The sequence below is a fragment of the Archocentrus centrarchus genome, chromosome 7 (assembly GCF_007364275.1).
Source record: "Archocentrus centrarchus isolate MPI-CPG fArcCen1 chromosome 7, fArcCen1, whole genome shotgun sequence".
Lineage (NCBI taxonomy): Eukaryota > Metazoa > Chordata > Actinopteri > Cichliformes > Cichlidae > Archocentrus > Archocentrus centrarchus.
Genome location: NC_044352.1, coordinates 31,173,939 through 31,429,125, shown reverse-complemented (window position 1 = coordinate 31,429,125; position 255,187 = coordinate 31,173,939). Strand labels below are relative to the sequence as shown.

At 41.4% G+C, this 255,187-nt stretch overlaps 8 protein-coding genes across 10 annotated transcripts; 5 read left to right on the top strand and 3 right to left on the bottom strand.

Annotated features, from left to right (window-relative positions):
• Nucleotides 1-32,488: 32,488 nt before the first annotated feature.
• On the bottom strand, nucleotides 32,489-35,674 carry LOC115782953 (keratin, type I cytoskeletal 18-like). The gene is made up of 7 exons (XM_030733506.1): nucleotides 35,171-35,674; nucleotides 34,543-34,625; nucleotides 34,304-34,460; nucleotides 33,928-34,092; nucleotides 33,700-33,825; nucleotides 33,005-33,228; nucleotides 32,489-32,671 (listed from the first exon to the last, which is right to left on the bottom strand). The coding sequence occupies exons 1-7, from the start codon at nucleotides 35,606-35,608 to the stop codon at nucleotides 32,545-32,547; spliced, it is 1,320 nt and encodes a 439-aa protein (XP_030589366.1). The 5' UTR covers nucleotides 35,609-35,674; the 3' UTR covers nucleotides 32,489-32,544.
• A 3,095-nt stretch (nucleotides 35,675-38,769) lies between these two features.
• krt18a.1 (keratin 18a, tandem duplicate 1) lies at nucleotides 38,770-44,766 on the bottom strand. The gene is made up of 7 exons (XM_030733048.1): nucleotides 44,228-44,766; nucleotides 41,946-42,028; nucleotides 41,346-41,502; nucleotides 40,114-40,278; nucleotides 39,870-39,995; nucleotides 39,453-39,673; nucleotides 38,770-39,367 (listed from the first exon to the last, which is right to left on the bottom strand). Exons 1-7 carry the CDS (start codon nucleotides 44,660-44,662, stop codon nucleotides 39,247-39,249), a joined length of 1,308 nt encoding a protein of 435 aa, XP_030588908.1. The 5' UTR covers nucleotides 44,663-44,766; the 3' UTR covers nucleotides 38,770-39,246.
• Nucleotides 44,767-80,418: 35,652 nt separating this feature from the next.
• krt8 (keratin 8) lies at nucleotides 80,419-85,984 on the top strand. Its single transcript, XM_030732722.1, has 8 exons — nucleotides 80,419-80,952; nucleotides 82,601-82,809; nucleotides 83,459-83,519; nucleotides 83,882-83,977; nucleotides 84,278-84,442; nucleotides 84,535-84,660; nucleotides 84,761-85,025; nucleotides 85,159-85,984. The coding sequence occupies exons 1-8, from the start codon at nucleotides 80,539-80,541 to the stop codon at nucleotides 85,401-85,403; spliced, it is 1,581 nt and encodes a 526-aa protein (XP_030588582.1). The 5' UTR covers nucleotides 80,419-80,538; the 3' UTR covers nucleotides 85,404-85,984.
• A 32,323-nt stretch (nucleotides 85,985-118,307) lies between these two features.
• LOC115782714 (keratin, type II cytoskeletal 8-like) lies at nucleotides 118,308-123,032 on the top strand. The gene is made up of 8 exons (XM_030733079.1): nucleotides 118,308-118,971; nucleotides 120,497-120,705; nucleotides 120,797-120,857; nucleotides 120,980-121,075; nucleotides 121,163-121,327; nucleotides 121,417-121,542; nucleotides 121,673-121,893; nucleotides 122,018-123,032. Exons 1-8 carry the CDS (start codon nucleotides 118,432-118,434, stop codon nucleotides 122,301-122,303), a joined length of 1,704 nt encoding a protein of 567 aa, XP_030588939.1. The 5' UTR covers nucleotides 118,308-118,431; the 3' UTR covers nucleotides 122,304-123,032.
• A 5,290-nt stretch (nucleotides 123,033-128,322) lies between these two features.
• Nucleotides 128,323-133,403, top strand: LOC115783497 (intermediate filament protein ON3-like). The gene is made up of 8 exons (XM_030734352.1): nucleotides 128,323-128,966; nucleotides 130,831-131,039; nucleotides 131,131-131,191; nucleotides 131,314-131,409; nucleotides 131,497-131,661; nucleotides 131,751-131,876; nucleotides 132,007-132,227; nucleotides 132,352-133,403. The coding sequence occupies exons 1-8, from the start codon at nucleotides 128,409-128,411 to the stop codon at nucleotides 132,671-132,673; spliced, it is 1,758 nt and encodes a 585-aa protein (XP_030590212.1). The 5' UTR covers nucleotides 128,323-128,408; the 3' UTR covers nucleotides 132,674-133,403.
• Nucleotides 133,404-137,389: 3,986 nt separating this feature from the next.
• LOC115783498 (mitogen-activated protein kinase 14A) lies at nucleotides 137,390-151,050 on the bottom strand. Its single transcript, XM_030734353.1, has 12 exons — nucleotides 150,801-151,050; nucleotides 149,413-149,542; nucleotides 147,803-147,861; nucleotides 146,725-146,836; nucleotides 143,906-143,935; nucleotides 141,780-141,827; nucleotides 141,576-141,690; nucleotides 141,381-141,452; nucleotides 138,807-138,886; nucleotides 138,589-138,667; nucleotides 138,166-138,339; nucleotides 137,390-137,989 (listed from the first exon to the last, which is right to left on the bottom strand). Exons 1-12 carry the CDS (start codon nucleotides 150,932-150,934, stop codon nucleotides 137,928-137,930), a joined length of 1,095 nt encoding a protein of 364 aa, XP_030590213.1. The 5' UTR covers nucleotides 150,935-151,050; the 3' UTR covers nucleotides 137,390-137,927.
• A 3,700-nt stretch (nucleotides 151,051-154,750) lies between these two features.
• plxnb1a (plexin b1a) lies at nucleotides 154,751-239,839 on the top strand. Its single transcript, XM_030733853.1, has 38 exons — nucleotides 154,751-154,880; nucleotides 186,937-187,801; nucleotides 189,888-190,127; nucleotides 191,356-191,538; nucleotides 194,848-194,976; nucleotides 197,303-197,403; nucleotides 197,543-197,675; nucleotides 197,885-198,041; nucleotides 198,564-198,672; nucleotides 199,358-199,466; nucleotides 199,823-200,566; nucleotides 202,512-202,610; nucleotides 202,800-202,922; nucleotides 203,487-203,580; nucleotides 203,733-203,902; nucleotides 210,684-210,835; nucleotides 210,919-211,024; nucleotides 216,270-216,406; nucleotides 216,490-216,663; nucleotides 217,402-217,639; nucleotides 217,732-217,974; nucleotides 218,915-219,091; nucleotides 219,208-219,356; nucleotides 219,462-219,562; nucleotides 219,640-219,857; nucleotides 220,124-220,302; nucleotides 220,390-220,456; nucleotides 221,856-222,002; nucleotides 223,379-223,553; nucleotides 225,027-225,130; nucleotides 225,239-225,323; nucleotides 226,555-226,727; nucleotides 228,894-229,054; nucleotides 232,087-232,234; nucleotides 233,138-233,202; nucleotides 233,766-233,841; nucleotides 234,066-234,140; nucleotides 237,340-239,839. Exons 2-38 carry the CDS (start codon nucleotides 186,947-186,949, stop codon nucleotides 237,442-237,444), a joined length of 6,501 nt encoding a protein of 2,166 aa, XP_030589713.1. The 5' UTR covers nucleotides 154,751-154,880; nucleotides 186,937-186,946; the 3' UTR covers nucleotides 237,445-239,839.
• A 3,721-nt stretch (nucleotides 239,840-243,560) lies between these two features.
• Nucleotides 243,561-253,675, top strand: LOC115783312 (SRSF protein kinase 3). Of its 3 annotated transcripts, none has more exons than XM_030734086.1 (12): nucleotides 246,444-246,888; nucleotides 247,617-247,720; nucleotides 249,387-249,495; nucleotides 249,884-249,971; nucleotides 250,080-250,167; nucleotides 250,341-250,447; nucleotides 251,244-251,355; nucleotides 251,684-251,760; nucleotides 252,395-252,502; nucleotides 252,701-252,770; nucleotides 252,894-252,986; nucleotides 253,094-253,675. In XM_030734086.1, the coding sequence occupies exons 1-12, from the start codon at nucleotides 246,839-246,841 to the stop codon at nucleotides 253,279-253,281; spliced, it is 1,194 nt and encodes a 397-aa protein (XP_030589946.1). In that variant the 5' UTR covers nucleotides 246,444-246,838; the 3' UTR covers nucleotides 253,282-253,675. The 3 variants fall into 3 exon arrangements, with proteins under 3 accessions (XP_030589947.1, XP_030589946.1, XP_030589945.1); XM_030734085.1 differs by having other exon boundaries at nucleotides 251,244-251,406; XM_030734087.1 differs by lacking the exons at nucleotides 246,444-246,888; nucleotides 247,617-247,720 and adding an exon at nucleotides 243,561-243,646 and having other exon boundaries at nucleotides 251,244-251,406.
• Nucleotides 253,676-255,187: the final 1,512 nt, after the last annotated feature.

Genomic DNA, 255,187 nt, shown 5'->3' with positions numbered 1-255,187 from the left:
TGTCTCTCTGTGACCTGTCCAGGTTGTTCCTTAGCTCTAGCTAAATGTTAGCTGGGATAGGCAACAGCAATGACCCTATTTGAATATTGGATAAGGGAAAATGTATAACAAAAAATAAGTGTCCATTTACCAGTTATCGTATGCAAAGAAATGTTGATGTCCCACAAAATAAAACAGAAACACGCACATCCAAAAATTAACCAGGGTGCTGGATCCAAGCAAAACTCAATGAAAAAAGAGGAGGTCCGCACACCAAAAAGCTCCTTGAGAAATTTTAATCCTTCAACGTTTAAAACAGTGACATTTCGGGCTGGAATGCCCTTCTTCAGACTTTAGAAGGGCATTCCAGCCCTAAAAGTAGTCCCCATGGAAAGCATTGTTCCTCCATGTTCTATGTGCTGAAAACTGAAAGCACCCAAATGTTTTTAGAACAATTAATAAGCATTTGAATAATGAAACTATATATTTTGAAGACATTTTTCATGTTCTGCATCCCCTGTAAAAACCAGTAGTAGGTAGGTGAGAAAGTATTTAGAGATGTTGTTGGTTTTAGCCTTTACTTGGATTTGCTGACAATAAGAAAACTGAACGCTGCTGCCAGCCCCGTCCTTTGAATAATACTTAATTCTTACCCAGTGTTTTGGGTAAAGCTAAAAAGGGTTTAAATGGGTTTAGGACAAAAAGTTAGACGATCAGGAGCTGAACAGGATGAACTTTTCACACCTGGTCTGCCCCCTGCGGCACTGTGCCAAGTTAACACCACGGGCTCATGAACAGGAAAGAACAAAAACAGGGCCCGTTACTGTTGGACGAAAACAAAAGAAGTCATGCCAGCTCGGAAATGAAAAAAGGCTGCAAAAAAAGACAAAAGCTAAATGGAAGAAATCTTGCAAAATTGAAAGCTTTGAGAGTTGTGATGTGCACAAACTTTGAATTTTAAAAAAATTTTTCGCTCATGTGGCAAAGTCAGAAAGATTTGCCTTCATCTCTGTGACTGACGTCAAAATTGACACAGAGCACACAGCAAATACAAAAGCCGGAAAGAGAGTGTCTAGTTTTGAAAGACGCCAAGCTTAGTCACCATGGAAAAGATGGAGAGGAAACAAAAAGTCGAGCCAGGCTGGAAAAGCGACATATTCATATGTTGAGGATGGTCCAGATAGAAAATCATGTCTGGTACTGCATTCTCTTGTCTGTGCTGCATAAATCAGTGGGCTTAAAGACAACAGGAGGGCCAGTAAAAAATGGCTTCTTGTAAAAGGATCAGATGGTTCAGACAGCAGTTCTGCAAGACTGACAGTAAACAGCAACAGCTGTCAGTGGGGGTCACTGGCTGAAAAACAAATAAAAACGAATTAATTAAACATAGCTCATTATACCTGAAACTTTGCTCACAAATCTTTGTCTACAAATTATTTGAACATACAGTTGCTGGATCAGTGCTTGAAAGCTGCGTAAAACTCTTCCTGTAACTTAGAGCTGAAAACCTAACCTGTTTTCACTCCACACTTAAAGCACCATTTTAAAACACTGTAAGGCCTCCCATACACTGGTTACCCTGGGACCAACACATCAGGGCAGCATGAACTCATAGAAATTACCACATAACTGGAATCAAAGTATTACGGCTTTTGCATATTTTAGCACATTTAACCTGCAAACCTTTACATTCCTGTATTTATTTTAGTTACCATGGCCATTTATGGTAAATAAATAGTATAAAAGGTGGATGTAGCTACAGTGATGTCACCCACTGGTTTCTGAAGTTGTGAATGGTGACATCACTGTAGCTATAGCCATCTTATAGCCCATAAACTCAGTGGGAAACTGTTTTTACAGAGGTCAAGTCAGAAAGCCATTTTCCCATAGACCGCTATAGGACCGGAAGTCTTATTGCAACCACAGCTATGCAGGTTTAAGAAATTTCACATTGGCTTAATTTTTCCAACCTGAAAGCTACGTCCATGTTTTATGCTGTCTGTGGATGTCACCCAGTGTTTTTGTTTGTTTTTTGAAGTCATTATGAAGCTTAAAGCTGAGTAATTTTGGTGTTAGTTTTTTGAAACCTGATGTAAAGACCAGGGCAGATCTGACTGTGAAACCAGGAGAAACTCGCACTCACCTGTTACTGGAAGAACAGTTGTCCCCTGCTGGCCATTTAAAAGGACGCTGGTTGGAAGGACTTTGACAGTGGCTTTTCACATCTGGAAGCTACACTATATTGACAAAAGTATTCACTCACCCATCCAGATCACTGAATTCTGTCATGGTCCTCGCCCTTTTCCCCAGTGTTTAGTGTTTTTTGAAGTTCTACTATTGTTAAATTCCTTCAGCTGTGTCTCACAGTTTGCTTATGGTTTAGATTCTTCATCTTTGCATTCCTCTGTTTGCTCTATTTTGAGTTTGGTTTTCTTTCAGTGATTTCAGGATGGCTGCTTTATAGCTATCAGGTTTGGTTGTAATTTGCTGGGTCATGTTCTTTCGTATTATAATAAAGTGGAAGCGATTGGGAACAACAGCAATTCAGCTACAAAGTGGTAGACCACAAAAAAAATGACAGAGTGGGGTCAGTGGATGCTGTGTGCAGCGGTGGGCAACTTTCTGCAGAGTTAGTTGCTACAGACCTCCAAACTTCATGGTGGTGTAAAGCACGCCACCGCTGAACTCTAGAGCAGTGGAGAGGTGTTCTCTGGAGTGAAGAATCGCACTTCTCCACCTGGCAATCTGATGGATGAGTCTGGGTTTGGTGGTTGTCTGACTGCATTGTGCCGTGTGTAAAGTTTGGTGGAGGGGGGATTATGGCGTGGGGTTGTTTTTCAGGAGTTGGGCTCGGCCCCTTAGTTCCAGTGAAAGGAACTCTTAATGCTTCAGCATACCAGGACATTTTGGACAATTTCCTGCTCCCAGCTTTGTGGGAACAGGAAATTCCCACAAAGCTGGGAGCAGGACCATAAAGACATGAATGAGTGAGTTTGGTGTGGAAGAACTTGACTGGCCTGCACAGAGTCCTGACCTCAACCTGACAGAACACCTTTGGGTTGGATTATTAAACCCTTTGGATTAAGAATGGGATGTCACTCAAGTTCATATGTGTGTGAAGACAGATGAGCGAATACTTTTGGCAGTATAGTGTATGTAGAGTCTGAGCTTTGAACAGATTTCTGAAAGCAGGTGTCGAACTTTTCAGTGTGAGAATCAAGTTGTAAAGACTTTTAGGAAGAGATTCTTGGTTTGCTCACTGAAGCTCGACTTCTTAGCTTTTCTAATTTTCAGCTGCATCTTACATTCATCTGACATGCAAACATATATAGTGGCAGGCAAATTTCAGGGAAGACACAGGGGGACTCCACCCACACCCCCCCATTCACATATTTAGAACATATTTGTCCTGGTCCTTCTAATAAAACATGAAAACTCTAAAAGACTAGAAAACTAGAAAAACTGCTATGACATCACTCAGTTAAGAATGACTCTGAGAGGGGTGGGTCTTTTTTTTTTTCCAAGAATGGGACTTTTTTTTTCAAGCTCACAATATGAATTTAAAGTATGAGTTCATAAAACCACTGAATCTCAAATACACACATTCAACCACACAGTGTTGTGATCTCATCAGCAGTCGCACAGCCTCTCTCCTGGCAACATGCACATGTAGGCAGGTGGGGGAGGCGGTCTTAAAACCAGACAAGCTGTAAATCAGTTTTTCAGGTGTGACACTGTTGCTTGTTCTCTCACTAATGTTAAAATATTGTTGCCTGCCTAAAAATCATCCCCCAAAAATGTGTGATATGTTTTTACTTTGCAAAAACAAAGCTGCAGAAAATTTGCGTGAGCTATTAAAATCCAGGGCTTTTTAAATTTGTTTATGGACAGGTGACATGTGCAGGTATCAGCCAAATCATCAGCTCAGTACACTCTGACTCATTCATCTTGAACTTGAAGCACAAAAGAAGACAGGAGAGTAAATCACGGTTATATTAGTGTCAATTCTGCAGCTATAATAAAAATTAGGAATGTTAGGAATCATTATTCATTTGGAAGTGATAGAGAATGCCAGAGACTGCAATCCAACATATGAATCCAATATTGGTGGCTGAATTTTTTTTCCTTTACATGAACGAAGCCATTTCCATGCACAAAAAGGCACAAACGCTCAAGATTTCCTGGTTGAGGAGCCTTCAGCTTCCCACTAATGTGCTCACCCAGCACTCAGATTAAATACAGCTATGGTGGTAGGTCATTAAAAAACAAAATTCGAGCTTCAAAGCATATCTGGAACCACATACCAAAAGTTCCTCGGCCCCTCAGCTATCCCCATTGCTCAGATGCAGATGAGTACATCTGAAGGCTGTAATACAAGGATATAAATCATAACCCAAATCTAAAGGGAAATGAATGATGGTGAACTCTTCTTCCTTCAAACAAAAAAGTTACAATGGGATTTCTTTTTCTGGAGATGACAGTCTGATATGTATTAAAGTTGTGCCTCCGGGGGTTTGGCCACAACATGGGAAAAAGAAATGAGGCTAGGGAAATGTGGGGATGGTTGTCCTAGTAAAAATAAGGAATATTGTGGCAGACAAATTGCCCAGGATTTTAAAAGTCTGCTGTTGTACTGTGCAGCATAGCATTACTCTCCCCCACGCCGTCTTCTTGACTTGTTGCGGTGTGATGCAGTTCACTAAGCACTGAATATCTTGGTATCATGCAAAAGCCACACCACACAGCTGACTGTGGTTTCTCTGATTTTTGAAGGGTAACTTTCAATGGGCTTGCACACGATGATTGGCGTATGTGGTCGCCCCTTTCCTTCAGAGGACGAGTAAGTAATAAATTCCTTACATCCATTTTGGTTAACCCACGTCACTCCGAAACAGCTTCATGTTGAGGTGATTAAGATGAATTCTGTAAATTCTCATGTGTGATACGTGATGTGATGAACTTTATTTTATAAGTATTAATTGGGGAACACTGAGCCTGAGCTGCACGTTGTGGGCTAAAATGAATATCTAAATGCAGCTCAGCCAAACAATAAAATCAGGATTATGTAAAAACCATAATCCTGATTCAACGTCTTTGAATCTCAAATCAAACACGTTGTTGATAAAATGTCTTGTAGTTGGGAATGTCAAATAAAATAGTTGATTAAAATGTGAGATTTTTAGTATGTAGTTTAGCCTTTGCAACTCTTTTGTCAGAAAGTCTGCAGCGCCCTCTTGTGGTTGAACCGAGAAATTGTCACAAGGCCTCCAAGCTGGATGTGGCCCTGAAGACTTCAGCAAATAGAAAAAAGTATTACTCCAATTAAGTTGCTTTATGGATACAGTATGCCGTTCACCTTTATGTACCATGTAGATATATGTCTTCCAGTATAACCATACTGAACTATAGACTTAGGGTTAGGTTAATACATTTTTAGACCATGGCACATTTTTTGTAATTTTGCCACTGCATACTTTCAACACTGTTTAATAACTGAAAAGCCGTTTGTATCGGGATGAGATCACGTAGTTAACTTGGACATTGTAGAATATCTAAGTTATTTGCCTTGAGAAACTCTTGTGTTGCTTTTGCATTATGCTTCGGGCCATTTGCTGTCTGAATCTGAGCAGCGAGTATAACTCTGTACACTTCAGAATTCATCCTGCTGCTTCTGTCAGCAGTCACATCATCAATAAAGAGTAATGGCCCAGATCCACTGGCAGCCATGCATGCCCATGCCTCCGCCGTGTTTGACAGATAATGTGTTGTGCTTTGGATCATGAGTTGTTTCTGTCCTTCTCCATACTTCTCTCTTTCCATCAGTCTGGTTCAAGTTCTTCATGGTTTCATCTGTGCAAAGAATTTTTTTAAGAGCTGTGCAGGCTCTTTTACATTTAAGCCTCTGAAAATGGAAGACTGTGTATGCAGCAGTACCTCTGGTAAATGCCTTGAATAAAAGCTGAAAGTCTGAACTTCAATCACATCTTGACTGTTTGATTTAAACTCCACTGTGGTGGTGTGCTGAGGCAAAAATACAACAATTGTGTCGCTGTTCAAAACATTTCCCCCCGACATACGAAAAGACATGAACAGTTCTACTTAAGTATTCATACAGCTATCAGTGAATGTTGGGATTTACAATAGATCATACAAATAAAATATTTTAGCACTGTAAGTTGAAACAGTAGAAGCCGATGTTCCGGTGCTGTGCCTCGATCTGTGAATGGCTCTTCAGTATGGCTTTTCACACTGTTTCAGCATAAAAACTTCAGATATGTCATATTTTACAGGAACCTCACAAGAAATCCTAGAAATATTCATAATAGCTTGTTATGCATTGGCATTATGACGACCTGCCTAATATTGTGTTGGTCCCTCTTTTGCTGCCAAAACAGCCCTGACTGGACTCCATTAGACCCCTGAAGGTGTGCTGTGGTATCTGCACCAAGATATTAACAACAGATCCTTTAAGTCCTATAAGTTGTGAGGTGAAGCCTCCACGGGTCAGATTTGTCCAGCACATCCCACATATGCTCAACTGGATTGAGATTCTGGGGAATTTGGAGGCCAAGTCAACACAGGAAAAATGGGCAAGCATGAGGATTTGAGTGAGTTTGATGAGGGCCAACCTGTGATGGCTGGACGACTGGATCAGAGCGTCTCCAAAACTGCAGCTCTTGTGGGCTGTTCCCTGTCTGCAGTGGGCAGTATCTATCAAAGGTGGCACAAGGAAGGAACAGTGATGAACCAGTGACTGATGCAGGTGGGGAGTGAAGGCTGATCGTGCGGTCTGATCCAACAGATGAGCTACTGTAGCTCAAATTGCAGAAAAAGTTTCTGCTGCTTCTGATAGAAAGGTGACAGAACACACAGTGTGTCACAGTTTGTTGTGTATGGGGCTGCACAGCCACAGACCAGTCAGGGTGCCCACCAACAAAAGCACAGACAATGGCCAAGTGAGCATCAGAACTGGACCACAGAGCAGTGGAAGAAGATGGACTGGTCTGATGAATCATGTTTTCTTTTCTCACTTGTTGGCCAGGTGTGTCACTTACCTGGGGAACACCTGGCACCAGGATACACTATGGGATAAAGGAAAGCTGGTAGAGGCAGTGTGATGCTTTGGGAAATGTTCTGCTGGGAACACATACCACCTACCTAAACAGACCACGTTGCAGGCCACGTACACCCTTTCATGGAAATGGTATTCCCTGATGGCTGTGGCCTCTTTCAGCAGGTTAATGCTCCCTGCCACAAAACAAACATGGTTCAGGAATGGTTTGAGGAGCACAACAATGAGTTTGAGATGTTGACTTGGCCTCCAAATTCCTCAGCTCTCAATCCAATCGACAATCTGTGGGATGTGCTGGACAAACAAGTCTGATCCATCCACAGCTTAGAGGACTTAAATCTTGGTGCAGATATCACAGCACACCTTCAGGGGTCTAGTGGAGTCCAGTCAGGGCTGTTTTGGCAGCAAAAGGGGACCAACACAATATTAGGCAGGTGGTCATAATGGTGTGTTTGATTGGTATAAGTGCCAAAGGCACAGGGGCAAAGTTATTCTACAATATTCTATACATGACAGAAAGTAATCCTTCTCTCAACGTAAACTATAACACATTATCAAGAAAGCTAAATATTAAAAAATATATAATTCTAAATATATAAATATGTGAATATATGTATATAGTGGGACATACAGTACATTGTGATGAGAAATTTATACTGTCAAACATTTCTACCTAATGTTCACTAGAGAGCAGTGCAGGCAAAGAAAGTGGTGGGACTAAACCAAAGTGATTTTTTCATGTGCAGTTTAGTTGGTTTCTCTGTCTGAACTTCTGTTTTTACCTTCACTGCATGAGTTCCTTCAACTATTTTAAATATTACTCTCCAAGAATTTTCTGGGGAAATATCCGTGCAATCCCGTGTTTAAAGACCTTCACCGCACATTAATGCCACAGTAATCAGACATTTAACTGTTTCTGTTGTTACAGGAACAAATGAAAAACAACGTCTAAGATGAGGTAAGACAGCTGCTTTTGTCACAAAGTTGTCGGATTCGTTTCTATTTCACAGCGTATTAATAGAGCCATCACACCACTATTTCCTGTGCTGTTGCTGCACATCTGCTGCCACTTCCAGCAGGTTGAATGATTGCTTTGTTTTGCATAAACCCTGACCATTATCTGTCTGCAACAGCTTCAGAAGGACAGGCTGTTGTCTGTGTACGTGCACATATGTGTCAGAACACAAAACGGTGTTTATAGTGGACTAAAATATGTGTGAGTCTGAAAGAAGAGGTCAAGAGAGAGCAGACAGCAGCTAAGGAGGGTTTTATTGCTCTTTTGCAGGATTTCTTCCTGCTGCTCATCAAAACTGAAGCTGGGAAGTCTTGGTAACTCCACAACAGTTCAATCATTGTTTTGACAACAGTAACACCCCCGTACATTCCAGCAGTAGCTGCTGGACCTGAAATGCTGTCAGTTTTATGTAGTTTTCATGAATGTACCACCCAGAAACAAAGTTTCCCCTCCTTTCTGGACATTGCAGCTTCTTTCTGGCTAATCAAACACTAAGCCTGTCATGAGCTGGCAGTAAAAGGAAGTGAAATGATACTGTACTTAGAAAGAAATCCATTTTTCACCCAGTTAACGGATGGCCTTTTGCAAAACGTGACATTCATACAGTACTTCCCGTTTGTTTCTGAATGTCATGGCAACACTTGAGCAAAGCACAACTGTGCGGTTAGTCGTCAGTGCCAGACAGACGAGAGGAAATATGCCCTTTTTTCTACTTTTAGTTTTGACATTTGAGTGAATGAGATGTTGAAGGCTTGAGAGAAGCTCTGAAGTGGACACAGATGAAAATGTGCTTCAACACAATGAGAGAAGCTCATTAATTAGCCTGAAAATGGTAACTGGGCTGGTTCCTACATGGCACTTCTCTAATCTGCATGAGCACGCAAAGCACTCTCTAAGTTCTTTCTAACATTCACACTTTAGCACACAGACTGGGATCAAACCACCAACCTTCTGATTAGTAGATGACCTGCTCTACCTCCTCCACAGCCACCCTCAAGTCGTAATTTATGTTGCACTGAAAGTGATTTCTCTCTAAATATCAAATTACACTCATTCACAACTTTTTTTTTTTAATTCCTGGACTGTAGTGGAGTAGTTTTGCATAATTCATAGCTTATCTTATACTGGAACTTTTAGACTAACCTATGATGGCACAAAGGTTGCTGTCTTTATTTTATCTGACACAACTGATTGTAAAATCCTCACTGACTGCGTGGAGCAGGCGTTTTTCTTTCAGTTCTGTTCTTGAGTGGCTCAGATCATATATCACTGACAGGAAATTCTTCATCACCTGTGCAGATCAGAGTCAACCACTCACAACACTTCCTGTGGTACTGCACGGAGCAGTTGTCTTGGTTACGTTTTTCACTATACACGCTGTCACATGATAGTCTCACCAGACAGCATAACATTCATCACCATAGCTACAGAGCTATATGCCTCTGACAGCTGAACTCTCTGTGTTTACCTGACATTAACTAACAGATGACTGCAGACTTTTTAAAAATGTAAGGAAGACAAAATGGAAATTCTTCTACTTGGCATCTTGATGCATTCCCAATAATCCAGTAAAGATTATTGAGTGTTTTCAGCAGGAGAAACTTTCTGGGAGTCTTCTGCTAAACACAAACTGCTCATTCATAAGTTAGAAAAATTAACTGAGTGTAAAACCGCAAGTTAAGAGTCTTGGAGGTATTTCAGATTCTGACTTGGGGTTCAAACACCACTTTGATTTCACTACCAAGACAGCCTTCTTCTATCCTGGGAATATCACCAAAACTTGAGCCTGTCTGACTCACAGTGTTTGTTCTTACATTCGTTTGTGCAGCCCCTCAGTTCATCCACATTCTGAAACAAACTGTTTTAATCCCACCCCCCCCCCCCCCCTCTCTCTCTCTAAGACATGCTTCCCTGTAAGTGCATTCTGATTGGATGCCCCTCTCAAATCAAAGGTCTGAACAGTGGATGGGTGGGGCTGTTGTTCTCACAACCAGAGCTGTGAATTTCAGGCCCCATTAACACGAGATGTAAAAGATGAAAACACTGCTTTTTGAAAATGGGGGCACTTGCACGTGCGCACAATGGCGGCTCCTATATCTAAAAGATATATATCCAGTAAAGATCATTTCTGAAACGTTTCTGTGTGGGCGCGTTGGGCCTCTGATAACTGTGTTGGAGATATCCAGCATCTTTGATAGAGTAAAAAAAAAGTATTTGAGCATTTAGAGACTCACAGAGATACCACAGATCCCTATAGTGACCACTATAACATATGTGACAGAGAAAAGGGCAATAGGTCACTGTTCAACTACTCCATTTTCCATCATTCTGGGCTAGTTTGTTTTTCAAGCATTATTTTATTTGCAGTAATTTCCACACATTCAGAAATACCAGCTCATTTGACAGCAAATTATTGGAAATACAGACTTTTTCACATAAAAATGATCTATTAGAAGCAATTTCAGGGGTATAGTTAAGAAATTGAGTTTTATGGTAAATGGACTAGCTCTTATATAGCACTTTTCTACTCAGTCAGAGCACTCAAAGCGCTTACACAACACATTTTACATTTACCCATGCACTCACATTCATACAAGCACTTCCATGTTTCTACTAAGTGCTTTTTAATTAACTAACATTCACACACATTCATACTCCGACAGGAGAGCAACTTGGGGTTAAGTATCTTGCCCTAGGATACATTGGCATGCAGCCTGGAGTAGCCAGGAATCGAACAGTAGGTGACCTGCTCTACCTACTGAGCTACAGCCACCCCCAAACGGACATGATGTTTCCTTAATCAAACAAAAAGGTTAACGATGGCGCACAAACTGTTTTCTTTACTTTCAAAGTGAGTGATTATATTTCTCCCTTCAGTATTAAAAATGTGTTTCATTTTGCACAATACAGAATTCTTGAGTTCTTTCCAAAATGTTGCAACCATAGAACAAATGAGTTATTCTTTCCTGCTCAGCCTTGTAAAAAACAGCATTTTTTTTTTAAATCTCAACATGTTCCTGTTTGCTATTTTTCAGATCTAATTCTTTATTTTTGTTAGTTTTTTGTCGTCACAGTTTCTAGAAGGAACTGTTGATAAAATGTTTGTTCCAATAATGTTTGTTGTTTTTTTTAGTACAGTAATCATTTCCTTATATGCCAGTTTGTGCATTTGTTGCTCATAAAATCACTTCTGTTTATGTGAAGGATGGACTGAGGTCTGTGGACCTCATGTTGCCCTCTGTGTGCCTGAAGTTAAGTATCTTCAGTAGACACAATTAAGACTTTTTGGAATATGAAGAGGGATAAAACGACATTTTAGTTTATCTAACATGTGGCACTGTGTGTCCACTGTTTTTATTTCATTTTTAGCTTGGTAGACATAAATCACTGTGCAATGAATAGCTTGAATGTGTATGTGTGCATTTGTGTGTGTGTATGGAGGCAATGTGTCTACTTTTCTGTGGAAAATTTCCCAGAGTGGTTTTGACTCTGTCATTTTTTCCCCCCGTGCTCATTTTCCAGAACTGAACCTCAGCAGAGGCCTGCCGTGGAGCCACACAGTTTCAGAAATCTTATTCGGATGCAGGAAGGTGAGATGACTGCAGGCTTCTTTTAGGGAGTAACAGTCATTTAGAAATGCAGTCATATTGTTTTACTGACAGCGTGTCAGTCGTCACCTCCTAATCAGCGCTCATAACAAAACTGTGAACTTCAACAACTGCCCTGTATTTAGATGCTCACAAAAAAGCTGCACAACGAGTGAGTGTGTATTATGACTGATATTGCGATTGTGTTAATAGCAAAATAATGATGTGTTGAGGTGTGTTAGAGGTTTAGAGGTTATGTCAATAAAAGAGCAGCTGTCCTCCCACAATATCAGCTCCAGCATTGTGCAACCTTCATGCACAGGCCTGACTAATACTAATATAATTTATGACTATGTGGTCATGAACCTAGAGAGAATTATGGTTTGACTTTGTAGTCTATGACCTCATGGTTCTGGTTCTCCAGCATGCAAAGGTAAGTCAGCCTCACCCATCTCCTTGCAGTCGTTTATAGTGAAACAGCTCAGGCCTCAATCGCACAGACATAGAGACCGGTTGCCGGTCGTTTGCATGGAAGACACCGACTTGTCTACAAATGAACTGTCCTTTACTCTCTGAACTGTAGTGAAACCTGAAAAAGTGCAACACAAACCGGAAACTGAGAAAGTTCACCTTTAAAGTTTTACTCTGAGGGTCAACAATCTCTGTGCCCTCTTCACAGTTTTACAGTGAGTAGTTTGCAAGCATTTGCAGTTGAATACAGCTGTTGGCATCTTTTTCTGCAACCCCCTAGTAACCAAAGCAGGGAGGTTTTCATTGCAGTGCTGTATACCTCAATGTGACCAATTTCATGCTAGCAGCTGCCAGCAACCACTTGTGGTGGACAAAGTTGGCAACTAGCTGTTGAAGATCGTGGAACAGCCAAAGGAACAGAGTGAAAGCTCAAATTTAAAGAAGAATTATTGGACATTGTGGAGAATTCGTATCTGGCCAAAAACCAACTTTTACACATTACAAATATGGTGATACTGATTTCAGATTACAGACCCTGTTTTAAAATGTCCCTTTTTAAATTTTGTGCTTTTACAGAATTTTCATGTCTGAAAAAAAGCCCTGACTTAATATTGTCATCCTAAACAGTTCCTGTTTTCCTGGAATAGTAGCTAGTGTGGTTGCACAGTATTGGAATCTACTTATAAATTAACTGACTTGTGATGTCAGTGCTTTTGATTGGTCAGTATGATTTTAGGTTACACACAAAAAAAAAATTGTTAAAAAACAAATTAAAGGAACACTTTAAAAACATATCAGACCTCAACAGGGAAAACAATTAGCTGGATATCTGTAGTGATATCAACTGGGTAATGTGTTAGGAACTAAAGGATGCCGCATAGTTTGATGGAAATTAAAATGATCAATCTACAGAGAGCTGAATTTAAAGACACTAGGTCCAAGGATTTCATCCCGGTACCTAATGACAGTCAGGGTGCCGTTGCCTAGCCTGCAGAGGTCTGTGCGTCCCTCCATGGATATGCCTCCCCAGATCATCACTGACCCACCACCAAGCTCTAGCAGTACTCATCCTGTTCTCCTTGCACAAAGAAACAGATACCGGTCCTGCTGATTGGTTAAGGACCTTCTACAGCCCTGTCCAGCTCTCCTAGAGTAACTGTCTGTCTCCTGGAATCTCCTCCATGCTCTTGAGACTGTGCTGAGAGACACAGCAAACCTTCTGCCAATGGCATGTATTGAGGTGCCATCCTGGAGGAGTTGGACTACCTGTGCAACCTCTGTAGGGTCCAGGTATCACCTCATGCTACCAGCAGTGACACTGACCCTAGCCGAATGCAAAACTAGTGAAAAACCATCAGAAAGGATGAAGAGGGAAAAAAAAAATTCCAGTAGCCTCCACCTGTGAAACCATTCCTGTTTTGGAGGTTGTCTCATTGTTGTCCCTCTGGTGCACCTGTTGTTAATTTCATTAACACCAAAGCAGCTGTAACTGATTAACAATCCCCTCTGCTACTGAACTGACCAGATCAATATCACAGCTCATAGATAACCAAACAGAATTTAGGCCATGCAGCTATGGAGCTGAAACTCAGGCTAGAGTTTAAAGAGTCAAGGTTTGAGAAAGTAGAATGATTAATTGCAGGTCTCTGACATCACACAAACTTTAATCTCTCTCTTAGATAAAGGACACACAACTTCCAGCATTGGCCCTGCGCATTTTCTCCCATGATTACTCTCACAGATCCACTCTTCACCTTTTTCTCCATCACAGGCTAAATGAATACGAACGCTTAACAGGACATCAAGTCCAGCCTTGGCTGCAGATGTGGTGTGATTATTTTTCTGGAGGGAAACATGGCTTGATTTGAGTAAGATTACTGTGTGGTTCCTGGCAGAATGACCTCTTGGATTCCTCAGCCTGGAGAAGCTAAGCTCAGAAAGACTCCTTACTGAACGCAAACTGAAGGCTTTTCAGAAGTTCAGATCCAGCCAACCACGTAGCCCCTTTTTAGCCAGGCTGCACTCTGACTAAGCAGAGAAAGAACTATTGTGTACATCCTTTTTACAGTGCATTCAGAACAAAATGAGCCAGCTAAATTGTTCTAAAGAATTTATTGAATATGTTGGTATTAAAGTCTGGTTGGAAGGATACAGTACTATCTTTGTTTCATTTGATTTACAGCAGGCAAACTGAAATGAAAACAATTAAGTCTGACCCGGGAGAGCTTTTTATTGCCAGGCTTTATATTAGACTGTTATAACTTCTTGTGTAATGAAGGAATTTGTGTGTGTGCATGCACTAAGAGTTTTAAACCTGCAGTTCCAGATTATTATGACAGGTAGTTGGTGAAGCATGAGCGTGTGAACCCCTCACGGAAGTCCCCCTGTCAGCGTTACATAACGCAGGGAGACACAGAGCCTCACATGGAGAGGATTTATTCTCTTAAGCACAGAATGGGCAAACAAAGCCAACTGATTTATCACCACATAAAAAAATAACAGAGAGAGACCCTCATTAGTTTTACAGTCATAAACAGTAAAGTTGTAAATGCAGGAAGATGAGTTCTTGCAGGCTCTGACAGGGCCACAAACAAAACGATGATGGTAATGACTTAGCAGCTGCACAACAGCAGGAGATGAGCCTCCTGTTGTGACCTGTGCGGCTACACAGAATTATTTTTTTAAATCGCTTGTGTTGAGATATGGGTAAACGAGTATACAACATGTAAACAGTGTGTGAAAGCCAGGCTAAAGTTCACAGTTTTAATTTTTATACTTTTTCGTTTCCTAAAATGTTAAAACTCACATGAAAAAAAAAAAAAATACAGTTTTCATTGATTTAGCTACCATCTTTATTTTCAGTTAATTTTTAAACTAAAGATGTCACGTGTCTGATCTTTGAATTGTGGTTTAATAATGATGCAACTAGACAGTCACTTGTAGCACATTCGTAAATGATTAAACCTATGATAAAAACTCCGCTTGGTTTACAAGAATCCAGCGATCGATCACAATCCGCACAGCGTCATTGCCCCAGTCTAAACAGAGAAAAGTCGTCAGCATCGCTACAGGGGGGAGATTTCACTGTCTGACCGGCCAGGTCACAGCCTTAGGCGTGATGTGAACAGCGTGTCTGCCTCTCACAGCCGAGAGGTTTGCTAGATGAGGATCTGGGGCCAAATAGAGTGTTGTTTATTAGCAGTTTATGCATCACAAACTGTTCAATAAACTACATTTTTCTGACATAATTTTGTGAGACATTTGCAGGCAGTGAAGATATCAAACACTGGAAATATTGGAAAATATTTGTCATTTGTCATTCAACAGTCAAAATGACCCCCCTATGAGGGGCAGTCATCTGCCGTGACTGGTTGGGCTGAGGGGAGAGCTTTACTATCACACACTGTGATAGTTATAGATGTAGCCTTTTTTTGTTTCAAATTGCAGATATATATTTACCTTAAAACAAAACAAAACAACAGAGTGAAGGAAACAAAGCCATGAGATTTGAAAATGATACGCTTCATTTTCTGTTAATGGAGAATCAACTCCAACCATCTCTCAGGCTTATGTGACGATCAGAGATCAGATTGAAGGTTTGAGTGGCCTCCAGTAGATTTTTGGATTTCTAAGCAGGTTTTGTCTTCTGATGTTTGGGACAGGCTGCCTTCAAATAGAAACCAGTATGCACTGCGCTGACCGCTAAGTTGAGCGAATGGCCCCAAAGTTGCGTTGCTCTGGTAGCTGCGCTCTTTCTTTTCTTTTTCTTTGCACTCACTTGTTATCTATATATGTATACATTTTTTTCTTTTGGATCAGGCTGTAAACATTTCCATTTCATTGCTGAAGTTTGGCATCTTAACCAAAGACAGTATGAAAGCTGGACAGTAATTGGCTTCACTTTTCAACACCAGAGGTTGCTGCGTACTTAAAACAAGAGCTCCATTGTTTTGGGGTTTTGTGAGTTTCCAGTGAGTCAGGCTAGTTGAAGAGATAGATCAGGAAATTCAATCAGGAGATAATAACAAAGATGTGGATGGTAAGATGGTATCAGATCTTTTAATTGAATGCATGCAAATATATTTCCCAATAACAATAACTTTAAACTGATTTAAAGGACAGACTATACCACTGTGTGTGCTTCCACATGCTCTAACAGGATATCATGCTGTATTAGGCTGTAGCTTTACAGTGATTCCCTGCAGAGATACAACCTGCTTGCCTTTTCATCACGCACCACATGAAACAGTTCAAGTGAAAGACTTAGCAATCGCGCTGAGTCATTTTAATTAGTAGGTACAATAATTATATCTTCCCTAATCTCAACACTTTCTCAACCTTGCTCCTGTCCACTCCCCTCTTTTTCTCTGCCTTTTTTTTTTTTTTGGCCCAGACTTGGCAAGCAAACCAATGTCATGAGGTTTCCCAGAGGTCTGGCCCACGGAAATGTCAGTTCAGTTCATATTCTGCAAGGAGTGAAGAATCCAATAAAGGTACTTGAATTTATTTAGCCCTCATTTCTATATCTAATACCACCCATTCCTGACTGTCCTAAAAGAAACATCCATCCATCCATCCATCCATCCATCCATCCATCCATCCATCCATCCATCCATCCATCCATCCATCCATCCATCCATCCATCCATCTATCTTCTTCCATTTATCCTTTTCAGGGTCATAGGCAGGCTGGAGCCTATCCCAGCTGTCTCATAGTGAAAGGTCGTTTTAAATATTTTTGCAGCTGATGAAGCCATTGCTATGTTTATCATTACATCAAACATACCATTTAAATCCCCCTTGGTTAAGAAAATCTTGTTTGATTATAGCATCATACAGTGATGTAAGTGGGAGGAAGACATTGAGTTATATAAGTTATACAAGCTGACATCATCATTGATAAGAGTTCACAAACTTTCTTGTTAATGCTTCATTACATATACATATAGTTCTATTAACACTGAACTACTCAGAATCTAAATCTTTAGCTTGCTGCCATGACACCCAAAAGTAAATTGTAACTGATTTTGTTCAGTATCCTTTATATATTTGATGTGCCACTGCGTTGCTGTGTGACATGCCCAGGCTTTGGTCGGAGCTTTTGCTTTACCATGGAGTCTGGAGACAGTGATCTCAGCTAAAGATTTGTTTGGTATTATCTGTCTGTCTGTCTCCAGATTGTTTTGAGATTTGATGGATTGTCTGGTTGAGTGTGGGTGAGGTCTTCTAAGATTGTACTTAGATAAATGTCTTCTTGTCTCTAAAGTTCATAGGATAAGGGATAGCTGTGAGTGCCAACTCTGGGATTTACGGGCTTTTTTTTTTTTTTTTTTTTTTAATGAAGGGCTGGCTCATTTGAAAAGAAATGTTTTCAGGATAATCCCACCCACAGATAAAGTGATTGAAAAAAGCTCGACATGGTAGTAAAGTCATGACATCAGGTCTGGACTACCCTCTGTTCCTTTAGCTTCACTGACCCGCTGTTTAGAGCTCCTGGGAAACTGAAACAGTTCATAGCTGGTAAAAACATATGTAACAATTCTATTAAAAAAACAAGTATCCTTACTAAATAACACAAAGCAAAGCAAATCGCATATACTTAAAAGAAATAATTGTTCTGTGGCTTAGTCTTTTACTTATTTGCATAATTAAGATGTCAGTGAAGTTTTGTTCACTGTGGAAACAATATATAAGCTACTCGGCATTTGTTTGCATATAGATGTATTTTTCAGTGGATCCTTACTCTTATGCTGTAGGATAGTTGCAGATATAAGAAACCGTAGAAGAAACTTCAGCCATTCTAAAATTTCACCTACTCCACAACTTTACAAGGATGCAGTTAAAGCTGCATTTTCCAATTCTGTGACACATTCATACAGTTTATGAATGCAGCTTAGCTGATAACTTAAAACTCTAGTATTTCACTCAAATATGTACACTTCTGGCTCAAAACAAGCATTTCATCAGCCAAAATGCTAACTTAGAGGCTTCAATATATGGAGTCGACATGCTAATAGGTAACATAATGCTGGTCGCGCATCCTTTCTTCCTCGTGACTCTCTGTTCCTTCTGCCTCTGTTTGTTGGGGTTGTGATAGTTTGAAACGGGTCAGAAAATTTGTCAGTGTGCATGAAGCCAGTAAGTAAAAATGTCAGAACCATCATGTCTATTTCACGGCTGAGTCACAGTTTGCGTCAGCAGGAAACTAAATAGGAAGTTATTCCTTTGATACTCTCCCAGTGGAATGCACCACTCAACTGGACTGTTCATTTCTGCTCTTATAAGGATGGTTTGTTGTTTGGCGTCCTAAATCAAACGCAAAGAAGGATGAAGAATTATTTGCATGCAGAGACGAGCCAGTGTTGCACCAGATTAGGTGAAGTCAGGGCAAAACGTTTTAGGGCCATATTAATGTGTTAGTTTGACTGAAAGGGGGGGAAAAAAAGCAAGATGTCTTTAAAATGAGATCACTGCGGGAGTCTCCCTTACATAGCCTCAATCACGTCTGTGTCCAGAAGCACAAAATACTCAGGAAGAGCAGAGTGCTCTTTTCCCCGCTTACGTAAGAACCCTGCATCTGAAGCCAAGACCAGAAGTTTGATGCTCCTTAAGAGGCTGTGATCGAGCTGCCTGCTGTAATTTCAGTTTGTTACCTTCATTCTCTCACATGCTTTTTGAAGGTTTTACTGCTCACACTGAGGACTTTTTGCACTGTGGGCGACCAGAGCCAATAATTTTTAATGTGTTACTGATATCTACGGTAGCTGTCATATCAAGGCCATCTCCATGCCATTATATGTTTGCCATGGCAGATAAAATAAGTCTTTTCACACACACACACCCCCCCCCCCCCTTCCCCACACACACACACACACATTCCTGCGCCGTATCAGTTAGATTAGTTAATAATTACAAAGCCAGAGTTAAGAAGTCCGAAAGGTCGCCACCATTTCCTGAGCTGCTTTCAAAGGTCCATGTACTGAAAGCCAGTGTTAATGTCCGCCCGAACTGTCCCATCGCCCTCATTTGTCATACTTTAAGGGGATCCCTTGTTCACCTTTGGCAACATTTTGCATCCCAGTGTGAGTGAAAGATAAAAGCTGGATTCCCAGCAGCGGTGAGCAGTAAAAGGCCTTTTTTGGTCATATCCCAGTAATCAGAGCCCAAATAAGCCAGCTGTGGGGAAGAACTGTGTGGACTCAGCACTGAGCTGCATTATTGCTGCTTGACCTGCCACTGGCAAAACTCTCTGGCATGCGCTGGCTGTCTGAGTGGGGCTGTTTTTGGAGATTTAGATCAAAGAAATAGCTTAGAGTCCATTGATTAAATTAAGGTTTAGAAAACAGCAGATCCCTGTAACCTTTGGGGCATGGCATCTTAAGAATTTTGACTGCTTTTTCATGTCTTCTGTAATGTCTGGGGTTCTTGTGATGTTTTTACACAAAGGGCAATGAAGTGAAGTACTAATATTTTATAGATGTTTAATCCCACGCAGTCGTGTAATTAATTCATAAACTGTCTCAAAAGTTTATTTTTTTGTTTTTGTGCTGTCCTGAAGCACTTGTTGAATATCAGGGTCACATCTTGTCTGGCCCATACAGGGAAAAGGAACAGACTGTGGCACTTCCTGTCTGTTAGTCATCGCTAAAAGTGGTTCCCTCAGGGACGGCACTTCCACTCGAGTGGATGTCCTAAAGAATGGGGGAAAGGGTGGATGTTTACCACAAGATGCTGATATATTACCTAATACCTGACCCAGATGAGTTTGTCCCGTGCAAGTCACCTAACGTGTTTGAGTAATTCCTCTGTTAGTTATGAGGATTAAAAGTGAGTTAAGAAGCTTTCCTGCATGACTGCTGTGCAGAACACTGTAACAGTTTCGTCCCACCCCTGCTCTTTGTGAGGTTATGGGGAGGTGCTGATGTGATGACAGACATTATTTGGCCTGTTAACGCAGTAGATGGACCATCATGAACAATTAAATACAAATACAACAGAGGGAAAACCTTTGGACCTTCAGCATTATATATGTTCTATTTCATTTCTCTCATTTAAAGTGGAACTATTATGTTTTTAATATCACCAGAGCTTCAAATAATGCCTTCAGCATATGTGCAAGTAGTCTCTGTAAGCCTTAAACCTCAGGCTTAAGCACTCTCTCATAGGTTTTTCTACTCTTGGCCTTACACAATATCATAAAGACTGGATATCCTTAATACAGTCATCTCAGACACACTCTTTTGTTTGAGAGAGGCAGACAAAAAAAAAAAGGCCCAGTTTCAGAAAAATTATTATTTTGAGCAAAGAATCACGCAAAGCTGTTCTATTAGAGTCCAAAAATAATAATATAGAATTTAAATTGAGCATAACAGGTCAGTTTTAACAAATAGTGTCTTCTAACACTCATTTTGGCCTTATCTTCTATGCAGTCTGCTTCACATAGAATAGAAACCATGAAAATATCCATTCAGATATTTTTCGTTGCTGGCTCACTCACTCATCAGTAATGACTTCCTAACTGGGAAAGAAGGCCATAGTTTATGTGCCTGTTGAAAAATATATGGAAATATATATAAAATCAGCATCCTAGGCCTGCTCAGAGGCTAGCACGTGTGAACAAAGCAGTGAAGCTAGCTCTTCATAGCGCTTTCCCTGTTAGCTTTCTTTATAAACATAGATGTTTTGGTGCATCTTTGGATTTAGAAGGATTAATGTTCACTGGGAAGTTTTTATTGTACTTACATGCAGAGCTGTCATCAACTTCATCAAATCTATCTGCGTTTCAGGAAACAGGATGGAGGAGAGAAACTGTGACTGTAAATGAAACTGCAACAGAGTCTCTCAGGCTAAGCTGGAAAGGAGTGTACAAACAAAGTAAATAATATAGGTAGATTTTTAGGAAGAAAAAACTTTTTTCCCTTCTTCCTTTTTTGCTTTCTTGGGAAACACAATTACACTGTAGCTGCCAGAAATGCAACCCTTTTAGCTATTATAATGATAAAATTGTTTGTGTGATATAACAGAAAACAGAAGCTTCAGCAGATGATTAGGAACATTTTTGTGGAGGAGGAGCTTTTTCTTTTTTTTTAGCGTATCTGGTTAACTTTTGGGTGACCTGAAGCCCCAGCTCTAACAGTCACGTCCTGCACTGAAATGCTCGCACAGATAACAGACACAGGGCAACATATCAGTGACGCATGTGAAACAAGCACAACAAAAAACACTTTCATAATTCTGCTGGTGCCAAGTTATTAATTCCTCCACACTTTCCCAGCTGTCTGTCTTATAATTATTATTATCCCTGTAGTCACTTTGTTTTACTGTGTTTAGCACACAGGGTGACAGGTTCCTCTCTGGCTGAGTAACCAAGGCAACCAAATATAAAAGTGCTGTAACATCGCTCCAGAAACCTATAACCTTTGACCTGCAGCTGTAAAACCATCAGCCACTAAGATCAAGGGTAAAAAGTGATTGTCTCAGAAGTTTTTTTTTTCTTATCTGAGATTATACAGGCAGGTAGAAGGATTTAGAGAATAGTTTTAACTTAAAGGAATGCAGACGGGTTTCTTTAAGACTGAGGACAAAGAACAACAAACATTTCAGTGTTTTCATGGCTCATGTCAGACCCACTCTGCACTCTCCACCAAGAGCAAAGACTCCTAATGCTACTTACTGTGTGGTCTGACATACCCACATGGGAACTGGGCTTTCTTTGTCGAGTATCTGTGCGGCTTGTAGCCAGGTTTGGCTGTGGGACAGGTTTTAAGGTTAACAGAAAAAAAAAAGAGAAGGCGATGGCAAATCTAAATAGAGAATGTATTCTGGATATGTTTTCCAGCTGCTGCTTTATATTTTCATTTTCATGTCATGGCTCTTTCTTTGTTTAGCCTGTTATATTTGTTTGAGTGTTTATTGGATGGTTGGCTGTAGTTTAGGCTGAAATCTGTTGGTCTATTTGGCTCTGGATTTAGCTCTGGATGAATTAGCATGTTAGTTAGGTCCGGCTGTGTGCTGCTACATGCATACGAGAATGACTATAAACCAGAACCAAAGGTGAATGAAAACGATGAGCTACAACATAAAATGGGCTAAAACAGCAAAGAACACGAGAAGTAGACAATAAATTCTCACTAATTCAGTAGCTATTTCACAGACAATCATGCCACTTACTGTGTGTTTAAACAGATATGCACACACCTGGTCTTGCTTATATATCTTTGCTTCAGAAAACATTTAGACTTCAGCACTTTGGTGGGTTTGTGAAGTTCCTAAGGTAGGGTTTCCCTTTTTTTGGGTGGGGCTACATCCCTCCAAAGGGGAGTCTAGCAGAGTTTTCTTATCATAGCAGCCTAACATCAAGGACCCACACATCTCCTCTGTCTGAGGTTTAACAGAAATACCGAGTATGCTTTTCTTCTCTTTAAGATATGTCACATCCTTCAGTGTCTGGAATTCAGATAGTGTCATATGGAGAGCAATAGGCAACATCTATGAATGGCTTGTTTTTGTACAAGCTGCTATCAGGATGGTTTCCAGAACAGGAGTTTGGATTAACACGTGTCAGCTTGAGTTGCTGTTTTCTGTTCAAGCATCATTAAATGTTTACGCATAAGACATCTGAGTCTGCTGCTATAAAAGATTGCCTTTACAGAGTTAAAGGTTTTTATTAAATTGATAAAACTTTCACTTTATAAATAAAAAGGAATCTACATTTCATAACACAAACTCTAATGGAATAATATAACAGAGATTTCTCTCTCTTACACATCACTATAAATAATGTGCTTCCTCTTTTCTTTTATTATCCTTTAGGTGGGTCTAGAACATGACTAGAGTCCACAGTTCTGGTAAATAGAACTGATTGGCTATACAGTGGTTTAGAAAGGGAGACGTCTGTGTATAGAGCATCTCATAATTCACACTGCACTGTGTCAGGGAACCTCCCTGTAGACCTGTACGATTAAACTAAAACATCTCTTATACTCTGAGTTCTCTGAGAGCCACTCTGCAACGGAAGAAATGTGAAACTCCAGGATTCATTCATAGATCTGGTGGTCTGATCAAATTAGGTGACCATATGAGAAAAGGCGGGGAGATGACCAAATGATTACCAATCATAATAACTATCATAATTAATTATTTATATTTAAGGTGAAACAGAACTACAATCATACCATTAGACCACGATCAGCAATAGAAGGCATACATTTGTGCTTAAAATAATGTCATGAATTATGGCAACCCCCTTCAACATGCCCCTCTATAAATATATGTCTCTGTAAAGTGAGAAGATGGGATTTTCTTGTTTTTTAAGTGGGCTGCAGCACTCTTGACTTTGGGAACCACTGGCCTAGACAATGCTGGAGCAGCTTCAGGGCAAGTCTCCGACTATCCTTAAGTGTCCCTGTCAAATTCCAGCCTTAAACCCCAGAAACATTTGTGGACGGTGACCCTTCACAGAAGCTTCCATTCTGACACAGACTGTAATGAAAGAATGGGATCAATTACCCAAATCCACATGTGCAAAACTTACCCACTGAGAATTTAAGCTTTAACTGTTTCCAAAGGGACTTCTAGAAAGTACTGAAACACTTTTATAAATGACAAATTTCAGATTTTGATAAATTTGCAAAACAAAAGGTTACTCTTAATCTGTTTTGGATGCAAATGCTCAAACATTCTTTAATCTCCTAACTTTTTGTTTAGAAATGATGAGTACTCTGTGTGAGAAGTCAAACTGCTTCCTCATCCCATGCACACATTTTTAAATGAAGCTGTCACATCCTCTACTGGGAGATGTAGCAAACAAACAGAAAACAAATGTGCTTTAAAGATATTATGTGGGAAACCGTTAGATATTAACCAATGACTCATCCTTGGTCTGAGTCAGTAGTTGTCATCTCTTAAATCCCACTGGTTTTAATGCTAACTATTAGAGAAGCCTCAGCAGATTAGTTCCCATCAATTTTAACTCATTCTCACTCTGCCTCATTTACTTTGATTTAGATGTCACGCTGTGAAAGAAGCCAGAGCTTTGCCAGGATCATGTTATGCGGGCCATTCGTATGTGAGCAAAGTGCAGGAGAAAGAAGAATGCAGACGTGCCAGTGTTTGCAGCTTTGGACCGTGTGTATGTGTGACCGCGTCACTCTTCCTGGGCATATTGTTTTGACAGCGGGTCAGCGGAACCTTTAAAGTGCAGACTCTCCCTTCCTGTGATGGAATTCCTGCCATCAAAAAACATTCTCCCAAACAATCCCCCATAATTACTCTCTCTTAAACAGCATTGTGCACTAAGTGGATTATCCCAGGGTTAAGTAAAGATGTTGAATAAGGAATGGTCTCATGCTTACTTTTCAGAAAATGCAAAATGAAATTATTCTAGTTTTAAGCTAGCACTGTGATCATACCACAGTGGGACTTTCTACAGATTTATTAAAAATATTCTGAATCCATATCAGAGATTCCTTTTCTTTAGTTTGTTACAGTTGCCAGACATGGATCAGTGACACAAAACACGTCATGGTCCTGGGCCGTTTGCCCAGTGCTTTGTGTTTTGATCCTCTGTGGTTCTGTTATTGTTGTGTTTCTTCTGTGTTCTGAGTTTGGGTTTTGATCCTTAGTTTGTTATAGTGCATCAAGTCTGCATTTGTATCGTGTTTGGTCTCTTCCTGTTTTATTTTGACAGTCTCCTCTTCCCTGTGTGGTGTGTTCAGTTTTGCTTCCCCTGTCTTGTTATTGTCATTCAGTCTGCCTGTCCTCCCCGGCTGTTTCCTCTTGTCTCATTACCTCATGTGTGTACACATTATATTTTCTGTGTGTGTTCTTCAGGTCTTTGTCACGTCATCATCAGTGTTACCCTCATGCTCTGGGTTCCTTGTCAGTCAGTTTGTCTGCTTGGTATTCCCAGTCGTAGCTCCGTTCTGTTTGTTTCTGCACTGAGAAACATCAAGCCTTTCGAGTCCTGCACATTGGGTCCACATCTTGCCTTCCACACAGCATCATAACAAATCATTCAATAAAAGCACAATGAAAAATGCATATTTTTATGCCAAAATGCTTTTCTAATGTAGACAGTATTAAAGTACGTATGCCGTCGTAAAGTGATGTCTTTTTATTTGTTTATGTATATTTCAGAGATCACATGCAGTTTTGGTTGGTTTTACAGTTCATCTTATTTGTACTTTTATCAAATCATTTTGCTAATTTGCAGTAGTGGTACAACAGTGATTCACCAGGGAAACAAGGACTGCATATTTCTAAAAGAACAACAAGCAATGCAAAATCTGAGAACAACGCATTGGAGAAACAATGTAGCAACAACCCGAAGCTACAAAGCTTACTTTAGTATTTATTTTCATTCCCACTATCAAGACAGAGAAGTTTTCCTCGAGAACCCTGGACTAACAAGTACTTTGTTTTTATGACTCATAAATGACATTTGCAGGATTTACTAGCTGAAAGTTGGAAAGCTACCAGGAGATAATGTGCTTAGATATAAATTATGGTGTTAAACTACTGCCTTTTCCCATGGTGGGAATACAGTATGTTTGACATGCTGCAAAGCTAATACTGCTAGGTGAAGTCAGGGAGTGACAGCAGCTGGAGAAGTTACTGATAAGCTTTTGATTCTTTATTATAGGTTTGTTACATTCACAATAATCTGTATTACAGAACATCCTGATACACGGGCATCAATCAGTGATGATAGGGCCATGTTTATGATCATTTGGGAGCTTAGTGGTTTCATTTGCTTATTTTCCTTTTGTCTAATTTGGTTAGATTTGGAAAAAAGAAATTGTAATTCGGCTTAAAATAAGCCCTGCACCTTGAAAACTGGCACTTACCCACTTACCCATAAGCATCATAGATGCCTTCTCCCTCCGAGAGCTTCAAATACTGACACTGCTAGAGGAAACCAATGTTGCAGATATACATACAAAATGGTAAGTAAGTCACAGGTTTGCCAGCTAGGAGATCATGCTTTACATCCTTATTGATTGTATTTAGCTTTGCTTTGTCTTCACTTACTTACACTTTTTTTCACCGGTTAGGGTGAGGTGCCGAAGACTATCTGTATCGATTTAGCAAGAGAGTTGGAGGTAAAATATGCCCTTTTGCAATGTTAACACTGCACACTAAAAAGTCATTTTTAACCAGTGCTCCTTTATATCTCATATATCATATATTAAAGGTGGAAGTGAGAGGCCCTTTTACTGTTACCTAAACCTGGTGTGCCATGACACAGAGGGCAAAGAACAACTTGTGCATGATTTCAAGATGCTAGAAACTTTGGCAAAACAGCAGTAGCCTATGTGAAGCCCTGTGAATAAGAAGAGACTGGTGCTTTATGGCTTTGACGTCAAAGGGCACCACAACATGTGTTTCTCTGAGATTCCAGCGGCTTTGACAAAACCACAGTATTTGACAACTTATTCAGTTTTATTTGTTTAGCATCAAATCACAACAGTCACCTCAAGGTGCTTTATATTGTAAAGCAAAGACCTTATAGTAATAGAGAGAGATGACCCACTATGAGAAACCACTTGGCGACAATGGGAAGGAAAAACTTCCTTTTAACAGGAAGAAACCTCCAGCAGAACCAATTCTCTTTTGTCATATGAAAAAACAAAATTCTCAGGTTGTCACTTTGGCTGCAGCAAATAAAAACACAAGGATATCGGCCACAGCAAGTAGATAACTGTTGGCTTTGGGGCCTGAAATTCCATATTTATGTGGCTCTAATAGTTTGGAATGTTTGGACTAGTTTGGACTGGGATGCACTGTTTCTCAACAATAGTCAGTGTAACTTCTCGGTGAGGTGGTTATTCGTGTCTCAGAGGATAGTATGTTCTGTCACTCATGCCATAAAACTATGGGCCACCATGGAGGTTGTGGCACAGAGGGAGTGTGAGTGAGGTTGGAGTGAAAAGTTTGGGTGGAGCCGGGTCTGTGGCCACAGGGGGACCCTTTTATAGCCTCCACTCACCACTGAGGACTGCTTAAAAAATTCACATGGTATATTTACACCTTTAACTTGTAATGGGTTGTTTGCTTATGCTTGATATTCTTGCTTTCATAGACTCCATTTGAAGTTCTTTTGTCTCATTTCTGTTGCAGACATTGTGGAAGTACAAGAGACAAACATATTTTAGTATATTCCTTCTTTTACCGGCTTTTATCTCACAACAGTGGTGACTTGCAGTTATTTACCCTTTGCTCTGGAATGTGAGCCAGTTACTCATTTAAGGAATGCCAAGGTTAACGAAGCAGCTTCAAATAACGAGATATGAGTGTAAAAAAAAAAGAAGAAAAAGAAGACTTTGCTTTACGATGTCTCTCTGAAGGCCCTGTGTCAGGCTGGATTCATCCCCACCAGAGAGCCGCGCCGCTGTATTTTTAGCACAGGATAGGCGGCAATCATCTTACTCCTTTGGGTGCACAGCTTTCAACTTTTGGTTAGTTTCCATGGAAACCAGACAAATGAGTCACTAAACAAGTTCAGCCAATTCAGCTCACCAGTTTGGGAGGCGAGCTTTGGGTTTCCAGCTCAATCCCGCCCCACGCAATAAGCGCTGGAAAATGAAAGTGGGGAGAGCAGATGTTGTCTGGATCTTGGCTCACCTCCCAGTTCTGTTCTTACTTAACCTGCCCCTTTGCACCTCCTTCTCGGCCTCACTCACAACTCTGCTCTCCCACACTCCTCTGTTCTCACTTTTTACTCCTCACTCATTTTTAGTTTCACTCTTTATCCCTCATAATCGCTTTTATTTTCCCACACTCCCTCGCTGCCCTTTTCTGTCACCTCTCTGCACAACTCGGCCTCCACTTGGCTAAGCATATTTGCACACTGGCCCTTCCAAATGGTAGAAAGACAGAAATGTCAGAAAAGTCAATAAAGGTGACATTAGTAAATTTACTAAGCTGTTTAGATCATTCCTGCTCTCTGGATCTTACATGGACTGTCCTTTCTTTTCCACTGCTCCCATTACTGTAGTCCTACTGTCCTCAAGTCTTCCAATTTTTTTCCTGTGGACGCACTCACACAGACACACCCTGTTTCCGCCACGGTCCCCCATTTCTCCCCGACTTTAGCTCCCACTGGGATGAGGCTCGGCAAACTGGGAGTGATGGATGACTCACACTCGACACACCCTACAGATGTGCAGGGTAGAGGGAAACATCAGGAACGTGTGTTTGTGTGTGACAGCAAGAGATGATTCATGTCCTGTCTATGTTAATCCTGCTGTTTTACTATGGAAAGAGAGAAAAGAGATAAAACGGTGGTGGTTTACGCTGACCTGCTATAAGTGACTCATGCAGCTTGCAGTAAGTTCTGAATGAACTCCTGCCTGCCAGCATAAACAGTTTATCAGAACTCATAATAGCTGCTGATAACCCTTTTCAAGGCCTGTTTTTGTTAACATAAAAAATTGTTTGTATTTCAGATTGAAGGAGGAGTTCATGAATTTCTACACTGTGTGATGCAATGTGCCCGCAACACTGGGTCTGTCTTAAACATCTACAGCTTTGTCACATTTTTTTTAGGTTTGCAACATCTATCAGTGTCACCACCCATACAGACTATCAGTCTGAAAACGTGGTACATTTTTTATTCTCTCAGCCTGACCTGTAGTTGTGTCCTTGTGTCAGCTACATTGATTTGTAACATTTTATCTCAGTCTTACACAAGCTTCATTTTCCATTTTGGTTTTTTTGCTGTTGGAAGGATAAGTACATGTCTCAAGTCTGTCAGAATACAATCCTGACAGGCCATAAATACAATGGAACTGTTGCTGTAGTCATTTTATTTCATTGAACTAAAACTCTTCCTGTGAAAAAGTGCCTTCTAGGGATCCACTGAGGTTAATCTGAGACTGTGACCCCCCTTTACATGCAAACCTGTGCTTTAACCTTCAAACCTTTCAAGAAAGGACGTATCCACCATGATGCCGCCTATCTGTCTGTGAACTCTGTATTCTGAAGCCTCTATTTTAACTTTATGGATGTTGCTGTCTTGATTTTTTCTAGAACCAGAAGTGACCACATTTACACCAGAGGGTGGAGTGCTAAGTTATCAGTTAATGAATGCAAGCTTTATTAGCAAGGTGCATCCATAAATTGTATGGGTGCAGCACATCCACAGATATAATTAGTGGTAAGAAGCGCCTGGTAAGCTACAGTTGTACTTACCATAAATGGAGCACAATCTTACTATCTATTTGCTACACAGGACGTATTATTCTTCAGAATAATTCCATTAACCGACCTACTTTAGACTGATACAAAATATGGAAATAACTTTGGGGTCTGCAAAGGGAAGCCAATATGGAAATGCCTTAAACCTGCATTCTTTCTAATCTGTAATATAACTGAGAGACTCCCTTAGTTTCAGCCAACAACCCTTTTTTGAGCTCAGTCTCTAGTTTGAAGTGTTTCTGAATACAACTTTTAGTTCATTTTGCAGATTCTGGTCCATAAGCATGATAAAGGAGGGTATCCTCCAAGGCTGTTCTATCTTGTTATTGAAAATATAGGTGTACAGTATCCATTGGTTTCTCCATGAGATCCAATCCTGGCTATTGACATCACTGCGTTTGGAGACAGCCTTAAGTGGCCACTCTGGAGGTTGCAGTTTTTGGCTTAATTATAGAGGTTGGCATTTGGATTAAACTAAAACAATTTCTGAAGCATTTTCAGTGTAGAAAAGAAGAAAATACTACTCATATAACAGTATTTTCCCTTAAATTTATGCTAACTTAACTAGTTTCTTGTAAAACATATCAAAACGTATCAAAGACACTGACAGTTTCATTAGGCTAACACGCAGGCAGCTTTTTCCACCAGTCTGAGGTTTGCTTTTGAACTCAAATCATTCAAGGTTCACTCGCATTTCACTCTCCCTGCTCACATTTTCCCCAGCTTTAATAACTGGGCCTTTTTTCTTCTTCTGAGTAGATTTTTTTAGACGTACTCATAGAGGAACTCAGCTGCCTGGTGAAAGCCACTAACAGCTACTGGGGAAAACAAAAGTGCTCTCATCCAAACTTTGACTTGTGTAATCGAGCTTTCATTTAGCCTGGACATTTTTGTACCTTGCGGCAAACAGAATGAAACTGAATCAGCCTAACTCATATTATTCCATAGCCACTACATTAAGCAAAAACCCCAAAAACAAAAACCCCATCTACTTCATAATGAGAGCTTAAAGAAGGAAACCAGGATGTTCACATTTAAGAATAGAAAAGCAATCTTTCTACGTATCAAAAACAAGAAAAGAAATCACAGTTTGCCAAAACAGAAAAAAAATCTAAACCCTTAAACAGTTTCAGAAACATCAAGTTAACTGGTTTCCATCTTAAAGTGAAATGGCAAAGATCACTCACTACTCTTTTAGTGCCCAACTGAAGAAAATAAACCTGGGCTGTCTGAATTATACAAAGTGTTAGTTAGTGGCTATTCCTTTGTGATTTGAATTCTAAAGTTTGCTAAGTAGAAACTGTATTTCCACATATTTTCTCTAATTGTCTTTTTTTTTTTTTTTTTTTTTACTGAACATAACTCATCAAAGTGAACTCTTGGTGATAAGTGCATTTTTCTTTGGCTTTCTTCTCCTGCTCTTCCCACACCGTACTTTTGTACTGATTTTCTGGAATTCCTTCCCCTCTCTGGTTTGTCTGTTAAGCTTCTCTCAGCCAGGCCATGAATTCTCTGGCTGCAGGGGTTAGCAGAGCCCTCCAACAAAGGCTCAGAGTGTCAGGTAGGACAGTTTTACAACTTCACCCATGACAACAATTGGTAAGACTGGCACAAGGAGCCTCTCACAGGAGCCATGCTGCCACACACACTTTGCACCACAACAGCTGCAGGGCGCTGGCGACGGCACAAATTGGAAAATGCTCATTTGCTAACAGCAGCAGTTGGGAAAGCAATCCGGATGTGAATGTGGGGGAAGATTAATGGTGTCGTTCGTGGAATGCTGCAGTTCCAAAACCATGACATTGTGATGATGAACGGGGCACTGATTTGTGATTTGAGTGTAATCAACAGCTCAAACATTCCCAACCAATTATAAAATCTGTTGCAACTTACATTTCTATCAGCAACACCAGCAAGTCATTAACATAAACGTATGCAGTGATTCAGCTGATACCAAAAGAGGACATGTTGTACCCAACAACATACAGGAATCAGACTGACTGATGCGAGTGTAAATAAACGGAGACACAGCACTGCACTGAGCTGCTTGGACATGGCATGGGAATAGCTGCCTTCTGCCTATAATGGGACAAGGCTAATGAACTGCAGGTCACAATGTGAATTCCTCAGAAGCTGAACGAATTTCCTGCACTCACTGCAGACTTGGATGTGTGGGAAGTTGATGGCGGGAGGCCAGACAGTCGTCAGTGCATGTAAATAACAGTTAAGTTGTCTATAAATGGATACGGATGATGTGTTTTGATCTTGGTTGTGACTTTCAGATTTTTAAATATTTTTTGCCAGTATACTTTAAAACTCTGTACTAATATTGCTACAAATGGATACATCATTTAGGGACCTGTTTAATTTGTTGCGAAGTAGATGAATACGTTAAAACTGCCATTCTGCTAGCAGATGGTTAGCTTAGCATTTGTGCAGGGGACCTTTAGTTTCTTCCTTGTCTCTCACTGTGAAGTTGTCAACCATGAGCGAATTAGAGAAGTTGGTGCTCTTATCAAAAATCTAGTCAAGCACATGACCACCAGTTACACTGGAATTTGATTTGAAAAATCTCAATTGTTGCATGTGCATATAATTTAACATGTTACTGTAAGTTAGTGAGCTTTGGAGGTGCTAAACTTGACTTGACTTGGTGGTCAGATGTTACCTTTGTGCCTAGCCGGACTAGCTGTTCCCTGCTATGTCTAGTCTTTATGCTAAGCTAAGGTAAAGTTAGTTTTAGGCCCAGTTTACATAAAAATGATCCAGTGGAAATGGTATAATTTTGCAGTTTTCGAAAAGTAATACGTTCAGTTTTTCATGTTTTAAAAATGATTGCCGTTCACATGAAACCCCAAGATGCAACCATAGGGTACATATATGCCAGTATCTCCTGTTTTCAAAAAGTAGCATTTTAGCCATGTACACAGTGACGGAGAACAGAGCATTTCGAGAATGCTCCACTGTGGAACCTGTTTTCAAATTGTACTGTTTTCAGGTATTCGAAATGCCATTCTTGTGAAAGTGACAGGCCAAATCGCAACAAAACTTTATCGTTTTCACCTGAAAACGTTCTTGTGTAAACGGGGCCATAGCTTCCTTTAACACTTAATTGATAAGTTCAATTTGCCCCTAGAAGGAAAACTAAAAACAGTCACAGGCATGATAGTCATGTTGGTTTGTTTTATTTTCATACAGTTGTTTCTTTTTCTGTTTCTTTTTTTAACTAATTGCAAGGTTTTCACTTGATTTGACATCCTTGGTCTCTGACACCACTTTGCCGTCCACCAGAGTCTGAGTGACCGTTATGACGTTTTGGACTTTTGCTGAATTAAGGGCATCCTCAAGCCTGGTTAAAAGAATAAATACAAAGAGTAAAACAAAAAGTTAGTCATACACTGAGTCAGAACAGAAATATATTGTCTCTCCTTTAAGCTATCTGGTTTTGACATGATGAAATTAAGCAGTTGAAACATAAATAAAATGGTAATGGGATTATATTGACACAGGTGAGTCATCATCTACTTTCCATATCATTGCTGCTCCATGTTTGCATGAAGCTACTTTAAATCAAATTTGCAAAAGCATCCCTGGGATGAACAAAGCTTTTATCCCAGTGAGCACAGGCCTGAACTTTATACAGTTTTGACCCATATTTTCCACCTCCTCTCCTCATACTCACATTAATTCTCCTCCACCATCCAGCAGCCTCCTGTACTCAGCGATCTCAGCCTCCAGTTTCACCTTGATGTTGAGCAGGAGGTCGTACTCGTGAGTGTTTTGTTGGATGTTGCTGCGAATCTGTGTCAGTTCCTCCTGCAGCCTCAGGATGATTGCATTATACTTCTCCAACTCCACATTGTAACTCATTTCAGTGTCACGGAGGGCAGCCTCAAGGGCCGCTTTCTGTGAAGAGATCAAAGAGGAGATCGACTGATGTATTAGAAAAGTGACCTTGTAAATTTTGTGGCCATCTTGTTGTGGGTTAGAGTGGATGATTGATAGCTGTTAAACATGAACACAAAGCTAGAGCCAGCGTCATAGTTCAGCTTAGCACTAAAGACTTGAAAGTAAGATAATCTACCAGTACTTCTGACCACCTTTAAAAAAACACAACTGGTGAATTTCAGATGTGCTGATTAGTGGCATTTATTTGTTTTCGGACAAGCTTAACTTACATTATTTAGGCTGTAATGTAAGATATATAATACTTTAAAGTTGTCAGGTCTGAATGTATAGCCTGTAGCACACACAACTGTCTTCCAAACTATGAAAAAAAAACAGACCTAGTGATGACCATATACTGAGGAAAGGGTTAAAACTCAACCCATAACCAATGGAAACCCTTACAGCTTCACTAATTAAGCCAAGACTTACCAGACTATGTGCAGACTGCAGTTCAATTTCCAGTGCCTGATATCGCCTCCTAGTTTCAGTCATTAAACTTGAGGCATCCTTCAGGGCTGTTGAGCTCTCGGTCACTTTGACCTGCACCTCTGTGATCTGGATACAAAATTTTATATATACATAAAGGATTCTTCTATATACTACTCAAAAGACAACCCAAAAAGCATTGATGTTTTCACCAGCTGAATTCTGCTGTACCTGAGATTCATGCCATGCTTTGAACTCTTCCTGGTTCTTCAGTGCTATTTTCTCATACTTTGCTCTTATTTCCTCCATGATCCTGGTTAGGTCCTGTCCTTTAGGAGCATCAACATCCACTTGAACGCCAGCCTGGGCGATTTGGGCTTGCAATTCAGCAACTTCCTTTTGGGAAGGAAATAGGGAGTGATTTTCTGAACATTTAGTTATTAGGGTTATCCTGTGGTAAGTGGTTAAGTGACAAATTGGAGCAAAGGTGCATTGCACTGTATTGGGGTTATCAAATAGGTTTTCTCTTTAAACTAATATGTTGCACTTTAGATGGATTAGTCCAAATACTAACTTTAGGCAAATAATTCTGAAAAATGCCACATACTCTTTCATGGTTCTTCTTCAGGGTTATCAACTCCTCCTTCATGGACTCAATTTCAGCCTCCAGGTTCATGCGAACAACATTGGTGTCATCCAGGAACTTCCTCAGCCTGGCAACATCAGCCTCCACTGCCTGCCTCATGGACAACTCATATTCCATCCTATGGAGACACACTGTATGTCAGATACGCTCATGCTGGTGCACAGATTACCTTCACTTTGCAAATAAATCTCAACCCTCACTTGGCTCGGAAGTCGTCTGAAGCCAGGCGTGCGTTGTCAAGACTGATGGCAAGGTGGGCGTTTCCCTTGACCATGTTGAAGATCTAAAAAGAAAAGAAAAGAAACTATTTTTGTGATATTTTAGTATGTGGGAATATATTCTTCCAGTTTCATTTGATGGACAGAAAACTATGATTTTCACTTTGACGAGTTGTTAAGGGTGCATAGTACATAGAGATCGAAGCTCACAGGTAATAAATGTTATGAAATCAGGCATTCAAGAGATACCCAGGGAGTGGTATGATAATAACAAAGTTTGTGTGTCAGCAGTGATTTAGATTGACTTTTGCTCCATTGTTCAACCTAGCAATAAATCTCAATAACATGCAGCATTTACAAGCCAAAAGTAGTAGTTATTGGTCAGTTAAACATTCTGGAAAAACTAAAAAACTACAGTTTAGGAATCATTCTTGAGAATGAATGCATCATAACTGCCTAAACCAATGCTTAATCAAAATCTACTTCCTGACCGTGTATTTAGGTGATGTTTTAGATTCTGTAAAACCTTTTAATTACTCTTGATCCAATAAATACTTAAATAAGATGCATCAAATATCATCCATATTAAATGCCAGTTTCATTGGCTCACCTTGGCCCTCAGGTCTGCAATGGTGGCGTAGTACTTGCTGTAGTCCCTCCCTTCCAAGGGGCCTCTCTTCTCAATGGTCTCTCTAATCTTGATCTCCAGAACATTATTGGCCTTCTCCAGTTTCCTCACTGTCTCCAGGTAGCTCGCCAGGCGGTCGTTCAGGTGCTGCATGGCAAGCTTCTCGTTTCCGATATTCAGGTCTCCAGATGTTCTGATATTCAGGTCTCCAGATGTATTCCCAGAGGACCTGCTGCTGAAAGTGTATTTGTATCCTCCACCAAAGTGGGGGCCAAGCTGCGAGTGATAGAAACGGGAGATCCTGGTTCCATAGCCACCTGCCCCTCCGCTGACACTGTGGGCATAGTGTTGGTGTTTGGGTCCTGAAAGTGAACTAAAATTGAAATTTTGAGAAGACTGCCGTTTAATTTGATGATCCATTGCTAAAATAAATGTGCTGATCAATGTGAGAAAGAAGCGGCTTTTCCTGGCACAGAGGAGTTGGTCAGCAGACAGTGGTGTAGAAAGGTGCAGTCTGAGGTCTTATATACAACTTGGAAAGGCAATATTCCTTCCTGAAACTCCTCTCCTATCTATATTGCATTGTTACCTTTTGCTTTATTGTTTAGACTTTGGCCTCCAAACACCCACTTCAAAGGTAAAAAGTGCAGTGGTGTTTTTTTATTTTGATAACATGTAAATGAACTGACAACCTGATATGAGCCTCAGTGTAAAGGGTGAGGCTGGACATGCTCCATTTCCCCTTTACTGTACTCCCCTTGGAGTACAAAGTACTAAATATATTTGTTACACCCACTTGGACCACACCTATCACCCACACCAAAATAATACATGTATTAAACATTGCTCATGTGTGGAGCTACAAATATACCAAGAATGTCTGCAGGATGGGGAAAGGAGCATGGGCCTTTTGGGATATCCTCATGGGTCAGATCACACCTGCCTTGGAACTTGAAAGCCTTATTTTTTGTGTCTTGCATGGCTGTGATGCTATTCTACTACCAGCTACTATTTTATTGGCACACAAACACCTGACAAAGCACAAAAAATTCTCTAGCAGTTCTTACTACAGTAGGTGTCACCACGGCTGCATTGTGCCCAGACATCTCACACACACACACACACACACACACACACACACACACACACACACACACACACACACACACACACACACACACACACACACACACGTGCGAGTTGAGGATATCATTTCTACTATCATAAGCGGTACGAGTGCATTAGCTTATTTTGGCGGTGTCATGGTTCGTTTTTCTGCCAAAGAAAAATAATCCAGGAAATGTAGGAAGCACTGGGTTAATTTGATAAGACTACAAGCCAAAAAACTGTGCAGAGTTTAGAATACTACAAGTAAGACTTCAAAATTTACAAGGTAGGCATGTTTACCCTGTTAAGTACAGGTTACTGCATAACCCTCCAAGGTTTTTTGTCATAGCGTTAACTACTACATATAGTTTCTTTTCCCAAGAAAGCTGATAAAATGGGGACTTCCCAAATTCAGGCATCAATGACAGATGATTTACAAGGCTGGAGTTGGGTAGTTAGCATTAAGATAGCAAACTAGTTTACATATAGTAAGTGTAATATGTGGTCAGTAAATAGGTAATGTTGCAATTTTTGTACACCACCACAGTGGATTTTAAATCAAACAATCAAGATGTGATTGAAGTGCAGGCTTTCAGCTATAATTCAAGGGGTTTAACAAAAGTATTTCAGTAATGTTTCAGGAATTAAAGCCTTTTTTTTTTTACATAGTCCACTATTTTCAGAGCTTTGTATGACATGATATGCTTTTGATTGTGTTGTTCCTGACCTTCGCTATACTTTTCTTATCCCATCATTCTACTGGAAATTAATCTTCATCTGTCTGAAGAGTTTCTTTCTTTTTTTTTCCAGAAGTGAGTTGAGATCTTTTATCTGCTTAAGTTGGAATAACAAAGGAACAGGCAATATAACAATTTGTTAGTACATTGTTACCTTTGGGGCACTTTGTACAAAAATGGCTGTAATTTCTGAACAGTTGATGCAGTTCTTTTGTTAAACCCCTTAATTTAAACCTGAAAATCTGCACTTCAATTACATATTGATTGTTAAATAATCTGTAGTGGTATATAGAAGTTCTAATGTGTCATTGTCCAAATACTTATGGACCTAACTGTAGATGATGTACCATGTTCTGACTGAAGTAGTAAGTGTTTAAATACAAACCTAATTCTGAAAAAGGTGGGACCCTGTGTCAATAAAAACAGAATGCAATGATTAGCAAATAACACAAACCCATTTTTCACGCATAATAGAACAATAAAACTTAGCAAATGTTTAAAGTGAGACCATGTACCATGTTAAGAAAAACATTAGCTAATTTTGAATTTGATGGCAGCAACATGTCTCAGAAAAGTTGGAACAGGGCCATGTTTCCCACTGCGGAGCATCCCCTCTTTAAACAGCAGTCCATAAATGCCTGGAAACTGAAGAGTGCAGTTCTGGACTGTGGGTGTTGTCCCATTGTTGGCTGATAAAGGATTCTAGCTGCTCAACACTTCTGGGTCTTTGTCATAAATTTCGTTTAATGATGCGTCAAATGTTTTCAGCTGCTGAAAGGTCTGGAGTGCAGGTAGTCCAATTCAGGTCCAGACCTTTTTACTATAAAGCCATGCTGTTGTAATAGCTGCAGTATGCAGTTTAGAATTGTATTGCTAAAAATATAGAAATATAACATTTCTAATTTCAATTAATTTGATTACAGAACCATTTTATACTTGGGCTCAGTCAGTTAAATAAGCTTTGCCCCAGAGAAGGCAACAGTGTTTCTGGGTGCAGTTCACATCTTCATCTCTTTTACGACAGTGCTTTAACTTGCATTTGTGGATGGCACGGTGCTCACAGACACTGATTTCTGGAAGTGTTCCTGAGCCTATGCAGGGATTTCCATGAGAGAATCGTGCCTGGTTTTGATGCAGTACTCCAGTATTTATCTTTGGCCTTGTCCCTCATGCAGAGATTTCTCCAAATTCTCTGAATTGTCTGATGATAAGTACTGTAGATGCTAGCTTGTATTCAAAAAACAAGGTCAAACACAGTCAGTACATTCAAAGGATCAGAGCCTCAACTGAAGCTTGGACCTGGAAACAGTGTACGTCAGGTTGGTAGCAGAGCATGAGTACTGGCAACCAACTTTCACAGGCCTGGGGATTTGGCTTACCTCACTTTATGCTAGTTACTTCACTGTGTTACCATTAGCTGAATCATCAGCTCAAGTTTTGGTTGTTACTGAAGTGATAAATTGAGTATGAAATGTTCAACTCTTTTAGATTCCAAACTGTATGACGTTATTTTCCAAAAGTTGTAAAAGTATGTCAGCAGAATTCAGCTGAGTGGGCACAGTGAACTTTTTGGATGGTCCTGGACCCCAGAGGCCCAGCTATTATGCTAACATGTTGTTATGTCATCACAATCTTATTCACTTCTTAAAAAGAGATGTTGGGGCTTTTTGTTTGTCTTTACAATAGCAGCCAAGAGTTCAGCAGACTCAATAAATGAATGATTTCTGAATGAACAAGTCACTGTGATCATAGTAAAATTGCAGATGGACTTTATTGAAATGTCTGAACATCACAGCAAAGCAGGCAGACCTAAACTGGCCAGAAGGAAAACAAAAGATGATGAAATATAAAAAGAATTTCATCTAATCTTACAATTTTGTTACTTTGAAATGACATCTTGAATTTGTTTGTCTCTGAAAAAGCTCTACAATTCTGAGCTTTTGTAAACAACTGCAGGTTGACACGCAAACACATAAATAACTCATGATGAAATAAATAAAAAATGATTTTGTTTTCTTCTGATCCAGTTTTTTAGCAGCCTGTGGAAGAGCCGTATACCCAGGGAGTAAAACTAATGGTAGAGATAGCTGGAGGGTCTTACTGTTAGTGCTGTATCACTAAAAAGTAAGGAGGTAAAAATCTGAACAATTGTATGCTAGTGTTATGATGCAGTGACAGTGATTGGTAGAAGAATCAGCTGGTTGCTCCTTGTATTCAGAGGTTCTTGGTCTCTGTGCTGGAGGACACCACCTTGCCGTCCACCAGCGTCTGTGTGACGGTCATCACTTTGGTCTTGGTCACTGTTGTTTTCTGCTCTTCCAGAGCGTCCTGGAGCCTAAACAGAAAGACTGAGATTCATTTAACTGCCAGGTAGTTTCTACTGTTAGACTTCTAAATGGCGACAAAACTACCGTACGCACTTGAAGTCTCCACCGTCCAGCAGCCGTCTGTATGTTGCAATCTCGGCCTCCAGCTTCATCTTTGTGTTGAGCAGGGCCTCGTAATCCTGTGTCTGCAGCTGGATTTTGTTACGCAGCTGTGTGAGCTCTGCCTCCAGACCCAGGACGATGGTGTTGAGAGACTCCATCTCCATGTTGTAACGCAGCTCCGTGTCCCTCAGCGTGCCCTCCAGAGAGGCTTTCTGTAAGCGCCGAGAAGGGGTTAAAGTTTTACAATGAACTCGGATTAGCGATGACAGCTCCATAGAGACAAGTCACTGGAGTGCAAAGCTTGTGTCAACAAAGTACATGTGAGAGACTTGAAGTGAGAATGCTGAGCTGGGCATTGCAGAGTTCAGATAGGCGTGTTCAGAGGTAAATGAAGTGTATGCTTCTCACCAGGCTCCTCTGTGATTCCAGTTCAATCTCCAGAGTTTGTATCTGTCTGCGCAGTTCGAGCACTTCTGTCTGGGCACTCTTCAGGGCCTCTGTGTTCTGTGTCACCTGTGTCTGCACTTCTGTTATCTGAGACAGTGATTGAGGTTAAAAGACAAGTTAACTGAGAGTTTGTTTATGTATTTATTTTGTGCTTCATCTGCAAACTTTGCTGTTTTTACACGATTGTTTCTTGTTACTCGTTTACCTGAGATTCGTGCCACGCTTTGAGTTCTTCCTGGTTCTTCTGTGCCATCTTCTCATACTTGGCCCTGATTTCTGCCATGATCTGAGCCAGGTCCTGGCCTTTAGGAGCATCGACATCCACGTGGACTCCGGACTGGGCAATCTGGTTACGAAGTTCCATAACCTCCTAAAAACAAAAGGAAAAAAAAAATGGATAGAAAGATTAATAGCAAGAATTACAAGGCTTCACTTTCATTGCTTACCTTACCAACTGCTTTCAAATCTACAGGATACTTTTTCTTTTCATTCTACCACTTAAGAGTTTAACTGAACCATGGCCCAGCTGTGACCCCTAGCATCATCCAACCATAATCACACGCTTTGGTCCAGCAAATATACAGGGGATGTTTCTAAACCTGTGTCTGGGTTCCTTAACACTTAATTTAATATTTCCCTCAGTAAACAAATGGTTGTGTTTTGGATTATGCACTCAAATCATAGTCATTTGAATTCTTTGGAGCTTTCTCTGTTGCCAAATGCGGCTGGGAACCAGTTTTACGATGAGGCTTCCCACAGAATTCACATACAGATATTTTAGATTTCTTAAGCAACCTCTGTCTTCCCACCGAAGTTTTCTAAAGGCTGTTTTCCAGAACATCCTACATCAGGAATGCGTAGGCTGCAGTCTTGGCTTTACTGCATGTGTAACTTAAGCACACATGGGTACAATGAGGAGGATTAATAAGATGACCTGGTCAGCAAATTTTTAATTATGTCTTCTAAAGATGTGGATGTTTAATTTTTTTTAAAAGAATAAGACTTTGTTGAATGCAGCATGAATGTAGCCTTTGACTAACCCTGATGTTAAAGGACCTCAAATTCCATTTCCTAAATCAGCTTGTTGTGATAAGTCAAGGGGCCTTACTTCAATACATAATTTTCTCCTGATGTTAGAATAGTTTTTGTAAATTCACAGATGAGTTTTATGCTTTCTGTTTTTTGTCACTGGTTTCAAGTTGGTGGAGCTCAGCTGGGAAATTTTGGCCTCACTGTTTACCAGAGTTTGTTATGCTGACTTTTAAACGGTGCTATTTGCTCATAATGTCAGTAGACTAAGTCAGATTTGATTAAACACACCCACACAGTCCTGAAAAAAAAAGTTAGTTACCTTTCTCAGTGGTGAACTACTGAAAGATATTTGACCCCTCAGACAAATATTAAAAAAATTCAAAAACTTAAAATAATCAAACTCACATTTTCGTGGTTTTTCTTGAGGTGGATGAGCTCCTCCTTCAGTGCCTCAATCTCGCTCTCCAGGTTCATGCGGCTCAAGTTGGTGTCATCGATGACTTTCCTCAGACCAACAATGTCGGCCTCCACAGACTGGCGGATGGCCAGCTCGGACTCGTATCTAATCAGGACAGGAAAACTTCAGAGCCCGGCACAGCTGCTCACATTCACAGAGGCTGAACTAAATTAGCCTGTAAATTTACTCATCACAGGTTGCCTTAAGTATCTTGCTAAACATACATTTTGCTTTTTAAGTCGATTTCATTCCAGTTTGTGTGTGGTGCATGTGTTTATAAAATTTCAGTGCACATGCTCATTATTTGGTCAGCATAAAATATTCTTAACTTTATGGTCAGCTATGTTTGCTGCTAGGTTTAAGTTATGATGCAACTCCAGCAAGTTGTGAGTCGAAGGCGATGATTTACGACTACATGACAAATGACTGATTGTTCAGATCATGACACTGTATTCCTCCTACAACCCATCCTGCAGTAAAAGAGGGTGTGCCAGCAGTTGTCTGGCTCAGTGTTTTACAATCTCAGCGGTAAAGCAGGCGGGTCTTACTTCACTCTGAAGTCATCAGCTGCCAGGCGAGCATTGTCGATGTTGAGAACCAGGCGGGCATTGTCAATAGTGGCATCAAACACCTAGAACCGGACATCAAAAACAACAACAAAAAAGGTTATTTCAATTGCAAACTTGGAACAGGCGGCAGCTAACAGTGGAGTGGGCAATTACAAGAGTCAGCAGACACAATGACTATATATGGTTTGTAATATACGTCTTTTTCTTACTATTAGAACCACCTGAGAGGACATTTATTTTGAATTGGTGCTGCATAAAAGAATTCTCGAATATTAAATTTAATATTATCTTAAAATATCATTTAAAGTCTTGAAAAATATGCAAAGCTAGGTTAGGTGAGAAGCTGGATACCAGAATTACATTAGTATGCTAAATGTGAAGCTACAGCCAGCAGCCAATTAGCCTAGCATAAGGCTAGTAAACGGCGGTACCTCGGAGCGTAATAACTGTAGTAATTAAGACTTCATATAAAAGGGAAAAAAATTAATTCTTTAGCTTTTGTACACATAGAAAATGATTATTAAATCAAGTTAATAACTTAGGTTAGGCATTCTTTTCTGTTTCAGTTTTTAACTTCGGCTTAGCTAAGCCAACAGGCTACTGGCAGTGGTTTTACTTTTAGTGAACAAACATTGATAAATCTAACTCAAAAAGCTGATTTCAGAAATGGCCTGACATTATATTGTTTAGAGCAGTGCTTTATCTACTCATTCTATCTGTACTGCTTAATGGTAACAGTGTGGAACCAGTACTAACATCTGTCCCAAAGAAATACATAATTATAAAAGTTTGTTGGGGTTTACTTTGAGAGGATAAGAGTCACTGTTTGTATAAATGTGAATAGTGCCAGCAGGCTGCATCGAAAACTAAATGGCTAGAATATTTGTTCTACTGGCACGATAAGATAGATAAGCGCTGGGATGGATGGCAAGGGAGGCATCCAGGATGAGCCAATCAGTGGCTGCCAGGCTGTTGGTGCTGAGGAACAGGATCTAACTTGTCAGCAGGCAATTTGCATGAGGATGGGAGTGATGATGGCTGTGCTCACGTGTGTGCGTGTGCTCGTTCAATGCACATGCAAGTTTATGTTTACAAGGGTAGTTTACTTTATGTGTGCAGTGAACTACCCTCGCAAATTTCTGTTTAATTTCTGAGAGTTTTTTTTTTTTTTTCTTTGACGCCCTGCTCTAAGTTTGGGTGATTTCTTTCCATCATTCCAGATGAAATGTTAGGCGTTTCTGACCTTGGGCTGTTTGGATAAACCAAGGTCCTTGGCTGCTGACAGAGTAAACAAAGCCTAATTTCAAACAGCATTTGATCTTGTGTAATGTTTCGAGAACTAACGGTTTGCTGACCTTGATGCTTGTATCTGATTAGAAGACTTTCCAACAGTGAGAATAAGCAGTTTTGAATGCTAAACTGCTGCAGTCGACACACAGTATTCAGGTGTAAGGAAGTTTTAGAATCTTTCATATGGAAAGTAACTCTGACTTGGTCCTCTGTAATTGCAGTGAAGAATGCAGAACGGCAGGATTTGTGCTTCAGTGATTCTGGGTTTTTTTTTCAGTGGCACTCAATGGAATGAAACCTGGAATAAATGATTAACATCTTTTTTTTCTGCTTGTGTAATGCCTTTATTTACTTTGAGATCTTGAACCTTTGTGTGCTAATTGCTGCTGAATGACTTCATAGCATGTGTGAAATCAATATTCTTCTCTAAAATGTTGAATAATATAAGCTCCATGCTGACAGATCCTATTAAATCTATTAAGTTTCTCTTTTACCTCTCACTTTCTATTGGATGAATGCAGAGCTAGAGTACTCCATCTTCAGTCTCACTGTCAATTTAACAGCAGTAAACAATGAGGGAAAGGTAGTTAAGAAGTATGGGTTTGTAAGTAGTTGCTGGATTCTCTCTCTGGTTTCCCGTCTCCGTGACCCTCAATGATCCAGCATTCCTCCTGTTCCTACTGCTTCCGGTCCAGCCCCCAGCCCCCGTCTCAAAGCAGCAGTGGCTCTATGCCAAGCACTAGCAGGAACCCCGTCTGTTAGGAGTCTACAGACTATATGAGACCCTGAGAACTGATAGGGTTCAAAAATATATTGTTCTGAACACATTTGCATACATGTCCTAATCACTTACACTCATATCCTCTTAAAATGTTTATCACAGCACAACATTTCATTCTGCTTTTCATGTTCATCTTCTTTCATCTATTTTTCTCAGTACATAATCAGTCACCCGCCCAATTCCTCCTCACCTTCTTCCGCAGGTCGTCCAGGATCACCTGGTACTTGCTGTAGTCTCTGAAGTCAGGTCCGCTCTTCTCCAGAGCCTCCTTGATCTTAATCTCCAGCTTGTGGTTGGCCTGCTCCAGGTTCCTCACCATCTCAAGGTAATTGGCCAGGCGGTCATTCAGGTTCTGCATGGCAAACTTCTCATTGCCCATGATGTCGGCGCTGTTCCCGCTCACCTGGACGCTGCTGGAGAAGCCCCCTGCTCCAGAGCCCACCGCCATGCTGGCTCCCAGCCCACTGCGGTAGGTGGAGGAGACACTGATTTTGGTCCCACCGGCCCCACCATGAATACTCCTGGATTTGTAGACCGGAGCAGAGGTACGAGTCATGGACAGAGCAGGAGCCCTGCTGCCAGAGGAGGTGCGCACAGAGTATGTAGTTTGCTTGGTAGTTTGCATTGTTGCTATACTGTGAGACTCAGTGAGACAGACGCTGAGAGACAGAGAGGCACAACCTAGGAAGCCAGAAATTGGAGCTCACAGACACAAGGCAGGAGGAGAGAGAAAGCTGTTAAACTATATAAACCTTGTGGGCCCTCAGGTCCGCCCCTCTGACCACTCCCCCTTAATCTGTGTCACCTCCCTTTTTTTTCCACTGGCCTAAACCACACTTACTGCTCAGAGCATGCCTTTGTCCTTCAAGCCTCTCTAAGTTGGTAAATTCTGACTCTGTGGAATTCAGAAACCTGGAGATTTGGCAAAATTTGAAAACCTTTCTCTTAGACTTTACTCGTAGAACATTAGTTCTATAGTTCAGTATAGTTTGTTTAGAGTTTACCAACAAAACCTATAAAGAGAATAAAACTACATCTATTAAGGAATACTTAAAATAGTACCAGGCCTGTGCTCTTCACAGAATAGACTTTTGTGTGGATACTTGATAAATATTAACAAGGATTCCAATAATCATAAAAGGTTTCAACAACTCTAAGTTACATAACCAACTATACCTCATTTTGACTTCCACATTAGAGTCATCCTAAGTCCCCACCCTATAGAAGTGACACACTCAAAAGTGACACACCAATTCAATGAGTGCTCACATGATAACATCACTGTCTTTAGTCAATGCAGTTGATGAGATCGGGTCATTTCACACCTAGAGGAGTGGGACATGTCATCCAGCTGAAGTCATTTGAGGGAAGGGATCATCAGGATATACCTCCTGCTAAAAAAATGCTTAAAAGATGTTTAAGACAGCTTTGACAGACAGCTAAACAAAGCTGGTTGGTTAAAAAGTGAGACAGTGAAAAGTGGAGTTCTCAGGTCACTGACAAGAGACCCTGAAAAAGATGCTCAATTTGGCTGCAAAGAGAAAAAAACAAAACAAAAACACTCCTCCTCCTCAACATCCATGATGATCACTCAACCATCAGGTGTTTCCATATTAAGAAAACACGTGTTTACCTTTGTGAAATAATGACTAGGTGTTATCTGATAATCCTACAGGCAGTATAAAAGATGGATGTAGTTGCTGTGACATCACCCGCTGGTTTCTGATGTCTCGTTTTGAAGCCTCGAGTTGAGCGTTTCTTTCATCACCATCTTAGTTGCAAAAAAAAATGGATGTGACGGGGGGGTGACAGCTCTTTAGCCAATGAGAGTGTGGTTTCATACAACAGGTAATCCATTTTGAAACATACAGACTGAATCCTTGACAGTTACATTTAGATGTATTTTAGACCTTCAATCAAAAGAAAGTTGATCAGTGGGTAAATGTGAATGCCAGCACAGTCATCTGTTAAACAAACTCACTAAACATTTGCACTCTTACATTTTTTAAAGCATTATTTGGGATCCAGTAACAAAACACAACTATTATTAAAGGTATTTTTATACCATTCCAGGTGTCAATTGGCATGATCTGAAGGCACATTTTCAAATCTAAATACAGCCTGCCCTCAAAAAGGATCTGCACGTATGTCACAAACACAATGGTATGATCTTGATGGTAAAACCTGAACACAAAAAACATCTGTCAAATGAGAAGAGTTTTCAAAGGGTTAGATAGCTCCAGATGTCGTGTGCACTCCAGCCTGTTATCTCTCCTGCTTAGCCGGATGTGTGCCTGATTGCCCCCTCCCATAAAGGATATGGTCAAACAAAGGAACAATTCCACAGTCTGCTTAGTAGATACATAGAAACAATGACTTTTCTACATGGGTAAACATATTTCAGGGGCCCCCCTGCAGGTTTTTAACACAAGGACATTCCAGACACATTCCTCTACTTGGTGGGCTCATAACAAGGAGTGAAATCTTTTCTTTTCTTTGGCTTTTTCCACAGTTTTCCACAAACAGTTCAGAGGTGTGTGTTCTTGTTTCATCATCATAAAGCTCCAGACAGCAATTCATTAGTCTTATATGGGAAACTGTCTTCCTGCACACAGTTTTCTGTATCATCATCGACTTGTTCTCAGGTAAAGATGTGCTTAAGGTTTCGATGTTCTGTATCATTGAGGCTCCACATTCTTCTGTTTGTTTTTCAGGAAGGAATATGCAGCAGGATATTGAAGTATAAAGAGCTCCTGATGAAATCAGAACTACACTGGTACTGAGTCGGCAAACAAAGGGATTCCTCCTAAGCAGAGCAATAAAGTGGCTTCATAAGAAGCTGATTCACAAACATGTATTCAAGCTTACCTGCAAGTCCTTGAGATATTTATGAGGGCAGTGAGTAGAAAGTGAAGAGCAAATACAAAAAATGAAGCAAGAAAAAAAGTAGACAAAAAAAAAAATCTTTTTGATGAATGTAAGAAATTTTCAGTAAATATACAAAATCAGTAAATATATAAAAATAATCACACAGGATGTTTTTATAGTTTACTTGTTTTGGGGTTTTTTGTTTGTCTTGCAGTGGTGGAAAATGACTCAGTATTTTGTCTGAACCTTATGGCTGCCACACCCAACAGAGCAAACAAAGCTTAAGGTATGGGGATGACAGCTGACCATAATGTGTGTGTTTGTGTGTGTGTGTGTACATTATGTGTAAGGTGACTAACAGGCATTAGCTTAAACCTGACACAACAACAAGCATTTTACATTTTTATTTTGAATGCATGAGTACAGCACTGGAAGTAGGACATAATTATCCTAGCTAGGTTAGCACTGAGACTGGAGACAGTGAGAACAGAGACACCAACATCCATTTCCACCAATTAGTGACAAAGAATGTCACAAACTGGTGGAAATTAGCCTCAGCCTCAGTTCTTTCCAGTGTGACAGGAACATGATAAAGACATTAGCCTTGTTATGAGCTGTTCAGTATAAAGCTGGTGCCAGGTTAGTTAGCATAGCACCAAGACTGAAAACAGCTACATTGAATATGATAAAATATGTACATTAACACTTCAGAATGTCACCACTTAACATTTATACACAAAATGTGAGAAATGTGAGGTTTTGCTGTGATGCATTTGGCTCTGCAACACCACAAATCCCTTCATGTAGTTTGTTTTTTGTTCCTAGCCTGTGGACACTGTTATTATTGCAGCTGACCAATATGTGTTTAGGTTCCCTTTCAGAAACCCGCAAGGGAACCACAAAACAAAACTCATGCAAGCAGTCAGGATATTTTTTTAAAGCGAAATGATGGAATTGCAGTGTTTAACATTTTTAGTCAGAAACCGGTCCATAATGAACACAAGCGCAGTCATTTGGCTCTACAACACCATAAATCCCTTTCATGTAGTTTCTTTAGCATTATACGGCATACAGGGGAAAAAACAACGGTGATGTGTGGGTTTACAGACACACAATCTGACGCTAAAAGATTTGTGTTCTTCTGCATGACACATGACACATATTTGAGTTTCATATGGTGGACTCATTTGTCATAAAGCAGGCGTCCTCTGGATGAATCCTGCCTCCACCTGAGCTGTCACATACTATATATCTATAACTTTAACTCTGTGAAAAGCAGCAGAATTCAAAGAGGGACATAGAGTTAGCGAGAGAGCAGGCAAATGTCCCGCAGGAAAGAATGAAAGAGTGAAGACACACCTGGGAGGAGAGAGCTGTAAGTAGCATTGATGAAAGGATGAAGATGGTCAGACATGACTTTATGTTCTTGAATTTAGTCTGATATTTGTTGCTTTTCCTCTGTGATTGCTGAATGATGTAAACTTGCCGCTGTGGTGAAAAAGCCTTCGAAACAAATTATAACTCAAAAGCACGCGTGCATGAGAACTCGCTCCGCCACTGGAACAAATAGCACTACACTGCTGATCCAGGTGTTTTTCCTCTGCCCTAATCTTCTTTGCAGGACTTAAATATTACTGGCTGCTCTCAATAAGGCATTGATTCCACATAACATCAACATCGTCATGGTTTTGGGAAAACTACCCATGTTATGATAAGGGTAAGGTACAGATAACAACACTTTGATTGCACAACAAATCAGAATCAAAAACTATCAGATATGGTTGTTTGCAAGAAATACTTTTACCGAACCAGGTCATAGAGGTGTTTGAATTGGTTTAACTGATTCATCCTCTTTTTTGAACTCTGGAGAACTGTAATGACGGTGAAACACGAACGGGAAAACGCCCATCCAACTCCAATGTTTAATGTTGAAACCTTATCCCACCCTTTGTCACAGGTTTCGGCAGGCAGCAGTGCCACGAGTCTTTGTCCGTTACTGCCCTGATAGTGATCACCCAACATCAGTGCTTCCCCTCCCAGTTGTGTGTGCTAACCTCTCAAACATCAAAGGGCACATCAGCATTTAAATTCTCTGTTTTCTAGATTTTACATTTACTGTTATGTATCTAAGAATTCAAAATCAGTTCCTTCCATTTTCTCTTTCATATACTGTGAACATCTTCACAGCTGTCTTTATAATAAGAGCCCTCCATTCACTATTAACCACGATGAACAGCACCTAACACCTAACTTTAGGCAGTACAAAAAAAAATCATTATCAGGTGTGTGAGGAGAGGAGATAAATTCTAAGGAAATAATTGTTCAAACTTGTCCGTTTCCTTTCTAAAATGTTCAGGAAAGAATGAAACAATATGTGTAAGGTGTGTACAAAAGATTAAAAAGTTATACTGGAAATGGGTTGAGCAATGCTCAGCCTCTGTTTTCACCACCCTTATCAACCTTGTGTAATAATGCAAATGACTTGGATGGAGTCTGGGAAGTCACAAGCTAGTCATACCTGCTGTGAGACCAGTGTTCTGGAAATGGCCGAACTACCACTTTTGCTAAATACTGTATGTAGATGTGGAAAGTGTCACATGTGCATGCTCATATATGGTATTTGAGCTGGCAGTGTGAAATTGACCTAAAAGGTCATCACTTTTCTGTTTGGACAGTGCTCTGTTTGGTCACAAGGGTTGTGTTTGTTGTTAATGTTGAGTTTGACTCATGATCATCTGATGATGAGTTGAAATTTTACTGGGGTAAAAATGAGCTTGGCTGGCTTGAGCAGATCAGTGGGACTGTAGGGTTTTTGTTCAGCTGGACTAGCCTTTCTCTGTTCTGGCCTCAGGGTCCAGAACGCCCCCCTGAAAGTGCTAAATCAGAGCAGGCCTGACAGAAGCAAAGGATGAGCACTGAGAGGTCTCATTTACAGGCCGGGCCAAGTAATTGTCAAATATCTGACCTCGGTTACACTTTGTCACTCAGCACCTTATTTATTAGGAGGACAAACCATCACAGAGGGATTTCAGTGGAATTCCCATTAAAGCTACTGACACAAGGACACTCATTCACAGCATACTTACACATTCACTCATTCTTACTGCAACAACAGCCAGGGGTGGAGCCAAGCTCGTCATGACCACCGCAGTCTAAAGCGTGGCCACCTCAGAAAACCAATTAGGGGGCAAAAATTGGTTGCCCCCTCAGAGAACTGTTACATCATGTAACTTCTATCATCTAGCTTAACTTTTCTTGCAACCACCAATTTACATTGTGATTATCTTAATTATCATGGTAGCAAGGAGCAGCATGGTGGTGCGGTGGTTTGTGCTGTCACCCTACAGCAAGAAGGATCTGAGCTTGAATCCAGTCTGTGGCCTAAGGTGGCAATTTCAGAGCTTTATAACCAGAAAATTAGAATAACAGTTTCTTTCGCTAGTGTCCCTTGGCCAAGATGACAATAACTAACCTGTTTATAACTGACCTGTGTATTTTTTCAATGGCAGAGAGCACATGCAAGCTAGTTTAGAGACAGGTTGCTTGCTACCAGGCGGCCTGTGCAGAGGCGGTCACTATAACTATTTGCAATCCAGTCAGTGGGCATTCGCTGGTATTTTCCTAGTCACAAGGAGGATGCTGTCCTCTTTTTACTCTAGTGTGACTGAGCCATTAAGAAGCTCATAATGACTCAGATGGAAAACACGTGTGTGCAGACAATTCTCAGGTGTGTGCAACATGCCTACCAGGTGCAGTGGTTGACTCAGATACTGCTGAAGTACTAATCTGACATGATCAGATATCGGGTAATGTCTAGCGATTGTTCCCATGCTGACAAGAGCAGACACAATGAGGGTGTTTTTAAGGAGTTCGCTCATGATTAAAGGAATGACTTGTGCTTGATTCCAGGAAGCTCCAGATGTAATTGTTATAGTCTGAATGGGGTGGGTGAGCCTGCAGATGGCCAAGATGAGACAGAAGAATTTTGTATGCTTTTAATAGGGAGATAATTAAGAGAGAATATGTTAGAAGAAGGTGCAAATGAAAAGGGAGTGATGACTGTTTTTGTGAAGTAAAATGTGAGTCACGTCTGACAGCTGTAAAGCTAATTTAACACATGGGTGTCACAGGTCAAATCAGGGTGTTGTCTTTAGTGAAAGGCTCGGGGTTTACTGGACAGGAGGAGTGGACTGATCTGCAGACTGAAAGTAAGGTCAGAGTTCAATGAGCTGGTTTAGGTCAGGTCAGAGATTTGGTATGTGGACTTCAGAGTGGATTACTGGAAACAATAAAGGATAAGCAGAGAAAACAGATTGGATAATCAGGATTCAAGCTATTTTTTTCTTTTTATCTCTCTCTTTATATGTGGCCCTGATGTGTTTAAGTGTTTTGGTGATGACGATGAAGTTTAGTCTCTATGGCTGTCTGACCCGGTGTAGTTTGTGTGGATGCTACCTGCCGTGACAGTGCGGGTGTGTTTACATAAGATAGGCATTTATTCAGCGTTTTGCCATGTTATCAAAATTACAGATATTCCCACTTAAAGGGGCACACCCTGTCTACAGGTTTCTTGTTTTGGGTAAGATAAACTTTGGATAAAGTCTCTGGCATTTTGTTATTTGGTTGAAGGTTTGGTTCAGGCTTGATTCAGAATTGGAGCCAAAGGAAAGATAGCTACACAATGAGCGGTATTGTTGTTGGTGCCAGATGGGCTAGTCTGAGTATTTCAGAAACTGCCGATCAGACTGACTCCAACTGATTGGGCTACAGCAGCAGAAGACCACACTGGGTGCCTCTCGTATCACCTAAGAACAGGAAGCTGAGGCTATAATTCACTAGGTCACCAAAACTGGATAGTAAAAAACTAAAAAAGTGTTGCCTGGTCTCAATTTCTGCCGCAGCATTTGGATGGTAGAATCGAAGTTTGGTGTAAACAACATGAAATCGTGGATCCATCCTGCAGTTCAGGCTGCTGCTGGTCATGCAATGACATGAGGTACATCTGCTTTTTCACACCTTGGGCCCCTTAGAACCAACTGAACGTCGTTAAAATGCCACAGCCTACCTGAGTATTGTTGCTGACCATGTGCATCCCTTTATGACCACAGTGTACACATCTTTTGATGGCTACTTCCACCAGGACTACATGCCAGGTCACAAAGCTCATCACAAACTGATTTCTGGAACATGCCAATTCACTGTACTTCAATGGCCTCCACTGCCACCAGTAGTGCATCCAGCTGGTTTTATAGGGACTTTAAAGCTAAAAATGTTACTTGGTGATTTAATGTGGAGCTTGAAATGTAACTGTAAATTCTCAATACTTTTCAGTGCTCAGGATTTGTGGTGGAACTGTTCATCTGATCAGGTCTACCCCCCCCACCCCCCCACCCCACCCCCACCCCCACCCCCACCCAATGCAAGGCTGTACTAGCCCATCATGCTCTGTTGGTCTCCAGCTTGTTTGGTTTTGCTGTGCATGGTTTGTTTTTGTTGGTTTTCGCTTTCGCTCTGTAAAATAAACTTATTTTTGGTTACAATTCATATGTGGTTAGCCCTCCATCCAGCCCTGAGCTGTGCTGTGACAGCAAAGCTGTAATTAAATTTAGAACTGGCTCGAAATGATGAAGAAGGATACTTTTTCAGGAAATGTGTCATGAAAATGTGTCATTCAAGCAGTGTTTCCAAGCAAACAGAGAGGAAACATTATGTAAAACACATTTTATTGATCAAAGCCACAAAAATGACAATCTTACACGAAAGTCAGGATTATTACAGAACTTAGTTTGGTCAGAGTATTCAAACAAGCCAAACTGACTGAGCTACATTTAAGCTAGGTGTAGACAGATTCATTTTTTATTGTCAGCTGTACGTCACTCAATACAGATCATTAGAATGTAAAGGTGGTGATGACATGAGAAGATCAACAGTTCTTTTTCAGGTTTTCAGTCTTTGTGATAAAAAGATGTCCAAAAGTGAAAAGTCCTACAAACCTCTCTTTTTCCTGTTTAATTACCTCAATACCTCAACTTTGCTAATCTTTTCTACAAGTTAGTAGCCTTTCCAGGTTTTTAGTCTCTGTGATAAGATTACATTTCAGCTGGGATAGGCTCCCCTCTTTAATGACTAAACCGATCAGCAGTTGGACATTATGTTTTACTTAAGATGCTTGAGCCGCTCCCGCTCTCACGGGGAAACACCAACATTTTAAGGTTGTGTTTATTGGGTAAATCTGTTAGAACAATTGGAAGCTTGTTTTGTGCATTTGTGTGTCTAAATTAAGCTCGGCCTCCGGGAAAAAGACGGCTTCTGTGTGAGTTTATCTCTGCAGATGCCTGACTTGAGTCACTCACTCACATCATCACATTGGTGGGGATGCACTCGCTCGTTTCTCTGCGAGCATAACAGTGATTTGATCAATCGCTCAGTGAATCAGTGTACTCCTGCCCTCTCAGTTTGTTCAAACAAAAGCGTCACTCTTTAGAACAGAATCCGCTTTGGTTTCATTCTAGCAGAGTGAATCTGTGTGGTGGGGGTTTGATTAGGTAAGCTGAACAAGCTTAACAAGATTACAAGATCATATACAAACCTCGGATTGCATAAGCTAATATTACAAATATAGTAAATTTAATTTGGCAGAGTCAAGAGTAGGGCATGAAGGGGGTGGAGTCATGTATAGGACGGCAGTGTGCTGAGCAACTGATAAGATATCCTAAAGGAATGTGTGGGATACTGCATAGATGGGGGGAAAGGTTAATTTAGTGTATGTGCCTGTAAAGGAGGAAAAGGTTTGAACAGGAAAAAGATGTTTTTCCTTGTGTGATTTCCAACTTGTTAATGACAAGAATTTGAGCGGATGGTGCAGGAAAAGCTCATGGAGGGTTTAAAGCCATAGGGCTGAACATTATTTTAGTGTTAAGGGTGTGATTATTTAGTTATCTGGCACACACGCACACACACACACACACTGGTTAATATACTGTATTCCATTTAAGTGTCCTTCATGTTCTACCTTGCATACACTGTGGCATTCTCAGCCTGTGCGTCTCCTTTTCCCCGTCGCAGCCCACATTCCCGCTCCATAATTGCTCCCAGAATGCCTCCGTCTGACGCATAGCGCTCCTAAGGAAAGAAAATTCCAAGCTGGGTCCTTACCGTGTTACCATGGTGAAGAGAAACAAATTTGGTTTGAGTTCGCTTTGAGAGAGCGCTTTGCTCAGGTCGTTATTTTACACCCCCTGTTGGGTATGCATCGTGGGCCCATGTAGAAGCCTCTTGGCAAATGCCTGGTAGGGATGAAACACCACATTTCACAAGCATGTGCAAGAACACTGCAGTAGCCATGGTCCAATTCTTCAGAGCTTTCCCCTCTGCTCCCCTCTGTGTCTGAGCTGCTGGGCTGCATGCTTTCAGACACAATGGGCTCATTTGACTGGACAGGCACAGTGTGGAAAAAGTTCTCTAAAGAGTTCTCAGTTTCGGTCAAGGATAACAAGAATGAAACGGAGGGGGAGAGAAAGAATGACCACTGTCTGGTTTTGGAGAATGTTAAAACTGGCCCAGTTTGACTCATGGATGAATCAGACATTGACTGAGAGGTCTAAGAGGCAATTGTTCCTATTCACAGCTCAGGCTTTTTAATGTGAAGCCAATTACGGACAAAGGTTGTATCCACACTGGACAACACTCAGTTATCTGACACATAAAGACACAGTACTCTACAAGTCTTGAACCACTACAAGTCTTTGTATTTTGCTTCTAAGGAGCCCAACCTTTTTCACCAGAAGGTGACTCCCAAAGAGCTATTAACCGAAAACCTGGTATATCTCGGAAGTCCTTAAAAATATTTGAGGAAACTGGAGAAGTGGAGGACACAAAGGAGAAGTGGCAGGTCTAAAAAAACAAAAAAACTATCTATAGCAGATGAACAGTATCTGAAAGTCATGTCCTTAACAGAAAAAAATCCTACATAGACCTCACACAGGACCTGAGAGATCTGGTCCTTCAATTGATCCATCTGCTGTTTACCATTTTCAAGGGAGGGAAACAGGGAGAAAAGGCTGAGGTATTCCTCTGCAAGAAAATCAGTGATGACAGGTGTTATGGAGTGATGAATCCAAATTTTGGTTCAAATAACTGTCAATACGTAAGGAGGAGGTCAGCAGAGAGGTTCAACAGTGAGTGTCTACAGCCATCTGTGAAACATGGTGGAGGCTCCGTCATGGTTTGGGGCAACAGCCACATCTTTCAGCATGACAGTGATCCCAAACTCACTGCCAGAGCAGTTACAGGATAGACTGTAGGTGTCTCACCATGTTACAGCCTTTTTTTTTTTTTTTTTTTAAGCATTATGTTCTGTACTATAATTTCAATAATACTTAAAAAAACACAATACTTTAAAGTATTGTGTTTTTTTTTTTAAGTATTATGTTTTGCACTCCTGGGCGCCTCTTGGGTGGGGTGGAACACCCCACCCAAGAGGCATGTCCTACTGGGAGGAGGCTCCAGGGTCAGACCCAGCACATGCTGGAGAGATTATACCTCTTGACTGGCCTGGGAGTGCCTTGGTGTTCCCCTGGATAAGCTGGAGGAGGTGGCTGGTTGGAGGGAGGTCTGGGCTACTGCCCCTGCGATCTTGCCCCGGATAAACAGAAGAAAATGGATGTTTTACACTACGGACCAAAGTAACTGTTAAACATATTTCTTTGATTTTCTTTTCATCCTTGCGGTTTGCAATCTGTTACACAAACCACAGACTTAACATCTCCTCCTGTCCTCTGATAGCATCTCTCAAGTGAGTCACATCAGTGATGAATTATGAGTCAGTTCAATTCCCAAACCAATCGTACACCCAAAAATAGCCCCTGTATGTGAGTTGTTGGCTTTTTGGAAATTCTTCCCTTAAGTCCCTGCAGTCAGGCTAAAAAACAACAAAAAATGAACACTTTAATTTTTCTTTTTGTCCCTTTGTCTTGATTTAAAATGTGGGGTTTGATTGAGGCTCACAGTTCTTCTCATCACCAATAAGGACTAAAATCTTGCAGGGCAATTAAACAAGCAGTTTACATTTTGCTTGGAAGATGGCGAAGAAAATCTTCAAAAAGATTACAACTATTTTATTGAACTGAAAGTCGAGGAATTAGCTGAGATATTACCAGTTAAAGTTATTATCAGCAACTGACAGTAAAAATACTGTGTAGATGGAGGTGAAACGGCTCATTTCTGAGAAATGGGTTCATTCCACCCAGTCACATGTTTTCAAGCGGTCATAGTCTGTGGAGATAAATTCGTTTCCCCTGATTCCAGTGGTCCTGAGAGCCTGTATATCCGTCCCATCTGCTAACGACTTTTTCAGAGCTGCATCTATTTCAGGTACAGAGGCTGACTCATTCCTCCCATATAATTAACTCCTGGCTCATAGATTGTACAATAAAGCAGGGAGGGGAGCTGCCACAGGGAAATCCCACTAAAGAGGGGGTATCCCCATACCGAGGAAACCCTCTATATCCCCTCCTCTATGAACCACCGGCAAACGTTCACAATGACCATACGCACTTCTGGAAACCATTACACCTTCCTGCTTTCCACTCTTTTTTTTTTGCTCAGCTTTCCATCCTTTACTTTTCCACGCCACCTCACTCCATCCATATATGGCTTCAATTCATTCCAAGTGGTGGGAAAAGTTTCAGTCTTTGCCTCACCTTTCCTCTTGCTGTAGGCGTTGTCATTTCTGTAATTTACAGGCAAACACTTCACACCACACTTGCACACATAGAGGTACAGCGAGAGGTAAAGTGGGAGCAGTGGAATGAAAGAAAGCTGGAGTGAACGGCAGGGAGAGCTGACAAATATCACATATGTTCACGAGCTGCAGTGTATCAGTATGAAAACGCAGAACGGCGATCTGCAGCCGCCTCAGTCCCTCCCAGATGGTCTTGGAGGAATTTGTCTGTCTGGCAGCCACATGTTGGCGGGTCGGAAAGTCAGACCATTTGCTGACCTCTCTCTGGTAGAGCCATGGAAACACTTTGCAGTGCAATAAAATATGACTGCATCACTGAATGCATACTTTTTTAGTGTGACTTGGTAGGAAGGCACCGCATTCATGAGAACAAATTGGAATCTCTTCATTTTTTTCAGTTCAGAAATACAAACTACAAAGATGCCACAGCTATTAAAAAAAATAAAATGGAAACAGTGGGTGGGTGATTTACATGTTTGGCATTTAAAAGGCTGGGAGATGTACTCAGCGTGCGGCATTTTGTGCTGTATGAACTACAAACAGTAATACAAGACTTTTCTTAATCCTTTGTCAGGAACAGCATAACAGTGGTTGTGCTGTACAGCATTAGAGATTTAAGGCATTCAAGGTCTTCTCCATACAGCCTACAGCAACAGCAATAAAAAAAGATGCTCCAAGAGTGAAAGAACAGCGATAGAAATGTAAATGTAAAGCAATGAGAAAATACCCAATTCATGAACTTGTCTCAAACACCTGCGATAAAGATTCCAGTTCCATTTGGGTGGTGGTTGCATTCACAGCAGAGACTTAAGGAGGGGCCACGGCTCTCAAAGAGTCCTGAACAGAAATCGATGAGACAATTCTGAAACCCCGAAGGTGGCGGTTGTTCCACACCTGCCCCCAAGGAGCCAACCAGGAGCTGAAATGGGCAACAAATGAGCCAATGGTGTTGTAATACTGACACATGCACACAGGGCTGGCTCATTTTTATGTGTGTTGTAGCAGGCATGTGTCGCTCCTTGTTGTTGTTGTAGTAAAGGTGTAGGTAAGTGTGTGCATTGTTTCTCTCTTTTTTCTTGGTGACCCAGCATTTGTTCAGCGCTCTTGTGGGATGAGTGTAGTTGCTGCTTGTGAAACTCTGCACATGACTACTAGAACATGTGGGGAAAAAAACCCTTTAAAACTTTATATTTAAACTTTATATACTTTATATTCTTTTGAGGGCAAAAACACCAAACTTTCAGATTTTATACATGCAGTTTATCCCAGTGATACATTAAAGTTAAAGTTAATGGCTCTTAATAGACACAAAGAATAATTTGTGTTTATGGTCAACAAACACCTGCTAGCTCCCTTTCACGGGTCCAGGTGTGATTAAACCTGACAGCAGCAGCTTATCCTGAGGAAGCAGTGTGCTGAGCCATGGATCCACGTACAAACACCAGAAAACACTGATGAGGCAAAGCGACACTAACATTGTTGGCTTGTTGCGTGAGGCTGAGGGACATGAACTGATAGAAACTGTTGATAGAATCTCTCTCCCTCCCTCTCTTCAAGCAGCAGTGTGTATTTGGTCTGCAGCAGTGAGAGGTGCATCTCGGCCACACAGCTGTTCCAACTTTCACTCACAGTATGCGGTATTGAGGATGGATGATGCTCTGTTAGCCCCTCAGCAGCACCGGGCCTGCTGTTCTCCGGTTAGAAATCCAACTTTGAATCCTGTGAGATGCAGAATTTCCCGCAGTACGGCTTTTTGTTCGAGTCCATTTTCATAATCAAATGTCTGAATTTGAAAATAATTCAACTATACAAATAAGTCCACGGTGTGTGGCTATGCTTGTGTGTGCATTCATATGTGCACAGCTACCGTGTATAATTTTTACTTTTGTTTGCATGCGTGCATCCATTTGTGTTGAATTTTTGCTCACTGTGTGCATCTCCTTCCATATGTATCTTCTAGGTGTGGAGTTTGCCTTGTCTCTTGACATTTGACCTGGGAGTGGTGGATGACAACATAAATGTGTCAGAGCATGCAGAAGTCAGCAGAGCTGGGCCTCCCTCCTTCCTTTCCTGCCTGAAACTGCCTCGGTTCCCTAAACTTTAAACTTTCCCTTTTTATTAAAGGAAGTCTTTGCTTTCAGTTGTTATACTCTCGTTTCTTTTCCTTTACCAACTCTCTCCTTTTCCTTTCACCCCTCTTTCATCTGCTAGTTGTAATTCTGGCCTCCTCTTAGCATTTGCTCTCCTTTGCCTTGCTCGTCAAGCTGTAACAAACTATATTTTCCACTTGTGTATTATATGTGCTTCCTTTCCTCCCCATAGCCATCTATCTTCCAACCACCCTGTGTGTTACGCCTTCTTGTCCTCCCCCGTTATCCCATCCAGTTCTGTGCAGCATCGTGAGCCCTCTAATCATTTTCTGGCTCTGGTGTGTTTTCTTTTTCTTTCCCTCTCCTTCTCTATCCATCTCCTTCTGACCTTACAGCCTGGGAGCTGTGCTTAGATCCTGCACGCCTGTCTCTCTGACAGGAATGTGCTGTTTGGACATAAACACAACAAAGGGACTGATAAGAACGTGTCTGCACAAGGCCAAGGCTTTAGGACTCGTAACACAATACTGTCAGGGGAACTGAGATGTGGGAATAGTCATTAAATTCTAGGTTTTGTTCAGGGGAACTCCTAAACCGAAAAAGAAGTCCCAAACAAAAGGCTTTCAGTCTATTATGTGATAGCAAGTACTTTAGGAATAATTGTGGGATGAATAAGAAATTGATCTATCACATATTTACTGCTTGGTGCAACAAACAATTAAACAATTTGAGTCCAAATACCAGTGATGTGTGTAAGTGATTGTTGTGGTGATGCAAAAAATAAAAGCTGGTCTCCATGACATTATGTATATATTATGTATATGACATTTGACTACTTGTTCCACTTTTTGAAGCGAGGAGACACAGCCCTTACACATCAATGATTGACCAGTGGTTTACTCAACAACCCGCAGACGATCAAGCAGCTTAGATGCAGCCTTTGCAAATCTCCCATAAAGCAACTGGAGGGGACGCAGCGATCTCCATAGAAACAGGACATAGTAGCTGACTCATTGACAAAAATGGACAAACTGTCAGCTTCCGTACAAAATAGGAAATGTTGCTCACTGCTGCAAACATTCCGCCTATTCTCTCATAGATAGACTTAACATCCCCAGGATCTTGTTCCCTCGCAAATCTCCCCCATTACAGCATTACATAACGGTGTAGGATTACATGCACATACACACTGCTGGCCCACACAACGGCTGCACTTTCTTTTGCCACTATGCCGAAGAATCTAACAGGGCATTACCGCGTGAGCTGCGTGGCGAACGAGCTTCTGTTTTTACTTACATCAGAAAAATCAACTTGAGTTTTTAGTTAGTGTGCAAACTTCCTGGTTTGGTGAATGTTTCGGTGCCTCTTCTGTTTTTCAAAGCACCAACTGGGGCAGAAGGGGGCACTATGGTGCAGGTGTTTGCTGCACAGGTAGACGCAGCAGGTTAAGTGTCAGGTGAGGGGCATGACTGACTGCCCTGCTTTCATCTTTCCACGCCTCTGCACCCCTCAGTGCAGGCTGTGTGTTTCTTTATTGTTGATCTTTTTTTTCTCCACTCCCGTATCTGTGGGGGCTTTTCTGTGTGTGCATGTGTGTGTGTGTGTGTGTGTGTCTGTGTGTGAGGGAGAGAGAGAGCGACAGAGAGAGAGACATCCAGTGGAGAACAGAAACTACATCTGTGGGAAACTGAAATTGTGGGCGTAGGTGTGTGTCAGGAATCGGTGTTCTTATCAGCACCAGTGGAGCAAGCAACATTAAAGGTGTTTTTAGTGGTTTCCAAAACAATGCTCTATAGAGAAAATAAACTGTGCATTACCACATGCCGACTTTTAAAAAACGTCCAACTGTTATCTCAACACAGCATACTGAGCGGGTAGGAAATAACAGGTCTGGCGTACCCCTCCCTGTTCCATCATAGCTGACTTTGCTACCCTTCCCTCACTCTGCTGGAAACTTTTGGGAGCTCTTTTACAACTCTTTGTCTAGCACGTCTCCTTATTTCTTGCTTTTCTTTAGTTCTTTTCTCTCCTCTCTGTCCAGAGAGCTTGAACACTTCATTTCAGTAGCACCCCCCCCCCCCCCCCCCCATCTGATCTCTGGATGTTTCCCTGAAGCAATCCTCTGCTGTTTAACCTGTCTACCTGGCTTATGTTTTCTTTAAAACTGCAAGCAAACTGAATTCTGTCTGCCTAGAAAATGACGTGGACTCAGATCAGGACTCAGCTGAAGCGCACTGCTCTGACGTAACATTGTTGTGTCACAAATCCATAGACTGTATTTAAAGATGGACATATGACAATGTCACCCATTGCTTTTGGACTCTGCACTTTTAAGCTGTATGTTGTATGTTGACATACATGCAAAGCTGTGTAGTTGGGGCATTTTACCATTGGTGTCTTTAGGAATTTATAACTGTTAAAGTTTCAGAGGTCTCAGCTTGTTAAAATTGAATACTTCCATGTGGCAACAAATATTAGTGTAACAATTATGATCAAACCTTGCAACTGGTAAATGTCTAAGTGACATTACCCTGTCAAAATTCATGCATTACTCAAGTAAGTACATAGTGTGCATAGTATACTAAATAAAAATGTATTCATAAATGTAAATGGGCTTATTACCATAATCCTCATGTTTGCTTTACAATCCCAGACTTCCACACCCAGCTCTTCCTGGAACTGAGTTTGTGACCAGTCATGCCTGATGATGATGATGATGATGATGATGATGATGATGATGATGATGATGATGATGACATAAAAAGAAAAGAAAAAAAAAAGCCAGATGGATTAAATTACACAGGGTACCCACAGTTTCTATAATACTGGTGGATGCATGTTCCTGCATGTGAAGGTCCCCTTGAACAGAAACCGTGCTATGCAGCTTTTAAGCACTGCAAGTTAAATGCTTTTCTATCACATGGTACCCTCAGGGAGGCATTGGAGAGTCACAAAATTATTTTACAGCAGGGCAGCATGCCTGAACTTCCAGCTAGTCATAAAGAACTACACTGTTTCCAGCAACAAGAAAAAAAGAGACATTTGACTCCCCCCTGGCCCCCGCCCCTATCCACCCACACCATTCCCCACCCTTTCTTTTGAATCACATCAACCATTTTATTAATGCCTTTATTGACACCTGCAAGCAGCCCAAGCTCTAAACATTTCAAATAGTGCAGATAAGCATGTATCCAAAGGTGGCGTCTAATCTAAACCTTTTGCATTATAGGGATTAGAGGTAAATTTGACATGACTCATCCATAAAAACCAAAAATCTTACCTGACTCATCCACTCATCTACTTGTGCACCTTTTCCTGCCAAGCTTGGATCACTTCCTGGGTTCTGTTCCATCACTTTTTTGGGTCTATATGTGATTTCAAGTAGGGCTAAAGTCATAAAGAACTTCCTCAGAAAGCACACATTATTTTCTCTGTCTGGGATCGTCACTGGTGATGGCTTTGACCTAGAGAAAAGATAGCCATCTCTAGCCCAAAGGCAGTGCATCAGATGAGGAGCATGCTCGAACTCAGTGTTTATCCCTCAGAGTCAATCTAAACTGTACAATATGGATCTATTTGCTGTAATATTAGTTAGCACACTTTCTGGCATGTCCTTACCTGGATCACTGAGCAGGTACTAAGACATTTGTTAGCCATAGCTGAAAGAGAACACCCTGAGAAAAATGCTTTTGAGCAATTTTACAGTCATAGATTTGATGATTGCCAAACACTATTGCAACACTTGTGTTTTCTTAACCGAGCTGTAAACATCACCTCATATTTTTTCAGATAAGACTGAAATGCAAAGTTGTGAAAGGCACTTTTATGGCACAGTGCGAGGGTGTGAACACAGACTAGGCATAGGCCCATATCAATAATTTACACTGTCTGTCAAAGGATTACAAAACGTATTGAAGCATCAGCAGCAATCATGTGACTATGTACACAGAGCCTCACAAACCCTCTGTCACACGGAAGTGCACACACACACTTGTTTATTTTTGCAGACAGGATGCCAATGCTTCTGTCAATGAATTGAAATCTAATGAATGCAGGCTAGACTCAATGCAAATCAGCTGTTGATTTCAAAGGCTGAGTGCAGTGTGTGTGTGTGTGTGCGTGCACCTTGTATACAAGATGGCACAAGACTGAACAGGAGTATACCAATACAAAAGTCTTATTTTGAGTACTGACTCTGGCATCAGCAGGAACTTAATCATTTCTTAATACATTACAACTAGTTTATCCAGACCATTGGGCCAATTAGAAAACACTCACCAAGAGCTGCTTAGCAGAAATGAACACAATACGAAACAATTATGTTGTATAACTTTCTCATGTTTCTCATGTTTGTATACGCAGTTTTGTTTCCAAAGAATACAGAGCTTCCATCTGCAAGACAAAACATAAATAATAAATCAGCTTTCTTATTCAGTCTTTGTCATTGTCTTGGTTTCCTGTCTAGTATTTGAGTTTTGGTCCCTGTGTTTCCGTGTTTTTGTCTCCCTCTGTTTTGTCTGAGTGTCCGTTTCCCTGTCTTCCCTGCTTTATTTTGGCAATAACTTTTTCATGCATCACCAGTGTTTGTGTGTCGTCCGTTTAGCAGTGGCACTCAGTGCCCACCTGCAAGTCAAATCAAATGTGCTTTGGACTGTTTAAGATGGACAACATGACAGCTCCCCAGACGTCACACCGTAGTAAATAGTAGTTTAAAATCACCTGTGTGAGCTAGCAGCGACTCTTTAAGTCATATTTTGTCTTCTTTTTTGTACAGTGGGAGGAAGGGTCTTTATACAGCCTTTTGCCAATAGTTACTGTGACAAGTGTTCAGGTTATCAAAGGGAAAATAATATTTCTGAATCTCAACTGAAGTATGCTCCTGGATTTCAGCCCTCTCACTGTTGACACACATACATACACACACATGGGTGTGAGGGTTTGATCCTTACCAGCATAGAGCTCCGCTTCAAATCACAGCAAACCAAAATGCTAACCTTTAACTTACCCTTATCCAGTTCATGAATAAGCCTAACCCTAAACTAACTTCACACCTTACCCCTAACCCAATGACCCATGAAAAGATGCCTTTCAGGATTGGACCAGTCCCCTTACAGATGAGTAAGTCCTTACGGGGTTGGTGTTTATGCTGAAAAAAGTCCCAAAGAAGTGACAAAAATGTAAACATGTACATGTACAGTGTTGGCCTGCCTGTAGTTCAGTATCCATGCAGACACACACACACACACACACACACACACACACACACACACACACACATACACACACACACACACACACACACACACACACACACACACACACACACACACACACACACACATTCTGCACTTGCTAACTCAGTGGTGACTCCATTCATGCAGGTAGCGTAACCTGTTGGTCAACAAATAAAATATCAATCATCACATCCACTCCCACAGTGTGTGGGTGTGTATCATTTTAGACTGTGTGACCGGATGTGACAGGTTACACACACACACACACACACACACACACACACACTGCTTTGTTGTATTCATTTGATCAAGCACTACTCCTGTGTGTGTCTGCATGAGGCCTCGTGCATACTTAAGTGTGTAATTTGCACATGTGAGGTTGAAAGAATGGAACAGACTTCAAAGACAGTTTGCTTGTTATAACAAATGCATCAGATAAGACCCACAAGTCCCCCCCCCCCACCCCCCACCCCCCAACACTGTTATGTGCTCTCTTACACACAGTACAAACCACACCCCGACAGGCCCTCTTGGTGTAGGTCAGGCCACTCATAATTCACTCCATATGTCTGAGTAACTGAACCAGGTGTGGTATCTCATAGTTATGCAATAATTGACATGACAGAATATGAAAGAACTCAGGACAATAAAGTAATAGAAAACTAATTGATGCTTTTTTCTGATTATTAACAGTAAAAATCTTAATTTGTCAGTGACACAAACATATTTAATCCTGAACAGTTCTCTTTATTTTGAGCAGCTATGGTATGAATGCAATCACCAGCACAGACCTTCAACTGCAAACACATCCAGACATCCAAAAACAGAGGTTTTAAAGTCACCTGCGGTTTTGTGTCCAAAGCTTTGACCCTGCAGACAGAAGGTCAGTTTGGCAGGTCTCTTCATGATAAAGTGCCTCCTTTTCAGAGCAGGATTTTGGGCTGTGGACAGAAGACAAGCCGAGAAACTGGACACCTCACATTCTTCCCTGAAACCCATGAATCAGGTTCTTCCTCCACACTGACACTCCTGTTTGGCTCAGACTCGCTCCTTTTTTCAATCACACTTAAACTTTATTCCATTTCCAGTGCTTATCCCATAATCCCATGCTCGTGTTATCCACCTCAGTGTTTGAATGAGGGGCAGTTTGTGACCTGCTCTCTCTCTCTGCTCCTCTCTTTTAACTACTTCCTGCTCACCCCATTTTGGCTGTGGTTCATACAAAAAGCAATATTTGACATTTTGACAATAACGGGTTATCCCCTGTTCTTGCAGAGTGTTAGATGTTAAGATAGAAATCATTCTCATATCTGTGATAAATATAGACTACTTAGTTTGGCTTAATTTAAAGACTGAGTTAACTGGCAATGCTCTTTTTTTTTTAACTGTAGCAAAACACACAGTAAAAGCAGAATTGGTCAATATTGCATGTTAGTATGCACAGGTACTGACAGGTAACACTTTTTGACATTTTGATATTTTGACAGACTGGCTATTTACAGCTTTGTATAACCTTTATGCTGTGCTAAGCTAAGCTAATAATTTTCTAACTACAACTTTTAGTTAGTTGAACAGAAGGACATAAAAATGTTTATTTTTTAACACCACGTCTACACTAGAATTGTGCACCTTCGCCTGGGAGCAGAACAGGTACAGGTGATACTGCATCTCCAATCCAGCTATTTTTCTGCTCTTGGCACATCTTCAGATCAAACCAGGAGTGTTTCGGAGATGGGGTAAATTTCCCCAAATGCTGAATCATTCCTTTCCATTTTATTTGCTCCCAAACTAACGGGAATGATGTCCTATGCATGGTTTCTTTTAATTCTTGTTATCTATGAAACCTTCCATTCTCATCACTCACTAGCTTCTTGTTATACCAGTCTCTCCTGACATCCTGCAAATTGCCTTCCTTTCCTTATCTGCACTCCTTCACCCTCCAGCAGTAACTCCCTTCCATTCCTGGTGACATATAGTCCCGTTTCATGTCTTCCTTTGCTCCATTTGCCCATTTTGGTGCATTCCGATCCTCTGCCATCATACCTGCCTTTCGCACAGACAAATTCTCCTCTCTGCAGTAAATCCAGCTTTGAACAAAGACTCTTTGGTGCTGCTTTGGCCTCCCTCTATGCTGTTTCCAGCTACTGCACAGAGAGCTAGAGTGTAAACAGTGAATTGAATTTCCAGTAAACTTAGTCTATTTGTGCATTTAGGGGATTCTTTTCAAGGATTTTGGAGCATGCTCATTTATCTCAGTGTGTTCGTCCTAATGTTTAGATTTAGCTTGTGGGCTCACTTTAATTGGTGCGAGAGTCCAGTGCCAAATTCTGCAAATCCTGGTGCAGAGAGCAAGCACAGAACACTATCCGTTCCACATATAATAGCCCTTTATGAGTCATCCGCGGTCAGGACAGGAAGCACAGATGCAGATTTGAGGCTTAGATTTGGAGATGTGCAGTCGATTTTTTTTTTTGTCTGCCACTTCTTTTTTCTCTTCCTCACCAAAAAAGTAGCCATGAGGGAATGAGTCACGTAAGCTCTATTTCCCGTTCCCGTGCCAGTTGTTTAACTACACCATTGTGTTCCTATTTTATTGTTCTTCTCTCACTGTGCCAACCTACAATTTGGCTTACTTTGGAAGGTGTTAAAAGTGTAATTGCACAACCACACTTCAATTTATGTTTTCAGAGACAAATGCTGTATTTGAGATGCCAACACTCACTTTTTTAATGCCTGGGAAAGTGGTCGTGTTTTGCAAATACGGGCTGAATTCCGATATTTGAACGATAAAGCCGGGACCAAACAGGAATCGAAAGCCTTTAAACTCTTTGCGGTGAACACCTCGAAGGCCAAACACTGGCTGTTTGATACGGCGAGCACTGTACATACAGATTGTCAGTGTTCATTTTCTTACTGTACCTGTGCCAAAGCGACACACCTTAGCACGACTACAATAGCTGTCAGATTACCATTCACCCCCCTGTTTATGTTAAGTCCCTGATGGCCTTTGTTGCACCAGGCAGTGTATATCATATATCACAAAATGAAATCCAATCACCTTTTTCAAACGAGCCACAGGAAAATCAGCTCTTGTCATGTCCCAGTTTTCCAACTTTCACCCCCGATAGTCCATTAGTTTGCTGTATAGCCATGTTAAATTCCTCATACTGCAGCAAGTAAACACAGTCATGCTCAGAGTTACGCAACAGTTATGTTTGGGTTGAAATAATTTGCTGCATACTGCTGCTGACTTTGCAGCACATGCCTAAAATGAAGCCCCACTCTCTTCTGCCCCCCCCCCCCCCCCCCCCCCCCCCCCCACTTCTCTGAAGCTCTGTGCTCTCATGGTGAACAGACTCTGAGCCCTCCTTGACATTTTTGCCATTTTTTTTCTCTCTTTGCTGTTATCTTCTCTCTCAGGGAGGAGTTCATGTCAGAAAGAACGCCTTTGCAACCTGATACTCAATCTTTGTAGTTTTAGAAGACTGCACAGAAAAATTTTACATCCACATTGTCACAATGGAACATCTTGGCTTATCAGAGGCCTGGCCTGTGGTGCTTTGTAATCTTACCCACAGTACAGATTCAGAACTTACATCCAGCAAATGCATTTTTACTTTGAGCCGTTTTAGATGTTTTAACGTTCGGCTTTGCAGTCAGTAGTTTTGGTTAGCTGTTTGTAATCCAACATTGATCTGTTACTGTTTTAATTGTTCTTAATCACACTTTTTTTCCCAGCTATTTATTCACATTTTGAGGCTTACTCATCTGTTTTTAATAATTCATACATTCCTTTTTGCTTCAACTGCCCGTCCATTAGTATTATTATTCCTGCTCAAAGTCCACTCAGTTCTATTTTCAAATGGTAATTTCTGTTGTATTTTTCTTTTCAGATTAGTTGACTGACTTCACATAAATGAATTTGAAAAATTGTAAGCCAGTGAATGTTTAACATCATTAGCTCCTAGTAGTGTTATCTGTGCAGAATCACAGCTCTATATGGTAAATATTTTACAGTAATGAACTGTTTATGGTGATAATTATAAACACTGTAATAGTATTAAGTCAATCAAACAGCTGATAGTACTGTTTTTGCAAACTGCTGATTTAGTTACAGTGTCACAGGTAATCAGTGTAAGTCATAATTAAAAGGTAATGTGTCCAGTGTTATGTTGTTGTACAGTTATGTAAAATGCCCGGTTACTTTTAGGAAGTTATGAAGGATGTTTAACTGAAAAATAAGAGGGAAATAAACCAGCACAAATATTTCAGGCTGCTCTGCAGCTCTAGGTCGGTTTGAATTTTGCTCTTAGATTAGTTTAAACACAGCTAAACAAATAAAGACCAATTTAATTAAGCCAAAAGAGTAGGCCATATTATTTCAGGACAAACAAAGTCTCTTGCCATGGCAGTGATCAGTGATGAATGCGAACCATCGTCCCAAACTGACAAAAAGAGAAAAACTTGATTCAACAATATTGTGCAGCAAATAGATGTTAGATGTTAGATTCAACTCATTGTCATTGTGCGCACAAGGCGCACAACGAAATGATCGTTCCAGATCACTCATCCAGAGACGAGCATCTGCGGTCATGCAGCCAGAGACCGGCGCTACTGAGAAGTGTTGAGGATGTCCTTTGTTGAATTCTTCCAGGGAAACTCATGACCAGCTGTTACAAAGGACTACAGGTCTCCAATGAGCTAGGTCAGCCCTGTTTTTAGTTTTAACAACAGTATTCAATTTAATTTAATTCAGTTTGTGGCAGATGTTTTGTACTTCAGATAGCTCTGTGCAGTAAATGGACAAGTTCTTATATAGTGCTTTTCAAACTGAAATAATGGCGCCTGTTGTGCTCTAAACAATCTTTTTCATGAGTATAATTAAAGTATCAAAGATAAGATGTGGTCCAAGTTGTTATGTAACTCTAATGTGACATCCAGATTAGGTGGCCTTGGTTTTGTCTTCAAACCTGAATTACCCCACGCTACACCAGCACGAAGAGGGCCTCAATCAGCAGCCAAACATTAGAGTAGGCTCACCTCAAACAGTGCAATCAAGTTGTGGATATCATCCACTTTGGTGTGTGTTTAAACACAGACACACCCAGCTGCCTACTTTAAGGCCAAAGCAAACAAGAAGCCAAGCTGGGATATCAACATATGTGCCATGCTTGTCCTTACAAATAAAATAGATTATTTGACGAGAGGAGAAGAGACAGAAAGTATGAAAAGAGAAGAGACGCTTAAAAACACCACAGACAAGTTTTTGAACAGTTTTTCTGTGTACCCGCCCATACACCCGTTCAGCTGTGACAAACTCAGCAAGTTAATCCAACCTCACTTAAAAACTAAGTGAAACCCGAGCTCACAGACCATGGACACTTGCTTATCTGCTGTCTGGAGACTAATGTTGCACAAAATACTGGGCTGTTACTAGCATATCCTTGTCTCACGCAACTCGTTCTGACACTAATCCCTTTCTTTGTATCATACAGGCCATTTATTATTAAACTGCATTCTTGCTGAGTGACTGTATTACTGAAGGCTCAAGGGACGGATTTATGGGATGCATATAATGCAGTAGCTTGCTGAGATTCACTTTAATGCTTAACATTAAAACTAGTCGTTGGAGGGTTTTTGTTCTGCAGTGGGGAGAGAGAGGACAGAGCTACTTTAGGTGATCACATGGGCTGACTGGAGTGACTCACACTCACACTGTTAGACTTAAGGAAGCTGTAAAACAGTGATCAAGCAAGCAGGATAAAACATAAGACAAAAGACACAGATAATGGTTTAACCATGCGTCTGTGGTAATCATGTGAAAGTGAATATACTGGCATTCATCATGTGGCGGATTGGAAGCCAGAAGCGGAAGAGGTGGAGATAATATAGGTGAAGAGGACGACGTATCACTCCTTGCGTCACTCCTTGTGTGTTTGCTGTGATCTCCCTAGAAACGCGTGTAGCTGCTTACTTCCTTTTTTATCTGTCTTTTGGTCCCATGCCAGACAGGGACCACAATATATGTTGCTGTGACACATCATAAACTAAAAAAGCTTTTAGATGAAGTCTGTGTGAGTGAGGGTGTTCCTTTATGATCGCTTCTAAGAAAGAAGATGGTAATTATGCGTGCAAACGTGTTAACTTTAAATCAGGAAACGATATTGAGGTCAGTTACTTTTTGCATGAAATGACTGTGAGTATCACACATAGTAGTGCAACATCAAGCAGGATGAGTTATTCAAACAGTTGCCACAACAGTTTCATTGAAGCAGTGGCAAGAATTAGCCAGTGAGCTGGTTTCTCCAAGCCCCTCAATACTGGACTAAAATCTTACCAGCATCCAGTAACATCTGGTTTTTGCATTCAGTGAGAAAGAGTCAACATTCATTCCTCAAATAACTCTGCAGGAGGTCACGGGTATTTATTAAATCCACTTCCAATTGGCACTGATGGAAACATGACACCGGCGCTCTGAGGTGCATTAAGGTTGTTACCGCCATTGATAACTTTGACCGAAAACTCTAACTATTCGAACCTGTTCACACTTGTCTCATATGTTAACACACAGAGCTCTTCCTCCATCCATAAGTTTCACCAAACCTCTAAAACATTTTGTCATTTTGCTGTGACGTGCGGATGAGCTAGAGTTGGAGTTTTATCAGTCTGATAAATACCACTTGTTGGGGTAAGTGTCATTTATCACTACCAGGCTCTAATATCCTTTGCTGAGAATTCCCGCAGCAGCCCAAAACAGTCTCTTTTCCAGGCTCGACTCCAATGTTTTTCCTGTTACCTTCCTTTTCCATGCTCATGAGCCTTTAGGACGTAAAGCTCTGGCATTTCAGACACACTGTAGGTATTGTTCTGGGGTTCCATGGAGGTGGTAATACTTCAGTTTATGATGCTAGGGAGAGTTGCACTTTTACTACCCAAATAAGACATATAGGATTTACAGCAAAGCAGAGAAAGAAAGAAACAGAGTAAGATGTTATCACAGTTACTGCCACGAACCTGTCGAATGCCATCATTCCAGATATCGAGGTCGATGCCATTACTTTTCATACTGGACCACATGGTTTTCTAAGGTGAAGTTATACATCCTATCAGCCTTAAAAAAGGACCAATAATGAAGCTGTTGCTGTCATTACACAGAAATGACCTTTTGCTTGGCCAAGTCCTCTGTTCTTAAATCATTCATTCCATCAAGTAAGTCCTGTGCTACAAAACTAGCCAAAAGCAGCCTCCCAGCAGCTTTAGTTGGTCACAACAGACCATGACTGTTAATTTAAGTAGTTAGCTAGCTATCCACCATTAGCTTGGTTATTTCCAGTTTAATTAGTCATATAAAGATTACAGTAGTACCTATAGTTCCCTGTCAGAAGTATGAAAACCTCATTACAATCCTATTGGCATTTGTAGCCATGCTAACAACTGAGAGCCTTTCACAACAGTGTGCTGTGTGGCTGCCTATAAAAAGTAAAAACTGCAGTTCATGGTTGTTTGCACTGAATGTTCTCTCTAGGGTGTTAAAGTAGAACTGAGTGTTGACAGTTTGATGAATTCAGAGAGCACAACGCAATGAAGTACGTTCCTCATTGCACTCCTGAACTGATGCACCATTTTCGGCTTTCAAGAATCTGAGCTATTCCCCGGCAGACTGCTTTTGTATCTGGTTTGTAGCCGGAGGTCCAACATTTCTCAGAGGTCGTGATTATTGACATGAGGACGAGCTCTGTTTGACACAGAAGCAGATCCATGGTCAAAGTTAGGGGAGAAGGGGAGAGCGGCCACATTAAATCAGGTGTATTTTTTATTTATAGGCTCAGTGTACAACTTTTTGATCGTGCCTCATGAATTTTTTATTGAATTCGTTTTTTAGCTCCTCTATACAGGATGTTATTATAGTGTTTAACAATGGCACACACAATCTGAGGCTCCAGCTTACAGCAAATACATGTTTTACATTCAAATGTTTCCCCACAAAGTTACCTGAACTTGAAGCAATATTATTTTACTTATTCTTTATCACACAGCCATGCAGTTAGCTTACTGACTCATAGCCTTGGAAATTCTGATAAGTTACTTCTGCGGGTGAAACCTTGGATGGCATGTCATATTGAAACATACGAAAACAGAAGCAGAGTTATATTTGTCTCAGCTGGGACTGTAAATATATACACAAAAGGTTTTAGATGGAAGTGTGAAGATCCCACAGAGACAAAGCAAAATGAAAGGGACTTCTTAGACAAGGTTTGTGTTTGTGTTTTCTGTTTTTCCCCACAGTTGACTGCGGACAACCCAAAAAAACCCCCCACAAATAATTAAAATTGATCATTTAAAGCTTTATATATATATATATATATATATATATATATATATGTCTAGATTATATCTAACTGCAGTTCAAAGGCATCGTGATGTTAAATCAGACACATCCGGAGCCAATAAAGGAATTCTGTATAACTTCAAAAGTAAGATAAACAGAAAACTATTTAGTCCCTGTTCTCAAAATATATTAAATTTGATTACTGAAGACCTTAAATTCCTTGACACATCTATGTGATTGTTATGCAGAGGACAATTTCAATCTCAGCTTAAATTATATACAAATAAGAAATTGATTTACAATAAGCCCCTATTAAAATGCATGAGCTCATGTTGTATAAGCTATAGTTTTGCCAAGTTGCATAACACTCAGTCATCCTTCCTTTATACTACTTTCACTCAGGCGTGTAAATAAACCATCATATATATACAAACCACATGTCCAGACTCTTACCCCCCTGAGAGCAGAATGCACACATCCACCTTTTGTCTTGTTGGAGGTTTACAGCTTGAGGGAAGCTCACTAGTGGTTGCTGACAGTTGCAAAAGACAGATCATTCAGCAATGTTGCCTTTAATCACTGAAAATCTTCACGTCTGACCTACAAATCTATTCATTCCATGTGAGTGACTGAAACCACACACGTTAAAACAAGAGAGACTATTGTAAGCAGCACTATGATTGGAAACAGATTCATCACAGGCAGTTTTCTCTACTTACACTCAGGCTTTTAAAAAAAAAGGAGACCTAAACTGGCTCCTTGCAAAAAAAACCCAAAAAAAACAAAAAGCATGCAGAAATCCATAGACTTCCATTTCCATTTTGCAGTCCTGTCAAAGTTTATTTATTTTTGCATTGTTCTGCAGCCTGTGGGGAACACTCAGGCTTGAGGAATGAGCCTCACTGCATTAACGCAACTGATTTACACGAGGTCTGTGCCTGTGAGTGACTCTGGCCGTCCAGTGACAGGAACACAGGCGGCTGCAACTGTCTAGTGACACATGCTGCAGTTTCCACACATACCCGCTTTCCATACGGCTTGTAATTACACATTGTATGCTTCCGTGTACCTCCGTACCCATGGCAACCACACTATTTCCAGGGTAGTCACATATACATCTGTCAGAGTCATCAGCAAGCTGTGGTAAACCCCGTTGCCATAGCGACTGTGGGTGTGGCCGGGGGTGGGGGCGCTGGAGAGGAGGGTGGTGGGCGGAGTCAAACTGAGATCACACAAGGACACACACATCAGAGGAACATGTGGTGTGTGTGTGTGTGTCTGTGTGTGTGTATAGAAACAGAAGATGGATGAAATGCATGTGCGACTGATATAAATAAGAGGAAAAGGTTTCTACAGGAATACACACGCTACAAATCAAATTCAGTCTTTGTTTTATAAAACAGGAAATTCAGCTTTTCTAAAAGGGAGGAAGGAGAGCGCAAGAGACAGAAATTCAAATAAGCAACTCTTTTTGTGGGCACTAGTAAACTGGGCGCAAGGCCACTGAGTTGAGTAGGACCAGGTTTTTCCATGGAACATGTTGGGTTACTCTCCTCCTCCTCAGTTTTTCTGCCACAGCTTTATTTAATTTCTCCAAACTGCTGTGAGAGAGTTATAAAAATAACACAGCAGTATGCTCTGCTGTAGAATTAAGCACATCAGTATTTTCTCAGTGTATGTTTAAAAATCCAAGGGCTATTATAAAGTTACTGAAATATCAACATGTAGTTTCTTTGCCAGTGAAACTGTCAGCTACAAAATGACACAAAATGACTACAAAGACACAAATTGATGACAAAAAGATGCAACTAAGAGACACAGATTACTGACAAAGAGGCTTAAAGCAGCTACAGAGGCGCACAAAATGACAATAAAGACATGCAAACACAGAAATCCATAATTACTAAAAAAAGACGTGCACGACAACTTCAGAGAGACACAATTACAAAAAACAAACAAACATAACTTCAAAATAAGAACAAAAATGACAAAAGAAGACTGCAAAGCGACACACATGAAAACAAACGGATGCCAGAAAATTCAGAGACTTTAAAGTCATTGTTTCTTAGTCATAATTTCCAAATGCCTCCATGAGGCAAATTCTGCAGAGAAACTTTGTCAATTTTGAGCTAAGTAGAAGCATTATTTACACTATGATAAGGAAATATGTCAGCTGCGACCACGAAAAATGTATCATTTAATCTGTTTCATCAATAGTTCAATAGAAGGCAATTCCTTCCCTTTGTATACTCTGCTTGTCTTAGTACAATTTTATAAACATTATTTCCACATGTGGAAAAGACCTGCTGTGCCAAGCTGCAGTTACTACACTCACCCTGGACAGTGAGAGGGGGGCGGAGCTTAGTTTGGGGTGATTTACCATCTAATTCTGGTTATATTTTTGCTGTACAGCAAACCGAAGAAGAATTTCAGAGTCAGCCTGTTTTCAGCTTTCCACAGGTGCTAGTAATTACCTGCCTGAGCGTTGCCCTGGGTAACCACAGTTATCATGTGGGAGTCGTAAGCAGAACTCGGTGTACAAGCCTGTGTTTGGGAAGGAATGGCTGGCATGCTTGAAATAATAAGTCAAAGCCTGGTTTTGAGGAAGATTCTGGCCTTGTAGTAGCAGTGCTCCATCCCCTCTCATTTACTGTGACGGGTCAGAGCACGGCTGCTACACCTGCATACACTGAGAGCTATAGCACTAAGGTGTTATACTATGGCTAATTACAAGACAGGAACAGTGGAAGATGACGCCTTTAACATTTAAATCTTATACTGGCTGGCTGCTCACTGCTGAAGGTTTACTATGTGCATTACAAATTGCATAGCACGCATGTTGTGCTTTTTGCCGTCACGGAAGAAAACGGCATCCTTTGTTGCCTTTTCCAAGAAAGTTAAGACTCGTGGAAATGCTCGTGGGAGTCAGCAGATAGTTTTTTTTTACCAGAATCACCTGTGCTGCAAAGATCAGCCCAGGATAGCTAGATTTGAATATTTCTATTATTCCATATTATAACACAGAAAAGACAGGTTTAATAGATAACTGCTTGATGTTTTACAGACCCTCAAGTTTTTAGATCTGTGACCTTTAACGATAAGTTTATGCACTCAGTCACTTACTGGGCTCAGCATAATCTTTGTTTTGTAAATAATGGCACTGCATTTTTATAAAATGTCTCTGCAAACAATCTGGTTATAATGTAACCAGAGTGTTTGCAGCATTTAATGCTTAGCAGGCTTGTGGTGTAAACCTCAGGGGCCCTTTCTTAAGGTGTATTAAGAAACCCCTCCCTGCCCCCCCGTTGCTCCATAGGGAAACTGAGTTTGGGCAGTCTAACAGGGAGGGTCCTGCTCAACAATTTATGGTATAGAAGGTCCAAGTGGAATACAATGCTCCCTGAAAACACAATGGGTGGTTCAAAGTGCAGGGTGAGTGCAGTGTATCCTGTCCGGAAGGTCTGCTGAAAAACTGAAGGCAGACCATTCATTAAGAGTGAACTCAAATACTTCAATTAAAAAAGCAAACCACCCCCCACCCCCCACCCCCCACCAAAAAAAGAAAAAGACTTATAGAGATGGAAAAACAGTACTTTGCATTTCAATGAAGGGTCACAAGTTCACCCTGTAGTTTTAAAATCTTACTGGATGATTAAAGAAACAAGTTTCTCCTCCGCCCTGAGCCTCCCTTCTGGTCAAGAGGAGCAGAGAGGTGAGAGAGTTACACCCATCAACACACATCCTCTGTACCTGCCCACACACACACACCGAAATAGCATGTGACACACTTGCGACAGCTCTGTGCTTATCTGACAGTGATGGGTCCTCTGACATGTTTCTGGAGTGTTGCAGCACAGGTAGCGTAAAGGTCCACCTCCCTGTACACTGATTCATCCTACTGTCCTGGTGAATGCCTCTCAGCCCCAGTCAAACAAGAAAATCAGCCGCCTAAATAGATTGTGATTAGCCAGCAGATACCGATCAGCCTCACGTTGTTGACGTTTTGATAACAGATGGCGAAAATCACTTTAAGTATGTCACCGGTGATGAAAATGTCATTGCAGTTGACTTAAGTGGACGGTGTGAATAACAGGTGTAGTCTGAAACCGCCTTTTTGTTGAGTAAATGACTGAAACTCAGATTCTGTGCAGTCTTTCACATATGCACATGTTGTAATTAGCGATACCAGGAAGAGAATGCACCCTTACGACTGTTCTCTGCCAGCAGTTTCATCGTAAACAACTGGTTCAGTATTGAGGTATCAGCTGGTAAGAGTTGCCCGTTTATCTCATTTAACTCATTGCAAGAACACACAAATTTAAGGTGGACTAATCAAAGAATCCTCTTTCTATCAGGTGTCATGTGATTGAATAAAGTGGGCCACCTTTGAGCCTGCCCGGGAGTTTGATGAAGAAGATGCTGATCAAATTATCATTCCTACTTCCAGAGGAATGTAGGAGTAACACTGAGGAATAGCTTTCAAGTGATGACATGAAAGCTGTAAGCATCCGCTTAGACCCTTTTCACATATGATTTTTGGACCCATTGTCAGACCCTATGCTGGTGAAGTGGGTCTTGGGTTCCTCCTGGTGCACCACAATGCCCGGCCTCATGTGGCAAAAGTATGCAGGCAGTTCCTGGATGAAGGAACTGACTCTCCACACTCTCCTGACCTTAATCCAATAGAACACCTCTGGGACATTATATTTCCATGTGTCCATCAAGTTCCACCTCAGACTGTCCAGGAGCTCAGTGATCTGGTCCAGAGCTGGGAGGAGATCCCCCAGGACACCATCCGCCATCTCATTAGGAGCCCCAACATTGTCAGGCATGCATCAGTGATTTTCTTTTCCATCAAATGATGTGGCATCCTGATGTGACATCTGAACACATGTTGCATAAGCGCTTTGAGTGCTCAGACAGAGTAGAAAAGTGCTATATAAGAACTAGTCCATTTACCATTAGCCAGTCCATATCAGTATAGATTATCAGCATGACTTTTCCCCCATTGAGGTCTGATGTGCTTTCAAAGAGATCTGATGTGGTTTTATGGATAAAACCTGCGCTAGCATGTTTGTTTTTCACTGATGTCATGGTGAATTCTTCTTGTACATGCTATTTGATTTTTGTTGCATTTTGTTCCATGTGTCCACTGAAAACGAGGATTCTCCTTCAGTGTGTTTTCCAGTGTTTTTAATAAATAAAATAATGTGAGTCATACAATCATCACAACCATGTTTCATGGCGGAATTACTGAAATTCAGTTGACTTCTAAAACCTTTGAGAGAAAACTGTGACTCTCTCCTGCTGATTTAAATCAGCATCCTACATGATTCATAACCTGCTGATACTATATGATTACTACGATTTCACTGCTGTCATGCGACGCTCACAGAGCCGAACAGGAATTCCCCCTTTAGTTTATTACTTAACAGATTCGCCAGTGTGACAAACACAGTAACTTAGATTCACGTTGCTACATAGTCCTTCTTTTTTAGTCCCTTTGTGCTTTGCAACTTGGTAGAGACAGCTCTTGAGCTGGCATCCATTTAGCATTTCAAAGACGAAGGGGCTATGTTTTATTTCAGTATGTTTCCATGACAGTTATGAGGCTAAGAGGCACTGGCGGGAAAAAAGAAGATTACAGAAGATGGAGGAGAGAGGGTATGGTAGAGAGAGTTGAATTGGTAATGCCAAGACTCATGACTCATTGTGGCGAGGCACTGAAGGAGGAAATGAATGAGGGAGGAGAAGAACGCAGGGTGGGTATTGGTGGAAAGACTTTTGAAGGTTAAGTCGCCATCCTGTCCTGCGGCCTGGTAAAAAGCATGAAGTTACTGTACTTGCATTTACACAAGTGCTCTCAGGAATAAGTATCAGTTATAAATTATGAGACCATGTTTATAGAGAGCAAAAATGCATCACAACTGTTAGCTGAGAGGCTTGCATATCATTTAAACAGATGCTTATGTGTAAGAGCACAGTGTACACATATGCATGAATAAACTCTCGGAGCGCTTGTGTTCATTGTTTTTAAAAGCCTCGGGTTTAATGGCGTTAACCTGACATACCTCTTGATGGACAATAATAAAAGCCTGCTGGTTGGTGCAGTTTACCTGGTTTGCAGATTAAAGTACACAGACCTGTAGTTGTGGTGTGTGTTATGTTAACATATAGACTGCGGTTTGCCTGCAGCAACAGAGGAATTTTGAGCTCTGAATAATTCAAAAGCATTAGCACTCATGCGCTGAATTGTTTTGTTTTAGGACCACCAATTGAAATTGCCCTGCATGCTTATCAACTGTCTGATATCAGTTTTACTCATATAGCACCAATTCAGACTGTCCCCTCAAGGTGCTTTATATTGTAAGGTAAAGAGCCCACAATATTAAAGAGAAAACACCAACAATGAGACGATCCTCTGTGAACAGCACTTGGAGAAAGTGGGGAGGCCGAACTCCCTTTCAACAGGAAGAGAACTCTGGTTAGAGGAAAGAGAAAAGAAAGAAGGAGAACATAGAGAGAGACAAATACAAAACACAAATACAAACTGAGACACCTCAAATACCCTGTTGACTCAAGTTAACATGTTAACATAAACTTTATTTATTAAAAATCAGACTAAGAGTGTGAAGGTGTTTTTTTTTTGTTGGACTCTGATGATGAAAAGTGTGCAGCAGTAGTGGTTCAAAAAGCTCGTGTTTCACAAGTAATAATACAGAAACTAAGTTTTGCTGTACAGATTCTTATTCCTTTGGATATCACTATCAAACAAAATAGTTAATGCATTTAAATGATGCTTTCAAACAATATATAGTTTTACAATTGTGATTAAAAATGGGCCACTGGAGTGAAGTGTAAGGCTACAAACAGCAGCCTTAGCTTTGCCAAAACTCAGGCTAGCCTGGCTCTAAGTGAGGTAAGCTGGTAATCTCTGAGCTCTGTACAAATTCAAACAAAAAGCTTATCACTTTCTAATAAGACTAATAAGGCACCCTTTATAAATTAGTATAATATATAAGGCACCCTTTATAAATGTTAGTTAACTAAGAGTTAATTAACATCAGCCTGTTAGTTAATGTCTTATTAATGTTTTATATAGCATTTCTCTGGGTTAGTAATAAAAACTTTCAGGTATGCTAAGCTCTCACTAAGCTTAGGTTGCAACTAACTAGCTGGTAGCGGGTGTTGGCTAGCCTGAGTTGTGGGATTAGTGTAAATCTTCACTGCTAGCGGGCGGCAAGAAAAGGCTGAATGGGAGATGGTGAAACTGCAATGCTGGAAGCTACCAGTGAAACATTTGATTCACACAACAGTTTTGAACTACATCCATAACAAGTTGTAGTCAAACCTGTCCTGGTGTTTATTTGAATATGTTGAGTCTGCTGCTCAACTGTGTCGTGGAGAGACATTGGAAAGGTTTGTACACAGACCCGGTGGAGGTGAACGAGCTGTGATGCCATGCTATTTGAGTTGTTATTTGTGATGATACATTATTTGTGTTGAAGTCACAGAGAGGAGGGTGAAGGCAAAGAAGAAATGCTTGCAGAACGGACCTGGAGCGTTACCAGCCTTCATTCCATCTTCATTTTCTTTGTTCCATTAAAAGTGACATCTCCCTTCTTACACATACCAGTTGACACACACCTTATCAATGAATTATAAACAGACCTCTCTGGTTTTTCAGTTTTTTTACAGCTGTAACTTGAGTACATGTGTGAGAACTGCTGAGCTGATCAACCACCCACCCGGCAACCAGCCCCCACACACAAACAGGCATACACACACTGCACTTTTTTTTCACACAAAGTTACATCTGAAGTGAAATGATTATTGTAAAGCATTATACCTGTAGGGTGTTTGAATACTTTCACCTGGGAAGACAGAGACTGAAGAGAGAAATATCCCCACATTCCTCAAAAAGAAAAAGTTTTCGCTAACAACCCAGAGCAGCCTGTAGAATGGGCAGGTAATGGGTTTGAATCACTGGACAGTGTGTCATACAAGTGTAGTGTTACAGCACAGCCCTCTCTGTCACAGCTCTGCAGCCAATGGCATCTGAAGTCTGAAGTCACCAAAGGCCCCTCCCACAGGGGAAGGCTTTAAAACTCTTCAGTAGATTCTCTTCTTTCGATCCACTCTGGTTTCTCCCCACTGCCTGCCTGCCTGCCTTAACAACCGAGCCACTTGGTCTGACCTTCCCAGGCTCCTTTCATCCAAAAGAAAAACTACTTCACGATGTCTTACAAGCCAACAGTGAGTTACAAGACTTCTGGTCAAAGGTCCTTCAGCAGCGGCTCCTATGCTGGACCAAGTTCTTTCACTGCCAGCAAGAGGTACTCTGTCAGGAGCTCCTATGGTGCCCCCACGCAGTTCGGAGGTGGTGGCATCACCAGGTCCTCTGCCTACAGCGTGAGCTCAGGCATGGGTGGCTCAGCAGGCATGGGCCTGGGTATGGGTATGGGCCTGGGTATGGGTATGGGTCACAGCGGCGGCATGGCTGCTCAGGCCCCCATCACTGCTGTGACTGTGAACAGGAGCCTTCTGGCCCCCCTGAACCTGGAGATTGACCCCACCATCCAAGCTGTCCGCACCCAGGAGAAGGAGCAGATCAAGAGCCTCAACAACCGCTTTGCTTCCTTCATTGACAAGGTAAGAGTTTGTGATAGCTGGCAGAAAGATGTATGTGGCTCTAAATTTCAGGCTGCCTTATTCTTCTCAAGCAGAAATTGCTTTAGTTGCATTGAAATGTTAGTGCATTCAAGTGTATTCAAAAAAAAGAATGGCGTCAAACTGTGTTTCAGGTCTGTTACACTGTTATGCAATATTTGATAGCGAGACCCATATGTTTGCCACATGTCCTGTAATGCTGATTTCCTCACATTTGCTGCATGGGGAAAGTTGATTTATTCCTCTCTTTGCTTCCCTCCCACAAACGCTGCAAAAGGCAACTCTGGGGTTAGGCTCTCATATCTTTTTGGCTCTGGCTGCCCTTTTATAGTGATGAAAAACAGACGTGTAGAAAGAGAGACAAAGAGAACGAGAGAGAGGGAGAAAAAAAAGTTCAGGGTGTGTCAGGGCAGAGCTCAGGGCTTGTGATACGAGTTACCTTGGGACCGGTCCCTCCCTTTGCTTGGGGTGTGGCTCTTTCTGCTGTTCTGGTGGCCCCCACCCATCCTAAACACACACACATACAGTCAGTACTGAGTGCTATTGTTACCTTTAAGACAATAACTTCATTCACAGTGACACACTCTATAAGGAATGACCAGTGGGAATATGAATAGAGCAAGTTTTTATCTTTCTAATCAGCATTAAAGTCCATTAAAGTTTGCGTGATACTCAGGAGAGTATTTGTCCTCTGAGCTCTCAGGAGTGGGTTAATATTTAAAGAGGCCAGTTGGTTTCATGTTCAGTCCCAGCTAACTGGCTACATATCACCTCTCTTAATCCCAGAGCAATGATTAAGGAAGCTAGGGTGCGTTTTGCATGCTTTGACGCCGAGCGAATGAGCTTCCGCCCACATATCTTTTATCTCATGCTCTGCATTTGGAGTCACGCTATTATCTGTATTTACTCCAGTTCTGATGAAGACAGCTGGAGACCTTAAGAGTGCACTGTCTCGTGGTGCAAGGTCCAGTGAGTCACATATCTGCTTTCACTATCTCTCTTTTACTGTTCAGAAGTATGCAGAATGACCACCTCCCCCTCACTTTATGTTCTTGCCCCTCATCACGTCCCTATTACTCACTGAAATATAAAGATTTCTGCATCTTCCTGCCGACAAAACTTTGCTTCACCCCCTTTCTCATTCGTTGCACAAAAACAGGAAGACATGCAGGAGAATGGTCAGCTAAAGCTGTTCTTCCATCACTGCTTTTTTTCCAACCCCCTACCTCCTGTCAGGATGCAAGCATGTCGTGCATACCTTCCTTTGGAAAAAAAGAACAGTCTGGCAGCAGAGCAGCTTACAAAACATCCAAAATAGATAAGAACATCAAAGACAATAGATGGTAAATGAAGACGTTCATGACTATGTTGCTGGTAACTGGATCTTAGGATGTTAACCCTAAAGCTATTCAGTCATGGTGACCCCTGACTGCACACTCATACTTTAAAAGGGAGTTTCATAATAAGTGTGATGACGAGCAGCAAGTGTTCGCATGTCTAACAAAAATCAAAAATGTAAGTCACAGATTTGCCGAAAAGCCTTTTTTGATTTCTTTCTCCTCCTCATATTTATCCACGCATTACTTGCACAAAGTCAGATGCGTAACCGTGTCTGTTCGGCCTCTTTCAGGTCCGCTTCCTGGAGCAGCAGAACAAAATGCTGGAGACCAAGTGGAGCTTGCTGCAGGGACAGACCACCACCCGCTCCAACATCGATGCCATGTTCGAGGCTTACATCGCCAACCTTCGCAGACAGCTGGACAGCCTGGGCAACGACAAGATGAAGCTGGAGGCTGACCTGCACAACATGCAGGGCCTGGTGGAGGACTTCAAGAACAAGTGAGTATGGGAGGGGGCAATAAGGGCAAAGAATGAGCTGTTTCATGCAACATCGGGCCAGCAAGGCTATGATATGTATGTTTTATCTAGGATTCATCTGTTTCAATTCAACTAATATGTTCAGAGTACAAGCCTTGCAGTACACTGAGCTGTACAGACTACTCCCTACATCTGTCCATTGTTTTACGTCACACTAGCTCAAGGGAATTACAACACTCAGGAAGCATGTTCCAAATACTCATTACATTACATACACTGGAAGTAAAACTGATTTCTAGTGAGCTGGCCGTCAGTGAACCTGTCCATAGCTTTACACAAGGGGAAGCAAGCTTGATTGTGCCCATGCTGACGTGCACATATCTCCATCAGAGGCAGGGGCAGCAGTGCTGCACATGTTTGTTAGTTGTCTGCAGACAAATGGAACACATCAGCTGAGGGGCTCCCGAGGGAGAGATATCAGTAACACCTCTTGGCCCTGAGTCAACAGGCACTGTGTGAGATAAATGCCCTAAAGGAGTTCAACAGCCAGTGATGGACTTCTTGCACCACCTAGTGTTACATTAGTTTATAAATGCTTAAATATCATGAGATTTTTGGGGGGGATATTAAAAATGAGCTCATAAATGATATTTTCTTTTTTTCCTTTTAGGTATGAAGACGAGATCAACAAGCGCACAGAGTGTGAGAATGACTTTGTCCTGATCAAGAAGGTCAGCAATGTTATTGATCAGTTAGTCTGAGACGTTCATGTGTATGTTCTTTCAGCATCTTAATATCTGCTGGGCCAGCGATCATCTTGGGTTAGAGTTGAGTGTTTGAGCCACGGCAGAAATTCAGAAACTAGAAGATGTCACATTTCAAATGATGCCTTATAGTTTTTCTGTTAAAAAGCTTTTCTGTTTAGGTGCTTATAAAAAAGGTTATATTCTTATCAGAACCCTAGCTCTAACCATAGGTGGGTAAGAGTGGATGTTAAGAGGTTAAAACTTTCCTTTGGCTGAAGACATAAATAAAAATCAGTACGTTGTAACATCCCGTTCTAACAAAAGTTTTGTTTTTTTTTCCCTTCCAGGATGTCGATGAGGCCTACATGAATAAGGTTGAGCTGGAGGCCAAGCTGGAGAGTTTGACAGATGAGATTAACTTCCTCAGGTCGATCTATGAGGAGGTATGGCACAAAATCAGCGTGACTGCACTGTTTGTTTCCTGCTTCCCCTTTGGCTTCAAAAACTCCCACCACCAAACCACTTACTGCTTTTATCAGCATTATCTTCCCTGTCATGGAATTCTTATGATGTTTGTGGTATCCTTTCAGAATATGTTTTGCCTTTGCTGCAATCTCTACTCATCTGTTTATCATCTTTCCTTGAGTCTTACCCCACCCCTTGAAGGGCAGTAGTTCTATGGGTTTCATCAAGGAGTTTATGTAGCTAATCTCTCACCTCTTCTTCTTTTTTTAATTTACCAGGAACTGCGTGAGCTCCAGAGCCAGATCAAGGACACTTCAGTCATTGTGGAGATGGACAACAGCCGCAACCTGGACATGGACTCCATTGTTGCTGAAGTTAAGGCTCAGTATGAAGACATTGCCAACCGTACCCGTGCTGAGGCAGAGACATGGTATAAGACCAAGGTAAAGGACAACACTTTTGAAACATTTATCAGATCATTCTCATCAAAAGGCTTTCTGGTTTGTAATATCCTGTTTTATTAATGTTCATTTAGTATGAAGAAATGCAGACGTCCGCCAACAGATATGGAGATGACTTGAGGTCTACCAGGACAGAGATCGCAGACCTTAACCGCATGATCCAGAGACTACAGTCGGAGATTGATGCCGTCAAGGGACAGGTATTTTTAGCCACCATATGTTGTTTTTTTACTGCTAGACACAGTCATTCACTGCCAGCTGAGTGGACAAAGTCTTATTTGTTTACTAATCATCTTTTAGCGCGCCAACCTGGAGGCCCAGATCGCTGAGGCAGAGGAGCGTGGTGAGCTGGCTGTGAAGGATGCCAAGGCCCGCATCAAGGACCTGGAAGATGCCCTGCAGAGAGCCAAACAGGACATGGCCCGCCAGATCAGAGAATACCAGGACCTAATGAACGTCAAGCTGGCTCTGGACATTGAGATCGCCACCTACAGAAAACTCCTGGAGGGAGAGGAGGACAGACTGGCAAATGGCATCAAGGCTATCAACATCTCCCAACAGAGCAGTAAGTCGCCTTTATTGGCACACTGCAGCTCTTATAGTTTGGATTCAGTTACATTTTTCAGGTTTAACAGAGTTTAACCAGTTTGAACTGATTAACTGAACATTTTTTAAGTTCAAGTGTTTTCTCTCAACAGCAAGCTACAGCGGATTCCCCGTGGACAGCATGAAGAGCAGCTATTCGAGCTCCTACTCCAGCGGTTACGGCAGCGGCTACGGCAGCGGCTACGGCAGCGGCTACGGTGGCGGATACAGTGGTGGCTTCAGCAGCGGCAGTGCCGGTGGATACAGCACCCAGACTAAGAAGAACGTCGTGATCAAGATGATTGAGACCAAGGATGGCAAAGTGGTGTCTGAGTCCTCTGAGGTCATTGAGGATTGAGCTGTCTAGTCTAGAGGCGTAGCTGCCTGTCTGCTATGATCTTCTCTTCCTCTGTGTTAGTCATATAGTCACAGTTCACCCTCCCCAATAAACAAGTCTGAAACAAAATGCTTGCCAGCCACTTTCCAACAGAGCCTTAACATGTTTTTAATGAAGTAATGAATGATTGTAACACTACCAAAGATTTGAAAGGGACCAAAGGATTTATTTTGTATGTCTGTTGTCTGACACTGTGTACTAAAAACAGTAGTTTGTTTAAAAAAAAAGTCCGCTAGGAATAAAACACAGATGTGTCACACTCCCTTGAAATCTATGCAACTGCTGTTCCATGCTTGAAGGGCCTTTGTATCACATCAAATGGACAGTGGTGTTGTCAAAGGAATGTGAATGTACGGAAACAGTGCTCCAGTGTTGATGGTCAACTAATGTCGTAAAATTGCCTGCTACAGTAGGTAGTGCATGTGTGCGTGCTCTGTAACTGAAACCGTTTGACCCCTTAGGAGGCTGCCCACATCAAATTGTTGTCCTGAGGTGCTGTTTTTGCTACCAAACCCAATAAAAATGTGTTTACTGAAGGTAAAGATGTGTTTGTTTTCATTAGAAATGGTTGTTCAAAGGGGGGGGGGTGGTAGTGATAATAAGTTAAGTTTCATTCCCATAAAGCAGAAAAAAAATCCTGAATAATTAGGCCTCATCACATCTCAAAGACCTCAAACAACCTTATTATCCCAGTAATACTTCGCTCTCAGACTGCAGGCGTACTTGTGATTCTAAAAGCACAGACAGAACCTCACACATGGAACCAGCTCCCAGACTTCCTACTTAACTTTAAGATTAGACTAAAATTTCCTTCATGATGACGGTTACAGTTAGTGCTGGATCACATGACCCTGAGCCATCCTTTACTTATGCTGCTATAGGCTCAGGATGCTGGGGAATTTCCCACTAAGCACTTGTCTTCCACTCCCTTCTTTTCTCTCCCTGAGTTTCTATCCCATTACTCCATGTCAATAGCTCCTGTCTACTTTCTTGTGTTTTGTCCTGGTTGTTGTTCGCAGTCACTCTGTGCACCCTTTTTGTGTCTTCTCTTTCCCATCACACCCCAGCCAGTCACAGCAAGTTTCCCTGAGCTTGAGAAGTGCAAGTGCTTCCTCATAGATGGTGTTGGGGGGTTTCTGTCTTTGTGTTGTGTAGGTGAAGACGCTTTGATACTAAAGTACTTTGCAACTATAGTTACTGTGAACTGGTGCTTTAACTCAGTGAATGACTTAATTAATTAGAAATTAGGGACAGTTGCTGGACATTTATCATAATCAAAGTCAAGTGAGTGAGAGACTGTACTAAAATGGTATAAATTGGTACAATAAGTGAATAAAAATATGACTATATATTTTCCAGACAAATTTTTTTTTTTTTTTTTTGCAGCATGGTGGCATGGTGGTTAGTGCTTTGCCTCACCTTGGCCTTTCTGTATGTTCTCCCTGTGTCTGTGTGGGTTTTCTACAGGTACTCCAGTTTACTCACACAGTCCAAAGACAGGCAATTAGTGGGGTTAGTTTGGTAATTCTAAATTGCCCACAAGTGTGAATGGTTGTCTGTCTCTCTGTGTTAGCCCTGCGACAGGCTGACGATCTGCACAGGGTGTACCCTGCCATTCGCCCTAGGACAGCTGGAATTGGCTCCAGCGACCCTGATAAGAGGATGGACTATCTATAGTTTGACATCTACTGGTTTCTTGCACACTTATGGTGCTATACATAAATATTTTAATGTAGAGTATACAACACCCAATCTTTATATAGTCACAATGGCTTAAAAAACACTGATAATAATTTTTCATAAAGCAGCCGTGTCTAACTGCTTGAAGAAGTATACCAGAGAGATAGAAGCCAGGAGAATAAACCAGATGTTCTCCACTGAACCATCCAAGGAACAGCCCCGACACCAAGGCTGGAGACGGAGCAATACTGGAAGAGCATATGGGAGAAAGATGCAACAAACAACAATAATGCTCAAGGAGTAACCATCATAGTGCCAAACATCCAAAAAAAAAGTCTTAAATATGAAGAGTTGTACACTAGGTCCTAATATGATCCACACCTACTGGCTAAAGAAGTTGACTGCGCTCCATGAATGCCTGGCAGCACAAATGAACCAGCTGCGAGTGGATAAGACATACCCAGAAAGGCTGACCGAAGGCTGGACGGTCCTGATCCCCAAAGACCCCCAGACGAGACCAGTCCCATCCAGTAACCAGCAAATAACCTGCCTCAGTACAGCATGGAAGCTCCTGTCAGGCATCATAGCAGCTAAGATGAGCAGGCACGTGGCTCAGTACATGAGCGGGGCCCAGAAAGGAATTGGCAGAGATACCAGGGGAGCAAAACACCAGCTACTGGTAGATAAAGCAGTCACTCGAGACTGTAAGACCACACTGACCAACCTGTTCACCGCCTGGATTTATTACAAGGATACTTTGGCATGCAGACTAGAGCAGCCAGGAATTGAACCACCAACCTTCCAATTAGTCGATGACCTGCTCTACGTCAGGCACCCCTGTATTACAGTGTTACTAATCACTAGCTCACCAAACTTGGACAATAGAAGATTGGAAAAACATTGCCTGTCCTGTTGCAGCATTTGGATGGTAGGGTCAGAATTTGGTGTAAACGACATGGATCCAGCCTGCCTTATATCAATGGTTGGTGCTGCTGTTGGAGTGATGTGTGGGAAATATTTCTTGGCACACTTCATTCAGCATCTTTTAAATGCCATAACCTACCTGAGTATTGTTTCTGACTATGTCTATCTACAACCACAGCGTGCCATCCACAAACACTGAGCTAACTCTGCACTACAACATGACCTCTGAAAAATCCCACCAATTTTTACTCCAATACAGGTACAACTGTTTTTCTACCACCATCATCATCATCAAATAGCCTTTTACCTACTAACATGTTATAACCACTGTCACACACCTGCAATCCCTAATTCTCCAATCTCATATTCTGCCAGTCCCTGTAATTATAAGGTGCAGAAGGGAAGGAAGTTGTCATATTCATCAGATTTCTGCACCTAGGCTTAATAATCTGATTATTGTGCCATCCTGTGTCACTGAGACTTGGCTCACACCAGAGGACTGCTACACTTTTGTGGAACTTTGCCCACCAAATGACAAATTCTTGAAAGGTCCTCAGGCTGTGAGGACGGCAGTGGTTTTCAAGAGTATAAACTTAAATTGTGCTCCATTTACTCCCAGTTCAGTCATTATATCTGTCATAATTTTGTGTAAAAATCCAGTTTGCTGGACCTCCTGAAGCCTCGACTGACTTACGAAATGAGTTCTCCAGTCTGCTTCCATCTATTGTTGTTGAATCTCACAAGCTAATTTTGGTAAGTCACTTTAACTTACACACTCATGATTCCTCTAACTGTACTGCCACTGAATTCTTAATATTAATTATATATTAATATTACAAAGCCATTTAATTTAGTGTAACATGTTCATGGACCTAGATCTTGTTTTTTAACTTTTGGCAGGTCATCCACCAATCGGAAGTAGTATAAAATGCTTTGTGTGCTCAAGCACAGTAGAAAAACACTATATAAGAACCAGTCCATTTACCATTGTCTGTGATTGATTGTCTGACCAAAAGTGTTTGATGTTTGACACAGTTTTACAGCCAGAACTGTCTTACTAGAGGAGAAAAACACATTTTTTCATTTTTAATGAGAATAGGTTCAGGTTTTCAGCTCTCTTTCTCTTATATGTAAATCTCAGCACCCAAGGTTCCAAATATATCTGTATATCTTTTTTGGAACAATGTAAATATTCTGCTCTAGAAACCAAATTATTAGACGAGCAGTGTCGCCACTGGCTAATTTTAGCTTAATTTTTCAAAAGATGATCATTTTCGGAGCACAACCAAACCTGTGTGACAATTCAAAATGCACTACTGAGTTTGACAATTAAGAGTGGAGGCCAGCTGATGGTAGATATTTGGACTGACACAGTGTTTGACATCACTATCGCTTATGGACTAATGGTGTTCTAGTTGAGTTCATCAGCCTTAAAGACTCTATGCCAAGGGGCTCTGGTGACACCTGGTGGCCCAACATCATGCTGGATTTTACTTTTATTTATCACCTGTCTGTAGTTCTGTACCTATCCTGTGTGTTATATTGTAAAAGGAGAACAACAGTCCATCACAGGAATTTCACGGACTGGAGGCATATACAGGATGTACCTCACCTCTCACCCAGTATCAGCTGGGATAGCATCCAACCTCCCTGTGATCCTGAACTGGATAAGTCGATAAGAAAACAGATGGGTGGATATAGATGCGTGGTTACTGTAAACTCTGACAGGATATCAGATTGGAACCACCGCCCTATTGCTATGGAAATGTGGAAATTGGCTATGAACGGGAATTTACTGGTATCTCTGCCATTCTTCTAAATATGAGATTGTTCTACAGGATATGGATGAGCGCTCCAAGAGGAAGACTGCAGGCAGACACACGTTTAGAACCATGGCTGAGTGGGAGTGACTCCACATAGAGTTTTCTAGCCTCATGGAGCACTCAAAGTGCTTTACACTATAGTTTGGGTGTTAAATTTCTTGCGTAGAGACTCTAACTCCTGAGATCTCCACAGACCTTTCTCCCTTTCTTTTTTCCCACAAATTACAAGTGACCACCAGGGGGCAACATCTCACCACTTACCTTGCCTACATGTCACTGAATCCTTCACAAGTGCACTGAGAGCTGATGCTGGGCACACCCTGTGTATGTATATACAGTACATGTGTGGGTGTCTCTGTGTGTATACTGCTCAGCAGAACAAAGGAACTGAGATGCGGCACCAAAATACAAAACATTACAGATCACATTCGTTCTTCTCTCCTGCATAGTGGGTTCTCCTTAAATATCAAAATACATCCCATGAAAAAGCAGCAGACTTGTGAAAACTTTCCACACTTGTGGAAAAAACAAGGCTGATTTTTAAAACGTCACCAAGCGGGCTCATAATGTTAAAACTATACAGTGATTTTAGCATTAGTAAATTACAATTACATCACAAGCTTTAAAACTTAATATGCCATACAAGCGATGCAACAGAGATGTCAAAGCATGCATGTTGAAGCTGCTGCCTCAGGCTTCATCTGTGTTTTAAGACAGGTTTTTCTCTGTTTTGCTGTCCAGATTCAGAGCATCTCACAGCACGGTGACACAATGGCTACAAAATGTATGTACATGCCTGTGTGTGCGTGTGTGAGTGTGTGTTTGCTTACTTGACATATACTGACTCACAACACAAGTAGTCGAGCTGTCTCTCTCTCTGGAGTCCTTATCCGCAGTTGAAACAGCGCACAAATGGAGAAAAGAATAACCTCAGCTCATGTCAGTAACCCTGCAGTCTACAGATTTATTTGCATAATGTAGTTTCAGCCAAAATTACTGCACTTTAATGAAGAATATTCAGGAGGGTGGAGCAGTGGTGTAAATCATCTCAGCATGTAGCAACCTGAGCTGGTGTCCATTTTACAGTTTACCATATAAAGGCACTGTTGTCTTGTTCCATTTTGCATGGTGGTTACATGACTTTTCTTTTTCCATTCAAAGTTTCACCAGGTGTTAATCAAGAATTATATATTAAAAATGGGAGATTAAAGCAATCCCTTATCAGAGGCATTCACGTTAGAAATGAAGTTTTACACACCATTCGTGTGCAACCCTTAAAAAAAAGTGTGAACCAGATGCAGCAGTTCCACCCAAAATGTCATCACTGAGGTTGTAAAAGACTGAATCATCATCATCATTTACGGGTACGCAGAGTGGGTGAGGCTGGATGAAAAGGGAGGAGAAAGTGTGAGCCCTCTCTATTCCCTTTTGTGTTCGAAGGCTGAATCATGCCCTGTGTCTGCTGGTCTTTGAACATGTACAGATGTGCAGATAGTTAGTCTTCCAACATCCATTGTCAGAGGAGAACTCTCATGCTGGTATGGGTGTGCAGGAGAAATGCAAGACTGCAGAGATTTTGGAGCTGTGCACCTCCGCCAGGCTTCGTAAACAGCTGTAGTATCTTAAGATAATCAAAATCTAGTGCTAGTACAGACAAAACACCCAAGGTATTGCAATTACATGTTTTTACACACGCATACACACACATATGCGTGTGTGTGTGTGTGTGTATATATATATATATATATATATATATATATATATAGTCCACGTGGGTGTGCCCCACCTGTTCACAGGGATCCAAGAGAGAACATGTTGCCTAGGTGTGAACCTCAGCGCAGGTCAGGGTGTGCACCTTGAGTAACCACCCTTAAAATGCAGGCAGCCTTCATAACCATTACAATGTCCTTTGTTTAAGCAGGCATGTAAAAAAATGATCTGTATGGTCAACATGTTGTTCTGCTTTCAGGTATTTCCCATGCACTTCACTCAGGCAGAGGATTTCCACATCCAACAAGAAACTGGAACTGCAGCCATTGAAATATGTGTTAATGCTCGAGTACAAATGAAAAGCAAAGAGCAGTGAAAAGCCAGATGACACTACGTGACAGGTGTTGTGTTATGCAGACAACTATTCTTTCAACAACAACTCTTCAACTTTCACTCTTTCACTTTGGGCAGCAATTTTAAAAATGTAAATCGACTATCAAAGTAAAAGGAGTTTTGTTATATGAATTGCAGCACTGCATTATTACTGATGCGTTAACATGTGAGCAGGAGTTTAATGCTCTAGTTGGTTGAGACTATATTGATACAAGAGAATGTGGTAGTCAAGGCTTAATTTGACTCACTTTAAATCAGTGCACAGTTGCTCCCTGGGTTTTGGGTCTGCACAGAAGTGAAGAAGGAAACAAGCCTGCAAAGGGCCGCTCTCCATAATTAACACTTTAACTTGAGGAAATGGAAGTGAATTCTGATGCTAAAAGATTTGTACTATTAGGCCACTTAAGCAGGATTATGACTTCTACTTGAATAGAGTATAAATACTTGTTTGGCCGATAATCATACCCAGTGTTTTCTACACTATATTCATTCCTGATGAAATGAATAGAAAAGTCTGATTTACTGCGCCCCTCTGCCCCACCCCTCAAATAGAGGACACACCCCTGGGTGACATCACGGTGACTAGGTATGCGCTCAGTCTTCTAGGGGCTTTTCCATGACAACAGTGTATGCTTTCAAACACACCTCTGTTATAAACATACCTGTGCTTTTGTGGGTATGTTCAGCCAGCTCTTTGGCAGATGCTTGGAGGAAATAGCACAGATCATATTCTCTCATTGTGTCGTGAGCTATCCATCTTAACCTTTAATCCTTATCAGTGGCTGAATGAGCAGCTAGAATTCCTCATTTTGTGTGTTAAATGTTAATCACTCCTGGGGCATTTCCTTGGCTTTTCTCCTGCACATGTTTGAACCTGTTAGGCTGCAGGCTGCCGGTCAACTCCAGTCCAAATAAAGGGGTATAAAAGAAAAAGAAAAAAATAGACTGGTCTAAGAGTTGAGGGGCTTCTCTGTATTGAAGCAAAAGATGCTTTCAGACTTTCACTCCGTTTTCTTTAAAACTCACCCAACACAGTTATTAAAGCTTGCTCTCTTCTGATCGGTTCCTTTAGGCGAGCCTTGTTTTTTACCAATGCCAGGTGAAAACAGGTTCGGGCAAGGCAGCAGCATAACTCACCAAGTATATAACAAATCAGATTTGACTCCCTATTAAAAAAAAAGAGAGAGACGCCTCTTAAAGGAGTTACCCATAGATTCAACACTTGCCAGAGCCTGTTTTCATGCACAGGTTCTCTGAGCTGTACAGGCTGCTCAAAACAAAAGATGAACCAAAGCTGCTCATCAGACCTCAACCAAAATCTCACATGATCTAACATCCCTGAATAGTAGACCACACCAATGAAGGCTGGGTTCTTCTGGAGCAGTCTGAGCATGCAGTGTGAGAGCATGTTTGAGGATGTGGGCAAGAGAATAAAATGCTGAATCAAAACCACAATGAAGGAAACGTCATTCATTGGGGTGGCTGTAGCTCAGTAGGTAGAGCAGGTCACCTACTGATCGGAAGGTCAGTGGTTCGATTCCTGGCTACTCCGGGCTACATGCCAATGTATCCTTGGGCAAGATACTTAACCCCAAGTTGCTCTCCGACCGTCCCGTCGGAGTATGAATGTGTGTGAATGTTAGCTAATTAAAAGCACTTAGCTTAGTAAACATGGAAGTGCTTGTATGAATGGGAGTGCATGGGTGAATGTAAAACGTGTTGTATAAGCGCTTTGAGTGCTCATACTGAGTAGAAAAGCGCTATATAAGAACTAGTCCATTTACCATTCAGATGCAAAAACATTTTTGTTCTATCACATTATAGAATGATAGATTACTACGATAGATGCATTTAACCCCTTCAGTTATGGTGTGGTGAGAATGCTAGAAGTTATTTTTTTCAGTTCACAGAAGTTCATACAGACTAAAGCAGCCACCTCACATTAAAAAAAAAAAAAAAAGGTAAAAAAAGTTCTCACTGCTGAAAATAAACTTCGTTTCTTTTATTGATTCCATTGGTGGGAGTGGTGACTTTTTCAAAACAAACTCATTTTAAAAATAAAGGCTTAAAGTTTGAGGGAGCGGCTGCTTTGACTGACAGGTGTTTGCTAACACAGGGTTGCAGCTACGCTTCACCTCCTGCAAGTCACTGAAGTGGCCCTCAGAACTGTGTTTGTGGGAGTGGAGCCATTTTGGAAGATTTTTTAATGCAATTATCTGATAAATGACATGGCTTGGTGTGAGGTTAGTTGCACCAGTTTTGGAGAGTGAAATTGTAGGATTTTATTGGACTGGTACCTGCTACGTGCCTGGTATGTGCGAATTAGCAGGTATGCTTCTCTTTGTGTGTGAGATGCAGCTTGCCAACCTAGCACCCCACCCTCCGATACGAATAGACTGACTTCTGGCTAAAGAATAAAATAAAAAAAGAAAGAGAAAAGGAGATTTAATTCAACAGTGACGAGTCAGTCAAATGCATACAAAATAGGGAGGAATAATTATTTGACTTGCTGCTGAATTTGTAAGTTTGCTCACTTACAAAGAAATAAACAATCTCTAATTTCCATGGTACACAACCACATCTCCAGAAAAAAAACACATTGCATAAAAGTTATATTGATTTGCATGTCACTGAGTGAAATAAGTATTTTATCTCCTATAACTCAGCCAGGATTCTGACTCCTACAGATTGGGTGTGAGCCCATGTGACACAATAAGCTTGCCAGTGAACATCTAAATGATTCAGAGCAGGCTTAGGAGAAAGTGTTGTAGTCAGATGAAACCAAAGTCGGGCTCTTTGGCATCAACTCAATGCACCATGTTGACCCAAAGAACACCATCCTCACAGTAAAGCATGAAGGTGGAAACTTTATGCTTTGGGGCTGTTTTTCTGCTGCTTCACTGCATTGATGGGCCAATGGATCGTGCCGTGTACTGTAAAATCTTGGAAGAGAACCTGCATCCCTCATCCAGAACACTGAAGATGGGTCATGGGTGGGTCTTTCAACAAAACACTGACCCAAAACATACCACCAAGCCAACAGACCTTTTCTTCTAAAGAAGAAGCACATTAAGGTCATGGGGTTGACAAGCCAGTCTCCAGACCTCAGTCCACAAAAGTACCTGCTGACATAATTTCAGTGATCTGCTCTTTAACGCGGGTGAAAGTGTTGATGCTGGAGATCATTCTGTCATGCTGATTGAGTTAGAATAGCAGACTGAATGCTTGAAAGAGAGTGTGGTGCTTGAATTCATCATTCTTCCTCTTTTTACCATAGTTACCTGCAAGGAAACTTCAAGGAGAGGGATTCAGCTGTTGTGAAGAAGGGTTCAGGGCACCTAAGAAAGTCCAGTAAGCACCAGGATCTCCTAAAGGTGATTTAGCTGTGGGATCAGGGCACCAGCAGTGCAGAGCCTGCTCAGGAATGGCAGCAGGCAGGTGTGAATGCATGACTTTTGGAGGATGACCTGGTGTCAAAAAGAGCAGCAAAGAAGCCACTTCTCTCCAGAAAAGACACCAATGACAGGCTGACATTCTACAAAATGCACAGGGATTGGACAGCTGAGGTAAAGTCACCTCTGCTAGCTGCTTTGTCTGAACCAGCACTAATATTAGTCATGCCAAAAGCTGCGTTGCTGTTTATAGTGCAGATGCAAAGCACATATATTTTATGGCACCCAGTAATTGCTGGGAGAGCGTTGTTCACGTCAGAGCAAAAAATTGCATCTGTTGATTGTTACCAAAACGTTTCATATTTGCTTTCTTTACAGTGTGCTCATTCAAAACACTGCACCTGCATCCTGTCTGATGAGATTTCACTGTAAATGTGTTCACTAGATGTGAGCTGACACAACACAAGTGATGGCAAATTTAGCTGTGTGTAGCATATTGTGAGCCTCAGTATTCCCATAAGAGGGATTGAAACAGGCATAATGTGACCTTTATAAAATCACCCACCTGTCCTTGGAAGAGATTAAGTCCCAGTAATGTGCACATTCATCATCACTATAAACATTACAATAACTAAAAGGGCAGCTCAGTGAAAGTGAGTCTAGTGCAGTTAATTGCTCTCTATCTGCTGATGAATCTGGTTGAGAACTAAGCCTTAACCTACAGGCTAAGGTGGAGGAAACAGAAAAGAAAACTGACCACAAAACATTCAACATTCAGCTGTTCTATTGAAACGACAACTCATACAGACTGATTTAGTGTGTGTATGTTGGTGAGAGGACTAGTCTGACGGGTTGCAGGCTGCACTCCTTTAAAGCAATCCCTGCTTTCCCCTGAAAATGATAGTTTACAAAGTGTCTTTTCAGGCAGAGCATCAGATTTCACAAAAACTGCCCGTAAGTTCCTTTTTTCTCCAAGAGTCATGAAGGTGCACATTTTGGCCTACTGCAAACTCAGTCAACAGCCCTGCTGTTTTGGGTAGAGATGCAGAACCTTCTGTGCTGCAGCTCTGATCTATCATAAGACTTGCAGACATTTATATCCAAATTTTATTTATTTAGACTAAACTAGAATATTTTTCTTAGCCTAACTTTTTCCTTGAACCACCAATTTTAGAACTGGGACGTTTTGACAGCTTTGACCCTGGAGTCATATTGAGATCCTTGTATCTACTGTACACCAGGCATGACCTCTCAGTGGAAAAACTTTTCCACATGGTTAATTCACCCTGAGGTGTTTATAGTGAAGGATTTAAAAACTGTGAAACATCCTGGGTGCTTCCTGTGGGGTGAATGACCAGGAGGCATGGGGCAGGACAAAGCATCTGCGTGGGATGAATTTAAAAAAAAAAAACAAGCCACCATGTCCAAGGAAACAGTTACTAATTTAAGTGTCTCTATTTGATCTTTTTGAACTAAACTGAACAAATGTACCAACAATAACAGCCATAAAGACGGCTGTGTGTAGGAAGCGACACCAATAATGGTGAGATCATCTTCTCACAAACAGTACTGAAGACTGTGCAGTTACTCTGCCGTGGACCAGGACACAAGAATACCCCTTAAATGATCTGCTATACAGAGGTGCCAAGTGGGTTTGAAGGCCGAGCTTGAACTGTAAGCAAAGGTTCATCATGTCAAGTATTAATTCATAAAATGTTATGGAAAAATGCATTTTTCAATTCAATTTAATTTATTTAGCACCAAATCACAACAAACAGTCGCCTCAAGGTGCTTTGTATTGTGGGTAAAGACCCTACAATAATACAGAGAAAACCCAGCAGTCAAAACGACCCCCTATGAGCAGCACTTGGAGACAGTGGGAAGGGAAATCTCCCTTTTAACAGGAAGAAACCTCCAGCAGAACCAGGCTCAGGGAGGGGCAGTCATCTGCTACGACCGGTTGGGCTGAGGGGAGAGAAAAAAAGACATGCTGTGGGAAAGAGCCAGAGATTAATAATAACTAATGATTAAATGCAGAGTGGAGTATAAACAAAGTAACTAAGGTCAATGAAAAGCCTATAGCAGCATAACTAAAGGAGGGTTTAGGGTCACCTGATCCAGCCCTAACTATAAGCTTGATCAAAAAGGTTATATAGTGTTGGTCGAACCCCCCACATTCCTAACTTTCCCATATATGGCTATAAGGAACAGCTTCAACCATCCCCTATAGCTGGACATATGGTCAGTTCCTTATATGGAAAGTAAGAGAGCCTACAAGGGGCCATTTGTGCATTCCTTTGTGCTGATGTCAAACCTTTACATTGAATTCAAGTTACCCTTTTTTGCACAAAATCTATACAGGCCTTAAGGAAGAAACAATACATACATATTTAGAGTTTAATATAGCAGTACAGACACCACATATTTCCCCCCTTCGAGACTTCAAACTAAGTCTCGAAAGACAAAGAACACAGGAATGTTTACCATTACGTCAAACTACAGTTTCTCCCATAACATAATTTTAACAAAAGCTTTTTCTGACTTCCTATGAGGTGTGGGAGCAAAAAAAAAACCCGTGCCTGGCAGCTTTCTTTCTCATTTGACCATCTTAACACAATCAAGGCTGGAAAAATTCTCCCACGACCCTGCTGCCCACAGGGATCACCTTTGGCACCCCAGAGGAACTCAAAAAAGAAAAAAGGGAGTATTAATGATTGTCATGTGACCATTTAGCAAATACACAGGAAAGCCTCAGTAAATAAAATCAAAAAATGTCCATTAGATCAGCTGGTCGACCCATCGGACCTCTCTATAGACCTGTCCTTGCCTATCCATCACTTTCCCTGTAATCGAGCAAAAGAAAATAATCTGAGGTCCCAATGTACTTACCAAATAACAGAAACATCATTCCTAAATTGATTTAACCAAGAAATGTTATGCATACATGAAAAGTTGTCACAAGGTAAGTCCAACTGTTGTGTTACTGTAGTGCACATACAATGAATCAGTATTTTATTATCATGTAAATTCAGCCAAACGTAAGAATATCAACTGTAGTTCTCCAACAACGTTGGCTTCTTCATGTGGTGTCCATGATGTATTGATTCTAAGCATTTCAGTCCATTTTATTGCACATTTGTCTGAACCCCTCATCTCAGCGGGTTCCTGAACAGCTTTTCTGAAAGAGACAAGAAACACTAAACAGTATATTTTGTAAAAGACAACAAATAAAATTGAAAACATCAAATATTAATTATTTCCTTTTTAGATAAATGCAAAATTTCCTATATCCCATTTTTGCAGTTCCAATTTATCTTACTTTTCTCATTTCCCCCTTGGAAAACATCATGTTGTTATAATAAACATCAGTAAAGAAACGATAAGAATTGATGATATGAGAGTAAATATTTAAGAATACAATAAGGCTAAATATTAAGATTATAATAAAAAAGATCAAAATGGATATTTCTCCACCACTCCTCCTATCACCACATTCATTATCAACATCCAAGTCGGTTGCCTATATGCTGACAAAGACTATTATTAGAAAGCACTGCATCAATTTTCATTGTTACGCAGATGATACTCAGCTTTACCTATCAATGAAGCCAGATGACACACATCAATTAATTAAACTGCAGGAATGTCTTAAAGATATTAAGGCCTGGATGACGTCTAATTTCCTGCTTCTAAATTCAGATAAAACTGAAATTCTTGTTCTCAGCCCCACAAATCTTAGAAACATGGTGTCTAACCAGATACTTACTCTGGATGGCATTACTTTGGCCTCCAGTAACACTGTGAGAAATCTTGGAGTCATTTTTGACCAGGATATGTCCTTCAATGCACATATTAAATAAATATGTAGGACCGCTTTTTTGCATTTGCGCAATATTTCTAAAAGTAGAAACATCCTTTCTCAGAGTGATGCTGAAAAGCTCATTCATGCATTTATTACTTCTAGGGTGGACTATTGTAATTCATTATTATCAGGCTGTCCTAAAAGCTCCCTGAAAAGCCTTCAGCTGATCCAAAATGCTGCAGCTAGAGTACTGACAGGGACTAGAAATAGAGAGCAGATTTCTCCCATATTGGCTTCTCTTCATTGGCTCTCTGTTAAATCTAGAATAGAGTTTAAAATTCTTCTCCTCACATACAAGGTCTTGAATAATCAGGCCCCATCTTATCTGAAAGACCTCATAGTACCATATCACCCCAATAGAGCACTTCGCTCTCAGACTGCTGGCTTACTTGTGGTTCCTAGGATACTTAAGAGTAGAATGGGAGGCAGAGCCTTCAGCTTTCAGGCGCCTCTTCTGTGGAACCAGCTTCCAGCTTGGATTCGGGAGACAGACACCCTCTCTATTTTTAAGATTAGGCTTAAAACTTTCCTTTATGATAAAGCTTATAGTTAGGGCTGGATCAGGTGACCCTGAACCATCCCTTAGTTATGCTGCTATAGGCCTAGTCTGCTGGGGGGTTCACATAATGCACTGTTTCTCATTCACCTTATTTACTTTGTTTATACTCCACTTTGCATTTAATCATTAATTGATATTAATCTCTGGCTCTCTTCCACAGCATGTCTCTCTCCCCTCAGCCCAGCCGGTCGCGGCAGATGACTGCCCCTCCCTGAGCCTGGTTCTTCTGGAGGTTTCTTCCTGTTAAAAGGGAGTTTTTCCTTTCCACTGTCTCCAAGTGCTGCTCATAGGGGGTCGTTTTGACTGTTGGGTTTTCTCTGTATTATTGTAGGGTCTTTACCCACAATACAAAGCGCCTTGAGGCGACAGTTTGTTGTGATTTGGCGCTATATAAATAAAATTGAATTGAATTGAATTGAATTGAAAGCTTAACAACACAGTTTTATAGTACACCATTCATTCTCTCACAAATTCCTTGTGGGTGATAAACAGTACCAAGGCACTGTTTAACCCCAAGTCTTTTCAAAATCAGTTTCCCTGTCTTATCAACAAACTCCTTCCCGTTATCTGAAGCGATCCGATCTGGAAATCCCCATCTGCTAATCACTTCTCTACACAGAAAATTAGCAACAGTTTGAACATCTTTTCGCTTTGTTGTGCAGGCCTCAGGCCACCTTGAAAACCTGTCAACCACTACGAGCATGTGTCTCTTACATTCAACTGGTTTTATCATGTCAACAAAGTCCACAACTAATTCAGGCATTGGACCCTTTGGAGTCGGAATGTGACCAGGAAGAACCGTCACCCCCCTCTGAATATTGTTTTTCAGACAGATCGCACATCTGCCTATGACATAATCAATCTGTTCAAGTAAACACGGTGCCCAAAAACCATACTCTTTGATAATCTTTCTCTTGACTTCTCCTCTCGCCACATGAGCTAACCCATGTGCTTCTTGAATCATCAGACCTAAAAGGTCCGGGGGAGCTACTATGAGTCCCTCATGATTTCTCCAAAGTCCCATAGAGTCTTGGGTGACACCTCGATCAAGCCATAGCTGTTTATCAAGGTCAGGAACAGCTTCTTGTATTAAAATCACATCCCTAAGTGTGATTTTGTCTTCTAAGTCTACTTCATGAGTGACCAGAAAAACGTCACCCACTTATTTGCTCCAGTCACTGCTTTTGCAGCTTTATCAGCCGCTTTGTTACATTGTGTGACCCTTGACATGTCAGCTTTATGTGCTGCACATTTAGCTATCGCTATTTCTTTAGGCTTCATCATGGTCTGCAACAATTTCATTATTTATTCATGGTGTCGTATTGGCGAACCATCTGTCTTTCTAAATCCTCGACTTTTCCATACTGCTCCAAACAAGTGGCGCACGTTATGTGCATAGGCGGAGTCAGTATAAATTGTTACTCGCTTACCTTCTGCAAGCAAACAGGCTTCCATCAGTGCCACAAGTTCAGCGAGTTGCGCCGATGCTGGCTGAGGTATGACTTCAGCCTTTTCCACAACAAAATCCGATCCTTGTGCTTTTACTACTGTGTAGCCAGCACTCAACTTATCACCCACACGATAACAGGACCCATCGGTCCAAAACTCCAGATCTGCCTCACGCAATGGGAGGTCTTGTAGATCTGACCTAAGCCTAGAGTATTTCTCGGCTTCTCGCATGCAATCATGTGGTTCACCGTCTTCTGATGTTGGCAAGCTCTCAGCTGGATCCGTTGTGACGCACCTCATCAAAGTGACATCTTCTTGCTCCAGCAGCCTGTGATATTCTCAAAGTCTGGGCATAGTCAATGTGTACTTACCATAGTTCAACAAATTTCAGAGACTATGGTGAGTAAGTTTTGTCACTGGGTAACCCATCGTGATCGCTGACGCTTTCTCATACATTAGAGGGACTCCCACTAAAGGTCTGTAGCATGGTGGTAGTCCCTGTTCCACTTCTAAATAAGTGGTAGAGTAGTAAGAAATCGGTTGAGGATTTGTTCCTGTGCCAGTTGGCTGGCGTAGGACTGCACACGCATACTTGCCTCCTGGAGAGGTGGACACATAAAGCAAGAAGTTCTTGGAGTAATCTGGAAGGGCCAAAGCTGGAGCTTCTCCTTAATCAGTCGCCAGCCACATCTGGGTTGTATTAACCCCCCCCCCCCGTCTCTCTCTCTCTCTCTCAAGCAGAAAAAAGAAGGAGAGAAGGGGCAAAGGTTAATTTAGCATTTAAGACAATTTCTTCTTATCAAGGTTCTTTTCCACATGTCACTCTGTATGACAAAAAGGTTTATTTCTTCAACAAAAAGAGTTTATTTCACTCTTAAAACACCTCTCACCCTCAAAGTGTATATGCTTGAGTACATATCAGTCCTATGTGTCTGGGGCTCATAGATGGGGCTTTATAACAATCAGTTAAAGGACTTCTCTTTCTTTTCTTCTTTCTTTCTTTTTTTTCTTTTTTTCATGACAGGTAATAAAACTAACAAAAGTCCCCAAGAAAATGAATATCAAACGTCTCTCTTGTGAAGGCTCATGGATTTTGTCCTTCCCAAGGAGCTCATGACTTTTAACAACACGGGCAGCTCATGTATGTATTCTATTCTAAGTAATAACATAACATTTATAAACCTTTATTCAAGATCGCTGTCCAGCAGCAGTGATCAAAAAGGTTTAACAAATGTTCAAGCACACATACCGCTCTGCTTTCTCTCATAAATGCAGGAGACACACACACACACACACACACACACACACACACACACACACACACACACACACACACACACACACACACAGACACACACAGCTCCTGCTGACTTGGCAAGGGAGGGGGCAACCACATACACACAAGATTGGGGTGCTGCCTCACACACTTACACAAACATCACACCGTTCACATAGACATATGCCTACACACACCCAGTTGGTCTTTTCTCTGCACACACACCTCAAACAAAGACAGCACATAAACTCACAAGCACACAAGCACAGAAAGACAAAATCCCTTCAGCTCACACACAAAGGAAAGGGCACAGGGAATGACACACCCTTAAACACACTCACGAGCCGGCACACACAAACTTGAAGGGCAAACAGCGTCTCTTCTCACATAAACAAATTTTAGACTTCCACACAAGAGCAAGGAAAGTCAGGTGGGGTCTCTTTTCTCACAAATAGGAAGAGTCCATTTCCACACACACACACACACCTCACTCTACATGAAACATAAACACACAGACTAGTCGACTTTTTCTTTTTTACATTACTAATGCCGCTGCTTCTCATCTATCGACATCTTAATTTATGCTACCTCTAATCAAGTGTAAAATTCAAATAGAAGGTTATATCATACACAGCTCGTCAGCAGTGTCAATGAAAACTTTTCCTATAGAGCTTTTTACACTTCCAGCTTTCCCTCAGAAAAACTGACCAAAGAAAACATTTCTTATTGGTTGAACAGGATTTAGGCCTGCCTAATGCAGCTTCTTACAGAAGGCTTAACCCAACTATGCAGCTGTTTCTCTCAACACTTACATTTCGGTTACATATGCTCTTTTCCTTTACTTATTGCTTCTTTTATTCTCTGTAATCTCTCTTCTGGCCAGGCTATAAACTTACACACTTCTGGATCCACTACTTAATCAAGCCTTATTTTTATGGTATAGCAAGAAAAAACACATGACTGAGACAATCAGAAATTGGGCCCACTAATTGTCAGGCATAGTATTAATTAATGGTGTTCTACCATTACTGATAAGCTTTGCACTTCTCTTTTCACTATATTCATCTCTTCTCATAAAAATTTAGAACGAGGGATAACCCCAAGAAACACAAATACCATAAACCCCACACACACAGGGTCTTTGCAGTGTGATAGAGAGAGCATAGGTAGCTCCAAACAGGGAATGGCTGCACTCAAATAAAGGAGTAAGCTGGACAGTGAAAGTGATGCAGTCCTTTGCATTGTCAGCACTTGCACTAATCTCTGTAAACAGAGACCTGCAGATAGTGGGTGGCAGCAGCACTGTGTGAACTGTCAGGCAGCACAGCATTTGGTGAGAAAGGTCAGACAATCATATGCCAAAATCAAAGAAACTTTCAAAACAGTGAACTGGTACAGGGTGGCTGTAGCTCAGTAGGTAGAGCAGGTCACCTACTGATCGGAAGGTCAGGGGTTCGATTCCTGGCTACTCCAGGCTACATACCAATGTATCCTTGGGCAAGATACTTAACCCCAAGTTGCTCTCCGACCGTTCCGTCGGAGTGTGAATGTGTGTGGATGTTATATAATTAAAAAAGCACTTAGCTTAGTTAATATGGAAGTGCTTGTATGAATGGGTGTGCATGGGTAAATGTAAAAAATGTGTTGTATAAGCGCTTTGAGTGCTCTGACTGAGTAGAAAAGCGCTATATAAGAACTAGGCCATTTACCATTTACAGCATCGAGGTAAATAGGGTTTTGTATCTTTCACATTAAGCCTGGGTCAGCCATAATGTCTGAACCAGCATTTAATCATTAGTTATTATTAATCTCTGGCTCTCTTCCACAGCATGTCTTTTGTCCTGTCTCTCTCCCCTCAGCGACTGACTGCCCCTCCCTGAGCCTGGTTCTGCTGGAGGTTTCTTCCTGTTAAAAGGGAGGTTTTCCTTCCCGCTGTCGCCAAGGGGGGCTCATAGGGGGTCATAGGGGGTCATAGGAGGTCGTTTTGACTGTTGGGTTTTCTCTGTAATTATTGTAGGGTCTTTACCTACAATATAAAGCGCCATGAGGCGAATGTTTGTTGTGATCTCGTGCTAAATAAATAAAATGGAATCAAATTGAATCAAATCGAATTGAATTGAATTGAATTGAATTGAATTGAATTGATTTGATGCAGCAACATTGATTCAAAATTGAGGTAACTGTAAGATTAGGCCTTCAATGTATGTCAAACCCGAATCTGGAAGGGAATGTAAAAATAATGATCACAAGCATTGTGTTCGAGCTTATAAAATAAGCTCCACTTATTGAGCTCTGTACTGTAGACTGTGTGTAGCTGTGTGTCAGTGCTGAATAATTATCTGTCATATTCTTTGGAAAAACAGTCAAACTGTGTAAAGTCGCATTGTTTTCACAGATGAAGATATAGGTTTTTTATTTTATTTTATTGTTTTGTCTGTGCTGACCGTGGATCATAAATGGATGAGAACTAAAGAATAAACTAAATAATAACTGCTAAACCTAAATGTGATCTTTTGGAGGCGACAGTGTTGAACGAGTGCTTTGAACATCTTGAGTAACTTACTGCTGGTGACACGTTTGAGGATTATTTGGGTGACGTTTGGATAGTAACTTGGTTTAGAAAGTCCTCTTTGGTTTGTGGCGGTTGCATTCTTGTTTTGGGTATGTTACTATTGGTTGTTTGAGATGACTGCACTACTGTCGTGTGGGGGTTGTTGTTTTGGTTGGGGCTAAAATCCAGTCTAGTTGCTTATCCTCGCTGTTCGTGTCCCTTGTGTCTCTGGCTGGTCTGTCCTGCCTTCTCTTAAAATGCTTCCTTGAGTAAACAGGGTTACAGAGAGTATGAAACAGTACTGGTATGTTGAGATATGACTTCTTATTGATTCAGTGTGTGTGGTTGGCTGAATGCTGTGTTCGGTCTTATGGAAGGGGGGTGACGACCCGCCCCGCCCTGCCTTCCTTTTGGCCGGTTTGTGTAGCAGGTCTCATCTGCAGGCGCTGGAGGGCTGCTGTGGCTCGTTGCTCAGTGACTCTGGCAGCACTGGGTGGCTCTCCTTCCTGAAACACCTTTTCTTCACTCATGCACTCACTGACACTACTAATTACACTGACTGCACACACCATGGTTACTTTAAGTTCTGTTCTTGCCTCTCCCTTGATTTTAAATAAAGTATTTTTAATTGGCTTTTGTGTGCGTCTCCCTGTTTGTGATGACAGTCCACTTTGTGACAAATTCATTAAGTGTGTTTGATAAGACCTGAAACTGAAGCCCAGAGATATTTCATTTGTGATACTCTATAAAACTCTCAAACTATTAGCTGACAACACAACCAAACCATGCTCATATAAATACCTCAGATTTATTATTATGCGCACAGCTGGAGGCAATTTGTTGTCAGCTTGTCCCTCTATGCATTAGCTCATACATGTTCATGCAGCTCCTTCCTGAATGTGGCAAAACTGTACACAAAATGTGCAATGGGAACAATAATGAAGAGAAGACGGTTTGTATCTCAAAAGCCCGAGGAACAAAACGAGGGGAGTTTACGGATGTGAAAAAAGTAATGTTTTATTATGAGAACATTGTAAATAAAATTAGCTGGTCCTTAGCAGGTCTTAAAATAAGGTAAACCTCAGATGAGCTGCAACAAATGGCATATTAGATTTGATCACACAGGGTGGGTAATGCACAGGTTAGTGAAAGGAGGCGCCCTTCAGGGTTCATTTGTTGTTTTGTATTTATTATTTCAACAGTTCTGGGATAGGAGCAGCTTTTCAGTCTGTTTGTTTTAGTCAAACAGAAACTGTTTGCTTCTAGTTTTTGCTGCTGTTTGGTGGTCCTGCGAACTACCTGATCACAGGGTGGATTAATTTGTAACTGCAGCTTAAAGTTTGTAAAAGAAAAATAATGACGCACTGAGATATGTCCTGTGTTGTCATATTTAAATACATTTAGAACCTGGTAAGAACCCGATGATTTTTTTCATTGTGTCCTAATATGTGAAAATTTTGAAGAGGATGTGTTTTCTCTTTCACATGACTGTTTGATCAGGTCCTTAACTGCTGACAGTGCTGACATGCTAAGATTCTGAATTCTTTAAACGTCACTGGACAGTCATGGATAAAAGGATAATAAAAGGATGCTGTGATTAGCTCACACACACACACACACACACACACACACACACACACACACACACACACACACACACACACACACACAGACTTTTAAGAGAAGCAAAAATTGTGAAAGCGTGATTTACATTTTACTGCTCGTGTTTTGCAGTGCTGCTTGCAAGCTCTTACACGACATACGCTGATTTTGCATGTCTGTGTGACAGATATGTTTCTTGTCATTTTTTTTCCTACTCATGAGTGACAGCTAGAAAACGCAATAAGGCCAGTGTGACCTTGCAAACAAAGTTAAGTTTCACGCAACTTAAAGCTGCAGTTGTTCTCTTTTTGTATTTTAATGAAACAAATGTCTGATCTCCGTCTGATCTCAGCAGTGCGACCTGCAAACAGAGCTGCTGCTGATTTTTATGAGATTGTTTGAGTTTGCATGCACACCCTGTAACCATGCAGCTTTTTTTTAGGGAGTGACACAGTGACAACCTGAAATAATAAAACCACAGAGGAGGGCTGATAAAAGTTAACGAAGTGTAACTGAGAACAGTGAAATTACTAGTTACTGATACAGAAACATTCGAGCAATCTGAGATGATCTGTGCCAGTTAGGCTTCTCCAACTGGCACAGATCAGAAGAGTGTGGATGTTTCACAGTGAAACCAGGAGCCACTCTCATGGGTGAAGCACGGCCCCAGGGCAGAGAGTGCTTTAATTATCTAACGGCCAATGAGGAGAGGCATTACGTAACAGCTGAACCATGGCAAGTAGACTCATGCACTGAGGGTGAGCAGAACATGGAGCACCTAGTAACTCATCTCTGGGGTACATGTCACTCATCCGTGCACAGCGCCACAGAAAAGAACAGTTTAATAACTGATTTCCATCTGTAGTGTGCACATTCTTTCTGTAAAGCTTCATGCAGTGTCCTGATCTACAGTGTAGGATTTATGGTTTGGAACATGCTTGTAGGAGTGCCTGAGGTGGTGACGTTGCACACCTGTGCGACCTTTCATGGCAGCACGCAGCATGTCAGTGTGTGGGTATCTCGTCCTTAAGTTCTTTAATCTCTTATTTCTGCATGGGCATCTTGCTTTTTTTTAAAAAAAATTTCCACCACATATCTCCAGCTAGCTTACACTGTTACAAGGTTGCATTTCTCAGCATTCGCTTTACTTTTTAAAAACTCGACACGCATCAGAAGTTGCTGTGGACCACAGTCAGTCAGAGTATTGGGGATACTGGGTAAAATCCTACTGAGCCACACTCTCATGGAGCAGCCCATTATTTAAAAAGATGAGATCTCCACTCTGGTTCTGCGCTGGCCTGTGCCTCAAGCTGGTGAGCAAAGCTTGGCCTCGAGTCTTTCTGCCACAAAGGAACTCAGGTGTGTGGTGGGTTAGTGGATCAAACACTGGACTGTGATCCATGACACGGGTTTGAAACTAAAAGCAGACTTCTTAGTTCCACTTATTTAAATACGTAAAAGCACTCTGTCTCTCTGTGTTAGCCCCGTGACTGGCTGCTATCTGCACCATATGACAGCTGGGATGGGCACCAGCCATTAAGGTGATCATGTGACCAGTGATTAAATTGGCAGTGGCATCATATCTGACTTATATCCTGTGACGGATCCATTTCCAGCGCAAAACAATTCAATCCTTCAAGCATCCTCACAGTGGTGCCCTGTAGTTGAGTATCCATGGGGATTTTATGCACACACAGTATCAGTCAAAAGTTTGGACCACAAGTACCAAAGTGGTACCTGATTATTGTGGTGTTAATATGTATATATAATTAAAATTAGGTGCAATTGGATATTCACGCCATATTTAAATTGCAGTTTTTGTTGTTGGTTGTTTAGAGGTCAGGAATGAGGCTAAATGGAGTTCATCTCATTTGAACTTTTCTAAATACGAGCAGATCCATTTATGCCATAAAGAAATGTCACATAATTTAATAGAGGGTGGGTCATTACCTTTAACACTGAATGCCTGCCAATTATCTTTTTTAATCTATTTTTTATCAGTTGTGAAAGAAGAACAAAAGTTCTCAATAAAGTTCCACAGAAACCAGCAATCTGTGCACAAACCGCAGCTGCACCGTTGCCCGGGCGTGGTTTTCTTTTCTCAGATCTCATTAACAGCCACTGCATGCAGATGCTTTTGTTCTTTTTACTGTGTGAGATCGTTCACTGAAATAAAGCATTCCCTATCCCCTCAACCTACTAATACACCTAAGGCTTCACACTAGGTCTTACCTGAAGGGTTACATTCTAACCTGAACTTTAAAACCAGGTCTGAAACCTCCAACAGCCTTCTCAAAATAAAGTGTTTCCAAAAAGGTTGGGATGCTGTGGAGTGATGTGCAAAAAAAATCTGATGTTGAGTGTGATTCCAGCAAAAAGAAATCTTGGACAACAAAGTTGCGTGACCTCTTTTAACACCAGTCTTTAAGTGTTTTTTGGGGAATGGATGAGGCAGATTGTTGTAGTTTTAAAAGGTGACTATCTTCCTGTTCCTGCTAGATATTAAATTACAGCTTTTTAGCAGTCTGAGGTCTCCTTTGTCCTGTTTGCCCTTTCATAATACACCAAAAAATTTCGCTGAGTGACAGGTCTCGACTGTGTATGCAAGTCCAAACTCCGACTCTTTTGCTCTGCAGTCATGCTGTTGAAATATGTGTAGAAGGTGGTTTGAAGTGGTCTTGCAGTGATAAGCAAGTTGTTGTGTACACTGACCTTTTGGCCTCTTGTCTGTCTGTGTTCCATGTTTGCCTGCTCTCACCCCCACACCTGAATGCCCCCACTGCACTCCCTCTGATCATTTGTGGAGCTTCATCGTAGGCCTGTGCACTCTGCAGTCACACTCGGCTTTGTGCTGCGATTCAGACTGTTGTTCATCATGAGGACATCCAAGATTGTGTCTGCGATTGCAAAAATTAATTTTTTTTCCTTAGATTTATAATTTGCATTTGTGTATGCACCACAATAAAAGAGCAAGAAAATGTGCATTTGGTTTTTCACACAGAGTGATGAACTTCACTTCCAACTCTCTGGGATTCCCTTTTAACACCCAGTCACATAACTGTTGCTAGTTGTGATATGCTCCTATATATATATATATATATATAATTTTTTGAGCATTGCACACATTTAACTGAGCATGCACCCCCGTACCCCCCCACCCCCCACACACACACCCCACCCACTGAAAAAATAAAATCTCAGTTTGATGCAAAGACACGTGAAAGTTTGTGTTCTGCACTGATACCCTCAGCTTCAGCTTTGACTCCGCTGTGCCAGTTTGCCCGTTGGCTGTTGTAGCACTGGGTGCGGTTCCAGAGGATTAGAAATGTAGAGAGGTGCAGCCGAGTGAATGGCATTTATGTGTGTGTGTGTGTGTGTGTGTGTGTGTGTGTGTGTGTGTGTGTGTGTGTGTGTGTCAGATGCTGCTTGTGCAGCACATTTGTGGCTTGCTAAAGAAGCAGTAATGTCATGAGTTATCTGCAGTATTAGTGCAGGACAATGACATGTTTTAATTGGCTCTGCAGTCTTTGAGTTTTGCAAGTCTGAAAAAAAAAGAAAAAAAAAGCCCACTGACAATGAACAGTCTGTTTTCAGAGTTGGAGTTTCCCTTTTCAGCTTTAATTTGAGGCTGTTTGTATGCAGCATGGAATGATTTTATAGTGTAAGTCTATCTAAAGTGTATGACAGTGTAGTAGCAGACACCTGCACGTCTTCTCTTTTGATGCCCTCTACCAAAAATTTACAAAGCTTTGTTTTGACCCTCTCTGGCCTTGTTTGATTGAGTTTGCTCCTTAGTGAGTGAGATCAGGTGAAAGAATTTCAGCCTAAAAATAAAGCTGCACGCAACTGATTCCTACTTGTTGCAAAGTTATTCAGTTGAATAAAAAAGCCCATGTGTTGTACAGGGAGAGAACATTGCCCTCATGGCATTTGTCCTCATGCCGCGTCTTCCTAATTCATTTCAAGGTGTGGCAGCTATCTTAATTTTTCCATTATGGAGTCTGCTAGAATTCCCCTCTGGCTTGATGGACTCGGTCCACTAACACGCCCTTGTAGTGGCCTTTGTAGAACAAGCATGTATATGTGAGAGAAGATTAGGGAGTAGTAAATCTGTGCAGATGTAGTCAGAGCCACACCTTAATCACAGCTGAGTGAGTCTCAACTCCTTTTGTCCAAAATACATTTCCTTGCATGCAGTTTTGCAACTCATAATATTGATCTAAATCAAGTGCATCAGTTGCAGGAGGTGGATAGCATCGCCACAATGTACTTTATGTTGGTTCATATCAGAGCACTTCACAGATCTTTTCTTTCTTTGTTTCTACACAGCATATTGTTTAGTAATGAGTTTTTCATTCACAGATTATGGAAGAATGGAACAAGTTTTCTACTCAGGCAAAAATGTGGAAGTTATCTTTGTAAATTAATAAAGTCACAGTGCCAGGTAGTGTAAAATATGAACTATTGGCCATTTGCTCTGAGTCTTATAAGAAAGAGTTGGAGGTCCTTTGTGTTTTTTGTCTCTCTCTCAGCAAGATTATGCAAAAACTGCAAAACTAACATTCATAATGCTTGGTATGGAGGTGTCTCTGAATGAAATTTTAGTCCTAAAAAAGGAATTTCAAATATAATTCTGATCTTAGGAAAACGTTGTTGTGTGATTGATGGAAACTATTCATTATCCCAGGAGGGGACGTTTCATTTAACGCTCAGTTTGTTGCTGCATGTTTGTGTAAATTTTGCTAAAGTGCAGAATTGTTTGTTGTTTGCTGCTGCTGCAGTTTTGCAATCTCAACTCTCATTTCATGCCTGGGGCAAATGACAGCTACCCCATCTACACCTGCATCACTAAAAACCTCTATAATAACAGGTATTATAAGATATGTATATATAAATCCTGTAGTAATGCATATAAAGTAATATTACTTGCCTTTACTAACATTGTGCAGGCCACTGCAGGCAAGTACAAATCTGGCATATGTCCAGTGTTTGCCGAACACTGAACGCTAATGTAACACACCATATCTGTCATACAAGCAGAGGAATACACCGGGATCATTATCTTAAAAATCAAATGTGTTTGTGATGCGATTTTTCTGGATACGTGCAGGTTTTAAAGACAGTTTGACTGTGTGACACCAGATTGAGCTGCAACATGTCGCTCAAGTCCTGACAGCTTTTGTAAAGTTTAGTTTGGTGACCTCACCTCAGTTTCTGTTACTAAATGATTCAGTCTGAAACAGCTGACCCAACACCTCCTCTCTCCAGGTGTTAATACTGACTATAGTTTTAGCAGACAGCGCTGTGACTGATGCCTGACTCACCTGATTTGATCACTAAGATGTGACACGCTGTAAGTGACTGAACAGCTGTTCAAGCTATGGGAAAATATAATAATATTGACCTTTTGACTAAAGGTCACATTTTGTACGATGACAAATGAGATCCAAAATACAGTTAAGTGTTAAGTTTCAACATTTTATAATAAAAATGCTAATTGGCACTTTAATTCCGCTTTCTTCTCCCAGCGGTCCCTCTTGCCAAGTTTCAGTAGAGTAAACTCCCATCTCGAGCTTGGTTCTCACAGAGAAAATGAGCTTGTGAACATTCCACTGCATGTGCGGACTAGAAAGCCTGAAGTGCCGCCCGTCACCTCATCTGAGATCAAATACAGTCTTGCAGAGTTTAGGTGTCACTGCCATCAATTTAGTTTGCCTTTCATAACTCAGTTTCTGCCAGTGACATTTGTTCTGATGACAGTTATTGTTTTCAGTTCAATAACTCCTTTAAATAACTGTGCTATTTCATTTGTTATTTGTGCTTTTAATTGTCAGCACAGTCCCTCGGTGTTGTCATGCAGAACTATATGTGGTTTTACTTGTGCAGTTTGGGAGATGTCAGATTTGTCATATTTTCCTCACTGTTTTTCGATCACCTGATCAGCTGAAAACCTGGGTCAATTAGGGAGTTTATATTTGCTGGAAGTAATTTTCTTCTTTTCTACATTCATAAACTCAAAAACAGCATAAAACTGATTTGGATAGATGCTAAATCCTTACGGAGCGTGCCTTTGCCTTCTTGGTGCTTTCGGCTGGAGGTTTTCCAGGCACGTCCAAGTAGTGTCAACTCTGAACTGTGCAGTTTTTAAAATCCCCTGTGGACTAACTGGCCTAGCCTGCCCTGACTCTGGGAAAGAGGTAGAAACATGAAGGATGGATACATCCTTCATAAAAAAATGGTTCATAAAATTGTGAAGTCTTTAAATATGTCATCATCTACGGTACAAAATATCAAAAGTTTCACAAAATCTGGAGGAGTTTCTGTACGCAAGGGATAAGACCAAAACTCCACAATGGATACTGGTGAACTTCGGATGGCACTGCATTAAAAACAATTCAAAAGAGTTCAAAAGCCTGCGTCTCTGATGGTCTGGGGGTACATTATGGGATGCCTATGGAATTTGCAGCTTGCACATCTGGAAATGCACCATCAGTGCTAAAAAGTATATACAGATTTTAGAGCAACATATGCTATCATCCAGACAACATCTTTTTCAGAGAAGGCCTTGCATATTTCAGCAAGACAATCCTAACTGCAGCTGGTACAACAGCATGGCCGGGTGCTGAACTGGCCTGCCTGCAGTCCAGACCTTTGGCCCACTGAAAAAAAAAAAAGGAACATCATGAAATAATAAAATATGACAGAAACCCAGGACTGTGGATCAGCTAGGATCCGCTATCAGACACGAATGGAACAACATTTTTCTCCCAAAAGACCAACAGCTGCTCTCCTCAGTTCCCAGATGTTTTCTGACTGTTGTTAAAAGAAGAGGAGATCCTACACAGTGGTAAACATGGCCCCTTTTTATCTTTTTTTTTTTTTTTAATGGAACATTTTCTCAGTTTAAGCATTTTGATATGTTTTCTAGATTCTATTGTGAATAACATAAGGGTTTATGAGATTTGGAAATCATTGCCTTCTGTTTTTATTTACATTTTACACAGCGTAACACTTCTGGAGGAAATTGGGTTTGTAAAAGTGTAACAGTGTTGGTGGTGCGCAGACAAGTTAGTCTGGCTCAAAGTGCTTTTTGTGTGACCCAACTGAAATCATCAATATTCAGAGCAAATCTTGATTAGTGCTATGCAGCCACAAAATAATGCATTTCATATAAGCAGTGGATGCTTTCTTCCACTGCTGATGTTTGAAACACATCCACAGTTATAACCTTTTTTTTTTTAGGTCTGCCTGAGTGCATGCAGCCTGGCACAACCAACTGGCTCATCCATCACGGAAGGGAAGTCTCGTGCCTTTTTCTTAACGGCCGTGACTGCAAATTTTCTTTAATTTTGTGCCAACTGAGCTGACTAGTGGGTGTTCACCTAGTTGCTCCTCCAGATAAACTGTGCTTCAGTTGATGCATATTGAAATTGACGGACTGCACATACAAACAGTGTTTACAAGCAAAGTTTTGTAGGCATGAACATATTTTCTGATGTGTTTCTCCCTTCATGCAAATTTATGAATGTGCAGTATGTGGCATAGGAAGGATAGATCTTCTACTAGAGAATGTTGGAAGTGAGAGTGAAGTACTGGTATTTTCATTTGGGGTGTGACTCAGCTGTGCCCTGAAGCTAATTTAGAAGTTACTACAGTATGCAGGCTGGGAGGCCAACACCTACACTGGAGTTCTTAAGATGGCATTAAACAGGTACCAACAAGAAATCTACTCTACTTTTGACTTCTCATCTTCTTTTAGCTGCAAGCTAACCTTAAATGAAAAAAAGACTAACTGAAACCTGGTTGAGCAAAGAATGGTACAGCATGAGTACTGAAGACAGTACTCACAGTACCCTCAAGCACCCACAAGCTGCAGGTCTGAGCACATAAAAAATATGGTGGTGGACTTCAAGATTGAATTTTCTTAATATGCTTGCTTTGCATAATGTGCAATACACATTTCCCTGAAATGACCACATTCGTGACTGTAATCACCAGGTACACACAGATTGATCTGGAAACACTCTGTGATAATGATCAGCTGTAAGTCATTTATAAACTTTTTTATTAATGATGAGCTAATAGTAAATGGACTAGTTCTTATACAGCACTTTTCTACTCTAGCCGAGCACTCAAAGCGCTTTATACAACACAGTTGCATCAGAGAGCATCAACCCTCTGACTAGCAGATGACCCGCTCTACCTCCTGAGCCACAGCCACCCCAGCTAATCATGATCAGTATATGACTTGATTAATTCTTTTTAAGGCAGTCTATCAAAAGTACAAAAAGTGATGAAGATATTTTTGCTTGTATAAACATATTAAATATATAAATGATCTACAGTCAAAGGGTAGTGTTGTGTTAAATGCTGTACTCATCAAATTCTTGGATTTTGAGTCAAATGGGCGAGCCCTGCCAGTGAAGCTCCTGAAATGCAGGCAAACAGCAGATAAAGACTTGATGTGTATCAGCTGTCTCTGCAGTTCCAACGCCTGCAGAAGCATTCTGGACTGACAAGCAGAGCAGTGGAGGTGCTTGTACCTTACCTAAGGCTTAAGGGATGGTTCAGGGTCACCTGATCCAGCCCTTAACTATAAATTTATCAAAAACAAATAATGAATCACAATAGTCCAGCTGGGCAGCTAGTTAGCTGGGCAGCACAGTTAGAATACCATCTGGAAGGCCTGGGTTCGATTCCACCTTGGCCCAGGCCCCTCCCTCTCTCCCTGTGTGGAGTTTGAACGTTCTCCCCGTGTCTGCGTGGGTTTCCTCTGGGTACTCCGGTTTCCTCCCACAGTCCAAAGACATGCACTTACTGGGGTTAGGTTAATTGGAAACTCTAAATTACCCATAGGTATGAATGAGAGCGTGGATGTGAGCGTGGATGTTGTCTGTCTCTCTGTGTTGGCAGGCTGGCGACCTGTCCAGGGTGTACCCTGCCTCTTGCCCTATGTCAGCTGGGATAGGCTCCAGCCCCCCTGCAACCCTGAACAGGATAAGCGGAAGTGAATGGATGGATTGATTTTATTTCTAATTTTAGAAATATTGCAACTCCCCATTTACATGAACAAACTGGAGTCTATTAGATAAATATGATTCAAGCCACTGCAGTGCAGTACCTTTACATACGGCATGCTCTAATCTCTGTAATAAAATGTTATGTCAACAGTATCGAAAGCTGAACTGAGGTCCAACTGGACCAGCACAGAGATGAGTCCACACTGGATACATTGCTTGCTTTATCAGTCAGAACTGAGGTGACACATTCACACATACAGTAGGTCACTTTCATGATAATTATTTAATAATTATTTGAAGTAATTAATAAAGCTATAGTTGATGAAGTCGAGGCACTCCTGTACTTACAGTATGTGTACAATTTTTATACAGACATGTTCTCTTTCATCACTTACTGCTAAATAAACAGCATCCACTGCATAATGTAGACTATTTGTTTGAATTCCAAAATATAAACTTTTTTTATTTTTTTTGTAATTTAGTTTCTTGTCACAGTTTTCTGTTAAATGCTAAACTAATGTAAGAGGATAAAAATGGCGCCGTGCTGCTTGTGCTGCCTCTGTTTTAGAAAGGTGTCGTTCTGTTTTAAACATCCTTTTGTTATATTTAGACACAGTTTAAGGAAGTTTTAATGCCACCAGGAGAAAAATTGTTCTAGCCAGTGTTTACATTTCAACTCACTTAAAATTACAGACTCAACAAGTGATAAATAATAATAATAATAATAATAAAAACTTTGTAACACTTGACAGACAATGAAATTGTTTGCGTATGGTGAACAAGTTACACTTTAGATGAGGGGGATACAGAAAGCTTTGTTAATGACTTGTATGTGCATAAAGGTAATTTATTACAAGTTAAGAAGAAGCTCTACAAATGGCATTAAACACAATTGCATGCGGTGAACTGTTCACACTTTAGATTGGGAGGCGAGTGCAAAAGCTTCCTAAATGATTAACTACACATATACAGATCATCTATGGCAGGTGAAGAAGTTCTGAGAATGCTATTTAACACATTTGCATGTGATGAATTTTTTACACTTTAGATTAAATAAGTATTATAAGCTTTGTAAATTATTTATCTTGCATTTACAGACCATCTGTAACAGGTAAGGTACAAGCACCTCCACCGCTCTGCTTGTCAGTCCAGAATGCTTCTGCAGGCGTTGGAACTGCAGAGACAGCTGATACACATCAAGTCTTTATCTGCTGTTTGCCTGCATTTCAGGAGCTTCACTGGCAGGGCTCGCCCACTGACTCAAAATCCAAGAATTTGATGAGTACAGCAGTTAACACAACACTACCCTTTGACTGTAGATCATTTATAGATTTGATATGTTTATACAAGCAAAAATATCTCCATCACTTTTTGTTCTTTTGATAGGCTTGCCTGAAAAAGAACAAGTATTTCTCCATGATAAAACAATCTGTGTATTATCTATTGAACTTTTTTTTCATGATTTACTGAATGATTAAAAATGATTTACAACAATTTGTATTTTGTTAATATAACACTCATTAATAATCTACAAATGCATATTAAACTTTTGCAACTGATTATCTCCTCATTAAGAAAAATCTTATAAATGACTTACAGCTGAACATTATTATAAAGTGTTTCCGTTAAGCTTTACTCTGTGTGTGTCTGTGGGAGTTTGTGCAGTGTGTAAGTACCGCACTGTCTGCAGGGAATCTCCCGCAAAACCAGTTTCCTCACCTCAGGGGCTTGACTACGTGGAAAATCAACTTTTTCCTTCAGTCACCAACAAATTTGACTCTCCATCTAATCCTCTTGAAGTAACTCTTTTTTTTTTAATATTCACCATTTGGTTCTCTGTCACAGACCTTGAAACCTCCTTTAAAGTTTCTGTCAATTTAACTTTTTTTTTTTTTCCTGCATATCTGGATACACACCTGAGAGAATATGTGATGTAGTTTAACAATCAAAAGATGGCTTTGCTCTGCTCATCTTACTGACACATTTTCTGAGTAGTTAAAGGACAATTTCACCCAATTAATTTATCGTCTATTCTTAGTGGGTACTCAGTCCTGCAGGTACTTTTATCTTAAGTTCTTATGTCCCCCATCCCAGTACAATACAAAAAAGTGCTCACAGAAGAGACAGAAAAAGTATCTATAGATAATTATAAATGTGAATTTTCTTAGTTTCATTCTAGTGTGGTTTCAAGAGTAATTTGGACTAGAGGTTTCTACACATGCATCCACAGACTTGCATGGTTCATTTTAGCAGCTGCTCTGAATGTGCTTTACAGTCGAAACTTTCACTGAATTTTGCTGGAAGGTAAAAAGTAGAAAAAGGTGGCACGATGAACACGTAGGTCCCCACCCTATACACAAAACACCCCCAGTTAAACAAGTCTTTGCCAGAAATGCCTTTCCTGCCCTCTCAGCTCTACCTCTGATGCTGCTCCTCAGCAAACATCTGGGCGTGTCAAGCCTGCATCGCTTTACAGGGGCAGTCCTATCACCTGTCTGACAGGCTGAGCCAATCTACCTGCCTGCAAGCGCACCTTCCAGGATAGGAGGATTAAGGGGAGGTGCAGAAGAGGTTGGGCTTATTGGGACCTCCTCCTCAGGTGGAGACAGATAAAAATCCATCAGTGACAGAGACAAGACACTTAGAGGGACTCGACTTTCCTCTTAGTGTGCTCCACTACTCTGCCAAACCTGTCTCTCTTTGCTTTTCTCTTTGAATCCTTCCCCTTCTGAAGAAACTAAACCAGCCATGTCCGTGAAAACGACCACGTCATATTCCCGGACCAGCTATAGTGGAGGTGCTGGCGGTGGCGGTGGTGGTGGTGGTGGTAGTTTTCGTCGCATGGGAGGAGGAGGAGGAAGAGCAAGTTTTACCTCACAATCTCTGTCTCTAGGGGGCCCAGTAAGAGTGGCATCATTCTCAGGACTCAGGTCAAGCGCAGGGGGTGGTGGTTTTGGTTCTGGAGGTAGTGGTGGTGGTGGTGGTGGTGGTTTCAGTAGCTATTCTATTAGCACTGGATATGGTGGTGGTGGCGGCGGTGGTTTTGGTGGAGGTGCTGGTTTTGGTGGCGGTTATGGTGCTGGCGGCGGTGGTGGTGGAGGTTTTGGTGGTGGAGGTTTTGGTCTTGGAGGTTTGGCAGCAGTGCCTCCAATCACAAATGTCCAAGTCAACCAGAGCTTGCTGGCCCCTCTGAACCTTGAGATCGACCCCAACATCCAGGTTGTCCGTACCCAGGAGAAAGAGCAGATCAAGTCTCTCAACAACCGCTTCGCCAGCTTCATTGATAAGGTGAGTGGCACTTTTCTGTCCTTGAAACATCATCTTATATTTTAGTGTCACAACATCTCAGCAGGGTGGTGAAACTCCTGTAACTGGTTTTAAATTGACCTTAACATATGACAAAGAGATACAACAATAGACTTTCACTAAAAGGCCACCTGAGCCCATTAAATATTACTCATCTCATCTAAACCTGGAAATGCTACTGAATACAATGGCATGGATGTGAGAACAATTTGGTGATTTACTCAAAACTCTTTCCTCAAACTAAATAATGTATGTATGTATGATGTATGTATGTATGATGCATCCAGCACCCAGAAGCTGAAAGCAAGCCGCTGCTCCTTAAAAATTCATTGTGACCATAGCCTTCTGTTTGCCAGCTGTCTCTGTGTAGTGAAAGGAAGGAAACAGTAGAGCAGTCGGATCCAGTTACTGCTGGCTTATCATGTGAGAGGAAGAAGGGATCTGTTCATTATCTGTTCCCATGGCAGCAAGAAGCAACAAGCTTTAAAATTCTCTCACAGAGTTTTATGTTTGATTAAAGATGCTGTAATGAAGCAGGACCGTTTCTCACAGGCAATAATGACAAACCTGTTAACCACACCCTGCATGAGAAAATGCTCAGTTAGCGTTTTCTGCAAAGTCTACATGCCACACCTTAGCTGTCTTCATGCAGGTAACCCGATCCCATCCTATTTAGACTTTTTAAAATTATTTTATCTTTTTACCACAAAAAACCCCAAAAAAACATAACAAACAAAGTATTAATGGCTGGAAAGAATGGATCAGATAGAACATTTTTGTTTGTGTAGATTAAACTAAAGTATCACGCAAAGAGTACATTTGACATGATGGTTAATATGGTCAGGCATGAAACCAAATTAGTGAGTTTTGAGGCAGGCAAGTTCAATCAGTGAAAGTATGCACCCTGGAGGGGAGGGAGTGCTAATGTCAAGTATAGTTAGGGGAGGGGCTCAGCTCAGGTGTGGCACTTACTTGCTTCACCTTAAAAAAAAAAAAGAAAGTGGGAGCTTAAAGAACACACCCAAAAATGGACTGTTGGGTTTTGCCTTTTAATCAAACCAAAGTGGATGAGCACTTTATCTTCTGAGTCTTACAAACAAGCACTGACACATTTTTTTGTCCCAGGATTATGTCAGTTTGTGTCTCACAACGGTCTCACACGCCACAGTGCAAAGTGTCTGGAACATTCCTGCTCTGGGAGGCATTTTAATACAGCTGCCGGCAATGTTTTGCATACAAGAGTTTTTAATGTGGGAAAGTTACTCTCAAGTGTAAATTGATGGATCACCTGTGAAAACCAAACACCTGCAGTACTTCAAGGAAAAAAGATTATTGCCCAAATATTTGCTGGTTTTAAATTTCTAGTTTCCCAAAGATGAGAAGATGAAGAGAAACATTTCCAAACACATGTGCCTATAGAGTGTTAGGCTTTTTCTGTCATATTTTGAGTAATTTTTACTCCACAATGACTGCAGACCTAAATTTGCCAAATGATATCACCGTTTAGGTCCGCTTCCTGGAGCAGCAAAACAAAATGCTGGAGACCAAGTGGAGCCTGCTGCAGGAGCAGACCACCACCCGCTCCAACATTGACGCCATGTTCGAGGCCTACATCGCCAACCTGCGCAGACAGCTGGATGGGCTGGGCAATGAGAAGATGAAGCTGGAGTCTGAGCTGAAAAACATGCAGGGACTGGTGGAGGACTTCAAGAACAAGTGAGTTGAATCGTCACTGGACACAGAAGCTGACTTACGGCGGGTGAGGCCTGCTCATTTTCACCTCATTTTTTTCTGCTGTTTGTGACAGATATGAAGATGAGATCAACAAGCGTGCTGCTGTGGAAAATGAATTTGTGCTCCTCAAGAAGGTGAGAGTGGATGTGCCATTATAAAGTTTGTCACTCTAGTCTTAATTAATGATAGCTAATGAATGAATTATTATTTCCCTCTGGGCCATCACCAATGCACTCCACCTTATCCTCTCTTACAGGATGTAGATGGAGCATACATGAACAAAATAGAGCTGGAGGCAAAGGTTGATGCTCTTCAGGATGAGATTAACTTCCTCAGAAGCATCTATGAGGCGGTAAGAAAAAGCCTTGACGTGCCACTGCTGCACACAGAAATGTTTATTCTGTAGCATTTGTAAAAAGAATCAATGTCTTGTTCACAGGAACTCGCTGAGCTTCAGGGACAGATCAAGGACACGTCTGTCATTGTGGAGATGGACAACAGCCGCAACCTTGACATGGACGCCATTGTGGCTGAAGTCAAGGCTCAGTATGAGGAGATCGCCAACAACAACCGAGCTGAAGCTGAGAAATGGTACCAGACTAAGGTAGGCAGAGAGAGTCTGCCAGGTTGAAAAAAAAGTGGATTGGCCTGTGGACTCTGCAGTGACACTTATTTGTAATCTTATTCCTTCAGTACCAGGAGATGCAGACCAGTGCATCCCAGGCTGGGGAAGACCTTCGTAACACTAAGAGTGAGATCGCTGAGCTCAACCGCATGATTAGCCGCCTGCAGAATGAGATTGAGGCAGTCAAGGGACAGGTAATAAATGTTTTGCCATATCTGATCAAATGATGTCTATATATGTGTTATACAAAAGGCGAATATGCAGATGGCATTTTGAATGAGAAATCTTAATCTGAAGCTTTTGCTCATTTTTTCAACCTCTCAGCGCGCCAACCTGGAGGCCCAGATCGCTGAGGCAGAGGAGCGTGGTGAGCTGGCTGTGAAGGACGCCAAGGCCCGCATCAGGGACCTGGAAGAAGCCCTGCAGAGAGCCAAACAGGACATGGCCCGCCAGGTCCGCGAGTACCAAGAGCTCATGAACGTCAAGCTGGCTCTGGACATTGAGATCGCCACCTACAGGAAACTGCTGGAAGGAGAAGAATCCAGGTAAAAAATTAAAAAATTAAATTAACCCCTCTGATCCTCTGAAACACAGGAGAAGCTAAAAGCAGTTTCCATGAAGAGACTGACACTACCAGTAGATCAAATTGTTATATTTTGTCCTTTGCAGGATTAACTCTGGTGGTGGAAGTGCAACCATCCATGTGCAGTCCACAAGCACCAGCTTCGGTGGCAGCGGCGGCGGCGGAGGCGGCGGCTTCGGCAGTGGCTTCGGCGGTGGAAGTGGCTTCGGTGGTGGAGGCGGCTTTGGCAGTGGATTCGGAGGCGGCATTGGTGGTGGCGGTGGCGGCGGCTATGGCAGCGGTCTATCCATCGGCTATGGTGGTGGTGGCGGTGGCAGTGGCGGCATCATGAGCTCAAAAAGCTCCACCTCATATTCCGTTCGCCGTAAATAAGAGCAGTGGCCGTCTCTCAGTCCATTCTTCCTCTTCCCTTATTTTCTTCTCCTCCTCTTGGCCTCAATAAACCCTGCCCTGTCTTTCTCTGCATACACAGAGCAACCCCAGAAACACATTGCACTTGACCATTTACAGATGGCAGATCCATGTAGTGGCACCACAGGCTCAAAGAGAGTCAGAGATTAAATCCAAATTCAAGCAAAGGCAGAGAGATTGTTGTGAGCAGCAAAGATGAGAGTCAGTCCTGTCTTCCTCTGATCAGTCAGCCTGGTTGTCTTTTAGTTGCTGGATGTGCTGTTGTATAGACAAGAGGATCCTTGTAGTATCATGACAGAGAATCCCTACAAAGCAACAAGCATTGTATACAAAATGACACCAACAGAGTAAGTGGAGCAGCTGTTTGGGTTACTCTTGGATTAATAAAGCATGCACGACAAGGTACACCTATCGCTCCCTTTTTCTGCAGTGTGTCTCCTGTTGTCTAGCATCTGTCATCTTGTTGTGCAGTTTGACATCATCAAAAGCAGCCACATGTAACACTTTCATATTACTTCTCCTGTTTTGAGAGAAAATGAACTCTGCTACAGTGTATAAATGGTGTTTTCATCATTGCTTTACTTCCATTTTCACTCTGAATAAAAATGTTTTAAAAAAGGATCAGGCTGACTGGAAATACCAGATTTATTTGTACCACCAAAGCTGAAATAAATCTGTGTTCACATACAATTACAGGTCTTCTTCTTTTTTTGGGTTCCCACTACTGTAACTTTGGAATAGCCCAAATTTTGTACCCATATTTATCTGTAGCTAAATCTGCCGAAATGATACTGATAATATAAGAATGACGCATAAATGTAGTAAGTCAATAATTGTGAATTAATAAAACGGAACCGATCTCAGTTTAGTATTATAATAAAAAATCTACTAACAGGATATTATTGCATCAAATATAACTGGTTTGATTGGTTATTATGAGCAACACAGCAGTTAAGCATCACTATCATAACTTGCAGATACCTGACACAGCCAAAAAAAATGTTGAACGCAGAAGTGTAAAAATGATCCAGTCTTCATTTAGCCTACTGAAAGCTTTTACTTAACACACTGTACATCATGAGTGCACTCATTCAAGCTGATGGCACCATGTCAGGCACCACCTGGATAGATACACAGACATGCACCCATTAATATAAACGGGTAAGTCTGTCCAAACTTTTGACTGGTACTGTATGCAAGAAAGATACATCAGAGACATATAGAAAATGAAGTCATCTGCAGCAGCAGGCTACAGTTTGAGCAAATTTTGGCAAGAACCGTGAATACATTACCCGGCCACACCTATGGCATGACAGATAAGTGGAAGCAGGCCTGCCAAAAGTCTGAGTAAGGTGAGATGAACGCAACATGCCCATGCAGAATCATGAAACCAGAGAGCTCACAGGACCATGCTGGAGCCGTGATGGGGTGTGGCATGCTTGTGTCTGCAGTAGAGGCTTGTGAATGGGTATAGAAATCAGGTTTGAAGCAGGAGCACCAGTAATGCAGTCTGTGCCAGTCTACACCACGAATGATTGCTACAATATCAGTACCACACATTTACTTCATTCTTAAAGCTTTGAAATCCCAGCAGTCAGGTATGGAGGAGAGTCATCATCGAAACATCGAAACGGAGCGTGACGTGAGGAGGGTGTTTAGAAGTGTAAACACCAGGAAAGCGGCTGGACCAGAAGGTATTAGTGGACGTGTCCTTAAGACCTGCGCTGACCAGCTGGCACCTGTGTTTACAATGATATTCAACCTCTCACTGAAACTGTGTGTGATTCCCACCTGCTTCAAAAAGTCCATCATAGTCCCTGTCCCAAAGAAACCACACCCCAGCAGCCCCAATGACTTCAGGCCCATAGCGCTCACCTCTGTGGTGATGAAATGCTTTGAGAGATTCATCAAGACATTCATCACCTCCTCACTGCCCACCACCCTCGACCCACCAGACAGATCCACAGATGACGCCATATCCTTCCTCCTCCACAAGACCCTTTCGCACATAGACACCGGTAAGGGGAACTATGTGAGAGTGCTGTTTGTAGATTACAGCTCAGCATTCAACACCATAGTTCCCTCCAGGCTGGTCTCTAAGCTGCTGGACCTGGGCCTGGGCCCATGACTGCGCAGGTGGGTTCACAGCTTCCTGACCAGCAGACCACAGGTGGTACGAGTGGGTCACCTCACCTCATCCTCCCTCACCCTCAACACCGGATCCCCCCAGGGCTGTGTGCTCAGCCCTCTGCTGTACTCACTGTACACCCATGACTGCGAGGCCACGTCAGAGTCCAACGTCATCATCAAGTTTGCTGACGACACTGCTGTTGTGGGACTAATCTCCCACAATGAAGAGACAGCCTACAGGAGAGAGGTCTCCCGCCTGGAGAACTGGTGCCAGGAGAACCACCTCCTGCTCAACGTCAGCAAAACGAAGGAACTGATCGTGGACTTCAGCAGGAAGCAGCAGAGGGACTACCATCCACTTGTCATCAGTGGTGCTGAGGTGGAAAGAGTGGACACTTTCAAATACCTGGGAGTGACCATCTCACAGGACCTGTCCTGGACTCATCACATAAACATCACTGTGAAGAAGGCCAGACAGCGTCTCTACCTCCTCAGGCGGCTGAGAGACTTCAAGCTCCCACTCAAGGTGCTCAGGAACTTTTACACCTGCACCATCGAGAGCATCATGCGTGGGAGCATCACCACCTGGATGGGAAACTGCACCAAGCAGGACTTCATGGCTCTAAAAAGGGTGGTTCGTTCAGCTGAACGGACCATCAGAACCACCCTCCCCAACCTGCAGGACATTTACACCAAGCAGTGCAGGCTGAGGGCCATGAAGATCCTAAAACAGCCCAGCCACCCCGGACACTCTCTCTTCTCCCTGCTCCCATCAGGCAGGCGTTACCGCTGCCTGAGGACTAAGACTGAAAGGTTGAAGAAGAGTTTTTACCCACAAGCCATCCGTCTGCTCAACTCTGAGCCCTAACTGGACCATTATTGCACTATGTAAATATTTAATATTCTATAATTCCATGTAAAAGTGTGTATAGTGTATAGTATATAGTGTATAGTGTGAATTACTTATTTTTATTCTTCTTATTTATATGTGTGTGTATATATGGTTGCAGGTACAAAATACATTTCACTGTGCATTGTACTGTGTATAACTGCGCATGTGACAAATAAACAATATCTTATCTTATCTCTAAATAAAGCATTTCATGAATTCATTTGAATTTTGCAATAAAAAATTCATTAGTAAATTCATTTGCAAGTTAATTTTTAATGTCTTCTATTTACATGGACATTAAAAAGTAAATTATTATTTGATAATTTAATGGACAATTTAAAAAAAGAGCAATTAAAATGAAATATTTCTAAATAAACTATCAGTCCATGAATAAATAGTTCAAATTGAAAAGGGATTTACAGAAAAAAAACTTAAAAATATCAAAAAAAGTTTTTTTCAGATTCTTTTGAATTTTAAAAAGAGAAATAAGTAACTGGATTCAAAAATCAAAAGAGAAATGCAGATTTGTTTTCCTGATTTTTAAAATGGTAAATTCGACGTCTTCTTTTCTAATTCCGTTTTCTTTTAACTGTTAGCTTCTCCATTTAGCCTCTCTAAATAAAACTGAATTGGAATTGAGTCGGTGCAGTGAGTCCTGGGTTCCTCCTGATGCACGATAGGAACTGATACATTGACTGGGCTCTGTGGTTGCCTGACCTAAATCCAAACGAACACCTCTGAGACATTAGGTTACGGTCCATCCGACGCCACCGGGTTGCACCTCAGGTGCAATAAAGTTGACTCTCCAAATCTTGAAGTAACTTTTTTTTTCCTTTTTTGGTTTTCTGTCACAGACCTTGAAACGTCCTTTAAAGTTTATTTCAATTTAATGTTTTCCTGCACATCTGGAAATTACATGGCAGAGTATGTGAAGTAGTTTGACAAAAGATGGTTCGATTGAGCTGCCCGTTAAGACGCAGGCCTTATCTGCTTAACATGACTTTTGTAAACTCATGATTGTATTTCAGCAAAGTCTTATGACAGGTATGTTCAAAATATGGAGTTCCTTAGGCCTACCCTGTTCTGTGATATGAGGTGGGGGGGGGGGGGGGGGGTAAAATCTGGCTGTGTAGGATGATACTTGGGGTGCTATCTCAGCAGATGCTTAAGGGAGAGAAAATTCATCATTGTGACACCTGTTCAAATTGTCACAAACCAAGAGTTACCCATATGATGTGTACGCCTTAAACATGTGACTCTAGAATAGCTGTAATATAGTCAAAAGAGGAATGGTTGGGGTTCAAGTTTCATGGGCTGAGACTTTATGTAAATTAGGAGGGGTCAAAGGCAAGTGGGCAGTTATCATGTTTAAGATATGTTTGCCACTCTTTCTCTCACACTTACCTCTCTTTGTTTGCTTTTCTCTTTCCTGTCCTCTCTTTTTTCCTTTCTGCATCTTTCTGTCTCTGTGCTTCTCTCTTCTCTTCTTTCTTCTTCTCTGTGTGTGTGTGTGTGTGTGTGTGTGTGTGTGTGTGTGTGTGTGTGTGTGTGTGTGTGTGTGTGTGTGTGTGTGTGTGTGTGTGTGTGTGTGTGTGTGTGTGTCTGTATCTCAGTCTTAACTATGTTACTGTCTGTGTTTTGGTCTTTGTGATCTGTGTAACCAATATGTCTAATAAACAGCCTGCACCAGAACCTGCTCATCCCAGTGATTTTTTGGAAACTTTGGGTTTGAATCTTCGGCGAAAAGGAACATGGAGACCTTAAGAAAATGTGACCGACAGTCCTACTGAAACATTTTCAATGTAGTTAAAGGAAATTTTCACCCAACTAACTAACTTTTCACTTATTCTTAGTGGATACTCAATCCTGCAGGTACTTTTATCATAATTTCTTATGTCAGCGGTCATGGTCCTGGGTCCTCTGACCAGCGTTATTATTTGTATTTATTTTTTAATTATGTTTTCCTTTGTAGCTTCCTTTGTTTCCATTCTAGGTTGTCTTGTGGGTTTTCCCAGTGTGGTATGTCAAGTCCATGTTCCTGTCTCTGTCTAGTTGTTTCCTCTTTTATTTTGAAAGTCTTCTGTTCCCCGTGTGTTGTCTTCTGTTTTACTTCCTTTGTGTCATTAGTATTATGTTGTTCACCTGTGTTTCCCAGATTTGTCCACTTCCCTCATCAGAACTCATGTATTTAAATCCTTAGTTTCCTCTGCTTTCTGTTGCTTTCTCATTGTTACCAACTGTTCCTGCAATGTGCACTACTCATGTCATGCTCATGTTCAAGTTAACTCAAGTCAAGTTTTATATGAGCTAGTGCTCTATGCTGTAAGCACTCGACCAGCCCTGTTACACACTGCATTGGGGTCCTCTGCCTTGCCTGCCACAGTGGCACATGACATCCACCATCCCAATACAATACAAAAAAGTGCTCACAGAAGAGATAGAAAAAGTATCTATAGATAATTATAAATGTGAATTTTCTTAGTTTCATTCTAGTGTGGTTTCAAGAGTAATTTGGACTAGAGGTTTCCACACATGCATCCACAGACTTGCATGGTTCATTTTAGCAGCTGCTCTGAATGTCCTTTACAGTCAAAACTTTCACTGAATTTTGCTGGAAGGTAAAAAGTAGAAAAAGGTGGCACGATGAACACGTAGGTCCCCACCCTATACACAAAACACCCCCAGTTAAACAAGTCTTTGCCAGAAAGGCCTTTCCTGCCCTCTCAGCTCTACTTCTGATGCTGCTCCTCAGCAAACATCTGGGCGTGTCAAGCCTGCATCGCTTTACGAGGCTGTCCTATCACCTGTCTGGTCCTATTACCTGACAGGCTGAGCCAGTCTACCTGCCTGCAAATGCACCTCCCAGGATAGGAGGAGTAAGGGGAGGTCCAGAAGAGGTTGGGCTTATTGGGACCTCCTCCTCAGGTGGAGACAGATAAAACTCCATCAGTGACAGAGACAAGACACTTAGAGGGACTTGACTTTCCTCTCTCTCTTTGCTTTTCTCTTTGAATCCTTCCCTTTCTGAAGAAACTAAACCAGCCATGTCCATACAAACGACCAAGACATATTCCCGGACCAGCTATAGTGGAGGTGCTGGCGGCGGCGGTGGTGGTGGTGGTAGTTTCCGTCGCATGGGAGGAGGAGGAGGACGAGGAGGAGGAGGAAGAGCAATTTTTTCCTCAAAATCTCTGTCTCTAGGGGGCCCAGTAAGAGTGGCATCATTCTCAGGACTCAGGTCAAGCGCAGGGGGTGGTGGTTTTGGTTCTGGAGGTAGTGGTGGTGGTGGTGGTTTCAGTAGCTATTCTATTAGCACTGGATATGGTGGTGGCGGTGGTGGTGGCGGTGGAGGTGCTGGTTTCGGTAGCGGTTATGGTGCTGGCGGCGGTGGTGGTTTAGGTTTTGGTGGTGGAGGTTTTGGTGCTGGAGGTTTTGGTCTTGGAGGTTTGGCAGCAGTGCCTCCAATCACAAACGTCCAAGTCAACCAGAGCTTGCTGGCCCCTCTGAACCTTGAGATCGACCCCAACATCCAGGTTGTCCGTACCCAGGAGAAAGAGCAGATCAAGTCTCTCAACAACCGCTTTGCCAGCTTCATTGATAAGGTGAGTGGCACTTTTCTGTCCTTGAAACATCATCTTATATTTTAGTGTCACAACATCTCAATAGGATGGTGAAACTCCTGTAACTGGTTTTAAATTGACCTTGACATATGACAAAGAGATGCAGTGACAGACTGTCACATGACATTTGACATGACAGTTAATATGTTCAGGTACGACACATTAATTAGTGAGGTTTGAGGCAGGGAAGATCAAACAGTAACAATATACATCCTGGAGGTCAGGGAGTATTAATGTCAAGTACATGGGCTTTGCCTTTTAATCAAACCAAAGTGGATGAGCACTTTATTTTCTCAGTCTTACAAATAAGCACTGACACATTTTTTGTCCCAGGACTATGTCAGTTTTTCTCTCACAGCGGTCTCTCTCTCCACAGCGCAGTGTGTTATGTAGGCTGTGTGGCAGGCAGAGTTAGACCCAAGGCCAGGATGTGAGAGACAGAGCTGAATTCAAAAACTCTTACAAAATTCAAAAAAAGACAAAAAAACAGAAAATGCAAAAGTACTAAATCCCTATCCAAGGTAGGAAACGTCCACAGTTTAAAACCCTTGGAGCACCGTAGGGAAAACTCAAAAGCAGGGAATACAATTCAATTCAATTCAATGTTATTTATATAGCACCAAATCACAACAAATAGTCGCCTCAAGGTGCTTTATATTGTAAGGTAAAGACCCTAAAATAATTACAGAGAAAACCCAACAGTCAAAATGATCCCCTACGAGCAAGCACAGTGGGAAGGAAAAACTCCCTTTTAACAGGAAGAAACCTCCAGCAGAACCAGGCTCAGGGAGGGGCAGTCATCTGCCACGACCTGTTGGGGCTCAGGGGAGAGAGACAGGACAAAAGACATGCTGTGGAAGAGACCCAAAGATTCATAATAACAAATTATGGTTGGTGTTTTTTTTCTGCTTGACAAGTGCTCTGCACAGTTTTTCATCTTCCACAACAAGACACTCGCTTCTATCTGTCTCGCTATCGTATTCAAAAGAACCCCATATGAGAAGCAGAAAATGCTGCCTTTACTTTTTGGACCAGCGTGGTGGATGCACGGACATGCACACACACACACACACACACACACACACACACACACACACACACACACACACACACACACACACACACACACACACACACAGTTGCGGTACTCCCAGCTTAAATTACTGGAGTGGAAAAAAGTGATTTCATTCAATCCACAAGGCTTATAAACAAAGTAACAAAAACTAAGGTAATTTCATCTATAATTTCAATTTGTTTTAATTAGCTTTGTAAAACCACAATATAGTTTCAGTTAGTTATAATTTTTTCCTTTTAATTATGGCTTTTATTTATTTCAGTTTTTTTAGTTTAGTTATTTTATTTCAGTTTTATTTTATTCAGACACTGGTTGAGGCACTGAAGCAACAGACTCTGAAGGTGCTGAAGACAGATGAGATGAGAAATGAAACCATAACCATCCTAAAACGCAAACTGAGGAAAAACTCGAAAGTCCAAAAAACAAAACGTTGGGTCAAACCCCAGGATCACGACTCTAAGAGGCATTTTAATACAGCTGTTGGCAATGTTTTGCATACAAGAGTTTTTAATGTGGGAAAGTTACACTTAAGTGTAGACTGATGAATCACCTGTGAAAACCAAACACCTGCAGTACTTCAAGGAAAAAGATTATTGCCCAAATATTTGCATTGTTTTTTTTATTTCTAGTTTCCCAAAGATGATAAGATGAAGAGAAACATTTCCAAACACATGTGCCTATAGAGTGTTAGGCTTTTTCTGTCATATTTTGAGTAATTTTTACTCCACAATGACTGCAGACCTAAATTTGCCAAATGATATCACCGTTTAGGTCCGCTTCCTGGAGCAGCAAAACAAAATGCTGGAGACCAAGTGGAGCCTGCTGCAGGAGCAGACCACCACCCGCTCCAACATTGATGCCATGTTCGAGGCCTACATCGCCAACCTGCGCAGACAGCTGGATGGGCTGGGCAATGAGAAGATGAAGCTGGAGTCTGAGCTGAAAAACATGCAGGGACTGGTGGAGGACTTCAAGAACAAGTGAGTTGAATCGTCACTGGACACAGAAGCTGACTTACGGCGGGTGAGGCCTGCTCATTTTCACCTCATTTTTTTCTGCTGTTTGTGACAGATATGAAGATGAGATCAACAAGCGTGCTGCTGTGGAAAATGAATTTGTGCTCCTCAAGAAGGTGAGAGTGGATGTGCCATTATAAAGTTTGTCACTCTAGTCTTAATTAATGATAGCTAATGAATGAATTATTATTTCCCTCTGGGCCATCACCAATGCACTCCACCTTATCCTCTCTTACAGGATGTAGATGGAGCATACATGAACAAAATAGAGCTGGAGGCAAAGGTTGATGCTCTTCAGGATGAGATTAACTTCCTCAGAAGCATCTATGAGGCGGTAAGAAAAAGCCTTGACGTGCCACTGCTGCACACAGAAATGTTTATTCTGTAGCATTTGTAAAAAGAATCAATGTCTTGTTCACAGGAACTCGCTGAGCTTCAGGGACAGATCAAGGACACGTCTGTCATTGTGGAGATGGACAACAGCCGCAACCTTGACATGGACGCCATTGTGGCTGAAGTCAAGGCTCAGTATGAGGAGATCGCCAACAACAACCGAGCTGAAGCTGAGAAATGGTACCAGACTAAGGTAGGCAGAGAGAGTCTGCCAGGTTGAAAAAAAAGTGGATTGGCCTGTGGACTCTGCAGTGACACTTATTTGTAATCTTATTCCTTCAGTACCAGGAGATGCAGACCAGTGCATCCCAGGCTGGGGAAGACCTTCGTAACACTAAGAGTGAGATCGCTGAGCTCAACCGCATGATTAGCCGCCTGCAGAATGAGATTGAGGCAGTCAAGGGACAGGTAATAAATGTTTTGCCATATCTGATCAAATGATGTCTATATATGTGTTATACAAAAAGCGAATATGCAGATGGCATTTTGAATGAGAAATCTTAATCTGAAGCTTTTGCTCATTTTTTCAACCTCTCAGCGCGCCAACCTGGAGGCCCAGATCGCTGAGGCAGAGGAGCGTGGTGAGCTGGCTGTGAAGGACGCCAAGGCCCGCATCAGGGACCTGGAAGAAGCCCTGCAGAGAGCCAAACAGGACATGGCCCGCCAGGTCCGCGAGTACCAAGAGCTCATGAACGTCAAGCTGGCTCTGGACATTGAGATCGCCACCTACAGGAAACTGCTGGAAGGAGAAGAATCCAGGTAAAAAATTAAAAAATAAAATTAACCCCTCTGATCCTCTGAAACACAGGAGAAGCTAAAAGCAGTTTCCATGAAGAGACTGACACTACCAGTAGATCAAATTGTTATATTTTGTCCTTTGCAGGATTAACTCTGGTGGTGGAAGTGCAACCATCCATGTGCAGTCCACAAGCACCAGCTTCGGTGGCGGCAGCGGAGGCAGCGGCGGCGGCTTCGGCAGTGGCTTCGGCGGTGGAAGTGGCTTCGGCGGTGGAAGCGGCTTTGGCAGTGGATTCGGAGGCGGCATTGGTGGTGGCGGATTCGGAGGCGGTATTGGTGGCGGCGGCGGTGGCGGCCGCGGCGGCTATGGCAGCGGTCTATCCATCGGCTATGGTGGTGGTGGCGGTGGCAGTGGCGGCATCATGAGCTCAAAAAGCACCACCTCATATTCCGTCCGCCGTAAATAAGAGCAGTGGCCGTCTCTCAGTCCATTCTTCCTCTTCCCTTATTTTCTTCTCCTCCTCTTGGCCTCAATAAACCCTGCCCTGTCTTTCTCTGCATACACAGAGCAACCCCACGAAACACGTTGCACTTGACCATTTACAGATGGCAGATCCATGTAATGGCACCACAGGCTCAAAGAGAGTCAGAGATTAAATCCAAATTCAAGCAAAGGCAGAGAGATTGTTGTGAGCAGCAAAGATGAGAGTCAGTCCTGTCTTCCTCTGATCAGTCAGCCTGGTTGTCTTTTAGTTGCTGGATGTGCTGTTGTATAGACAAGAGGATCCTTGTAGTATCATGACAGAGAATCCCTACAAAGCAACAAGCATTGTATACAAAATGACACCAACAGAGTAAGTGGAGCAGCTGTTTGGGTTACTCTTGGATTAATAAAGCATGCACGACAAGGTACACCTATCGCTCCCTTTTTCTGCAGTGTGTCTCCTGTTGTCTAGCATCTGTCATCTTGTTGTGCAGTTTGACATCATCGAAAGCAGCCACATGTAACACTTTCATATTACTTCTCCTGTTTTGAGAGAAAATGAACTCTGCTACAGTGTATAAATGGTGTTTTCATCATTGCTTTACTTCCATTTTCACTCTGAATAAAAATGTTTTAAAAAAGGATCAGGCTGACTGGAAATACCAGATTTATTTGTACCACCAAAGCTGAAATAAATCTGTGTTCACATACAATTACAGGTCTTCTTCTTTTTTTGGGTTCCCACTACTGTAACTTTGGAATAGCCCAAATTTTGTACCCATATTTATCTGTAGCTAAATCTGCCGAAATGATACTGATAATATAAGAATGAAGCATAAATGTAGTAAGTCAATAATTGTGAATTAATAAAACGGCACCGATCTCAGTTTAGTATTATAATAAAAAATCTACTAACAGGATATTATTGCATCAAATATAACTGGTTTGATTGGTTATTATGAGCAACACAGCAGTTAAACATCACTATCATAACTTGCAGATACCTGACACAGCAAAAAAAAATGTTGAACGCAGAAGTGTAAAAATGATCCAGTCTTCATTTAGCCTACTGAAAGCTTTTACTTAACACACTGTACATCATGAGTGCACTCATTCAAGCTGATGGCACCATGTCAGGCACCACCTGGATAGATACACAGACATGCACCCATTAATATAAACAGGTAAGTCTGTCCAAACTTTTGACTGGTACTGTATGCAAGAAAGATACATCAGAGACATATAGAAAATGAAGTCATCTGCAGCAGCAGGCTACAGTTTGAGCAAATTTTGGCAAGAACCGTGAATACATTACCTGGCCACACCTATGGCATGACAGATAAGTGGAAGCAGGCCTGCCAAAAGTCTGAGTAAGGTGAGATGAACGCAACATGCCCATGCAGAATCATGAAACCAGAGAGCTCACAGGACCATGCTGGAGCCGTGATGGGGTGTGGCATGCTTGTGTCTGCAGTAGAGGCTTGTGAATGGGTATAGAAATCAGGTTTGAAGCAGGAGCACCAGTAATGCAGTCTGTGCCAGTCTACACCACGAATGATTGCTACAATATCAGTACCACACATTTACTTCATTCTTAAAGCTTTGAAATCCCAGCTGTCAGGTATGGAGGAGAGTCATCATTGAAACATTGAAATAAAGCATTTCATGAATTCATCTGAAATGTGCAATAAAATATTCATTAGTAAATTTGTGGAGGTGGGCCTACAGGAGGGCGGGCCCATGAAGTCTCTGCAGGCTGCTCCCAGCTGGGCACCACGGGCTAATGCCCGGCCTCCAGACGCTCTCCCTCGAGCTCCCTCCCCAGGCCTGGCTCCAGGGTGGGGCCCCGGTAACCCTATTCCGGGCAGGGTAAACAGTTCCCTTGATGGCTGTTTCATAGGAGTCTTTTGCCACATTAGAGTGAAATGGGTACAACAAGGCTCCAGTTTTTAAAAGCATTTTAATTTATGTATGCAAACTTTTCCTAATTTGCCTTACCTTTGTAATTTCAGGTAACCAACAGAAGCAGTCTGAAACAAACTCCCTCTTATCTTCCTCCTTCCCCCCTCCCTTTCTCTCTCCTTTTCCCTCCTATTTTGTTTTGCTTCCATCTTGCCTTCCTTTATTCCTCTCTATCTCCCTCCCTCACTTGCAGTCTTCCCTTCCCATCTCTCTTCCTTACTCCTTTCCTACCTCCTTAGCTACCCTGCTATCTCCTTTCCTCCCTCCCTCCTTCCCTTCCTCCTCTTACTATTTTCCTGTCTCCCTTTCTCCCTCTATTCCACCTTGCCTTCTTCAGTTGCTCCCTACATTGTTCCCCCAACTCAATCCCTTGCTTTCTTCCTCCCTCCCTCTTTCCTTGCCTTCCTTCCGAGCTTTGTCTCGTTTTTCTTCCTCCCTGCCTCCCTTTTCCCCTCCACCCTAAATCCCTCCATATCTCCCTCCCTTCTTACCTACCTCACTTCCTGTCTTACTCCCCATCTCCCTTTCTTCCCCATCTCTCTCCCTCTCTATCTTCCTTCCTCTCTGTCTATATTCCTTCCTTTCTCCCTCTTTATTTTCCTCCCTATCTATTTTTCCCTCTTCTTCCTCCCTCCATTCCTATCTTCCTCCCTCCACACTGTGTCACACTCCATCTGTGCATTTCAGTTTAATTTTCCTCAGCTACAGAGATGAGTCTCCACAAAGCCCTGCACTTTTTTTCCTCACTGTTGTGATAAACTAAATCAGCTGCCTTAATTAAAAAATAACCAAACAAATAAACCAAAAGCAAAAGATAAGTTGTCTTTGTTTCAAAAGTCCACTTCCAGTGCTGTGTTTTTAGAAGACCCCATAAAGATTAGATTGGCTTCAACAGAGCAGTGATATTGAATTTTTAATGTATTCATTTTCATCTTTTTTAAAAATAGATGTTAACCCAAAAGACAATCCGCTGTGGTGGAAAATGTATTCTTTCTTTAAAGGTATAGTCAGCAATTGTTTTGAGGTTATTTGATAGAAAACAAAGGATATTGTACTCATAAATATACATAGAACAGCATGTAATATTCCAATGATGCATTCTCACAAACATCACAAATCTATTAATAATAGGAGTGGGCTTGTGAAAGTAGTTTGTGTTCCCCCACCATATTTGAATACAGTGCCTGGAAATGACATCTCCCTCCTGAATCATCATGTTTTACGTATGTGGCAAGAAACTGGCCACATACATAGTACACCAAAGGTGGAAGAGAAGTCGTAGGCATTCGCTTGCTGTGGAGCAACATTTAAATTCATGTCTGCGCTTTGAGACTCAAGATATGAAGCATTTTTCCTGCATTTTATCACAAGAGGTCCCCTTCACCAAAGAAACAAAACCACAATGACACGGAGGCATCTTAATAAAATGTCATCCTCTTCCTTCTCACATCAAGCCTCATCTCCTGCTTGCAAAGTTGCAAAAGACTCACTTTATCTATAACAACACAAACACATACAGATCAGTTGCTAGGTTCAGGACTTGGAATTCAATATGTTCAGTTCAACAAGTTCGTTTAGTAAATCAGTCAGAAATGAGGATAAACCAGAGTATTATAACTGGCTCACAATTAGTCATTTGTGCAGCGTCCCTGTGTTTCACACTGGTGACACCTGATTTTAAAAAGCTAAGATGAAAACAGTGAACAGCACAGAGTCCATCATTTGTATATATTTTATGGAAACTGCCTGCCAGAGGAGGCAACACTGGCAGAATCAGGGACTTGATTAAATCACTTCTGAAAACGCATCATTATATAGTTATTATGATGCCCCCTCTTATAGTTTGTAAAAATATAAAAGTAGTATTTTGTATCTCCTTTTCTTATTTATTTATTTGTATTTCAACTTTATTGTTTAGGTCTGAGTATGCTGTTAGCTGTGAAAGCACTTTATAAACCCTTTTTGAAAGGCGCTTTTTGAGTGTTGCTGTTATTATTATAATAATTATATGTAAGTTATGAAAGCCCATGCATACACCACTAAGGAGTCATTTAGCACTTCACAACTTTTTTCTGTATTTGAACACAAAACCCATCTACATCCTACTCAAAGACTCTTTGCTATAGTACAATACTGCCCTCTAGTGAATTCACAAAAAATAACTTTTAAGAATTTGTGTACATCACCAATTACTGTACATTACATTTGAGGAATAATGTAAACACTATAAATTTATATGCAGTACTTTCGTACAGACAGGAAACTTGTGCCTAATAGCAGGAAGGTCCTGGGTTCAGATCCACCAGCAGGGAGTTGTATGTTCTCTCCAGGTACCATGGCTCCCCCCTCACAGTCCAAACATGCTCATTCAGCCAATTTAGAAACTGCTGATTCTAAATCAGGCAAAGGTGCGAATGTGAGCGTGAGTGGTTGTCTGCCTCTCCATGTTTAACATATTAATGAACACCTCCTCTTATTTTATTTTATTTTTTTAATTGAAATGTTTTTCTTCAAAACAGGTGACTGGAGTAGAAAAAAAAAAAAAAACAGAAAAAACCCCCAAAAAACAATGAAGATAAATATGAGATGATAAAAATGGCATAATATACCCTTAAAATGCTGAATTGAAGCTACACTGCATTAAAATAAAAGATTCTTGTTGGAATGAAGAGACAGCACTTCAGGGTTCTTGAGTGGAGTTCAGTGTTTCTGATAAACATCTGAGGTGTGGGCCGTGGAATCAGCATTTTGCCTTTATTGTGAAAACAAAAGGAACATACAGGTGTGCAAAAAAACAACCAAACAAGCAAAACCTGCGATCCCTGTTAATCACTGCTAAAACTAAATATGTTTGAACAGGTTTTCATGCTATTTCATAATATTTTGTTCACCTTTAATTTTAAATATATTTTTGATCCATTACAAACTCTGCAGCAAATAATATCCACAAGCACCACTTCCAACATTTTTACATTTCCTGAAACTGTTGCACTTTTTGCAGGTATTTTACCTGCAGTAACACACAGATACTAGCTTTTAAATCTACTCTTGTAACTTAGTTGCAAACAAATTCTTTTTGATTGCACAGTAATTGCACAGACACAACTCCATACAAGCCAGCTGCAGAATAAAGCAACAGTACTTTTACAATTATTTCTTACAGACTCTACTTTTCCTCTTGTCATGTAGATACCGAGTAAAGCTGCCCTTTATTGAAATGAAACCAAAAAGACTTTCAAGATGCTGTGTGACAGCTTTGGAGAAACTTGTCTTGCCTATATGGCGGTCTTACTAGGATTGTCAGGGTCAAAGGTCATGATCTCCATGTGGACCAGACCTGATTGGAAAGACCAAAAAGGAAAGCAGTGTTAAAAAAAAATTCAATGAAATCAAGAGTGTTAGGATTCTGCTCATTTCAGACACAGTACTGAAAAATTCTGTCTCCACACCCTGTCAAAGTCACGTCCTCACAGTAACCGTCATCTCCAGTGTCTTAAAAGCAGCTGTACTTACTCTTCCATTCGCCAATGGCGAGCTCCAGGCTCTCAAAGGAGTCGTCGTAGGGCTTAGAGTCTGGCTCGCTCTCTGGGTCGTGATACTCGGCCAAGTAAGGGTGGGACAGTCCCTGCTTCGCTGTCAGCCTGGCCTCGGGATCCAGCAGCAACATCCCCTCCAGCAGGTCGATAACTGGACACATTGAGACACAAAACACTTAAAAGCTGATTTTTTTTTTTTTTTTTTAATGAATCATTCATTGCAGTTTAATCTGCATCCATCAGTCTTGTTCTATATATAGATATATGCATATACTGCCTACTTGAAATATATAATTTGTACTTTGATCTAGGTGGAATGTGAGGTTTTATCTTGTTAGGAAAAAAATTGCAAAAACTGTGAAAAATTTAACACATTTCAGATTCAAATAAAGAGGCGCACCGTTGTCATCCATGCCTTGAAAGACTTCCTTGAAGTCTTTCTTCCTTTGTGGAGGGAGACCTTGCACATACGACTGTGCCTGAAACACAAGTTTCAGAAAAGATCAGCAACAACAGGCAAACTAAAATCTCTGCTACAAACTGAGAGTGAGAAAAATAAGGCATGCAGACAAAGCAAGTGTTCCAGCTCCAAATCCAACACCAGCCTACAAAGCTCACATCTTTACTCTGCATCCTCTGCACCAGGGAGGAGTCTGGTGTCCCCGTTACATGGAGGATCTTCTTCAGTTGATCAATACCTGAACAAGCTCATTAAGGAAGACTGTGGATGCACAGCATGCACGAGGTAGATCTGTTGTCAGAGCAATCACAGGAAATGAAGACATACTGTAGCCTGTGCTTCTCCAAGTCTAAAATTCTGCACGTGATCTATCTGTACTTTATTAAAAAATATAAGAAAAATACTGAAACTTCTCATAATGCTTGCTTGCTTGCTGCTGGTGCATTTTGGAACATTTTTAATATAGTTATTTGAAAAATAATAAGACTTGCTGTGTTCAGTGAGTGACATTCTAGCGTTTATTTCCCTCATGATTGCTCTTAAGCAGTTATCTGTGTCTGTACATTGCATCCATACAGTTTATAGATGCAGCATGCAACCTGAGCTCATCAGCTTCTTTGCCAGGTTTGATTGTCAGCGCACTCTGCAAAACACACGAGAACAGCAGTGACCCTCACCACTGGTGCTGAGCCCCAGAGACGGACCCTGCAGCACATCAACCCCAAAAAGGCTACTGGACCTGACGGCGTATCAGGACGGGTTCTGAAGCACTGTGCAGTGGAACTGACAGCAGTGCTCACAGACCTGTTTAACATCTCCCTGGAGCAGGCCTCAGTCCCCATATTCCTCAAGTCATCCCTGTGCCAAAACAATAAGCCATCAGGACTCTCAATGTGTTTCAGCCAGTGGCCCTGACACCAGTGGTGCTTCAGGCGACTCATCCAGGGTCACTTGAAGAACAGCATGCTCCCCTCCTTGGACCAGCACCAGCTTGCCTACAGGGCAAACAGGTCAACCGAGGACGCTGTCACTGGCCCTCCACTCTGCTGCGACCCACCTAGACCAGCGAGATAGCTATGTGCTGATGCTATTCATTGATCATAGCCCTGCCTTCAACACTATCTCCCCCCACAAACTCAACGCCAAGCTGGACCTCCTGGGCCTCAACACACACCCGAGCAGCTGGGTCCTGGACTTCCTCACCAGCAGACTACAGACTGTGCGCATGGGGAAGCGGGTCTCCTCCAGCATCACCTTCACTTCCTGAGATGCTTGAAGAGAGCGCGATTCCCACAACAGCTGCTGGTGAGCTTCTACAGGTCAGCCATCGAGTCCGTCCTCACATACTGTATCTCAGTATGGTACTCTGGCTGCACTGCAGACAACAGGAAAGCTCTCCAGCTCATTATCAAGACTGCTGAGAGGATCACCGGCACCCAGCTCCCCAGACTAGAGGACACAGGCGGGTCACAGCCATAATCAGGGACAGGATACACCCCGAACACTGCCTCTTCACCTTCTGGGAAGAGCTACAGAACAATGTACGCCTGGATCTCAAGACTGAAAAACAGTTTTCAGCATAGAGCTGTCACACTACTGAACACTGACGAAATCAAACCCAACAGACTATAGCTCCACCTTCACATCCACTGTGCCACTTGAGCACACCGCACTGAGTTTTTTGTAAATAAATCATTTATTGCCATTTTCACTGTAAACACCAGATCCTTATTCCTCCTATTTCTATTTATTATGTCGGCACCTGGAGGATGGCTCCAACAAAATGTCATTGTATTGTGCAATGACAATAAAGATATCTTATCAGCGTCAGGTGATGTCACTCTCAAACAAATAAGGTTACTTCTGGCTCCAAAACAACTAACATGGTGGTGGCGAAGCTGAGGCTTTAAAATGCAGAGTCCAAAAACCAATGGTTGATAGCACCTTGGCTGCACTTGGGCTACATCCAACCGTTTTATCTACAGTCTACATCAGTGGCTCCCCAAGTGTGGGCTGGGGCCCCCTGATGGGCTGCAAAGGTACTGCAGGTTGGCTGTAGCGATAATAGAAATTCAGTTTGAAATTACTCAGAAATATGCATAGCTACATAAATAAAATAATATATAAGTATGTCATATCTATGGGATTTTCTGGTTTTTAAGTGGGCCGCAGCACTCTTGACTTTGGGAACCACTGGTCTACATCACAGACTGTACATAAAAGTTGGCTGTATCTATCTACTCAGGTAAAAACCCACAGTTACCTTAAAGCGTCCCTATTGTCTCTCATGTCCGACAGGAGCTGTTAATTAATATGTTTATTGTTTGTTGTGTTTCCACAAGGGGGCACTGTACCAGCTTCCAGATTTCATTATTACATACTCAGAGTTCAGTACATAAGACCTGCTGTCCAACCAGTCACAGCGGGCTGTTGAAGGATGTCTTGGGAAGTGAGGGCCTTAGTTGTTCCCATAGTCTTTCCTGGCATTATTATTATTACATGATCAATAAATTTGAACTTTAGGCTTGACAGTAATATAAGATAGATTTAAAAGTAGCACCTTTATATTCATGCAAAAATTAACAATCGAGTCAAGATTGGAGCGGCGACATAATGGGGTTGGTTTTCAGTAATAATTTTCTCTCAGCACTAATAATAACAGAGCTGTCCTCCCTTACGGTGCTTCCTGTAATTGAGCATACAGAGTTTTATTAGAATATGTGTAGGGATACTGTCGTGTCCTCGGAAAAGCACCTCGCCAGTGATCATTTCAGCCAGGATACACGCTGCTGACCAGACATCCACTGTAAAGGAGAGGATTTCAATAATAACATAACAGCACACTGTTGTAGCATATTGCAATATTCTGTTATATCTCAAACAAACAGGAAATGACTATTTGCTTTGAAGGCAGGCAACATTATTACCTGTCTGACTGTAGTGCATCCAGTTAAATATGATCTCTGGTGCTCTGTACCACCGCGTTACGACATAACCAGTCATTTCACTCTCTGTATGTCTAGCCAGGCCAAAATCCAGGATCTGAGATCAAAGATTTGAAATGTTATATATTTTTTTAACATTTAAACTCATGATCTTGACTTTAGACAGCTTTTTTTTTTTTATCTTACCTTCAACTCACAGTTCTCGCTCACAGCTAGATTACCAGGCTTCAGATCCTACAAGACATGAAGTTTCTTAATAAAACAAAGTGTATTATGACCTAAAAAAACAAAGAAGACTAAATACAGAGAGAAATAGTTCAACATGTTGGGAAATAATGCTCTCAATTCCTTCTTTAGTTAGATGAGTCGATCAAGTTTGCGTCCTGATTATCAGTTAACGCGGGCCTTTCTCATTTCCCTAATTTATGCCTCCTTGTTTCCTCTGTCCTCCATCCTCCTGGTTATGACCTGGAAATCAATCAAATCAGTGCGCAGTCATGAAAGATGTTCCAAGAGGAGGCAGATGTTGCAGGAGGAGCTATAATCAAGGATGCACAAACATATCCTTGTGTTATTACCCTTGATGTATAAATAAAAGATGTAGAGAGAGAAGGACTCCACATTTTCTTTGTTTTGTTATGTTTTTATGGAAAGACTGAAGGAGCTCCAGCAGCCATTACAGAGACACAAGTGCAAAAGTACATCCACTACTGAGACAATGGGACTTTCACTAAGAGAACTAAATACAGTAGGCACAATAAAAGTGGCCTAAAGGTGCACAAGAAAATGATCTTGAATGGGAGAATGGCCAAGTTTGAACCAGGTAATGTTTTTGATCTTTACTGGCCTATTCCCAGAACTGTGTGTGTACACCTTCCACTCATACTTCTACCTTACTGCTGGTAAAAAACAAAGAAATCTCTGGTCTTACTTTTTCATATTTCAGGCATGTGGAGGGAGATTATTTCTGAAACACTGTTAAAACACAGTAAAACAATGTTTCTGAATGTAAACATATTAGTGTAGCCATAGTCTAATGGGTCATTCTATCTCAAACCAGCAGATTTTTAGCACATTTTCTGCTCGGCCATCTCTGCTTTGCATAAAGATTTTATGGTCCAAAGTTTGGATCTATATAATTAAAATCAACTTTTGGCTTCATATATCAAATACTTTTCATGATACTTTTCAAATCATGCCTTTTTTTCCCCACAGGTTGAAATCTGGCACCATGCTTGGGTATGAATGTCTCAAAAACTATTCAAGATAAAAGCCTGAAATTTTCATTGCCCTTTCTATCATTTGGGACAGATACATCAAAAAATATACTGGCAAATTAAAATATGAAAAAAAAAATGGAGAAGTCCTGTAAAGTCCTATATTTGAGTGCACAATAATAATAATAAAAAAAACTTTACACTAAAAAAGAGAGCTAGTGACAATTTCTGAATGGTATACAGTTGTATTAGTGCCAAAAATGAATAAAATGTTGTTTTCATCCAACTTTCATACTGGATTGAGCATATATGAAACGCTGTATTTCTGTAATAAAGCTTGTTATATTTGCTCAATCAGTATGAAAGTAGATAGTCCCATCCAAATAGAACAAATTTCTAGAGTTTTCACACGATATTAACAGAGAAAATAGTTCAGTTAAATATATCCATATTTATTTTATTATTTTTAAGACGTACCCTACCTACCATTTCCAGGCCTATTGCCTTCGAGGAGTCTGCTTGGAAGGCAGGTGTGATTTATTTTTCAGATTGGCGATTTAAGTTTTAAATAAGCTTTTTTGCTTCGGGGAGCCTTTATTTTATGCAATTATTGGTTTAACGATCTGAAAACAGGTTAGCAATTGTGATGAGGTCTACTCTCATGCTACTTAGTTTAATAATTTCTGATTCAAACACTGCTAGCAGTGAAAAATGAGGAACAATGTGTTGAAAACAATAAGAAGAGCTGAGACATGGATGCTAATGCTGTGAGCAATGAGTCCTAAGTTTCATTCCGCTGACTGCATGTGTCCATTTTCTCTGAAAATGCAAAAAGAAAGAAAGAAAAAACAGAACAACAAAATTTGCACTGGCCCAGATACAGTTAGCTTTTATGAAAATTTCTAGTCTCTATGCTAAGCTAGCCAAACTGCTAGCTAGCTCGAGCTTCATGCTGCTCCAACATGAAAGTGAGCGAGTATATTTCCCAAAATGTCAGACTATTCTTTTAACAGCACTTAAGGTAAATATATACTGATCATGAATGAGACTGTGGTTGTAATGTGTTGTAATGTTCAGCAATGTCCATATACCAACCCGATGAATGATCCCCGCAGAGTGAATATACTGTAAAGGAGAACAAGCAGTTTAAACCCACAGTAGAACATAGCATCTGTATATCAGCTGAGCATAGACACTAATGTGTGCTTAGTGGAGCAGGCAGGTCCACAGGCTTATTATTGTCCAAATGGCTTCACAAAGTCTCCACCCGCAGGTGATTGTGAGGACTTTTGTTTAGTGCATTTTCTACAGTCAAGCCCAGACTGCTGTGACATGACAGAAGCACTGATAAGGAGAAGAAACCATCTTGACATCAAAGATGTTGGCAGTTAAAAACACAAAGCTGTTCTTTTTTTACACTTTGAAACCTGCTTTCTGATTCAGTTTGACTGAGCACCTTGGTTACACACTGACTAGCCCTGACAGGTGAAGCATGCATTAAGCTAAAGTGAATAGACTGAGTAATTATACTGAGTGTGTTCTCACATTTAAATAATATATGCTGTATTTCTCCTCTGTGAATCTCCACCTTATCACTGTGGACAGGTTTGTATGTCCCAATGATCCCAGAAGCTATGCTGTCCGGGCTTGTGTCCCTGGTAGAATCTCCCATGGCAAATTGTTCCTGGGTGAGGGGCCAGACAAAGAGCGATTCCAGCGACCCCAATGAAATCAAGGGAACAAGTTACCCTGCTCGGGATAAGGTTACCAGGATCCCACCCTGGAGCCAGGCCTGGGGAGGGAGCTCAAGGGATAGTGCCTGGTGGCCAGGCATTACCCCGTGGTGCCCAGCCGGGCACAGCCCAAAGAGGAGACATGGAATGTCACCTCTCTGGTGGGGAAGCAGCATGAGCTAGTGCATGAGGTTGAGAGATGTAGTTAGGCTCACCTCAACGCATGGCCTTGGCTCTGGATCCAGTCTCCTGGAGAGGGGCTGGACTCTGTTTTATTCTGAAGCTGGCCTCGGTGAGAGGCGGCAAGCTGGGGTGGGCATTCTTGCATCCCCTCAGCTTGCTGCCTGTACATTGGAGTTTTTACCGGTAGATGAGAGGGTTGCTTCCCTGTTGCTTCCTGCAAGGGATCAGGTCCTGACTGTTGTTTGTGCTTGTGTGCCAAATGACAGTTCAGAGTACCCACCCTTCTTGGAGTCCCTGGGCAGAGTGCTCGAGACTGCTCCATCCAGTGACTCCATTGTCCTACTGGGAGACTTCAACGCTCATGTGGGGAATGACATTGAGATATGGAGGCACGTGATTGGAAGGAACAGCCTGCCTGTTATTGGACTGTACAAACCACAGTTTGTACATAACAAACACCATGTTCAAACATAAGGATATCCATAAGTGCAAGAGACACCAGGACACCCTGGATTGCAGGTCAATGATCGATTTTGTAATCGTATCATCAGGTCTGTGGCCGTATGTTCCGGACACTTGGGTGAAGAGAGGAGCTTAGCTGTCAACTGATCACCACCTGATGGTGAGTTGGATCAGGTGATGGTGGAGGATGCTGGACAGATCCAGTGCACCTAAACGTAAAGTGAGGGTGCGCTGGGAATGCCTGGCAGAGGCCCCAGTCTGTGAGATCTTCAACTCCCACCTCTGGCAGAACTTTGACAGCATTCCAATGGAGGCTGAGGACATTGAGTCTGAAGGGACCATGTTCTGCACTTCATTGTTGTGGCTGCTGCTCAGAGTTGCAACTGCAAGGTGGTTGGTGTCTGTTATGGTGGTAATCCCTGAACTACATGGTGGTCACCAGAGATGAAGGGAGCCATCCAGCAGAAAAAGGAGTCCTATCGGGCTTGGTTGACCTGTGGGACTCCAGAGCCAGCTGACGGGTACCGGCAGGCCAAGTGGAATGTGGCCTGGGCAGTGGCCGAAGCAAAAACTCAGGTGTGGGAGCAGTTCAGTGAGGTCATGGAAAAAGACTTTCGGACAGTCTTGAAGTGATTCTGGCAAACTGTCAGGTGATTCAGGAGGAGAATGCTGGAAAGGAGGGTCCATCCTTTAGTCGAACCTCAGAGGAACAAGAGGAACAATGTGGCTTTTGTCCTGGTCGCAGAACGCTGGACCAGCCCTTCATCCTCTCCAGGATATTTGAGTGTGCGTGGGAGCTTGCCCACTTGTGGACTTGGAGAAGGCATTTGACTGCATCCCAAGGGATTATCCTGTGGGGTGTGCTGGGGTGTCTGGCCCATTGTTGCAGGCCATTCTGTCCCTGTACAACTGCAGTAAGAGAAAATGGATTTATGGATGGATGGATGGAAAATGGTCTTTATTTCTTACTCTGCATGCGCCTTGTACTGCTGCTGCAGTCTTTCATTAATCCTAAAGCATTGGGTTCAGACCTTTTAGCCATTCCATTCCCTTCCATATGGAAATTTTCAAACTAGTAAGATTCCTGTCATGATTATTATGAAGAGGTGACCAGGGTGCTCAGTCAGACACTAAATTGACGTCAACACTTAAAAGGTGTGCCCCTCAAAAAGGAGCACCTCACAGATCCCCTTTTCACAAGGGTTATACAATACTGACAGTTCCACTGCTTTCATCCCTCACTTCTCAACTGAGAGTGAGATTACACTCCAACAAACACTTTGTACTTAAACGTTAATGGAATTATGAACAAATGCAGCCATCTGAAATGTCAGCCAGTTTCAGCACTTTTATTGCCAGTTGACTGTTTACACTTAATGCAATTTCAGCTTCTTTCAACTCCATATTTCAGGTTTACAGACATTTTCAGAAAATGTGGTCTGAAAATGTCAAAGTCTTTATCTTGGCTGTGGCACCATGAGCTTCAGATAAACAGTTGTTTGTGTATATAAAAATCATGGAGTCATAAGTACTCGCCTTCAAGCCTCTTAGAAGCTGGTAGAACAGGTATGTGATGATGCGATCACTTAATCTTTTTGTCTTCATAATGTGGCCCAGATCCTGGGCCACAAAGGGCATTACCATATAACTAGAATAAAAAGAACAACAGCGAGAGGCAAACAGTGAGGGAAGGGGTGTACTGTTAAATAAAATAAATGAACAACAAATGTCATATCTTCCAAAATTTATATAGTGGACACCAGCTGAAAATATGAAATACAGAGACAATTTAAATTGCAGCATAAAATGACCCCAAAAAAAAAAATACTTTGATGTCTGCAGCACATTTTGAAAATTTGGAAAGTGCATGTTTACCGCTGTGCTGCAACACCTCTTCCTGAAACAAAAACACTTTAGACATCTGGAAATTATACAAGACAAACCGCTGCAACTCTGTAAAATGAAATATTTTAAATATATATTAATATTAGATATTTTTCATAAAAAACACCAAACTGCCCTAATGCTTTTTTTTTTCTAATGTATTCTTAAATTGTGGAACTCTCATCCTACACAGTTTGTCACAATGGTGAAGCCCTCCCTGTCTTTACTTCTGATGGACTCTTTGGGATTTTTTTATTTTTTTTTTATAGTCATGGTACTGACCTGTTGCCGTCATTAGTGTCAGATGTTTCACACAGTGCTGTTTTTGTTTTAGCATTACGCAACAGTCATGCAGTAATTTTCTTATTATATCCCAACTTTGTTGACATGTGTTGCTAGCCTCAAAATCAGACTGTGCATATGTTTTAAGTAATTAAATTATTGACATTTAATATTTGATATATTGTGTTTGTACTATTTTCAGTTTTAAAAAAAGTATTTGTAAGTCAGTGCGTTCTTGTTTTCATTACAATCTCATACAGCAGCCAAACTGAACTTTGCATTTTAGGGTGTTTAACTGTTCAAAAAAAGCTGCCAAAACAAACAAGAACAAACTTGCCCTCACACTACCTTTCTTGACCTTTCATACATGCACGTACACACATGCGTGCGGGATCGCAACAAGTTGAAACAGCTAGCAGGAGAATGTTCCTCCTGACTTTCAACTTACAAGGTTTGGAATTTCTCCAGTGTGGCGTCAGGTGTGAAGACATCAAGAAGGCAGATCACCTTTAACAAAAAACAGAGTGAAGAAATTATTAATTTACCAATACTCCAAGAACAGACTTATATGAAACACATGCAAACATTTCTAGAGCTCCACATTTCTCAGGAGGTTCACATACAGCTGGGAAGGTTAGTGAGATCTAGTTGTACACTGTAAACCTGGATAAGTTGAATCCACTTAAAAAAACCAAGGTAACTCGTTGCCTTAAATTTTTTAAGTAATGAAACAGTTGAGTAAGTGCAGGGGTCTATGTTCAGTGTACTCGAGACATTTTAGAATGGAATGAAAGATCTAAGTTGAATGTACGAATAACAGAGTTTCAGTAACTGAAGATACTTAGTTTAAGCAATCACCACCCATTTATTTAACTCAGCCTGTTAAGTAAGCACTACTCCATTTCCAGTTGAACTAAATTGTATGTTCTAATTGACCAAACTTATCTTTTATAGTTCATGAAAAAATAAAATGTCTTTTGATCAATCAATTCCCCTATCCTTTTCATGGGCATGGGGGGGTGGGGGCTGGAGCCTATCCCAGCTGACAAGGCAGTAAGATCCAGGATACACCCTGTTGTAGGGCTGACACAGCCAACCCGTAACTGCATGTCTTCAGGTTGTGGGAGGAAACCCACACAGACAGAACATACAAACTCCACACAGCAAGAGGCCTGGGCCAAGGTGGAATTGAACCTAGACCTTCTAGATGGCATTCTACCTGTGAGGCAGCAGTGCGAACCATCATGGCACCATGCTGCTGCTGATTAAGCCCGTCTGTTTAAACTGGTATAAACTAGATTTTTAGCAGGTGTAAAACTTAATGATATTAAGTTGTTTAAACTCAAACACATGATTACAATAAGATAGACCATCAAAAAGTACAGTCCACTCAGCATTAACAAGTAATGTTCACATTCTAGGTAATTTTAAGTAATATGAACTCAGTATTTTTAAGTGGGATCAAAATCTGGGTTTACAGTGTGCAGCCTTCTAAAGATGAAAGCATAATGTGTTAATGAAGAAGAAAAGCATCGAGGTTGGAAAGGGTTAAGAAGTTAAGAGGCTAAAAAAAGCAGTTCCTCTATTCAACAAAAGATTTTAAAAAAAAGAAAAAAAGATTCACGCCTTTTTTTGAACATGTTTGTCAAAAATGTCAAAAGACTTTCGAGGTAAATATTGAGCCATGAGGGTTCCAGCAACACACAACACTCACCGCTCATCAATGCCCACTGATGAGATTATGGGGCTTTTGTTGAAGGGTAAACAAAAACTGCTTACCATCAAAATCGACCTTGTTTTTACAGAGAGGAGAAGAAGGAGCAAAGCTTGTAGGTAACTTGTATATATATCTTTGCTTTGATAGTGCAGATTTTATATACCAAAGCACTCCTAATGTCATTAAAATTACAAGTTTACAGCTTAGTCAAGTGAAGAATTCAGATTTTTCTGTCACCTGACCTGCCTGTCTGCGTAAGGACTGAAGCAGACTGCGAGGGAGTCTGAAAACCGATATATATCATATTAGTAAAGCTGCTTATTTGATTTGATTTGATTTACATTTTCATGCTGTATGTAGCGGAGCAGCCTGAGCTCTCTGTAGGCACGCTTGGCGTGGATGAGCGACTGAAAAGGCCGGTAGAGCTTCTTGATGGCCACCTTCTCCTTGGTCTTCTGGTCGATGGCAGAGCTAAAATGGGATCAACCACAGACTCAGTGATTGGACACACAGAGGTTACTGTAATCTAGCGCAACACCTAATGCATATTCATCTCAATGCTGAATAACCTTTTTTAAAAAATCCAGCAAACTATTAAAGATCGCAGTCATATTGAAACAACAACAAATATAACACATATCTTTGATATGGTTGATCAATCAGTTAATTAAATAAACACTGGTAAGCACTATAGCTGTTTAGAAATCATTAAAGTTTCCCAGACAACGATGAATGTTTGGTCCAAACGTTGCCCACATCTGCAGTTTTCTATCTTTCTGGTCTTGAATGACAGCACTGATTGCGGCTGCCTCAACTTCATTGCAGGTCTGCCTTATATGGGCCAGGTGTCAGGTGTGAACACTTGACAGCGCTGTACTTCCTGTAAGTGCATCAAAGGTAGCCCAAAATAAGCCCAAAAATGTGTCGACCATCTTTGTTTTATTATGTTTTATGTTATGTTGTGTTATGTTATGTGAAAAAAAAAACAAGTCTCTGATGCTATGATATATTAAAAGACTTCCTTTTGAAAAAAAAAGAAGCCACCAACCTCTTTATGTGTAAGGCCTGAGATTAGGAAACCAAAGAGTATCCACGTATTCTGCAGTACTAACCGCATACTGTGTGATCAGTAATAAGATTGTGTCTGTGCCTTATCATTAGATAGCGCTGTGTTTGGAACATCCTGGATTCCTGCAGGCTGGGTTCTCCTGCGCTGATGTTAGAGATTCTTGTCATATCAGAGGACCTGCATTGACTTGCTGACTGGCCTCAGGGGGACAATTATGCTTCTGTTCGCAGAAGAGAAGGTGAGCCAGGCTTCTGCTAACGGAAGCATATTCTGGGAGTGAAGCATAACCTTAAGGTCTACATAAATTCAGAAATCTTATTGGTAAAGTATTTCCAGTAAAGCATTCAAATATTAAGACTAAAGAGCAAAAAAATTAAGCCACCCTCAAAACACGACACAACCTAATTATTATTATTATTATTTTTTTTTTAAAAACGTAATAAATACGTTGTTAGAGGGGATGAATTTATTGTTGGTACAAGCACGTCAAATACTAGTTAGTATGTTTGGCATTTTTATGACCCTTATAAAGTTAATTGCAGGCTCCAGGTCATAGCTGGATTATACGATTATTAAAATATAAAAGACCACATACTTTGTATTTTTCTGTACACAGCAGTGAAGGGGTGATACATACTCTGCTCGCCTTGGTAAACTCACCACACTGTGCCGTAAGCTCCGGAACCGACCGCGTGCAGGGTCACGTATCTCTGCGGGACGTCCCACGTCGTTTTCTGGATCTCCAGCCTGTGGAAACCCGGTCTCACCGGGGAATTCTTCAGTGGAGACTCCATGGCGCTGTTTTGTTTCAGTTTCCAGTCGGGTTTTAACCAAAAAAAGGGTCTTTACAGCCTCAGTCTTGCAACCTGATAGGTGAGATCCAGCGGTGAGAGTAAAGGCGGCGCAGAGACACGCCCCCACCCCTCAGCAGCCTACACCCGCGTCACATGGTTAGCAGGAGCGACAGTTATCAAGATAAGCTGCAGAAAAGCTGTTGACCTGTGCAGAGAATGAGATAGAAAGCATTAACCATCCATTTGTTTCACACCTGGCCTCTGTACAGTCTTGGGAATTTAGAAAAATAGCACATTGAGTTTAAACTCAATGGCGAATATGCTATTTTATGAATATGCGTAGAAATAAGAATTCTTATTTATTTCATTTTTAATGTAGCTATCCTCTCATTCACGTGGGGAAAATCAAACTGCTAAAACTATGAATAGAGTTTTCAGTTACAAAAAACAGGAAGAATGAGAAAAGAGGAAAGACTGAAAATGCAGATTTACTGTTGCTGGCTGTGGGTTTTTTTTTTTCAGCAGCTGTGTGTTTGTAGCTTTGCAGACTTTACATACTATAGAAATGTCCTTTCCATCTGTTTTCCTCTGCTTATCCAGTGCAGGGTCACAGGTGGCTCGAGCCTATCCCAGCTATAAGGCCAGAGGTGGGCTACACCATGCCAGTGGCCATAGTTCTGTGGCCATAATAAAGTGCTTCAGCAAATACGTTCTGCTACGAAGTCATCAGTTAAAGGGTGTAAATCAAGTTTTATGTGTGTAGGCCCCCAACTGGCTCTCCAAACCTCAGTCTTTGGTGACCATGGCCACTCCTGGCCAGCCCTTTGGCTATGTTAGGTTTGCAGGTTTGACACCCCTGAATTAATTATCTCGGCTACTGATTTATTTAGACCACAGAATACTTGTTGAGGTCTACAGGGTATAGGAGGAACAGTAATAATACACATCTGCCTGTCACTGACTTTATTAGTGGTAATGCCTTCTTCCTGAGCAGCACAGTGGCACGGGGGTTAGCACTGCTGCCTCAAAGTGAGAAGGTCCTGGGTTTGAATCCACCATCTGCTGGGGCCTTTCTGTGTGGAGTTTGCTGTTCTCTCTGAGTACTCCGGCTGCCTCCCACAGTCCAAAGACATGCAGTTAGTGGGGTTAGGTTAAGAGGTGATTCTAAATTGGCCGTAGGTGTGACTGAGCATGAATGGTTGTCTGTGTTAGTCCTGGTGAAAATCCTTAGAATAGAATAGAATGCCTTTATTGTCATTATACAGAATGTACGATTAAATTTGGGAGTGGTAGTAGTGTCAGCTCCAGTCACAGATATACAACACTTGTAAAACAAAATTATTTGATCATGTTTTATGGGAGCAGCACCAGTGTTTTGGCTTCAGAAATAAATACTCACTCCAAAAACGTGCAAAATTTCAACAAATAAATAAATAAAAAACACATCGGATTTTAAGCTGTTAGCGAATACCTGTGGTAATAAGAGGTAGTTCAAGGGAGGTGTACTGCATATTTTTTAACTATGATTTACTTTGAAACTGAAGGATTATTTCACCCTGAAGTCTCCAACAGTGTCACACCACTACCTGCATGACAGAAACAAATAATGTTTCCAGCTCACCGGTATTTAATAGTCTGCAAGGAATTTATGGCTTACCTTAGTCAAATACTGCGGGGCTTACACGTGGTTTACTGTGTGTGCTCACAACAAAGGACACGTGTTTCAAAAAGGCAGACAAACAACTTTTTGTTCTTCTATAAAACACGAAGGCGCACGTCTCAGTTGGGAAGTAAAGCTAAGCCTCTGCCAGCAGAGGGCAGTCACACGTCGCTGTGATTGGTGCAGGAAAGGAGGAAGAATCCCGGCTTTTCCAATTTTCATCCTGAAGGACTTCCAAAGTGGAGTTAACTGGAGATTTTTTAAAGTCCCTCAAAGATTTCTAACCACAACATTCTTCATCATGACCAGCTGAACCTTAGTGATCAACACTTGTATGGTCACAAACCATTTTCCAAGCTAATGATAAATAATCACAGATACTGTGAAAATATCAGAAATAATTAAATAAGTAAATGAATAACCTTTACCCCAACATGTGCTCTAATAAAGTTTTACTTACGTCCAAGCTTCTTTATTAAATGTGTGACCAGGCTCCATAAACCTAAAGCCTGGTGTCAAGTCAGCAGAAGCAGAGCGACCGAGGAGAATTTTCAAAATAAATCTCTCGTGTTAAAAAGCCTTTAGGTCATAGAAGTACAGAAGTAAGGATGAAGTGAGTGAAGACGGAGACAGAGGCAGAAACATGCAAAAATAAAGCATTAACGCATATTATAAATAACTGTATTATCACACTAAATAATACATCGGAAAAGACATAAGAAACCCAATCAAACTATCTGTTTTGTCTTGCATTCCTCTGTTTTTAGTGTTTTGAGGAAGTTAGAAGTTAGACGCTTTCCCTCCCTCGCTCCCTCTCCACATAGTAGGTAATGAAAATCTTGATGCTTTACAAAAGAAAAGAAAAAAGGTAAGTTTACGGGGAACTAACTTTTTTTTTTGAAGATGCACAACTTAAATGGCAGCGCTAATGTGTCACATGAAGCAATTAGAGAATATTTAAAAGACGGATATTAAAAAGTGCGCAATGTTTCCATTCTGCGTGAGATCTCAGTTTTGCTGCATCCCTGCGCCTCATACAGCACACAGCTACAGGAACACTGGTTTCACTACAAGCTAGAAAGCAACCCAGAACACGTCACAGACTCGGGATGATTTGTCACACAGGAGGCTCTGTCGCGGTGGCCTGTTGCCAACTAAACTTTACCACCATCCTGAACACAACATAAATCAAATCAAGACCACAACACCACTAAATTATAGAGTTGAAGTTAAACATTAAAAAATCCCATGAGCCTTTACTTAAAAAAAGAAAAAGAAAAAATCAAGCACAAACTAACAAACAAAACAAGCTGCTCAGCATAGTTGATCAAAAAGTACACATAGTATCATTATCAATAAAACTTCCAAAACGATTATAAATTAGGTTAAATGCACTAATTTAAATCAGGTAGGTGTTGTTACTGGACTGGACTGTATTTTGAACTTATCAGGACACTTTGTAATCTTTTCCATATTCCAAGAACTTACATGAGAAAGAGAGAGAGAGAAAACGAGGGAGCAAGAAGCTGTAAGCACACAGTCTTAATCACACCAGACTGCAGAAAGAAGCAAACAAAAAGGTGTGCTGGGATCCTCCAGCCTCACACACCATTCACAGACTGTTACTGTAACAACTGTCTCTACTTAGAATAAGAGCGCTTATTATTAGTTAGGCTCTGAGGCGGGATTTATGTACTTTGATAGGATCTTCTGACGGATAATTGAGGCTAATTGCTTTTCGTTGGTTATTCCATCGACAATAAAAAAAATTTAAAAAATCTACAGAAGTGGAGATATGTATTTTGCCGAACAGCGACATAATAAAAATAACGACTAGTTTTACTACTGTAATACTCTGTAATACTCTTTAATTTCGAGAGTGGAATCGTGTATGAAAGCTTCGGGGCTTTATTTTGTAGGTGAGACCATCGTCCGGTGTCTCCGCCTCAGGCTGGGCGGTTGACGTCGCTCCTCTCCGCTGAGTGGAGGTTCCCGTCCCGAGCGCCCGCAGTGTCCAAACAACAGACTGCTCCCTGCTTCACGAGGGGAACACCCACTCACACACACCCATACAAACACACACCGGGCTGGACTAGCACTTTCTATCTGCGTTCAGCTGCTTTCTCTAAACTGAGCTGAGAAATTCTCCCGTTTTTTCCCTCCTCTGTATCGCACAGGAGAGGTTAACCCCATCAGATACTTTGAGCTTGTTGGCGTGGATGTGAGTGTCCGTTTCACTTCAGTCAGCGCTATGGACGGCTAATTCACCCGCTTTACACCTAACAGGTAAGTTCGAGGCCGTCTTTCATTAAAATTGATTAAAAAAAAGTAAATGAAGCGTGGTTTGTGGCAAAAGAACTCCTTGTAAAAATAACAGGCGGTATTTTCATTCAGTTTTTCTTTGTTAAAGGCAGAGACCTGCTTGCTGGTATAATGCGTGTTGGCACATTAATATAATAACTGGTAAGCATATAAAGCACTTGTTTGAAATGGAGGGAAGGCTTTCTTTATGTGCTTTGTTTTGCAGTTTGTCTGGATTAAACAGGGAATTTGTGAGTGCAACGCACAGTGTCCACGGCACTTTATCCAGCAGCACACTCAGCCTGGACAGCTCTCTACAATGGCCACAGAGTGGGACCAGCATGCTCGCTCTCTTTTGTCAGCTGATATAGGAATGTGCATGAGCTGTGTGAGCCAAATGTCAAATGCCTTGCTCACCTGCTAACATTCTGCTGGACGCACACAGCTGCTTATTTATCGCCTCATTTAGAAACAGAAATGATGTACTTCATGTTCACTGAACTTGACAGAGTTCGTTTGGACGCGTGAATCTCTCTCTCACTGTAGGGTAATGATTGTGGATGGTGTTTATGCCACATGTGGTGACTTATAGGGTGGAATGAAACATCTCATCAGCTCAGACAATGATGAGCCTCTCCCTAAGAGAACAATTGAAATGTTTCTCTCACAGTGGGCTGTTCTGCAGTGTTGGGTGAATGCATGGTTTTGTTGAAATGGCTAAAAAAGGAAACGAGTTTGGCTCAACAGCTGGTTCTCCTATTCTATAACAGCTGTCAGATTTAATCTGGCAACATGAGAAACAGCTTAGAGATTGATTAAAATTAAATCAAAGCCTGCAGACAAACTCTTTTCCAAGTCTCATGAGAAGTCAGTGCAGTGGAGAGCAGGGTTTCTTCTCCTGTTTTTTTAAGAGTCAGATGTTTTGATTGTACATTTCATATGCTTAAAAAAAAAAACAAATTATTTGAATGGCTGTATAGCCCAGCCTCAAACCTCAGTCATGTAGGTCCTATCATCCAGGCATTTTTGAATAGCTGGCCATCTGCTTGCTGAGGGCCTGTTTCAGAGCATGATATCGCATTACCCAGGCTGTACTGTGGGGGATGAATGAAAGTGCTTTTGATGGCATCATCAGTTTGTAAAAAAGTTACATTGTTCACAGATTTTAAGCCAGTTTGTCAGTTTTGCTGTGTGTGACTGTGTGGACCCACTTAAATGAAAAGTACATACAGTAAAAGGGAAAATAAAGCTTTATGCTACTGCAGGGTCTTTACCTTACAATATAAAACACCCTGAGGCAACTGTTGTGAATTGGCCTTATGTAAATCAAACTGAATTAACCGAAGGCTCTTCCTCGGATTGTATCGAGATATTTTATGATTTTTAATACTGATCAGCATCGGCGTTTTTGAGTGATATTGACCTGTTTGATCGATTGGATTGCCTAAACAAACAGTATGATATTGCTGATTATTGAGGCCGATGTTTGCCTCACATCAATTTGCACTAAGCGTTGTGCGTTGAAGACCTTAAGAACTGTAAATCTGTTATTTTTAATAATTAATATTAAATCCATCCATCCATCCAACCCATCTAATGGGCTAATAGGCTTTTAAAACACAGATATTTGGAGACTTTAAAATCCGATATCCTGATATATCTGCCAATATTTTTTTAAAGGCATATGTAATATAAACAAATTTCTCTATCAGTTGTTATATGTAGTTATTTAGTCACTTGCTTTCCTTGACTTGTCAAGGATCAGCTGTTGTGTTCATGGCATTCCAAACCTGTTGTCAACAGGGAAGTTACAGAGTGCCCTCTGCTGGACAGACTATGTAAACATCAACACTCATAACATAGCTAAATGATGACTCTTCAGTCTCTTCTTTATGTTTTACATTTTTTATTTATCAACTATTAAAAAATGACAATATTAAAAGTCAGATAGCAGTGCTGATAATATCGGCCCGTCAGTAAATTGGTCGGGCTTTATTAGTAATTTTGGGTTTCCCTGGCACAAATGGTAGATTTAAAACAAGAGAAACAAAACCGCTCTCAGCCAAATAGTTCTTTTTAAACACTGGTAACCATCCAAACTTTAACAATCAATGCATCCGTGATTCATGTAAATCATCCATGGCTGTACTGCTTTGTTCTGTAGCTAACATAATTGTAGCGGACATTTTAGCAGGCAGTCTATACAAAGTTAGCTAACTAGAGCTACTTCATCCTCATCAGCAGCTTTCTTGTTTTTATTGAGAACCACAGTAATAAAGTTCTGTACTCAATGTGCTTAATGTGTCATTAGAAAAGTTAGAAGTGATGTTAGCTAGTAACTTTGTTAGCTTTAAGGGGTTAAATTTGAGGATAAAATACATTAGCTTCTGATGTAAAGTATGACTTCTACTGGAACGGATCACTATTGTAACAGTTAGCTAGCGACACGACCATTAGCATTAACATTAGCAAGTGGTTGTTAAGTACTGGTAGGAGAACCCCCCCCAATGTATGATCACACCATCCTGTGAAATGTTTCTGGCTAGAACCCTGAAAGTGAATGATAGTTAAAGGGCCAGAATAGTTACAGAATAGTTCAACTTCAGTTTTATATTCTTTTAACAAGCACATTAATTTAGTAATATTTTTCAATTATAAGCTTTTGTTAAATTTTGTTAGGTTTAAGACTCCATGCAATAAGAAATATTCTGGGTCAAATCCGTATTGCAGGGCCGCCATTTCTGCATGGAGAGCTTTTGAAATCAAACCGTGGCTCATTATGCTCATTATATGTGGCATACAGCAGCATTTAGGTTTCATCCGGACCCCAAACCTCTCAGACACATGGAGAGGAGCGGGTCGAAGGCCACTTCAGCTGCAGCTGGTCATTGAAAAGTGATGCAGCTCAAGCGACTACTTTCTTGCCCTTTCTGTGAATCACAGAAGTAAGACTGCTCAGCACGCATACGCAGCAAGGACAGGGTTTTATGATTTATAGGTGTCAAGTGTTAACTGCGCTGTAGGTTAAGTAGTTTGCCTTTCAACAGTGTGAGAAGTGGAAATGAGCGGGAACAATAAAAGGAGAGGAATATTTTTTTGCTTTTGAAATCAGACGCCTCCTCAGCAGGCTGTCTCATCTATAACCTACATCTTGGGTGTCACATACTGTAGTAGAATGTGAGATGTATTTTTAGCAGCATTTTTAGTAACACAGGCATCAGTTGCTTGGTGCTTAATCATAAAAACAGGAAAGGAATGATGGGATGTGATCCCTTGCTGAGTCTTGATGAGCTCTCGTTAATGAGTAGCTGTTTTGCTAAGTTGTTAGATGATTTCAAGGCAGTTGTTTGGTTAATCATAATCAAAAGGATGAAATCATGGGTAAAGATATCAGAGCGTAAACAGCCGATCCATGTAGGTGCATCAGTGTTTGAGAAGGGGACAATGTGCACACCAGATTTTGATGATAGAAGTAGTTTGGGCGTTCCCCATATCGGTCTCTCCAACAGCTGGTGATCCCTTATGGTACATTCTTCTGTGTGTGTGTTTGTGGTGTAATAGGGTGTGGGAGTGGAGAATCTGTAGAGAACACTTGCTGGGGCACCACTGTGGCCACAGGCATCCCTAGGAAGATAAAGGAAACTAAAAGGCATTGTTCAAACCCTCAGCCTGTATTTTAGTCTCTTCTGTAACTCCAAGCTACCCCTTTTATCGGTTTTTCCAAGCTTATTTGAAACAACTCACATTTAGTTGACCCTTCTTCAGAGGCTTGCTATCTTCTGGGGTAGATTGGATCTCAGGCCTCAGTAAACCCTCATGGGAGTTGGCTGACAGTCAGATTGGCAGCCTAATAAATACTCCTTTTCATTAGCAGCAAGCTTCCATTCACTGTACTTAAATGGAAACCCCCTTTCAACCCCTCATCCTATTGACCATGCAGACTTTAACAATAGAGGCACAGGGCGTTTGTCAAGAAAAGCGCACACACAGATGTGTGGCACATAGTGAACCTTGATTTGTATCTTTGGTTCCACTATAAGGGTACTGTATAACGAGTGAAAAATTCAGCCTGAACTCCTCTTGGTAGAATCAGTTAACTAAGCAGATGGATGGGGGTGCCCAGATAACCACCACTCCACAGATAAAAGTTCATTCATTGACAGTGTTAGGAAGTGAAAAGCTAGTGACTCACTGTGGTTAGTCTGTCTCACTTTTTTGTGTACAACACCTCATCTTACCTGTACAAGCTACAAGGACTGACGTGCCTTTTGTAAATTGTAGGAAACAATGGTAAGAAATAGGCAGAAGGTAAGTCTTTATTTTGAAGCTACATCTCGTAGGTTTGTAGGGATGTGAGTTAGGTTCACCCCAAAAGCTGCAGTTTATTGTAATTTAGTTCTGAGTTATAGATTTAACTGTTTTAAATTCACAATATTCTATAATAGCTCAGACAACCTTCAAAGGCAGACTCAGTGCTTGACTGACAGCGTCCTGTAAAGACTGAAGTATGCTGTTCAGTATCTGGTATTTCATCTGGAAGAGTTCTGAAGAAAACATAAAGCGTCTTGTGTGTCGGCCCCTTAATTTGTTTGAAGATCTGTTATTGACAAGGTTTTGAGAATATTTACAACGCTTATCTTCATATCAGCTGAATTTGAATTTCTTATCACACCTGCACATAAAGCCGGAAGGCTTGAATATTACATCGATGTTTTCTTGGAGTTGATATTTTAAGTAATTTTGTCCTGCAGATGTTTGCGTACCGTGGCTGAATTGCAACAATAATATTGCTACCCTTTATGCTGGGCAGCTTCATTTTAGAAGAGAGTGTTTAGACTGAAATATCAGAATTTTGATCTGAAAATTCAATATCCGGAATAGCACAGAATCCCTAGCTAATACAACAATAAGGTCAACATTAATCCTCACTCATGTAATCCTTTTTGAAAAGGTAATCTTCTTTCAATAGGTCCGAAGAAGGCATGCCTTATTAAACCCAGAGGGTGTGGTTTTTATTGTTCTGAAGCAGCCCTCAGCCGCGGGACAGTTGTGCATGTGCCACCATCCGCGAGCGCCCTGCTTCAGCCGCAGCCCCTGTCCCTTTGCCCAGCTCCCTCGAGAGCCTTAGCTCTGGCTGCAGCCCATGCTCTAGACAAAACCTTAAACCCCCAGCTGCCCAATTCTGTATCACTGCTTCAGGATCCTAAACCCTGCTCGCTACAGAGTTGCAATACATATAAGGCCGTTTTTCAAAATTTGGTTAATTCGTTACAACACCTAAAAGGACGTGACATCTTGATGTTGTTCGTGTCAAAACCTGCAGTGTCTCAGCTTAGTTTAGATTCTACATTGAAGGTTCAGTGAAATGAAACTGTTGTGGGAACTCACACTGCATCACCCTCACGTACCATCATATAAACGGTTCAGACTGCTTATTTTGTACATAATGTAATAATTTTCATCACATTTCTTGTTTGGCTTTCCACTTTTTCCAAATTGTACCTAACAAATGATGTTGCTTGCTGATGGTAATCAGGGGTCTGACTGATTGCTGAGTTTATAGTACTTCGTACCACTACTATGTTATTTTATAAAGAGAGTTGTGTGTATATTTGAGCCCTTGCTGCCTAAACTGTCAGACAGTTACATATGTGTGCCCAGTTGCTGCTAAGCTAGAAATATAAACCGTCTTCCCACTAAACTGTTGTCCCTGAAATCCAGCCCTAGGCATCTGGACAGTTGCCTTTGGACCCAGTAGAGCTATGCTAGTGATCTGGCTGACTCACAGGTGGAGCATTCCTTTTTTTAGGAAATGCCGGAGCTGCTTGAGCTCTTTGGTGTAGTGGCAACTGTCATGAATGCCATGGGTGTTATCACTGCTTCACTGTTAGTTCTCAAGATCAGGCTTGAATTAATTACTGCTAACAACAATTGAGGCTCACCAGCGGTCAATGAATGATCAATATAATTTGCACAATTGCCAAGATAAAATTCTGGGAATTGACTCAATCAAACAAACTCAACACAACTGCTTCACTCTGCTGTCAGTCGAGCTAATGGATTACTTGTTTGTACACTTGGAAAGTAAGGTCCGGAGGCTAAGTCAGCTTTGCTTTCCTCATTGTCTGCAGCCGTTCTCTGTTTTATGGCTGTTTGTCTGATCCTCAGGTTTATCAGCAGTGAAGGGGATTTTCAGAGTGTCAGTTTAGATCCCAACAGATAGTTGATGGATTAAATCCCCTTAGGCTACTCGAGAGAGGGGAATGAAACGAGACAAATCTTTCTCTCCCTGCAGGGCTGTAACTGTCCAAGGCTCTTGATTAGGCTATTGATTATCAGTAAACCATATTGCTGCCATTTATTCTGTCTTTGTTAAACAGTCCCTGATATTAATGAGGTTATTTGAGCAATGGCTCTTTGGGTTTGAAAAAGTTGAATTTAGTTTAGACCCTACTGAAAATGCAACTCAAAACTCACCTAACTGCTTCCAGGATAGGACAATATTTACATTTGCTGCTCTTGATTATTCTTTCGCGTCCTAAAATGAACTCACTCTGCACTTGAGATTTTCAACTAAAATCCTCTCATGCTTCCTCCTGATTAATGAGGGAAAGTAAAGAGGTTGAGTAAACTATAATACCTCCAGAGTGGGCCTGGCGGCCACCCAGTCTGAAGTCCACTTACCGTGTAGGGCAGATAAAGCTGACTGCTGCTAATTTAGAAACGAATCACAAACCACATATAAGTACATTTTGTTGTATCAAAATCCATTCATTGGGATATATTTATCTGGATTTGTCCATTGACGTCACCATTTATACTGGTGCTGAGGGTGCAGGTATTCGCTACAGTATTTTCCTGAGTGACAGGTGTCATCACTCAGACAAATCCTCTGTGTCAGCACTGGTTTGAGAGTAGAAGAAGTTGAAACTAGAAGCAGTGACAAAGCTTTTTTCAAAGTTTTCTTCAGAAAGCTGTTGCAACATTTTCCTTGTATAAACTGTGAATCTCTGCGCTTAGGCACGATATATACCAAATGGCTCGTACTAACGAATGTGATGTAATTTTTGTCATTCATGATGTATAATGGGTCCTTTAGCTGTGAAACACACAGCCTGCTTAAAGCTAGATGTTCTATGTTTACCTAAAGATGACATTTCACACAACTTATGAGCAGTACTTTACACAGCTGGCAAAATTAATTTGCATTTGAAGTTAACACAAGTTGACTTACTCTTAAGCTTGCTAACAGCGCAGCGCCGGGCGATCAACCGCTGGCTAGGACACTGCTGATGCTAGGCTAGTAGCATGTGACCATGAGCCTCACAGACGTGTATGCTAACAAGATGCCCAAAGTCAAGTATATGGATAGGCTAAAGTCTGTGGCTTGAAATAACTTGCATCTTGCAATATCTTAGAGCATAACTGCTAACATTAGGTTACCAACCACTGCTAGTCATCATGGTATTATAGATGTATCCCCACCCCACCCCACTGAAGTTTTAAATGATGACAATTTACCAATTTACCCATTACTTTGTCCCCCCCAAACCAGCCATGACAGATATCTGTCCTTCTCTGAGCACACTTCTGCTTGTTACAGGGGAGTTCTTCCTCCCCACCATTAAGTGCTTGCTCTTAGAGGGTTGTCTAATTGTTGTGGATTTCTAATACTGTTTGGTCCTTGCCTTACAACATAAAACATGTTGGTGTTGTTATGATCTATTATAAACTGGCTATTATGAATGATTCTCACTACAACTTTGAAGCCCCTCAAATGATATTAAGGACAGTCCCATACTACATACAGTAAACCACGCAATGCAGGACTTGAATCATGTTGACTTATACTGTATTGTTTTTCATGCTCTTTTTTTTTTTTTTTCTTCCCTTCAATAGTCTGTTGGAAGTAATTGGCCCCACTTCTGCCTTTTTAATGAATGGAAACATCTGGGTAGCCTACTTCCTTGATTTCCATTGCTTTGTGTACAGAAGTTACTTGAGTTCATGTGCAGCAGTGATGTGACTGCTAATGTGCAAATTTGTGTAGAATATTTGAGAAATTGAACAATCTGCCGGGCATGTAAATGTAGAAAGTTATGTTCAATAATCTATTAAATTGGTATCTTTGTATTGAATGTATGCTTTGTACAGTTTTGTATATAGTAAAATATATGCTGGCTTTCCATTTATGCTTAAACAGTAACTCAGCGGGAAATGCTGATCTCATTCTATGTGAGATTTCTCCGGAAGGCTGGTATTGAACCTGAAAAGTGGCTTTAAATTACTCTGTTCTCTGGCTCATGGGAACTGACAGATAGATGCTTTTCTGCCAGACTATTCCAAGCCTTTGAGTGGCTGCTCACTCCATGTTATATTAGATGAGGAGACGAGCAGAATGGTATAATTTAGTAAAGGACTTTGGCCCTGTGGGCAGAGTGTAGAAGAGAAACTGGGATTTTGTGTGTGCTTGCTCCAAATGCAGCAGCTGCAGCAGAAAGAGGAGGAAATCATTTAGATGGTTTGTTTGACCGGTTCGACCGTGGCAGCCCGCTAGTCTGCTTCATTTCTGAGATCCAGTTGGCAGTTAGCCATAATCAAAACATGCCTGCTTATTAACATAAAGCTTGGGCTGTTGATATAAGGAAGTTAGAACCCCAATGTAAATTTTTTTTATGCTTGATTTGTATATGTTCATGTCCAGGTCAGTGCTGAAGTTACGTTCTATATGAATTCTATACCTCATCAAACCATTTTTGATTCTGGCTCTTTTGCAATTGATTGAGTTTTTTTTTGTTGTTGTGTTTGATCCCACATTTCAGTTTAAAACATCTGAAATAGTAAAATCATATTTTTTCCCCCACAGGAATCTTTTAGGGATTTTAGTGCTTGTATTGTTAAAGCTGGTGTAAGCAATGTGTTTTTGGCATTACTGGACAAACAATCCATAACAATATTTTATGCATATTTTAATTCAAGTTTCTGAAAGGGGGGGGGGGGAGCCCTCCTGCAGCCCTCTGGGCTCATATTTTACATTATATTCTATTTAAAATGTTGTTTTTCAGCTGTTTGCTGCTAGGCACTAATTGGGGAATGAACCAAACAATAGCAGGCTGTGAAACCAAAACAATGAGCCAATTTAATGTACTTGCATATATGTATATATTTATATATAGATGCAAGTGCATCACATTACAAAAGATGCTAAAATACTGTCTAAAGCCGAGGAGAACTGAACAGATTCCCTTCTCACATTGTCATTTGATGCAGTGCCATAAATATATTAATCATATAGCTGTTGTAGGCACTTTAAGTATATCCCATCCACAAAATAAACTATTCATTCAGGAGAAAACAGAATCAGTGGTATGCTCTCATCAGTCACTTCTGGAAGCATCAAATCTCAGTAGCAGGTTGAGTAATGGTTCATTAACAGGTACAGATAAACAATAACTCTTTGACCCTTGAATAAAGTATACATTGCATAATTTTATTTTGCTATAGACAGCTGAAAATCTTATTTCCTGTTAAAGGAAACAAATACATGGATGCTATGGGCTTTGTTTATTTTACATACATGTAACAGAGAGAGAGATCTGGCAGTGGGGAGGCTAGCCAAAGTGAGCACAGTGTGTCTGGGTGTAGTAGGGGAGTATAGATTTTCACAGTGGTTACAGCATAGTTGACCACACGGTAAGTGAACAGGAGGAAATGACCCAAACACAGTAACCGGATCTTTATAGACACCTGAGTGTTTGACAGCTTGATGTGCACCTCTGTAGTTCTGCCCCACTCTGGGCTCACCTGCTCTGTCGCTCAAATGCTAAACATAAACTGAGTGTTTGGAACGTAGTTAGCAGATTGTAATAACATGTCTTATTTTCCTGATCTGAAGAAGTAAGTCTATTTTGTTACATGAGCATGGGCTGCTGGTATGAAGGAAATGAAACTGATAAAGATTTTTACATCACAATTCAGCTGAAGCAAATATTTCTATTGTGAGACTGTTTTCACTTCTTCATAAAACTTAGTTTCAGGTTCAGCAGTAGATTAAAGTAATTGGATTGATACCATGTCAGAATAAATAGAATGATAACACCATGTAACACAATGTTTGCAGATATTTGTCTAGAGTGCTAGAATTACGTGATAACTTGCACACTCCAGACTCTTGCCCAAATATTGTAACTTATAATTCCAAAAAAAAAAAATGACATGGTCACAGGCCAGATGTTAATGTTGAGGCTTCCAAATATGCAGTCCAAAACCAATGGGTGGTTTCACGGTGGCTACATCCATCAGGTGCAGTATAGGAATAAGTTTAAAAAAATAATTTAAAAAGATCTGGTTTTAATAAATTGTAATGGTAGCTGCTAAAATATCCTGCAAAGGAGAAGTGGTCAATAAAGTTCTGATTCAGTCCCTGTATGTACATGCTGGAGTTGACAGAGGAAAAAAATGTAAACATGAAAAAAATGGCATAATGTGCGACGAGTCGTTCTAATTTACTTTCTTACGTTTGTACCATTGTAGAAATGTTTGGATTTAAATACAAATCTGAATCCACGGGTCGTTAGCCTACCTTAGCATGAGCAGGTAACACAGGCAAACATTTACCAGCACTCTTATTTTTGTGCCTCACCTACATTAGCTTTGGACAAGGCCAGGCTCGCTGTTTCTCCCAAGTTCATTACCACAGAGACATTTAATATACTGAACTTGACTACATGTTGTAGACAGATGGTAGCTACTTGCACTGCATCTATCTCCAGGTGGGGTCCTCGCCCCCTTTTGTTGTTTTGAGTTTACACCAATGATACCTCCCACCAGGCTCAGCCCACAAGCTATGCGCCCGGCTTATTATTCTAAGATCGAGAGGGTGCTGGCATTATGAGAAACAGCTCACAAGTTGTTGTTGTTATTCAGCCTGTGTGTGTGTGTGTGTATGTGGTCTCCATTAGCTGAACGGTAGTCAGATCAAGTCTGTTTGTCCAGCTGCTGAATCGCCCCCCTACCAGGCTCTAACTCATACACCCACACAGAAACTTTTGCTCTGGCTGAAGTCATTCCCAATCCTGAACTAACTTTAACCCTTGATCAACCAAAGTTAAAATCCCTATTTTTCAAGATTTATAATGGCTTTATAAAAATATCTCTACATTCAGTATTAAACTGATATCCACAGAGTGGATTATTGTTATTCCCCCACCACACACACACACACACACACACACACACACACACACACACACACACACACACACACACACACACACACACACCTTGGCCTTCTGGCTTTGTGTTTCATCTAAATGGATCTTCCTCTACCCCCTCTTCTTACAGAGCCATATCTATATAGGTCATGTCTGCCAGCCTCTCTCTCCTCCCTCTGTCCCTCCCTTCTGCCATTCTTTGACTCTTTTCTTATCCTGGGGGTCCACAGTTTGACCCCAGTTGCCCTTGACACATGCACTTCTAAAGCTTCAGCCAATCAATAGAGACTCCAGTGTCCCGGTGTCAGATGTTGGCTCCGCTAATTGAAACCAACAACAACCCGTGGTGAGTGAGAATGAGCATTTTTGCCTGTGTGTGTTGGGATGATGAATGAGGAGGACGGAGGATCTGCCACATTCACATGGTGATCACCCAGTCATCAGCTATTGTCAAGACCTCCATTTTTGCAAGATTAGCGAGAAAAATTGAACCCCAATCATGTCAGCTGTATGACAGCCAAACAAATGTGGAAAGAGAACTGTGGATTTAAGGTGCTAGCCTGAAGGCTGAGGCTGGCACTAGTCTGCATTCTTCATAGTCTCAAAAAATACCTTTTAAAAACATTGTTTTTACCTCTCTATACCTTCTGAATTCCTTACCTGCCAGATTTTCTCAGCCCTGACTCTAATGTTTTTTTTTTTTTTCACAAAAAGGATTTTGAACAGCCGGGCACAAAAGGTAACGTTTGGACACGCAGAGGAGGCGGAGGAATTGTTGACAGTTTTGAGCTGTGGTTTGATACATGCTAGTGACAATTTAGATCACCAGGAACGTGATTTTGTTATTTTAAATAAACTATAGTGCTGTTGTTTGTCATCATGAACAGTGTATTTTTATAATACTTAACTTTACTAGTTTTTCAGCAAACAATGGAGCTTTGTGGCACAGTGCAACAGACATGTATCCCTTTTTATTGGTAGTTTTTGACTTTTCTTGGAATTTAATCACATTCAGTTGGATGCATGATATTCATTTCTAGCTTCCTTTTTTAAAATTTTAAATAATGCTCTGCACTGATCTGTTGTGGTGAATAGAGCTGAGTGTAAAAGTGAAGCTGTCAATTCACTGGTAAATCTACTTCCCTCTGGGTAGAGCTCAGGGTAGTGACCGAAAGAATGAGGTCATGGATGCAAGTGGCGAAAATGAGTTCCCTTCAAAGGGTGGCTGGGCTTTCCCTTAGAAGTAGGGTGAGGAGCTCGGTCATTCGAGACGGGCTTGTAGTAGAGCCTCTGCTGCTCGACATCGAAAGGAGCCAGTTTAGCCACGGTTTAGCCATCTGATAGGATGCCTCCTAGGTGAGGTGTTCTGTGCATGTCCTACTGGGAAGAGGCCCTGGGGCAGACCCAAGACTCGCTGGAGAGATTATATTTCTCAGCTGGCTTAGGAATGACCTGGTGTTCCCCTGGATGAGCTGGAAGAGGTGACTGGGGAGAGGCAAGTCTTGGCTCTGCTTTGACTGCTGCCCTTGCGACCCGAATCCAGATAAGGGGTAGAAGATGGATGGATGGATGGATGCCTAATGCTCAGCCTCAAACAAAAAATTTTTGCTTCCTTCTCTCTTCCTTTAAACCAGTCTTCCCTCTGATTCGCTGCTGCTTGCAAACAAAAGATTGGACCAGCGGGTGGGTGGGGCTTGAGATAGCAATGCTAATATCTGCGCCCTACACAGAGCCAAGAGTAGAAAAAATAGTCTGAAACTGAGCATTTACAGTAGACTAAAGCCTCAACTTTTGCTTCACAGGGATTAGTGTGTGTGTATATATATATATATATAAAGTACCTTTATTTTAGTTATAAAGTTATTTTATTTTAATAATATAACTTTACTTGCAGTTCTTTGGTTATTTACATTTCAGATTGGAACAAATCAGGACACTGGAAGGAAAATAAAAAGGTGCAGCATATAAAAACAGTGATTAAAATCTACTTCAAATAAATGTAAAATTTCCAAAGAGGAACTGAAATTGATTTATTGCCTGATGCTGTTCTTTTGGACCATTTATTTAAAGCACTTACAAAAGCAATACTCTTTTCACTAAGAGAGCTTAAACACATGTTGGCTGTGTTACTGTGATGCATCACACAGCTGCATTATCAGGGAGCCTTTTAACAAAAGAGGTTACAAGTGGGCTACAAGCAAAAGGCTCTCAGCTTTTTAGCTTTTGACCAAGCAGGTGACAAGAGTCAGTGCAACTGTTGCTCTGTAAAGTGTAGAAAAATATCAGGCGTTTTGCACTCTTTACAGAGTGTGGAGTGTAAATTATCTAACCACACGGTAATGTTTTCACTATCAAGACTCTTGTAAACCACTTGCACTGTTTAATTTTCATCTTGAATGAAAAGAAAAAATATTGCTAAGTTCATTGTGTTGACAAAAAAGGGAAGGGGGGGGGGGGTCTTCCTTTCATAGCTACTGTAATTAATCCCAAGCATCAGTCAGGCTATTCTCATTAATAATGCATTTCTTAGCAGCAGTGCTGACACAGGGAGTGGATTCAAGTCTTTATTCAGAGATTCAGCCACAATGCCAGGCAACCCTCGGAGCCAATCTGCTTTGCTCGAAAGCCAGCCGCCGAGACAAACGTGTTTCACCGCTCAGCCGTGCCCCACGTTTCCAAACAATGCCGATTACAATACATGTAGAGCTGAAACCACAATGCTCCATAATCTCTCTTCAATAGAAAATAAAAATACACCACCCTTCTAGATTCAAGGTCTTTAAAATATTAGAATGTTTCATTCTACCTCCCTTTTCTATAATTAAACTGCCTAATGTTTTGCAGAGGTACTTAGACCTTTAAGTTGCAAGACTTTATCCAACAATATATTGCTCAAAAAATTAATGGAACACTTTGAAAAAAAAAACACACAATGTCTATACTGATTTGAAGTCGGTAATGTCTTAGGAGTGAAAGGATTCCACATTGTTTGATGAAAATGAAAATTATCAACCTGGAGAGGGCTGAATTCAGTGGCACCCCCCTCAGGCCACCTTCATGATGTCTGTGTCTGATTATTTGGTCAGAGACATTCACACCAGTGGCCTGTTAGAGGTCATTTTGTAGCTCATCCTGTTCCTCCTTACACAAAGGAGCAGATACCAGTCCTGCTGATGGGTTATGGATCTTCTACAGCCCTGTCCAGCTGTCTTAGAGAAACTGCCTGTCTCCTGGAATCTCCTCCATGCTCCTGAGACTCTGCTGGGAGACACAGCAAACCTTCTGGCAGTGGCACGCACTTATGTGGAGGAGTTGGACTACCTGTGCAACCGCTGTAGGGTCCAGGTATTGCCTCATGCTACCAGTAGTGACACTGACCCTATAGCCAAATGCAAAACTAGTGAAAAAACAGTCAGAATAGATGAGGAGGGAAAAATGTGAGTGGCCTCCACCTGTAAAACCATTCTTGTTTTGGGGTTGTCTCGTTGATGCCCCTCTAGGGCACCTGTAGTTAATTTCATTAACACCAAAGCAGCTGAAACTGCTAATTAATTCAGCCAGTTTTACTAAGGTCTTTTCTGTGTATTCAGACCTAAATATTGTGTACATGGCACTGTGACATTGAACATTCAAAAGTTACAAGATAATTGATATGTTTTCATTTTCAAAAAGTAACACGTTCAGATGGAAATGTTTTAAAAAGATCGCCATTCATATGGAAACATAAGAGATGTTGAAACCTTGTGCTCGGCCACAAGTTGGTGGTGTGGATATAGGAGGAGCAACCATAGTGTGCATGTACCAGTACCTCTGTTTTCAAAAAGTTTACACAGAGACGGAGAAAGGAGGGTTTTGAAAATGCTCCACTCTGGAGCCTGTTTTTAAACTGTACCGTTTTCAGGGACTGGAAACGCTGTTCTTGTGTAAACGGGAGGCCAAAGCATCAGAATTTTACCTGAAAACGTTCTTGTTTAAACAGGGCCTAAATAATAATGTTGAATAAAGTTGACCAAGTGTAACATTGGAAGCCATTTCCTTTGGTCTCCCAGGTATCAGGTACTGCATGTTGAACTAGAGTTAATATGACGTACAGTACCTTCCATTCAGTAATCCCTATTAGTAATGCAAAATGTAAAATATTTAGACTCAAATGTTTTTGGCTTTCACTGACTAAAGCTAATAAAGATCAAGTGATGTAACGTGATCAATAAATTATTTTCAAAATAAAATTAACTTAACATGAACTATATGAAACTAAAGCCATCTTTATTTAAATCAAGAGTTTTAGAGTAGTTGTTGGAGTTGCTCACAACTCACAGACATCTGAACACAAACAGGGGCTTAAAGAAAAATCCACCACTTCTGCCTTATTAAAGCAGATTTTGCATGGCACCCTTGGAAAATTTAATTTAGGCTGCTTGAGTAGATGTGCTTACCTACTTTCCACCATGGGGGCCTTTTTAATGGAAAGCTGGGAAAAGTAGAAGAAATTTAGTTTTTGTTGTTGTTTTAAAACAACTAAAATGATGACATAACCAGCAAATCTGATGGCAAATGGCCCTTTAAAGGCCCTTGTATAGTAGCCCTATACAAGTTACTGTGTGTGTGTGTGTGTGTGTGTGTGTGTGTGTGTGTGTGTGTGTACATAAGCATTATCTTCCAGTGCATACAGATCAGTCTTAGATTCTGTTTGTCTTTCACTGGTCTGAGCTCAGCCAAAACCATGTGGGCAGGCAGCAGGGTCTCTTTAGAGCTGCAGCGGTTTGGCTTTGATGGGGATGTTTGCTTCCACAGCGGTCTCTCTTAGGTTCACATACAATGAACTGAATCTGGCTTTCTTTTATCCACGCTTTTTTTTTTTTTTTTTTTTTCTTGGTGCTTTATTTTTTTTCTTTTTGGCCGCTTTGGTTGTTTTTCTGTTTTTTTCTGTCCTTTGTCTTGTTAGAATTTGTTTTCTCTCGATCTCTCCCTTTCTCTTTTATTATCACACACACAGACACACACAAAACAGACTTCTTTGTATTTCTTGCCTCTTCAGCCCCCCCCCCCCTTTTTTTTTTTTTTTACCCACCTCTCCCTTGGTTAAAGCATCTAGGTTTGATCAATCATTGATGATCCCAGGTGTCCTGAGACCTCAGGGGAAATCCTGATTGGCTACGCAGTCCTTATGCAGACACCCCCCCCCCCACACACACACACACACACACACCTGCAGGCCCCAAACACGCACACACACACACACACACACACACACACACACACACACACACACACCCTACTTGCTTTTCCAAGATTTGAGTTCAGTCTTATCCTAACCCTCTCCACACTCTCTCTGGGTCTCTCCTTTGCTCTTTCTTATCTCACCCTCTCCTCTCTCTACCCCACTGGATGTCAGAGAGCCAGCTTCAATTAAAGAAGCAGTGGGGTTCCCTAAGCCATTAGCCATATTAGTGTTGGGTCCTTGCCCGTGCCCCTTTTTGAACAAAGACCTCTGAATGCTTCCTGGAGCAGGTTGGTTGGCATTTGTGTAGATTTGCTGATTTGTAGCCATGCACCCTCTTGACGACCCAGTCGGAGGCGGTTGCAGCATGGCCATCTCATTATGTAGCACATTGTCTTTGTGACTCCCTACATATTAAATTATGCTTTAACATGTGTTAAAGACAGCAATGATTGGAACAGTTGCTATACTAGGGCTTGAGGTCTGGACGTTGCCACAGTACCGCAGCTGATTCCTGAAAAAGGTCAATGTCGTTGTTGGTCATTGATTGAAAAAGATGGCATTTGAATATAAATAGCATTTCTTGTATGATTAATGATATCTGGAATCCTCCTCATGCCTTCCTGAGGGTTCTGTCATATGCTTAACCTTTGGTAATGATTCCTTTGTCCCCAGATCACAATCACACACCTTAGACCTTCAACACAACCAGACTCCACTCATCAATCATCTTTGATTTTCTGCCATCTATTCAGATAGTAGGGTAATGTCTGCAAGTATGGACGCTCTGTGTGTGTGTGTGTGTGTTTTCACTGCATGCATGTCCAGCTCTCCAGTGCATGTTCCTGAGCAAGATTGAGAGAGCACAGTCTATTAAGCATTTGACAATTGAAGACCTCCCACTCTAAAAGACCTGCTCAGATTGTCCCCTCGCCCTATCCCAGGAAGCTGGGGGATGGGGGTGGGGAGCAGGAGGGGCACAGGCGTGTCTATGAACGGGTGGTTGGGGGGGCCCATTTTCTTTCTAATGAAGCTGTCCTTCACACGGCTTGTTGACAGAAGGCAAGGATGTTCCTTCCACCTGTCTGCACTCCAAAACCAGTTTTAAAGCTAAATGAACCGAAGATGTCTTTGAACATAACAGAACAAATGGGACTTGGTCAAAATATTATGACTGAAGCCTTTTGTATTATCTATTCTTTCAGTTCTTGCTCACAGTGGGTATTCTCCATGGCAGTTACTAAATCCTAGTACAAGCTTACACAGTTAAGGGGCGTTCATACAGGAAGCGACTAGCAGCTAGACTAGAAACTAGATATTCAGCAACGACGGGCAAATGGCTGGGTTCCACGTTAAACTTTTCTCAACTTTGAGATGAGCTGACACGACAGACTGCTAATCTGCTAACCAGATGGCTTTTACAAAGTTAAAGTCCTCTGATTTTGATTCTAGGGTATCTTGTTAACTCAGATCTTTTCTTTATTTCAAAGAAATAAAGAAAAGATCTGAGTTGGTGTGAAGTTGGTGTGAAGTTGGTCCAGAATTTTATTTAGACATCTACACGGGTTAATGACTGAAAGCATTTGAGAACAACTAAACTGAACTTGAAGCGCAATTGTGGCCAAATATGACAACGAGCTGCTAGCGTTAAACGTAGACTCTGGCAAATGAATGCGTTTCATGTGTTTTCCAACTACACTGGAAATTTAGCCTTCACAGTTGTTAAAAATAGCTTCATTCATGGGCAGTGTGGGAAACCTGGGAGAAACCTGACACCACACAGGTCCTTTCATAAAAGACATTTGGTGGGGAAAAGAGAGCTTAAGGGGGAATGTTAGACCAATGTTAGGCTATCAGGTTTGGGAGGTTGTACACATCGTGGAGAGAGGGTTTCTGTAGATGTTCAAATGTCTGACGAGCAGTTCTGACAAAGTGTACTGTGTCCTGAGTAATGTTTTAAAATATGTGTCTGGTTTTTATGGTTAATATAAAATGTTTTCTTTAGGTTCTTTTTCACAAAGCCCATTAATGTTGCATGACATCAGTTTGCTCAATAAGGTATTTTCTCCAGGCATAACCACCTATACCTAATGACACCTTCCTTAGTCAACACAGCTCAATCAATTACATAGATTTTTTTTCTACTTAGATGGCTGTCCAGCTGTCTTTTGTTAGTGTTCATGGCAGCGTTTTGATTTCAAAGCTGTTTAACCAGCCATTTCTACCTGATGTTAAGACCCCAGTGGGACCAGGAAGTGCCCACCAGTAGCCACCCAGTGAGCAAAAAAAACCTGTCGGACTGTAGAGCATGATCCAGAATGAAATGTGAATTAGGAACGCCTGTCACTGGTCCCTTTTAAGGGCTTCAGGGGGATTATGTCAGCATGGGTGCCCTGGCTGCAGATGAAACGCGTCTCGGGTGAAAGTAGCCTGCCTGTGCATGCACGCACACCGAGGTTACCAGCCATGCTGGTGACATATTAAGGCCAGGCGATGAAGTGTTAGATGGTTCCTAACAACCAAGTAGTAACAACAAATCCAAACAGACAAAAAGAAGCTGTTGTTTTTTTTTCGTTTTGTGTTTTTATTTTTATTTTTTTATGAAATGTCTCACCAAGGCTGAGAGAATCGCCGGAGGAAAGTTTTTAGTCATAATGATTTTACATCCTTCATTTGAATCCTTTGTGTGACGGCTGACACAAGCACCTTAAAGGTTGCCACTCTCATGCTGGTATTTGATTTCTTCAGACGTACAGAACAGTCATTGTGTCAAAGCAGAAGTGACCCAGCTCATTTATCAAGCTGCCGGTAGGTTTATCGGTCCAACTGGGTTGATCGTCTTTTCAAAAAAGGGCAAAAAAGAAAAAGGGGGAAAAAAAAGAAAAGCACAGTCAAGGACTTAAAAACTCAGTTTTCAGCTAAACTTTAAAATGGTCCTGTCTAAACTCTGGAGAATATTTGCGTTGTTCTTCAGAACTAATGATTTAATGGTGCAGGACAACAGCAGCAAAGAATCCCTCACTAAGCATTCAGAAAATGTAAGGCATCCAGATAGGCGCCTGAGATACCAGGCTGGGGGGGGGGGCGGGGGGGGGCAGAGAGAAAGAGAGAGTAAGAGAGAGTCAGGCGTGAGTATATACTGAGATGGGTGAGACAGGAGGGGGGGGGGCAGAGAGAGTCAGGCGTGAGTATATACTGAGACGGGTGAGACAGGAGGGGATCCAGGACTGGCTCCACTTAGCATGTTATGAGTCAAGGGTTGGCCAGGGGTCATGAGCTGCATGAATAAAACAGATCATGTTCGTGGGTCCCTCTTTCAAACTCAAACATCCAGCAATAAGTTCCTCTGGGAATAGATGAGGGTTTCTTTAGCCTTCTTCTGGGTCTCTTCTGAGAGGACACACTGGATGCTTCATAACCATAGAGCTTATTAAACTGAAGGTTTGGCTCAAAGCAGAGAGGATTTTCTGGTTGCAGGCCAGGCGTATTAACTATTATCCATCTTGTGGCTGCATGTGGCACTTTGTTCTGTCATTGTCAACTCTATAATTCAATAATCCAACAGAAAATCAGGGTTGATATGGCCCAGAAGTCTCTGAATCATAAAATGATAAAATGAAACACTAAGAAGCATCTCTGGCCTTAGAGAAGGGCAGAGGAGAGCTCGAGTGTTCTCAGTCCACAGACAGTGCGACAAGCTGATTAAAATGCCCACAGACTGGGAGAGCTGGACCTCCACTCTCTATTCACTGGATCCAGGCACGTCGTCACGACAACGAAAGACGACAAAGGACTTTTTCTCAGGCTATTGAGTCCCGTGAAAGAAGAGGCAGTTATGTGTGTATGTGTGTGCGCGACTTTGAGTAGCGATGTGGTTGTACGAGCCGTAGGTGGTAATGTATGCAGGCCATCCACAAACAAATGAATACGCATACACGTCCCACTGCTGCCTCCTTAGAATTCTGCCACACAATGACCATAGTAGCGCGTCCTCGATGACGTGATGCTTCATCCAAGCATATGGCCATTCTGAACCGAGACCCTCGGCTGGCACAGGGACGCTATTTAAACTTGCTTTGTCTGTTGGTTGACAGAATCCAAATGCCTTTTTTGGTCAGTTTTTGCCACCATTTTCAGCCTTTATTATGGTAATAGCTTTTGAAACAACGGGAATAGAGCCGGTGTATTTAATATAAAATATTAATGCAACACTGCTCTGAAATCAATTCTTCTTTGTCTTATTAAGAATTAACAGCTCAGCCTAGCAAAGGTCTTGTTACACTTTAAGCTTTAGAGACGCACAGACTGTATATAAAAGATGGATCTCGTCACTGAATATTGAAGCCTCAGTATTAATGGTTGAGTGCTGCCACTGTGTTTTAAAACCAGGAATGACCACATGTGGATGAAAAAGTTAGCAGGTCATAAACTGCAATGCACAGACATACAATTCAATTCAGTTTTATTTGTATAGCGCCAAATCACAACAAACAGTTGTCTCAAGGCACTTTATACTATAAACGGTCCGTACACTATGTGGACAGAAGTATTGGGCCACATGTGTTAATCTTTGAATTCAGGTGTTACAGGTGTACGCAAACATTTGTGAAAGAATGGGTCGTTCTGAAGAGCTCGCTGAATTCCAGTGTGGTACTGTAATATGATGCCACCATTGCAGCTAGCCAGTTTGTGCAATTTCTTCCCTCCTAGATATTCTAAGTAACTAAGGAATATTGCAAAACAGAAGTGTTTAGGAACCACAGTAACTCAGCCACAAAGTGGCAGACCACGCTAAGTTAGAGAGCGGGGAGGCTGAGTGGTGAGGCTCATAGCGCATAAAAGCTGCCAAAGCTGTGCTGTCTCAGTTACTGTAGAGTTCCAAACCTCCTCTGGCATTAACATCGGCACAAAATCTGAGTACCGGGAGGTTCATGGCATGGGTTTCCATGGCCAAGCAGCGTCTGTCAGCGTAATGTGTAGGTGGCCCAATACTTTATCCATATAGCATGCCTTTTAATTAGCGATACTGTAAATAGCACACTAAAAAAATACTAGAATTTTGCTCACCAAAACTGAAAAGCAAACTTCTTGGACCAACTGTAGCTCTAAGCAAGACACATTACGTGTATTTGTCAGATAATTTGAACCCTGTTGAGAGGTCCAGTTCACTGACCCGAGTTAGCGGGAATGAGGCTGAGCACACAGTGGCTTGCTACAACTGCTAGTGTTAGCACACCTGTCTATCGCTAACTCTTCACTTATTTTACAGCCTTAACAGTGTTCAGAAAGACGAGTTCTAAAAAGTTTCATACACTGTACAGTTGTTATGAAGTTAGAAACTATTCATAAAGGCTCAAACAGTTTTTTTGTAGCAGGCTGTAAAAATGCTTTTTTAAAGCTATAAAGTTAGGCATTTTAACACTTACATTTAAACTTACTTTTAGAGCCAGCCTCAAGTGGCCCATCCAGGAACTGCAAGCTTTTGGCACTTCCTCTGGTTTAATTTTGTCAGTCTGTTTGATAATACACTGCTTCAGTTTCAATATTCACTTTACATTTTCTTGACTTTTAAAGGACTAGTTCAGTATTTTGAAAGATACAAAAAAAAAAAAAAAAAAAAAATATATATATATATATATATATATATATATATATATATATATATATAATATAAAGCTACAAATGACAGATGGTTAGGCTAACTTCAGATGGTTTTAGTGCAATTTTTGCTTCGTCATCCATGCCTGCCTTTTTCTCATGTTGTCATTCCCGGTATTGCTGACTGGCTGACTCTCCTACGGAGGCCAGACATTTGAGGTCTGTAATTGTGGCAGGATTTGTTGGCTGCTGTCCGTGCTGTTGTGGTTCAGCCCTTACAGCAGAAGCTCCTTCTAAGCATCTGACCACCGGCCACTTAACAAACTTCGTCTCTCACACGCGGGACAATGAAAGCACACAACCTGCAGCAGCTCTCAATGGCAAATGCATTTCTTACTATTATTATCTTTATTTAACTATATGGTCCAGTTTCAGTTTTAGTTCAAAGTGTGCCTCCTGAGATAGGCTGGATTCTGGAGTCCACGTATTTCATCAAAAACTATAATCAAATATGCACTTTTAGATTTATAGCAGACACACTTATGAAGTGGCCTTTTTTTAGTGCCCTCCAGGGCCACTCAGGACCCACAGCCGTTTGTTGGTCCCTGATTAAAAAGTTAAATTAAGTCTCAGCTGCTTTTGTCAATCATTGTCTGTCTGTCTCTCTCGCTCTCACTGAGCTCGTCTACCCCCTGCTTCCTTTTGACTACCCTTTGATCCTTCTGCCTGTTGAATGTTGAACTGAAGAATTGCAGCACCATCAGTTCCAGTCTGTCATATGTCCATGACAGCAGTAGTTGCTCCTCTTTCCCAACTAGTCCACATCAGAAGGTCAAAGATGTTGTCATATGCACAGAGGAACCAGTTACACCATACAATGGAAATGTCACTCTCTCTCCTGTGAAGCTGACATCCATATGAAGTTAAATATGTAATTATATAGTATAATATAGATTTATTGATATTCATTTCCAGGGTGGGAAAATATTTGAAAACACATATACAGAAATGTGTTCAGAATAACTGATCATAAAGAAATAGACTGATGTTATTTTCTCTTTCTTATTTTCTCTTTGGGGGATATTTGAGAAATTATTTTTCTTCATTTCTGTTTGATCTCCCTTTTATAAGACGTTAATTTCGTCATGGCATATTTTCTTTTCATGACATGGATTGCCGACCCGCTTCACTTTCACTCAGAGAACTTTTATGCAGCACATATTTTGGTCATCATGACAACAAAATGAACTGAAACGTTTGAAATTGCTGCATTTCGTCTGTGCTATCGTCCCACTTGGGAAAACGGAGGTTGCGGACCGCAGCACGACCAAAAGTATTGTGATCATGTGCAACGAACTTGTGATCTCACTGCCATTGAAATAGTTACTTCGAAGACCGGTACCAGGTCTGCGACCACTCAGTCAGTTGGGTTCTTCAAAGTGACTTCAAGAGGGCAATAAGATGGAGCAAGTCTGTTGTCAGTTTGCAACTGAATGAGGTCAAGTTGGCAGTTACATACAATCTGTGATCATATGGTGATTAAATGTGATAAACTTGTAAAAATACTGTCTGTTGTAAATCTTTTGCCATCAACATACAGAGAACATTCAGAGTCCAGCCAGAACGTTGCTGTTTTGAAAGAGAAATTCAGAAATTTCTCCACAAATAGTAACATAGTTGCTGCAGTTTAACTGCAATATGATATAGGTGCTTGGCAACCTTGCTTTTATATACACTGCTCAAAAACAATTAAAGGAACAGTTTGAAAACACATCAGTGCTCAATAGGGTGAAAAAAATCATGCTGAATACCTATACCAGGGGGTCATCAACTACATCTATCCAAGGGCCGGAATTTTTCTCAGCAGACATTGTGAGGGTCAGATGCTCTCGTAATGTAAAATAAAATTAATATTGTATCCTAAGTAATATATTATCACTTTATATATCAATTTTCCTTTCAAATTTATATTATTTTAACCTGTGTGTGTGTGTATGTTTTGCTTTTATTTAAAGCATCACAGTTCTTCTGAGTAACTCTGAATTAAATAGCCAGCTGCTGCTTTAGCCCTGGCTCTTAGTTTACTGTGAGTTAGTGTAGCAAATTAGCATGTAAAGCTAGTTAAGCTAAGTAACCTAAACCAATAGCTATTGTGTGTGCACTGTTTACACTTGAAATAGCACCTGCCTTGTTCTTATAGGTCTGTAGTTAGTGACAATATTTTTTTAAAACTTCTAACTGGCCTCTATCAATTTAACACCAAAGGTAGGTTAAACTTTTAAGCATTTTGATTGATTGATATTTTATTGATCCCACAATCTGAGAAAGCTGAGTTGTGCTTTAATAGTTTATTGTAGTTCAGAAAGCAATTGCTCATTTATACTGTTTAATGGATTTATTATGTCATTAGTGCCTTGTACACAACAGATATGTTAATATGCTGTAGTAGGAAAAGCACAGCTGTTAATGGCTGTGTTACATTTCGTTGTCCCAGTTGTACACAGTGTGAAAATGAGCCCGTACTCAGCCTACATTAATCATGTCATTTATATGGGTGCTTTTCTTACTGTGTTGAAATATCTGTAAATGCCACTTTAATTGTTTTTATCTTGGACACTTTGGTGAGCTGCTAAAATAAAGATAAAATTAGATGTTCTTTGTTTCACCGTGTCATCAAGCTGCTGTATTGTCACAAATGGCCTGTTTTTGGCTTTTACTCATAGTCCGTTGTTAATGAGCTGGCGTGGCGATCATGTATAGCAGAGGTAATATGAGCTCATTAGTAGTAGATTAAGCAGATGAAAGCCCGTTGCGCTTACAATGCATCTCAGGTTGTGCGTGACACTCTGGACCAAGCAGCTAGGCTCAACACCTGCTTCTTCCGGGCAGAGCACTACTGCCTCCAGGGTGAAAGGATCCTGTCATAAAACAGGCTAAGTGAGCGCATGTGTGGGCAGACTCTCTTTTTAAGGGAAGTGGCTTTTATCCTGTGTCCGTTCACTGTAGCCACTTGGTCAGAGAGCTGTGAAAAGGGACACTATTCCCTGCAGCAGCAGACAGAGAGCCCCTTCACCACACCGGAGGGACAGAAAGAGAGACCCTCTGTGTCTGCATGTGAACTGCGGGGGGGGGAGATGGCCATTGACCCTAAAGAGGGCAACGGATATGGAAAAAGGCCAAGCATGTGTGCATCTGCCTCTCATAATATTAGTGATCTAAACATACTGATCTAACTAAGTGGAGAGAAAAACCAGCAACCACACTATTGTCGCAGTGGCTGTAGTATGCTATGTTTCTATGATACACAACCACTAGATGCACTACTAAATATTGATAGCTTGTTTATCAGAGATCTGCTCCCCTACTGTTACACCAAGCTCGTTGGAAGACTCCAGCTGTCAAATCTCTGTTCTCCTCTTTGATTAAATCATCATTTAAAAAAAAAAAAAGTGTGTATATATATATATATATATATATATATATATATATATATATATATATATATATATATATATATATATATATATATATATATATATATGAGCATTGATTTAGATGTTTTCAAGCACTGACACAACCAGGACATGATCCTGAACTTGGTGCAAAACCTGTAGGTATGTACATGTCTCTGAAATGTCCAGACCTCCCTCTTTCCTCCTGGGCCCAAGAGGCATCCTAGATACCTGAACCATCTCAACGGGCTCCTTTTAATGTGGAGAAGCAGCAGCTCTACTCTGAGTCCTGCCAGAATAACAGAGCTCCTCAACCTGTCTCTGAGTCTGAGCCCAGATACCCTTCAGAGGAATCTCATTTAGACTGATTCCATCTACCCACAGTTCACGGTCATGGGTGAGCATAGTGTTGTAAGATTGAACAGTAAATCCACAGCCTTGCTTTCATGCTCAGATTGCTCTTTACCACAATTGACCAGTACAGTGTCCACATTGCTACAGAACGTATGCCAGTCTTTCAGCTCAACTCTTCCCCTACTGGAGAACATGATCCTGAGATACTTAAGTCCTCCACTTGGCATTAACAATCCCCCCACCCAGCCCAGAGTGGGTACTCCACCGTTTTCAGGCTGAGAACCATGTAAGTGCTAATTCTCATTATAGATACTTCACACTTGAACACCACTTGTTGAAGCTGATAGTTTTTTACTACTACTTATCTCAGGGAAATAAAGGGACTGTTATTCTAATTTCTGCTTACTGTCACACTATTTATTCATTTATCTTTAATTTGGCAGTGCATAACAGGGTCAGTATCATTTGAAACTGATATTAGGATTTCACATTAATGTCACCACCACAATAGATATACATACATATGCATATCATATGCAATCTGCAGGTGTGTCTCTTATATTCTTTGATTCACTGTGATATAGAGCAACTTGCGCTGCTGCACACGAGCTGAGCTGAGGTTACATCCAGGTACGCCCTGCATCTGAATAGGATTCTGCTGAATTACTGTGTTTGTGTTGTCTTCGCTGGATGTTTGCTACTGAAAAGTTTTTTTGCTTCATCTCCACCATCATTAGAAACACATCAAACTCTGCGACTGTTTCTCTTTAACTTTTCTGAGTTAGTTTGTCTCGCACACATCATCCAAACACATAAGACAGTCCTTTCCAGTCCTTTTAAATCAATTTCAAGCATTTTCTGATAAATGCATGTTCCTGTTCTGTATCGTCTCAGTTGTATCCTATTTGCGTGCGTCTGCTGAAAGCCTTGCTGATCTCATGCAGATCATTTGCCACTTCCTTTACTTGTACTCTCTGGATGGGATCCACAGATGCTACTGTTGCAGAGCCCGGGGCCTGGGGCGAGACGCCAGCCAGCCCACCACAGCATAACAATGCGAAGCAGCGCTCCGTGGCTCCGGGCCCAGTGTTCCCCACTGTCCCCCCCACTGTCTCTGGGCTGTTGAACTCACATATTTTATGGGGTCTTTGGTGGTCAGCGGGCTGTCACGGCTCATTAGGAGCTTTAGAAATGAACTTGCACAGCAGACTCTCGCAGTGATTAATAAACATGGACAGAGAGAGAAAGCGACAGCGAATGGGTAGGGTGAAAGTTCACAGATGAGACCACATTCTGAGAAGTTTAGAGGTCATTAAATACACCGGTTGGCAAAAAACACTTAGTACATCACTTTGCCACTTCCTTTACTATTTCTCTTAAAGTTTATTGGCCCCTATAGTAGCCAAATAATTTACTTACACTTCTGAGGAAATCACTGAGAAATTTTTGCTTTTGCTTTGCTTGCATCTGACTGTTTACTTCATAGTTTCTATATGACTGTCCTTTCCCCTCACCATTTCAACTGAGAGTGGGCCAACCAGAGGTTATTTATAGGTTGTTGGACTGTGTCCCGTGCCTGAATATGCTGCATACCAGACACAACTGATGAACACTAGAGATTGTTGATGAAAGGCATGAGAGAAGGCGCCCCTCTCTCACTCTAAAGGGTGTCACTGGTATTTGTTCGACTTACCGAGCACTTCTACAGGCCAGAAGTTGTGAGTGAAGCTGCAGCTCAAGGACAGGAAACTGAAAAGTTATGAAAGTAAGGTTGTTGACTCATTCAAGGGAAAATCCAAAAAGTTTATCAAGAAGACTCATTCACAGTTAAATAGATCATTTTAGAAAAAGCAATCCAAGTTCAAGAGTGTTCATTTCATTGACGGATGAAGTGAAAATGTTGCATATCCTTAAAAGGTCTTCCACACTGACAGAAATGTTACAGATTGGACTTCCCCTCTTCACTCTAATATCAGCTACAGCTGTATTTCTCACGTCTCTGTTCTTCCCCATCCCTCGCCACTCTGTCACACACCACAGTCATCCAGTTTGATCTCATAGTAGTTTCTAGGAAGACATCAGTGATGACTGGTAAGAGGAAGTTCCCATGGCAATGGGGTCGCCATAGGCTATAAATATATTGACCTCATCATGTTGTCCGGTCAAAGAGCAGGTGGGGACGCCTGTTAAGAGTGGCAGTGAGAATTTGTCTAGAATTGTTCCCAGGCTCTCTGTTACAGAGGCTGGATGAGCCTGAAAACATCCAGCTTAACAAGTTATGTTGACAAAGTAATTTTTCTTTTTTTTGTTAGTTTTAGATGAGAGCAGATTAAATTAGCCCTCGTCTCCCTCAAGAGAAAAATTGTTCTTGGAGTTAGAGAAAAAAAAAAAACAGCTGGTGTTGCTCCATACAGCGCAATCAAACGCAGCATGGAGCATCAAAAACTAGATCTGTAAACATTAGACTGCACAATACCAAGCATGCCCTACACTGTACCGAATCCACTGAATTATGGTGGCTTTATCGTTCAGTTAAACTGTAAAACAAAAACAAACGGTCTCTAGTCTCAGCACTGCAGTGGGTCTCTCATAGATGAGGTGTCCATTTATGTGCAACAAAACATTGAATTTAGCAGCATCAAGCTCTCTCAGTGTAATTTTTTTCATGCTACCTGTTCACTTGATATCTGTCTATTTATTGTATGGCCACTAAATATGGCTTATGCTAGGCTAGATAAGTCTGCTGTTCCAGCTATCTCATTTTGCCAGTATATCCAACTAGTTGGGCTTTTGACCACACTAAATACATTTAGAGTCAAGATGACAGTTTATAAGCTTTCCCCATTTTATACACACAAAAACTGGAACTAAGCACACACTTCTAATAAATAAATAAATAAAAAAAAAAAAACATCAACACCATGACTCCAAACTGCTAAACTGCATGCACAATTCCACTGATCTCAGTCAAATTTCATTCTAAATCATAGTTTTGCACATCACAGATTGCATTATTGAACACACTCTGTTGACCTAGAAACACTTTCAAAATGCAAAATGCAGCGCTGATTACCAGTCAGTGTCACTCATATTTCACCTGTTCAAAGTCAGCTGGAAGAACTATTCAATAATGTGTGAGTATAAAAGAGGCTTCAAGTGACTTGTACAGGTGTTAGACAAGGAGATGGCGCAGCAGGAACACAGAGGGAGATTAGGAACGATTGTAACAGGAGGTCTCGCAGGCAGCAGAAGGTATTTTGCAATCTGTTTTGTCAGTGCAGGTGAACACTTTGTATTGCAGTTAAAAAAATAAATATTTCTTTTGTTACTTTCTTGTATCCTGATTTTCTTTGTGGTGCTGTTCGCTCTACTTTCAATTCATGGGTAAGATTACTGAGTTTTGTTACATACTAATTGGGGTAGCTGTAGCTCAGAAGGTAGCGCAGGACATTTACTAATTGGATGGTTAATGGTTCGATCCCTGGCTCTCCAGTCTGTATGCCAGAGTATCCTCGGGCAAGCTACTGAACAACCCCCAAACTGAATGAACACCTTTGTAGTTTCAGCATGGTGTGATGAAGGATCTCAAATCAGTTTGGTTGCATCTATCTTTAAATTGGCAGACAAAATGTGTTTGTAGACTTCCTTTGCTTGCATTGCATTGCACTGCTGCCATCATGCATGACACCATCAATGAAGATTAATGAGCCAGTCTCAGAAGAAACGTTGCAAGCCCAAGCCATGACATCACCTCCACTGTGTTTCACAGATGAGCTCGTATCAAACTTCAGCCTCTCCATCACTTGGTAAAGGTTCATCAGTCCATAAAACTTTGTCCCAGAATTTCTGAGGCTTGTGTCTGTACTTATTGGCAAATTCCAGTACAGCCTTCCTGTTCTTCTTTCTAGTGAGTGGTTCTTCTTCTGGTGAAACCTCTGTCCTTTTGCTCATGAAGTCTTCTGTGAACAGTAGACTGTGATATCTTCACTCCTGTCATGATTGGTTGTTGCTGATGTCACTAACAGCTTTTTTAGGTTCTTTCTTTACAGCACTTACAATGTTCCTGTCATCAACTGCTGTTGTTTTCCCTGGTCTACTTGTTCCACATCTGTTACTGTGGCTTTCTTCTTCAGGACGTTCCAAACGATTGGGCTGCCTATGGCCAATGTTTGTGCAGTGGCTCTGATTGAGTTTCCGTCTTCTCTCAGTTTCACAACTGCTTGTTGGTTACTCCTCTAACTATAAATGCCCAGTCTGCACAGGCAGAACTGAGCGTAGACTTTCAGTGTATTTACTGTTTGAATAATCAATGTAACAGGAAACACCAGGGCACCAAAACACACCTGCCAGTCACATGTTCCAATACCTTTGCTCACAAGAATCATCATCAGATCCAGATGTGAACACCTGGAAATAAAGAGATGATGATGTTGATCTTTTGTCTCATATTCATCTTTTAATGTCAAACCCAAATGTTTTCAGTCCTTTCTTTTTAAAATGCTGCTAAGTTGACTGAAAACATTGATGTGAGGTTTCTAGCAATAAAACATGACTCAATAAAACATGAGGCACAAAGAATTGGTTTGTTTTATATGTATATTTCATAAAGACTATTCCTCCATGTCTGTGTGAGTTTTGAGCCCTGCTTAACAGACTGTACATGTCAGCTTCTCACACACACACATGCATGTAGTGCATCATAACCTGGACTCAAATCCTTTGACAGTGGGCGTGGAGGTTATTTCTTATAATACTTCTTATTCTGCTCATGAATAAGTAAAGCGGAGGCCCTGAGACACACTCACCCACTTACCACACACATGCACCTGCTCCTGGATGGCCCCTGGTTATGTACAGATGCGCACACATCCACACCCATTCCCAGAGATTCCCGTTCCCCTCCCCTCCTACCCTCCTTGTCTTTGTCCTGATTGCAGCCCCAGGGGGTAGACAGTTAGGTGAGATGGCACTGCATGTCTAATCTCTTAGAAATCTATTTGCACTTCAAGGTAATGCTGCACAAAATTGCATTTTCTTCATATCACACTCCTATTTTTTTGTCTCTGTCATTATACTGTGTGTTGGGCCAGAAGTAATACTTGCCTCTGCTCAGTTTCAGTATTTGAGGTTTACACTTGTGTATTGTGTATTTATATCTGTATATTTATAGTGTTTAATTATTATTCTTTTTTGTTATCTGGCTACAGATTATGGAAGCAGATTCACAGTTTTGCTAAAACCAGATGTTTATAGTTACATTCATTAACATACAGTATCCCTTTAAGATAAAAAAAAAAAGATGGAAAGACACGCTGTAGTGCAGCGCATTTATTTATTTATTTCTATGTGACCTTTTTCAGGGAGGTCAGTGAAAGGTCTGAGGAAGCTGTTCAATAATTAAAGGGGTTTTATCTGTAATGTGAAAGCTCTGTGTCCATACACCACTTTCCTCAGAGGTGTTGAATGATGACTGTGGAAATAGGAAATGAGTGTTGTTGTTTTGAATGTTTGCAGTGGTAAGGGATACTGTGGCTGCTAGTGTTTTGATTCCATTAAATGCACTCTACACCGCGGGGGAGTTAAACACTGCGCAAGTAATCATATACTAGGCACTGTGGCATTTTTAAGAGGGATGTAATAAAAGAGTCACCTTAAATCTGGTGAAGAAATTCTTGAGCTTGATAAAGAACATAAATGATAAGATCTTATTTTCAGACACATTTAAAGGATAAGGTTACCAATATTCTACATTTGTTACTTTTTGTTATGAATAGTGTGAATCTGACACTAACAGTACTTACCAACTTCCCCTGCCTCTAAGGACCCTTTGGATCCATTTGCTCCTTCTAATCTGTGTAGATCTAAACACAGATCTACACTTGGTTATGTAATTGTATTTTCTGTCATAAGGAAGATGCAGAATATTATTTGAGTTTTCCTTGAAGACATTTGGTTAAATTGAGTGTGCATGAGAGTCTGCTCTGAATAATCAGCACTAGCTAGAAAAGGAGCATTTTCTTGCTAGCTTAAATGCTTATCAGGTTGTCATTCTCAGTCTTGAACCTAAGCTCTCTAAAACTCTTAACTTGCACTTGGCTCATCTATATGTTGGCAGCTTTTAACCTTATTAAATTCTCATGGTCAACTTTAAGCATCTGCTAGTGTAGGCTTTTAACTCTGTTTTTTTTTTATTCTCTCTTCAGAGTGTTTGCCATGCTACATGGGAACTCCACCCTGGTCTTACTCTTCATCCTCACCATTTTTGCTACTGCCTCTGGTCGCTCCTACCCCCGTTTTTCCCGTAATGACACTGAGTTCCAGCACCTGGTGCTCCACCCGGACCCCTCTGTGGGGACTGTGTACGTGGGGGCCAGGGACCACCTTTTCCAACTGGATGGATTAGATGGACTTCGGTTGGAGCAAGAAGAGATGACTGGACCTGTAATCGACAGCAAAGACTGCCTTCCCCCAGTCACCAGCACCAACTGTCCCCAAGCCAAAAGAACCAGTAATCATAATAAATTACTGCTGGTGGATCCAAATGCATTAGAGTTGATCACATGTGGCAGCGTGCACCAGGGCACCTGCCAGAAACGTAGCCTGGTATCAATCAAAGAGATTTTGTTCTCTACTGAGAGGCCCGTGGATACCCAGTATGTTGCAGCCAATGACCCGTTAGTATCAACGGTAGGCTTGGTGGTGCGGCTTAGTAGTGGGGACAGGACGGTGATGTATGTTGGTCGGGGCTATACTGCCAGCCACCCACCCATCTCCACCCGCCATCTTTCATTAAAACCTGTCTTTTCCTATGAAGAGACAGCTAAGCTGGCTGTGGCTGGGCGTCTGTCAGAATATGATCATCATTTTGTGGCGGCATTTACACGGGGCACATATGTGTACTTCTTATTTTACCGTCGTGACATCAAGTCATCATCAAGGGACTACCGGACCTATGTTGCCAGAGTGTGCATGGAAGACGCTTCCTACTATTCATATGTGGAAATTCCTCTTGTCTGCCTATCGCCATCCTTTTCTTCTAGGAATTACAACCTGCTCCAGGCAGCCCAGGTATTGAGTCAAAACATTATTTATATCTTACCTATATCTTGTCCGTCCTTCACATGGCATCACAGCACAGTGTCTTGAAAACTTTCTTACATATATATTATACATATATAAATACGTATATAAAATATAAATATGTATACAAATATGTTGTTGGAATCACTGCAGATCCCATTGGTTCCAGCAGTCTCTCAAAGCACTGCTGTGGTTGTAGACCTTATATCAAAGATAGAGTGTGATGTCACTCATTGGTTTCTGGACTCTGTATTTTGAAGCCTCAGTGGTAGCATTTTGGACCGCTCATGTCAGCTCTTTTGAAGTCAGTAGTGACCATATTTAGACCAGAGTGTGGAGTGCTAATCTATCAGCTAATGCTAGGAAGTTAGCAAGTTGCATTTATAAACTGTATGGAATACACAGATACAGATTCAATTTCATTCAATTTTATTTGTATAGCACCAAATCACAAAAAACAGTCACCTCAAGGCACTTTGTATTGTAGGTAAAGACCCTACAATAATACAGAGAAAAGCCAACAGTCAAAACAAACCCCTACGAGCAGCACGTGACAGTGGGATAGAAAAACAGGAAGAAACCTCCAGCAGAACCAGGCAGAATTAGTTACTCTGTTAGTCTGTTACTTTGCCACAGCACTGAGAAATAACAGACTAAGACAAAATCTAAGAATTTCTCTCACCAAAATTGTAGCACAGACTTCTTGGATGGACTGTAGCACACAGCAAAAACATTATTTGCCAGATAATTCCATTAAAATGGTTTAAGTATCAATGTAACCAACATGTTCTAGAGTCCACTTTCATATGTATAGACATTTGGGCTATGGAGATTAAAGCATTTGCTGTTTTCATAGGTGAAGTTGGACATTTGAATATGGAATTAATATGGAGGAAACGAATTGACTTTTGGAGACAGCCTCATGCGGCCACTCTAAGAGCTGTTTTTGCTGTTCTGTTTGCTTAATTGTTCCACTGTTGCATCACCTTGCTTTAGAAATCCACTGATATCTTGGCTGATTCTAATTTCCAATCCTTTTTTTTTTTTTTTAAGTTTTACCTGTCAATATAGATTTTTGCTGATTTGGATTTTATGTGACAGAGTATACAAACAAAAATAAACTTTTCTTCAATGGAAATTTTTATTTTTTATAAATACAATGAATTATTATGCTTAATAAATGTATTAAACTAAATTTCCCCCCAAACTGCAGTAAGTTAACAGGATCTTCTCTCATTTAAACAGCTGAAAATTTAAACAGCTGAAAATAAAATGCCCCAGTTAACCACCAAAATTACTCCAAGAGTAAGGAAAAAACTTTTGGATGGTTTGAGTCCCATTAGATCTGGCATAAAAGTAACACAGCATTTCATAAAAATTACATCACACCAACAGTCAAACAAGGTGGTGGTAGTGTGATGTTTGTGGCTGCTTTGCTGCTTCGGGGCCTGGATTACTTGACATAATTGATAGAACCATGAATTCTGCTCTCTAACAGAAGTCTTTAAGGAGAATGGATTTGGGTTATGCAGCAGGACAATGATCCAAAACACATCAGCAAGTCCACCTCTGAATGGCTCAAAAAAAAACAAAATGAAGGTTGTGGAGTGGCCTAGTCAAAGTCTGGACTTAAATCCGATTGAGCTGCTTTGGCATGACCTTAAATAGGCTGTTTATGCTTGAAAAACCTCCAATGTGGCTGGATTAAAACAATTCTGCAAAGACAATTGGGCCAAAATTCCTCCACAGTGATGTGAAAGACTCATTGCCAGTTATTGCAAATGCTTGATTGCATTTCTTGCTTTCAAGTTATTAGGTTTAGAGGGAGCGTATTTTTTCACATAGGGCCAGGTAGGTATAGATAGCTCCCCTAATAAATGAAATCATAATTTGAAGACTACATTTTATATTTACTTGGGTTATCTTTGTCTAATATTAAAATTTGTTTGATGATCTGAAACATATAAGTGTGACAAACATGCAAAAAACATAAGGATTTAGAAAGGGGGAACGAGTTCATCGGGTTTACACTGGCTATGTTTAACTGTTTTTTCCATGCCTTTTGTTGGAACAGGTGGGACAAGGTGCAGGCCTGCAAGGCGAGGATCTGCTGGGAGTTTTCTCCACCAGCACCACCACCACAAACAATATTCCTTCGCATGAATCGGCTCTGTGCGTTTTCCCTCTATATGAGCTGGACAAATACATCAACTCGACCCGTGACCTCTGCTACACCAAAGATGGGCGGGGGGAGGGAACAGGAGAGGCCTACATAGAATATGAGGTCAAGTCCAGCTGTGCCAACCTGCCTCCGGTAAAAATACAGGCATAAATGTTTTGGGGATTAAGCACTTACTTGTTTTTGATGTTGGTCTTTCCCGTGAAAGCAAATATTTTTGAGCGCTTACGTGCTCATATGAGCCTTTCAGACTGCTGAGAACATCCTTAATGCTTTGTGCTTGTTATAGCAGGAAAGCCTTACTCTGTCTCATTAGGAATTATTCCCTGATGTCTACCCATACCTGAACTGTATCAACTAATTTGATGTAAGTGTTCAGTGGAAGCCAAAACAGACAGAATGTACAAGCATGTAACGAGGAATGACAGGACTGGTAAGATTAAGCTTGGTAGTGGGAAGAAATACAAATAATGGATGGATAGAAGTCTAGTAATGAGGCCCTTGTTGAAAAACCTTAAGATCTCAGATGTCCAGAAGTAGCTTTTCCCAGCTGCATCCATCCAGGGACCCTCTCCGCTGCCCTGTAGCCGCTCAGGTCCTGCCAGCCCACAGAAGCATTTAATGGGATCGTTAGGGATCAATAAACCAAACTACCCCTGAATCATCTGTGCTGCTGCTTAATGAGCTCTGACAAGGAAGGGCAGGACTTCTTTTGAAACCCACTGGCATAAGAGGATAGAGAGGGGGGGAGAAACAGGAACATGTGAGGAGAAATGCTGTAGAATATAGAGAGAGGAAGGAGAAAAAATTTAGAGGAAGAAATTAAAGTAAAAAGGAAATAGATGAATGGAGAAGATAAAGCTGTATTAGATCAAGAAGTTCCCCTCCCAGCAATGATGAACCATTACCATTATTTTCTTAATAAACAAACTCTGAGCGTACTAAAAAAAGATCATTCTACCCACTACTCCTCCTCCTCCTCCTCCTCCAGGGCCAATTATCTGGAAGCAGAGCTTGGAGACTTACTGGAAAGCGGAATTTGGAGTGGTTGCTTTGCAAAACCAAAGGAGCGAGTTGGTCGTTTCTGAATGAGTCTGCTTTAATCTATGGTGCAATCCTCTTACGATGTATTAAGAGGATTCAGAGGCTCTGAGGCAACAGTGGGAATATGTACTTGTTTGCTCTAAAGCTTTAGATGTTTGGCGTGAGTTAAAACAACAAGGGAGAAAAAAAATAATTGTTGCATATGAAATGTAATATAAAAATCAATACATAACTCAAAATGGTAGCAAAAAAAAGTCTGTGTTTGTGTTTATTCAAGGATGAACCAGCAAGCCAAAGTTTCTATCCTGTCACATTTTAGAATACCCTGAAGGCATATCCCTGCGGCTCTGACCACACCCCAAGTCCAATGGCAAACCGGGAACCGCTGAAAGCTAAAGCTGCATGGCACACCTCAGCTGCCCGTCTCACCGCTGTGGCAGTCAGCGTCAGAGATGGACATAGCATTGCATTTCTGGGAGATTCCAAAGGGACGCTTCACAAGGTAGCTAAAACTTTTAGTTTTTGTTTCTGGACGACCTTGGAGAGCCTCTCCTAGCATGCAGAGTGGGAGGCAGGGTGAAACCCCTGACTCATCATGACTCCCATGGAAAGATTTCAGTCAGTTTCATATAAACATGGTCTTATTTTTTATTCAATGAGCTCACAGGCGTGTCAAGCATTAACTATATCTGTGTCCATACAGGCCTGCATTTGCTGCTCCAACTTGTCTGTGAATCACATCTCAGCAAAACACACCTTATACCACATAAAACATGTGAATCCAGTTTGAAGGATATTTAATCCAAGTCTTTGCCAGCTCCCGTATACTTCAGCATCACTGTGTGACTCCAGCCTGGAAGATTTCCATCATTCCAGGATTCAGTGTTCCAACAAACACAGGCTAGCATACCTTTGTGATCCCACGCTTAATGCATTTGTTTTTTGTTCTGCAGAGATTCGGTCCATTTTTTTAAATTTTAAGCTAATGCATTAAAGCAGTGGGAACTTGTTTTTTTTCCACAGAAACATTTGAAGTTTATGCCCAGAATAAATCTGATTGGGCTCTCATTGTGTTTATCAAGATCGGAGTTGTGTTTTTACCTCTTCTGTCCAAACTTAAAAAAAAAGAAGAAAAAAAAGAACACTGCCACCCTCTGAGCAACATCTGCATAGATGTGATAGTTACATGAAGAGATCAAGATAAGAGGATTGCAGACGCAACCTGTTTTACTCGGTTTGTTTGTGTGTGTGTGTTCTTGTGTGAAATAGAGAGAGCGAGACATAGAGCAGAGCCAGACTTAGTACTTTTAGGTACCAGATCAAAGCTGCACTCAATGTAGTCATGTGAAAAAAGCTATTGTAACAGGATTAGTGTATCACAGCAGGACAAATTCCACAGCATCCATATATGGGACTCCATATGAGCGCATGTTTGTGTTTCAGTCAGAGGAAAGAGGGTGATAACGGGTGACCCAGTTTAAATGTAATACTACGTGGATGTTTTTAAATGTAATACTACACGGATGAAAAATAGATGGTCTATAGTTGGTGTCACTAACTTGATTTTTGCGGTTGTAGTCAACAGGATGCATATACGTTGCTTTGTTGGAATTAAAAGACCATTTCAGCGTTTGTGGAACTGTGCATATTTGTTTTCTTACTAAGATTACCATGAAACAATCAATACTACTCTTATGCTGGTACATTAGCTGTGGAGCTAGAGCTGGAGGATGTTTGGCTGAGATGAGCATTAAGGATGGAAGCATAAAATGGAAACTGTACCAACCATCATCTTACTGCTTCTTTGTTTAACTCATAGAAAAACCAAAGTGACGTAAATTGTGTGGGAACTCGAATGCAGGAAGTACCCCTCTTTCATTCATGCAGGTTGTATTGATATTTACTCCGTTTATAAAATTTGCATTCTAGAAAGCATTTTAATTAGAAAAGTCATATTTTTTTCCAAGTCCAAACACTTGGAAACTTGGATATGTACAGTATGGGTAAGCTATTGGCTTCACACCCCTAATTTTAAATCAATACTGAATGAATCTCTCAATCCTAAGGTTTAATATATCAGGTGATAATAAAGTCATCTGGTCCTTTGGTGTTAAAATTAGGTAAATTAATAAATTAAGTAAATGCAGCCTCAGATGAACAACACAGGATATCCCATTATTTATTTAACAAAAGCTAAGCCAAAAATGCAGAAACATGTAAAAAACTAAGTAAACTCCATGATTCAGTAGCTTGGAGAACCACCTTTAACAGCAATAACTTGAAGGAACTTGAAGTAATCGTTTTCTGTATGACTTTATCACTCTCACATTTTTGTGGAGGAACTTTGGCCCACTCCTCTTTACAGTGTGTTTCAGTTCATTGAGGTTTACAAACATTTGTTAATGCAAGCTCCCTTAATGTCCCACCTCAGCATTTCAGTCGGTTTGTGGTCTGGACTTTGACTGGGCCATTGCAACACCTTTGATTCTTTTCTTTTTCAGTTATTTTGTGGTGTTTGGGATCATTGTGAGGTCCTGTTTCAGCCATGCTTTAGCTGTTGGACAGATGGCCTCGCATTGGTCTCTGGAATACTTTGGTATACAGAAGAGTTCATAGTCTAGTCCAGAGATCCTCAAGTCCAGGCCTCAATTATTTTTCAGCCCTGATGATTGCCAATAAATGCCTTAATTTTGGTCAGAACAGATCCCTCCATCCATCCATCCATTTTCTACCACTTATCCGTGTCACGAGTACCTAAACTAAGCAGAGATGCTCAGATCTCTCTCTCTCCCTAGTCATCACCTCCAGATATTACAGGGGACACAGAGGCACTCCTTCAATCCAGCTGAGAAGCAGAATGTCTTCGGTGTGTCCAGGGTCTACCCTGGGTCTTATTGGACATGCCAGGAATGCCACACCTAAAAGGCATCCAGGAGACATCCATGCCTTGATAATCAAGTGCCTTCTTTCAATGTGGACTGGCAGTGGTTTTCCAGTGACTTGTGGATCAGATGGTAAAGACAGGGGTCTTGGCAGTCCAATCCCTGGCTGTCCAAATTGGCTGTGGTCAGAGTGTTCATAATAAAATCAGAGCCAAAATAGGATGCTGAGATTTCTGAGGTTGGCCTCTAATCTTGAAGAAACAGGCTTTTTATTCCAGCAACTATATGCACAAGTAGCAAGCTGGAGTCAGGTACTTGCAAGACATTACTTTGTCAATATTTGGTATCATAGCAAACAAGGCGGTCTGAAGAGCTCCTAGCTGGCTGTTTCCAGAAGACAGCCTACTATTCAGCTCTCAAAAAAAAAAAAAAAAAAAAATGCTATGGTGGACACATCTCTTTAATGTTCGAAGTCACAGAGCATTACAACACAGTTTCCCATGCCATTAGGTGTTGAGTGCATCCTCTTAATGGGATAGCAGATTCTCCATTCTGTCCACAGTGATCTCATTAACATGAAGTAACATGAGAGTTTGAATGCCTGGGAATCGCTTAAGCCAGAGGTGTCTTCCTGTGCTTCATATTAGATTTGACTGTGTGATAATCACATTCCTGCCCACTTCTGCTGCGATCCTTTGCAAGTCTGATTTGATTTGTTTGAGTTGTAAGCTGAAGAAAGTATTCCTTTTGTATTCTTTTCTTCTTTTTTTTTTTTTTTTTGCCAGTCTCAATTTAGTCCTGCAGTGAGAGGAATATACCATTCCCATCCATTCTATTCTGGAAATTCAAATCAAGTGGAAAGTGTATTTGCTGTACATCATTTAAACCACAAATTCTGTGCCTTCTGTTTTTCTGGTGTAATTGTCCAGGTTTATCTTGGCCGAGATGGCGTGGTGGAGGTATATGAGAACACAACGATCCATCCCAACTCTCCCATAAACAGTGACCTTTTACTGGATCAGAGTGGAGGACATATCTACATCATGACCAAAACCACTGTAAGTTTTAAATGAATTATAAAAACTTCTGGATAGTTTTAGGTTCACATGTTTTAAGTCCAAATATTCAACAGATGTATCAGCTGCAGACGTTTTGGTGAGTATCCCCATTCAACCACACAACCAGATGTCTCCACACACGAGACTGAACATGGATTGTCATTCATTGTCAACATTATTTATCGAATGTCAGAGTTTTTCAGGCTTTACTTCTTCCTCAAGCTGCGTCTCTCTCACTGAAAAAGAGGATAAGAGAATATAAGGCAAAGAGTGCAAAAGAAAACACAGAGGCCAGCTGGCTGTTGAGGTCAGAGGTCACTAACCCCACTGTGAGGAGTACAACAGTCAGCAGGAGGTGTAAGGTCGGACTTAACAATGGTATTGATCAGAGAAAGTGGCCTCCATTGTGTTGGCACACTCCCTACAGAGTGTGTGTGGGTAGCTATGGATGCTGATAAATGGACTTGGGAAACTGCAAGTCTGTACACAAAATTGATTGTCTCAGTCCAAGCACCTGAATGTAGAGCAGCAGATCAAGTTACATTTAACATACACATCTAAAACAAGTCAAGTATTCTCACGTGCATTGCATTTGTGATAATGCTACTGGTAATGTCTCATACAGAAAGTGAAGTTCAATTTCTTGTAGTCAGAAAAAAAATGAGTGGAGAGATGATTACACATTAAAGCAAAATTTAAGGTTAATAAACAAATATCTAAATGGGAGAACAGCTAAGAAAAAGTTCCCTTTCATATCATATTATTGAAAAAGATACCAAATTTAACATTCCTAAATTACTGACGTTTCCATTGTTGCATTAATGTAAAAAAACAAGCAAAAAACAAAACAAAAAAACGTATAAATACAACTAAATATTGGCACATATTGAACAACGTATGTGGTGATACCAGTATACATGTATTATGCACAGGCTAATATTAGCCTGTGCATAATACATGTATACTGGTATCACCACATACGTTGTTCAATATGTGCCAATATTGAACAACGTATGTGGTGATACCAGTATACATGTATTATGCACAGGCTAATATTAGCCTTGCTCTAATATTTGCCTTGAATAAATAGGTAATATAAATGTAAACGGACTGGTTCTTATATAGCAATTTCTATTATACATTAGCACTCAAAGCGCTTTATACAGTATGTCTCATTCACACAAATTAATACAACCATTTTCTGCATCTAAGTGCTTTCTGTCTAATATTCACACACACAATCACACTCCGTTGAATGCATCGAGAGCAACTTGGGGTTCAGTATCTTACCCAAGGATACTTTGACACGCAGACTGGAGCAGCTGGGGATTGAACCACCAACCTTCCAATTAGCTCTACCTCTCGAGCCACAGACACCCAGTACAATAAAAAGTAACTCTGCCATTAGGGGCTGAAAAGAACACCATTAGCTAAGACTAGCTATCTAGTACAAATGTGTAGTTAGATTAAATTGCAAACTAGATATTTGTAGGCAAGCATGGCAGTTTTTAATGAGTGTAAAGGTTTCTTAGCTTGTCAACCAATCTAACTATCAACTGGTCAATATTGGTCTGGCTTGAATAAATAGGAGATTTAAAGGGCCACAACACTGTCATTAGTGGCTGAAACAAACATTGTCAGGTTTGAAGCTCAGACTAGCTCTCTAGAGATTAAATATCTAGCTAAATATTTGTGGGCAAGTATGGCAAATTTTTAAGGGATGTAAATTTGTGGTCCCACGACCCTGAAGTAGATGGATGGATGGATGTAAATGGATGGAAACCTAGCTAATTTCAGATTTGTCAGCTGACCAATATATTAATTTATTTGGGGCCAAGTAAAGCAATTATTATAATTTTTTATTATCATTTTTTTATGGGTGTAAATCCTATTAAGTATTTAACCTTGCTAATTTTATTGGCTGGCCAATATATTGGTCTGGCTTGAATAAATAGTTAACATAAAGATCCATAACACTCTCATTATTATTATTATTATTATTATTATTATTATTATTATTATTATTATTATTATTGTGGTTGCGAATTAAATGAGCTCCAAGGCACTCTCATGCAAGTTAAAAGTCCTTTGTAAGGCCTCGTAAATGTATAAAGCATACACATTTCTTTCAGCCGCTTAACACAAGAATATTAACTTACTCATGATAGTTCATGTGCACACATAAGAGAGCTAAGCAATGCTTGCATTATTCCTATTCAAGCTGAAAAATTCATATAAAAAGTTGTTGAAATAAAGATTGGTTCAAAACTCTGTCACTGTATATACCTTATTCACCTCATCGGTTTTGCTTTACTCTCATTTTCAGGTAGAGAAACGTCCAGTGGCAGAATGTGGAGGTCACTTAGACTGTCAGTCCTGTCTCTCTGCCAGAGACCCCTATTGTGGCTGGTGTGTCCTAGAGGGACGGTGAGTGAGCATCAATAAATAATGATGATAATAATAAAAATAAGATGTGGGGGGCCTTGTAAATGCATCTTTGTTACTTCCTCTGTCCATGATTCTCTTATCTGATCTTATCTGGTTCTCTTTATCTGTAACATTTCAGCTGTGGCCAGCGGTGGGAGTGCCAGCGAGGGTCTGAGCAGGGGCATTGGTTATGGAGTTTCAACCAGACACAGCAGTGCCTCAGTATCCAGCATCTCAGCCTCTACAATATCAGCCGTGGGGAGGAAACTGATGTAATACAAGGGGGAAATGGATAGCAAATGCAATTGTTGTTTTCCAGTTGTAGACTTTTATGACTCCTTCCATCTTACACAGCAAAGTTTGAAAAAATCTTGAATGAATCCCTCAGTGGGTTGAGTTAAAATACAGCAATTTTACATTAATCAAATGCCCTCTTTGTCTCTTTGTCTCTTTTCCTCCTTTCTTTTTTTTTCCTATTTAGATCACAGTGTCAGTAAAAGGCCTCCCCAGTCTAAAACAAGGAGAGGCCTACTCTTGCTTCTTCCAGGACACAGAAACACCTGCCTTGCTCACTAATACCGGTGTGATATGCTCCACCCCTGATGCGAGCAGTCTGCCCCCAATTGGCCATGGAGATGGTGGGTGTTTACCCTGCAGTTGCACCATCTGTCAGATTTTCTCAGTAAACAGAACAAGAATTTACATAAATACCAAAACTGTACTCTGTGGTATGTTCAGACCAAACATGAAGCTGAGTTTTACCTCACACAACTCATTTAAATACAGTTCCTGGAGTGTTTTTGGACTGATTCACAACTTACACCTATTTGCTCCTAAGAGGAAACTGGAAAACTACTTCCTTCCAAAGTACAAACAATAGCTAGAATCAGTTAACAGTAACATATTTTCACAACTTAGCAGGAAGCCTTAATTTTCTCCAAACTCTCTGCACCTCTGTTAAAGCAAAGCTGAGGCTGCCCTCAAACAGCGTCAGTAAGTTTGTCCTCCATTCTCCTTCAGTCGTCCACTGCAAATTGCAAATAATTTGTATGTAATCACACAAAACTTGGCTTTGCGTTTATTCTGAGTACAGCATAAATAAGATGCAAATATTGTTCAGACCGTGTGAAGCTGACGTGTCCTGGCTTGCTCTGATGCAGAGTTTGTGATGGTTACCCTGTCACTGCGCTTCATCAATGTCACAGTGGCTGAGACAGAATTCACCTTCTACAACTGCAGCTTGGTGCAGCAGCTGTCTGGACGCAGGCCGTGAGTACCTCCCTACCCAGAACACACACACACACACACACACACACACACACACACACACACACACACACACACACACTATCAAATCTAATTTAGTGAAATGCATTAGATGCTAGCGAGGTGTTTTCAGCTTGTTACTTCTGAAGGAGTGCCTGCTTGCACATTAGGTGTCTGTCTCAGTGGTTAACGTTTTCACCTACTGTAATTAACCCTCTGTGGTCTAAAGCCTTGATTATACTCTGTTGTGGACACGGGCGTGGACAGCTGGAGACACGTAGTTATTCCTGTTATACTTCTGTGAGGTCCGCTGGGACACATGTTTAGTAGGTACATTGTAACATAAATTCTCAGTGAACAAGTTTGCATGGTCACAAAAAACATGCAGTCACATGGATGTCAGCATAGACCATCACACTCACCATCTGATGACGAAATTTATGTCAAGCAGACTTGTAAAGTATAATCAAGGCTCAAATCCAGCGTAGACGGTAACCCTAACCCTAACCCTATATTTTGGAAGGATTAGTTTGTAAAAAATTGTGAATAGCTTTTGATATGTGTCAGTTACAATGATTACAAGATAGTGACGTGTCATCTGAAAGAGTCAGATTGTTGTCATAACGGCTTTTTTCAGAGTTTGTGACCATGCTTTTTTTCATTGTCATCCTGCTGTGTTCTCTGCCAGATGCCAAGGGTGTATTAGCAGTCGTTGGGGGTGTAACTGGTGTATCCACCAGCATGTCTGCACACACAAACATGTCTGCACCCAGGGAGTGACTATCTACAACCAAAACGTGAGTGTACACAGTCTCAAACAGAGGGCTTTTGAATTGTACTATGTATATATAGATTATATAAGGGGAAACATGCAGTCTAAAAGCACTACATTTGTTTTATGAGCATTTTTCATACTGCTTTTTGCACCACACATACCAGTATTGCATGTACTTTCTGTTGTTTGTTGTAGTTCTGTTTGTTTTTATTACTGTCCTTCTTTTTTTTTTCTACCATGAACCTTTTTATGTCACTCATAAGTTACTCCTTAATGTTTTTTGCTTTCACCTTCTGTTTTATCCTAATTTGTCTTCCCCATGCTTTTTCCTTCTCCTCCCTCTCTCCATTTGTTCGCTTATGCTTCCCCATCGTCAAGTTCAAACCTCCAACCCCCACCACACCAACACCCAGCAGAAAACTGACCACTCCACCTCCTACTGTCCTGACCACTACAACAACAATTACTGAAACAACACAGTCACCACCCACAGAGACATCTGCTCCCACCATAGCAGCTGTCCCCTCAACTACCACCACAGTATCACCACCAACCACCCCCAGTGCTGAATCCATCACACCTATTGCCCTACCCACAACTTCCCCTTCTGTCAGGATCTCCACCCGGGCCACCACCATACACACCGAGGTCACCACCATAGGCCTCTCCCATGTGGGAAGAATAACAAAGGGTACTGACGGCACAACCAGAGGCTTTCCAAAGGATGAAGACACTGATATCTTAAATATTACCGAGAGACTTCCTGTCACTACATTACCCAGCAGCACTAGTCACCACACAGACTCTCATCTGAGACTTTCTGAACCATCTGGTGGCTCTTCTTCTGAGATGAGCTCGACCACCTCCAGCGAAGTAACCCTTTTAGTAGACCAGAATGATGCCAAAGAAGCCATTCCTCTGGCCACCTCTGAAGAGAGTGACTCGTCACTGTGGCTGAACGGGTGGGAGAAGCCAGAGAGAGAGACTGAGGTGGACTCTCCAATAGGTTCATCTGTTGTTCCGACATTTGTGTTTACACAATCACCTGAAACAGCTACTGACCTCAACTCTGAATTTGGAGCAAACTCCCAATCTGATTCTTCAACTGACTCTTATTTTCTGGTGAGTGCCAAATCCAGAAAAAAGAACCATTGCCCAGAAGCCACCACAAGAAACTCCTTAAATTGATCAACATTTTGGGAAATATGTTTATTTGTCTCTAGCTAACAGGTGAAAGAGATTAATGATATTCAGTGTGACGTAGCAAGCATTTAGCCTAGCTTAACAGACAGAAAGCAAACAGGAGAACAGATTGAGTTTCTCATACTCATTGGTTTCTGTCTTTTAAAGCCTCAGTATTACCATTTTTGCTACACCAGAAATGCCACATTTTAACAAGAGAGCTATCAACCAATTGTAGTTAGCAAGGTGCATGTATACAGGTGCAACGCTGATAAATGAAGCTGAGTAACATCTAGCAGAATCAGAATTACACTCACCAAAACTGCAGCATAAACTTGTTGCTCTATACCACACAGAAAGCCATATTTAATTGTCAGCTAATTGCATTAAAATGTTAGAAAATGCACCAACGCCATAAACATGGTGGAGAGGTCTAGTTCAGTGACTCAGATTTTGAAGCTGAGGCAATAGCAGTGTCTGCATACATGTCAAATTTTAAGCTTTATGGACAACTTCTATTAAAAATAATACCCACTGTATAGTGAGTATGAAGGTGGAAATCCACAGAGCTTAAAACCTTCTTTGTACCAGGCTGTGTACATGCTGTTTAATAGTGTTAAGTTTAGCATTTTAAGATGGCTTCAAGTGGCCACTCCAGTAGTTTTTGTCATTTTCGTGTTGGCTTCTTTTCAGCCCAGATATCGAGCGTCAGTGTAGTTCTGTACAAACATGAAAAATCCATCTTTCCGCACATTATTTACCACTGTTAAATACCAAGTTATTGGGCTAATCTGTGCAAGAGAGCCAAGGTAGAAGTTTACCCTGCTTCCAGTCTTTCTGCTAACAGTCTCCGAGCTGTACCTTTATATTTAACCTAAGCATCCTCTCATTTGAGCAAAAGATCTTCCAAAAATACCAGTTAATTAAGCTATGAAGATTAAAGCTTTACTCGAGGTGGTCAATAAAAGTTACCAAACCAGCAATAGCTAACATCACTGGGATTTTTTTAGGTCTCAAAGATTGTCTCCAATCTCCACATCATAGCTGTTCACCTGTTCAGCACTAGCGTGATATAACAATGCTTTGCTTACATGAGACATTTGCTTCTCCAAGCTAAGTCATGGCTCTGTTACAATCTCTGATCAGTAGTCAGTCCCTCCTTTCACTTTACTCATACATCTTGTGTTTCATTGTTGGGATGTCTTTGTGTTGGTTGTTGTCTTCGTTTTTGTTTCATTTAGTTTTATATTTAGCATTTTGTTTGTTTTTTCCTGGGATAGCATACTTTCCTTTTTACAAAAAAATGGTATTTCCCTTTTTTCGATAGCTTGCAATTCAGAGATTAATAGAAACAATTCTGATACACATTACACACTGTTACCTATAGTAACAGGACCATCTCATTTTCTAAATGAGTCAGGTGAGCGGTTCTTAGTTTGGTGGATGGAAGCAGAATTTGGCATGTCCTCTAATACTTAGCATAATGTTTGGTTTGGAAAATTGAGAATCTGAGGCTGATTTTCATTTAGTTTTTTTTTTTTCGTTTAGTTTTTCATGCTAATAATCAAAGCAAATGGTAGTAAAACTCAAGAGAGTGGCCTTATGCCACTGTCTATCAAATTTGTTTGTCAAAATCATAGTGAAAAAAAATCTGAACTTTAAACAACTTTGTGAAAACCTGGAGCACAATCCAGGCTTCATTAACCTGAAGCCACTTGCTTGAGAAGGACTTCTGATATTCAGTGGGAGTCCTTCTCAAGCAGCAAAAGAGCAAGAGCCTGCATGATGTTCAAAACTGAGGACAGGATGCAGATTTATGCCTATAAATGGCTGCATTTTCTTTACGTGTAAATGTTTTTCAAGATGTTTTATAACGTGCCATCAGGAATGCCCGTGCGTGGAGAAAGTTCAGGATTCTTCTCTTCTCCCTGTCAATGTGGAGCGGAAGATCACTCTGGTGGGACAGTACCTAAACCTGTTTCAGGTTTGTCTCATCTTTGAATATATGGAGATAGATTATCTTTTATAGAATTTCAAAATGAATTTGTTTCATGTTACCAGTCAGAAACTCTTCTGTAGAAGCACGACTACTGTCACCAGGACAGGTAAAAATACCTTCAGAATATGTTTATTTTGGAAGTTAAACATTTGTGGGTCCACTCTGTACATCCAGGATGAAGATTTGAACTACGAGTGTGTATTGGACATTGAGAATCAGTCAGTGGTGGTGGATGCCTCAGTGCAGCCGGATACTACAAAGCCATCAGTCTTCTTCATCACTTGCCAACCGCACCAGGTCAGATCAGCTTTTCAGACTTGAAGAGTCTGAAAAGTAATAATAAAGATATTAAATTTATTCCCTTACATACTTAATTGTTGCATAATTAGTGTTTTTACCTTTAATTCCATTTACAGATATATGGAGAAAAATACCTCTTAATCTTTGAATTCTTGTGTTTTCAGTCCAGTTTGAATCACTGTTGTGCCGCAGCAATATGAGAATTTACCCTCTAAGACTGATAACTACTCTAATTGTCTTTCTCAGTCTAGTTGATTAAACAGTCTATGTACCTATAATGTGTACACCACTATCAGTTATTTACTAAATAAATGATAGTTCAGAATGACTGAAAATCTCTATTAATACAGCCAGTCCTATATTATATCAATAAATGAGGGACATGCTCTAAACAAAACTCTGTAACTTGCCACCCATTGATTGTCTTCTTCTGTTTTGGTATCAATGTGCTTTATTAGCTGTCAACCAGATAATTTGATGCACACTGCAACGGCTTTAGACGTGGTTTGCATTGCATCAGCTCATACACATTATTCTGTTTGACTGCTGTTCTTGTTGCAGTATGCATACTCTGCCTCGGTGGAGGAATACCCAGCCACAATCAATGTGAGGAGGAAAAACAACTTCCTCATTGACAGCGCTGAGGATCTGTATGGTAGGTTCAGATAGTTGTGTATGTGTGTGATGTGTATGGTTACAGTTATAGATAACTACTGTTTACAGCACAGTAGTTGTGTGTATAGTGTATTTATTTCGCATGAACTACAATTCTGCCCTCTGTTTACTTTCTTCCCTCTCTTGCTTCAGTGACTCTGTTCAATTGTTCAGTGGGGCGGTCAGACTGCAGCCGGTGTCGCACAGCTGACCCCAAATATGGCTGCGTTTGGTGTGGTGGTGCCGCCAGTTCTCGCTGTGTGTACCAAGTTTCCTGCACCGATGAGATCAAACACACATGCCCAGCACCAGTCATCCACTTTGTAAGATTATTTTTACCCTTTTTCCAACACCTTGTCAGGATTTATTTTTCACTTTGAGTAAGAAATTATGGGGAATAAGTAAAAATGTTTTGACAGTGGTTTTTTTTTTTTTATGTGTGGTAGCTGTTTTCTTGGACTGGTTTTGCAAACTTATATGGAAGATATTTTGTTTTGTTTCACTAAAATCTTTTTGTCCTACATGGGGCTCTTTGGACTCTCATTAGGTATTAAACAACTCTATTTGGAATAATAATAATACCCAGCCATCAATCCATTCTCTTCTGCTTATCTGAAGTTGGATTGCAGTGGCAGCAGGCTAAGCAGGGTATTCCAGCCACACTTTAGAGTTCCTCCTCAAGAATTTCAGGAGTCTCATCCCAGCCGTTTCACCCTCTCCAGTGCGTGCTGAAGGCTGTGCTCTGATGAAGCCAGCAGAATCATCCTCAAAAAGCAGGGAAGCTATCTGAGGTTCCCAGATACCTTCCTTATCCTAGCTATGCCTTGAGATCCTGTTCATGAAAATCAAAACAGGACTGAAGATGAGGGATAACCCTGGTAGAGTCCAACACCCATTGAAAATATGTTTGACTTTGTCCCAAGAATGCAGACACAGCTCTCATTTTGGTTATAAAAGGACTTGATGGCCCAGAACCCCATACTCCTGCTGAACACTGTAATACCCCAATAATTGGAGCATACCCTATAGTCCCCATTTTTGGAAATAGGAACCACCGTCCTGGTCTGCCACTCCACAGGCACTGCCCCAGACCTTCATGTGATGTTAAAGAGGTGCATCAGCCCCACAATGTCCAGAGCCTTTAGCATCTTGGGACAAATCTCATCCAAACCTGGCACCTTAGCGCCAGAGAGCTTCTCAACTGCCCCACCGACCTCTGCCAGTGTAATTAGTGAGGCTTCCTCTGAGGCTTAAGGCTCTGCCTCTTTCACATAGAATGTTTTGGTTGGGATTAGAAGTTGCTCAAAGTGCTCTTATTCCATCACCCGACTCTGGGTCAGCAGTTCTTCCCCTGAGTAACCATGGCCTGAGTCAAGCCCTGAGGTTTTGTTTCTGCAACTGCCAAAGCCATAAATCTTTTAGCCCTCCGATACCTGACTCCTGTGCCAACCAAGCCTCCTTCAACCTGATGGCCTCTCTCACTGTCGCTGTCCACCAGTAGGTCCTCAGGTTTATGCCACAACAGGCACTGATGACCTTATAACTTAAGGTTATGTATATAACCCCGGTTCTCTGAGTAGCATGAGTGAGTGTCTCACTATGGGAACGCCTCCTGCGTGACCTCATCAGAAGCTCAAATGTCATTACACCAGCCCTTACAGGCTGGCTCAGCGACGCTCATGTCAGGGAGGGGCCAGAGCCTCCCTATATAATAGGCCGACATAGCGTCAGATGTCATTCAAAACAAGCCCACCTCTTCCTCGCTTCCATTGCAAGGAGGGTGGTCTGGTGAGACACTCACTCATGCTACTCAGAGAACCGGGGTTATATACATAACCTTAAGTTCTCTTTCATAGCATTCGTTTCGTGTCTCACTATGGGAGAAATACTGACTCCCGGATTGCCAGACATGCCTGTTAAGAAGACAACTGTCCCCAATAGCACTTCACAGGGGCACAGCCCCCACTTAGGAAGAACCTGCACTGAGGACCGAATGCGCCAGGCTAGGTGCTGTAACATCTAGCTTGTAAAAGCTAGCAAATGTGTGAGGTGAAGTCCAGCACGCAGCTGCACACACCTCCTGAATGGAGACCCCCTTAAAGAGCGCCCATGAGGTTGCCAGACCTCTGGTGGAGTGTGCCCGCAACCCAGCAGGAGGCTGAAGATCCCTGCTGGCATAGGCCAGGGCGATTGCTCCTACTATCCAATGGGAAAGGCGCTGTTTAGACACTGGCCTCCCCCTATGTGGTTTAGCCCAAGACACAAACAGCTGGTCGCTTTGCCTAAAGTCCTGGGTTCTGTTCATATAAATCCGAAGAGCCCGGACTGGACACAGGGTATGCAGCCGCTCTTGCTCCTCAGAAGTGAAAGGTGGCGGATTAAAGGCAAGCAGTTCTATAGGGGAACACGTGCCCATAACCTTTGGAATAAAAGCGGGGTTAAGCCGCATACTGACCTTTGTATCACCTGGGGAGAACTGAATGCACGACTGGTTCACTGAAAGAGCATGCATCTCCCCCACACGCTTAGCCGAAGCTAAAGCGATCAGTAGAGCTGTCTTCAAGGACAGCAATTTTAACTCAACCTGTTCCAGGGGTTCAAACGGGGGACAGGAGAGTGCAGTTAACACTGTGGGAAGATCCCACAATGGAGCCAGTGGCTTGGATGTAGGCAACTTACGGCGTGCACCCTTCATGAAACGACGTAACAGGGGATGCTGACCTACCGTCTGCCCCTCAAAACCGATATGGCAAGCTGAAATGGCTGCCAAATACACCTTGATGGTGGAGAAGGCTTTACCCTTGTCAATCAGGGCCTGAAGAAATGACAGAATCACAGCCACAGAGCACTGAAAAGGGATGGCCTGTGATTCTAAGCACCAGTTTTCAAACACACGCCACTTATGCTCATACAGCGTCCTAGTAGATGATGCTCTAGCACACTGAATAGTGTCAATAACACTACGAGGGAGCCCGGCTGTGTTCAGGTTAAACCACTCACGGGCCAAGCCCACAGAGCTAACCTCTCCGGGTGGGGGTGGAATATTTCCCCCCGTGCCTGAGACAGCAGATCTCTGCGTAATGGCAATGGCCATGGTGGGCTGCACAGCAGCTGAAAGATCTCCGCTAGCCAGTGCTTTCCTGGCCAGCGTGGGGCTATCAGGATCACAGAGTGACCTCTCTCCCTCACTCTGGCCAGAGTTGGGGAAATGAGGGCCACTGGGGGAAAAGCATAAAGGAGGGTCCTTGGCCACTTGTGAGCCAGTGCATCCACCCCCAGTGGTGCTCTCTGATCGTGCAGGGAGAAAAACAGGGGGCACTGAGCATTCTCCGCTGATGCAAAAACGTCCACAGTCGCCTGACCGAACCGCATCCAGATCTGCTTCACCACCTCGGGGTGAAGTTTCCAGTCTGCATAGAGTGGACTGCCCCTGGATAAAAGATCTGCCCCAAAGTTCAGGATTCCTGGCACATGAGTTGCTCTCAGTGACAGCAGGTGGATGCTGCTCCAGACTATCAGTCTGTGTGCCAGTGTGTGTAACCTGGGGGACCTCAGGCCCCCTTGTCTGTTGATGTAGGCCACCACAGTGGAGTTGTCTGACCTCACTAAAACATGATGGCCTCTCAGCCACGGGAGAAAATGTTTTAGCGACAGATGAACTGCCAGCAATTCCAGACAGTTTATGTGGGTAGTGCGCATGTGAGGGCCCCACCTCCCATTCACTGCTCTCCCCTCGTGAGTGGCACCCCAGCCTACAAGGGAGGCATCTGTGGAGACCACCTTCCTGGTTAAAACTGTCCCCAGGATAACGCCTTGAGACAGGAAGCCTGGCTTCTTCCACTGGCGAAGAGCAAGTGAACAATCTGAAGAGACCCTCACGCGACAGTGGCCGTTGTAGTGGGGTTCCAGTCCCTGCGAGCCCACCCAACGCTGAAAACTTCTCATGTGCAGGCGTCCCAGTGGTATCGCCACTACAGCGGAAGCCATCAGGCCCAGCAGTCTCTGGCACTGTTTGAGGGTAACTGTGTTGCCTCTGCGAAACAGTGCAAGGGATGACTGAATGGTCACTATTCTCTCTGAGGTGAGAAACGCTCTCACCTGGAGGGAGTCTAGACTGAGCCCTATAAATGTTATGCATTGAGTTGGTCTCAATATGCTCTTTTCCACATTTATCTGGAAACCCAAACTCTCCAGATGGTGTATAAGAGCATCTGTGTGACAAACCACCTCCTGACAGGAGGGGGCTGCCACCAGCCAGTCGTCGATGTATGTGGCTACTCGAATGCCCCTTTCCCTGAGTGGGGTCACTGCTGCCTCGGTGCATTTTACAAAGACCCTTGGGCTCAGTGACAGGCCGAATGGCAGAACCACAAATTCGTATGCTATCCCCTGGAAAGCAAATCTTAGATACTTCCGGTGTGGGGGATATATGGGGATGTGGAAATAGGCATCCCTCAGGCCGATTGATGTGAACCAGTCGCCTGCTCTTACAAACCGTAGCAGCGAGGCGTGGGTCAGCATCCTGAACTTGTATTTTCTTAAGTGCTGATTTAGAGCACGGAGATCCAGAATGGCTCTCATCCCCTTCCCCCCCTTCCTGCATATCGAGATCCAGGGGAGACGGCGCCGCAGGTTTATCAACCTCGCCGGTAGCCGTGGGCTTCGCAGCCCAGCTGATGCTAGCCATGGAGTTGGAGTCTTCCTCCTCGTCGTCATCTGACAACAGGAGCTCCGAGTCGGCCGACTCGTCTCCACCCTCGTTAGCATCTTCTCCTAAGATGATCCCAGCAGCGGAGAAGCCCTCACATCCTTTGTCAGCCTCGAGCAACGGGAAAGCGGTGGCGATGGGCAGAGGGTCTGCCTCTGCCCAGCTGGGGCCAGGCGTTGCCGCCAGGTCCCCGGGCATTTCCATTTCTGCCTGCGGTGCAGCAGCCTCACCTAGCAAAGGGTCGCTGCCCGATAGATTAGCTTGGCGAGCTAACCTGCGGCGGAGCAGTTTGCGTGGAAAGGCCGCACAGTGGATACAGTCGTGAGTAGACGTTAGGGCAGCCTGAGCGTGGGATAATCCCAGGCATGCCGCACACACAGGGTGTGTATCCCAGGAAGAAATCTTGTTGCCGCAAGGACAAAATTTCCCAACTTCGTTTGGGTTGTTAGTCGTAGCCATGGTTAGCTAGAGGACTATGAACGCTAGCGAGCCTGACACCTGATTGAAGTGCGGAGAATATTGCTATTCCTCGGCTAGCGTGAGGAGAAAAGTAGTTCTACTTCTCTACAGGTATTGCTACCTAATGTGAGAAAACCGCTAGCGCCAATGGATATTGCTACCAAAGGGTGAAGCTAGTGGTACTTTATTAGCAAAGTGTTGCTACTTTGCTTTGGGATAGTATTGCTACTTCCCAGGGTGAAAGTATTGCTACTGAACACCGGCACTAGCTACAGGACAGTATTGCTACTGCTTGCAAACTAGCGAACAACTGAAAAGTTGGGAACAAAGCGCCCGGTGACCGAGTTGTGCACTCGAATCTGTGGACAGTTTAGCTTAGCACCCAATAGCACAGTTGTCAACAGGCTTCTGTGAGAAGCGAGAAGAGGTTTTTGAATGACATCTGACGCTATGTCGGCCTATTATATAGGGAGGCTCTGGCCCCTCCCTGACATGAGCGTCGCTGAGCCAGCCTGTAAGGGCTGGTGTAATGACATTTGAGCTTCTGATGAGGTCACGCAGGAGGCGTTCCCATAGTGAGACACGAAACGAATGCTATGAAAGAGAACCACAGCTCCTGCCAGCCATCTCAGCAGTGGAACTCTTGAATGTTGCACTTTCGGACTCAATGACCCACCTGCCCCGGATGCAAGAGGGAGCCTTGTGGACATGTGGGTCAAAGAACCGGTGGATAGGGACCTGTACCAGACATTTCCATTTAACCCTCAGTACATGTTTTGGCTTTTCCAGGTCTGGCAGCTTTCCCTGCCATCTGATCCTATCCGTGCCTAGCACATAAGTCAAATAACAAAATACCACTCTGGTTTAGAGTGGTTTCAGGTAAGCCATTACTTCCTATCACCCTTCCAGGTGTCTCCATCATTGCTCACATGAGTGTTAAAGTCTCTCAGGAGAACTATGGAGTCCCCAGACAGAGGACCTTCCAAGATCCCACCCAAAGACTCCAAAAAGGCTGGGTATTGCTGCACGTATGCACAGACTATAGTCTGAGCCTTACCCTCTGCAACTCAGAGTTGCACAGAGATGACCCTGTCACTCCCTGGGGAGAACTTCATAGTGGCAACTCTCAGCCCGGGAATTTTGTGATTATCACCACACCTGCCTGCCATCTCGCCACATGGGATGCTCCAAAAAAGGAAAGAGTCCAGTCCTTCTCCAGAAGTTTGGTTCCAGAACCTTTGCTGTGCTTGGAAGTGAGCCAATTATATCTAGTCTGTAGTGCTTCACCTAACAGGGAGTGCAAAATGCTCCCACTTTTGCCTACCACCTAACTCCCACGACATCTAATCCAAATGCCTGTCCCCATGGGTGGTGGGCCCACAGGGTGGCAGATCCATGTTATTTTTTCAGGGTGTGCCTGACCAAGCCCCATGGACAGAGGTCCTGGCCACTGTTGTGTCACCCCTGTGAATCTGTGCATCTTCACCTTTCTCTGTGACACTGATCATTCTCTAAGTGTTTCCCTTATATTTAGCTTGGCACCCCCAAGAAACGCACACGGAAAAGAATACAAGGGGAGGAAAAATGTTGATACACGCTTGTTTTTATTCATACATTGTTACTGTTTTTTGCTGTGATTTATGGCTACATTAATTACTCTTCTGTGCTTTGGATTTCACTCTTAGTGTCTGTTTCACTGTGAGCTGAGCAGACAAAGTTAAGATAAAGTAAGTCAAGTTGAAGACAAATGCTCCCAGTGCATGTGGTTCAATCACATTGAACCATGATCTGAGTGTTTCCTTATGTCTATGCTGGTCCTCCATTTCTGTCCACCTGTCACGGCCACTGAGGCATTATTTCAGTTTGGTGCAGTTTGACTTGCTGTGTGTGTGTGTATTTTAATCACAGAGGATATTCATTTTGTTCTTGTGCTTCAGCTGGACCCAGAATCCGGTCCCATAGAGGGAGGGACGGTGGTGACCATTTCAGGCTCCAACCTCGGCCAGAGAGCTGAAGACATTCAGAGCTCAGTCACAGTAGCAGGTGTCCTTTGCAATGTCATCCACAGCAGATATGAAGTCTCCTCAAGGTAAGTCAGGGGCACAGCTGCGTACACTGCATGTATAATGTACCATACTCCCTTTGTGACATTTCTGGGACTGTATCGTGTAGGATAATATGTGAAACTACAAGCAGTGGAGGGGAGAAGAGCGGCCAGGCCTCAGTCAAAGTGAGGGGAGGAGGACTTGGGCTGTCTGCTCAGATCTTCAGCTTCCAGGTAAATTCAGCATCAATCAGTATGTTCACATCAAACATTAAAATGAGGGTATGAATGTGTGTGCACAGCTCTGTTTTTTCCAACAGCTGGCATTTGCAAAGGAGTAGCAAGTTGTTAGTTGTTTCTGTGTATGTACACACATAGCACGAAACAGCAATAGTAAAGGGAGATACTGGGGCAAGGAACTACCAAGATATCTGTGACAAGCCACAGGAAGAACACAGGATGAAGTCCTCATTAAGAGGACAAGGTCAGCTCAGTCAGTAGTGCCTTTGTTCTGTATTTAATAAATTGAACATTTTGTTTGTTATTTATCATAATTGGTGTCCATTTTAGTTATATAGACTGGTTTGTGCAGTTTTGAGTCGCCCCCAGATCGTTCAGAAAAGCGCTTGTTTACTGGGGGAGTGCTCCAGATCCATATTACCCAGCTACCATGAACAGGTCAAAGGGAAAGAAAAGGAATACACACAAAAAATATGGTTAAAAATGTTCATAAAAAAAATGAGGGGAAAAAAAGAGGGACTGTATACCTTATTATAATACATCACAATACATATACTGAAGTCTTGGCCCATCCTTCATTCCTTTATATTTTGCTAAAATGGAAAATGAGAAATAGATGCAGTGATTCATTGAAATGTGAAAGCTTGAATGTCAGTTTTTGGTATGATCAACTTTATTCTTCAGCACAGCCTGAACAGCTTTCTTCTTATTTCTTTAGTTAGTCTTCAGGAATGGTTCTCCAGGCTTCTTGAAGGATATTCAAAGCTCTTCTTTGGATGTTGACTGCCTTTTGTTCCATTCTTTGTCACGGTGATCCCACATTGCTTGCTATTCCATTTTTGTGTGTGTGTGCGCGCGCGCGTGCACGGTTTTTGTTTTATTAAAACCAGGTATGTTTTTACTGCATTGGCAATGTGTTTAGGATCATTGTCAGGCTGACAAATGAAGCCAGTCAGACTCTTTCCAGGTGTATTCGATGATGGATAAAAATCTGACAGATTCTTCTGTGTTCATAATTTCATCAATTTTGATAAACTCGTCATCACCACTGGCTGAAATCCAGTCTCAAACCATGACAGAGCCTCCACCGTGTTTTACTGATGATGCCAGTTTGAACAACAATTTCAAACTTGGACTCATCACTCGATAACACCTGCAGCCACTGACTTTCAGTCCGGTTCTTCTGTAGTTTACCTCAGTGCTTTCTCCCTGTTTTCTTTCCTTAAGAATGGCTTCTTGACAGCCATCCTTCCACTGAGACCATTTCTGATAAGACTTCAACAAACAGTAGATGGATCAGCTGAAGGGCCAGATGCATCCCTCAGGTCCTGTTGGATTTTTTTCCTGTTTAACACTAGAGCCACCAGAATTCCAAACTCCCAATTCCAAACTGCCAGCAGGGGTCATTTTGACCCTCTCCTGCAACAACAGCAGTAATGGCGGGGATGTCATTTCTTGAAGAAGTTGTTAATTTTCATCCATTTTTTTTTTTCTCATTTTAAGTAAGATGTGACAAAAAAGTGTTTAAGATTCTTTTTTAGGGGTTTTATTGGTTTTTATAAATGATTATGATCATTTCATTATAGATGGTGAAATTAAAATAAACTAATAAAGGGTACAAAAAAATAGCACAACAGCTTTCGCTTGTCGTCTGGAGTACATCTGAGGGCTACTCTCTGCAGTGACGCTGGCGGCATGTGCTGCACGTTTGCAGTCCATCTCCTTTGGTGTATCTGAACTTCTTGTGTGATGGATTTCATATTTTGAAGTTCTTTGATGCAGTTCAGCATTTGAAATGGTATTTGGCCAAAAGATGTTTAGATTTCTTTTGAGGCAGTGGTCCTAGAAGACTTCCAGTTTGTGGGGGATGGTCTTGGTCATTTTCCATGATTCTGCGCCATACAGGAGAGTGTTTGGGGCATTGATTTTGAAGAGCCTGATGGTGGTGCTGATATTCTTCACTCTCCAAGTAGTTCTCAGTGCTGCAAAAGCCTGGCTGGCTTTGGAAATTCTTGCCATGATCCTCCTCTACATCACCGGTCCTGCTCATCTTAGATCCCAAATAAGTGAAGTGTTCCACATTTTCCACCTGGCAACTTTCTTAACTTGACTTTAGATGGTCCTTCACAGGCCCATCACCATCTTCTTGTAGCCATCCTTGCTGATACTGGCCACAAGATGACTGTGATCACTTGCTACATCCGCACCGCCGCAAACACGTATATCCCACAGAGAACTTCTCCATTTTCCCCTGATAAGGATGTGGTCAATCTGGTTCTTGGCTACCCCATCTGGTGATGTCCAAGTCGTCATATGGATGGTTTTATGCTGGAAGAATGTCCCAGTGATCACCAGAGCATTTTCTTGGCAAAAGTCGCACAGCCATTCTCTGTTGTCGTTGACGGTGCTGCAGCCTGCTCCGCATGCTTCGTCCCTGTCGCCAGTTATAATATGATCTCTGGTGTTGTTTTCCATGACAGGGTGTTTTGTGATGAGGTGAGGTTTTCAGCCCTACGCTCAATACTCCACCTTTATCCAGACTTGGGACCAGCAGAATTCCCCAAGGGGACGTGTGGTATTAGCTGTGATGAAATAAACAGAGCGCTCTCTGTGAAACAGTTTGAACATCTCATTGCCTACATTTTGAAATTTGCCTCACAGCTGGCTAAAAAAATGTAAGAAACACATTTTAAATACATTCATCAGAGTAAAATTAGAACAAAGTTTATCATCTTGTCCACATGTGCCTCCGATCAATGGAGCTGCAGCCTGTCATCCAGCATCCACTCTGCTCCACCCAAGCCTGCAGTCCTTCACCTCCTCAGGCCTGAAACACACCAGGAAATATGTAACAATCAAAACCTATGCACAATAATGGCAGTAGTGCAAATACGGTAACAGAGATATACCTGGTTATATAATATAGATATAAATTAATAAATAGAGCAGCTTGTGAAATATTCAGTAGTGGACAGTAGTGCATATGACCAACAGCAGCAGGTTATGTTATATTTGTTGCACTTTCTGCACTTAAACTGACTGCAGATTTTACTTTGTGACAGGAGTGTTCTTTCTGGCTTCAAATGACTTGATATCATTCATGAGAAATATATTTGATATATGTTTGACAGATTATAGGCCAATAAGTCATTTATAACAGTTTAAATACCGGAAATCACTTTTTGGCATGACCCATTCAGCCAAGCAGTAATTATTCATCTTGTGTCTAAGTAGAGTTCCCAATATATTTATTTGTCAATCATATCAAGCTAGCTGTGGCTCATGTTATAACAGCCTTCATGTCAAAATGTGTGTAAATAAGTGCTGCTAGGCATCCCGGCATACATTATTTTCTACAGGGGTCAAAATGATGTCTTTGGTGATTCTAGGTGCAAGTGATCATAATTTTTTTCTTTTTATCCCACACAACTAAAAATTCACTATTTGATGAATAAGCTCGTTTTAGGTAAAGTCATGAAATATGAGATTATGAGGTTAAGATTATAGTGATGTTTTACATAATGCATTGATAACAGATTATGTAGTCTGGGTACACAATGTAGTAATATTCCTGTACACGCATGAGTATAATACCTTGTAAGTATGTATTATGTCTGGCTCATTGTCGTACATTTATATAAATAGAAAGACAGACAGAAACTGGAACAAATGGTGTGTTTCTGTGGCAGGCAGCTGGTAACAAAGTGCCTAAAGATACAATTTAAAATGGGTTCTTTCCTAACACTGTTTCCTCCCTTGAGTTAGGCACCTTTTTATACTTGAATGTTCGTAAATGAGTATTAAGTGACTTAAGAAGCAAAAAAAAAGCATTCCTCTAGAAATGGTCAGGTCTTGGGACTGGACTGAAATTGCAGCCAGTGGTCAATGAAAAACTTTGGGAAAACCTGGAGAACTACTGCTCAGGACCACTTTCAAAAATGACAAAAAAAAATCCAGCTCCTTGGAAGCAAAATATAAAGATTTGAGGGGTGACTCAAGACTTTTGCACAGTGCTGTAATAGTCAACTAATTGTTATAATGGTCCAAAGCCCTTACAGACAGCTCAGGCAGGCGACTCCAGCTGCACGTTGTTACACACTCACATTCTTCACATCATGTATCCTTTCAATTTTGTTTGCAGAATTTCCCATCTCCCCCTCTGACATGCCAGTACCTGCTGTTATCACCCCTTCATCACCCTCAGCATCCACCTGTAGGCTTCGGTGGAAGGGGGAATATTTACACGTCACTCTCCAGTTTCTATTTGTAGCATAGCTGCAAGGAGCTCTGACTGGGTCAGAGCCCAGATATCTAAATTCTAATTGGATTTTATTTTTTTAACCTTTATTAAACTACAAAATAAAACTCTCATACATCTACATGTGCATACTGATGTGTCAAAATCAGATAAGTCTTTGTGGAGAAAGCTCACTGCCAAAATCACTTTCCTCCAGTTCCCTGCCCTGATGAGGAAAACTGGGTTACTTGCATACACGATGCTAAATGTCTGTGCGCCCATAAACACCCCTCTTATCTGCAGAAACTGCTGCAGCGCAGTGCTACAGTTCAGAAGCAATTAAATAAGGATTTTAAAGAACAAGGCCATCTCAGGGGCATTGTCACACCCAGATCACAGGCAGCAGTTATTTAGTTTGAACTCTGCTGTGATTCCCCCCTGAGTTTGCTTCACTTGCACATGTGAGAACACGCTAATCGCTCTGGGGTGTGGACCAAAGCAGACGGACCAAGACCTCACCGAGAGGGGTGGGAGTGGGGGGAGTCCCCTGGTATTTTTCGACATGAATGTTTGCCTCGTTTGGAGAAAGGGATGCAGCTGTGATGTGTCAGCAGTCGAACGCAGCATTCTGCTGCTGTTTTGTGAAAGAAATAGAAAAGCTTTCTCACAACAGATTTCTGGCCAATTAAGAAAACCTCAGCTCCCACATGGATTTTTATCAGTAAGGCCTCAAAGTGTATCTTGTGAAATGTAAGTGAGTCCCTGCAATGCAATACAGTATCAACTCATCTGCTTATTTACATAGCAGTGAAAGGACTGAAGCTCTGACAGCAGACTTAATTAATTGTCCTCAGTGACAAGCAGGTGAATTGTTACACTCAGTGTTTCCCAGAATGCCCTGGTGTTTCCTTTATCTTCCCTATAAATCACTGGCTCAGCATCGAGTTATTGATCACACTTTTATTCTTTGCATCTCATGCTTTATCTCTCTTCTGTCTCCAGGATCCCATACTAAGCAGCATCTTCCCCCACAGAGGACCCAAAGCAGGCGGCTCCTCTCTCACCATCACAGGCCAGAGACTGAGGACAGGACATCCGAATGAAGTTAGCGTCCTAATCGGAGGAATACTCTGTAATGTGTAAGCGTCACCAAAATAAAGTCTGGCCATGTTTCCAGAATTTGATTTGTGGGTTAAAATGTAAAATATGTTCCTCTTCTCAGGCGCAGCATCCAGGAGGATCACATCAGCTGTCTGACCAGAGGCAGCAACAGGACAGGAGAACATGGCATCACTGTGCGGTTTGGTGGTGCAGAGCGCCACCTTCAGGGTTCGGTGTATCATTACACCCCCAACCCAAACATCACAAAAGCTGCTCCATCCAAAAGCTTTCTCAGGTGCAGTGGTGGGGTACATGTATACTTGTAGTCAAGTACTGAACTCACTTAAATTACTAGTTACTGGAATTTCATATTTAATATTACAAAATCCATTTTGTTGAGGTCACAATTTTTAACACAATTACTTTTTGAAATATCCATTTGATGAGCTTCAAAAATATTTATTGTTTCTCCTGAGACTCCTTGAAATCAAAAAGTTTCCGAAAAAAAAACAGACCGGTACCTTTCTTGTTGAATTGAGCTGCTGTATAGGAAAGGGCTACACCTGATTTAAAAAACAAAGCGCCATCTTGTGGTTAGCACCGTTACCTCACAGCAAGGAGGTCTTTGGTTACAATCTGCGGCCTGCTGGGAGCTTTCTGTGTGGAGTTTTCCTGTTCTCCCGGTGCCTGCATGCATTCTCTCCAGGTAGTAGTCCCCCAGTCCAAAGACGTGTGCTAGGTTAACTGGGGACTGTAAATTGGCTTTAGGTGTGAATGTGAGGGTGAATAGTTGGCTGTCTCTCTGTATTACCCCTGGACTGGACTGGCAACCTGACCAAGATGTACCCTGCCTCTCTGCTTACCCAATGACAGCTGGAGTAGGCTTGCCCCAGCTTGAGTAGACCCCAGAATTACATGTGTTGATACATGTTTTTGAATCCTTGTAGGAGAGCAGTATTAACTAAAAGCGTAGGCTGATTTATTAACATAAATCTACTACACTCCTTTTCTTTCCTGCCACTTTCCCCCACAGTGGAGGCAGAATCATCACAGTTTCTGGTCAGAACCTGGATGTGGTCCAAGAGCCAAAAATGAGGGTTACCCTCAGTCCTCGTGATACTCTCCCTCCCAGGAGGAGGAGGAGGAGCATCGGTAAGAAGAATAAAGGAAGCCTGAACCGAGGACAGGATCACCGTGGTCCAATTAAGAGATGGAGGAGGATTGTTCCAGAGGCGGACTGCCCTGAGGGGACACTCTGCCATGTCAAACAGGTGACTTTATGGGATTGTACAGAAAAGATTATTTTTACTGTATTAATTTCCTTTAAAAATAATTTTTTCACTGCTCTTGTGCTCTCTTCCAGTATGAGTCTCGCTGCACAGTGAACAGCTCCTCCCTCATCTTGTGTCCGACCCCGGCCGTGGGTCCAGAGGCCATTAATGCCAGGGTCAAAGTTCACTTTCTGTTGGACAGCCTTCATTTTGACTTCAACACCGTGGGTAAGGAAGCCTTCAGGTATGAGCTCAACCCCACGCTCTACAAGCTGAACCGGAATGATCCGAGCAAACCTTACCATCACAAACCCGGCAGCATCATCTCCGTCGAGGTGAGTTAAACTGCTACGACTCTGTTCTTTCTACTCAAGTCGGTGTTACAGAATCTGTCTGTGTTGTAATTGTCAGCTTCAAAAAGTAAGTTGTGGTACTGAGATACAAAAATCTGCAATAGCATAGAAAACAGAACAATGTGTCACTTTATAGAAAAACTAGTTGTTGTGTTTAGATGGACAAAACTCCCTGGTGGCAGGTCAGTATCATTTCCTGTTTCTGTGCTACCTTCAGCAGTGTCCTTGGGTTCGTTAGATTCCTAACTGAGAGAAGTGACCCAGAAGTATCTGCATGGCAGGCATAAGAGCTGTTTAAATTCTCCAAATACTAAGGAAAGATGTTTCAGTGCTTCCTTTATTACCTCATTTAGGAGAGCACACACTAAACCGCCCTTTATGAAAGGAAAGGAGATAAACACATATAAATCCCACAATTCATCGTGACACACCATCCAACCATTCATAAAAACGATCATCATAATTCACAAAGTGGTGCAGATCATGTAAATGAAAGGGCTGTAACGATTAATCGAGTAACTTGAATAACATAAAAAAATCCTCAATGCAATCTGTAATTCAACCCCAAAGGTTAACCCCACGTGCCCTATGACAGGTTTGCAGCAGGAGTCCAGAAGTCACTCTTCCAACACTCTGACCATAGTCTGTATGCATCTGTTGCCTCCTTGTGGGCAAAATATGCAGCAACACGTTTAAATGACATGTTTTGAAACTGTGTTTCATATATTTTACATCTGCATAAGACCAACCCGTGTCCTCAGTAAAGCACTTTCAGATTTCGAAGAACATATTCAGAAATATATCTTATGAATTCTAATCAAACACATGAAACGTTGCCCCTCTCCCTCCTTCCATAGACTGAAATGTTGTGTTTTGTGCAGAACCACTTTAGAAAAACCATACTGTGTGTCCATGCTTCCAGGGAGAACATCTGGATCGAGCCATCTCCAAACGGGAGGTGGAGGCTTGGATTGGTGACGGCTTGTGTTCGGTAAAGACCCTGACACATAGCCACTTGTACTGTGAGCCACCAGCGCAGCAGCCCTCAGTCAAAGCTAGGAAGAAGCAGGATGGCGTGGACAGTCTGCCTGAGTTTACTGTGAGTAAATTATACAGAGAACTGGACATTTGAATTCAGTGAGCCTTCTCTACTTCATATAGTAAGGACTTAGGATTTCTGACTTGATCTTTTCCCCCTTCGTTTGTGCTTTTCAGGTAAAAATGGGAAATCTGAACTTCTCTCTGGGCAGAGTGCAGTATGACAGCCAGACACAGTCTACATTTCCTCTGGAGGCTCAGGTGGGAGTCGGGGTTGGAGCATCCATAGTGGCTCTCATTGTGCTCATCATAGTGCTCATATACAGGTAAGCATGTTCAGTTCACTGAACCTCAGGTTCTTATTTTATCAATATAATAGTGGTTTAGTTCTTTGCCTAAATGTTGCCCCTGCATCATTGCTTGCTGGTCAGGAGAAAGAGCAAACAGGCCATGAGGGACTATAAGAAAGTACAGATCCAGCTGGAGAACCTGGAGACCAGTGTTAGAGATCGCTGTAAGAAGGAGTTCACAGGTAAATCCCACTTTCTGTAGTGGACTTTAGGAGAATACATCACTTTCAAATAAGACCAAATTTTATTCCTCTTTTAGACTTGATGACAGAGATGATGGACATGTCCAGTGATTTGGTGGGCTCCGGGATTCCCTTCCTGGATTATCGAACGTATGCCGAGCGCATTTTCTTCCCGGGACACCAGGAGTCGCCACTGAGACGGGATCTGGACGTTCCAGAGAGTCGAAGGCAGACGGTTGAGCAAGGGCTGATTCAGTTGTCCAATCTGCTCAACAGTAAACTCTTTCTCACCAAGGTAACCCTTTATTTATTTAAACCGCTTTATCCTGCCAACAACTGCTCTTGCAAACCCCTTTGCAACCCAGCCACACCAACACCTAACTGACTCAATCCATATCATAACTGATGCCTGTTCTGTTCTATTTCGCTGCTACTTTCGTCCACGTGAGGCTTTCTGTGCATGCACTAGAAGGACAGGGAGGTCTCATACTAGAGCTGTACTGCTAAACTGTAGTTTCACGCACAGACTAACTTCACACCCTCACCCTTTTGTTTTTCCAGTTTATTCACACTCTCGAGGTCCAGCGGACCTTCTCCCCCAGGGACCGGGCCTACGTGGCCTCTCTGCTGACTGTGGCTCTGCACGGTAAACTCGAGTACTTCACAGACATCCTGAAGACACTGCTCAATGATCTAGTGGAACAATATGTGGCCAAGAACCCCAAACTGATGCTGAGGAGGTGATGATGTTTTTGTGCTTGTTTGTGAGTAGGGGATGCGTTTCATCCACTGATTGTTTACTTGTGTGCTTTCTTTTTTAAATTCAGAACTGAATCAGTTGTTGAGAAGCTGCTGACAAACTGGATGTCCATCTGTCTCTTCACTTTTCTGAGGGTAAGATGCACTATGTTTTACGCTTGACTAGATGCTGGTTAGACATTGGAACTGGAATCAGTTTAATAGAAATCACTTAAAAAAGAAAATTTAACTGTCTTGTTCTTGTCCTGTTCTGCTGTTTTGTCAGGAAGATGTTTTAAGTACCTGAGCAAGGAGAAAATCTGCTAAAGTATTGTAACTACAACTGCTTTGAAGAGGCTATTTTATTTTTGAAGTTGTATCTTCATATGCATTCTTTTCTCTTTGCAGCAAGTAGCTCCTATCAAAGTCATTTTTAACAGCTTTGATAACATTTTGTCCTTTTGAATTTTTTTTTTTTTTTTTTGGGGAGGGTGAAATTGATCAGATAGGCTGTAAATGACAGTTAATATTTATTTATGTTGGGACAACTGAATATTTAATGCAGCTCTATTGTTGACCCAGTGAATTCATCAATGATAAGTAGGCTTACCATAACCCCTGACCCCATTCTATCAAAATATATTATTTTTGGCTACCAAGTCTTGGCAACCAGACAATGAGGGGACCAAAAATATTTATTCATTTATATTTATATTCCAAAAATGCCCCCCACCCCCTCCCTTCCAATGGGGTATACTGGGGGGGAGTATAACCCTTTCTCCTCTTCTAAAAAAACAATGTTAGGATTATATCAGGGATATTTTTACTGGATTAGACTGCAGAGTGTAAAAATGGCTAAAAAATGATACTGAATGAAAGTGAAGATCATTCTTGTTCTAAGAAATAAATGTTATTCCATGAAGGAAACTGAAAAACAAAAAAGCGTTCACACAGTAGTTCTCTTCACAGTAATAAAGCAAACAGGCTTTAATCAGAAACGGGAGGCTCCAGTTCAAAACTAAGCAAGAAGACGAGTCCATCAAAATCTCTTGTCTGAGACCTGACGGGTCCTCAACCATCAGCATCATTAAATAGTAAATAGAGCCAGTTGTGCTAGTTTATGAAGGGAGTAGTGAACATGTTTTATAAGAAACAAGAAGAGGAATTCCATAACAGCTCAGAAGCTGTTGCTCCAAAACTATAACCAAATTATTGCTTCTTTAATCTGCACAACAGTTTTCAGCTGTGCTAACATGATCAACCTTCTAGACAACAGAACATGCCATGGAAATCAGCTGGTTGCTGAAAATGCACCTTTATATACTACTGTAGATACTCTAATAAACATTCTAAATAAACAGGAAGGAGTGTTGGATCTGTTCTCAGCTGTTGCATTATCACAATAAAACACCTCATTTTCGTAGACTCCTGGACTTTTTGGATCATACACTTCTAAAGATAAAATGTGGCTCATCAGTAAGGCAGTGTGGTCAGTGCTGACTGATCAGAAGTATGGAATACCTCTTTAATGAATTCATTCTTCATGCTTGGCCAGGAATCAGCAGGCGAGTCTTTCTACATGCTGTTCAGAGCAATAAAGCACCAGGTGGACAAGGGACCTGTGGACGCTGTGACTGGGAAAGCCAAGTACACGCTGAATGACAACCGGCTCCTGCGAGAGGATGTGGAGTACCGCACACTGGTCAGAATACACACATCTTTTGATGAAAGCATTGTTAATGTTGGAGGCAGAAGCTCATGTTTCCTGTATTTAACTGAACAAGCTGAAATTTCTCTTTGTTTTCCTTCATTCTTTTATATTTAGTCTGTGCAGATCACTCCCAGTTTCTTTTTTGGGGAAATCTGCAAATTTCAAGGATTCTGTGCAGTCCTGTGAAAATCTACAGTAAGTAGCAGCCAGGCGCTGCTAATCAAATGGCTGCACTTGGTTGACCTGGCTGCTAACCAGGTGCTCACACTCGCTGGTGATTAATTGATCTTCAGGAAGTGTGAGCACTCCTATAAAAGCAGTAGTTTTGTCAGCTTGTGGGTCTGGGTCAGTGTATGTTAACACAATGCTACAGTTTCCCAGGAGTGGAAGTTCCAGCAAATTCACCCCAAGGTCAAACTGTACAATGCTCAGAAAACCTGCAATAAAATTCACGAGCTACATCTCAGACTCTACAGGCCTCAGTTAGCATGTTAAATGTTGAAGGTCCTGAAGGTACAATTAGAAAAAGGCTGAACACGTTTGGCTTGTGTTGCCAGGAGAAAGCCTCTCCTCGAGAAAAAAAACATGGAAGCATGGCTTGGCTTTCAGAGTTGTGTCTTAACAAACAAGATGACTTCTGGAACAATGTCCTTTGTAGAGAACAGAAGTGGAAATGTTTGGACAGCACCACATTTAGCAAGAAAACAAACACAGAATATCAACACAAGCATCTCATACCAACTGTCAACCACGGTGGTGGAGGAGGGATGATTTGGGCTTGTTTGGGCTTGCTTGTTATACAAACGTATTCTAGGTGAGGTTGTCTGACAGCTGAAGCTTGGCCCAAATTGGGTCATGTGACTGGTCAATGATCCCAAGCACAGCAGCAAATCTACAACAGACAAAGGAAAGAGTCAAGGTGCTGCAAGGCTTTAGTCAAAGTCCAGACCTCAACCCAAATGAAATGTAGTGGCAGCACCTTAGGAGAGCTGTGCATGAACGAATGCCTGCAAACCTCAATGAACTGAAGCAAAGTTGTAAAGAAGAATGGGCCAGACTTTCTCCACAATGATGTGAGAGTCTGAGAAAGTCTTACAGATTGTTATAACGAAAATGATTACTTCAGGTTATCGATGCTAAAGGTGGTTCTACATGCTGCTGAATCATAGGATGTACTTAGTTTTTCATACGACTGCACAGAGTCTCTCTTTTTCACATGACTGTATATATGCTTTACATAAAACATAACTGAAATTAATGAAAATGTCACCATTTAAACTGGTTGCACACAAGTGAACACTCAAACACTGCTCCACATTGGTGCATGTCCTCCATCATCATAACCTCATTCCTGTACACGTGTCCAGACACTAAATGTGGTGATGCCAGCTGCAGCTGCCAGCGGTGGCACGGCTGCGCAGACGGTCCCCGCCAAGGTGCTGGACTGTGACACCATCACACAGGTGAAAGAGAAACTTCTGGAACAAACCTGGAAAGGAACGTCTTTTTCCCAGAGGCCGCACATCGACTCGTTGCACCTCGGTAAGTCACGTTTATTTTACAACAGCACAGCTGTTCAAACTTGTATTAGATTTATGGTACAGTGAGTGTTTCTGTCTTCCCTTATGCGATGATTTTAATAACAGAGGGACAAATGTCAAAATAGGGCATATATGTGAAGACTATAAAAGAAAACTCATCAAGTCGGTCTGACTTACATTGAAGAAATAAAATTAAACTTTGTTGTCAGATTTGTGTCTCTGCAAACAAGCTTCAACACAGCTGCTGTGTGCGCTCAAAGATTGTTTATGAGGTTACTAAAATACTTTATGTTGTTAAACTTTTGAAAAGATAACAAAGACAACTTCACCAGTCATCTAAATGAACTGAGATCTGGTTAAAAAGTGAAAGGTGAAAAGCCATCTTCTCAAGTCACAGAAAAGACGTCTCTTCTAAATTTGGTAGAAACCAGCAGATTCAAACCCACACCTTGGCTGTAAATATGTGACATGAACATTTTTTTTTAATATTGAAAAACTAAAGAAATACAGTACTGTGCAAAGGTTTTATGCAGGTGTAGGAAAATAAAAGTCTGTAGACTTAAGAATGCTTTTAAAAATTGAAGTTTTGAAAGTTTATTTTCATCAATTAACAGAATGCAGTGAACGAACAGTAGAGAAATCTATATCCAATCAATATTTGGTGTGACCACCCTTTGCCTTCAAACCAGCATCAGTTCTTCTTCTGTAGGCACACTTGCAAACAGTTTTTGAAGGAACTCGGCTGATAGGTTGTTTCAAACATCTTGGAGAACTAACCGCAGATCTTCTGTGGATGTAGGCTTCCTCAAATCCTTCTGTCTCTTCATGTAACAGACTCGACAGTTCTTTGGGGGCATAGCATCATTTCCAGGACTTCTTGTTCTTCTTTATGCTGAAGATAGCTCTTAGTGACACTGCCTGTATGTTTGGGGTTGTTGTCCTGCTGCAGAATAGATTTGGGCCTAATCATATGCATGATGGATAAGTATCTGAATGTATTTCTCAGCATCATTAATCCTGAACAAATCTCCAATTCCATTTGCAGAAATGCAGCCACAGTAACCTCCACCATGCTTCACCATGCTGCTGTCCAGACCATCAGCCTAAAACTTTTGCACAGTATTGCGCATCCCATAATACTAGCCCGTGCATCTGGAGTAGATGTTGTGAGCCTGTTTGATCAGAACTATTGTTCTAGGCTTATTTGAGGCCACTATCGAAAATTGTTTGGTGAGGTGACCATGAATTGGTGAACGGTTGAACTGATGTTGAATATTTTTGTAATAGCACAAAAAGAAGCCTTTCACTTTTCAACCAAATCTAGACAGAAGATTAGAATATTCAGCTCAGACAACCACATCCATAGATGTCTGGTCTTTTGAGGGTCTGCTTTTTATCAATCCTCACGGTCTTCAGTTTTAATTCTGCAATAGTACGCAGAAGCTCAAGATTAGCCGAACGTTTTTCCCTTCAGAGTGGCGTGCGGGTGTTGCAGGTCACCTAATCCTGTCAGATGAAGACCTGACATCAGTAGTACAAGGTTCATGGAAGCGCCTCAATACACTGCAGCACTACAAGGTGAGTGCTGGTCACGCAAACACTAATACACACACAGCTCAGCTCATAAAAATCTTGGAGCAGTTTTAACCACTGTGTGAACATTGTGATACAACTGTGTGCAATCAGGTCCCCGACGGAGCGACGGTGGCCCTCGTCCCCAGAAACAACAAACATCACCTCCACGACAGCCACGATTACATGCCTGGAGAGAGTGAGTTCATTATGATCTGATTGTGTTGTGTTGGTGTTGCTCGGCATCATAATTAATATTGCTCCAGATGAGTGCAGCTGAGCAGTCAGGCTGTTGTGATGTCATAGCTTTGCCACTTCAAAGACTGGAAAAACACTAAATAACTAAAGCTAACCTTAAAAAAAAAAAAAAAAGGTGTAAAACTGTGTGCGACGTGTGTTACAGTATGTGAATGTGATGAAAGGGTGATGCGGTTAAGCAGTAAATGTGTTTGTGTGTCCAAAAATAGGAAAAACCCTGAAGGAAAACTTCTCACATACGAAAAAGTTTGTGAAAGGTCAATTTTAAACCAAACCACCCCCCCCCCCCAACAAACAGTTTTGTCAATCAATCAATCAATTTATTTGTATAGCACATTAAAACAACAGCCGTTGACTAAAGGGCTTCACAGGGCATAAAACAAATAAAACAAAAAAATAAAATAATGTAAAACACAAGAACATAAAACAAAAATAAAAACACAATAAAATCATAAACAATGCAATAAACAATGACCCAAGCCCATATGTATGCAATTTCCCAGCCTGGCATTTTTTATTTCATTTCATTGCAAAATCCATAACCTTAAATATTATAATCCATGCAACTCCATGGCAAATCCAATTAAGATTTTACAGAGTAGAAATCAGTAAGGACAAATGAACTTGTGGGAAATTGTCATTTTTCATTTTCCTGGTTTTAGCATTTTCTGGGGAGAAAGGAAATAAAAATGCATATACATATACACACATACACACAATTCTGCTGTTTGCAGTAATGTGTGTATGTACCTCTGTCATGGATGTACTCAATGAGGGTAAGAACTGCAGCCATACCCCCGCGATCCAGAGGCAAATAGGAAAGGACATTTTCTGTTATATTAACGTGTTGCTGTCTGTGGATAAACCTTCATTTAATCATGTCTCTCTGAACAGCTGCACTGATTGTAAATAACCAGAGGAGGTCACTGTTGGACTGTTTATATGTGTCCTATTTAACAAAGGACAGGGCTGAGTGTGAAGCTGAGAATCTGTGAGAAAAAAGCTGTAAAACAAGCCTCACATACAGTATGTTATTAAAAGAAAACACAGCTTTGAAATCTTAATTTTATAAAGCACTTTATGAGCAGCTCTAATGCAATGCCGCATTTCTCACCTTGAAGTTTTCCCAGCTTGCAGCCGCACTCATCCAACTGTTTGTTACCTCCTACCAGAGACCCCTATGCTGGATGATGGGGAGGAAGGAGGTGTGAGGCTGTGGCACCTGGTAAAAGCCAGCGAGGAGTCCGAGCTGCCAAAGCACAGGAGAGGCAGTGTGAGGGAGAAGGGTGGGGAGAGAGCCAAAGCGATCCCCGAGATTTACCTCACACGCCTGCTCTCCATGAAGGTAAAACACATGATCTGAACAAGATCCAGCAAGGAGGTGGTCACTCACTAATATCTTAATAGGCTTTGTAGATTTAAATTTAACAAACATATGGATGTTTTTCATGAAATGATCAAAAACAAAGTGCTACTGAGTGTTTGTTGCCTCCAGGCAGCAAAGTAAACAGCCTGGAACATCATACAGTATGTAGTTGTTTTGTTGTGGATTCTCCGCAGTAGATATACAAATATGAAGTGAGTCAGCATCAGAAGGTGTGATATGCAGAGACATTACAGACTTGGATACTGGAGTAAATTACACAGGAGAATCCATAAGTCCAAGCCCGTTAACACCACAAAAGTAATTTAATTAGCTTGATAAACACAGTTCACTCTTTTTTTTTTTCCCCTCACAGATTTCCATCTTGAAAAACCTTTATTTCTTTACGTTTTTGATTCTGTTCCATAGTTTCCTCACTGAGACATAAGTGTGTGAACACGGTGGCCTTCGTGATTGTGGTGGTGCTATTTTGAGCTCATGTTTTCACAAAGAAACCTTTGTCAGTTAGGAGCCAGTGTGAGTCTAAATTATTTAGAGCTCATGTAATATTCATCTTTATAATGTATGTTGACCCAACACATTATTTAGTAAGGATTTCTCTTGAATGAAGTTACTGAGATCAAACATGCAGTGGGTTTAAAAAACATGTCGGATTCTGCTGAAAGACAACCAAATATTTAGCTTGTTTTTGTCATTGCTGTTACATTAATATTCAATTTAATGCATTTCCATAGTTTCACATTGGCACCTCTTGTATATAACCATCCCTTGTGACACACACACACACACACACACACACACACACACCATCCAGCTTTGCACCTCTGCACATCTTGAATGTGCGTGTGAGGAGCTGATGCATCAGAAAACAAGAGAGAACAGAAGGGATTTCTTTGTTCCTCATCACTGTGATGACAGGTTCAGGGTGCTCCTCACCTCTCACTCTGACAGCCCCCTCACAATCCTGAAGTGGGGACTTGTTTTTTTTTTTTTTTTTTTTAGGCTATCATATTTGGACAAAGCGATTTAGTATCTGATGCTAGCAAGTTTGTTAGCACTGTGCATCCATGGACTCCATGTTTGCATCACAGCCATGCAGAAAATTCCTCCTCTTTGCAGTTGACATGAAGGCTGTAATTACATTTATTTCTTCTCTTAATTTGGACATTATAAAATGGGAGGATTGATTCACCGTCTGAGTCAACTTCAAGTGGCCATTTGAGGAACTGTAGTTTTTGGCAGTTAAACCTCATTTTTTCTGCCCTGGTGATTACTGTAAAGTATAGAGCAAGAATGGGGAATTCATTTTCCCAAGGGGCCACATAAAAACCTGGGACTACTGTGAGGCCTTACACTAAGCTTATAAAGAGATAATATGAATACTGTGCAGAATTGAGTTCAGCTTATTGATGTAGCCCTCCACAACACTCCCAGTCTCTTATATGGCCCCTTGGGAAAATTAATTGCCTGGCATTAGCGGATAATTAGCTTTTTTCCCCTCAACCTGCCACATTTCTCAGTAAACGGCTGCTGTAACATGCATGCTCAGCCTCCTTTGTTTATTGCTTCCAGAAAACAGGATTTTTACATGAATCAGGTTTGATTGAGCCTGACTGAAAGGAAACACAGACATTCACCAACTGAAGTGTCAGAGATCTCCATGCAGGATATTTGCTGGCTGACCTAATCACCTGTATGCCAGTTTTTCATATGAGCTGATGAGCTGGAAGACCAAACAGAATGGTGCGTTAACCCATGGACCATTAAGATGAAATCTTATTTACTGGAATCTCTGCAGTAGATAATGCAAAGTTACTGGGCTCCATAAGAGCCACATTAATGTGAAATACACCATTTTGAAATAAACTAGCCTTCTCCTTTAAAAGCATGTCGTTCAAACGTCAGCCACTTTTAGGTCAGACTTTCTGTTATAAATTTCTTTAAACCCAAATTGAGAAAACCCAATTTTCTAAATTTGGGTGATGGAATAAAAAAGAAAGTGTTATATAACCGTTAAATGACACATGCACATTAACTTCACTTCGTCTCTGGAGTGCCCCTTTAAAGGAAGCGTCCCCTCTTTTTTTCATGGTTTATTTATCTCTGTCACTCTCTGCTCTGTCTCAGGGCACTCTGCAGAAGTTTGTAGATGATTTATTCACCGCCATCCTCAGCACCAGCCGTCCCGTACCTCTGGCAGTCAAGTACTTTTTCGACTTGTTGGACGAGCAGGCTCAGCAGCACAACATCACGGACCCGGAGACCATCCACATCTGGAAAACCAACAGGTAACTGGGTGCCAGAAGCTTACGTAAGGTTGAATGTTAAGAGGCAGAGTTGAAAACCAGAATGGGGTCATGGGCCAGTTTTTGTGGGGGCCACCATATGAGACACGCATAGATATGCTTCAGGGGAATTTCATCCATCCAGAGACTGAAGAAGCACCCCACACAGAACATATGGGCAACAGTTGCATGGTGTTACTAGGGCTTGACTTGCAGATCTACTAGAATGAGATTTACTCGTGTTTCTTTCTACATAAAAACTGGAAGCTCATGAACTCTGTCAGAGACTTATTGAACTCCTTGTTGCTCTTGTACTTTGAATCACTTGGTTGATACAGATGACAACATGTAACATGATATATTTTGTTACCTTTGTATACATCACTGCTACATGGGTCCATATGGGGAAATCCATTGTCACTTACTGACCTGCATTTGGCTGCATATTATGTGTTTTCTGTGTGCTGCAAAGAGCTCGCCAGAAACAGGTGATGACGAATTAACTTGACACAGACAGTGGATGTTACATATTGCAAATACTGACAAATAACAGAAGGCACAAAAGAAGATTCTTATGTTTGTCTTATTGGTGGTGACACATCATTTCCCGTGTTGCTACCATATTCCTCATATTTTACACAGTTTTGTAAAGGAATAAATGGTTAAAACAGTTAGGACATATATGTTTTTTGATAATTGTTGCAAATAAATTTTAGTTGATGCTATTTTCTGTGTCTGGGCAGAATAAATGGTCTGGTACTTATAGCGCTTTCTTACTACAGCATTAGCTAACATTCACACTCTAATGGATGCTCTGCGGGCAACTCGGGTCTAAGTGGTAGATACACCCTGCATTGAAAAAATAAGAAATGGCTATGTTGTAATATTGTGTCTTTAAAATGACCTATGCATGTTACTGTCTACATTTGCGTTAGACTAATGGCATTTTTCATATTTCTCTCTCTCACTCCCCAAAGCACAGGTGCAGCTTGTGAATTGCACTAAATTGCCAAAAGTATTTACTCAGTCATCCAAATTATTGAATTCAGGTGTTCCAGTCACTTCCATGGCCACAGGTGTATAAACCAAGCACCTAGGCATGCAGACTCTTTCTTTGAAAGAATGGGTCACTCTCAGGAGCTCAGTGATAGGCCTGTGATAGGCCACCTGTGAACAAGTCCAGTTGGGAAATTTCCTCATGACTAAATATTCCACAGTCAGCTGTTAGTGGGATTATAACAAAATGGAAGTGATTTGGAACAACAACAACTCAGCCACAAACTGGTAGGTCATGTAAAAATCAAGAACAGTGCACAGAGAGCTTCATGGAGTGGGTTTCAGTTGGCTAAGCAGCTGCATCCAAGCCTTACATCACCAAGCGTAATGCAAAGCACTGGATGCAGTGGTGTAAAGCACGCTGCCTCTGGACTCTAGAGCAGTGAGACGTGTTCTCTGGAGTGACGAACCACACTTCTCCATCTGGCAATCCAATGGATGAGTCTGGGTTTGGTGGTTGCCATGAGAACAGTACTTGTCTGACTGCATTGTGTCAAGTGTAAAGTTTGGTGGAGGGGGGATTATGGTGTGGGGTTGTTTTTCAGGAGTTGTGTTCAGCGCTTAGTTCCAGTGAAATGAACTCTTAATGCTTCAGCATACCAAAACATTTTGGACAAGTTAATGCTCCCAACAGTTTGGGATGGACCCTTCCTGTTCCAACATGACTGCACACCAGTGCACAAAGCAAAGTCCATAAAGACATAGATGAGCAAGTTTGGTGTGGAAGAACTTGACTGGCCTGCACAGAGTCCTGACCTCAACCTGATAGAACACCTTTGGGATGAATTAGAGCGGAGACTGTGAGCCAGGCTTCTCGTCCAACATCAGTGTCGGACCTCACAAATGTGCTTCTGGAAGAATGGTCAAAAATTCCCATAAACACTCCTAAATCTTTGGAAAGCCTTCCCAGAAGAGTTGAAGCTGTTATAGCTGCAAAGTGCGGTCCGACATCATATTAAACCCTATAGATTAAGAATGGGATGTCACTAAAGTTAATATGTGTGTGAAAGCAGATGAGCGAATACTTTCAGCAGTATAGTGTATAATCTGATACACATAATCTAGTGCTGGGGCAGGTTTAAGTTTAAGTCTTTGTCTCTGCAAATAGCGTGGCAATTCAGACCAAAGAGCAACACTGAAAGAATTGATATTCTGATACAGTTAAAAAATCTTCTGTCAGAAATTAGATTTTAAAATTAGACTGCATGGGATCTTGGAATTGTGGCAGCCCTCGTCTTACTGAATTTTGACAACTCAGATGGAGGACGGGACTCATGAATTAGGGCAGCTTTATTACAATACAATTCCACAACATAAATCTAGAATGTTAGCATTGTTTCTTGTCCGAACCAGCCCAATCCAGTGTCAGTGAAGTTACTGCTGATGCAGCATCTCGTGTAAATGCTCATGTTGCCTAATCTGTTTTTTCTGCATGCTGTGTGAGTCTACAGGTGTTTATTAAAGTCAAAGGAAAGAACTGGACACACAGCCAGCTGTCTTATATTGAACCGTGGGCCTTTCTTAACACCTTATGGTTGATTTCAGTAACTTAATTTCCCCTGTTGGCGTGCACTTCAGTGACTGCAGCTTTGTCCAATTAAAATTACTTGGCACGCACAAGGCCATCTTCTTAAAGGCAAAGGGTTTGCCAGTAACGCACACCAATATCAGCATTGATGCATACAGTGCACATCTGTTTCTCTATTGCACTCTTTTTTATTTAATCATTGAACAATTTGTTTTGGTGGTACAAATAAACACTGATACATTAACACTATAATTTAAGGCAGTGGTTCCTGAAGTCTTTTTATCAGCATTAAACTAAAGGGATGAAAACACCAGTAAAGAACCTCCAGACTATTTTTTTTTTCTTCAAATGTCCTTTTGCATAAAAGTATTGCTAATTACTTTGCTTTCTTAATTTTACATTATAATCCCCGCTTAAATGTGTACAATTTTTTTCTTGCCTCACTGAACAGTTTGCCGCTGCGGTTCTGGATCAATATCCTGAAAAACCCACAGTTCATCTTTGACGTGCAGACGTCAGACCATGTGGATGCTGTGCTGTCCGTCATTGCTCAGACCTTTATGGATTCTTGCACCATAGCTGACCATAAACTGGGACGGGTGAGACACTATACTTGAACTGTAGAGGGAATTTGTATTCTTGCACTGTAATTACTGTATTTAGTTGTATTTGTGAACGCTGCATAATGATCTGTATTTCCTTAATACCTAGAACCTAGAACATCAACAGATTTTTAGGAAGGTCCCAAACGTAGATAAAGAGAATTAAGCAAGTGTATGTGGTGTGATCCTTCTTGCAGCATTGCCACGCACACCTTTGTCCTTCATTGTTGTCCTCATGGTGGATGTTTGAGAGGCCACTTGCTACTTAGAAGTTACCCCAGGAGTCGCCCTTTTCTCTAGAGGATAGCAGTCGTCTTTATTTTCTTAACACAGTCTATCTGATTGTGGAGAATTCAAATTCTTTAGAGATGTTTCTGTAAAATCTTCCAATCTGATGAGCACGCGCAGCTCTTTTTCTGAGACCATAGACATCCTGTGTGCTCATCCTACAGTATACATTCACACACTTTGTATTATGTTGTGAAGGTTGGAGGGTTCACACTTGATTGTTATCGCACCCAAATTAAAATTTCCAAATGTACTCCTAATTCTAGAGGTGGAATTGGATACATTCCTCAGTAAGCAAATGGCCAAATCTAATATTATGGCCCTATTTTTTAATTTACAGAAATCTAGCAACAACTTTCTGTACATGGCAGGATAAAGGGAAGGGAAGGGAAAGTGAATGTATTTACTGTATACTTGTTCATCACAAAAAAAACATAGTATGTAGCAAAGATTAGATATTACAAGTCATAGTGGGAATGTGACTATAATGAGCCCTGAATCCTTGTTTGGGACCCAGTGCATACTGACACTGACATAATTAATTGTACACGTTATTACTTCTTGTTTTACATGTCTTGTTACTCTTATGTGACATTTGTCTTCCTCACTCAGGACTCTCCTATCAACAAGTTGCTGTATGCCAGAGACATCCCGCGCTACAAACAGATGGTGGAGAGGTAAGAATATGGCAGCCGTTCGCTCCACTGACCCCAGGCATAAAAAACACTCTGGAAGGGAGGGGAGGAAGGAGAGAGTTGGGGCCTAGGACAATCTGTCAGCGCCAGACAGTGTGTAGACTAAGCCTGCGAGGCTCCATGCATGGATGGTCTGAGAGCAGACTGCTACACTTACTATTACCTTCTGCACATTAAGCTCAGCATGTCACCCTGGTGAAATATTAAAATGTTGCTAGACAAGATTTTGGGTAACAAATGTGCTTGTTTTCAAAGCCTTATTTGGCTGATCTGCATTTAAAGAGGATCGCCACAGTATGCTGTGCTTTCTCTACATGTTTTCCACACTGAAGCATCATAGACTCATAACTCATCATATTTTATCATTTAAAGTTAAGTTAAACAAAAATGAAATGACAGTAATCAGCAGCGAGGGCGAGGCACTTTTAGAGGTAAACATAAGTGACATCTCTTGCATTCAGATTCAGATTTCTTTGGATTTCTGTAAACAATAGAAAGGTCTTTTTTATTCCTAAATCCAAATGTGTGACTCCCTCTTTCTCCAGGTACTACGCAGACATCCGTCAAACCATCTCTGCCAGTGACCAGGAGATGAACTCAGCCCTAGCAGAACTCTCTCGTGTATGTTACCTATTCTTGTTTTCCCATTTAGTAAAAGTAACTTTTTTTTAGACAAAGGCTGAACACATAAATCATTTCAGGACCTGGAAGTTTCCATCTGGGTGGGAGAATAACAAGCTGCATGTGGAGTTTGAAATAAAATATGAATAGCAACCAATGCAGTTTTTAACAGCTTCTCACCACTGACGTTTCTTCACTTCTCTATTTTTACTCTCCCTGAACAGAATTACGCTGCTGAGGTCAACTGCCTTGTGGCTTTACATGAACTTTACAAGTACATCAACAAATACTATGATCAGGTAAGTATCACAAAAATGCACAAAAGTGATGGTTGCATTGTACAGTATGCTGTCAGGGGAGAGATTTATTTCACTACTGTATACATGCGCAAATCAGTGCGTCTCAGTAAATGCTGATGCTATGGCACCATGATAGGCAATTTTTAATTTGTAAAACATGTCTGTCAGACAAAAAAACCTTTATCATTATTTTAATGAGGGTTCCTTTATTAGACACACAGTAGGCAAAAGTTTATCAGTATTAGTTGGGAGCTTTAACCTTTTTAGCTGTAAAGACAGCTGATAGATTGGTAGATTAGGGTAGACTTAGACTTCAGAGCCTCCCATGCTAGATAGCATATTGGGCAATGAGGGTTCTCCAGTGATTCCAGTCTTGGGCAAGTTGCTCAATCTTGTCCCACAAATGTGCCTTGGTTGTCATTGAGGACACTTTTTACCAGGGGTGCCCATGTCATCGCTGTCACTGGGATCCGATGGACTTCCATTCGAAGGGTATGATTGGCCAATCGGAGTCTTCTCTGTGCAACAATGGTATGAAACTTGCACATGCCACTTCTGCGAAGGACCTCTTCATTGGTGATATGGTCATAATATTGGATTTTCAGGATTCTTCTCAGGCACTGCTGTTGGCAGATATTGAGTTTCTTGTTGATACTCGCAGATGCCTTCCATGTCTTGCTGGCTTAAATGGCCGTTGAGATTACAATAGAGCTGAATCAATGCAATTTGATCTTGAGGGAAGCTGATGACCAGATGTTGTTCATCTTCTGGAAGACTGTTGTCCCTTTGCACCTCACATCTGCTTCAGCTTCTCCATTTGGTTTCTTATTGGCGCTGTTTTTTTTAAGCCAACTTTAGATTTTTTTTTTTTTTTTTTTGTTCAGCGCGTCCGTGGCTTCCTGGACACCCCATCTTTTTCCAGCAGGGCAATGTCATCAGTGAAGTCTAAGTTGCCCAGACGATTGTGGTCAGTCCACGGGAAGCCGGTCCTGATGCGTGCACCTGCTTGTCTCATGACGTTGTCCAGTGTGATGAGAAAGTAGGCAAGAGTAGGGAAAGGATGCAGCCCTGTCTGATGCCAATGACTATCTCAAAGAAGTCTGTGTTGCCATTATTCATTTTGACACAGCAGCTTGATTTGAGGTACAAGTCTTTGAAGATGTTGGTGAAGGCCACTGGTATTGCCATACGACTGTAAGATCCACCACAGTGACTCATGGTGAGTGCTGTCAAAGGCCTTCTTGAAGTTGATAAAGTTAATGGATATGGTCAAAATTCCATGCACTGCTCAATGATGTTGCAGAGGGCGATGATTTGCTCAGTGCATGATCTCCCACCATGGAAGCTTGCTTGTTCTTCTCTCAGGCTGATCCAGGGGTGCTCCTGAGTCTTCGAAGTAGGACCAAACAGAATGCCTTCCTTGGCACTGAAAGTAGGGTGATACTGTGCCAGTTTCTGCATTCTGAAATGTTACCCTTCTTCGGGATCTTCACAAGTATCCCACTTTGCCAAGCTTCTGTGATGGCTCTGCTTTGCCAGTACTTGTTAAACAAGACTGTCAGTTCTTCAGCCATAGCTTGGCCTCCATGCTTCAGGAACTTGGGTGGGATTTTGTCCAAGCCGGCAGCTTTGTTGTTCTTGAGACTCTTGATCATGATTTTGACTTCCTTGACAGTTATTGCATCCATGTTAATGCAGAATCTTTGGAGGCTCTCCTCTTCCACCTCGCTGGCATTTTTCACCTGTTCACGCTTGATCTTTGTAACTTTGCACTTATCAGTCAACTTCCACGTTCAGTCTTGGATCAGTTTTTTTTCTGCTGTCCCTGACATCGGCCAGTGGTGTCTTCCGTGCATGTACTGGTGACGCCCTTGATGGCCTTCCAAAGGCCTTCTACTGCCATATCTCCTATTCAAGGAGGTCAAATCAGTTCTAAAGTTCCAGCATGAAGCTGTTAGCAGTGGCTGGGTTTTGAGCTTCTTTGTGTGTGGGCTGCTTTTGGTTTCTCAGCTTGAGCTTAATTTCTGTCTTCCCTCTATAGGCCCTCACATGGTGGAGTTGCCATTAGGGTAATAAACATAAAATATATCCTGACTATATATGCCATTATCTGTTGGTGTGGATCTCATTTTCTAAACTAAAAATCTAAAATCACATTTCACAGTTTTTAAAAGCCAATAAAATACATTTCTAATCTTTGTGATCTAATAATTTATGATGGCGCATGACAGCATTGGGTGGTATCTATTGCAGCATAATATCAGCACAGGCAATTTGGGGTGGGTGAGGTATGCGCTCTACTGAGTGCCCTTCTAGTTTTATGTATATTAGCTAGCTAGCTAGGCAACATAGCTAACATTTGAGTTAGTTAAAAAAGTTCTTCAACTTTAGATGCCAAAGCTGCATGTCCTCACCCACTTCTTTGTTAAGCCCAGTTGTGAACCCTCAAGATGAGCAACATGTAGCATGAATATGTTCTGTATACCCTGACTAATCTTCCTTTCCTGACACTTTTATAACAATTATCATAATGTACAAAAACAAACTTAATGTTTTATTCAATGAGCCCACAAACTCACTAGAAAAACTGAGGTCAGAGCAGAAGGCTGGTTCACCATAGACTTCTTTTGAGGAACGACGTGATGTTAACTTATCTGCCATTTTGGATGTGCCACATTGTAAGGTCAAGCCTCCAGTCAGACAGACCTAGAGACAAGTCTACAACCATTTGCCAACCACTGGTTGTGAGGGGAAAAAAAATATGTATTCCGCGACCGGTTGGTGAAAACCCTCCTTGAGATTGTTTTGATTGCTAGAAGGTTTCTGCGGTCGGCCGTACTTTGCATGGAAGACGTCAACTTGTTTACGAACGTGCCAAGTACTCCCAGAGTGGTAGTGAAACTGTGAAAAGTGCGACACCAGAAAAAGAGATCAACTTAAAAGTTGTGCCTTTTTGAAGGTGAATGTTCTCCATTTTAGGTTCGCATTGCACTTAGTGAGTGGTTGCAGACAAGTTGGGGTCTACAGCAACCAAAGCAATGTGACACGCCTCTATGGGAGTTAGCTAATTACTCCAACTTTGACTTTCTATTATTCCATCAGCTGTTCTCTTACAGTATAAAAGGATATCATCAGGACTCTTATTCAGTATTCCATGTGAAAAGAGAATTTTAATTCATCTCTTTTTATCTTCTCTCAGATTATCACAGCCCTGGAAGAGGATTGCACAGCTCAGAAGATGCAGCTTGGTTACCGGCTCCAACAGATAGCGGCTGCTGTTGAAAACAAAGTAACAGACCTATGATTTCCAGGGCTGGGAGAGACTTTTGTGAAAAGAAAAAAAAAATTCCTTTCTTCTGGGGGAAAAATCAAGAAACAAAAACAAAAAATCCAAACATTTTTCCTTCTAAGATAAAAGACTATTCAGGCACATACTGTGATTTTGCTGTCATTTTGACAGACTGATTATTAGTGAGGGAAAAGAGGCTCATTGACTCTGACCATGCTTCCTGTGCTGAATCGTGGGTGAACAATTACACTCCTTTTTGCCTCATTTTGGGAGTAAAAAAGGCACCACATCACCGGAGGAGGGAAAAAAAATGAGGAAATGTGAAACGAAGCACATCAAATCAAAGGAATTTTTTCTGAACTTTGGATTTCCCTGTTTAAGTCAGCTAAAGGGAAACTACTAACAAAACACAAGAGATCGTTTTGTTTTTTCTCTTTCTTGATGGACTTTTTTTCAGACAAACTGCACAGAACATTCCTACCCCAAGTTTAAAAGTACATTTGTTGGGAAAACAATTGAAGTGTGCTGGAGGACAAAATGGTGAAGAAAGCAGCAAAAGGGAAAAGGAGGATCTGATCTTGAACATCGTCTGTGGAGTTTTCTACCATGTTTTCTCAAAGTCTTACAAATTGATAATGACACTTGGTCAGTGGTCTAAGTTGCCACTTACTGAATATGAAGTGTGTTTCCATTCTGCTTTTAGCTTCCTGGAATCAACCTTCCAAGTCTTACGGTATTGGGTTCAGTTAGCTGTTATTGGCTGGTTTCCCTGGATATTTTTTTAAGCTTTGCATTACCAGTTCTTTTACTGTAATTTGTAGCTGCTGCCTAATGTAGTTTAAACCTAAAACTAGTGCTTTGTAAAAGCTCTGTCTGCTTTTTTAAAAGTTAACTTACAGCTGGGGAATTTTCTTTCTTTTTTTTTTTTTTATTTTTTTTTTTAGGTATTTTTTAAAAATGTTACATTTTCCAGGGTTTGATTTGCATGACCCAAAAGCAATTTGACTTCAAAACAATCCGTCCTCTTTAAATAATTTAAAGTAAAAATTTCTACGCAAGTTAAACTACATGTAGACAATATCCATAAGAGATCAAATCTGAACTTTAGGAAATAAAAGCAAAAATATTAAAAATAAAATGCACGAAAGAACTGAGGTACACTTCAAGAAATATCAAATACAAGAGACATGATGAGGAATGTTTTTACATTTTATTTTAAAAGTGTCTCATAGGTTAAAATATGGAATAAACTCACTGAAAACTTTATTAATACAGTTATTTCCATTATATGTATTTTATACTTTTTTCTCCCTAGTTTCTTTAAAAGAAAACATTAATTAATTAAAGCCAGGTTTGATCTTCCATATTTCTCAAAGTTTTTAGGGTCATTGTCTGCCTGATTAGAACCTGACTGATATGTGGTTTTAAAAATCTGATATTTTGATATATTGTCCAGTATTTTTTTCATAAACAGATTTCCTGAAGATTTGTTATGTGAAGTTGTTTATTTACTCTTTCCGTGCTGCGTTCCAAACACATTGCCAAAAGGAAAGCTGTGGAGTGCCCTCTGGTGGCCAAACTATGCTCTGTCACCACATAAAATATTTGAAGGGTGTTTCACCTGTTTCTACTTAATTTTCAATTATTGGCCGTTATAAATGCTGATGCCAAAAGATCTGCAAATAACTAAAACTGATTAAGTTTTAGTTATTTGCTGTTTTCTCTGTGATCTCATATTACTGAATCTTTTCAGACTGACAAAGCAGCCATTCCCTGATGTTCCTTAATTTGCATTTATGTTTTGGTGTCAGTATACATGCCAGATTTTGCAACATTGTGGCTTTTTTTTAACTTTACAAAAAGGAAAAGAAAGTTTAGCTCTCAAGACTGATATCAGAGACAACAAAGGTGCCTGTTTCTCTGCAACGCCTCGTGAAAATCCCACCAATTTAATTTATTGTTTATTTATTTTATTGCATATGTTGTTGGTTTTTCCTTTCAGATCTGTTAAACATTCATGTCTCTCCCTTTCAGATGTTTTTGTTGTTGTTGTTTGAAGAATTCAGATGTTTTTTGTTTGTAAGCTTTGCCCCCTGTGGTGGTTCACTGAATGTTTCAGTAAAAATCAGATTCACAAAATTACAACTCAAATTCAGTTCTCCTCAAATTCTGCTTATTTTTTACATTTTGGAACCATTTTCAAAATTGTAAAAATTATTTCTAATGTTTCCAGCAATTATCTTGTAAATTAAAAAAGAAAAAACATGTCTTTCCCATGCACACTGGTGTTGCTTGTGGCTTAGTTCTGATGTTTGTTCTGTACATATTATTCCTGAGTAATCATGACTTTAGTGTTCTCTAACCAACTGATAGGATGAACCTAACAACAGTGTAATGTGATGCAATAAACAGGTCCAGATGTTAACAGAAGTTTCTTTTTTTTTTTTGGAAATTGTGTAAATTTTGAGTTCTTTTGTAAGAAAGGAGACTCCACAGGACTCTAAAGGAGTGCTTTATACTGTAAGGTAACAACCTTAAATAATCAAAACATATTAATTTATGCGACTTTTCTCCCTGTGATTTAGAAATATCTGAAACACTATAACTGAACTTTCTCCATTTCTCTAGATGCCAGGAAGCACATTATGTAGCCACTGGTAAATACAGTATGGGTAAATTTAAACTCAAGCAGCTAATTAGTTACACCCTTTCCTTTTTCTACTATGACATTTAAATATGATTACAATAAGAATATATTAACATGGGCCACTTGATTAGGTGCACCTTGCTTAGTACCTGTTGGACCCTCTTTTGCCTTCAGAGCTGACCTAATTCATCATGGTATAAATTCAAAAAGGTGCTGGAAACATTCCTCGTCATCACGCAGGTGCTGCAGATCCCATTCCCCGAATCCCAAAGACGCTGTATTGGATTGAGATCTGGTGACGAGGCCGTTTCAGTACAGTGAACTCACGGTCATGTTCGATAAACCATTTTGAGATGATTTAAGCTTTATTCCTGCTGGAAGCAGTCACCAGAGGATGGATACTGTGGTCATACAAGAATGAACATGGTTAGCAACAATGCTCAGGTAGGCTGTGGAGTTTGGCTGGTCCTACCACCACCAGCCTGAACCAATGATACAAGGCAGGATGGGGCTATGCTTTCATGTTTAAGCCAAATTCTGACTCTGCCATCTGAATTACTCCAATCTTCTGTAGTCCAGTTTTGGTGAGTCCATGTGAATTATAGCCTGTTCTTAGCTGACAGCAGTGGCGCCCAGTGTGATCATCTGCTGCTGTAGCCCGTCTGCCGTTGGTTGGACATGTGGTGCATTTAGAGATGCTGTTCTGCACACCTTGGTTATTTCAGTTACTGTTGCCTTCCTATCAGCTTGAAGCAGTCTGGTCATTCTCCTCTGACCTCTGGCATCAAAAAGGCATTTTGGCCACTCACTGGATATTTTCTCTCTTCGACCATTTTCTGTAAGATCAGCAGTTTCCAAAATACTCAGACCAGCCGCCACAGCTATGCCACATTCGAAGTAACTTATATCACCTTTCTTCCTAATTCTGATGCTCAGTTGAACTTCAGCAGATCATCTTGAACATGACTACATGCCTAAATGCATTGTGCTAATAGGCATTTGAACAGGTGTACCTAATGCAACGCAATCCAAAGCACTGCATTCATAAAAGTGTACAGGTGCAATGCACAAACACAGATAGCGAAATGACAAATAAAACAATAGAATTTCACTCACCAAACTGAAGCTCAGACTTCTTGGATGGCTGTACCACACAGTGGTACAGCCCATTATTCATCAGAAAATTCCCCCCAAAAAAATGCTCAAAAAGGAAACTAAGCACACAAAAAACAGTCAATAGGTCCAATTCAGCAGCTGATTGGTGGAAGTCACGTCCACATACAGCTGCCAGCTGCAGCTGCTTCTGTCGGTGCACTTTTTTACTTAAAACAGCTATGTCCTCTAACTTTAAGCCTCAACAACATCCAGATGGATGAGGCTACAGAAAAAGATATCTTTTTAAAAATGCACTTGTTATGAAGAGATTATTTAGCTATAAAGGCTTTTATAAAATTCTTTGTACCAGGCTGTGAACATGTAATTTCCTTGCTAAAGTTAGACATTTTGGGAAAGGCTGCAGGGACTCACTTGCTCCCCAGGCCTCAGCTGGCTACTGGGAAAATTGCAGTTTTAGTACAGAGGCACTGATTTTCACTTTTTAGTCCCAGAGACTGTCACTTGAGTCTGTCCCATGACCACTGAGCTCTCATGTAATATTCTAGAAGCGACTACTCAGCCACATGGTTGCATTCTCATTGCAAGGTGGTTATTTCTAGATTAAGACAAATAAAACCTCTTGGATAAACCATGAGGACCTCCAAGCTCACACAGTGCAGTTGCAGCTGAGTTTGAAGCAGTTTCGATGAGAATAGCAACTGCAAGTCTGAGGCCCTGGTTCTCAGCTGTTGAAGGGTGGCGTGCCCACTCCGAGTTTCTGCCGTATGTGGGGGAGTTTTAGTATCTTGGTGTCCTGTTCATGAGTGAGGGGAGAGTGGAGTGGGAGATTTACAGATGGATTGGCGTGGCTTCTGCGGTGAATGTACACTGCACAGGTCTGTTGTGGTGAAGAGGGAGCTGAGTGTGAAAGCAAAGCTGTCAATTTACAGTTGATCTACATTCCTACTGTCACCTCTGGTCACTAACTTTGGGTAGCGACCAAAAGAACAAGATTGCAGATCCAAGTGGCTGGATGTCTTTTAGAGAGAGGATGAGGAGCTCGGTTATTCGGGAGAGACTCAGAGGTGGTTCGGGCATCTAACAAGAATGCTTCCTGGTTGCCTCCTAGGTGAGGTGTGTCAGGCATGTCCTAGGGAGAGAAGAACCTGGTGCAGAACCAGGACACCCAGGAGAGATTACAGCTTTTGGCTGAGTTGGGAATGTTGCAGTGTCTCCCCAGAAGAGCGATGGTGGGATGATCTATTTTAACCTTATCTATGGCTGATTTTTAGATGTTATGCTGCACAAGCAAAAACATGGGTGTAACTAATAACAATCAATTCCTCTGTTCATCCAAGTCTGTCACCAAGGCACAGCAAGACCATTATATTGAAGGCCATAATGACTTGTCAGGGAAAGCACAAGTGTACCAAACACAATAATCATAGATGCCACACGGTTAAATATATAGACTGTATTTCACTGTCAGTGTTATTGACATGGCCTGTTTAAAAAAAGCATACAGTACCTACAGCACTGCACTGTGTAGGCAAGTCCTGATTGTTGATACAGATTAGTGCAGTACCTGAGTGCCAGCTCGTATATTAACTACTTCCTGTCATCAGTAATCCAGGATACAGGCTCCGTATTTAGACATCCTCTCTCACTGGCCTGTAAATCTGTGCGTCTGAGCAACTGTCACATACAGCCGGTAATGCTACACCATGCGCGGGGCCTTGAGCTCAGGTTATGTTGGCATCCCAGAGATAACAGCAATCAGTGTGATTACTCAGATTTTCAGAAAACCCATGAAATATTTTCTAACCTTCACCTGCCAATAGTGTGCAACAGTTGATGTTCATATGTGTTTACGTTTGCCTGGTGGGGTGATGAAATCGAGTCACCTTTGAAAGTATTTATTGTGTACGTGCTTTTGTATTTGTTTCAAGTGATAAACATAAGTCGGGGCTGGCTGAGTGTGGTCATAGGAAAGCAATGCAGGGTCACGTTTCAGTCTGTGGTGGGCAGGGGTAGCTGCTCATGTACATGAGTTAGTGTGTATTCTTTAAGGAACTGGGTGCACTGAAATGGGCTCACTTGACTAACTTTGGAGCAAATTGGTTTTAAAATCTGTTGCATTGGCTCCTTTATTACCTGATATTTATCCCCTACTAACCTAGTCATCTAAATCTGTGCAAGTGCTATTTTTGATTTCTACACACACACACACACACACACACACACACACACACACACACACACACACACACACACACACACACGCGCGCGCACGCACGCACCATTGCTCCTGTGGGAAGTGTGTTATTACAGCTCTGTGAAACTGGAACAGCCAGCACAGGCTTTTCAGCTTAAGATTGGACCAACATTAGAGAGTAATAGCAGCACACAAGAGGATGGACTGAAAAACAAGAATGAACACCTGCTCACTCTCATGCTGTGCGACAAAACAACCTGGTGAGAACTTTAAAGAAGCTCTGGCTTGTGCTTTGTTTGTTCTGCAGTCCAGTCAGGCTTGGAATATATTCCAAACAATCAGTATAACAGTACTATATTTGTAAAAGTACGCATAGGCTGAGACCTGTCTTTTATATTACATTTTGAACCTGTGCTCTACATGGTCCCCATGGTCTTCTGATGGCTGATTCTCAGTGTTTCATGGGCTGAAATGCAGTGCAGATAACGTCTGTGTCATTTTGGCTCAGATTTTGGATATGGATGAATGTGTTGTGAAGTGTTTGAAGATATAATTATCCTTACAGAGTTACCTACCATTTCCCAGTATTTTAGTTCCATTTTATTGAGAGGCTTTTGTCTGTTCTTGTTTTTTCTGGCCCTTTGTGGTTAGCACAGCAAACCATTAAATCTTTAAAGTTGAGTTGAAAACACCGACATACAGCACCCCCACATTTCTTTATATTTTTGCTCTCCAGGATTTCTGAAGGTCTTTCACAGATTTTCTTTGGACATTGGCTCCTTTTTCACTCATTCCCATCCCAGTCCTTGGACCGGACCATTTTCAGAGGAATGTTTTTGGTTTGTTTGTTCGATTGTTTGTTAAGCCACTTAACGCTGACTTATGTCTCATTCAAGTATGAAGAGGCACCTACTGCAACTAAAGGGATGAAGCAGTGTTGTGTCTACATGTAACAGACAACTTAGCAAAGAACCTTTTAAATCGTATCTTTAGGCACTTTGTTATTAGCAGCTTGTTGCAAAAACAAATATTTTGTTTCCATTTATTTAGTTGAATCTACAAAAAATGCCAAAGATGACACAATTTGACAGGCAGTTAAAAGTATTTTAGCACCAAAAATTCTTTTAACTGAGCTGTCAGCTGACAAATTGACATAGTTCATGGCACAATGTATGAAGTGAAGTAGGTCCTTAAATTTTTGAGGAAACTGGACAAGTGAAGGACAAAAGAAGAAACAGGATACCTTCTACAGCAGATGAACAGTATCAGAAAGTCATATCCTTAAAAAAAAAAAACAATCCAGCAAAGAGCTGACCCAGGACCTGAGAGATGCATCTGGCCCTTCAGCTGATCCATCTACTGTTCACTGAAGCCTCATCGGAAATGGTCTCAGTGGAACGGTGGCTGTCAAGGAGCCATTCTGAAAGGGAAACAGGGAGAAAAGGATGAGGTATGCCACATTACACAAGAACTGGACTGAACATCAGTGGACACAGGACTGATGATGAATCCAAACTTTAATTTTCTTTTGTCAAATCATCATCAATATATATGGAGGAGGTCAGGAGAGAGTGTTAATTTTTCAGCACTCCGTTCATCCCAAACACACCGCCAATGCAGTGAAAGCATACCTGGATAGAAAAACACACAATGGAACTGAGTCTTGGATTGGCCTCCCCAGAGCCAGACCTCACCATTACTGAACCAGTGTGGATCATCTTGGCAGAGAACAGACCAAAAGGCAGCCAACATCCAAAGAAGAGCTTTAAAGCCTGGAGAACCCATTCCTGAAGACTACTAAATGACAGAAAGCTGCCTCAGAGAGTTCAGACTGTGCTGAAGAATAAAGGTGGTCACACCAAATATTAGAACTCATTACAATTGTATAAGCTCTGTTCATGCTTTACATTCTGTATTTCTATGTTTGTTTGCACGTGTCTCAACAAACCGCTGCACCTATTTCCATTTTCCTAGCAAAATATAAACAGCAGTGGAACAACAGTTAAACCTGATGTTAGTTACAGCAACTCCATAACCTTTAAGGTAGAATTTATTGCAGAACGTGCAGTTGGCCATAATCAACTGGCAGTGGAACTCTGATATGGGAAACGTTCAGGAATTTATTATTATCAGCATTTATTTTCCACCTATTGCTTGTTCCCCTGTAGATGCATTGAGGAGAACTGGATAGCAAAATGACACTTTCATCTTTAATGCACAAGGAGTCCTCTCTCACACGTAGGACACAGCAGGATAGCTTCCACTTCAGATTATCTGCTGGAAATAGACATGAGTGAGGCAGGACACACTGAATATGTTTAAGTTCAAAATATTGTCTTTTTATAGGACAGTAAACATTCTCACAGCACTACAGCCGTAGTCTGCTTTGCAGTTGGAAGTTTTCAAGGAGGTGTGAAACCATCTAATGTCATCTGACTATTAACAGTTATTCACGTGAGGTCAAGAGGCCCCTTGATATCTCATATCACACTTATCCCACTCTCATTCCTCTGCCTTCAGCGCACTCTGTCTTCCAGCTCTCTTTTATTACCCAGGAGCTCCTTTGCTCTGCGGCATCCACTTTTCAAATCTGGTGCCGTGTCAGAGTGTTAACAGCACGGTGTTGGCAAGAAAAAGCAGAGAGTCAGGCTCTGAGCTGTGGAAGGGTTTTTTCTGAACATGTTAGAAGAGAACTGAAGGAGGTTGAAAGTGTGTGATATATTTAGCAAGATTAAGCCAGATGTTTGTTTTTCAACCACTTCTTTGTAAAAATCTATCTAAATCTAAATGTAAAAATATTCAGAAAGCACTTTCAATTGAAATCTGTCTTAAAAATAAAAGATTTCCAGTTGACCTTTGTTATAATGACTTTGCTGTAATACTTAATGATGTGTTGGAGGTCAGGGTTGCCATTTTCAAGCCAGGTTTAGCAGTCTGTGATCCCTGTGGCCTGAAGGTTAAACTCCCCTTGGGCTCAGCAGCTGTCGTTCCGGCTCCGCCCTCACTATGTTCGGCCTTGCGCAACATTCCTCTGAACTTCGAGGGCCCTCGCTCTCTTTTATGGCTTTCCCAGCGTACATGACAAGGAGACATCGAGGAACAGAGAGAGACAAATAGTTTAATCTGAGTAGTGGTGACTGAAAGATCAATCATAAAGGAGAGCAGGTGAAAACCTGGCAGAGAGTGAGCTGGGAGCCTGCGGGGGATTTCCATGTTTAGACCCTGCTGACTGCGGCTGCTGTTCCCAGCGTCCTGAGAGACCAAACAGCCCCCCACCACCTCTACCTCTCAGCTGCTTAACTAGTTTGCAGCAACTTTAAACAGGGCTGCAGCTTTACTTACTTTTCCTACTGTATCGATCTCTTTCCTCAGTTTATATTTGAGCTCTGCAGGTTGCAGGCATCCTCCATTTTTTAAACTCAAGGTACTGGCTGCATCTGCTGAACCACACCATGCAGAGGAGTCCCTGTTTGGCTCATATAGAGGCTACACAGCATCATATGTGAGTATACAACTTTTCTTTCCAAGTGCATTGTGTTTGCATTTTCTTCCATGTTTTTATGCAGTCTTGCATTCTTGCATGACCTCAAGAAAATGCAGCTCAGCTCATAAACTTTTTTTTGACACATGCAGAAATGCTGCATGCAGCAGTTCATTTTAGCAGAGCAATGCACAAATATAACATGTAAGCATTATTTTAGGCATCACAGAGGTGACTTAAATGGTAGTTTAAGAGTAGAGTTTCAAACAGGATCCTGCAGTGTCATGTATTTTTTTTTTTACCCCAGAATATACAAAATCCCTGGTAGTCATTTAAAATGTCCCCCAAATAATGAGGTCTTGTACATTCATCCATATCCAGCTCTTAAAACTCTACTGTATATGTCTCTCTGCTGAAACAGACCTGTGATCAGTTTTTTCCAGACGTGATGTGACCCAAACTCCTCCAGCCATCTGTATATTCAGAGCAGCTGGCGTGCAGAGTTATCAGGTTGCATGGAGATACTGCTAATGATTTCCAGCTGAGTCAGAAATAGTGCAGCTTCCGACGCTGCTCGTCCACTCTTAGTTGGGCAGTGGGACAAGTGGCCACGACAGGCTGAGTCTGTGGGAAACTCCAAGAGTAGTGCAACTCTCAGAAACTGACACACATATGAATTCACTGTACACATTTCTGTGTGTGTATGTGTGTGTGTGTGTGTGTGTGTGTGTGTGTGTGCGCGTGTGTAGGAGTGAAGGTGGTGCGTCTAACAGTTTCAAAGTCCTTGGATGCCATGAGCAGCTGGATCTCAAGGACAGTCAGGTCTCTGAGGACCCCAGAGAATACTGTTATGGTATGACAGTCTCTTAACTCACACATGTTCCTACACTTTTATCCCGGGCCTCTCAAACTCCTCAAAGCAGCTTGTACTAGGATGTAATTAAAGATTCTTTCACTGTGCTGACTCTGTATTCGCAGCTCGCTCCAGCTGGAAATGATGGAACGTGTGTGAGAATAGGCCGCTGCTGCAAGTTAAGTTCCTGTTGGCACATTAAGCTTAGCGGCTACAGTTTACAAATTGTTTTCTGATTTATGCCAGAAGAATAGTCCAAGCATGAGGGAAGGAAAGCTTGGATGAGAGAGTCAGCAGCTTGAAAAAGGAAACAATTGTTGGATTCTGGTTGAATTCTAAAGATGGTGGAAACAAGATTGGGATGAGTCTGTATATGAAATGCAAAAGTGCACACCGAGGAGCTCTTAACATGTCTGATACTGGACTGAGTAAAATATGTTTTTAGGTTTCTTAGTAGAAATGTTATGTTAATCAGATTCACTACACATATCACCCAAACAAAATAACCACTTGCTTGATTTCTTGGGTCTTCATTGTGCCGCCGTCAAACATGGAATCATACACTCTGAGACCTCTGCAGATGGCCTGGGATATCACACACAAAGCAGAGCCTTTTAAGGTCTTTAAGCTGTGATTCTCAGTTGGATTGAGATCCAGGAAACTCTGTTGGTTTAGTTAACCCCTGAAGTGTCTGTCATGTTAATCAAACTAGCAATGCTGCAGGAAGCATGATCCTGCTGAAAGAGGCCAGTGTCATCAGGGAAAACCACAGGGGTGTGTTAGTGTGCAAATGCAGCAATCTGAAAAGGGGATTTTCACTTAGGGTGAACTACTTACAGCTCAAGAAGACAATCAGGACGATCAGGTTCAGACATGATTAGTACTGGACAGCCTCTGTATAAGAAGAGCAAACCAAAAAGCTTGACAGTATAACATCACACACATACTGCACCTTTAATTGTGACCAAGTTTCATCCCTGAGCTGAGCCAACATTTAAAGATGAACATGTGAGCATTTTTTGCTTGTGAGCTGTAAATCCAAAGAGTGGCTTCTCAGTAACCTGAACCCGTGTTCCTCTCATTATGTATTGTTTTAATCTGCAGTATCTGTTTGGCCAGTTTGCCAGTCTGACCTTGGTCTTCGCTCCTTACCTGCCAGCTGCGCAGGTCTCTGTGTGTACCTCGTATATAACCTGCTGCACATGTAATACCACCAATGCCTGACACAGTAATAAATCATAGGCCAGTGTATCTCATGCTAAAATTTAATAGAAACACAGATTCAGTTTTGGAGACTCCTGAAAATGTCCAATAACTGTGTGTCATGCTGGCTGAAAGAGAAGCGATGCAAGCTTGGGCATCATCATTTTTCCGTGCCCCACTGGCGGATCTGAATGTATTACTCACTAACAGACATGATTATACAGTAGCTTAGATGAAGTTGTAATGCCAGAAATAGCTTCAGTGCCATATTTTTAGTCCTCTCTCTCAAAGCTCTCTAAACAGCAGATGAAAAATGTTTAGCGAATGATGAAAAGGTTTCAAATGTCAGGTTATATAGAGAGATGCCTGATCACTGAAGCTTAGAATAAATTCAATCATCTGAGCAGTTCTAACTAGAGATATGACTTTGTTCATTCCTTGATTGCTACTTTTATCCCCTCAGGTGGGTACCACCCCATCCAGATAGGGGACACCTTCAATAGAAGATACCAGGTGGTGTCTAAACTCGGCTGGGGTTATTTCTCTACTGTGGGGCTCTGCCAGGACCTCAAGTAGGTTCATTTTGAGGCAGTATAAAATGATCAGGGTGGGAAGACTGGATAAATCTTTTAAAGTGTTTGAGATAATGTATTTGGGATGTAGACTTTTAATGATTTTACAGGAGATAACAGTTTTGGATAACACAAGGTTCCTTTTATTGTAAATTATATGATAATCATATAATGTATAATAACAATAACCTCTAGCAAACTGAGACTTTTGCTGGACCTTTCATTTGTTTAGCAGCACACAACTTAAATCTTTAAACTCAGTTTCTTATGATGATTAAAATACACCAAATGACACTAAAACAAACAACATATTTAGTTTGAGCAGAAACTTTATTACTTTGTCCATCACCCATGCAGATCTGATCTGATCTAGCGTCTGTGTTGGCAGGCTAGGCCGGCGTGTTGCTGTGAAGGTGTTGAAGAGTGGAGCTGGCTTTACCCAGGCAGGAGAGGATGAACTGGCTCTGCTGCGATGTGTTAGTGACCCTCTGCTTGTGTGTCTCCTCTCAAAACTTTCTCTCTGTCAAAAGTACAACTCGTTCCCTCCCTCTTTTTTTAACTCTTCTTTCCCGTCTTACTTGCAGGCCAGAGGTTCTGTGGGCCGTCACCCCTTTGGCCAAAGGATTGTTCAACTGCTAGATGAGTTTAAGCTGGTCGGGATCAACGGGGTACGTATCCTTTTTGGAGACTGATTTTCTTGGGCATATATTCCAGAATCCTGAGGAGTTATTCCATTACATTAATGAAACAGTGAACATCAAAGTAGTAAACTATGAATATGTTGGATAATATGCAGTATTTGCAGTACAGTGCTTTGTGAAACTACCTTAATGCATGGTGATTAGATATTTGCCTGGTGCTGGAGCTGCTGGGGCCAGATGTGAGAAGCTGGCAGCTGTGTTTTGGGAATCCAGGACTGTTGCAGCCTTGTGTCAAACAAATACTTACCCAGGTAAGACAAATGAGACAACAAAAATAATGGCTCTAAATGAACACATCTACAACTTAGCGACATGACGTTTATACAAGGTGTATTTCATTTAAAATGCTTTCCAGTTTGTCCAAATTTCTGGAAGAAATATTTATAAATATTATTAGAAATATTTTTTAATTTTTCTAATAGTTTTCACACAGTTTGCCATTGAGGGAAATTTGTAAATTTATTTTTCTGTCTTTCTTTCTTTGTAATTCAGTTCACAAAAACAGTCATCTCAGTGAACTTCATATGAAGAGAGAGAACCCTAATTATCAGTTGAGCAAAAAAGTTGGTGACAGTGGAGAGGAAGAACTCGCTTTGACAGGAAGAGACCAGCAACAGTGCCGGGCTCAGAGACTAAAAAACTGGATCAGATCATAAAGAACAGAACAAATGTGATATGTCTTGTTATTAAACTTCAAAGTGTTGGTAGGAAAAATTTTCACACAGCCAAGCTAGTTTTCCCCAATTTCCTGTATTAATGCTATGCTAATCTAGATTGGCCATCCCGGCTCCAGCTCTTAGTTAATTATAACATACATCCCAAGAAATGAGAAAAGAAAAAAAAAAGATTTCTCCCAAACGTGTGACTTAATTGAACTGTGACACAGGAAGATCTGAAGTTGCGAAAATATTCTTGGTTTTTCACACTGTTGGGAATCACTGGAATCAAAAAGGGCAGAGTCAGCAGTTTTTCCTGACAAGAATTTTTGTGAGGGAGTAGTCCAGCATAAAAAGAAGCATCATCAAATCCCTGTGTATTTTTCTGTAGGTCCTTCAAGGTCTGGACTACCTTCATGCTCAGTGTAAAATCATCCACACAGACATCAAACCAGAAAACATCCTTCTGTGTCTGGAGGAGCAGCCCCACAAAGCCCCAGCAGGTGGCAGCAGCTCCTCCTCGATACTGACTGGGAATGAAGCCAATTCACCAGGCATATTTGATTTGATTTTTTTTGCTGTATGGCCAACCATGTAACTGTAAATACATTAGTGATTGCTTGTAAATGTTAAGCTTCAGCGTTTGTGGTACTTATTTCAATACTAGAAAAAGTAATAATTCAGCATGTAATCAAGCAGGTTAAAAAAAAAGATCCATGCTATCCAAAATATTAGAACTGGACAAAAAATAGCTGTGCAATATTTGATTGTAATATAAAACCTGAATTTTTAAATGATTCACTGATTAAAATTCATTGTTTTTTCTTTCAGAGGGGAAGCAAGTGAAACCATACAGTTTAAAGGAAATTGCAGTGAAAATTGCTGACTTGGGGAGCTCCTGCTGGGTGGTTAGTTCTTTCAGTTTGATATATTGTGTTAGTGTATTGTTAAATTGTTTTTTTGTTTTTTTTTTAATTTATGTGCTGCATGAAGGGGCGATCTCTATATGTTTTGGTCATCAAAGGTTTGTAGTATCAGCCTGAAAGGTGATGATATTAAGAAAATGTCAATATTGTGTTCCAACGTGTTTTCTGCTGCCCCCAAGTGGCCAAAACTCATGCATTCTCTGTTTAGTACTCTGTGCTTGTAGTTTGATTGCGTTTAAACATCCTAATAGCTACAGTATTGCAGGGAAAAGACCAGGGGCTAGTAAAGCATGAACCCTAACCTCTCAAAGAGCACTCTACATACTCCCAAACAAGTAAGATAGACATTACTCTTTGTGTAATCCGTCCACTGAAATTTTGCGTTGTACCTCCACACTTAGCAGTGCTAAAAAAAGACACATTATGGAAAAAAATTTATTGCAATAATTGTGAACACGGTGGTTTGGCTCTGATGAGAAGCCATGTCGTAGAGCAGAAGTGACAAAGAAAATAGAGCAACAAGAAAAGGAATGGAGAGGAACAGATCTTTCTGATACACACACCAATGGCACTTTAAAAAGTTGTGTCTGCTCTCTCTCTGCCTGTTTTGGACCAGTACAAACATTTCTGTGAGGAGATCCAGACCCGACAGTATCGCTCACTAGAGGTGTTGCTGGGATCTGAGTATGGCCCACCTGCTGACATCTGGAGTGTTGCATGCATGGTGAGAGACAAACCAAACTAATGTGATGTTTCCACTTGGAAATATTGAATCCCAGTGCTGCATGTGGCTAAATAAATCTCATTGAAAGTGGCAAAAACAACCAACCAAACAAAAAAACCAATGAGTGAACTGGTCCTCTCTGTGGATTCTTACTGGGTCTCATGCCTCACCTCTAAATGTTCTCTTGAATTCTCTCAGGCCTTTGAGTTGGTCACTGGAGACTCACTGTTTGAGCCTAAAGCCAGTGAGTCCATTTCCCTGGAGGAAGGTATGTTCAGATCGAGGCATGACGAGCACTGACACAGGATTAAATGAGATTACACTGTGCCTTCATTGTAATTAGGATGCTAAAGCATTCTGTGCCATGCTTGTATGTGTCTTTCCACCTCAGATCATATCGCCCAGATAATGGAGCTGCTTGGCAAAATCCCACCTGCTGTTGTCTCGTTGGGTAAATACTCTGCAGAGTACTTCAACTGCAGAGGTGAGTATCCAGCTTCACTTCAAACTGAACTCTTTCTTCTTGCAGTAAAATATGTCACTACTGCTGCTAATGAGCTGCGTGTTTGTTGCTGTATATTTTTCATCCAGGTGACCTACGTCGTGTCGGTCCACTGAGGTTCTGGAGCATTTATGAGGTTTTGGTGGAGAAATACCACTTCCTGTTGGAGGAGGCCTCTGGGTTCTCAGACTTCCTCCTCTGCATGCTGAATTATCACCCGGAGAGGAGGGCCACTGCTGCGCAGTGTCTCCTCCACCCTTGGCTGACTTCCTGTTAGCCATATAGACCTCTACAGTCCTTACAGCCAGATGCTTTAAGTTGCTAGACCTTGTCGATTTCAGGACACATTTAAGTCATCACACCAGGGAAATTCCCATAGAACTCGATGTTGTTCTTCTGCAACATTCAGAAGAGAAGAATTTGAAGTTCTCTATAAGAGCCCAGTGAAGCACTTTGAGCTTTTTCACCCTCCATTGTAATTTTTGATCAGACCTTTAAATCCCTTAAGAATCATCTCCCATCAATGGTTTTCTGACACTGCTAGCCAGTGGAATGCTGTAAATCTGCAACCCTAGAATGCAGCTATTGTTCAGTACTTTTGAATATTATTTTGTATCTGGACTCAAAATGTATACATTTGTTGATCTTTTACAGTGGATGTGCTATAAAGATACTTTCTTTTAGTTTACCTTTTGTACAGTAAAGTGAAGCGCTTTAAAGAATAAAGTGAAATTAGAAGGAGTGCAAATTAAAGCCTGATTTATTTACATATCCTCAAATTAATTCTTTAACAACCCGCAACCCCCCCCCCCCCCCACACACACACACACACACACACTGAACCTGATCTCAACATCAACATCACAGCATCACAGGGTATGATCACATGAAAAACCCAAAAGCAACATCCACATATATACACATAAGTATGATTGAAGATGTGTATAATGAAGGAGAGCGGAATAATTGGCAAGCTGTTCGGTGTTCAAGCATCTTGGAGAACTGTGTGCAAGCGCCAAGCTAACCTGTGTTAGCACACCTTTATTTATAAATCAAAGCTCTCTGACAGTTTGGGTGAAAGCAGACTTTTTCATTATTTTACCTTTTGTATGTAAAACTTTTGCATGACACTGGTTCTTATACTTAAATCTTCAATGTGGACGAGTAAAAATTAACCTTATCTGACAATGATTTTCAATAAATTTATCTTTCTCTTTCTACTTTATTCAGGAGAAACAAGATGCTTTAAAAACACATTTTTACTGAAGAGAGCGAGAGAAAAAACACTAATCACAGTGAGTTGTAAAGAAGTCTATGAGAGAAAGGACCCCTCAGCTCCATCCACGCCTGACCTCAGGAAACACTTGATAAGTTTATGGCCTCAATCACTACTTTCAAGTCTTATTTATCTATTTTATAATTACGGCCAGCATTCATGCTCAGAAGAAGCAGGATGCGCTTCAGGCCTGGACTGCCTTGTGACTGATAAGTCACTACTGCTCGGTCAGTTCCTTACACAGATCCTCCTGCTGCTGTCTGAACAAGGGCCAAAACAGTCAGCTTGAGTGTTCCAAAATGTTGCCATGGCCACTGCCATCTTTTATATACAGTCTATGGTTTTTGCTTTTGATAGTATCATGGCTCTGTTGTTGTACCAGATGCTACTTTTATTCTGGTTCATATTCCTTTTAAAAGAACTTCTGGGACTGCAAACATTTGCCTGCATCAATAAGTAATTTAATACAATGCAGTTTGCTTCCATTCCAGTTCCATGCTGCTGTGCATGTGAAACACTATGATTTATTACATGTTGTCAAAGATGACTGTACCAACTGTACAACTGTTTACCTTTCAGCATTTGCCAGGTGATCAGTGACCCATCTAGTGTTATGGTTAGGCTTGGGTTTTGTTTCTGCCACATGCTAAACAGGAGTATTTTTGGAAAACTGGAAGATATTACTGTTCAAAGTCTGTTAAAAGCTTTTTCTCTTTGGCTTTTGATCCATCCATCCATCCATCCATCCATCCATCCATCCATTCTCTTCTGCTACCTCATTCTCACCCTATGATAGCTGGATCAGGCTATCATAGGGTGAGAGGCAGGGTACATTGTGTACAGGTTGCCAGCCTGTTGCAGGGCTAACACAGAGAGACAGACGACCATTCACACTCACACCTGTGGG

Bases quoted from the DNA above. Each gene is read 5' to 3' on its own strand.
- LOC115782953 (XM_030733506.1), bottom strand. From the start codon at position 35,608: ATGGATCATCAAATTAAACGGCAGTCTTCTCAAAATTTCAATTTTAGT. The intron at 34,093-34,303 runs GTATGTGGCATT...CCTTCCCAAAAG, and splicing joins TGAAGAAGAACCATGAAAGA to GAAGTTGCTGAATTGCAAGC. The intron at 32,672-33,004 runs GTGAGTATGAGG...TCTTTTAACCAG, and splicing joins GATGGTGGAGGAGAATTAAT to GCTTGAGGATGCCCTTAATT.
- krt18a.1 (XM_030733048.1), bottom strand. From the start codon at position 44,662: ATGCAAACTACCAAGCAAACTACATACTCTGTGCGCACCTCCTCTGGC. The intron at 42,029-44,227 runs GTGAGGAGGAAT...GTCCGGTTCTAG, and splicing joins TGGACGACCTGCGGAAGAAG to GTGTTTGATGCCACTATTGA. The intron at 39,996-40,113 runs GTAAACGAGTAA...TCACTGTCTCAG, and splicing joins AAGCGTGGCACGAATCTCAG to ATAACAGAAGTGCAGACACA.
- krt8 (XM_030732722.1), top strand. From the start codon at position 80,539: ATGTCTTACAAGCCAACAGTGAGTTACAAGACTTCTGGTCAAAGGTCC. The intron at 84,661-84,760 runs GTATTTTTAGCC...ATCATCTTTTAG, and splicing joins TTGATGCCGTCAAGGGACAG to CGCGCCAACCTGGAGGCCCA. The intron at 85,026-85,158 runs GTAAGTCGCCTT...TTCTCTCAACAG, and splicing joins CAACATCTCCCAACAGAGCA to CAAGCTACAGCGGATTCCCC.
- LOC115782714 (XM_030733079.1), top strand. From the start codon at position 118,432: ATGTCCGTGAAAACGACCACGTCATATTCCCGGACCAGCTATAGTGGA. The intron at 118,972-120,496 runs GTGAGTGGCACT...ATCACCGTTTAG, and splicing joins TCGCCAGCTTCATTGATAAG to GTCCGCTTCCTGGAGCAGCA. The intron at 121,328-121,416 runs GTAGGCAGAGAG...TTATTCCTTCAG, and splicing joins AGAAATGGTACCAGACTAAG to TACCAGGAGATGCAGACCAG.
- LOC115783497 (XM_030734352.1), top strand. From the start codon at position 128,409: ATGTCCATACAAACGACCAAGACATATTCCCGGACCAGCTATAGTGGA. The intron at 131,662-131,750 runs GTAGGCAGAGAG...TTATTCCTTCAG, and splicing joins AGAAATGGTACCAGACTAAG to TACCAGGAGATGCAGACCAG. The intron at 132,228-132,351 runs GTAAAAAATTAA...TGTCCTTTGCAG, and splicing joins CTGGAAGGAGAAGAATCCAG to GATTAACTCTGGTGGTGGAA.
- LOC115783498 (XM_030734353.1), bottom strand. From the start codon at position 150,934: ATGGAGTCTCCACTGAAGAATTCCCCGGTGAGACCGGGTTTCCACAGG. The intron at 149,543-150,800 runs GTGAGTTTACCA...ATCCCATTTTAG, and splicing joins GGAGCTTACGGCACAGTGTG to CTCTGCCATCGACCAGAAGA. The intron at 138,668-138,806 runs GTGAGCTTTGTA...CTTGTGTTTCAG, and splicing joins AGAGGATGCAGAGTAAAGAT to GCACAGTCGTATGTGCAAGG.
- plxnb1a (XM_030733853.1), top strand. From the start codon at position 186,947: ATGCTACATGGGAACTCCACCCTGGTCTTACTCTTCATCCTCACCATT. The intron at 198,042-198,563 runs GTGGGTGTTTAC...GCTCTGATGCAG, and splicing joins CCCAATTGGCCATGGAGATG to AGTTTGTGATGGTTACCCTG. The intron at 202,611-202,799 runs GTTTGTCTCATC...CTGTACATCCAG, and splicing joins AGTACCTAAACCTGTTTCAG to GATGAAGATTTGAACTACGA.
- LOC115783312 (XM_030734085.1), top strand. From the start codon at position 246,839: ATGCAGAGGAGTCCCTGTTTGGCTCATATAGAGGCTACACAGCATCAT. The intron at 250,168-250,340 runs GTATCCTTTTTG...CATGGTGATTAG, and splicing joins GGTCGGGATCAACGGGGTAC to ATATTTGCCTGGTGCTGGAG. The intron at 252,771-252,893 runs GTATGTTCAGAT...TTTCCACCTCAG, and splicing joins GTCCATTTCCCTGGAGGAAG to ATCATATCGCCCAGATAATG.